At 48.0% G+C, this 283,485-nt stretch overlaps 7 protein-coding genes, 2 long non-coding RNA genes and 3 pseudogenes across 32 annotated transcripts in view; 5 read left to right on the top strand and 7 right to left on the bottom strand.

Annotated features, from left to right (window-relative positions):
* Window positions 1-9,890, bottom strand: part of SLC4A1 (solute carrier family 4 member 1 (Diego blood group)) — a 14,277-nt gene extending 4,387 nt beyond the window's left edge. The window contains exons 1-15 of one of the 3 annotated variants that reach the window (XM_004041566.5): window positions 9,833-9,890; window positions 8,771-8,832; window positions 7,831-8,011; window positions 7,600-7,735; window positions 7,005-7,128; window positions 6,693-6,777; window positions 6,359-6,540; window positions 5,609-5,819; window positions 5,164-5,376; window positions 4,837-4,985; window positions 4,528-4,722; window positions 2,854-3,027; window positions 2,389-2,478; window positions 1,678-1,844; window positions 303-556 (exon numbers count right to left, since the gene is read on the bottom strand). In XM_004041566.5, coding sequence (XP_004041614.4) covers window positions 303-556; window positions 1,678-1,844; window positions 2,389-2,478; window positions 2,854-3,027; window positions 4,528-4,722; window positions 4,837-4,985; window positions 5,164-5,376; window positions 5,609-5,819; window positions 6,359-6,540; window positions 6,693-6,777; window positions 7,005-7,128; window positions 7,600-7,735; window positions 7,831-8,011; window positions 8,771-8,832; window positions 9,833-9,875 — 2,266 coding nt within the window. In that variant the 5' untranslated portion in view covers window positions 9,876-9,890. Of the gene's footprint in view, window positions 1-302; window positions 557-1,677; window positions 1,845-2,388; window positions 2,479-2,853; window positions 3,028-4,527; window positions 4,723-4,836; window positions 4,986-5,163; window positions 5,377-5,608; window positions 5,820-6,358; window positions 6,541-6,692; window positions 6,778-7,004; window positions 7,129-7,599; window positions 7,736-7,830; window positions 8,012-8,770; window positions 8,981-9,223; window positions 9,248-9,832 lie in introns of those variants that run through there. The other 2 variants (XM_019026121.4, XM_055387933.2) reach the window with 2 other exon arrangements.
* Window positions 9,891-47,114: 37,224 nt separating this feature from the next.
* LOC129533740 (uncharacterized) lies at window positions 47,115-55,749 on the bottom strand. Its single transcript, XR_008680104.2, has 3 exons — window positions 54,809-55,749; window positions 52,499-52,561; window positions 47,115-51,723 (listed from the first exon to the last, which is right to left on the bottom strand). It is a non-coding gene; the product is annotated as an uncharacterized lncRNA (long non-coding RNA).
* On the top strand, window positions 51,514-51,719 carry LOC115934914 (uncharacterized; annotated as a pseudogene).
* On the top strand, window positions 54,609-54,697 carry LOC115934776 (uncharacterized; annotated as a pseudogene).
* A 364-nt stretch (window positions 55,750-56,113) lies between the features above and the next one.
* On the top strand, window positions 56,114-66,146 carry RUNDC3A (RUN domain containing 3A). 9 transcript variants are annotated; one of them, XM_055387926.2, is made up of 12 exons: window positions 56,114-56,455; window positions 60,097-60,212; window positions 60,619-60,755; window positions 60,921-61,006; window positions 62,235-62,324; window positions 62,429-62,509; window positions 62,656-62,821; window positions 62,953-63,110; window positions 63,886-64,023; window positions 64,120-64,226; window positions 64,503-64,589; window positions 65,562-66,146. In XM_055387926.2, exons 1-12 carry the CDS (start codon window positions 56,349-56,351, stop codon window positions 65,702-65,704), a joined length of 1,416 nt encoding a protein of 471 aa, XP_055243901.1. In that variant the 5' UTR covers window positions 56,114-56,348; the 3' UTR covers window positions 65,705-66,146. The 9 variants fall into 9 exon arrangements, with proteins under 9 accessions (XP_055243901.1, XP_055243902.1, XP_055243900.1 ...); XM_055387927.2 differs by having other exon boundaries at window positions 56,115-56,455; window positions 60,622-60,755; XM_055387925.2 differs by having other exon boundaries at window positions 56,115-56,455; window positions 60,607-60,755; window positions 64,506-64,589.
* Window positions 66,147-67,098: 952 nt separating this feature from the next.
* SLC25A39 (solute carrier family 25 member 39) lies at window positions 67,099-72,329 on the bottom strand. Of its 6 annotated transcripts, none has more exons than XM_004041567.4 (12): window positions 72,157-72,329; window positions 70,946-71,045; window positions 70,753-70,812; window positions 70,277-70,321; window positions 69,888-69,997; window positions 69,172-69,239; window positions 68,906-69,030; window positions 68,530-68,703; window positions 68,094-68,203; window positions 67,826-67,907; window positions 67,667-67,747; window positions 67,099-67,587 (listed from the first exon to the last, which is right to left on the bottom strand). In XM_004041567.4, exons 2-12 carry the CDS (start codon window positions 71,028-71,030, stop codon window positions 67,472-67,474), a joined length of 1,056 nt encoding a protein of 351 aa, XP_004041615.1. In that variant the 5' UTR covers window positions 71,031-71,045; window positions 72,157-72,329; the 3' UTR covers window positions 67,099-67,471. The 6 variants fall into 6 exon arrangements, with proteins under 6 accessions (XP_004041615.1, XP_004041616.1, XP_004041617.1 ...); XM_004041568.5 differs by having other exon boundaries at window positions 69,888-70,021; window positions 72,157-72,315; XM_004041569.4 differs by lacking the exon at window positions 70,277-70,321 and having other exon boundaries at window positions 72,157-72,315.
* A 54-nt stretch (window positions 72,330-72,383) lies between these two features.
* Window positions 72,384-75,008, top strand: LOC129533739 (uncharacterized). The gene is made up of 2 exons (XR_008680102.2): window positions 72,384-73,142; window positions 74,396-75,008. It is a non-coding gene; the product is annotated as an uncharacterized lncRNA (long non-coding RNA).
* A 17,967-nt stretch (window positions 75,009-92,975) lies between these two features.
* On the top strand, window positions 92,976-101,313 carry GRN (granulin precursor). Of its 2 annotated transcripts, none has more exons than XM_004041572.4 (13): window positions 92,976-93,540; window positions 97,357-97,501; window positions 97,625-97,750; window positions 97,866-97,950; window positions 98,439-98,551; window positions 98,653-98,788; window positions 98,902-99,011; window positions 99,248-99,374; window positions 99,574-99,671; window positions 99,761-100,006; window positions 100,226-100,459; window positions 100,552-100,782; window positions 100,872-101,313. In XM_004041572.4, exons 1-13 carry the CDS (start codon window positions 93,419-93,421, stop codon window positions 101,007-101,009), a joined length of 1,911 nt encoding a protein of 636 aa, XP_004041620.2. In that variant the 5' UTR covers window positions 92,976-93,418; the 3' UTR covers window positions 101,010-101,313. The 2 variants fall into 2 exon arrangements, with proteins under 2 accessions (XP_004041620.2, XP_063562432.1); XM_063706362.1 differs by lacking the exon at window positions 92,976-93,540 and adding an exon at window positions 93,622-93,812.
* Window positions 101,314-101,408: 95 nt separating this feature from the next.
* FAM171A2 (family with sequence similarity 171 member A2) lies at window positions 101,409-112,095 on the bottom strand. Its single transcript, XM_031011750.3, has 8 exons — window positions 111,821-112,095; window positions 108,129-108,356; window positions 107,803-107,895; window positions 104,640-104,798; window positions 104,383-104,562; window positions 104,168-104,284; window positions 103,925-104,051; window positions 101,409-103,401 (listed from the first exon to the last, which is right to left on the bottom strand). Exons 1-8 carry the CDS (start codon window positions 111,936-111,938, stop codon window positions 101,943-101,945), a joined length of 2,481 nt encoding a protein of 826 aa, XP_030867610.1. The 5' UTR covers window positions 111,939-112,095; the 3' UTR covers window positions 101,409-101,942.
* A 1,131-nt stretch (window positions 112,096-113,226) lies between these two features.
* On the bottom strand, window positions 113,227-114,182 carry LOC101146977 (ribosomal protein uL30-like; annotated as a pseudogene).
* A 4,231-nt stretch (window positions 114,183-118,413) lies between these two features.
* On the bottom strand, window positions 118,414-139,515 carry ITGA2B (integrin subunit alpha 2b). Its single transcript, XM_019026681.3, has 31 exons — window positions 137,512-139,515; window positions 134,251-134,372; window positions 134,065-134,162; window positions 133,792-133,957; window positions 133,527-133,576; window positions 133,405-133,450; window positions 133,184-133,312; window positions 132,738-132,785; window positions 132,511-132,554; window positions 132,287-132,340; window positions 132,096-132,148; window positions 131,695-131,906; window positions 129,084-129,266; window positions 128,805-128,850; window positions 128,592-128,696; window positions 128,452-128,507; window positions 128,208-128,359; window positions 127,895-128,020; window positions 126,844-126,911; window positions 126,563-126,710; window positions 125,896-125,988; window positions 125,204-125,283; window positions 124,507-124,587; window positions 124,284-124,383; window positions 124,032-124,184; window positions 123,789-123,914; window positions 123,196-123,309; window positions 122,857-122,958; window positions 122,552-122,668; window positions 119,162-120,626; window positions 118,414-118,577 (listed from the first exon to the last, which is right to left on the bottom strand). The coding sequence occupies exons 1-30, from the start codon at window positions 137,904-137,906 to the stop codon at window positions 120,567-120,569; spliced, it is 3,327 nt and encodes a 1,108-aa protein (XP_018882226.2). The 5' UTR covers window positions 137,907-139,515; the 3' UTR covers window positions 118,414-118,577; window positions 119,162-120,566.
* Window positions 139,516-143,508: 3,993 nt separating this feature from the next.
* GPATCH8 (G-patch domain containing 8) lies at window positions 143,509-251,960 on the bottom strand. Of its 8 annotated transcripts, none has more exons than XM_031011097.3 (10): window positions 251,654-251,675; window positions 223,408-223,482; window positions 215,693-215,710; window positions 213,083-213,155; window positions 187,239-187,283; window positions 185,038-185,105; window positions 183,622-183,708; window positions 172,850-172,993; window positions 154,172-154,302; window positions 143,509-149,719 (listed from the first exon to the last, which is right to left on the bottom strand). In XM_031011097.3, the coding sequence occupies exons 6-10, from the start codon at window positions 185,062-185,064 to the stop codon at window positions 145,834-145,836; spliced, it is 4,275 nt and encodes a 1,424-aa protein (XP_030866957.1). In that variant the 5' UTR covers window positions 185,065-185,105; window positions 187,239-187,283; window positions 213,083-213,155; window positions 215,693-215,710; window positions 223,408-223,482; window positions 251,654-251,675; the 3' UTR covers window positions 143,509-145,833. The 8 variants fall into 8 exon arrangements, with proteins under 8 accessions (XP_030866957.1, XP_063562429.1, XP_030866955.1 ...); XM_063706359.1 differs by lacking the exon at window positions 251,654-251,675 and adding an exon at window positions 222,308-222,342 and having other exon boundaries at window positions 223,408-223,488; XM_031011095.3 differs by lacking the exon at window positions 187,239-187,283.
* Window positions 251,961-283,485: the final 31,525 nt, after the last annotated feature.

Raw genomic sequence — 283,485 nt, 5'->3', positions numbered from 1 at the left:
TAGCAGCAGGGCAGGGCTAGAACCCACAGTTCACTGGACTTCCGTTGGATAAGTCAGAAGGTGGGGTCTGGTCTGGAGAAGGCCTCGGAGTGGAGCCCCCTTCCTCCCTGCTCAGACGCCCAGCCCAGTGCCTTGGCCTTTCCTCCAGGATCCCCTCGTGTGAGTAGGGGATGCTGGGGAGACGTGGGGAAGTGGTGCAGGATGGGGGAGGCTGGAGGAGGTGCTGGGTCCGAACAGAAAGGGGAAGGGGCCGGGGGTGAGGGGCAGGAGGATGGTGAAGACGCGACCCAGCTTTCACTCACCCACAAGCACAGCGACCAGGAGTCCACTAATCCGCTGCTCTTTGACCTCCTGGATCTGGGCTGCAGCCCCTGGGGTGCTGGCTTTGCCCATGACAGTGAGGGCGTTGGCATGGGTGACGGAACGCACGGTGGTGGCACTGAGCCAGGGCATCCCAAAGAGGGCGGCCACCCCACCCATGCCTACTACCAGCAGCAGGTCCAGGTGGAAGCCGGAGCCCTTGACCATCTTGCGCTCGGGTTTGCTGACAATCAGCCTACGGTAGGGGAAGGCGAGGGGTAAGCAGAGTTCTCCCCTGCCTCCTCCACCCCCTCCTTCCTTCTCCATACTTGGTGTCCTTGTAGCTCAGTTTTGTCTTCTGTGCCCCTCGCTCTTTGTGAGTTCCTTGCTCCCCTCCCTCCCGCCCCATCTTGAGAATCCAAACTCTTAAGAGCAGAAATGTCTTCACAACATTCAAGGCTGATTCGCAGGCAACGAAGCTTCAGCTTCAGGGAGCTTTGCTTGTACAGGCCCCTCCAAGATCCAGCACCTAATTTTATAGTTGTCATTTTGCATTTTTTTTTCTTTTTCTTTTTTTTCCTAGAGTCTTGCTCTGTCACCCAGGCTGGAGTGCAGTGGTGCGATTTTGGCTCACTGCAACCTCTGCCTCCCGGGTTCAAGTGATTTTCCTGCTTCGGCCTCCCAAGTAGCTGGGACTACGGGCGCATGCCACCACACTCGGTTAATTTTTGTATTTTTAGTAGAAACGGGGTTTCACCATATTAGTCAGGCTGGTCTCAAACTACTGACCTCGTGATCCCCCCATCTTGGCTTCCCAAAGTGCTAGGATTACAGATGTGAGCCACCTCACCTGGCGCTTTTTTTTTTTTTTTCTGAGATGGAGTTTCACTCTCGTTGCCCAAGTTGGAGTGCAATGGCGAGATCTCGGCTCACTGCAACCTCCGCCTCCTGGGTTCAAGCGATTCTCCTGCCTCAGCCTCCTGAGTAGCTGAGATTACAGGCTCGTGCCACCATGCCCGCCTAATTTTTTGTATTTTTAGTAGAAACAGAGTTTCACCATGTTAGCTAAGCTGGTCTCGAACTCCTGACCTCAGGTGATCTGCCCGCCTTGGCCTCTCAAAGTGTTGGGATTACGGGCGTGAGCCACCGCGCCCAGCCACGTTTTTTTTTCTTAAAAAGAGCTCTCCAAATTATACAACTTCTGGTCCCACAAAACCTGGAACTGCCCCTGGCTTTTCACTATTCCTGCTAGTCGGGAGGGCCACACACCTGCAGGGACTAGCTTGCAGTCCTGGGTCTCTTGCCTGCCTGGGAGAATGCCAGGGAAAGGTCCCTGCCTCCCACCCTCCCAGGCCCAGCCCCCACCCTGTCTCTCACGTGGTGATCTGAGACTCCAGGAATATGAGGATGAAGACCAGCAGAGCAGGCAGGGCGGAGGCAAACATCATCCAGATGGGAAACTCAGAATGCAAGCCCAGTGGGTGGATGACCCAGCCCCGGGCTGAGGAGTTGGACACCTTGAAGCCATCAGGCACCGAGAGTTTCTGTGGGAGGGGGTAGCAGGTAAGAATGCCAAGGGCAGGAGGATGGGGAAGGGTGGGAGCAGGAGGAGCCAGGGTCCTAGGGGTCGGGCAGTTAGGTTGGAGGCACTTGGGAACTTACTTATATTGAGCACTTGCTCTGTACCTAATCATTACATTAATCCCTTTACATCCATCTGCTCGTTCCCCACTTTATAGATGAGGAAAGAGAATCAGAGAGGTTATGTAGCTTGCCCCACATCACACAGCTATTTGATGGCAGAGCTGGGATTCATGCCTAGATCTGCCTGGCTCCAAAGAATATTTCTTCCTACTGCTCTGGGTTAAGGAATGAAGGTGGCAACCTGGCCCAGCACCTTGCTTTGGCCACAGGGGTCCTCTGGGGCTGTGAGAAGCACATGGGACTCCCAGAGGAGGCAAGGATGGGGTAGAGGTAGTCCCAGCTGGCTTCAGGTTGGGGAAAGCTGTTCTAGGGAAGGGGCATGCTGGGGGGTGGAAATGAGGACCTGGGGGGTATCATGGTCTGAGGGCTGGGAGGAGGGGTCACCTGGGTGTAGGTATCCTGAATGAAGAAATCCACCAGGACCATGATCAGGATGGAGATGGGGACCCCGAAGTCCCCGATGACCCGACGCAGCTGGGGGCAGGTGAAAGGACCAGTGGTCAGTGCCCAGTCACTCCCCACCTCCTGCCTTCCTCCTGCCCTATATTCACCCACGCGGCCCTGCTCTTCCAGGGGATCCATCAGCATCTAATGCCCTGTCCTGCACCTCAGCTATGTCTGCCTCCTTTCTTCTTCCCCCAGCAGTTCTCAGGCTGGGCATGCCATGAAAGTGGGAGGGGCTTGCCCATAGAGTGAAACCCTAGGTAAGGATAGGGCCAGGGGAGGTTGGAATTGGGAATGGGAATCTGAAAAAGAAGGGAAGCTAAGGGCACTGAGGAATTTGGAGCAGGGGGCTTTGGGCTGGGATAGGGCAGTGTTGGCAAGGACAGGCGAGGAGGGTATGCTGACCTTGCCAGGGAAATAGGAGCTGTTCTTGAACTTGCGCAGCATCATGGCAAAGAAGAAGGTACCGGCCATGAGCACAAGGGAGAGGAGGGCTGTGTTGGGCAGGGGGCCCTGAGGTTTGGGCACCATCAACACGTTGTAGTTATAAGTCTTCTGTAGTGGGTGGTCCTGGAAGATCTGCAGCAGAAAACCAAGGCATTCTGTTCTCTCCCAGCTTTGGCTTGGGCTGGAAAATACCACCAGCTAACTCTACCCAGCACTACTATCCATTCATCCAGTCATCTATTAATTCATCATCCATCCATTTATCCACCCATCCATCATTCATCTATCCATTACCCATTGATCATCCATTGATTATTCATCCATCCTTTCATTATCCATCTACCCATCCATCCACCTACCTATCATCTATCTATCCACCCATTTATCCATCCATTCATCCGCCATCATCCACCTACTCATCCATCAATCATCCATCCATCCAACCATCCAACCATCCATCCGTCCATCCATTATCCATCTATTCATCCATCCATCCATCTATCTTCTTCCTCAATTGACATGGAAACAGAGGATAAATGGGATTCTACAGCTTGGTTTTCAGGAATGAAGACAGCCTAGGTTTAGGCAGGGAGGGCCATGGAAGGCAATGGGTGTGTGTGCGAGCACACATGTACACCCAGGACCTGGGAGACATGAGAAGGCTGGAGGTCAGGAAACAAGGGTCAGGGAAGTTTCTAACAAGGGGTTAAAAGACCTGGACACAGAAAGACCCTCCATCCAACAGAATCAGGGGACAACACATAGGGCCCACCCTTCTCCCATATAAAATGCAGGTACAAAGGCAAGCAGAGCTTAAGATGATGGGAGCCAAGCCAGGGTGGCTGGGCACTCCATCCACAAGCCCTGCAGCTCTTGAGGACAAACACAGGGAAGGGAGTGGGGGACTTCAGAGGCTCCAGAGTCCCCCCAGCTCTCACTGTGCATGTACTTTCACATGCTCAGTGTCATGCCCATACTTACCCATTGCTCACATCATGTGTGGTCATGAACTGGACATGTGCACACAGAGGCCCTCTCATGCCTCAGCAAGAGTGCTGGCCACAGGCAGCAGGTGCCAACACATATGTGGCCACAGTCAACACAGCTGCACAGTCCTGTGTGCAGATGTGTGACTACACAGACATAGACACATATGTTGACACAGACACATATGTTGTCACAGTCATGTGCACAGTCACATGGTTATGTACACAGGTGAAAGCAAAGACACACAAATGCTGCACAGACACATGTGCGAGGACACAATGGCTCAGTCTTTTTTTTTTTTTTTTGAGACGGAGTCTTGCTCTGTTGCCCAGGCTGGAGTGTAGTGGCACAATCTCGGCTCACTGCAACCTCCACCTCCCGGGTTCAAGCAGTTCTCCTGCTTCAGCCTTCTGAGTAGCTGGGATTACAGATGCATGCCACCATACCTGGCCGATTTTTGTATTTTTAATAGAGATGGAGTTTCACAATGTTGGTCAGGCTGGTCTTGAACTCCTGATCTCGGGTGATCCACCCGCCTCGGCCTCCCAAAGTTCTGAGATTACAGGCCTGAGCCCTTGCGCCCGGCCACTGTCTCAGTCTTATACACAACCTCCCGTGTGCATTAACATCCCCATAGGCCCCCACCTTGATCAGCTTGGAGAAAGTCTCATAGATGAAGATGAGGGAAATGAGGAAGGAGAAGATCTCCTGGGTATAGCGGGAGATGAAGCGGACCAGGAAGCTACCCTCGAAGGCTACCACCAACACCACCAGCAGGATGAGCCAGAAGCCGATCCACACGCGGCCCACGATATACTCTAGACCGTTGCTCTCGCAGAACTGCAGGGTGGTCGGAAGAAGCCGGTCAGTCAAAGGGCCTTGGGGCAAGGCACCATGCATCAGGCAGGTGGTGCGGGGGACATGACAGGGTCAGTGGGGCAAGGACAGAACTACCGAGAAGAAGGCTTCCTCAAACACCAGCAGGGGTCCTGAGAAGCCGACCACAAGCAGGGGCTGAGCCCCCAGCAGGGCGAAGAGAATGCCCTGCACTGCAGTGGAGATCAGCAGCTCCGACACTCCCATCTGGTTCCGGGTCTTTTCTCCTGTGGGTAGAGGTCACAGTGGGATCAAGGTCAGGAGATCATTTCCAGGAGCCCATAGAGCAAGTCATGGTCAGGCTGATGCAGGGGTCTGGAGGGTCAGACAGAGTCAGAAGTTGGGGCTGAGACAGAGGCCAGAGGGTCAGAGGCAAGAGTTAGGGAGACAGGTATTGGCACTGACCCAGGAGGCCGCCGAAGGTGATGGCGGGTGACAGGGCAGCAAAGTAGATGAAGATGACAGCAGCCAGGACCTGGGGGCTGAATGCATCTGTGATGTCACTCAGGTAATAGGGGTAGCGGCGCCGGATATCACGCACCAGGCCCCCGAAGAGCTGGCCCGTCTGCTGCAGAGGGTCATCTGGGCCCCTGGGGCCCCCTGGGCCCCCATTTAAGTCTGTGGTGGAGGATAAGAGCATGGTCAGAGGGAGTAGCTGGAGGAGGTGAGGGGAAAGGGGACTGGAGGGTGTAGGGGAGATTGTCTGATGGGAATGGGGTGGCCAAGAAGTCTGGAAGATGTGGGCAAAGGGAGCGGTGAGAGGGGAACATGTGATGGGAGACAGAGGCTACGCTGAGGTGTCTGGGGGTCGGTGGGGGCTCAGAAAGCCTCAGCTGGGAAGGGCAGGTACCTAGGCCCTTGTAGAAGCTGGAGTCTGGCTTGGCAGGGCTGGACTGATAGCGCCTTCGAAGTAGCTCCCTCTGCACAGGCACCAGACTGAGCAGTGCCTGCTCGGAGGGGGCATCGGTGGGAGGCAGCACTAGGCTGCAGTCCAGGAAGCCCTTCAGAGAGTGCAGCAGCTCCCCTCGGCTCTGAGCCATGTAGGCATCTATGCGGAACACCTAGGGGCAGGAGACAGGGTCAGGGCTGCCCGGACCTGCGGAGGGAAAGGACCCAGGAGTCCACAGCCAGGGCCTCCAGGAACCAGAACCCCCTCAGGCAGCAGCTCCCATTGCCAGGAACTGCTTTTCCTGCCCGCTCCCACCCCTACTCTCCCCACTAAGAAAGAGCTCTGGGGAGACAGACGGGGGCCCTGGGTGGGGAAAGGAGAAGGAACTAAAGCTAACCTGGTGGGTTAAGCAGACTAGATGAAACTAGAGCTGACTAGGCCCGACCAAGCCAGACCTGACCAGGTGGAACCAGGTCATAGTGAGCTGGACTAGACTAAGCCAGGCCAAAGCCAACCAGACGAGACCAGGCCAGAGCAGGGCCAGACTGCACGCCCCGACTGCCCCCGCCAGGTAGGATAGCAGCAGCTGGATTAGGCTGAATGGGTCAAACCAGTGAACCTAAAGTAACCCAGGCCAGGTTGGAGAGCAGGCCTCAGCCACCATCCAGGTCCCAAGCTTCCCCAGCCCAGCCCTCTCCGGCCCTTCCTCACCCTCTCTGACATGAGGGTGGCAGCAGCCCGGCCAAGCTGGGTGTAATCGATGTAGGGGTCCTCAGGTCCCAGCAACACAAAGAGGAAGCGTACAGGCACCGGCAGCTCCACCGCCTCCAGCCCCACTGCCTCCTGCAGCCTCACGAAGCCCAACACCGGCTGCTCCAGGAAGTTGGCGCGGCCTGTTAGGGGATGAGAAGATCAGGCCAGGCCGAGGACCCCAGGGTGGGTGTGCTGAAGAGATGGGGCTGCGGGGGTCCAGGCTGAGGGAAAGACAGGCTGAGCCAAGACACGAGGGGTGTGGAGGGCTGAGGGTAGAGATGCCTGTTCTTACCCACTAGCACCAACGTGGCCTCTGAATCCGGGGGAATCTTTTCCAGAATTCCAGATGGTGAGTGCCCTTCTGTGCCCCCATCTCCCTGTGGGAAGGAGGGTGGTGACGGGAGTCCTCGGGCCAGTCTGACCTGGGAGACCTGAGCATCCTCCCCTTCCCATTCTCGCTTCCCAACTCTCCTGGCACACCCCGGGCGCAGGAGTGCTTCTGGTCCCCAGCTTGTGGTCGGTTTTTCAGGACCCCTGCTGGCGTTTGAGAAAGCTCTCTCCTTGCCGCACCCTGACCCTGACCCTGACCCTGTAACTGACTCACCTGCTCACAGAAGAGCTGTGTCTCCAGTGAGGAGTGTTGGGGGAGCAGAGGCTGTGAAGGATCCCCAGAGTGTGTCAGGACTGCAGGCTTCACACCCCCCAGGGCCTCCAGCTCTCCAGCGTGGCTGCAGGACGTACAGGGGACATGGGCTGAATAAGCTGTTCAGGCTGAGCTATCAGTGGTGGGAGGGATCAAGGGCAAACATCAAGGGACTGGGGTAGACATCAAGGGTAGACATCTGGGACTTCCCAGACCAGACCAGAGAGACCCTGGGATGGAAGGAGAATCAGAGCCTCCTCTCCAAGGACGTTGTAGATGTAAGTGGGTGGCCTCTGGAATGACGAGGCGGGATCAAGAGTGGCTACAGAAAAGGGCCTTGCAGGTCTGCCCTCCTGGGGACCGGCAGCCCCCAACTCTGAGCATAGGACATGGCCACTCCTTTCAAGGTGTCAGAGATGGGAGCCATAGTGGAGGAAAGTGGGCCCCTGCCTGGTGAGGGTAGGGCCACCTGGATCCCGGGGGAGAACTTGGGGCAAGTGGGCTGGGGAAGTGGGCCCACTGGATATGGAATCCAGGCCCTGGCAGGCAGGGGCACCTGTGTTTGAGCAGCAGGGCCCGGAGTAGCTCCTCTCGGTCCTGAGGCCGGATCTGGTCTTCAAAGATAAACCTGTCTAGCAGTTGGTTGGCCACTCCAGCCAGGGAGGTCTCTTGCAGGTCTAGGAGGACAGTACCTGCAGGCAGTGGAGGAGTGAGCTGGTAGGCTGGGCCACAGCACCCCACAACAATCCTCATCTGCAGGAGGCCCAGAAGGGCCCAGGAGGCTCACCCTTGGTGAAGACTCTATGCAGCTCTAGGAGGCTCCTGAAGGTGAGGTGAGAGAGGTGCGGGCGGCCCCAGGCCCCATTCTCCCCCAGGTTCTCCTCCAGTCGCACCCAGTGCGCCACCTCCATCCATCTCAGCTCCTGGCTCTTTTCGTCCATCACCAGCTCCTGCAGCTCCACATAGACCTGTGGCCCCATGCGCCTGAGTTAGTCCATCAGGCATAGTCCAGGGCATAGTGGGTGCTCAGCCGCTCTCGAGAGAGGCTTGTGCTTGTGAGGCTTGGATCCCTGTGCTCAAGGGTCCGTAGATGCGGCTCACACCACTCCCTTATCTCCCAACTTCCTGGCCAGGCCCTTACCCCATTGCAGAAGGCATTTGGAGAACCCTGACCCAAAGGGATGCTGGAGAGGCCACTGGGGAGGGAAAGGAGTGGGAAGCAGAGGCCTGGTGGGCCAAAGCTAAAAGGGACTTTGGAGTCATTGGGTCAGTCTCCAGCCTCTAAGATTGTTCGTGGATGTGCTTTAGCATGTCCCTGGGGCCAGGTGGTTGCTTCAAGGGCTATAGCTGAGGGCCACCCCAAATTTCTAACCACTTAGACAGTTCAGTGCCCAGTGGGGACCTGAGGGGCCTGGGCAGAGGAGAACAAGTCTTTAATTCTGTGCTTCCCCAGTGACACCTGACAGCCCAGCCAGGGCCTGAGGGCCTGGGGACTCAGCCCTTGTCAATCAGGTTATCTCTGCCCAGGGTGCTCCTGGAAAGGGGCCCAGGCCTCCCCATCAGTGGGGCGTCCCTCCCACCTATTTCCTGGGATCCTCACTCCTCTATCTGCTGCAGGGTCTCCCCCAGCCTGAAGCTGCCTCTATCCCCTTGCTCCTCTCTTCCCTGATCAAATGGTGGGTCCCAAAGGCAGCATGGGAAAGAACGGGGGAGGCTGGGGTCCTCACCTCGTGGGTACCCGGGTGTGATGTGGTGTAGTAGTCTGTGGCTGTTGCCTCGGTGTCGTGAGCTGAAAACCAGAGGTCGGTTAGTATTGACCTGACCGTCCCCCACCTGAAGCTCTTCACCATCCACTGTGAGCCTCAGAGACCCAGGCATGGGCGGATGCCCCTTCTTCCCAGTGCCCCTGGGCTGGGCCTCTGGTGCTGCATCCCACACTGGCCACTCAGCAGAATGAGGCTCCCCACACTTGTGTGCAGGGCCTAGCCTTGGGCTCCCTATCTGAGCCTTGTCGAGGACACCCGGGATTCAGCCAGGGAGGCCTAGCCCCTCCGCAGTGATGAAGTGAAGGGACCTCTCCAAGGTGACTGCAGAGCCCTGAGTGGCAATTTTCAGGATCCTCCTAGGACCTCCTCCCTCCCCTGCCACCTCTGAGACCAGACTCCCTTCTCTCCTCCCACCTGCCTCAATGAGCCCGTCAGCGCAGTGTCTCACTGAGCTGAGGCACCAGGGTGGGTCAGCCTCTTATATTCCCACCCCTCCCACCCCCAGCCCTCATTTCCAAGAGGGGCCTCTTAACTTTAATCCCAATCTCCAGCACTTAAATCCTGTTGACAGTAAACAGGTCCTGCCTGGGGCTCCCCACCTAAGACCTTGGACAGGCCAGGGAAGGCAGGGTGGTTCCTGGTGTCTTTCTATCTAGGAGTGTCCCCACAAACCCCTCATTTCTCAGGACCTCTTTCCCCAAGAACAAGCCCATTTTCTGGCCTGGAAGCTGGCATTGGATGGGCACAGATGGCATGTGGGCTCACGCCCTTGTCCCAAATGGGCTGCCCGCCCTTCTCACATTTCAGGGGCACTGGATGGGTGACTGCCCCTGCTCTCCCAGCCACCTCCTGTGATCATTTCAAACAAAGCTCTGTTTATCCTTCAATCAGCCAGAATTGAGGGGAGAACAGCCCGTGGTGCTTGGGAGGAGGACTGTGGAGAAGGGGAGAGGACAAGTGCCCCTCCTGTCCCTGTCTAGGGCTCAGCAGATCATCCCAGCTGAGGGAGGGAGAGGGGCTCACCTGCCGGCTCCTCCATCTGGGGCTCATCTGCTGGCTCCTCCATCTGGGACTCGGGGATGTTTGGGTCTTCATATTCCTCCTGCTCCAGATTCTCCTCCATCATGTCTTCATAATCATCCTGTGGGAAGTGGCCGCTGAGGCTGGGCTGTGAGGGGCTCTTCCACCCCCAACGAAGATAGGAGTCTAGGACCGGGTCCCCAGAGCCTCCAGGTGGGAGCACTGCTGATGCCAGGGAACACCCACCTGCAGCTCCTCCATGGTGTGGTCCTGAGTGTCCAGTTGTCTACGGTGATCTGAGCCCCCAGCATAACCCGCACCGCGGGTCCCTGCAGCAGAGGGCACAGGCTGAGTGGGGCACAGGGCATCCCAGGGTCTCCTGGTCCTCCTCCAGAGGGGGCCACATGTCAGTGGAGGGGATCCACATGTTGGAGGTGGTAGGGCCAGAGGAAGGAAGTGTGGAGGGAACGGGAGAACGAGCTGGATTTGCAGGTGTGAGGGTAGGTGAGCAGGGGCTGGGAGAGAGGGGCAGTGCAGGGAAGAGGTAAGTCTGGCTGGCACCAGCGAAGGATGTTTGGGGAAGACGGGCAGGTCACCCTCAGGTCCATCTCCCTCCTTCATTCTCTAGTCTTCACCTGGCTTCTTTTCTTGCCCATCCCTGGGACTCAGCTAATACCAGCTAAGACCTGCTGGTCTCTTCTTCAGGGGGGCTTAGCTCCCCTGAGGGGCTCTAAACACATGCTCTTCTCTCAGAAATAGCTGCTGCCCACTGGGCATGGGCTGCAGCATCCTTGGGAGTGGTCCGCAGGTCTGGACGATGTGGTCCTGCTTCTCTCCCTGACCCCATCTTGCACTCCGTCTCTCTTGCTCTCTCCCCACCTAGCCTATTGGCCTCCTGTGGTTCCTAGAACTCACTAAGCCCTTTCCTGTCCCAGGGCCTTTGCACATCCAGTTGTCCATATCCCGGACACCCTCCCCCCAATACCTCAGCCCTTCTCACATCTCGGCCCAAATGTCTCCTCTTCAGAGGCCCTCCCTGGCCACCACCTTGACCCAATCTGTCATCTTCTGGTTTCTTTTCCCTCCCTCCTTCCCTTCCTTCCTTCCTTCCTTCCTTCCTTCCTTCCTTCCTTCCTTCCTTCCTTCCTTCCTTCCTTCCTTCCTCCATCCCTGCTTCCTTCCTTCCTCTCTCTCTCTCTTCCTTTTTGAGACAGAGTCTCACTCTGTCACCCAGGCTTAGAGTGCAGTGGCATGATCATAGTTCACTGCAGCCTTGAACTCCTGGGCCCCAGGGATCCTCCTGGCTCAGCCTCCTGAGTAACTGGAATTATAGGCATGCCACAGTGCCCAGGTAATTTAAAAAAAAAAAAATCTGTGTGTAGAAACAGGGTCTCACTATCTCAGCGTGGGCTGCTGATTTCTTTCTTCTTTTTTATTTTTTTGAGAGCGGGTCTCCCTCTGTTACCCAGGCTAGAATGCAGTGGCATGATTACAGCTCACATCAGCCTCAAACTCCTAGACTTAAGTGATCCTCCCATCTCAGCCTCCAGAGTAGCTAGCACACACCACCATGCCTGACTAATTTTTAAATGGTTTCTTGGTTGGGCGTGGTGGCTCACACCTGTAATCCTAACATTTTGGGAGGCTGAGGCAGGCAGATTGCTTGAGCTCAGGAGTCTGAGACCAACTGGGCAACATAGTGAAACCACGTGTCTACAAAAATACAAAAATTAGCTGGGTGTGGTGACGTATACCTGTAGTCCCAGCTACTTGAGAGGCTGAGGTGGGAGGATTGCCTAAGCCTGGGAGGCAGAGGTTGCAGTGAGCCAAGATGGCACCACTGCACTCCAGCCTGGGTGACAGAGTGAGACTCTTTAGAAGAAAAACAAAACAAAACAAAACAAAAAAACCAATACATGGTTTCTTGATTGATTTGTGTTCATATTATCTGACAATGCTTTTGGAAGGGAAACTACCTGAGTGTGAAGACCCTGTATGTCTCAATCCCCACGAAATTCCCTACTCCTAGCAGAGTGGCTGTCATGTAGTAGGTGCTCAATAAACATTTACTGAATGATTGTAAGAATGGCTCCCTATTGCGGGGTTGGGGCTCTGAGACTGGGGAGCCAGGATGACTAGGCCCCAGCCAAGAGGCCTCTGAGCTCGGGGTCTCAGTTTTCTCAGTTGTGTCCCTAGCAGAGAGGAAGGTGTGCCTTCCCCAGGAATGTGAGGGCAGGTCCAAGGGGAGGACAGGGGTCACCTAAGGTGGCCCCAGACTGGGTGTGGAGGTGCCTCTTTTCCCTCCTCGCCCACTACAGCACAGGGCATTGAGGTGACAGGCAATTGGGTCGGTTCAACAAAGGTTCCCACTCTGTGCCTGGCATTGTGTTGAGCACTGGAGGCTGTGGGGAGGGGGTGCCGAGCACTGGGGGCTGTGGGGAGGGGGTGCTGAGCACTGGGGGCTGTGTGGGGGGGTGCCGAGCACTGGGGGCTGGTGGGAGGGGGTGCTGAGCACTGGGGGCTGTGTGGGGGGGTGCCGAGCACTGGGGGCTGGTGGGAGGGGGTGCCGAGCACTGGGGGCTGTGGGGAGGGGGTGCCGAGCACTAGGGGCTGTGGGGAGGGGGTGTTGAGCACTGGGGGCTGTGTGGGGGGGTGCCGAGCACTGGGGGCTGGTGGGAGGGGGTGTCGAGCACTGGGGGCTGTGTGAGGGGGTGCCGAGCACTGGGGGCTGTGTGGGGGGGTGCCGAGCACTGGGGGCTGGTGGGAGGGGGTGTCGAGCACTGGGGGCTGTGGGGAGGGGCTGCTGATCACTGAGGGCTGGTGGGAGGGGGTGCTGAGCACTGGGGGCTGGTGGGTGGGGGTGCTGAGCTGAACAAGGCCCGTCTCTACTCTGGGGAAGCTCCTAGCCACGACAGGGAGGCAAACTGGAAACACAGGGCAGCCTCAGTGCTTCCGAGGTGACATGGACCCCAGGGGCCGAAAGTGCTGAGTGCCTTGGCAGGAGGAAGAGCAGGACGCGTTTGCAGCACCCCAGGGGTGGAGTCACCGGAGGAGGGGTCACTGGCGCTAGCCTAAAAACACAGGTGAGTTTTTCTTGTGTTTGAGACACAGTCTTGCTCTCTCTCCCAGTCTGGAGTGCAGTGGCGCGATCTCGGCTCACTGCAAGCTCCGCCTCCCGGGTTCACGCCATTCTCCTGCCTCAGCCTCCCGAGTAGCTGGGACTACAGGCGCCTGCCACCACGCCCAGCTAATTTTTTGTATTTTTTTAGTAGAGACGGGGTTTCACCACGTTAGCCAGGATGGTCTCAATCTCCTGACCTCGTGATCCACCCACCTAGGCCTCCCAAAGTGCTGGGATTACAGGTGTGAGCCACCGTGCCCAGCCAAGCACAGGTGAGATGTGAAGGGCTGGGAGTCCAGATGTGAGGCATGCCTGGGTGGAGCTGCACAGGTGGGCTGAGCAAGGTGGGAAAATGCCACGTGAGGGCATGGGGCAGGGAGCCTGGCCAACACGGTGAAACCCCATCTCTACTGAAAATACAAAAATTAGCCAGGCGTCGTGGCGCATGCCTGTAATCCCAGCTACTCAGGAAGCTGAGGCAGGAGAATCCCTCGAACCAGGGGGCAGAGGTTGCAGTGAACCAAGATTGCGCCACTGCACTCCAGCCTGGGCAACAGAGCGAGACTCCGTCTCAAAAAAAAAAAAAAGAAAGAAAGGGATGTGCAAACAGCCTTCTTTCTGAGGAATGGGTGACCCTGCGGTCCTGGGGGTAGGGAGGGGATTACTGGATCTCACCAGACTGGAGAATGGGAGAGGCCCCTGCCTTGGCAGGCAGGGCAAGTGATGGGGTGCGGGGGAGGGGTCCTGGACCTGAGGATGAGGTAGTCCCTACTGCAGGGCTTGGCTTTGCTCCTGAGGACCCTGATGACCCACCTCTTCTCTCTCTTTTTCCTCCTCCCTCTCTGCTTCTCCCAAAGTTCCTCTTTCTCTTCCATCTTTATTCACTTTCTTCCCTCTCTGGACTTGCCCATGCACTTTCTTAGGCCTCAGATGCTGAGGCCTCCAGGGTGTCTAAGCCTTAGGTACTAAAAGTCCCACCCATGGGGCTGGGACTGTGGCCTTGGTTGCCTATCTGAGGAGTGGAATGGTCAGAGGGGCCCTCAGAGCTGGAGAATCCAGAGGTCCAGGCTGCCTCTCTGCCACTGACTGGCTGAAGGGCCTTGGGCAGCTTCCAGCCTGTAGGCCTCAGTCACCCCATCTGTACAATGGGAGTGCCTTCCTGCCAGGGTTCTGAGACATCAGTGAGAGAGAAAAGGGGAAAACAGAGGTGCCTTGAGCTCAGCTGGAGACTTACAGGGCGCACCCATGACCCAGATTGCCACCCGCCAGCCAGGCCGCCCCCCAGCTGCAGGCCTTGTGCTGCCTAGCACTGATAAGGGCCTGGACCCAGATCGCTGCCCCAAGTTTTGGAAGTGCACCAAACACCTGGCCAGCTAGCCAGCTGGCCAGGGCCAGGCCAGATAAGGGTGAGCGGGACATCTGAGCCTAGAAGGTATAGCACAGCTGGGAAGACACGGCGGGAGAGGGGATTGACCAGATGACAGGGACAGCTTCCTAGTGGTATGGCACCACCTTTGTGTAATCAGCCCGAACTGCACAAAGAACTGTACTGCCTTAACTCTTAGAATCCCCAAAGCATTCTGTGAAGTGGTTTGGGGATTCTAAGAGGAAGAAGAGTAATGTCATTAATCCATCCTACAGATGCGAAAGCTGAGGTTCAGAGACATTTACCTGCTTCAGCCACCCAGCAGGTAGGTATCAGAGCCAGGTTACAGCCTGGACTACCTGACTCCAGCCACATCCCTAAGCACTATGCTGAGTTGCCTCCAACAAAACAACTGTTAGCTGGTTTAGAGTTAGCTGTTAAGATCACAGACTCTGCAGTCGGACTGCCTGGATTCAAAGCCCAGCCCTGCCATTTACTAACGGCATGTGACTTCAACTCTCTGTGCCTCAGTTTTCTCATCTGTAAAGTGGGGGTGATGATAATGATGCCCATCTCATAGACCTGTTGTAAGCATTAAGGAAATTTACATCTGTAAGGGGCTTAGAACAGTGCCTAGCATATAAGGAGCTCTATGAAAATGTTTGCTGTCATTATCCCTGCTGCTGGGGTTACAGTCAGACTTGCCATCTTCATTTCCCCTCTGATTTGCCCTCAGTTCCCATGGAATTAGCCTGAGCTAAGTGTTTTGAGATTCTCATGTGGTAGGAGGCTCTGCAGTTCCCTCCAATACTGACCACGCTGGGCGTGGAGCCAGGTGCCCCAGGTAGACCCCTGGAAGTGTCCCAAAGGGGATACTGTGTCAGCTGACATCCTGCCTCCTAGGTGGGAGAGGGGGTGGCCTGAGGACCCCTATTAGGAAGGAAGGAGTCTGGGGTGGACGAGACCTGACCCTGTGGGATCCAACAAGCTGACAAGGGCCCATACCTGGAGGGGATCAGATACCCCCCGCAACACACACACCGGAGCCACACATACCTCTGCTGCCATTGACCACCTGCCACCCTCCTCTTTTCAGGTGCCAATGGGCCTGTTCCCTTAGGGGCAACATATGCATGGTAACATTCTCACCCTACCCACCTGCACCCCCTTGGAGGTCAGGAGCCTGGCCCACCTGGGCATAGATTCAGGCTGGGCACCTGTAGAAGCCCTCAGGGCAGGCACCGAAGGACCATCCCCAGCCCCTCCCTGCCCTGCCCACCTGCTCACGAGCCTCAGGGTCCCTCGGTGAAGTCCTGCAGCCGCTGGTGCCCTCTGCGATCAGCTACGTTCCCACTCGTTCTGACAGCACCAGCGCCCCAGGGGCAGCTCGCAAACCCCTGACTCATGCCCCCGCCTCCTAATCTGCCCGCCCCACTGGCCCTGGGAGCCCCTTCCCACCCCCCCCACCCCGCTCCCACTGGGTGCCCAGTAAACAGAGTTATCTCTTACCCACATCTGGACAGCTGTGAGTCTGGCCCACCCCACCCGCCTGGCCAGCCCCCAAGGCCTCTCGGGGCCCTCCTGGTCCCCATGGTTCTCCTGACTCTTCCTTTGTGGATGAAGGTTTGATCGCTCTGTCCTCAGGGCTCCCAGTGCCGTGGCAGGAAGGCACCAGCCTCCAGAGGTCCCTGTCCTGCCTCTGTCCATCCTCCACTCTGGCCAGGCCCTTCTGCTCCGGCCCCAAGGTGCAAGGGCGCCTGCTCCTCTCGTCTCTCTTGGTATCCACGCTAGGACTCACTCCTCCTCTGCAGTTTTCTCCACAAGGAACTGCTCAGCGCTCACGGGACACAGACAGCCCCCTCCCCTCCTTGATCCAGACTGGGATGCCCCAGCCACATTCTCCCCAAGACCCTGGCTGGTTCTAAAGAGCTGGCTCCTGGACACTAAGACACTGACATTCAGTCAACCTGAAACAATGTCAGCTCAACAAAACAACCATCCCCACACCGAGCTCTTCAACTCACAAAGCCCTAATGTCTGGGCATACTGGCTCCTCTGTAGGCAGCCTGGCTCAGGCCCCCAGGCCAGAACAGCCGCATTCTCAGCCCCTGCCATGCCCCTCCCCTTCAGTTCCCACCCCTACACCCCCAGTTTCTTTGCTCTGGGGGGTGACCAGAGCCTGGTCACCTCTTCGTAGGCTCTGGTTGCTAAAGAGGCAGAGACTGAAAGATGAGTACAGATCAGCAAGAATGAAGAGGGGTTTTCAAGCAGACAGAAAGGGGTGTTGTGGCCATCGCTCTGGGCACAGAGAGGAGGGTGTCCTAGTACAGCTCCGGCATGGACTGGCTGAGGGAACCTGGACAAGTCCCTGGCCCTCTCTGGGCTTCCGTTTTCTCATCCGTAAAGTGAGAGTGTTGGGTTCTGTGGCCACCAGCCTGAAGTTCAGACTCAAGCAGAAGAGACTCAAACACAGGGACACACAGGTGGACAAATCCCGCCACTGCAAGACCATTCACTGTCTGCACCACAAGCCTGCCAGGGGCTGAGTCCTGTGGAGAGAGAAAAGGGGAGGGCCGCGGGTCCTGAGGCAGAATCCTGTTTATGGAGGACCTCGGTTCCAGGAATTATGCTGAGGCCTTCATCTTGTGGTCACGCTGGATTCCTACAAACCCCCCACTTCACAGAGGAGGAAACAAAGCCACAGAGAGGCTTTCCCAGGAAAAAGAATGCCCAATGGACCAGCACCTGCCCCGTGCAGTGCACCACGCCTGGACTTCACACGCTCTATCTTGCCAAGCTCTCTAAGCCCATCTGAGGACAACACTGTTTACGATGTTTATTCACCTCTCACAGAGAAAGGGCAGCAAAAGGAGAGCAGTGACTTGCCCAAGTCCTCTGGGCTGGTGAAGCCAGCGGGGGCACTCTGACCTGCTAATCTGCCTGGACAGCTGGTGTTCTGCCGGATCTGAGCCCCTCCCACCACCAAGGCCTTGGTGCTGGTCAGGAACAGAGAGAGGCCCTGGCCAAAGGGGGCTGGAGGTGCCTTCTCCTCCTCCAGCTGGTGGGATCTGTCCCAAAACCTGGGCCCACACTGGGTTGGCTTCCTATGGCCTGTGGCAGTGAGTGCCAAGTGAAGACCTTTGACTCCCTGACCCAGTCAGTGTGCCCAGTCCCCTTGCCCCTCTGCCTGCCCTAGGAGTCAGAGACAGCTGAGTACAGGTGGCAGCAATGGGGCACCTCTCCTGGGGCCCGGGAAGGACTGACAGCTGGCTGGGGGTGGAACAACAAATGGCATCATCTGGCTTAGGGGGAAAATCTGGCCAGCTGTTTGGCTGTTCTGCAGGCACCACCCCCTGGCAGCCCCACCAGACAGCCAGGCAGAGGCACAGCAGCTTGGACGCTGGTTCTTTCCACTCACACCACATGTTCTAGATCATTCTTGTTGCCCTGGCTGAATGTAGATGTTTCTTTTCTAACTCTGCCCAATGTCACATTTAATCTTTTTTTTTTTTTGAGGTGGTGTTTCGCTCTTGTTGCCCAGGCTAGAGTGCAATGGCGCAATCTCGGCTCACTGCAACCTCCACCTCCTGGGTTCAAGTGATTCTCCTGCCTCAGCCTCCCAAGTAGCTGGGATTATAGGCGCCCACCACCACGCCCGGCTACTTTTTGTATTTTTAGTAGAGATGGGATTTCACCATGTTGGCCAGGCTGGTCTCGAACTCCTGACCTCAGATGATTCGTCTGCCTCCCAGAGTGCTGGGATTACAGGTGTAAGCCACTGCGTCAGGCCTCTTTTGTTTTTTGTTTTTTTTGAAATGGAGTCTCACTCTGTCGCCCAGGCTGGAATGCAGTGGCTCAATTTCAGCTCACTGCAACCTCCACCGCCCGGGTTCAAGTGATTCTCCTGCCTCAGCCTCTTGAGTAGCTGGGATTACAGACGCCCACCACCACACCCAGCTAATTTTTGTATTTTTAGTAGAGTTTCACCATGTTGGCCAGGCTGGTCTCGAACTCCCGACTTCAAGTAATCTGCCCACCTCGGCCTCCCAAAGTGCTGGGATTACAGGTGTGAGCCACCTTGCCTGGCCCACATTTACTCTTGTTTATGCTTTTCCAGGAAGAGGTGAGGGCAACCCTCACTCATTTTATTCCAATTTGGACTTGGGTCAGTTTGATTCATCTGAAGGCCTCCATGTGCCTGGTACTAGGCTGCCCTCTGGGGAAGCAAGGCACGAGGGAGTCTTACCTCCCTTTGACTATGCCCCGGGCTGGACAGAGATGGTCATGGTCAGAAAGATTGGCACCTGGAGGGCTTGAGCAGAGCTCCAAGATGCCTTGAGCTGTGCCCTGAGTGGCCCTTCACACACTCACAGCCCATCCTGCTCTTTCCTTAGAGTCCCTCTTGTCACTACTGCTCTACCACTTCCTAGAGCACTAAGGGAGGAGCCCTCAGATTCCCCTCCCCAAGGTCCATATGGGTCCTCGTTCAAATTTATACTCCTTTGGGAGAAAGCCAGGAGCCCAGGCAGATGTCAGCAGGAATGAAGTGAGCTGAGGGCGAACCCCGTATGATGTTATTTCAGAGCATACAGCTCAGATCACGGGTTGGGATGGGTTGTCCCAGAGGGAGACTCTGTGGGCAGAGGGTGGAGTTCTTCTGAAAGGACAAGACTTTCTCATTTTCTTTTTCCTTTTTCTTTCTTTCTTTCTTTCTTTTTTTTTTTTTTTTTGATACAGAATCGCACTCTGTCACCCAGGCTGAAGTGCAGTGGCGTGATCTCGGCTCACTGCAACCTCCACCTCCCCGGCTCAAGTAATCCTCCTACCTCAGCCTCCTGAGTAGCGGGGACTACAGGCGCACACCACTACACCTAGCGAGTTTCGTATTTTTTGTAGACAGGGTCTTGTTATGTTGCCCAGGCTGGTCTCAAACTCCTGGCCTCAAGTGATCTTCCCACCTCGGCCTCCCAAAGTGCTGGGATATCAGGTGTGAGCCACTGTACCTGGCCTTACTTTCTCATTTTCAATCATCCTGGATGCAGTCAGCTCTCAAGTGAGAAGTGAGGACTGGTTAGTGGCCTTAGAAGGGCCAGCTGCTTTCTCTATCTTACTCTAAGGAGTAGAAGCTGAGACTAGGTAGGACGGGGGTTCGATGATGGTTAAGGGAACTGTCTCTTGCAATGGGATTGGCAATGAGGTGTCAGCTTGGCCTGTGACTGCTGAGGGCAGACCCATTCCATGTGAGCAGACCCTCACATCTTTTCTTCTATGCTCAGCCGGTAATTCTCAGCTGCTATCCTGAAGTCCTCAGCAAAGCTTGCTGGACTGGATCACCTGCCTCTGTTACCCCATGCGGATGGAGGGGAGGGTCTGAGACCATGTTTGGGGCAGAGCAGGCCATGGTTTGCGGTGGCAGCTAAGGTGAGTGGACATCCAGATGGCACGGGGGAGCCCCTGAAGGGAGGTGTGGTGGCTGGAGCCAGGAGGCTGGAGGAGGGGACGTGGTCTGGCCAAGGTGGCCTGGAGGGACCTATGTACATTGCTCGGTGAAGATACGGCTTTCTGTGCCCTCATAGACTAGGGACTCAGACCCCTGGGATTTTGCATTAAAGGGAAGTGTCCCACGGCTGGGACATGTGGGCTGTAGAGGACCTACTCGGGTTGGAAGTCCTGTGTGATCTTGAGCTGACCACACCCTCTCTCTGGACTTCCTTTTCCTCTCTGGACTGTTGTGACCACATGGGATGACAGGTGGGAAAGAGCTTGAAAATAGTCTTCTCTAGATGCAGGCAAGGGGCTGAGTAGTGAACGGGAGAAGGAGCCACGGGGCTCGTGTATCAGGCAGCCTGAGCCAAGGCAGCAGGGCAGGGGCCACGCAGCGATAGGAGTTCATGTCCAGCGGGGAGTGTATACAAACCTCAGAGGGAGGATAAGGGATGTAAACAAGGGATGGGCCCGGAGGGACAAGTAACGCGGGAAGTGTGAGATGTCCCCAGGGAGACCATGCTGGTGGAGGGCCCAGAGTTGTGAGGTGCAGCCCTGAGCAGTCTGGGGGTGGATGGAAGTGGGGCAGGGTGCACACACGTTAGGAATGGACCAGTCATCATTATCACCTGGTGAGGGAGTGGGGAGGTGCGGGGAATCAGGCGGGAGAGCTGGGGGATGGGGCTGGAACTGGAAAGGCTCTCAGAGCTGAGCCAGTCCAGTCCCCCTACCCTCAGAACCCTGTGCCCCATGACCCTCATCACCAGCACCCTTGGCTGGGCCCTGGGGAGTCCTGGGAGGAAGGAGGTTTCTACTGTCTAGGGGCAGCCAGGCCAGATCTGTGCAAAAATAACTCACCCTGAGCATCCTTCCAGAGATACACGCTGGGAGTTCTGCAGGGTCCCCTGAGAGCTGAGGAGGAGGAAGAGGGGAAGTGGGAGTTCCAGCAGGACTTTGAAGGATGGGGGCGGTTTCTCCAAATGGGAGGAGGAGGGAGGTCAAAGGGCAGGTTTGGGCCAGTGTGATAGCTCAGGCCTGTAATCGGCACTTTGGGAGGCCAAGGTGGGAGAATTCCTTGAAGCCAGGAGTTCAAGACCAGCCTGAGCAACATAGCAAGACACCATCTCTACAAAAAGTAAAAAAAAAGAAAAAGTTACCTTTTTAGCCAAGTGTGGTGACACAGGCCTGTAGCCCTAGCTACCTGGGAGGCTGAGATGGGAAGATCGCTTGAGTCCAGGAGTTCAAGACTGCACTGAGCTATGATGGCACCACTGCACTCCTGCCTGAGTGAGTGAGACCCTGTCTCTAATAAAGAAAATAAATATTTTGGTGGCTCACACCTGTAATCTCAGCACTTTGGGAGGCTGAGGCAAGCAGATCACTTGAGGTCAGGAGATTGAGAGCAGCCTGGCCAACAAGGTGAAACCCTGTTTCTACTAAAAACACAAAAATTTGCTGGGTGTGGTGGTGCACGCCTGTAATCCCAACTCCTCAGAGGGCTGAGGCATGACAATCACTTGAGCCCAGGAGGCGGAGCCCAGGTTGCAGTGAGCTGAGATCCTACCACTGCACTCCAGCCTGTAAAACAGAGGAAGACCTTATCTCAAAAAATAATAATAAATAAATTAAATAATTTAAAAAACAAAAACAAGGGCAGGTTTGGAGAGCTGTGAGGTCAGCTTGGCTCTGCAGAGAGTTCAGTGTGCGGGGGTGTCCTGGGAGGAGGATCTGCTTGAGGGGCTCAAGGCAGGCTGTGAGCTCTCTGAGTCTTGACACTCACCTTTCTCTGAATGTTCTCTGTTCTCTTGGCTTCTGGATCTTTCCATGCACTGTTCCCTTGTCCTGAGATGCCTTTCCTTTCCAAACTTGCTAGACCAAAGCTTTGACCTTCAAGGTTCATTGTTTGCATTCCCAGCTCTGTGAATTCCTTCTCTCCCGCCAACCTTCCAACCCCTGGAGATTGACAGGTCCCAGCCCAGCACCTACCTGTGTCATTGCCTCTCTGCTCCCTACTGGGATGGTCCATGGTCCTGTGTGTCTCCTCCACAGATCATGTTCCCAAGGACAAGGACCCTCACTCAGGTCCTTAAACCTGACCAGGGCTCTGCCGGTAGTTGGTAGTTTATATGAGTTTGTTGACTTGAATGAAATCAATACAAAAATCCGTCCCTTGGCCGGGTGCAGTGGCACGTGCCTGTAATTCCAGCACTTTGGGAGGCCGAGGCAGGAGGATCACTTGAGACCGAGAGTTTGAGACCAACCTGGGCAACACAGTGAAACCCTGTCTCTATTAAAAAAAAAAAAATTCTGTCCCTTACCCCACTGCCAAAAGTATAGGTGAGAAAACTAATATTTGGGCTGGATGCGGTGGCTCATGCCTATAATCCCCGCACTTTGGGAGGCCAAGGCGGGCAGATCACTTGAGGTCAGGAGTTCAAGACCAGCATGGTCAACATGGTGAAACCCTATCTCCACTAAAAATACAAAAATTAGCCAGGCATGGTGGCACACATCTGTAATCCCAGCTACTCGAGAAGCCGAAGCACGAGAATTGCTTGAACCTGAGCGGTGGAGGTTGCCGTGAACCAAGATAGTGCCACTGCCCTCCAGCCTGGGTGACAGGGCAAGACCATGCCTCAAAAAGAAAAGAAAACTAATATTTGAGAAAGGCCAAACAAGTGATACATTAACAGTCTTATTTTATTTGAATCCTTTCCCTAAACACAAGCAAGCAAAGAAGCAAACCCTGAGCCTCCTCCAGTCCTCTCCATCCACTTGGTTCCTCAAATCCCCAAACCCAGTTGCTTCCTTGACTCTTAATTTTCCCTCACTCCCAATCCCCACTTCCAATAACAGCTCATTCTACTGGATCTAGCTTCATGCTTCTATCCTTTTCTCCCCATCTCCACTGCCCACCCGCCGGGCCCCTCATCATGCTCCTCCGTCACCCCAGGAGTCTCTCACCTGGCCTCCTGGCTTCGCTTAGGCCCCCTACAATGCGGTTGCCACACAGCAGTCAGAGTGACCTTTTAGAAACATAAATCAGAGGATATCATCCTGTGTGTAAAATCCTTGTGACTTCCCCACACCCATTCCCTACTCCGGGCAACTCCTGCCCTCTGCTCACCTCCTCTGTTCCTCGAAAGCACGAGTGCCATCCTGTTGGGATGCTCCTCCCTGATCTCCCCATGGCTGGCTCCTTCTCACCAGGCAAGTCTCAGGTCAAATATTACCCCTGCAAAAGGCCTTCTAAGGCCTTCTTTCATCACCCAATTGGACAAAAACCCCAGCCACTCTCGCTGTGGCAAAGAAAATCAAGACAGACTGTGTGCGAGAGAAAACTCAAAATTTTAGTGGCTTAAGCAAGATAGAAGTTTATTTCTTGGCTGGGCGCGGTGGCTCATACCTGCAATCCCAGCACTTTGGGAGGCCAAGGCAGGCGGATCACTTGAGGTCAGGAGTTTGAGACCAGCTTGGGCAACATAGCAAGACTCTGTCTCTATTTTTTTTTGTTTTTTTTTGAGACAGAGTCTTGCTCTGCAGGTAGGAGGAAGGGGTAAAGAGGAATGTGTCCCCTTTCTTTATTTTATTATTTTTTGGGATGGAGTTTCGCTCTTGTTGCCCAGGCTGGAGTGCAATGGTGCCATCTTGGCTCACTGCAACCTCTGCCTCCCGATTCAAACGATTCTCCTGCCTCAGCCTCCCAAGTAGCTGGGACTACAGCCATGCACCTCCATGCCCGGCTAATTTTGTATTTTTTTTTTTTTTTTGAGATGGAGTCTCGCTCTGTTGCCCAGGCTGGAGTGCAGCGGCACGATCTCAGCTCACTGCAACCTCTGCCTCCTGGGTTCAAGCGATTCTCCTGCCTCAGCTTCCTAAGTAGCTGGAACCACAGGCTACACACCACCATGCCTGGCTAATTTTTGTATTTTTAGTAGAGACGGGGTTTCACCGTGTTGGCCAGGCTGGTCTCCAACTCCTGACCCCATGATCCACCTGCCTCGGCCTCCCAAAGTGCTGGGATTACAGGCGTGAGCCACTACACCCAGCCTAACTTTATATTTTTAGTAGAGGTGGGGTTTCTCCATGTTGGTCAGGCTGGTCTCGAACTCCCGACCTCAGGTGTTCTGCCCGCCTCGACCTTCCAAAGTGCTGGGATTACAGGCGTGAGCCACTGCACCCGGCCTGTGTCCCCTTTCTTTAAGGGTATTTCCCAGAGGTTGCTTCTGCTTACATCCCATTGGCCCAGACTCAGTTCCATGGCTACATTTAGCTTCAAGGGAGCCTAGGAAATGTAGCTTTTATTCTGGGAAGTCCTGTGTTCTATTACACTGGAAGAAGAGGAGAATGGAAATTAGAAGGCCCCTAGCAATCTCAGCCAGAATCATATCATCGTATCACCTACTAAATTATCTTTTCCCTATCAGCTGATGCTTTCTTTTCTTTTCTTTTTCTTTTTCTTTCTTTCTTTCTTTCTTTCTTTCTTTCTTTCTTTCTTTCTCTTTCTCTCTCTCTTTCTTTCTTTTTTTTTTTTTTGAGACAGAGTCTAGCTCTGTCACCCAGGCTGGAGTGCAGTGGCACAATCTCGGCTCACTGCAACCTTCATCTCCCAGGTTCAAGTGATTCTCCTGCCTCAGCCTCCTGAGTAGCCGGGACTACAGGCACCCCCCACCACACCCGGCTAATTTTTGTATTTTTAGTAGAGACGGGGTTTCACCATATTAGCCAGGCTGGTCTCGAACTCCTGATCTTGTGATCCACCTGCCTCGGCCTCCCAAAGTGCTAGGATTACAGGCATGAGCCACCGTGCCCGGCTGACAGTTTCTTATTTAATTATTTGTTTATTATGATCTATTGCTGCCTCTAGAACATAAGCTTCATGGGGGCAGGTCCTTTGCCATCCTTGTCTGTAGTCATGTCGCCAGTGCCTAGGCACAGAGCATGGCAAAGGCGGGCTCTACATTTTTACTGAATGAATGATTGAATGACTCCCCACAATAATGATTTGAGAATGCATTCTCGTTCCCATCTTAACAAGTGGGGAAAATGAGATTCAGAGAAATTAAATAACTTGCCTAAGGACAGTTGGCAGTAGGGCCAAGATTTGAACCTTGCTCTCTGTGGCTCCAGCACTCTTTCAACTCTTTCCACTTCACATGCTGGCTCCCCTGATGTCTCAGCTGCACCCTGGATCAAGTTAGATGCCAGGAAACATGGCTGGGTGCGGTGGCTCATGCCTGTAATTCCCAGCACTTTGGGAGGCTGAGGCAGCAGGATTCCTTGAGCTCAGGAGTTCGAGACCAACCTGGACAACATAAGGAGACCCCCCATCTCTATTAAAAAAAAAAGAAAAGAACAGAAAAGAAAAGAAAAGAAAAGAAAAGAAGGCAGGAGGCAATCACCTGGAATCATTTAGTGCAATTTCCCTGGGAAATTCCACCCCAAGTTCTCACTAATATCATTCCTATAGCCTCTAATGGGATCAACATAATACCTTCCTGCAAATCAATGGGTGAGGATGTCACACAGAATCCATGAAATCAATCCTGCTGGAAGTAAGTACCGGATACTGTCTGAAACTCCAGATGAACTGATAGGTTTCTTTGTTTCAGACAGAACAGGGCCATCTAAGTCATCAGGTTTCCCTTTTTACCTTGGCTGCTAGGAAACTTCGAGTTTTAAGTAAGCACCCAGAACGCAGAGGCAGCCCCAACCTCAGGTAAAGTGCTGTAATGAACAGAATGTATGTGATTTGGAACCAGGGAGCCTAAACTTGAGTCTCAGCCAATGCTCCTGTGAGCAAGACATTCAAACTTCTCTGGACCTTAGAACCGAGGTGATAAACATGTAACTCCTCCGTCCCAGGGCTGTTAAGAGAGTTAAGTGAGCTAATGTATTGGCAAGCTCTCCAGAAATGATTTGATGCTGCATAATGGTCAGACTGTGTCACATGCAGTCACAAGGTACACTCAGCTCACAGGGGCTGAGCTGTAGCTTCTCGTGTCCCAGGAATTATTGAACAAGAGAATGAAGTGGTCAGGGAAGGCTTCAAGGAAGAGACGCCTTGAAGGATGGGTGGAACCCTCTGATGGAGAAAATTTGACAGCGTCATTCCTGTACCCTGTAGTGCTGACCTCCCAGGTCACCTCTAATCCCCGTCCTGGCCTGCATCTTCCCATCCTTTTAGGTACCCTCTAACCATCACTAATCCCACTGTCTAGTCTCTGTCCCCAGGGATGAAAATCAGCCCATGGGTGGATAGAGCTGCCCTCAGATGGCTCACAAGTTTCCAGAGACCCAGGGGTTCAAAATGACCAGCAGTTACTATTCCTTTATTCGTTCAACACCTGCTCACACGGTTGGGCATGGTGGCTCATGCCTGTAATCCCAGCCCAGCACTTTGGGAGGCCCAGGCGGGTGGATTGCTTGAGCCCAGGAGTTTAAGACCAGCTTGGGCAACATGGTGAAACCCCATTTCTACAAAAAAATATGAAAATTAGCCAGGTGTGGTGGTGCATGCCTGTAGTCCCAGCTACTAAGGAGGCTGAGGCAGGAGGATCACCTGGGCCCAGGAGGTCTAGGGTGCAGTGAGCCATGATCACGCCACTGCACTCTGGCCTGGGTGACAGAGCAAGACCTTGTCTCAAAACAAAAACAAAAACACCAGCTCACACAAGGGTCATCAAAGAGCGTTTAGATGCTTGAGGGGATGGATACCCCATTCTCCATGATGTGCTTATTTCACATTGCACGCCTGTGTCAAAACACCTCATGTACCCCTTACATGTACTCCATAAATATATACAATTACTATGTACCCACAAAAATTAAAATAAAAAAAAGGAGGCTAGACGCAGTGACTGATGCCTGTAATCCCAGCATTTTGGGAGGCCAAGGCGAGTGGATCACCTGAGGTCAGGAGCTTGAGACCAGCCTGGCTAACATGGCAAAATCCTGTCTCTACTAAAATACAAAAATTAGCTAGGCTCGGTGGCAGGCACCTGCAATCCCAGCTACTCGGGAGACTGAGGCAGGAGAATCGCTTAAACCTGGGAGGCAGAGTTTGCGGTGAGCCAAGATTGCGCCATTGCACGGCAGCCTGGGCGATGAGAGTGAAACTCCATCTCAAAAAAAAAAATAAAAATAAAAAATAAATAAGGAGAGTTTAGTCTTGGAAAAAGCCCCAGCCCAGGATGAGAGGCTGAAATCTGGGCTCTCCCCAACTAGCAACATCTGACCCTCAACTTCCTCATCCACACAAAAGACTTAATCACACATCGCAAAGACCATCCTCAATAAGGGGTGCTGTCTTTACTGTCAGCCTGTACTCAATCTTCCTAAAACTTGAAGAAAGTAGGGTACAGAGAGGTGAAGTAAATTCCCCGAGGTCACACAGCTCATAAGCAGCAGAGCTGGATTGGGACTGGGGATTCGCACACTGAAGCTTGGGATGGGGGTAGGGAGGGGAAACTCTCCAGGAAATGGCTCTTCTCAGTCGGTGAGATTTCGAGGTCAAACCAGCTAGAGGGAGCCAGGCTCTGGCGGGGCAGCAGCAGACCGGAAACCACAGCCGACTAAGACTGACCTTGGCCTGTAGGGCTGGCTGGGTAGGGCGGGGACGGCCTTGGTTCCCAGCCCTGATTCACTACGTCATTGGAGTCGGTGGCTGAAGACCTCAGCTCTGTCTACTCAGGCTTAGGTGGCCGGGACGCAGGCCTGGCGTAGGGGGCCGCCTGGAAGGGCCTGCATGCAGGTGCAGGGAACCTGCAGGGCGTGAGACCCGCGTGGGGAGAGTACCTATCCTATGTCCTGGGGGAATCTATGCTGGGGAGCCCTGTGGAGGAGGACCTATGGCCAGCGGCCCCCTCTTCCTTCCCCTGACCCTGCACTCCTGGCTCCCTCCCACTTCTGACCCTTCCAGCTGTTCCATGTGGCCTCAGGATAAAGTCCAAGTTCCTCCTTCTGACCTGGCCCCTGCTGTGAACTTGCTCTCCATCCCCAGCCTGCCCTACTGGTCCTGTCTCTGCGCACTCCCTTAGCTTCATTCACTTTAAAATTGAGCTCAGGCCTCTCTGCAGTCCAGCTTCCACTCCTTCTTCGACTTGGACCTGGCGTGGACGACTGGCCTTCCTCTCCTCTCTCCTGAAGCCCGTCGGACCTCCGCCATGCATGCCTCCCCTTCTGCTAGGTCCTGAGGACCCACCTGTGACTCAGTCACCCTCTGCTTTCAGGGCAGCAGGCACACAGTGGCTCAGAACAAGGGGTGATGGGGGCTGACTGCCTGTGGCCACTGCTGGGGAAGCTGCCTCTGCACTGCCCCAGCCCCCACCAAGGCGTGACCCTTTGAAATACCCAGAACCACAGAACAACCTTCTCTGCTGTGGGGTAAAGGTAGAGATCGAGGGTCAGCCCCAAGCAGCATCCCAGGTGCCATCAGAGGGCCCCTGATGCTTGGAGCCAGGGTAGGGAGGCGCTGTGTCTAGAAGGGTGCACTTGGACTCCCCTGGACAACACTGGCTGTGTGAAAGGAACCCCAGCATTAAGGAGGGGTTCCCCCACCCCTGCTATGCACTTTATTTAAAGCCAACCAAACACTGTTAAAATATGAATCACGGGCCAGTTGCAGTGGCTCACACCTGTAATCCTAGCACTTTGGGAGGCTGAGGTGGGCAGGTCACTTGAAGTCGGGAGTTCGAAACCAGCCTGGCCAACATGGTGAACCCGTCTCTACTAAAAATACAAAAAAATTAGCCGGGCGTGGTGGCACACACCTGTAATCCCAGCTACTCTGGAGGCTGAGGCAGGAGAATTGCTTAAACCCAGGAGGCGGAAATTACAGTGAGCTGAGATGGCACCACTGCACTCCAGCCTGGGCGGCAGAGCAAGAGTCCGTCTGAAAATAAATAAATAAATAAATAAATAAATAAATAAATAAATAAATAAATAAAATAAGAATCACTGCAGCTGTGAATCCACATTAACCCAAAACAGCAGCAAGTGACTGGACCACCCACACTCCTGGCTAGGCCTGGGCTGGACAATGGAAGGGGGAGCAGGGGGGTGGGTGGAGGTAAAGGGAAAGTCTCTCTTGCATCTGTGCTCAACATGCCTGTGTGTCCTAGGGTATGTCTGTATGACAAGGCAGCGGCTGGTGTACCCAAGGGGGTGAGGATGGCATTGTGGGCGATCAGCTCCCATCTTCCCTCTGGCTTGCCCCTGTCTTTTCTCCCCTACAAATCCCCTGGTTCCTGGTGCCTCTCAATGGCTGACCCAACCTTCCTCAGGGCAGGTAGCTCCTCTTCTCAGTCCTGGCCTCCCATCCAAGCCCATGAGGGCCCCTTCCTTGCTGGAAAAACTCTGTCTGTGTTAGTCCTGGAGGAGGGAACAGATAGTTCCCCCAGAAAAGGGCCAAGCCTCCCTTGGGGAGCAGCTCCAGCCCTTCTTGGTCTCTCCTATCTGCTAAGCCAGATGTTTGGGGCCTCCACCTGACAGCTGATGGCAGGGTCTGTCACAGGGCCAGGGCTATGGGTGTGTCCCCCACTGTGTGTGTTTGGCAGGGCAGGTAGGGGAGCAGTTAAGCCAATGGCTTTGAGAGGATCTGGTGTCTTACTAGTCGTGCGACCTTGAATAAGTTCCCAGAGGTCTCTAAAGTCAAGTTCTTCATCCTTATGGCCAGGCATAGTGGCTCACGCCTGTAATCCCAGCATTTTGGGAGACCAAGGTGGGTGGATCACCTGAGGTCAGGAGTTCGAGACCAGCCTGGCCAACATGGTGAAACCCCATCTCTACTAAAAATACAAAAAATTAGCTGGGTGTGGTGGCAGCTGCCTGTAAATCTAGCTACTTGAGAGATTGAGGCAGGAGAATCGCTTGAACCTGGGAGGCAGAGGTTGCAGTGAGCCGAGATCTCGCAACTGCACTCCAGCCTGGGCAACAGAGAGAGACTCCGTCTCAAAAAAAAAAAAAAAAAGTTGTTCATCTTTAACACCCAGCCTCCTAGAGAGGTTGTGCTGATAGGAAGACGTTGCACAGGCAGCCCTTAGCACAGCTCCATGCACACAGTTAAGTTTGATAAATAGTAGCTATCACTTTTAGGAGAAAACCCCAGTGGGCATGGGGGCTGCTGTGGGAGCCTTCCCTGTGCTGGGCCCTGAGACCAGGGGCCTCTGCCACCTTCAGGATGCTCCAGGCAGGGCGTTAGATGCCCAAAGGCCTGGCTGATGGAGCAAAAACCTCTCTGGGCCCCAAACCCCTGGCCCTGGCTTCTCCTCCTTTGTGGACTTTCCCAAGCAGGGGACTTGAGAAGCCCACTCCTAATCCCAGCAGGAAGGTTGAGCTCTGGGGAGACCTCATAGGGAAAACCCCAGAAATGTCTATTCCTCCTCTGTGCCTCAGTCTCCCTGTGTGGTGGGAGGTCAAGCGGACCCTAGCTGACTCCACTCAGACTCAGCTGTCCCTCCGAGAGCCTGGAGAAGGACAAGGAGCCCCCAAGTCCAAGCTCCCCCTCCTCTGGCTCCTTGTTTCTTTCTTTTTGTTTTTAGTGACAGGGTCTGGCTCTGTCACCCAGGCTGGAGTGCAGTGGTGCGATCACAGCTCACTGCAGCCTCGAACTCCTGGGCTCAAGCGATCCTCCCATCTCAGCCTGCCAAGTAGCTGGGACTACAGCCACACACCACCATGCTGGGCTAATTGTTGTTGTTGAGACCGGGTCTCCCAATATTGCATCAGCTGGTCTGAAACTCATGGACTCAAGTGATCCTCTCACTTTGGCCTCCCAAAGTGCTGGGATTACAAGAGTGAGCCACCACTCCCCAGCTCCTCTTGTTTTTTTTAGGTTTTTTTTTTTTTTTTTTTGAGACGGAGTCTCACTCTGTCACCCAGGCTGGAGTGCAGTGGTACGTTCTCGCTCACTGCAACCTCTGCCTCCTGGGTTCAAGTGATTCTCCTGCCTCAACCTCCCAAGTAGCTTGGATTACAGGCATGTGCTATGATGCCTGGCTAATTTTTTGTATGTTTGGTAGAGAAGGGTTTTTGCCATGTTGTCCTGGCTGGTCTCGAACTCCTGACCTCAAGTGATCCACCTGCCTAGGCTTCCCAAAGTGCTGGAATTACAGGTGTGAGCCCCCGCGCCCTGCCACCTCTTGTTTCTTTTTGAACAGACTGTGGAGCAGCCAGTCAGGACCCAGAGCCACAGGCCTGTCCCTGCACTGGTTAATTTCAACTGGCTCTGGGCCCATGGTGTTGAAGGGGCCCTGGGTGGGGTTGGGTGGGGAGTAGAGACTGGTGTCTATGGGGCCCAGGCTTCTATCTCAGAACCCAGCGCTGTCACCTGAGAGACTTGGGAGGGGCCAACATTAACCCATCTTGCTTTGGAGGAAACATACTGGTTCTGATATCAGCTGTAGGGTGGGGCGCAGTGTCCAGTCTGTGCCTCAGTTTATCCTTTGGAAATAGGAAGAATGGAGTTTCCTAGCCTCCACTTTGAGAAGATGGGGGAAGTTGGTTCATTTATTCATTCAGGTAGTCAATCTACAAACATTTATTTTGAACCCACTCTGCACCACCCGTGTGTCAGGCACTGTGCTAGGCACCTGGGATACAGAAGTTTGAAACCAAAGCTGAGGGACCTGGAAGCCTCCAAGCCTAGGGGAGAGTAAACACACCTAATTCTGGGTCTGTGCAGAGAGAAGCAGCAGCCCAGAGCCTGTAGGAGCCACTCATGCACCAAGTTACACATCATTTTGGCCAGCAAACCCCAGGAATTAGTATGGATTTCCTCCTGTGATTTAGCAGAGAGGTAAACGTGCTGGAAGCCTGTAGCAGGTGTGTCAATGATGAAATGAGCCGGCAGTTTGGTGGCTCCTGCCATTCCTTCTTCATCTCAGTCAGGAAGGCCTGGAGGGTAGATGCCATGAAGGACTGCCAGTAGCTATGACGTATAAATACCTCTGTCTTCTGCCTCATCTGCCCAGCAGACCCTGGATTTGCAGGACCTCACCATGGGGGTGTTTGCTCACACCAGGACTCTTCACCACTGGAGGCCACTGACCACACTAAATGTGGCCCCACATCCAGATTTTAATCTCTAATACTTTTCCACTCAAAGGAAATAAGATTCTTAGGATGATAATGGATTCTCTGTCTTGGGGTGTGAAAAAGAAATTCAGGTCCTGGTGCAGTGACTCACACCTATAATCCCAGCACTTTGGGAGGCTGAGGTGGGAGGACTGCTTGAGCCTAGGAGGTCGAGACCAGCTGAACAACATAGTGAGACACTGTCTCTACAAAAAATTTAAAAATCAGCTGGGCTTGGCCGGGCGCAGTGGCTCAAGCCTATAATTTCAGCACTCTGGGAGGCCGAGGTGGGGGGATCACGAGGTCAAGAGATCAAGACCATCTTGGCCAACGTGGTGAAACCCCGTCTCTACTAAAAATACAAAAATTAGCTGGGCGTGGTGGCACGCGCCTGTAGTCCCAGCTACTCGGGAGGCTGAGGTAGGAGAATCACTTGAACCTGGGAGGTGGAGGTTGCAGTGAGCTGAGATCACACCACTGCACTCCAGCCTGGCGATAGAGCAAGACTTTGTCTCCAAAAAAAAAAAAATTAGCTGGGCATGATGGTGTGTGGCTGTAGTCTCAGCTACTTGGAAGGCAGAGAGCGGAGGATCTCTTGAGCCTGGGAGGTTGAGGCTGAAGTGAGCCGTGATTGCGCCAGTGCACTCCAGCCTGGGCAACAGAGTGAGACCCTGTCTCAAGACAAAAAACAGAAAATCAGGATGTGACTTGAAAATCTGGTTGATCCCAGGAAGCAAGAAAACTTTCAAGGATGTCAGAGGCAGTGCTGAGAAGCCCATTGCTGGTAGTTTGGGCATCAGCAAGACAGAGAATTAGGCTAACCTGAGATAAACCAGGAAAGCATCAGGGCCACACAGACAGGAGGGCTCGAGGGTCAAAACATGCTTGTAATCATGGACAGGCCTCTGCGGGATCAGCAGGATGGGGGGATGGGGCATGAGATGAAGGCAAAAAGCAAGCAAGGACAGAAGAGACACCTCTACTTTAAAGAGAGTTTGGGTCCAGGTACAGTGTCTCACGCCTGTAATCCCAGCACTTTGAGAGGCCAAGGTGGGCGAATCACTTGAGGTCAGGGGTTCGAGAACAGCCTGGCCAACACAGCGAAAACCCATCTCTATGAAAAATATAAAAATAAGCTGGTGTGTCCCGGCGTGGTGGCTCACGCCTGTAATCCCAGCACTTTGGGAGGCTGAGGCAGGCAGATCATGAGGTCAAGCAGTTGAGATCATCCTGGCCAACAAGTGAAACCGCGTCTGTACTAGAAATACAAAAATTAGCTGGCTGTGGTGGCTTGTATCTGTAGTCCCAGATATTCGGGAGGCTGAGGCAGGAGAATCGCTTGAACCCAGGAGGCGGAGATTGCAGTGAGTCTAGATCGCACCACTGCACTCCAGCCTGGTGACAGAGGGAGATCCTGTCTCAAAATGAAATAAAATTAAATTAAATCAAAAATAAAGAGAGTTTGGAAGTTTACCATCACAAAGAAGCCCTCAGTTTGCCAGATAACCAGATTTAGTATGTTTCAAATAATTTGATTGGTGTATGCTTTGTCAATTGTTTAGGGTGGCCAGGTGCTGTGGCTTATGCCTGTAATCCCAACACTTTGGGAGGCTGAGATGGGAGGATCACTTGAGCCCAGGAATTTGAGACCAGCCTGGCCAACATGGCAAAACCCCATCTCTACAAAAAATACAAAATATTAGCTGGGCATGGTGGCATGCACCTGTGGTCCCAGCTACCAGGGAAGCTGAGGTGGGAGAATTGCTTGAGCCTGGGGAGGTCGAGGCTACAGTGAGCCGTGATTGTGCCACTGCACTCCCACCTGGGTGACAGAGTGAGGCCCTGTCTCAAAAAAAAAAAAAAAATTGTTGGGTGGGTGCAGTGGCTCACGCCTGTAATCCCAGCACTTTGGGAGGCCGAGGTGGGTGGATCGCCTGAGGTCAGGGGTTCGAGACCAACCTGGCCAACATGGGAACCCCATCTCTACTAAAAATACAAAAATTAGCTGGGCGTGGTGGCGCATGCCTGTAGTCCCGGCTACTCGTGCCTCAGCCTCCTGAGTAGCTGGGATTACAAGATTACAGGCAGAAGAATTGCTTGAACCCTAGAGGCAGAGGTTGCAGTGAGCCGAGATCGCACCACTGCACTCTGGCCTGGGCGATAGAGTGAGACCCTGTCTCAAACAAACAAACAAAAAACTGGGCATGGTGGCTCATGCCTGTAATCTCAGCATTTTGGGAAGCCGAGGTGGGCACATTACAAGGTCAAGAGTTCGAGACCAGCCTGGCCAACATGGTGAAACCCCCGTCTCTACTAAGAATATAAAAATTAGCCGGGCATGGTGGCACATGCAGGTAATCCCAGATGCTCGGGAGGCTGAGGCAGGAGAATCGCTTTAACCTGGGAGGCAGAGGTTGCAGTGAGCCGAGATCATACCACTGCACTCCAGCCTGGGCAACAGATTGAGACTCCGTCTCAGAAAAAAAAAAAAACTGTTTAAGGTGTTTAAAGTGTTCAGATAAATCATCGATAATTTCATTACGGTGTGTAATTGAAGCAGAGTCTCCAGAGCCCATGGGACCGAGTTAAAAATCCCAATGCTAACATTCATCAGCTGTGTGACCTTGGGCAAGTCACTTCACCTCTCAGGGCTTCAGTTTCCTCAGCTGCAAAGTGGGAACCAGATGATAATAATCAAATGTCCTTCATGGGGTTGTTGTGAGAATTAAATGAAGAATACGTTCAAAGCACTTCAAACAGTGCTTGATGCATAGTAAATGCACGATAGTATTTTAATTTTCATTGTTTAGGTAATTCATGTTTTTTTAATATAAACATGAGTACTTTTATTTATTATTATTTTTTGAGACAAAGTCTCAGTCTGTCACCCAAGCTGGAGTGCAGTGGCACAATCTCAGCTCACTGCAACATCTACCTCCCGGGTTCAAGTGATTCTCATGCCTCAGCCTCCTGAGTAGCTGGGATTACAGGTGTGCACCACCACACCTGGTTAATTTTTGTATTCTTAGTAGAGACAGGGTTTCACCATGTTGGCCAGGCTGGTCTCGAACTCCTGACCTCAAGTGATCTGCCCGCCTCAGCCTCCCGAAGTGCTGGGATTACAGGTGTGAAGCACTGTGGCCGGTCTAGGTAATTCATGTTTAATATGTTAGGAAAAATTTAATTTGTCGAACTCTAAGTGTTAACTTTTGCTTAGGTGAATATTAAAGAGATGTTGATTGTTTAAAGAGATATCGATTATTTGATAAACCCATTAGCTTAATAAACTGCACATGAAACCAAGTTTTGGCAAGAGTGAGGTTTTCTCTCCATTCAGTAAACGTCCTTGGATCTTGAAGAATTTAATAAATCACCTTCCCTCCCCCAGCTCCACCCATCCACTGGGGGCTCAGGCTGTTTAATACCACTCCCTGCCACCCTGATTCCTCCGTCAGCTACCGACACATACCCAGGCCTCTGGTATCCCTCCCTCAGTCGACCCCTCTCCAAGAAGCCCACTCTCCCTCTACTCATGCCTCCCCCAAAGCCCGAGTCTGTCCTGTTAAACCCACCAGACAATCCTCCTTTACCTAGAGCCATGGCCCTATGGCTCTCCTCCCCTTCACAGCTCAACTCAGAGTGACACTCTCCTCTTCCTCCGCCAAGCCTCTCCCCCATCTCCCCTTTCCATGAAGAACCTATTAATGGCCACGTCTAATGGGTGACCCCAGATCCCTGGCTGGATTTTTTTTTTTTTTTAGACAGGGTCTCACTCTGTCATCCAGGTGGGAGTGCAGTGGCACAATCAACAGCTCATTGCAGCCTCGACCTCCTGGGCTCAAGCAATCCTCCTGTCTCATTTTTTCTTTTTTTTTAATTTTTGGTAGAGATGAGATCTCATTATGTTGCTGGTCTTGAACTCCTGGGCTCAAGTGATCCTCCCACTTCTGCCTTCCAAAGTGCTGGGAGTACAGGCGTGAGCCACTGTGCCCGGCTCCCAGCTGGATTTCTCTGCAGCATTTGACACACGCAGGCTGTCTCTTCTTGGAAATATCTGCACCCCAGGTCCTCTCCTATCTCTTTGGTGGTTTCTTCTTTATCTTCCTGGCTAGCTAGTCTTCCTCCTATCACCTCCCCCCACGTCGGTTCTCCCCCAAATCCATCCCTCCTGAGCTATCTTCTCCCTCCATTCTGCACTTTCATAGTGCACTGTCACAACCTGGCCCTCCTCCAGGGTGGCCTATCTCAGCCAGTTATGCCCCTTCCAGCCATTGCTCACGCCAGAAACCAAGGAGTGACTGCAAAACTTCCGCCTTATCTGGCCAATCACCAAAGGGCCAACCATTGGCTTCCCTGTAACTGGATGACCTTCTCAAGCCCAAGCGGGAGCTTGCCACTTCCTACTAACGTTCATATGCTGATATTCAAATTCTTCTGTCTAGCTTCCCGTTTCATTCCTCTTCTTTAGTCTGTTCCACTATTAGCCCAGGGCACAGCACACAGTAGGTTCTCAATTTTTTTTTTTTTTTGAGACAGAGTTTCACTCTTGTCACCCAGGCTGGAGTGCAGTGGCGCGATCTCAGCTCACTGCAACCTCCACCTCCTGGGTTCAAGCAATTCTCCTGCCTCAGACCCCAGAGTAGCTGGGATTACAGGCACATGACACCATGCCCGGCTAAATTTGGTATTTTTAGTAGAGTTGGGGTTTCACATGTTGGCCACGTCTCGAACTCCTGGCCTCAGGTGATCCACCTGTCTCGGCCTCCCAAAGTGCTGGGATTACGGGCGTGAAACACCATGCCCAGCCTCAAATGTTTGTTGAACGTGTATGCTAAAAGGTAATGGTAAGAAGATGAGAAAAATATATACGATGCAGTTCACAATGGCTAAAGGTAGAACAATTATAGAATTTAAAGTAAAATAACACTACAGTAGTTCCCCCTTATCTTCAGAGAATATGTTCCAAGACCCCCAGTAGTTGCCTGAAACTGTGGATAGTATGGAACCCTGTATGTGGAGAGTAAGGAACCCTATATATATTATGTTTTTTTTTTTTTTTTTGAGACAGAGTCTCACTTTGTTCCCAGGCTGGAGTACAGTGGCACGATCTCAGCTCACTGCAACCTCCGCCTCCCGGGTTCAAGCGATCCTCCTGCTTCAGTCCCGCCTCCCCAGTAGCTGGGATTACAGGCACATGACACCATGCCTGGCTAAGACAGGGTTTCATCATGTTGGCCAGGCTGGTCTTGAACTCCTGACCTCAGGTGAACTCTGCCTTGGCCTCCAAAGTGCTGGGATTACAGGCATGAGCCACTGCGCCCGGCCTATACTGTTTTTTCATATGTACACATACCTATGATAAAGTTTAATTTATAAATTAGGCACAGTAAGAGATTACAACTAATAATAAGATGGAACAATTACACTGCATTAAAAGTTATATGAATGTGGTCTCTCTCTCTCAAAATATCTTATTGGGCTGGGCATGGTGGCTTATGCCTGTAATTCCAGCTACTCAGGAGGCTGAGGTGGGAAGACAGCTTGAGCCCAAAACTTGAAGACCAGCCTGGGCAATAGAATGAGACTCTATCACTTAAAGAAAAGAAGAAAAGAAAAGAAAAGAAAGAAAGAGGAAGAAAGAGAAAGAAAGATAACTAAAGTGTTGGTAAGCCACAGAATGTTAGAAGATACTTATAACACATATAAGTGACAAAAAATTAATATCTGGACCAGTGTGGTGGCTCACACCCATAATCCCAACAACTTTGGAAGGCCAAGGCAGGAGGATCCCTTGAGACCAGCCTGGGCAACACAGCAAGACTCCATCTCTACAAAAATATCTAAAAATTAGCAGGATGTGGTGGTGCTTGCCTGTAGTCCCAGCTATTTGGGAGGGTTAGGTGGGAGAATCGCTTGAGCCCAGGAAATCAAGGCTGCGGTGAGCTGTGATGGTGCCACTGCACTCCAGCCTGGGTGACAGAGGGAGATCGTCTCGAAAAAAATTAATATCTGGAATATACAAAGAACATATAAAGAACTACTACAAAGCAATTAAAAAACAAAACAAAACAAAAAACAGTCCAATAGAAAATGACGAAAATACTTTGAAGAGGAACTTCACAGTAGAGAAAATCCAACTGACCAATAAGAATTTGATTAATTTTATTTTTTTTTTAGAGACAGGGTCTTTTTTTTTTTGAGACACAGCCTCGCACTGTCGCCTAGGCTGGAGTGCAGTGGCACGATCTCGGTTCAATGCAAACTCTGCCTCCCAAGTTCATGCCATTCTCCTGCCTCAGCCTCCCAAGCAGCTGGGACTACAGGCACCTACCACTACCACGCCTGGCTAATTTTTTGTATTTTTAGTAGAGATGGGGTTTCACCGTGTTAGCCAGGATGGTCTCAATCTCCTGACCTCGTGATCCGCCTGCCTTGGCCTTCCAAAGTGCTGGGATTACAGGCGTGAGCCACCGCACCTGGCTGAGACGGGGTCTTTCTATGTTGCCCAGGCTGGAGTGCAGTGGCTATTCACAGGCGTGATCCCACTACTGATCAGCATGGGAGTTTTGACCTCCTCCCTTTCCACCCTGGGCTGGTTCACTCCACCTTAGGCAACCTGTTGGTCCCCCACTCCTGGGAGGTCACTATATGGATGCTCAACTTAGTGTGGACACCCGATCTGCATAGCGCACTACAGTCCAGGACGGGCCTCAAGCAATCCTTCTGCTTCAGCCTCCCAAGTAGCTGGGACTACAGGCTCACATCACCTCACCTGGCTCAATAAGCATTTGAAAAAATAGCCAATCTCATTAATATGCATGAATATACCAACTACAGTAAAATGTCTAACAACAATATTCAAAGTCAGGGACAGAAGAAATGGAAGTATACTGTTATAAGTTTCCTTTGTAACATCTTTATTGAAGTATAATTCACATGCCATAAAATTCACCCATTTAAAGTGCACAATTCAGTGGCTTTTAGTACTCCCTGAGTTCTACAACCACTACATTCTAAGTTTAGAGTATTTCCATCACTCCAAAAAGAAATTCCATGCCCATCAGCCATCACTCCTCATTCCTCCCTCCAGCCCTAGGCAACCGTTAATATTGTTTCTGTCTCTATAGATTTGCCTATTCTAGACATTTCATGTAAATTAAATCATACAATATAGGCTGGGCGCTGTGGGTCATGCCTGTAATCCCAGCACTTTGGGAGGCAGAGGTGAGCAGATCACCTGCGGTCAGGAGTTCGAGACCAGGCTGGCCAACATGGTGAAACCCATCTCTACTAAAAATACAAAAATTAGCTGGGCATGGTGATAGGAGCCTGTACTTCCAGCTACTTGGGAGGCTGAGGCAGGAGAATCGCTTGAACCTGGGAGGCGGAGGTTACAGTGAGCAGAGACTGTGCCACTGCACTTCAGCCTGGGCAACAAGAACAAAACTCCATCTCAAAAAAAAAAAAAATCATACAATATAGGTTTTTTGGTGGCTGGCTTCTTTCACTTACCATGATATTTTCAAGGTCATCCATGTTATAGCATGTATCAGTATTTCATTCCTTTTTATTGCTGAATAATATTCCATTGTATGCATATAATACATTTTGTTGGTCCATTCATCAGTTGATGGACTTTTGGGTTGTCTCCACTTTTTGGCTATGGTGAATGATGCTGCTTCAGGGGGTATTCCTGATGGGTCTGAGCCCCTGGTTTCCATATCCATTCAGATCATGGTTTTGCTGCAGTTTCCCATTCAGTTATCATCACTCATGGAGTCAACACGAAGTGACCAGTCAATCCCCTGAGGTCTAGATTTATTCTTCCAGCACCCATTATATAGCAGCAACCCTGTCTCCTCATGATAATCAGGGTTGATTACCCTGCCAGGAGAGTAGCTTCTTTTTATTTTGTCTGCTGATCTACTGGCCCGAGGAGCTCAAAATGATCATAAGGCAGCCATAGCTTCAGTTTTAGTGGAATCCTTACTGAGTGGCCTGGTAGAAGCATTCCCTTCACCTACCCTTGGGAATCAGGATCACCAATCATGATCACCAGTCTACCAAAGTATAAAGTGGCAGGAGGTAAAGCTGGACACCGTGGTGCACACCTGTAGTCCCAGCTACTCCGAAGGCTGAGACAGGAGGATCACTTGAGCCCAGGAGTTCAAGACTGTTTTGTGTGATGATCCTGCTGGTAAATAGCCACTGCAGTTCAGCCTGGGCAACACAGCAAGCAGCTGTCTCTCTCTTTTTTTTTTTTTTAAAAAGGCAGGGCTCAGTGGCTCATGCCTATGATCCTAGCACTTTGGGAGGCCAAGGCAGGAGGATTGCTTGATACCAGGAGTTTAAAACCAGCCTGTGCACCATAGTGAGACCTTGTCTCTACAAAATTAAAAAAAAAAAAAAAAAGTAGTGTGGATGAGAAACACATATTTCCCAGTGGGTTCCTGGGAATGATGGTGAGGGGGATCACTCCAACTTCTACTCCTAGTTTCCTGGAACCATGTATTCTAGCTATAGCAGACACAGCACCATATAATGACCATTGGTTCCAAGTAGATACTGTAGCTTTTTTTTTTAATTTTTTTTAATTTTTATTTTTTGAGACAGAATCTTGCTCTGCCACCCAGGCTGGAGTGCAATGGCGCAATCTCAGGTCACTGCAAGCTCTGTCTCCCGGGTGTGGTGGCTCATACCTATAATCCCAGCACTTTGGGAGGCCAAGGCAGGAAGCTTGCTTGAGCCCAGGAGTTTGAGACCAGCCTGGGCAACATAGCAAAACCCTGTCTCTCCACACACACACACACACACACACACACACACACACACACACACACACAATTAGCCAGACACGGTGGTGTGTGCCTGTTGTCCCAGCTAGTTGGGAGGCTGAGGTGGGAGGATCATCTGAGCCCAGGGAGGTCAAGGCTTCAGTGAACCATGATCACTCCATTGCACTCCTGGGCAACAGAGTGAGGTCCTGTCTCGAAAATAAATAAATAAAAAAAAATAAAAAGAAGCTGAAGGACATCTACTGGCCAGGCTATCTTGTTCGCCTGGTTGCTTAGTACCCCTTCTGCAGAGGATGCTCACCGTGGGGTACCGATAGAGACATAGTGCAAACTTTGTGCTCACTCCAGCAAATCCATCCATTTGTCCTCCCCTCACAAAAACCCATCTCAGATCTTCCAGCCTTGCTCCTTCTAGGTCTCTGACCTATCAGACAAGACTCTGGCCTCTACCTAGTAATCTGTGTACATCCTTAGCTCAAAGCCCTTTTCCTTCCACCTTATGTTGCTGACCAGGTGCGAATGTCAGCAGCTCTATCATCAAGGGGGTTTCGCCTCACCACTGCCTTTCAGGGCCACCCTTGACTGTGGCTGTGATGTGGCTGAAGTTCATTTTCAGTCCACACCAACCTAGGAAGCCATTTTATCTGTAAATTAGATCTGGGGCTTTTTTTCCTCCTCTGTCAACTGGTGATAAAGAACTCCCCATGAGGCCAAAGGTGTGAGTTGAGGGAGAGACATAGCTGCAACAGGGGTACGTGCCCTGGGGGTCTGGCTGCCTGTTCATGTAACTTACTTGTGCGCTTTAGGCTGAGTAGTCCTCGTCTGGAATGCACCATTTCCATGGTAGGATGGATTATTGCTGCACCTGCTCAACTGTGTCACTTGGTGTATCTGACAGTTCCCGCTTCGCAATGGGCAGCTCTGATCACATCACCATACCTATCCAATGGTCAGGTCTCTGCAGCACAACCGAAGACTTTTTTTTTTGAGACAGAGACTTGCTCTCTTACCCAGGCTGGAGTGCAGTGGCACAATCTCGGCTCACTGCAACCTCCACTTCCCGGATTCACGCCATTCTTGTGCCTCAGCCTCCCGAGTAGCTGGGACTACAAACGTGCACCACCACACCTGACTAATTTTTGTATTTTTAATAGACAGGGTTTCACCATGTTGGCCAGGCTGGTCTCGAACTCCTGACCTCAGGTGATCCACCACACCCTTGACCTCCCAAAGTGCTGGGATTACAGGCGTGAGCCGATGCACCCGGCCAGAAGATTATTTTTTAAAACCGGAGCAGTCCTCTGCTATAGATGGCATGGCCTTGCTCCAGAACCTTCTGGGCTTGCCAGAGACTCCCCAAAGCATCCTATGAATCACAGATAGATGGCATCTGCTAGGCTATATGAGCCCAAGTGGCAGGGAACTTTGCATTTTGGCCTGGACTGAAAAAAACCTCTCTTGTTGTGGGCCCCACTCAAAACCAGCAGCCTTCGGAGTTCCCTGAAAATTAGTTGGAGCAGTATTTCCAAGTGTGGCATGTGCCATCTCCCATATCTGAAGGGGCCTGCCAGGCTTTGTGCATCTTTCCTAGGGATAGGAGACACATGGTGGTGCCAGCTCACTGGACTCTGACAAATTTTGCAAAGATCCTTGAGTCTTTGTAGGATTTATCCTCCAACCTCTGGCAAGCACGTGCCTTGCCACTTTCTGTTCACCAGGTTTCATTAGCTCAATGTCGTCAGTACAATGGATTGTGTGATGTTGTGTGGAATGCCAAGATGATCAAGGTTTCTGCTCTATTATGACAGAAAGCAGGACAGTTAACATAGCCCTGGGGTAAGACTGTGGACGTGCACTTTTGTCTGTCCCCAGGGAAAGGAATCGGCTTTTTTTTTGAGACTGAGTCTCGCTTTGTTGCCCCCGCTGGAGTACAGTGGCTCGATCTCAGCTCACTGCAACCTCCCTCTCCCGGGTTCAAGTGATTCTCGTGCCTCAGCCTCCTGAGTAGCTGGGATTACAGGTACCCACCACCACGTCTGGCTAATTTCTGTATTTTTAGTAGAGACAGGGTTTCCCATCTGGGTCAGGCTGGTCTCAAACTCCTGACTTCAAGTGATCTGCCTGCCTTGGCCTCCCAAAGTGCTGGTATTACAGGCGTGAGCCACCAAGCCTGGCAGGAATCTGCTTCTAATCTTACTTCCTTCATCAAATTAACAGTCATGGACTAAATGGCAGGGACTCTGTTGATCTGTTCTAAGAAAGCTAGCACATCTGGCACAGCACTCAATCAGGGCGCCACTTGGTTATGTGCACCCTCATCTACAATGATCCGTCTGGTTTTTGCAAGAGCCAGATTGATGAATTAAATGGGGATATCCTGGGAACCACCACTTTTATATCCTTTGTGAGTGACTCCAACCACTGCCATTCCACCTGGGCTGGGGCATTGCTTCTGATTTACTCTCTTGGGAGGGGGGTGAGGAAGCAATTTCTAATTGGCCTTTCCTACCCTAATGACTCTTATTTCATTCTTTTCTTTTCTTTTTTTTGGAGATGGTTTCATTATGTCACATAGGGTGGAGTGCAGTGGTACAATCTCAGCTCACTGCAATCTTGACCTCCCGGGCTCAACCAATCCTCCCACCTCAGTGTCCTGAGTAGCTGGGACTACAGGAGTGTGCCACGATACCCAGCTAATTAAAAAAAATTTTTTTGTAGAGATGAGGTTTCACTATGTTGCCCAGGCTGCCCTCAAACTCCTGGGCTCAAGTGATCCTCCCACCTTGGCCTCCACGCTTGGGATTACAGGTGTGGTAATGGCTCTTATTTCAGGAAACCAACGCGAGAGATCTGCTATCTACTAAGTACCTCTATTCCACTATGTATTCAGGGGCCAGGGAAATAACCATCAGGCAGACTGATGGGCCAGATCTCCTTTCATCACCTGGCCTCCGTATGCCCCACCCTAATACATGCCCATGATGGCATTTTGGTTCCTTAATATTAGTGTCAGTTCCAACTCTGTATCCAAAAGCCTTGAAAGATCTGAATAGTTCCCTTTCCCCAGGATGCAGTTGCTCTGATAAGCAGCTGTAAGTACCTTTGGGGGAAGAATAGGATAATTACCATGATATAAACTTGCCATGGCATTGTAGGATTCTTCTTGAAGGGAACTGGCCCCCACTTCAATGAAAGGGCTCTATATTTGGCCACGTTTGGTGGCTCACATGTGTAATCCCAGCACTTTGGGAGGCCGAGGTGGGCACATCACTTGAGGTGAGGAGTTCGAGACCAGCCTGGCCAACATGGTGAAACCCCGTCTCTACTAAAAATACAAAAAATTAGCTAGGTGTGGTGGTGAGCACCCGTAATCCCAGCTACTTGGAAGGCTGAGGCAGGAGAACCGCTTGAACCTGGGAGGCGGAGGTTACAGTGAGCCAAGACTGCACCACTGCACTCCAGCCTGGGTGACAGAGCAAGACTCCATCTCAAAAAAAAAAAAAAAAAAAAGACAAAGGGCTCTATATCTGAAAACTGGTTTGGGCCTGGAAACTGGGTATGGGATGGGGATTTTCCTTTGCAGTGGCTAACTTCAGCCTTCTGCTGTCTCATTCTTGCTTGTTTTTATAAGCAAGAGATACCCTCCTTCGCCGTCCTCCTATCTGGGAACACCATGGTCTCTTGGTCATCACAATAGATCCCTGCTTACATTTCTGGTCTTTCTGCCTATTACGGTAATTATGTCCACTTAGCCTCTCATGACCACGTGCTGTCGCCTGACCTCAGTTCTGGACTCCTGTTATACCCACTGACTCTAGAAAGGCTAGTCCCATAGCAGCTCCCGCTACCATTGCTCTGGCCTGCTGAGGACAGCTACCACTGACCTGCAAATGCCAGTGGCCCTGCTCCAACTAGCACCTTTTGTATCACTTTATTTACTGAGTATTTCTGGGCCCTCATGAAGAACACAGTAGGCTGGAGGGTTCTATAGTCTTATATAATAGTCATTATATTCTGGCATGCCCACTTTTCTGAGCCTTTAGTCTTTCAAGTATTCTGTCAAGGAAGTTCCAACATCTCTACCTCATTTGCTGGAACTCATAGTTTTTCCACACTTTGAAGATCTATCCCGGGGGCATATTGCAACAGGCTTCTGGTGTCCTTGCCAAGCTTTAAAATGTTAAATCCCAGGCCAGGCGTGATGGCTCACTCCTGTAATCTCAGCACTTTGGGAGGCCAAGGCAGATGGATCACTTGAGGTCATGAGTTTGAGACCAGACTGGTCAACATGGTGAAAACCCGTCTCTACTAAAAATACAAAAATTAGCCCGGCATGGTGGTATGCGCCTGTAATCCCAGCTACTCGGGAGGCTGAGGCAGGAGAATTGCTTGAACTCAGGAGGCGGAGGTTGCAGTGAGCCTAGATCACACCATTGCACTCCAGCCTGGGTTACAGAGCAAGACTCATCTCAAAATAAATAAATAATAAATAAATAATAAATAAATAAAATAAAATAAAATAAAATGTTAAATCCTTACCAGGTAGGGCATCCCATATCAATAAACGTACCCTTATTCAGCTTTTTTTTTTTTTCTGAGACGGAGTCTTACTCTGTTACCCAGGCTGGAGTGCAGTGGTGCGATCTAGACTCACTGGCAACCTCCACTGCCCGGGTTCAAGGGACTTTCGTGCCTCAGCCTCCTGAGTAGCTGGGAGTACAGGCACACACCACCAGGCCCAGCTAATTTTTTTGTATTTTTAGTAGAGATGGGGTTTCACCATGTTGGCCATGCTGTTCTCGAATTCCTGACCTCAGGTGATCCGCCCGCCTCGGTCTCCCAAAGTGCTGGGATTACAGGAATGAGCCACCCGACCCGGCCTTACTCAGCCTTATATTCCACCCATTGACCCCAGTCTAACACCCTCAAGATATGTTCCCAAACACGTTCTGCCAAATTCTTCTGGTAAATGTTCACCAGCTCCTGCAGGTCTTTTGGTGAATCATCCTTTTCTTTCCATAGATGGGACAGTGCTTCCCCACTTGGTCTCTGATGAGACTTGACCATTGTTATTGGTCTAGAGTCATGGAGGGGAGTCAACATCAGGCCTTGAGGAGGGCAAGTATCATCTTGTGAGGCGTCTGCCTCAGGTGAGGAATCTGCATGTTATCTAGGCAAGGGGAGGCTGCTCTCTTCCACCCAGGGGGAGAGGCCAATTCTGCCAGCCCAAATAACTCAGCATAATAAGGGGGTTTTAGAACAGATGTTCCAATACCAGGCCTCAGGATCCCACTCCTTCCCTCCCAGGGCCCTGACCTGCTGGGGCTTTAAATATAAAACCCTGCTACTCTTGCAATCAGATTATAGGACTGATTTTCATCACAGTCTGCCCTGCACAGGAGGTGAGGGTTTCCTTACATGCTGCCATAGAGGTCTTCTGGTTTTTGTTTTGTTTTAAGATAGGGTCTTGCTCTGTCGCCCAGGCTGGAATGCAATGGCACAATCATGGCTCACTGCAGCCTCAACCTCCTGGGCTCAAGTGATCCTCCCACCTCAGCCTTCTGAATAGCTGGGAACACAGGTGCTCACCACCATACCCAGCTAATTTATTTTTTGTAGAGACAGGGTATTCCTATGTTGCTGGGGCTTGTCTCGAACTCCTGGGCTCAAGTGATCCTCCCAAAGTGCTGGGATTACAGGTGTGAGCCTGGCTTCTTCTAGCTTTTAACTATATCATAAATTGATAGCTGGTTGATGTGAGTCTGTCTTTTATTCTTTTAACCCTTTGATGGCATTAACAGCAACCAAACAACTCCTTTTTTTTTTTTTTTGATGACAGAGTGAGACTCTGTCATCCAGGCAGGAGTGCAGTGGCGCGATCTCAGCTCACTGCAGCCTCTGCCTTGTGGCTTCAAGTGATTCTCGTGCCTCAGCTTCCCTAGTAGCTGAGATTACAGGTGCCTGCCACCACACCCAGCTAATTTTTGTATTTTTAGTAGAGACAGGGTTTGCCATGTTGGCCAGGCTGGTCACGAACTCCTGACCTCAATTCACCCGCCTTGGCCTCCCAAAGCACTGGGATTACAGGCATGAACCACTGAGCCCAGTCTCCACAGTCCTTATAATTACCATTTTCCTCTTACACCTCAAATACTAGAGCTATTGCATAGGCAGTGCATCCCTGTCTGCATCCCATTTCACCAGGGTGACAGTCTGACAATCAGTCCAGTTCTCCAGTGGGTATTAGCACCCCACTTATCTCAGCAATGGAATCTTTGGGTCATCTGGATGATGAGTGATCCAAGACCAGAATCTTATCCTGGGGGTCTACTTCCTAGGACAACTTTGGATATCAAATGTGTTGGTTTGGGTTCCCTCCAGAAGTAGAACCTGAGTCAAGGATTCAAAGGAAAGTGTTTATTTGAGAAACACAAGTGTTTATTTGAAAAGCGATGCTAGGAATACCAAGCAAGCCAGTGGGAGACTGACATTGGAAAGAAAGGAGGCTCATAAAGGGTGTGTTATCAAGCAAGTTAAAAACATGGACAACCGGCCGGGTGCGGTGGCTCACACCTGTAATCCTAGCACTTTGGGAGGCCAAGGCAGGTGGATCACCTGAGGTCGGGAGTTCGAGACCAGCCTAACTGACATGGAGAAACCCGTTTCTACTAAAAATACAAAATTAGCCGGGCGTGGTGGCACATGGCTATAATCCCAGCTACTTGGGAGGCTGAGGCAGGGGAATTGCTTGAACCCAGGAGGCGGAGGTTGCAGTGAGCCAAGATTGCACCATTGCACTCCAGCCTGGGCAACAAGAGCGAGACTCTGTCTCAAAAACAAACAAAACAACAACAACAAAACAAACAAACAAACAAAACACGTGGACAACCAGAGCTTAATCCTAAGAAGGAACTCAGGGAGCCAGTCATAATGTTTGCTGCAGGAACTGAGGGATGAGGAAGCTGGCTATTTACGCACCGATCCCCATCGGTGATTGGCTGAAGGTTCCTGTGGATGGGAGTATAATTCCCCAGAACTTTCAGCCTGCTCAGCAGGCTCCAGTGGCCAGAGAGAGTCCTTAGGTAAACAGCTGCAGGTTCTGGCAGCTGGAAGTTCATCCAGTGAACCCAAGAGCTTCAGGAACATGGGAGGGCACTGCCAGTATCTGCCACACTAAGGGAGGAATCCTTTCACGAGGAGATACCGCAACGGTTCCACTACCTGGAAGATAAGGCTCTCACCTGAGCTCAGGGCAAAAAAGGGGTTACCTTCTGGGATGACTGATCCCAAATGCCAAGGGTAAGCTGGGTTCTAACTCCAAAAGAAAGGCAGGGAGGACTATGTCTGGAACCCAGGGGACTCACTGGTGTGCCATGTCCTATTTCCGTGTCCAATAGTAAAAGTTAAAAAAAAAAGAGCAATACAGTTCTGAGGATTCCAATTTGTAGAATGCTAATTTCAAGAATAAAGGTTTATTCTCGAAACCTTTATTTTAAGAATAAAGGTTTGGGGGCCGGGCGTGGTGGCTCATGCCTGTAATCCCAGCATTTTGGGAGGACAAGATGGGCGGATCACCAGGTCAGGGGTTTGAGACCAGCCTGGCCAAGAGACCAGCCTGGCCAATATGGTGCAACCTTCTCTCTACTAAAAATACAAAAATTAGCCGGGCATGGTGGTGGGCGCCTGTAAACCCAGCTACTCAGGAGGCGGAGGCAGGAGAATTGCTTGAACCCAGGAGGCGGAGGTTGCATTGAGCTGAGATCGCGCCACTGCACTCCAGGCTGGGTGACACAGCGAGACTCCGTCTCAAAAAAAAAAAACAATAATAATAATAATAACAATAATAAAAATAAAGAATACAGATTTGGGGCCAGGCACGGTGGCTCACGCCTGTAATCCCAGCACTTTGGGAGGCAAGGTGGGTGGATCACTTGAGGTCAGGAGTTCGAGACCAGTCTGGCCAAAATGGTGAAACCCTGTCTCTACTAAAAAAAATACAAAAATTAGCCAGGTGTGGTGGTTGGTGGGCACCCATATTCCCAGCTACTCTGGAGGCTGAGGCACGAGAATCCCTTGAACCCTTCAAGGGTAATTGAAGAGGAAAGTTATAATGTCAGCTTCTGACCAGATATAGAAGCAAGGATTGTAGAAGCCATGGGCATGTTTTCTCTTGCTTGTTTTGTTATATACACTCTCTAAATATTGGTTAACTTTACACTCCTTCTTTTCTCTTATTATTTTTTATGAGGATTGTTGTTGGTGATGACCTTCATAATTTAGGTTGCAGAATACTCTAGAGGACATGTGGCTGAACTAGGAGAATTCACATCACACGGAAAGGGATCCCATTGCTGTAGAGACTTTGCGTCTCTGCTTTTGGGGGAGGGCCCCAGAGCATCTTCATTTGAGCAAAGGACAGTTGCATCTATTAGGCAAAGGGATGAAGCTGTTATTATTCAAATATGATGGATAGATGTGTAACTGCTGCATAGAAAAAAGGGTAGATAATGCCGGTTATTTGCGTATTGACTTTCAGCTTCAAATTCATTCTTATTTTCTCTGCTCTCTGATGTTGGAAGGGGGCTGGGACTCTGCAAACCAGTTCCCTAGCCTCCATTACTGTCCTGTTAGGTTCTGCTTGTAGGCGGTGCACACATGGGTGATAAAAATATAAAGAAAAGCAAGGAAATGATTATCACAAAAGTTGAAATATGAACAAGGAACAAAGCTGGAGGACTTATACTTCCTGATTTTAAAACTCACTGCAAAGCTACATTCATCAAAATAGAGTGGTATTGGCACAGAGACAGACATATAGACCAATGAAATAGAACAGAGGCCCTCATGCAAACTCTTACACACATGAGCAAGTGATTTCTTTTCTTTTTTTTTTGAGATGGGGTCTCGCTCTGTCACCCGGGCTAGAGTGAAGTGATACAATTTCAGCTCACTCCAATCTCTGCCTCCTGGACTCAAGCGATCCTCCCACCTCAGCTTCCTGAGTAGCTGGGACCATAGGTGTAAGCCACCCTGCCTGCCTAATTTTTTGTATTTTGGGTAGAGATGGGGTTTCACCACGTTGCCCAGGCTGGTCTCGAACTCCTGAGTTCAAGCGATCCGCCCACTTAGGCCTCTCAAAGTGCTGGATTACAGGCGTGAACCACTGTGCCTGGTCTGCAAGTGATTTCTTATATTTTTTTATTTATCTTATTTTTTTAGAGATATGGTCTTGCTATGTTACCCAGGATGGACTCGAATTCCTGGGCTCAAGTGATCTTCCCACCTCACCCTCCTGAGTAGCTCGGATTACAAGTACGTACCATCACACCTGGCCTATGATCAAATGATTTTTTTTTTTGACATAGGGTCTTGCTCTGTTGTCTAGGCTGCAGTGCTGTGGTGCAATGCAGTCTTAAACTTGATCAGGCCAGGTGCGGTGGCTCATGCCTGTAATCCCAGCACACTGGGAGGCTGAGGCAGGTGGATCACCTGAAGTCAGGAGTTCGAGACCAGCCTGGCCAACATGGTGAAACCCTGTCTCTGTTAAAAATAAAAAAGTTAGCCAGGCGTGGTGGTGCACACCTGTCATCTCAGCTACTTGGGAGTCTGAGGCAAGAGAATCTGGAAGGTGGAAGTTGCAATGAGCCGAGATCATGCCACTGCACTCCAGCCTGATTTTTGACAAGAATGCCAAGACCATTTAATGGGGAAAGGACAGGTTTTTGTTTGTTTGATTTTTGTTTTTTAAACAAATAGTGCTGGGAAAACCGGATATCCACATGTAAGAGAATAAAGTTGGACTCTTACCTAACACTATAGACAAAAATTAACTCAAAATGGATCAAAGACCTAAATGTAAGACCTAAACTTTTAAAACTCTTAGAGGAAAACATATGGCAAAAGCTTCCCAACATTGGATTTGGCAATAATTTTTTTGGATCTGACACCAAAGACGGGGGCAACAACAACAAAATAGACAAATTAGCCTTGATGAAAACTTAAGAACTTTGTGCATCAAAAAACCAATATCAACAAATTCAAAAGGTAATTGGCAGAATGGGAGAAAATATTTGCAAGTTATATATCTGATAAGGAATTGATATCCAGGATATAGAGGCAGCTCCTAAAAAACTCAACACCAACAACAAAAACCAAGCAACCCAAAAACGAACAAAGGACTTGAATAGGTATCGCTCCAAAAAAAAAAAAAAAAAAAAAAGAAAACAAATAGCCAGTAAACACATGAAAAGGTGCTCAACATCACTAATCATTAGCAAAATGCAAATAAAAACTACAACAAAAGAGTGTACTTTCAGGGATCATTTCCCTTTTTCTGTTTCTTGAGATGGAGCCTCATTCTGTTGCCCAAACTGGAGTGCAGTGGCGCGATCTCGGCTCACTGCAACCTCTGTCTCCTGGGATTCAAGTGATTCTCCCACCTCGGCCTTCTGAGTAGCTGGGATTATAGGCATCCACCACCATGCCTTGCTCATTTTTGTATTTTTAGTAGAGACGGGGTTTCACCATGTTGGCCAGGCTGGTCTCGAACTCCTGATCTCAAGTGATCCACCTGCCTCGGCCTTCCAAAGTGCGGGGATTACAGGTGTGAACCACCGTCCCCAGCCCGTTTCTCTCTGTCTTTTTTTTTTTTTTTTTTGAAACAGGCTTTCGCTTTGTCACTGAGGCTGAAGTACAGTGGCGTGATCATGGCGCACTGCAGTCTCAACCTCCGGGGCTCAAGTGATCTTCCCATCTCAGCCTTCCAAGTAGCTGGGGAATCCAGGTGCACACCACTACGCCTGGCTAATTTTTGTATTTTTTGTAGAGATGGGGTCTCTCCCATGGGCACAGTCTCATTGTTTCTATAGTTTATTACCAGAAAAGTTTCTCTGAATGTGTAGAGCACTGGAAACCATGAGGAAGAGGCATAGCGTTCTCCCTTGAGCATCAAGTTGGCTGTTGGTGTTGCTTTGCTGCAAATGCCATTTGTCATTGTCTTCCTTGTCTTCCTTTAGGAGAGTAAAAGGGAGAGGACACAGTCTGGGTAGTTTCCCTGAAAAAAAGAAAAAAGAAAAGAAAACTACAATGAGATACCACCTCACACTTGTTCACACTTGTTGGGATGGTTACCATCAAACAAGCAAACAGGAAATAACAAGTGTTGGCAAGGATGTAGAGAAATTAGACCCTTGTGGCCGGGCGCGGTGGCTCACGCCTGTAATCCCAGCACTTTGGGAGGTCGAGCTGGGCAGATCACGAGGTCAGGAGATCGAGACCATCCTGGCTAACACAGTGAAACCCTGTCTCTACTAAAAATACAAGAAAATAGCCAGGCATGGTGGCGGGTGCCTCTAGTCCCAGCTACTCAGGAGGCTGAGGCAGGAGAATGGTGTGAACCCGGGAGGCGGAGCTTGCAGTGAGCCGAGATCGCGCCACCGCACTCCAGCCTGGGAGACAGCGAGACTCCGTCTCAAAAAAAAAAAAAAAAAAGGAGAGAAATTGGACCCTTGTGCACTGTTGGCAGGAATGTAAAAGGGTGCAGCCATATGGAAAACAGGATGGCAGCTTCTCAAAAAATTAAAAACAGAATTGCCATGTAATCCAGCAATTCCACTTCTGGGTATATACCCCAAAGAATTGAAAACAAGGTCTCAAAGAGATATTTGTACACCCATGTGCATAGCAGCATTACTCACAATTGGTAACATGTGTAAACAATACAAGTGTCCATGGATGGATGAATGGATAAGTGTCTTAGTTGCTTTGTGCTGCTCTAACAGAATATGTGAGACTGGGTAATTTACGAAGAACAGAGATTTGTCTCTTACAGTTCTGGAGGCTAGCTGGGAAGTCCAAGATGGAGGGGCCCACATCTGGCAAGGGCCTTCTTGCTGCATCATCCGATGGTGGTAGGCAGAAAGGCAAGAGAGCATGAGGGAGAGAGAAAGGGGCCTGATCCTCAACCTCTTATCAGGAACCCATATCAAAACAACAGCATTAATCCATTCATGAGGGCAGAGCTCTTGTGATCTAATCATTTCTTGAAGGTCCCACCTTTCAACACCAGTGAATTGCGGACTAAGTTTCTTATACATGGCCACGTGTGGTAGCTCATATCTGTAATCCCAACACTTTGGGAGGCTGAGGAGGAAGGATCGCTTGTGCCCAGGAATTCAAGGCCAGCCTGGGCAACATAGTGAGACTTCATCTCTACAAAATAAATTAATAAATAATTAATAAAAATAAAAATTAGCCAGACATGGTAGCAAGTGCCTGTAGTTCCAGCTGCTTAGGAGGTTGAGGTGGGAGGATCACTTGAGCCTGGGAGGTTGAAGGTGCAGTGAGCTATGATTGCACCACTGCTCTCTAGCGTGGGCAACAGAGTGAGATCTTGTCTCAAAAAGTAAGAAAGAAGGCTGGGCATGAAGACTTACGCCCGTAATCGAGCATTTTGGGAGGCCAAGGCAGGTGGACTGCTTGAGGCCAGGAGTTCAAGACCAGCCTGGCCAACATAGCAAAACTCCATCTCTACTAAAAATACAAAATTTAGCCATGCATGGTGGTGTGCACCTCTAATCCCAGCTACTCGTGATGCTGAGGCACAAGAATCACTTCAACCCGGGAGGCAGAGGCTGCAGTGAGCCAAGATCATGCCACTGCACTCCAGCCTGGGCAACAGAGCAAGACTTTGTGCCCCCGCCAAACAAAGAAAAAAAGTTTCCAACACATGAACTTTGGGGGACACATTCAAGCCATAGCAATAAGCAAAATGTTGCATATTCCTACGAAAGAATATTAGTCTGCCTTTAAAAGGAGAGAAACTCTGCAATGTGTTACAATATGGATGAGCTTTTTTCTTTTCTTTCTTTCTTTTTCTTTTTTTTTTGAGACAGAGTTTCACTCTTGCCCAGGCTTCAGTGCAATGGCACAATCTCAGCTCACTGCAACCTCCGCCTCCTGGGTTCAAGCGATTCTCCCGCCTCAGCCTCCCGAGTAGCTGGGATTACAAGTGTGTGCCACCATGCCTGGCGAATTTTTATATTGTTAGTAGAGACAGGGTTTCACCACTTTGGCCAGGCTGGTCTTGAACTCCTGACCTCGGGTGATCCACCCACCTCAGCCTCCCAAAGTGCTGGGATTACACGCATGAGCCACTGCGGCCGGCAACATAGATGAACTTTAAGGACTTTAGGCTAAGCAAAATAAGCCAGTCACATAAAAAATAAGCACTATATGATTCCACTTATATGAAGTACTTAGAGTAGTCAAAGTCATAGAACCAGAAAGTAGAATAGTAGTTGCCAGGGGTGAGGGGAGTGGGGAATGGGGAATTATTGTTTAATGGATAGTTTCAGTTTTTCAAGATGAAGAGTTAAGAAGTTGGACGGTGGTGATGACTGCAAAAAACTATGAATGTACTTAGTACTACTCCATTGTACACTTAAGAATGGTTAAGATAGGCCGGGCGTGGTGGCTCACGCCTGTAATCCCAGCACTTTGGGAGGCCAAGGCAGGTGGATCACCTGAGGTCAGGAGTTTGAGACCAGCGTGACTGACATGGCAAAACCCTGTCTTTACTAAAAATACAAAAATTAACCGGGTGTGGTGGTGCATGCCTGTAATCCCAGCTACTTGGGAGGCTGAGGCAGGAGAATCACTTGAACCCGAGAGGTGGAGGTTGTAGTGAGCCGAGATCACTCTGGCCTGGATGACAGAGCGAGACTCTGTCTCAAAAACAACAACAACAACAACAACAACAACAACAACAAAATAAACCCCAAAAGAACATCATGTGCCCTCATTTGGAGAAAGAGCAAAAAAACCCATCATGACTGCCCCTGGCAATCTGGAGGCAGGAGAATGGTAAGAGGGACTTCTACACGTGAGGCAAGAGCAAGATGATGGAGGAGGGACTGAAAAGACCAAGGTTATACTAACATTGGAATGTGTTAATATGCTAAAAAATTGGAAAGATACAGAGAAGATTAGCATGGCCACTGTGCAAGGATGACACACAAAAAATAATTGAAAAAAAAAAGTAAAAAATAAAAAGACCAAGGTTGAGGTCCCAAAAGCCAAGAATTGAGGCTGAGGCTGCGTAAATGTAAGATCCCATGCTAGGAGTCAGGATCTCTCACCAGTCTCCGGGGTGTCAGACAAGGCTCTTTCATCTCCTCCTCCTCCACTTGTGGTGACAGAGGGTCCCTGCCTGCTGACCATTTTCAGATGTGGGTGCAAATCTGAATCAATGTAGAGACATCAGCAATCCACTGGCAGAGCATCAGGTGAATTGAGCAGGTAGGCAGAGTTGGAGAATAGGTGTGAGTGAGTCCTGGGAGGGATGTTCCTAAGGGCAGATGGAGAAATTGGGTAGAGGCCCTTTAATAAACACAGAAAGGCTTTATGTGGGAGTTGCGGATTCCAGCAGGTGAAGGGGAACCCTCCCCCCACCCCGCCCTGAAAATCCTGGAACAGGTTGAATAGAGGAACGGAGCAGGTGGGAGCAGGGACGTGAGAGAGGAATAGGAGGCCAAGGGCGGTGGGAAACCAGACTATGCCTTCATTTCCCCCCACCCCCGGGGAGAAGCTGCAACCAGTTTTACAGGACACTCCTGGCCTTGCCCGAGATCAATGACCCCATTCAGAGAGGGTTGATGGCACGACGCGGCAATGCCGGCAGCCAAGGGGTTAACCTTAGGCCAGCTGGCTCTGGGGTGGTGCGAGGGAGTGGGCCGCCACCCCCTCTGGTTGCCTTGGCACCACTGTAGGCGCCTGCTCTGCTGCTGGGAACCTCCGCAGAGCCCAGGGCCCTTCGTTGCCAGTCTGCTCCCCACTCTCTGTCCCAAGTGGTTCCAGGCGCTGAGCCCTTAGGCTTCGTCTGGATTCCCATCCTCCACCCCAGGAGAGGTTGGCTCGGCCCGGCTGGTGCAGGCGGGTCCAGCCCAGGCACAGACAAGCAGATGCGCAGTCTCTAGGGCTGCTCCTTAGCCTCCTGGGTTAGCAGCCGGGAGCCACCTGCGCTTTCTCGCCGAGAAAGCCGAGGCTGAACGGGTAGGGGGCAGGGAGGGGACGGGGGTTGCGGGAGGGGGGGGTCCCGGAGGTGAAGACCTCCTTTCCCCTGGCGGCAGGGGGAGATCAGAGACACCACGGAGCACAGGTCAGAAACAAGGGAGTAGAGAGGTCGGAGCCAGAGACTCGAGGCGAGGCGAGGAGGAGCGAGGAGTCTCGGGCCCAGAGTGTGGGAGTGGAGGGCAGGCCCCCTGCTCCTCCTTCCAATCTCTGCTTCTCCCGGGTACCCCCTCCGCCCTCCGTGGGGCCCGGGCTCTGCCCCTCCCCCCAGACCCTGCACCCTCTGCGGATTGGTCCTCGGCCTGCTGGGAGGCGGGGCCCGAGGGCCCTGACGTCACTGGCCGAGGGGGGCGGGCGGCTGGAGGAGGGGGTGACGGGGCCCCGGCTCAGCACCTCGGAGAGCTCCCTCCCCGGCCTTGTTTTGCTCTGGCATTGCCGCCGGGGGAGGGAGCGAGGGGGCCGGGCACCGGGCGCAAAGGCAAGGGGATGGCCATGGAAGGGTTGAGGGGCCCCGTCGGACAGAGGGCCCAGCCGTGATCCAGCGACGGGTTTGGGGCTCCGGGAGGGGTGGGGGGCAGCGGGCGGCGGCAGCAGTGGCCGCACATCTGGATGGAAGCGAGCTTTGTCCAGACCACCATGGCTCTGGGGCTGTCCTCCAAGAAAGCGTCCTCTCGCAACGTGGCTGTGGAGCGTAAGAACCTGATCACCGTGTGCAGGTGGGCACCGCTAGTGGGCGGGGGCTGGGGTGGTCAGGGAGAGGGGTTGGGGTGGACTGCGGAAACCCGGACTGAGCGCTGCCGCGGAGAAAAGGGAGGGGAGAAAAGGGTCGAGAATAATGCGTCCACTGTCCCTCCCAGGCCCAGAACCCAGAGGGAGGCTGCAGTCTGGTCCCTACCCTTCTAGGCCAAGCCAAGCCTATGCCCGGGCCTGGGCCTGGGGGGTGAGGGGTGTTTAATTGGTACTGTAGCTTCCTGTGAGAACCAGGAAGTGACACTGTGTGAGGGGAAAGGGGGTGGGGATGGCTGGCTCCCTTGCTGGGAATGGGGCGGGATGGACAGAGGACCCCGTGGGGGGGGGGGGGATGAATGCCCTCCAAGCATACCCTCATTGGCACCCATGTCAAACTGACCTCTCTGGGGTGGGGTTCTCCAATGCTCAGATTCTGGAGCAGGGATGGGCAGGGTCAATTGGGCATGGGGGCAGAGCCCATGAATCCTTCCAGGGAAGGGTGAGGGGCACCACCCAAGACGTGGGAAGGACCAAGAGCCTGGGTTCCAGGTTCAAGGGGAGAAGATCGGGAGGGCAGGGCCACTGGTCTCTGACGGTGGAACGGTTGCAGGGTTGGGAAGATTCTCCACGATTGCAGGGCCCAGGAAGTGATCCTGTCCACTTCAACCTGCAATGACTCACCCTCCCTGCCCTGCCCTGTCCCAAAACCAGGGCATGGCCAGCTGCTCAGCCACTCCCCCTGCAGCCCACACCTGCACTCTCCTCTGGTGCTGGGATCCCCTGTCAGCTGCAACCTCCCCTGGCCCCCATGCCTATCAGGTGTTGCCCCCTCAGGGCAGAGTGCTCCTGGGGGCAGGGCTCACTCTTCCCTCGCCAGCCCCACCTGCCTGCCACATAGGCCTCAGCTCTGCTGAAGCCCACCTGATGCCCTGAGGCCCACTAGTGCCCACCTGATGCCCTGGCTCCTGGCTCCCATAGCTCCTTCCGGGTTCCTGGGCACGCACTCAACCACACTGCATCTGTCTCCCGGCACTAGTGCCCAGCACAGTGCTGTGCACATCAGACCTCTGCAGAAATGCCTGGAACGTTAAGGAAGGAGAGAGTGTAGCAATGGCCCAGCCCACAGTGCAGAGCACTGTCTTTACCCTCATTTCCCCCAACCCCTGCCAGTGTGTTATAAAACAAAGATTTCTGTCCTTGGGGCCAGAAGGTCCTAGGTTCAAGCTCTTACTCCATCAGCTTTAGCTGCGCCACCTTGGGGAGGTCTCTTAACCACTCTGGGCCTTGGGTGCCCCATCATCCCCATTTTAGATGTCACAGCCACACCAAAGAATGAAAATGGCACCATCCATGTAGGAGCCTAGCTCAGAGTCTGGCACACAGAAAGAGCCCTGTCCTAACGATGCTCTTCCTGTCCCTCTCTGCTGTCTACCTGCTAGGTTCCTCTTTTTCTCTTGCCTGCCAAGGTAGCTGAGCCTCTTGAGTACATGGGGGGAATGAGGGAACTCTCCTTGGTCAGAGAAGGAGAAGTTGAAGGGCTGAAGGTGGCTTAGAGCTGGGAGGGAAGGATAGAGTTTTGGGGGGTCAGAGATATGACAAAGGCTCAGTAACCCCCAGGCCCCTACTGCCTCATCACTGTCACATGGTTTGCCTCCAGCTCCCAGAACAGCTCCCTTTAGCAGGCCATGGGCTCCCCTGGGCCCTGGCCTCCCTGTCTCCATGGTAACCTGCAGCAGCCACTGCATCTCCTATCAGGGAGCACACCACAGGGCTCCCGGGGGCAATGACCACCTCTGCGGCACCCCTGAGGACAGATACCATATGGCTGCCATGCTGAACCCAGTCCAGGCCCCATCATGGTCTGACCCAGATGACCAGGAGAAATCAAGCTGGCAGGAGGGTGCGCATAGTGAAGCTGGAATAATGCCCCAAACACAGGCTGGCTCTCAGCAGGGCCAGTCTTCCCAGCCACGACCCTGCTCCTCACCATCCCTGCCCAGTGGCCCTAGGCACCTACCTTCTCCCAACCGTACCTGGGCTCTCAACCAAAATGTAATGAGGCAGGTACGATTGTTCCCATTTGCACTTGACAAGAGGGGACTCACAGAGGGGCCCAAGGCCACGTGAGTGTCACAGGGAAACAGGATTTGAATCCAGCAGGCTGCCTCCCTCTAGTGCAACCCCAAGACTGACCTGGCTCTGATCTCAAGGCAGATCAACTCCAAGTTCAAAAGGAAGGGAGACGAGGGCTCAGCTGTGCAATTGGCCTGAGAGCCGCAGAGGTCAGTGCTCCAAGGCTGGAGACTTGCAGAGTAGAGGACAAAGGGCTGTGGAGCAGGGGCTGCTCCAGGCCTTGGTCATCACAACAGCTGCCAGGAGGCCACAGATGTAGCAGAAAGAGCAGAAGCTTCAGAATCAGAATCAGACATACCTGCTTGACTACTCATAAGCCATGTGACTCTGAACAGATCAGTCAACCTCTTGGACCATCAATTTCTTTATCTGTAAAATGGGGATGAGAGTAATAATAAGAGGACCTACCTTTCAGGGCTGAGTGTGGGTAAGGGAATGCATGCAAAGTACTGTGCTTGCCACATTATAGGGCTTGATAAATATAAGAAGAAAAGGACATTTCCAAGCAGCTCCCATTTCCCTGGACACCCCGCCCCTGCTCTGCCACCCACAGCAGGGAAATCATGGGATGTTAGGAACTGTGTCCTCATCCCTGCCCTACTCCATTGCAGGGATGGCAGGGGGAGATTGCAGGGGTAGTGACTGCAAAGGGAGCCTGAGGCTTAGACAGGATTGGAGAGGGGGCACTGCATGGCTTCAGTCCTTCAGCCCCACAGGCTTCCCTTAGTCGCTTCCTCCCAAAGAAGCCAGGCCCCCAAGCCCCTTCCAGGGATCTGCTGCCAATGCCCCCTCCTGCCCAGTGTCTGTGTCAGGCCCATACCCCGCACCTCCCCACCCCACCCCCGCCCAGCTCTGCACTGCCTGGTTCTGGGCAGCTGGTGTGTGGGAGGCCAAGCCGGGAAGGAAAGGGGGGAAGGGGGTATCTGTGTGCTGGGAGCCCACCTGGCCACCTGCGCATGCCCACACTCCATGTGCACAGTGCCAACTCACATGCCCTGGTACAGGTGACCCCCATCCCCAAAAGGGACTGAAGGTTGCTCCAGCAATCACAGAAGACAGCTCAGGGTGGGCACACACTGGCTTCTAACACCTAGTTGACCCAGGCCTCGCACACACAGATCCTGAAGGGTGGTCTAGGGGGAAGGGGCTCCGGGACCGCCCCCGGCTTGTGCCTCATCTTCCTATTTTTTCAGTCCCTCTCACCCCTTGCTCCCGAAGCTTCCTTTCTCTGGCTGTCACCTCTCCTGTCACCCACTTTGTCAATCAGTCTCCCACCTGTCACCCTTCCTCCCCATCTGCCACCCTCTCACTCCACATGACACGGTACCTCTATGGTCACTGTAGTCTTGCGTGTCTCCCCACTCGCTCTGCCCCCCACCACATCCATGCCCTTCCTGACCTCTTTCTTCTCTGCCGGTTGCTCCCTGTCTCTCCCTCCATCACCTGTTTCCTCACCTGACACCCCACTGCCCCATCTCCCCACCTCGCCGCCCAGGTTCTCTGTGAAAACGCTGCTGGAGAAGTACACAGCCGAGCCCATCGATGACTCATCGGAGGAGTTTGTCAATTTTGCAGCCATTTTAGAGCAGATCCTCAGCCACCGCTTCAAAGGTGGGCCCAGCGCCCCTCCCCCAGCGGTCCCTCCCCCAGCAGTCCCTCCCCCAGCGCCCCTCCCCCAGCGGTCCCTCCCCAACGCCCAACCTTTAGCTCCCAGCCACCTCTTTCTGATATACTCCATGGACTCTGAACCCCCTCATTGACCCTGGCCCCCATTCTGGGCCATGCACAGAAGCTTGTGTACAGATCTGGGAAGAGGGAGAGGCCTTTGGCCTACAATCCCCATCATGGGCAAGCGATATGCTGGGGTGCCCACTGCACACGTGCATGTGTGTGCACAGATCTTTGTGGGAGGAGGCTGCTTATGCTTATGCATGTGAGTGCCTCACTACATGGACCCTCTCCAAACTCCCTGGTCTTGCTGAGCCCCCTCCCTGCCCTGGCTCAGCCTGTGCCCCAGCAGGTCCAGTGAGCTGGTTCAGCTCAGACGGGCAGCGGGGCTTCTGGGACTATATCCGGCTGGCCTGCAGCAAAGTGCCCAACAACTGTGTGAGCAGCATCGAGAACATGGAGAACATCAGCACAGCCCGGGCCAAGGTGAGGGGCCTGAAGCAAGCAACTGCTCTCTGCTGTGGACACAGGGGGCCTGCCTGTTTCTTGGTTTTTGCCCCCTGTCCACAGCCCAGGGGAGAAGGGCCCACACCTGATGCTGGACACATGAGTCCCTCTGGGGCAGCAAGTAAAGGTGAACATGATTTCCAGGGCCGGGCATGGATCCGGGTGGCACTGATGGAGAAGCGCATGTCAGAATACATCACCACGGCTCTGCGTGACACCCGGACCACCAGGTCAGACTTCCCAGGCAACTCAGACCACAGGTCTCAGGGTGCACCTGCATTGCCCAAACACAGCTGATCCTTAAGTTCCTGCAGCATCCTTCAATTCCTGGACTACAAGTCCCAGCACCAGCACGCATGGCTGATTTCCCTCTTCCAGTCTGGCCTGCAGTCCCAGGACGAACTCTTTTTTTTTTTTTTTCGAGAAGGAGTTTCGCTCTTGTTGCCCAGGCTGGAGTGCGATGGCGCGATCTCGGCTCACTGCAACCTCCGCCTCCCGGGTTCAAGCGATTCTCCTGCCTCAGCCTCCTGAGTAGCTGGGATTACAGGCATACGCCACCATGCCCAGCTAATTTTGTATTTTTAGTTTCTCCATGTTGGTCAGGCTGGTCTCAAACTCCCAACCTCAGGTGATCCTCCCGCCTTGGCCTCCCAAAGTGCTGGGATTACAGGCATGAGCCACCACTCCTGGCCCCAGGACAAACTTTTACCACCACCACCACCATCACTTGCAAGTCAAATCTAATGCCCATTATTCGCCATCAATGCCCAGCACGCTCCACCCTTGCACACCTCTGGATGAGCCTCAGCCACGCACCATCTCAAGTGTTGGCTTGCTCCATGATCTACAACACAGCCCTTCTGTCTCTCCAAACAACGAAAGCAGTTCTGTACTTGCTATTCACGGACACAGAGTCCTTATGTGGGGAGTTCAATCCCTGCACTGTGGGTTCACAGGGAGGTTGGGTGCCTGAGGCAAGGGGTTACAAGGAGGAGTGTGCCTGTGTGGGCAGGTGCATCTGAAGCTGTCTGGGTGTGGCGGGGGGCATATACCTCCCCATCCCAATTGGCCATACCCAGCCTGATGTTTTTACTGAATTCCATTCCTCAGTCTACACATTTCAAGTTTCATGTCAACACGTTTTTTGCGCACCTACTGTATACCAAGCACTAATGATTAAGACTTGTTTCCTGATATGAAGGATCTGGGTAACCCAGTACTTGATGAGGAAGGGGTAGCTCAGAGGGAGGAGTCGGCTCAGGGAACACCCATTCTAGGTGATGGGGCCACAGGTGCGAGCCCCAGGCTGAAGGGGGAGAGAGGCTCCAGGCCCGCGTGCAGATCAGGAAGGAGAATTGGCCTTCCTTCAGGATGGGGTGGCAGTAAGCCAACAATAGCAGCTCTGGGGGGGGTGCTCCAGGGGCCTGCTGCACCCTCAGGCCCTCTGCCTCCCCACAGACGGTTCTACGACTCTGGAGCCATCATGCTGCGGGATGAAGCCACCATCCTCACCGGAATGCTGATCGGACTGAGCGCCATCGACTTCAGGTGGGGTCTGCCTGACGGCAGTGGTGGAGGGGGCTGTTTCCCCCATAAATGTCCTACCCCAACCCCTCACACCCACCTCCAACCCTGTGGCTCCTCTGCCTCAGCTTCTGTCTAAAGGGGGAAGTCCTGGACGGGAAGACCCCCGTGGTCATCGATTACACGCCCTACCTAAAGTTCACGCAGAGGTGAGCGGCTCCATGACTGCGGCGGGGCGGGGGACGGGGCCTCGGGACATCCTGGGGACGTCCTGGTCCCACCGCCCTCGGCGGCCAGCGCAGACGGCGCGGGGGGAGGGGCGGGACCGGCCGTGCCCACTGTTCCCTCTCCCAAGCTACGACTACCTGACGGACGAGGAGGAGCGGCACAGCGCCGAGAGCAGCACGAGCGAGGACAACTCGCCCGAGCACCCGTACCTGCCGCTCGTCACCGACGAGGACAGCTGGTACAGCAAGTGGCACAAGATGGAGCAGAAGTTCCGCATCGTCTACGCGCAGAAGGTGCGCGACGCCGGCGGGCCCGGCGGGCGGGCGGGCCGGGCGGGGGATCCGGGCATCCCGGGGCGGGGCGGGGATGGGGGCCGCGGCCGGGACGTCCTCCCAGCCGCCCGGGCTGAGCCGGCGCCCCGCAGGGCTACCTGGAGGAGCTTGTGCGTCTGCGCGAGTCGCAGCTGAAGGACCTGGAGGCGGAGAACCGGCGGCTTCAGCTGCAGCTGGAGGAGGCGGCGGCGCAGAACCAGCGCGAGAAACGGGAGCTGGAAGGCGTGATCCTGGAGCTGCAGGAGCAGCTGTGAGCGCACGGCCTGCCCTAACCCCTGACCCCCGCCGCCCCGACCACATCACCGGGCGAACCCCATCTTCACTTCCATCGACTCTAACATCACCCGACACGAGCACCCACCTCTCCAGCATCAACCCTCTGATCCAGCCAGCCCCACCCCAAGATGCCCACAATGATCTTCTAACATTGCCCCCAGCATAAGATCCAGTGACTTCCAACAGCCAGAGCCCACCCTTCACCTTCAGTTATCTTCAGCTAGAGTGGCCATCCAACCTTACTGCAGGGGCCCCACGTCACTCACAAAGACCTGCGGTGTTGCTCTGCAACCTTCAACACGATTGCATTCATCGCCTCACTCACCTGCACCACAGGCTCACTGACCGTCATCACCCGCCGTGACCCCCGACCTCACCCCTGCCGATCCCTGTAACACTTCTTCTCTACGCCTTTCCACCATCCTGATCTTGCGGCAAGATCCCCAAGACGATCTTACCCTTCAGGGATTCCCACACTATCCTCCACTGACGTCCCCATCACCCCAGCTGACCCCAACAACACTGCACCATTCCCTCCAACTCCCAATATTTGTGCACAAATCCCTGTCACCCCTCCACCCCAGTACCACCTCCACTTCCTCCCGGGATCTGGCCCACTGACCCCAACACCGTATCCCCATTTTTGCCGCTCAGATTTCATTCCTGACCCCTCCCTCATCCCCTTGCTGAATCTCCCTTCCTCACTTCTCCTACTTCCAGCCAGGCCTGACTCCTCCTCCCCCTCCCAGGACAGGTCTGATCCCCAGTGACCACGCCCCTCTGGCCCAGGGTTCCAAGGAGCTCACTACACCCCTGGTCAATCAATGGCCCTCACTGGGAACGCTTAATGGGGCCGAGGGCGCCAGCAACTCCAAGCTCTACCGGAGGTAAGCCCCAGCCAGGTGCGGCTTGGGCCTGAGAGCGGGTCGTCCTGGGGAAGAAGGGCTTCCTCTACCGGCGCACCAGCTCTCGCTCTACCGCAGACACAGCTTCATGAGCACGGAGCCGCTGTCAGCTGAAGCCAGTCTGAGCTCGGACTCCCAGCGCCTGGGAGAGGGCACGCGGGACGAGGAGCCCTGGGGTCCCATCGGTGAGCTCCCCCAACCCAACACCCAGTACCCCTCCAGAAAGGGCTGAGGCAAGGCCCTGAGGCCTCAAGGCAGGTCCTCATTCATTCTTTTTTTTTTTTTTTTTTTTTTTTTGAGAAGGAGTCTCACTCTGTCATCCAAGTTGGAGTGCAGTGGCGCAATCTCAGCTGGTTGCAACCTCTGCCTCCCGGGTTCAAGGGATTCCCTTGCCTCAGCCTCCCGAGTAGCTGGGATTAAAAGCGCCCACCACCACACGCGGCTAATTTGTGTATTTTTAGTAGAGACGGAGTTTCGCCAGGCTGGTCTCGAACTCCTGACCTCAAGTGATTCACCCGCCTTGGCCTCCCAAAGTGCTGGGATTACAGGTGTGAGCCACTGCGCCCGGCCTCTCTCAGCCTTTCTTGAGGGTTTAGCACAGCAATCGAGAGCTTACTTTGAGGTGGCAGAACCCAGCATATGCAGAACCCAGCATAAATCTGGCTGTGCCTCCTCTGACCATGTGAGCTTGGTCAATCAGTTTACCTCCATGAGTCTATTCTTTGTAAATGGGGATGTTGATAATCACCAATGTTGTCATATGGTGAGGGCTCAGTGGCTTTTTAGTGTCATGACATCCTCGGGGGCTCACAAACTCTCGGGGAACTCCTTAGACTAATTTGCTCTTATCTCATGCACAGTGTGAACTACTTGCCTGACCATTGTTTCCCCCTTCTCTTTGGCTGCCAGGAAGCTCAGAGCCAAATTAGTGGCTCCCTTCGAGCGAATGCCCAGGACTTCAACGCATGCACTTTGTGTTGACCTCATCCCTGGCTTCACCTTGGTTTTTCCCATCCTAGTTCTTCCTATGCCTGAATATCCTGTCTTTTCTTTTTTATAAGCAACCACACTGTATTGGATGACCCTAGATCTTCTTTGAGACAAGGCAGGCTGTGGCCATGTAGCCCCATCACACTGTGTTTGTGATTGTCTGTGTGTCTGTCTCCCCCACCAGACTGTGAGCTCCATGAGGGCAGGGACCGTGTCTTGTCCGTTCTCTGTATCCCCAGTGCTTGGAACAGAGCGAGTGCTCACTGTGTATTTAATAAATGGACAAAGAGAGAGGATGACCCTCAGGGGGAGACAGAGACATCAACTGACGATTACAACACAGTGTCCCCAGCACCGTGCCTGGCACAGGCAGGTGCTTAACCAAAGTTTAACTGAAAATGGCAAATGCTCTGGAATATGCCAAGGTCTCCTGGGGGCTGACTTGAGGGCTGCCCCTTCACTGCCCACCCCTCTACCAACTCCCACACATGTAGACTGGTCGCCTGGCCTCACCCGCCCTCTCTCCCCAGGGAAGGACCCCACGCCCTCCATGCTGGGCCTCTGCGGCTCCCTGGCCTCCATTCCCAGCTGCAAGTCCCTGGCGAGCTTCAAATCCAACGAGTGCCTGGTGAGCGACAGTCCCGAGGGCAGCCCAGCACTGAGCCCCAGCTGAGGAACAGCATGGGCAGTGCCAGCCCCACCTGCCAGGGGCCATGGACACCTGCCACCTTTCTTCAACAAGAGTCCCCCAATCCAGGCTACCCTTCCAGAGAACGCTACCCACCCAGCCAGGGCTCGGGGAAGATCTCCTCTGCTCACCTTAGCTTTCTGCCTTGGCAGCACGGGCTGCGGAAGAAAGCACGCTGGGCCAGGAGGCAGGGGTGCCCAAGCCACAGGGAGCCCCTGGGGAAGCCTGCTCCATTCTTCTGGTGACCTTGGCGCTCCTTCACTCATCTCCCTTGCCCCCTCAGGAGCTGTGGCCCAGCTTCCACACCCCCACCTCCCAGTCTCTAGCCTCTCCATCTGTCTGTGTACGCCCTGGAGTCACTCCTTCCACAGCCCCCAGGGCAAGAGAGCTCTGTGGGGGATCAGGCAAATAAAAACCAGAGGACTGAGGGCAGCCTTGTATGTGGGGGGCTGGGGAAGGGCCCCGTCCTGAGGTCTGAAGGAAGTGGAGTCAGTGCCTGACCTGAGAGCAAGGTCAGGCAGCACTAGCATGTGCCCTGTGGGGACAGGCAGGCCAGCACTCAGGGAGGGGGTAGCTTCTGTGTCCAAAATATTAGGTCTGCCTAGGGCAGGCCCAAGACATGCAACTGCCCCCCAACCCAACAGCCTTTAAGAACTTGCTCAAAACCAGGCTGAGGCGGCCGAGCCCGCCAGGGGCAGGATGGAGGCACACCCTATAGGGCCAGTGCCCTGTGCTGGCCTCAGCAATGGTGCTTTGGCCCAAAGTTGCAGACCCCTGTTAGGCCAGAGCCTGGCAGTTAAGCAACCCTCACTCCTCTGCTGTCGCTTAAGTGTGCCCTTAAGGAGAGGTGTTACCATCCCCCATTCTTTTTTTTGAGATGGAGCCTCGCTCTGTTGCCAGGCTGGAGTGCAGTGGCACTATTTCAGCTCACTGCAAACTCCGCTTCCCAGGTTCAAGGGATTCTCCTGCCTCAACCTCCCGAGTAGCTGGGACTACAGGCGCCCACCAGCATGCCCAGCTAATTTTTGTATTCTTAGTAGAGACGAGGTTTCACCATGTTGGCCAGGATGGTCTCAATCTCCTGCCCTTGTGATCCGCCTGCCTCGGCCTCCCAAAGTGCTGGGATTACAGGCGTGAGCCACTGTGCCCAGCCTCTACCACCCCCAATTCTAACCCTAACATGGGGGGGGTCCCCAAAGGGACCTCACCACCAGGATGTCTACTTGTGGTCCCTCACACTCTAGGTCCTCACCCCGACTCTCGCCAAACTGGAGAGGTCCTCTTCATAGGTGCCACTCTGGGCAGCCAAACCAGCACCAGGGTCCCTCCCAAGCCTCCCTCCCAGCCACCCCAGGCCCCAGAGGGACAGGCACCAGGCAGAAGTTCATCATCTTTAGACTTAAGGAATTAACAAGGGTCAGGGAGACTACGCCAGGCTGAGGGCTTCTTGGTTCCTGGAGACATGCCCAGCTATAGCAAACACAGGGAAACACGAAGGGGGCAGCTGGAAGATTTGGTCTTGAACTTGGGGGGTGGGTAAGTGATGATCCCCACGACTGGAGCAGCAGGAAGAAGTTGTGTCTGAGGAAGTGCTAGGCCGCCCAGAGGGACAGCCCTGCCCTGGAGCTTGTTGCCGGGAGGGAAGGGAAACAAGCCCCCTCCCTCAGTGCTGAGGAAAAGGCACTTGGCTGGGTCTCCTCCTGCCCTCTCCCCATCCGTGGGAGAGACGGGGTCCTTGCCTCCTTGCCCCTTTCAGCCGCCCAGAAGCCGGTCCTGGTTCAGCCTCTGGAAGAAGCTTTTGCCGAACTCATAGGTGCTGATCATGATGGCACAGGAGGGGGCAGCCTTGATGATCCGAGGAAGGAAGCCTGCAGTGAAAAGGAGGCCCGGGTCAGGGGTCAGGTCGCAGGTCCGCCATGCCCCCACCCCCGACACCCACACACTGACCTGCAAAGAGTCCCTTGGTGCCCGACTCGGCCCGGATCCTCCGCAGCAGCAGCCAGGTGGAGTCCACATGCAGGGGGTTCACTGCAAACGCGAGGCCGGCTCAGTGAGACCCCATTCAGGACCCCACCTGTCCCCTGCCACGGCAATCTGGGCCCTCACCTCTCACAGCCTCCATCGCTCCCAGAGCGACCTGGCGTTGGGTCTTTACCACGTCAAAGGGTAGAGTCAGCACTGCAGCCACCTGGTGGGGTGAGCGGGGAGAGGGCTCAGCTCCACTTCCTGGACCCCCCAGCCCTACCTCCCAGATGGCTCTTGCGGCTGGGAGGGACAAAGGCCTCATGGGGTCTGCTTCTGGGCATCTCCAAAAATCCTCAGGCCCCCCGCAGGGAGACCTCCGCTGGCCTCACCTCCAGCCCAGTCCACTCACCGTCCCTGAGATGCCACCAGCCACAAAGCTCATGCCCACAGAAGTCTGGTCCTTCCGCCTGAGCCCATTGAGCCAGCTCTTCACCAGCTCATAGTTGAACCAGTACAGGGCTTGGGGTGGGGGATGCACTGATTAGAGACGGGAAGGGCAAGGAAGTGGCCCCAGACCATCCACCTTTTACTGCCACCACTCCCTCCCAGCTGTGAGTCTTGTCTGCTACATGCAGGCTCAGAAGCAGGCACTCTGTAGGAATTAATCTCCTGACCGCCTGGGCAAATACTCTACCTGCTAGGCCCACTTCACAGATGAGAAAACCATGGCTCAGAAAAGCTAAGTAACTTCATGGTCACTAGTCACAAAGCTGGGACTTGGCTGTAGACCCTTTGTGCATCACCCCAGGGTTCCCTCACCCACCCCCTGCAGCTTGGGTGCCTACCTGAGAAGGGCACATCTCGAAGGGCAGTGGGGCCCCAGCCCAGCCACAGTGAGCGCCAGCCACCCTGAGCCACTGCAGTTCGAACACAGGCACCCAGCTCCCGGTACGACACATGCTGAGCCTGCAGCTTTGTCCGCATAAGCTCCAGGGGGCTGATCACAGTCACGGTGCCCACTGTGTTGGGATTGGGGGTGACAATGGGGAGAAGTGAGGTCACAGGTCTTACATGGCATCACCTACCTGCTGTCCCGGGTTTGGGGACCTAGAACACCCCCCCATCCCCAGGCTGGCAGAGGTTGGGGCTGGGAGCTGGGACTGACTGGGCTTGGGCAGAGGTGAGGACAGAGGGAAGTCAAAGGCCCAAGACTATGCTCACGGCGGGCCAGCGCGCCAGCCACCATGGGTGCGTAGAGGTCAGAGGTCAGGGCTCGACCACACAGGAAGGCCTTCAGTTGGTCATAGGCAGTGAAGTAGATGGCGGTAGCTGGCACAGTCATCACCCTGGGGATACAGAGAGAGGTTAGCTGGGACTCCCAAAAGGACCCAAACTTTTAAAGCATCACCTGCCCCACCTAGCCATTCAACAGGGAGCAAGGGATCAGGAAGTACCAGAGGAGAATGGTGCAGGACCCGGCTACTCACAGGGTGGCGGGGAGGCCGCTCCAGAGGGTCCTGGTGCCCTCGTGCCTCACGATCTTCACGAAGGCATCCTGGCCAAGCAGGCACCAGCCCAGGGGAAGAGGAGGGACACAAGTGATGTCTGTGATGGGGCTGGCCCAGGCTAGGCCTTTGCCTGACGCCCTCAGCCTCTGCCCACAGCCCTCAGGCCTCCCTGCCTCTACACATGCAGTACCCCAGCTGGGTCCAGGCGGACACCTGGTCACCCTTCAAAAACGTTATGGAGGCCAGGCACGGTGGCTCACATATGTAATCCCAGCCAGCACTTTGGGTGGCCAAGGCGGATAAATCACTTGAGGCAGGAGTTCGAGACCAGCCTGGCCAACATGGCAAAACCCCGTCTCTACTAAAAATACAAAAATTAGCGGCAGGTGGTGGTGCACGCTTGTAATCCCAGCTACTTGGGAGGCTGAGACAGGAGAACCACTTGAACCCAGGAGACAGAGGTTGCAGTGAGCTGAGATCACGCCACCGCACTCCAGCCTGGGTGACAGAGCGAGACTCTGTCTAAAAGAAAACAAACACCCCATGGAGGCACTGCCTTCTCCGGAAGCACTTCCTGACTGAACCGGCTACCTCTGCGTGCCTTGCCCAATCCCTTTTTTCCTGGGTCTGCTGCCCAGCCAGACCGAACTCCTCACGGACACCGATGAATCCCTATGGACCCAGCTGCTCCTCACCATGGTGCCAGTGAAGCGGGTAGGGTCTTGAAACCAGGTGGCACAGCGGGCACCATTTGGGCACAGGTACAGAGGCTCCAGGACACCATTGCAGTACAGGAGGCACTTCCCTGTGGATTGGAGAGAGGAGGGCACTGGGGAAAGGCAGGGGGCATCATAATGACAGGACCCTAGAACCTTGCAGGGAGGCAGTGGGCCCCTATCCCTGGAAGGCCGGTAAAGGCCAGGTCCCTGTGTGGATGTTCTGGTGCAGGTCACAGGACTGGCTGGCAGGACCTGGGAGTATATGCTAGTCCATGGCTGTGGAGCCCACTGGTGCCCTGGGGACAGGGACAAGGACTGTCTCCCCCTTGCACCCTCCCACGCTCCCTGTGGCTTGGGGCACTCACATTTGGTATAGGAGAGGCTCCACAGTCTGGAGGAAGGCATCAGCTCTAAAATACAAGGCAGCCCCTCAAGTCAGGAGAGCCCCCACCTGCCCTAGGGAACCCATCTCTGGGAGATCTTTTTATTTTATTTTTTGAGATGGAGTCTTGCTCTGTCGCCCACCCTGAAACATAGTAGCACAATCTCAGCTCACTGCAACCTCCACCTTCCCGGTTCAAGCGATTCTCCTGCCTCAGCCTCCCAAGTAGCTGGGACTACAGGCGCATGCCACCAAGCCCGGCTAATTTTTGTAGTTTTAGTAGTGAGGGAGTTTCACCACATTGGCCAGGCTGGCCTTGAACTCCTGATCTCAGGTGATCCGCCCGCCTCAGCCTCCCAAAGTACTCGGATTACAGGTATGAGAAACCACGGCCAGCGTCTGGGAGATCTTTCTTTTGCCCAGGCACCACCCCTCACTAGCTCCAGGTCAGGTACTCACCGCTGGCCATGGAGGGCCGCTGAGACTGCAGGCGAACCTTCACCACGTCCAGGGGTGTCACTGGGGGAGGAAGCGGGTCTGAAGGCTCCTTTCAGAACCCCACCCCTAGGACTCCTCCCCCAGGACCACACAGCCTCCAATCTCCGGTCTGCCCCATCCCCACCTGCCCCCACCCCACCTCCCCAGGTCTTACTGAAGAGAGAGGTAACCACAGCCCCGGCGCCTGAGGCCACCATTTGCTGGAGAGGGCTGATGCCCGCAGGGTCCTGGTCAGCCATCTTGAAGCTTCAGTCCTGAAAACCAAACCTCAAACAGACCACAACTCCAGGGATGGCAGGAAAGGAGGCTGGGCCACTGTGAGACTTTTGTTTTGAGACGGCGTCTCGCTCTGCGCACTGTTGCCAGGCTGGAGTGCAGTGGCACCATCTTGGCTCACTGCAACATCCACCCCCGTTCAAGCGATTCTCTTGCTTCAGCCTCCCAAGTAGCTAGGACTACAGGCGCGCACCACCACGCCTAGTTAATTTTTGTATTTTTAGTAGAGACAGGGTTTCACCATGTTGGCCAAGATGGTCTCGATCTCCTGACCTCGTGATCCGCCCGCCTCAGCCTCCCAAAGCGCTGGGATTACAGGCGTGAGCCACCGCACCCGGCCAACTGTGAGACTTTAACCCGACCCTCATCCACCGCCCTCGAAACATCTGTTGCCTCAACAACCCTGGCAATGACCTCTAAAGCAGGGACTGTCCGCCCCCCTCCGCCGGGGAAAATTAAGGCTCGGGGAGACGAAGTGGCCTGCCCAAGGTCACTCAGGAGTGGTTCCGAAGGAAACTAGGGTGCCAGACCTATCGCTCGAATGCAGTAGGAGCCAGGGCCCTTCCCTCGTCCGCTTCCTACGTGCAGGCGCGGATTTGGCCCTCGTGGCCCCAAAATCAGAGTACCTGTGCTGCCCCCGCAGCCCCCACTCCAGCACCAAGGCCCCGGGCAGGCACCTGCGAGCCCAAATTACTGGGCGTGGAGAGACGGCCGGACACCGAGGGTGACGTGTAAACAGATCCGGTGACCACGAAGGGCCCGTCGCCTCCTCGGGACTGCGGGCTGGGATGCCCGGCCCTCCCCGCCCGGCCGGACGGGCCAGACCCGGGGCCCGGAGAGAAAGAGCAGTTTCTGGCCTCCCACCCCAAAATGCAGGCCCGGGGCGCAGCCGGGAGAGCGGGAAGTAGGGACGTAGGGCCAGGATGTCTCCCCGACCCTCGGCGACACTCCTGGCCCCGAACGGCGGAGAGCCGCCAGGTGAGGGGGACCACGCCAGTTCGACGGCCCCAGCACCTGCCCTGGCTCGCACGGCCGCCCGGAGACCCCCGCTTCCGTCTCCGCCCCCAGCCCCGGCCCAGTGCCGCCTACCTGGCTCTAGGCTGGTGCTCGTGCGGCGCGGCGCCCAGGGCCAGGCGGGCCCATACCGGCTCCGCCGCCTGTGCGCGGTCCGCGCGCGCTCGCCGCGCACCTAGGCCGACGCCGAAAGCAGCCAAGGGGGCCCCGCCCCTACACCGCGCCACGAGGCCCCGCCCGCCGCGGGCCGACCAGCCGCAAGCCCGGAGTGTCCCCGGCTCCGCCCACTCGCGTCTCCGCCCGGACCTGCGGCGGTCCCGCCCCCTTGCCGAGGCCGCGCGGGCGGGTTCCATGCCTGTCCAGCGCTGAGAGTTGCCGGCCAACTTCGCGGTCTCCACGTCGCGCTTAACTTGGCAGCAGCACGCACTTCCAGCATCTTTTTTTGACAGCATCTTTTTCAGCCTCGCTCTGTCGCCGAGGCTGGAGAGCAGTGGCGCGATCTAGGCTCACTGCAGCCTTGACCTCCCGGGCTCAAGCGATCCTCCTGCCTCAGCCTCCGGAGTAGCTGGGACCACAGGCGCGCGCTGCCACGCCCGGCTGGTTTGTTACTTTTATTTTTCTCTCCCTATGTTGCCCAGGCTAGTCTGGAACTCCTGGGCTCAAGCGATCCGCCCACCTCGGTCTTCGAAAGTGCTGGGATTCCAGGCGTGAGCCGCCGCGCCGGCCTTAACAGCGCATTTTCACCAGCCCCGCCCCGGCCGCGCGCGGCACTGGAAGCCCCAGCGCCTTCTGGACGGCGAGGGTGACGCACTGGCCCTCTTCCTCGGTGTCCTCAGGTGCGTGGCGGCGGCAGTGAGAATGAGTTCTTCGAGATCGCCGGGAGACCACACAATAACGACGAAGTTACTTGCCGGGCTCCTCTCCGAGACTTGAAAACTTCGCGGCGACTTCTCTCGCCGGCCTTAGCATCGCCCCCATTTTTCAGGTTACAGAACAGGCCTACAACTGCAAAACGCTTTGTAAACCACAGGACCCCGCGCGGATGTGCGCCACTGGGTTAGGTGAGCTGCAGCCCGGGCCGGGCGGGCTGGGACGTGAGCAAGCCGGGGGAGCCGGGAGAGCCATGGGGAGCCAGATCCCACCTTCGCGTGACCTTGGGCAAATCACAACCTCGCCTAAGGCCTGGAATGACTCTGCGCGGAGAGGAAGAGCACTGAGTGCGGGAGGGCATCGACGTTTTGGTGTTGGTTGCTCTCGTATCGTGATTTCTTCTGAGTCTCAAAACTCTTTGCAGTAGGTTATTGTTGAAATAGATTACCACAGGCCGGGCGCGGTGGCTCACGCCTGTAATCCAGCCCTTCAGGAGGCCGAGGCGGGCGGATCACTTGAAGTCAAGTTCGAGACCAGCCTGGCCAACATGGTGAAACCCCGTCTCTACTAAAAATACAAAATTAGCCGGGCATGATGGCTGGCGCCTGTAATCCCAGCTACTCGGGAGGCTGAGGCAGGAGAATCGCTTGAACCCGGCCGGCTGAGGTTGCAGTGAGCGGAGATCGCACCACTGCATTCCAGCCTGGGCAACAGAGTAAGACTCCGTCTCAGAAAAAAAGGCCGGGCGCAGTGGCTCACGCCTGTAATCCCAGCCTTTTGGGAGGCCGAGGCAGGCGGATCACCAGAGGTCAGGAGTTCGAGAGCAGCCTGACCGACATGGTGAAACCTCGTCTCTACTAAAAATACAAAAAAATTAGCCGGGCGTAGTGGCGCATGCCAGTAATCCCAGCCACTCGAGAGGCTGAGGCAGGAGAATCGCTTAAACCCGGAAGGCGGAGGTTGCGGTGAGCCGAGACTGCGCCATTGCACTCCAGCCTGGGCAACAAGAGCGAAACTCCGTCTGAAAAAGAAATAGATTACCCCGTTTTACAGAAAGTGAAACTGAGGCTCGACGTGAAGAGCCGGAGATTCGAACCGGCCGGGTGCTTTTCCCAGGGCTCCACACTGCCTCCCCGGGAGACAGGAAGGCTTAAGTCCAGCGCTGCCCTCTCTGATCCCGCTTGTCAGGGAGACACTTTATTTCCCGGGGCAGCCCCGTACCCCAGGCCCCACCAACCACTTCGCGTTTAGAACTTCTGTGCTATCTTGCTTATTTGTCCTAACAGAGAAACCAGCACGCGGGGGCGGTGGCGGAGGAGGGCGGGCGGGCGGGCGGGCGGGTGGAGGCCGGGGGGGGGCGGGCGGGCGGGGGTGGGGGTCCTAGCCTGCGCCTTTAAGAAGGGTAGGCCTCGACTTTCACGTCTCTGCCTTCCCCGCCCTTCAGGCCCCCACTGGTCGCGTCCGGCGCTGGAGGAGCCCAGTCAGCCGGCGCCTGCCGGGTTAGCACGTGGACTCCGAGGGGCCAACTATCAGCTTTCCCTGACAAAATGCCTTTGAGCTCACCCACAGCTCTGAAACTCCAGCTTGGGAGCAGGGAGAGTGCAATCTGTGACCTGTAAAGGGGCGCTGGGCAAAAGGGCCCGAGAGAAGGCGTCCTTTCCATTCCCTTCCCATCTCAAGCTGAGTTCAGAAATGACACGAAATAATTTTATCAACTATCAGTCAAGGTCGGGCTCACGCCTGTAATCCCAGCACTTTGGGAGGCCGAGGTGGGCGGATCACCTGAGGACAGGAGTTCGAGACCAGCTTGACCAACATGACGAAACCCCGTCTCTACTAAAAATACAAAAATTAGCCAGCGGTGGTGGTGCGCACCTGTAGTCTCAGCTACTTGGGAGGCTGAGGCCAGAGAATCGCTTGAGCCCACGAGGTGGAGGCTGCAGTGAGCCGAGATCACACCACTGCACTCCAACCTGGATGACAGAGGGAGACTCTGTCTCAAAAAATAATAAATAAATAAATAAATAAATAAATAAATAAACTATCGGTCAAGGTGAGAGCCCACTCTCTGCCAAGGTTCTTTACAACTTAGATGTTTTGGTTTACGGAACAGGGGAGGAAACTGAGGGCTCTTGTGTGTAGTGACTTTACTCGTGTGGAGGAGAACCCAGACTTTCCCTGCACACACTCTCCCGTTTTACGGATGAGAAAAGGGGGGCCCCAAAGGTCAAATCGCCCCAAGGTCACTCAAATGAAAGAGTCAGCATTAGACCCCCCCAACGTGCCTGAGCCAGATGGGCTTCCACCCTGTCCAGTTCTCAACCCAGATGCTGTGTTCCAGCAGCACCCTGACCTGGCTTTCCATCTCACCTGCCTCTTACAAGCAAGTGTCTTAAGGCCTCTAAGCCTTAGTTTCCCCATTTACAAAATGGGCTGATGGTGATGATAACGCACCTTCCTCTAGGGATTATGTAAGGATTTAATGCATTAATGGCTGTGACGTGCTTAGAACCCTGGCACGTGGCAAGCATTCTATGACAACTACTACTGTTGCTGTTACTGTATTGTTATTAATTGCTCTCTAGAACCTGTGGCATGGAAAGTTCCCCAGATTCTGGCCCCACCTCTGCCTCCAGTATGCAGTGATGGATAATAATAACTTCTTATACCCAGAACGAAGGTCACCAGCGCAAAGTAGCACAGCCAGGAATCAAACCTGGGGACCTCTGAGCCTGTTTCCCCAACAGTACATTGAGGGCCTTGCACTCCATGTCTGGTTTTCTTTTTGTGATGCTCTTAAATAGGATCCTTAGAGATTTGTCGATACACCTGTTTCCTCATCTGAAAATAAGGATGATATCACCTGCCCTGCCTAACGTACAGATTCTTAATATCATGTCTCTGAAAGCTACATGAATAGTCAATAAACAGTTCTGTGAGACCTGCCAGGGGCCCAGAGCCACGTGGATCACAGTCCTTACCTTCTCCAGAATGTAAATGCTTTGAAGCTTAGAGAACCATGAGGCCTCATGGGTGTGACCAAAGCAGTGGCCGCTGGAGAGGTTATCCATGGGTGATGGGACACCTCGGGACCTCGTGAAGTCTCTCCCAAGAATGACCGTGGCAGGTCAGGGTGGAGGAGGAGCTTTGACATGCTCCAGAAGCTATGGAGCCCTGACTCAACACGCCCACCCTTGAGCAAGCCTGGAAGGTTGCAGAGGTGGCCACTGGCCTGGCTGACTCAGGCAAGGTTTACACTGGTTATGCACCCAGTGGTCCTTCCAGAGGCAACATGTGGCCCCATGTGGCCATCTGCAGCTTCCTCGCACAGATGGAAAAGCAGAAACTCTCCCTTTTTAACTGTAAAAGGGGAGAAGAAAGTACCAGCTGCAGGGGTGGTTGTGGAGACTGAAGGACCAGTCCTCACCTGATACTCAAGGGGCCAGTTTATTACAAGGCTGAATTTGTCCAAGGCAAGCCCTGGGACAGGGGCAGTGTCCCCTCCAGCTTGAACCCCCAGGGCCTAGGAAGACATCTCTGGGGCTGATGGGGGACTCAAGGGCTTCACCCATGGATGGGACCCCACCAGCACCTCTGAGTCCAGGGCCAGCACTGTCTGCATCTAGAGTAGTCTCCCAAAGCAGGGCCCAGGGCTGCAGAACCACTGAGGCCCCCTACTGCCCAGAGGAAAAGTCCAAATCCCAGGCCCATAGCAAATGTAGTCTGATCTTTAATGGATTCTGAGGGTGGAAAGGAGTAGGGGAGTGAAGGAGGACTTTATTGGAACAAATGGAGAAAAGGGAATAAGGTCTGTATGCTAATTACTTTTTTTTTTTTGAGACGAAGTCTTGCTCTGTACCACAATGCCCGGCTAATTTTTTTTTTTTTTTTTTTTTTAGTAGAGACCGGGTTTTCCATGTTGGCCAGGCTGGTCTCAAACTCCTGACCTCAGGTGATCCACCCACCTTGGCCTCCCAAAGTGCTGGGATTTCAGGCATGAGCCACCATGCCTGGCCTCCCAGGTTCAAGCAATTCTCCTGTCTCAGCCTCCCGAGTAGCTGGGATTACAGGTATGCACCACCATGCCTGGCCAATTTTTGTATTCTCAGTAGAGACAGGGTTTTGCAATGTAGGCCGGGCTGGTCTTGAACTACTGACTTCAGGTGATCCACCCACCTCGGCCTCCCAAAGTGCTGGAATTATAGGCATGAGCCACAGCACCTGGCCAATATTACTTTATCAGTGTTAAAATTTCTGGAGTGATAACAATACTGTGATTTTGTAGGAGAATGCCCTGTTCTTAGGAAACACATACTGTAGTGTTTAGGGATGAATAAAGTGTTGTGATGTCTGTAACTTAGTCCTAAATGGCTCAGCAAAAAAAGAAGCCAGGCATGGTAGCTCACGCCTGTAGTGGAGGCTGAGGCAGCAGGAGGATCGCTTGAGCCCAGGAGTTTGAGACCAGCCTGGGCAACATAGGGAGACCCTGTCTCTTATAAAAAACAAAAAAAAATTAGCTGGGTGTGGTGTTGTGCACCTGTAGTCTCAGCTACTTGGGAGGTTGAGGTGGGAGGACTGCTTGAGCCCATGAGGTGGAGGCTACAGTGAGCAGTGATTGTGCCACTGCACTCCAGCGTGGGTGACAGAGCAAGATCTTATCTCAAAAAAAAAAAAAAAAAAGCCAGTGTAGCAAAATGTTAGCCCCATCTCTACTAAAAATACAAAAATTAGCCAGCCGTGGTTGCGGGTGCCTATAATCCCAGCTACTCAGGAGGCTGAGGCGGGAGAATCGCTTGAACCCAGGAGGTGGAGGTCACAGTGAGCTGAGATCACACCACTGCACTTCAGCCTGGGTGACAGAGCAAGACGCCGTCTCAAAGAAAAAAAAAAAAAGAAGATATATATGTATATATATATATATATATATATGCGTACGTGTGTGTATGTGTGTGAGTGTATATATATGTATATTTGTGTGTGTGTGTGTACATATATATATACATATATATATACGTATATATATATATACATATATATATATATGTATATATATATATAAAACAGCTGGGATCAGCCCAATTTGGGGAAGTCCTCCCTGTCTCCCCCTGCCTCTGTGGCCTGAGAAGGTGGGCTGGAAGTGTCTGGGCACCCAAGGCTTTATTGGGGGGCCCTGGGTGTGGTCTGAGGAGGTGGGCCCCTAGAGGGAGAGGGTCCTGGCTAAGACTTTCCAGATGTCCCCCAGCCTGGGTCCCAGAGCTCTGCTGGGACAGCGTGGATTAATATGGAAGGTAGTTTTAGCCATAGCTACGAAAATTCTAAACGCCAAACCCTTGATCCAGCCAGGCCACTTCTAAGCGTTTCTCTAGTCATCTGCTCATACAAGTGCGAAATGATGGTACCAGCTTGGCCTTCTTCATTGCAGCCTTCTTTGTAACAGCAGAACATCCCGTGAAAGGGAACTGTTAAGTACGTGACCCTATCTCCATGTGACAAATCCACACAGCCTTGAAAGGGCGGCATTCCCTGACCTATCCAGGTGGGGTAGGGGGTGAGGGCTGCAGATCTCTATATCATTATGTAAAACAATCTCAAAGACAGAGTTAAATTAAACAGCAGGTGCTGAGAGCGTGCTGGACACTCGTTCCAAACAGCAGCGTTACTGCCCCCTAGAGGACATTTTTTGAAATTGATGCGGCCACTGTCATTTCTGGTTGTCACAAGACTGGGGCTTCTGGCATTTGATACATGGCAGGTCAGGGAAGCTAAATGCCCTGTAAGGTGTAGGACAGTCTGACACAATAGGGAATTTCCAACAACAAGAACACATCTCTCAATTTCCTTCTGTCTTTCTGGGCAATTACATACATGAGGAAATGTTTGCAATTCTCAGACCTGGAAGATGGTTCTGTTTTACCCATATACCCACACCTTTTTTTTTTTTTTTTTTTAGACAGGGTCTCTCACTCTGTCGCTGGCTGGAGTGCAGTAGCACGATCACAGCTCACTACAGCCTCGACCTCCCCGGCTCAAGCGATCCTCCCACCTCAGCCTCCCGAGTAGCACACTCCTCTGCCTGACTAATTCGTTTGTATTTGTTGTAGAGACAGGGTTTTGCTATGCTGCCCAGGTTGTAACCATACTTCTTTTGAATACTTATATTCTGCTATGCATTGAGTTTTCCAGGAATAAAACCACTCTGCAGTTGTATGGAAAATTGGGTTTTGTCTTCAAGAACTTTACCGAAGGTCATTTGCCATTTCATTTTTTGTTTGGTTTGTTTTGTTTTTTTGAGATGGAGTTTTGCTCTTGTCTCCCAGGCTGGAGTGCAGTGGTACGATCTTGGCTCACTGTAACCTCTGCCTCCTGGGTTCAAGCAATTCTCCTGCCTCAGCCTCCCGAGTAGCTGGGATTACAGCCACCCACCACCACGCCTGTCTAATTTTTGTATTTTTAGTAGAGACAGCGTTTTGCCATGTTGGCCAGGCTGGTCTCAAACTCCTGACCTCAGGTGATCTGCCCACCTGGGCCTCCCAAAGTGCTAGGATTACAGGCATGAGCCACTGTGCCCAGCCTCATTCACCATTTCAAAATATCAGGTCCTGTCCCTGGTTGGTTGTCTACTGGTTAGGAAAAGAGGGCCCGGCACGGTGGCTCACGCCTGTAATCTCAGCACTGTGGGAGGCCGAGGTGGGTGGATCACGAGGTCAGGAGATCGAGACCATCCTGGCTAACACGGTGAAACCCCGTCTCTACTAAAAATACAAAAAATTAGCCGGGTGTGGTGGCGGGCGCCTGTAGTCCCAGCTACTCGGGAGGCTGAAGCAGGAGATTGGTGTGAACCCAGGAGGCAGAGCTTGCAGTGAGCAGAGATCGCACCACTGCATTCCAGCCTGGGCAGGCAACAGAGCAAGACTCTGTCTCAAAAAACAAAAGAAGAAGAAAGAAAAGAAGAGAAAAGAAAAAAGGAAGGAAGGAGAAAGAAGAAAGAAAGAAAGAAGAAAGAAAGAAAAAGAGAGAGAGAAAGAAAGAAAATAAAAGAAATAAAAGAGATGGAAAGTAAAAATGGAAGCAAGAAAGAGAATGAAGGAAATAAAAGGCAAAGTATTGTGGTATGTGGTGATTACAAATACGGGATCAGGGCCAGACCTGGATTCATTTCAGCTGTGTGACCTCAGGTCACACAGGTTGCCTAATTTCCCTCAGGGGCTTTTTTTTTTTTTTTTTTTTTTTTTTGGTGCCAGGCTGAAGTGCAGGGCCACAATCTTGGCTCACCGCAACCTCCGCCTCCCGGGTTTAAGCAATTCTCCTGCCTCAGCCTCCCGAGTACACGCCCAGCTAATTTTGTATTTTTAGTAGAGACAGGGTTTCCTCATGTTGGTCAGGCTGGTCTCAAACTCCCGACCTCAGGTAATCTGCCTGCCTCGGCTTCCCAAAGTGCTGGGATTACAGGTGTGAGCCACCGTGCCTGGCCTTTTTTTTTTTTTTTTTTTTTTTTAAGACGGGACCTCACTGTTGCTCAGGCTGGAGTGCAGTGGTGTGATCATAGCTCACTGCAGCATTGAATCCCTGAGCTCAAGTGATCCTAGTGCTTCACCTTCTCAAGTAGCTGGGACTACAGGAGCGTGCCACCTCGCCTGGCTAATACATATATATATACGTATATATATATGTATGTATATATATACGTATATATATGTATGTATATATATACGTATATATATGTATGTATATATATGTATATATATGTATGTATATATGTATATATATGTATGTATATATATGTATGTATATATATGTATGTATATATATATGTATATATATATATATATATTTTTTTTTTTGAGTCAGGGTCTCTCACTCTGTTGCCCAGGCTGGAGTGCTGTGGCACAATCACAGCTCGCTGCAGCCTCGACGTCCTGGATTAAAGCGATCCTCCCACCTCAGCTCCCTCCCCCTCTCCCCCCACCAGTAGCTGGGACCACAGTCACGCACCACCACGTCCAGCTAATTTTTGTTTATTTTTTATAGAGAAGGGGTGTCAGTATGTTGCCCACGCTGGTCTCAAACTCCTGGGCTCATGTGATCCTCCTGCGTCCACCTCCCAAAGTGTCAGGATTACACCACAGGGCCCAGCCTTAGTCATTTCACTGTAAGATGGGAATAATAATTGTACTACCTCAAAGGATTGTGTTAAAGATTAAAGAGCATAATACAGAACCTGGCACAATATAAATCTCAATAAACAGTAACAGGACCTACCTTTTAAAAACACTGAAATTAAGTATGCCAGCTATCATCCTAGCAGAAGAGATTGAATTAAAGTCCCCTTATATGTATTTGAGTACAGATTTCTCTGCTAATTCAGAGAATTAGGGGACCTTGTCTCCATCCTGGGTCTCAGTTTCTTCATCTTTAAAATGGAAAACTGGGTGTGGTGGCTCACGCCTATAATCCCAGCACTTTGGGAGCCCAACGTGGGCAGATCACCTGAGGCCAGGAGTTTGAGACCAGCCTGATCAACATGGTGAAACCCCAACTCTACTAAAAATGCAAAAATTAGCTGGGCGTGGTGGCGCACACCTGTAATCCCAGCTACTTGGGAGGCTGAGGCACAAGAATCGCTTGAACCTGAGAGGCAGAGGTTGCAGTGAGCTGAAATCACACCACTGCACTCCAACCTGGGCAACAGAGCGATTCTCTGTCTCAAAAATAAATAAATAACCAAATTAAAATAAAAAATAAAATAAAATTGAAAAGATAGTACTCCTGGCCCCACTTCCTTCCTAGGGCTGCCGAGGTCTAAGCTGAGAGATGAGGGGTGTGGCAACAGTGCATGACAGGGAAAGCGGGCCTGGGGCGGGCGGCTCCTTCTCCCTTCCTGTCCTCCGTGCAGCTGACTTCTCTCTGCCCTTCTCTGGGTTCTGGAGATGACTCTGACCCAACCTCTCTGAGCTCTCTGAGTGGGGCAGCTTCCTCACCTAGGCCCTGGCCTATTGCTTCAGAGACAGGTCCCCACCGGGTTAACAAGAGGAACCCCTTTGATGTCCTGAAAAGAATTCCTCCTGTTTTTAATGTGCCAGTTTACAAGATCTCTTCACATCCATCATCCCGTTTGAACCTCACATGACTGTGTGGAGGGCGAGCGGGGGTTATTGTGTACACATTTTACAGATGAGGAAACCGAGTCTTGGAGGAGTTGAGTAATCCATTCAAGTCAGTTGGAGCAGATATCTCCTGACTCACAGGGGGCCCACCTGGAGAAAGGCCAGGGGCACTCAGGTGGGCTGGGAGGGCTGGGAGGGCTGGGAGGGAGGATCAGGGCTGCGAGCTGAGCTGGCATCGGCATCCAGTGGAGCTGGTGAGGTGGGCAAAACTCTGGGCTCTGATTGATTTGCACCCAGACACCAACACCACTGCATCCTAGCTAATGACTGGATAAGACTTTAGCATCTCATATGCCTGTGAATGGAGATCATTCTCTGGAGTGTTACAGGAACTCTGCATTTGAAACACAGGCCTGATTCTTTCCATCTCTACTCCTGCTCCCAGCTCTCACAGCCAGAGTCAACAGTGCCCGCCTGTCCTTCCACTGCCACCACCCAAACTGTCTACCTGCTGCCCTTGACAACAGATGGGATCCAACTCCTAGAGTCCCCAAGCAATTCAGGGACCACTCAGAGGTGAAACAACCCCAACCATTCTCAACCTTAGCAAAAGGAACAGGGTGGTGAAGGGTACTCCCCATACCCATAGGGACACAGGACACTGGCCAGACCACCAAGTGGGGCCTGGCCCCCCATGGGCCTTCCTGACCCAGTAGCCACACCTCCCAGGGGAAGGACACAATGTTCTCAGATGTGGGCCCAGGGGCTGTGTCATGGAGGAGCTGGGAAGGGTTTAGAGGACCTGGGTTTCTTTCTTTGGTTTTTTTTTTTCTTTCCACTCTAGTAAAATCAAATTTTATATCATTGATTTTGTAAAGTTTAATTGGAAAATGAACTTCTTTGTGTTGAATAAGTGCAATTTGCTGGTCAAAATTCATTCAAACATAGGAGTGAGAGAGGAGGAAGTGACTGTTTATTGAGGAATTGTGATGTGCCAGGCACTCCACAAGATGTTTTGCTCATTCAGGCCTTCTGAGCACCCTGGGAGACAGGCATTCCAATGAGCCCATTTCACAGATGAAGGCATTTAGGGTCAAAACAATAAGCCAAAGTCACCCAGCTGGCAGGAGGCCACGCTGGAATCCAAGCTCAGCGGACAATGAAGAGGCCCGTTTGCTCTGCTCCCAGCCTGTCTGCTAGGCTTGCAGAAAAGCACTGACTCTTGTCCTCTGGCACCTGCCACCTGCCTGTCTGGGGTGGGAAAGGCGAGAGGACAAGGGTGCTGCTTTTTGTTATAATTTGATTAAAATGCATTTGTGGCTGGGCGCGGTGGCTCATGCCTGTGATCCCAGCACTTTGGGAGGCTGAGGCAGGCGGATCGCTTGAGCTCAAAAGTTTGAGACCTGCCTGGGCAACATAGTGAAACCCTGTCTCTACCAAAAATACAAAAAATTAGCCAGGCGTGATGGTGTGTACCTGTGGTCCCAGCTACTCAGGAAGCTGAGGCAGGGGGATCGCTTGAACCTGGAAGGTGGAAGTTGCAGTGAGCTGAGATCGCGCCCCTGCACTCCAGCCTGGGTGAGTGAGACCGTGTCTCAAAAAAAAAAAAAAAAAAGTATTTGCATATGACACTTTGTTAAAACAGTGCCATGGCTCACGCTTGTAATCCCAGCATTTTAGGAGGATCACTTGAGCCCAGGAGTTCGAGACCAGCTTGGGCAATACAACCAGACCCCGTCTCTACCAAAAAATAAAATAAAATTAGTCGGACACGGTGGTGTGCACCTGTAGTCCCAGCTACTCCAGGGACTTAAGTGGGAGGATCAATTGAGCTCAGGAGTTCAAGGCTGCAGTGAGCCATGATCATACCACTGTACTCCAGCTTAGGTGACAGAGTAAGACCCTGTGTCTAAAAAGCAAACAAACAAAAAACAAACAGTTATTGAGTGAAAAACAAAACAGGGAAGTGGCTTATCCACTGTCACTGGGCAAGTTCACGGCTTATGCTGGGACAGGAACATGGGTCTCCTGACTGTGGTCAGTACTTCTGTTCCCAAATACCCTGCCACAGCCTCTAGCCTGGGCACTGGCCTGTTCCTGCTTCTCCTCCCTCATTACCCCCCCATAGCCCAGTAACCCCCCACCCCTAGCTCTGGTTTCCCTTTCTGCCTAAAGGGAGACGCTCTGTCCTGATATGGAGCATTCCCCTCAGGACCCCCAGTCCTACCACCCATGAGTTGGAATAGTTCCGAAAGGACATAGCCTGTCTGCTCCTGCTATCTCTGCCTGCCGTGTGGGGAGCTGGTCCAGAATGATGGAGTCCCTGGGGAGCAAGGGGTCGTGTCCGGCTTGGGAGGGCTTCTGGAGACCTGGCCCGAGTCCCAGATCCTTCTTGAACTAGACAAATGCCTGCTGTTTTTAGTGCATTCTCAGTTGACAAAGCATTTTCTTACCTCTAATCCCATTGGATCCTTATAATGAAGAAGGAATTCCCTGTCAATCTGCGTTGTATTTTATTTAATTAATTTATTTATTTGTTTTGAGACAGAGTCTCGCTCTGTTGCCCAGGCTGGAGTGCGGTGGCATGATCTCGCCTCACTGCACCTCCGCCTCCTGGTTCAAGCAATTCTAGTGCCTCAGCCTCTCAAGTGGCTGGGATTATAGGGGTATGCCACCACACCTGGCTAATTTTTTTAAAAAATTTACTTATTTATTTTGAGACGGAATCTTGCTCTGTCACCCAGACTAGAGTGCAGTGGCGTGATCTCAGCTCACTGTAACCTCCATCTCCTGGGTTCAACTGATTCTCTCACCTCAGCCTCCCAAGTAGCTGGGATTACAGGCGCCCGCCACCATGCCCAGCTAATTTTTGTATTTTTAGTAGAGATGAGGTTTCACCATGTTAGCCAGGCTGCTATCGAACTCCTGACCTCAAGTGATCTGGCTGCCTCAGCCTCCCTGCATTGCATTTTAAATCTGAGAGACAGGCTGAGAGTGGCCTGTGTCTAGCACCAGGACAGGCTACACAGTTTGGAGGTCCAGTGCAAATGAAAATGTGGGTCTCCTTGTTCAAAAGTATTAGGACTCTGGCCAGGTGCGATGGCTCACGCCTGTAATCTCAGCACTTTGGGAGGCTGAGGCGGATGGATCACCTGAGATCAGGAGTTTGAGACCAGCCTGGCCAATGTGGTGAAAGCCCGTCTCTACTAAATATACAAAAATTAGCTGGGCATGGTGGCAGGTGCCTGTAATCTCAGCTACTCAGGAGGCTGAGGCAGGAGAAGCACTTGAACCCAGGAGGCGGAGGTTGCAGTGAACCGAGATCACACCATTACACTCCAGCCTGGGTGACAGATAAGGTCCAGCCCTATGGGGCTTAGCAGGTGTTCTCCCCGTGTGCGGAGACGAGAGATCATAAGAAATAAAGACACAAGACAAAGAGATAAAGAGAAAACAGCTGGACCCTGGGGACCACTACCACCAAGACGCGGAGACCGGTAGTGGGCCCGAATGGCTGGGGGCACTGATATCTATTGCATACAAGACAAGGGGGGCAGGGTAAGGAGGGTGAGTAGTCCAAGTGATTGATAAGGTCAAGCAAGTCAAGTGATCATGGGATAGGGGGCCCTTCCCTTTTAGGTAGCCAAAGCAGAGAGGGAAGGCAGTGTATGTCAGCGTTTTCTTCTATGCATGTATCAAAAAGATCAAAGACTTTAAGACTTTCACTATTTCTTCTACCACTATCTACTACGAACTTCAAAGAGGAATCCAGGAGTATGGGAGGAACATGAAAGTGGACAAGGAGCGTGACCACTGAAGCACAGCACCACAGAAAGGGGTTTAGCCCTCGGGATGACTGCGGGCAGGCCTGGATAATATCCAGCCTCCCACAAGAAGCTGGCGGAGCAGAGTGTTTCCTGACTCCTCGAAGGAAAGGAGACTCCCTTTCACGGTGTGCTAAGTAACGGGTGCCTTCCCAGGCACTGGCGTTACCGCTTGACCAAGGAGCCCTCAAGCGGCCCTTATGAGGGCATGACAGAGGGCTCACCTCTTGCCTTCTTGGTCACTTCTCATAATGTCCCTTCAGCACCTGACCCTATACCCTCCGGTTATTCCTTGGTTATATTAGTAATACAACAAAGATTCATACTAAAAGCTAATGATTAATAATGTCTATACTAATGATTGATAATGCCCATGACCATCTCTATATCTAATTTGTATTATAACTATTCTTATTCTATTTTCTTTATTATACTGAAACAGGCTGTGCCTTCAGTCTCTTGCCTCGGCACCTGGGTAATCCTCCGCCCACAGTGACAAGAGCGAAACTCTGTCTTAAAAAAAAAAAATTAAGAATTTCAAGACAGGACAGCAGAGCTTTAAATTTTTTTTTTTTTCCTAGAGGCAGAGTCTTGCTCTCTTGCCCAGGCTGGGGTGCATTGTTGCAATCATAGATCACTGCAGCCTTGAGCTCCCGGGCTCAAGTGGTCATCCTGCCTTGGCCTCCCAAAATCCTGGGATTACAGGCATGAGCCACTGCACCCGGCCTGTAGAGCTTTAAACAAAGCACAGGCTGCTTCTGAGCACAGGGCCCTCATCACATGGCTATGAAGCCAGCCCTGCCTGGACCCAGAACCCTGGTGTGGGCACTTTATAGCTTATAAGCCCTCCGGTCAGGAGGCCTCAGCCTGAGCCTCCCTGAGCCTCAGTTTCCTCTCCTGTAATCTGTGAAAGCACTGAGCACTAATCTCCCTTCCGGGCTAGCTTTCTGCAACAGCTTAAAGCTCCCATCCCAAGATCTCTCCAAGAATCCTCTTACCAAGTCCCTGCTCCCAGCCTGGCTCCCCGGTCCCCATCCCTCTCCCCTCTCACACCCTTTCAAAGCCCAGAAAGGACAGGTGACTGAGTGACTGTCTCTGGGCTCATACAGTGGGGTGGTCTCCTGTGACAGTCTAGGGCTTCAGGGTATGGCTTAGCCTATCCCTCACACTTCCTTGGGGCCTCTTGGGGCAGACAGCCCAGGCGGGGCCCAGCAGGCACACTAGTCAGGTGCCTGATGATGAGGGCAGGCGCCTGGAACTGGGTCAACAATCGCTCACACGGAGGTGACTCAGGCAGCAAGGGGAAAAAGAGGTGGGGGTGGGGAGGTGGCTGTTTCTGTGCCCTCACTTGAGCCTCAGCCTTCAGGGTTGCCAGATTTATTCTTATTTTTATTTTTGAGAGTCTCACTCTGTCTCCCAGGCTGGAGTGCAGTGGCGCAATCTTGGCTCACTGCAACCTCCGCCTCCCAGGTTCAAGCAATTCTCGTGCCTCAGCCTCCCAAGTAGCTGGGATTACAGATGTGCACCACCACCCCTGGCTAATTTTTGTATTTTTAGTAGAGATGGGGTTTCACCATGTTGGCCAGCCTGGTTTTGAACTCCCAACCTCAGATGATCCACCCACCTCAGCCTCCCAAAGTGCTGGAATTATAGGCGTGAGCCACCATGCCTGGCAGCCTGCAAATTTTTTAATTTTTTTTTAATTTTTTTTTTTTTAAGTGATGGGGTCTCCATATGTTGCCCAGGCTGGTCTCAAACTCCTAGGCTCAAGTGATCCTTTCACCTTGGCCTTGGCCTCCTAAAGTGCTGGGATTACAGGTGTGACCCACTGTGCCTGCCTGCTGGTATGTAACTTGTTGTTTTTTTTTTTTTTTAGACAAAGTCTCACTTGCCCTGGCTCAAGTGCAGTGGTGCCATCTTGGTTCACTGCAGTCTCCGTCTCCCAGGTTCAAGTGATTCTCCTCCCTCAGCCTCCTGAGTAGCTGGGATTACAGGCATGTGCCACCATGCCCAGCTAATTTTTGTATTTTTAGTAGAGACAGGGTTTCACCATGCTGGCCAGGCTGGTCTTGAACTCCTAACCTTGAGTGATCTACCCACCTCTGCCTCCCAAAGTGCTGGATTACAGACCAATAGGCCTGGCCCCTGTAACTTTTTTTTTTTTTTTAATTTTTGAGACGGAGTCTTGCTCTGTCGCCCAGGCTGGAGTGCAGTGGTGCCATCTCGGCTCACTGCAAGCTCCGCCTCCCGGGTTCACGCCATTCTCCTGCCTCAGCCTCCCGAGTAGCTGGGACTACAGGCGCCCACCACCATGCCTGGCTAATTTTTTGGATTTTTAGTAGAGATGGAGTTTCACCGTGTTAGCCAGGATGGTCTCCATTTCCTGACCTCGTGATCCACCCACCTCAGCCTCCCAAAGTGCTGGGATTACAGGCGTGAGCCACCACGCCCGGCCCCTGTAACTTCTTAAGCAAAGAAAAATAAAAAAAAAAAAAGCAGAAGCCACAAAGGAAAAGATTGACCAATATATTTCAGATGACATAACAACAACACAAAAGACAAATGACAGATTGGGAGGAAGCATCTGAAACATACAAAATACCCAGAATATATAAACAGCTCCTACAGTTCAACAAGAAAGAAAATACTGCAAAAACAATCAGCAAATAATACTGTGATGGTAGAACAATGTATCTACTTGGATGGTGCTCCTGGATTAGATTAACATTTACATCAGTGAACTTCGGTTAAAGCAAATTGCTCTCCATTGTAGGGAGACCCCCTGAAACTATTGCTACGGAATAAAAGATGAAATGCTCCTGATTATTGTAAATACGAAATTGCATGCAGGATTGTGTAAAGACAATGCCAGGTTGGACTGCCAGTATAAGCCAACAGCTCGTGATGTGCTTCCCCCTGCAGAGAGCCTATGAACAGACGTGCAGTCAGGGAGGTTTCACATCACCAAGATTCCTATCCCAGAAAAGCAGATGTTCATAGCCCTGGGAATGGAATGTGACCCTTGTGGAGGGCCTATAAACGGACACATGAGGGGCACCTGTTCATATGGATAAGATAGGGCTATAAATGCCCTCATCTTGCCATGGCTCTTCTAGGCCTCTTTAAGGTTAAGGCATACTCCCTTCTGATAATTTCTGGTCTAACTGGTTATCTAGCTTCACGTCCTGTTTCTATTGATTGTTTGTAACCAGCTTTTGCTGCAACTCTTACTGCTGATTAATATCTTGCTAATCATAGGTTATGGAAAGACTGTGTTTCTGTTTTAAGGCTCTGTTAGAAATTACTGATGCACACACTATATTGTAAATTCTTATCTCTGTATACTGTACTTCTGCATACAGATGTTATGTTAAAGAATTACTTCATCCCCATGTGACCATCTCACCTCATAATCAAACGACCCTAAATCCCTCACTAACCTACTCTCGCCCTCACTAAACTTAATAATAAATGCTGGTATATCCAGTGCATTGGCAGCATCGCAGGACCAGAAGGCGGTGACCCCCTTGGACCCAGCTTTCACTATCTTGTGTGTGTCTATTATTTCTTGACCTGCCGATCCACCTGGGAACAAAGAGAGAGCCCCATTGCCTTGTGGGCTGCTGGCCAGATCCCGCGATACTCCATAATGTGGATGGACCTGAATAAAACAGAAAGACGGGCCTCCCCGAACTAGAGGGAATTCTCCTGCAGGCTACCCTCAGACTTAACCATCAGCTCTCCTGGGTCACCAGCCCACCAGCTCACACTAAAGGCTTAGGATGGTTATGATAAGAAAGACAGATGATAACAGAAGTTAACCATGGATGAGGCTAAAGAGAAATTGAAACCCTCATACATCGCTGGTGGGAATGTAAAATAGTGCAGCTGCTTTGGAAAACAGGCTGATAGTTACACAAAAGGCTAAACAGAATTATTATATAATCCACTAATTCCACTCCTAGGTATATACCCAAGAGAAATGAAAACATGTCCACACAAAAACTTGTATGGGCCGGGCGTGGTGGCTCACTCCTGTAATCCCAGCCCTTTGGGAGGCTGAAGTGGGAGGATCCCTGGAGTTCAGGAGTTTGAGACTAGCTGACCAACATGGCAAGACCCTGTCTCTACAAAAACCACACAAAAATTAGCTGGACATGGTGATAAGCACCTGTAGTCCCAGCTACTTGGGAGGCGGAGGTGGGAGGATTACTTGAGCCCAGGAGGCAGAAGTTGCAGTGAGCAGAGATGACACCACTGCACTCCAACCTGGGTAACAGAGCAATACCCTGTCTCAAAAAAAAAAAAAAAGAAAAGAAAAAAAGCTAGGGGGATGATGAAGATAGGCACAGTGGCTCAAGCCTGTAATCTGTAATCTCAGCATTTTGGGAGGCTGAGGCAGCAGGATCACTTGAGGCCAGGAGCTTGAGACCAGACTAGGCAACATATTAAGACAAAAAAATACAAAATATAGCTGGGAGTGGTGGCATGTGTCTGTAGTCCCAGCTACTCAGGAGGCTGAGGTGGGAGGGTCTGAGGCTGCAGTACAAGGTGGCACCACTGTAATCCAGCTTGGGCGGCAGAGGAAGGCTCTGTCTCAAAAACAAAGAAACAAACAAAAATGGGCCATGCGCGGTGGCTCACGCCTGTAATCTCAGCAGTCTGGGAGATTGAGGTGGGTGGATCACTTGAGGTCAGGAGTTCGAGACCAGCCTGGTCAACATGGCGGAACCCTGTCTCTACTAAAATACAAAAATTAGCTGGGCATCATGGCACATGCCTGTAATCCCAGCTATCCGGGAGGCTGAGACAGGAGAATTGCTTGAACCCAGGAGGCAGAGGTTGCAGTGAGCCAAGATCGTGCCATTGCACTCCAGCTTGAGTGTTGGAGTGAGACTCTGTCTCAAACAAATGAAAAGAAACAAACAAAAAAGAAATGAGATACTGATACCTGCTATGTGATAAGCTTTGAAAACATGCTAAGTGAAAGAAGCCAGTTGCAGATCACATATTATAAAATTTCATTTATATGGAATATCCAAATCTATAGAGGTAGAAAGTAGATCAGCGGTTGCCTAGGGTTAGGGAGGGTGACTGCTAAAGGACACAAGGCTGCCTTCTGTGGTGATAAAAATGGTCTTAAACTGATTGTAATGATGCTGCATAACTCTCTTAAGACACTAAAAACCACTGAGTTGTACACTTTAATTTTTTTGTGGGGGTGGGGGATGGAGTCTCGCTCTGTTGCCCAGGCTGGAATGCAGTGGCACGATCTCGGCTTACTGCAACCTCTGCATCCCGGGTTCAAGCGATTCTCCTGCCTCGGCCTCCTGAGTAGGGAATTACAGACCTTGTTATCATGGCACCTTACCCCTCTGATGTCAAAAAAACAAAAAAGAGAGCAAGAGAGAGAGAGAGAGAAACATTTGTGAAGTAGGTTGTTGAGTCTCAGCACTATTGACCTTTTGGGCAGGATACTTCTTTGTTGTGGGGGATTGTTCTGTGTGTCGTGTGATGTTTAGTGGGACTGCTGGCCCTTACCTACCAGATGCCAGTGTCCCTCCACCCTGAGTTGTGACAACCCAGATTGTCTCCAGACACTCCTAAATGTCCCTGGCCGGCAAAATTGCCGCTGCTCAAGAATCACGGCTTTGACGATTAGACTTTGTGATATTTGTTTCAGTCTGTTTAGGTTTTTTTTCTTCTACCTGTATTTTTTTCTGGTTCTGGGTGGTTGTAATTAGTAGGTTATTGATCGATTCACCTAACATTTCATGAAAGTTTCATGTGTGTGTGTGTTTCAATAGAAGCATAAACTATACTCCCTAGTCTCAAGATACACAGGAAGGAAAATAAGCACAAATGTGTCACCAGGGCACAGACTAGTCCTAGGTCCTCAGCAGGCCAGGTGTCTTATCCGCTGTCTGGGTCTGCTCTAGCTCCAGGCGTAGAACCCCTGCCACACGACTCCACAGCTCGGTTGGCACCCTTTCCCTCCTCCGACTTCTGCTGCCTCGAGCTTGGTTAGCCATCCCCCTGCCCCTGCCTCATCCTCAGCTCCAGTTCCTTGCTCAGGCTGCAGCAGTCTCCATCCCCTGTGCAGACACTGCCCTTCCTCCACGGCCCAGTATCAGGCTTTCCCTGGGCCTCTCCTCTCTCCTGGCCCATCTCCCATCACCCATCTCTGCCTGGCCCAGGCCCTTTGGCACCAAGCAGGCTAACTCTTGTCACTGGCTAATCTGTTCTGTGGTACATTTTCTCTCTTCACCCTCCCATATCAATTCCTCGAAGGCAGGGCCGATCTGGAGACTAGGAAGCCACTTCCCTTTCGACAGCCCCCGCCACAGCCCAGCCCGTGCCAGGCACCCAGCAGCTCCTGAAGCCCACTGGCATTGAACATGGCATTCAATCCCTGCCAAGCCTGCCCTTCCCATCTGGTTTCCCAGGGCCCTTCCCAACACCTCCTCCTCCACCTGCCAGTTAAAATCTTCCCAGACTCAGCTCAAGGAGATGCTCCTAAGGTGGAATGAAATCTCTTCTTCCCCACCTGGAGACAATCTACTTCCTCTCCCTACACCTGGCAACTGGCGCACAACCTTGTATCTTAAATTAGATTCAGCCTGAGACTGTCTCCCACCAATCCCTGCTCCCTGTCCTGCTGAGCACCTTGAGGAAAGGGCTTTGGGGCTGTTTATCTTTGTCCTGGAAACCATCCTTCAACTCACTCTGGGGCCTGCCTAGCATGTCATCCGAGTTTGGAGAGTAGGGCAGAATAGGGCAGGACAGGACAGGACAAGACAGGGCAGGATAGGATAGGAGCGAGCCAGCCCAGTAGCTCACACTTGTAATCCCAGCGCCTTGGGGGGCTGCGGTAGGAGAATCGCTTTGGGAGCAGGAGTTGCAGGCCGCAGTGAGCTATGATCAGCTTGTCTCTAAAACAAACACACAAGTCCGGGCGCGGTGGCTCATGCCTGTAATCTTAGCACTTTGGGAGGCCGAGGTGGGCGGATCACGAGGTCAAGAAATCGAGACCATCCTGGCCAACATGGTGAAACCCCATCTCTACTAAAAATACAAAAATTAGCTGGGCGTGGTGGTGCGCGCCTGTAGTCCCAGCTACTCTGGAGGCTGAGGCAGGAGAATCGCTTGAACCCGGGAGGCAGAGGTTGCAGTGAGCCGAGATCGTGCCACTGCACTCCAGCCTGGCGACAGAGTGAGACTCCGTCTCAGAACAAACAAACAAAAGGATAGAAAGGGGAGCACAAATATTCCCAATTCATAACACTCCCTCGCACTGTCAATGCCCCAGACACGCGCTATCATCTCTAGCAAACTCCCCCAGGCGCCTGCAGGATGGGTGAAGGAAGGCGACGAGCACCGGCTGCCCTGCTGAGGCTGTCCCGACGTCACATGATTCTCCAATCACATGATCCCTAGAAATGGGGTGTGGGGCGAGAGGAAGCAGGGAGGAGAGTGATTTGAGTAGAAAAGAAACACAGCATTCCAGGCTGGCCCCACCTCTATATTGATAAGTAGCCAATGGGAGCGGGCAGCCCTGATCCCTGGCCAATGGAAACTGAGGTAGGCGGGTCATCGCGCTGGGTCTGTAGTCTGAGCGCTACCCGGTTGCTGCTGCCCAAGGACCGCGGACTCGGACGCAGGTAGGAGAGCGGCCGCGCAGACCATTCGCCTGCTCCTGCCCAGGGGCCCGGCCAGGGCCATGTGAGCTTGAGGTTCCCCTGGAGTCTCAGCCGGAGACAACAGAAGAACCGCTTACTGAAACTCCTTGGGGGTTCTGATACACTAGGGGGAGTTTTATGGGAAAGAGGAAGCAGTAATTGCAGTGACGCCCCGCTAGAAGGGGCTTTCTACCTCCCCAGCATTCCCCCAAAGCAGGGACCACACCATTCTTGACCCAGCTCCACCCCTGTCGGTAGGTGCTGGCATCTTCCCCTCTCCTGGTGGTGGTGGGTGGTTCCCGCGGCGGCCTGGAGCCGGAGGGGCGCGCGACCCTGGGCTGGGAGCTCCGAGGGCCTGGGAACGAGGCCTGAGACCTTGGCTTCTCGAAGGTAGTAGGGACTTGGGAGTGGTGACTGAACCTGGTCTGGCTCCTCCTTACTTCCTCTTGTTGAGGGTGGGACGAGCTAACTTCCGCCTCTCCCAGCCACTTTTTCCTGCTCATTTGCAGCTAGGTTGGCTCCCCTTTTGGGAATTTCCTCTCCCCTTGGCACTCGGAGTTGGGGGGTGCCATCTAGTGGAAGATAACGGAGCTAGGGTCTTGAAGAGGCTGCTGTCCCCTCTGGCTGTTTTGGCGGTGTAGGGTGGCATGAGAGACTGCGACTCGCCTCCTCATCCCTGTTTCTGTATGCGTGTGCGTGTATTCAGTAGAAGCATACACTACTCCCTCAATTTAGGGTAAACAGGAGGGGCCACATGCACAGGCAACTCACCAGGGAGCCGAACACTCCTGTGCAGACAGACTCCCCTTCCCAGCAAGCCATGGCAGCGGACAGCCTGCTGAGAACACCCAGGAAGCAGGTGCCAGCTGCAGGTGCTTTGCCTGGGAGCTGTGGGGCTGAGGAGAGGGTCCACTGTCCAGGACCAGTCAACTTCATCCTTATCTGTCCAGGAGGTGGCCTCTTGGGGATGCTGAGTTAGGGGAGGGGCACTTGAGGAAAGCCAGGTGGAGCAGAGAGGATGTGAGTGACTGGGTGGGTGAGATTTCCTCCCCTCCCCCCGCAGTGGTATCCACACCTAGACTCGTGGGGTAACTGAGGCACAGACAGGGAGCAGCTTCTCAGGCCCTCACAGTTGGCAATTCTAGGATTAGGACCCAAGTGCGATTTCCAGGCAGTCCCTGTACCCTGTTTCTGTTGTACCTGTTGCACCATTCCCAGGCACTGCCCATCGTGCCACTAGTGATATGAACCCAGGTCCAATACGCTCTGGGGCCATCAAAGCCTGACGTCACCATGACCTGATGTGTGACATGTTATAGGTGTCCCTTGGTATCTTCACGGAACTGGTTCCAGGACCCCAAAATCTGGGTGCTCAAGCCCCTGATATAAAATGGTGTAATATTTGCATATAACCTATACATACTTTAAATCATTTCTAGATTACTTATACCTAATACAATGGAAATGACATGTCGGCTGGGTGCGGTGGCTCATGCCTGTAATCCCACCACTTTGGGAGGCCGTGGCAGGTGCATCACCTGAGGTCTGGAGTTTGAGACCAGCCTGACCAACATGGTGAAACCCCCATCTCTACTAAAAATACAAAAATTAGCCAGGTGTGGTAGCGCACACCTATAATCCCACCTACTTGGGAGGCTGAGGCAGGAGAATTGCTTGAACCCGGGAGGCGGAGTTCGCAGTAAGCTGAGATCGCGCCACTGTACTACAGCCTGGGTGACAGGGCAAGACTCCATCTCAAAAAAAAAAGAGAAAAAGAAAAAGAAATGCCATGTAAATAGTTGTGATCCTGAATTGTTTAGGGAATAATAAGAAAGAACAATCTGTAGATGTTCAGTATAGATGCACCCATCCTAAGCCTAACTACATTGTATACCTCAGCAACAATGTAACATTTTCAGGGGGTTTTTTGTTCTGTTTTTTGAGACAGAATCTCAGTCTCACTCTGTCACCCAGGCTGGAGTATGGTGGCGCGATCTCTGCTCACTGCAACCTCCACCTCCCGGGCTCAAGCGATTCTCCTGTCTCAGCCTCTTGAGTAGCTGGGATTGCAGGTGTGCGCTACCACGCATGGCTAATTTTTGTATTTTTAATAGAGATGGGGTTTCACCACGTTGGTCAGGCTGGTCTCGAACTCCTGACCTTGGGATCCGCCCACCTGGGCCTCCCAAAGTGCTGGGATTACAGGCGTTAGCCACCGCGCCCAATATATTTTGATCCCTGGTTGGATATGGAGGGCTGACTGTACTTAACATCTCTAAGCTTCAGTTTCCTCCTTTAAAAGTAAAGGTGTGGCCGGGTGTGGTGGTTCAAGCCTGTAATCCCAGCACTTAGGGAGGCTGAGGCGGGTGGATCAGCTGAGGTCAGGAGTTCAAGACCAGCCTGACCAATATGGTGAAACCCCCTCTGTGCTAAAAATACAAAAATTAGCCAGGCGTGGTGGCGAGCGCCTGTAGTCCCAGCTACTTGCTTGAACTTGGGAGGCAGAGGTTGCAGTGAGCTGAGATCGTGCTACTGAACTCTAGCATGGGCAACAGAGCAAGACTCCGTCTCAAAAAAAAAAAAAAAAAAAAAGTGGTGAGCAGACGTGGTGGCACGCTCCCACAGTCCCAGCTACTTAGTAGGAGGCCAAGATTGGAGGATTGCTTGATCCCAGGAGTCTGAGTCCAGCCTGGGCAACATGGCAATACCTCATCTCTAAAAATAAAATAAAAGTAAAGGTATTAATTACTACTTTGGATGGTTGTTGCAAAGAAATAAAATAATGGAGAGTCTTGTAACTGGCTCCCAAGAGGCTCAACAGACATTACTGTTTTTGCTTCTTCATTATGAGTTACCTCTCTGGCCACCCCACTGAACTAGCTGGGCTAGCTGAGCCTGGGAGAAGAGTTGTTTAGGAAGTGAGAGGCTGCTCCCCACAGAGACTCAAGGCTCAGTTCCTCCTGGTGACTCAGATGGGCAGCCCAGTGGGCACACGTGGTCTCTCTCCACATGTGGCTGAGTTTCACTTCCAGAATAGATGGAGAGGCAAGGGCAGGGGTTAGCATGCTTGAGGAATCTCAGAGGGCCCTGGTGGTGTGGGGGACCCTCAGAACACAGGTGTCTCAAAGGCTGACCCAGCTTCTGTGTCCCCTTCCCTGGGTAAGGAGGGGACATTCATGGGCAGATGGTGACCTCTGGGGAAGGCAGCCCAGACTCCAGTGGCCACCATATTTCCTTTTTCACAACTTTCTCACCCCTGTGGTTTCCCATGTCATCATGTGGCCGCTTCCCGCAAGGCCTTAGCGGGGTACAGGTATGAACATAGTGTCAGGCAAGGAGGCATCTGGAGGGGAACCCTGGCTTTTCCTGGGGGGACTCCCTCCCTGCACCCTAGCCCTGTCCTCTCCCATGGCTACTGATGCCTTCCCCTCACCCCAGAGGTGGCCCACATGTGCACAGATCAGACCCACAAAAATCACGTCTTCCTGACTCTCATAAGCCTGCCCAGTGAGGCCCAGGCGTTAGGCCATGTGCTGGGGACTCAGACCCACACATATACGCATGTCAGCATTCATGCTTACAGGTCCGCACGTGCTGGGGCATGTGTCACACACAGAGCGCTGTAGGAAGCTGACTCTCAGCCCCTGCAGATTTCTGCCTGCCTGGACAGGGAGGTGTTGAGAAGGCTCAGGCAGTCCTGGGCCAGGACCTTGGCCTGGGGCTAGGGTACTGAGTGACCCTAGAATCAAGGGTGGCGTGGGCTTAAGCAGTTGCCAGACGTTCCTTGGTACTTTGCAGGCAGACCATGTGGACCCTGGTGAGCTGGGTGGCCTTAACAGCAGGGCTGGTGGCTGGAACGCGGTGCCCAGATGGTCAGTTCTGCCCTGTGGCCTGCTGCCTGGACCCTGGAGGAGCCAGCTACAGCTGCTGCAGTCCCCTTCTGGTGAGTGCCCCTCAGCCTAGGCAAGAGCTGGCAGCCTAGGTTTTCCCAAAGGGTCATCTTGGATTGGCCAGAGGAGGACGCCAGGCACAAGTCTGTGGTTTATCATTTCCCCTGTCTTTCCAGGACAAATGGCCCACAACACTGAGCAGGCATCTGGGTGGCCCCTGCCAGGTTGATGCCCACTGCTCTGCCGGGCACTCCTGCATCTTTACCGTCTCAGGGACTTCCAGTTGCTGCCCCTTCCCAGAGGTGAGCGTGCCATCAGCCCAATGGAGGGGCTTAGGTCTGCATTTATGCTTTTCCTGCACTCTACCACCTGCAGATAAAAGGGCCCTGCCAATGCAGGTTTCTCTGTGTTCCACAGGCCGTGGCATGCAGGGATGGCCATCACTGCTGCCCACGGGGCTTCCACTGCAGTGCAGACGGGCGATCCTGCTTCCAAAGATCAGGTGCAGCCGGGGTGTGGGTGCAGGGCAGGCAGACAGGCAGCATGTGGAGTCTGGAACCCAGGAGCCCAGCTGGCGGGGCAGCCCTGATTCCTGCCCTTGTGCCCTCATTCATATGGCATCTGTACTAAGCAACAGCCCTGCTGTGGACAGAGGGGCAGCACTGGGGATAGGAGGGTGCAGGAGAAAGTGCAAGACTCCAGGTCCAGGCATTGTGGGGGTGGGGAGAGGTCGGGGTGGGGAGAGGTCGAGCTGGGCCGGTCTAATACCAACCCATGGTCAGTGGGTGCCCCTTCCCCATGCCATCTTGCTGAGGGAGGGACTGGATTGTGAGGAGGGTGAGTTAGGCCTGCCTAGATCACTGAGCCTTAGTGTCACCCTCAAACCCCAGTAGCTGGGCTTGCAGGCCCTGGTGCCACCAGCTCCTTGTGTGATGGGGGAGTCACCTTTCCAGAGTGGGCTGGTAGAATCCTGGGTCATCTTGTCCACAGGTAACAACTCCGTGGGTGCCATCCAGTGCCCTGATAGTCAGTTCGAATGCCCGGACTTCTCCACGTGCTGCGTTATGGTCGATGGCTCCTGGGGGTGCTGCCCCATGCCCCAGGTACAAATCTGGGGGAGATGGGGGTATGTGGAGGGAAGTGAGGGCAGAGCTGGGGGCCAGGGGCAGGGGGTGAAGACGGAGTCAGGACCATTTTTTCTCAGGCTTCCTGCTGTGAAGACAGGGTGCACTGCTGTCCGCACGGTGCCTTCTGCGACCTGGTTCACACCCGCTGCATCACACCCACGGGCACCCACCCCCTGGCAAAGAAGCTCCCTGCCCAGAGGACTAACAGAGCAGGTGAGGAGGTGGGAGAGCATCAGGCCAGGGGCTGGGGCGGGGCCTCATTGACTCCAAGTGTAGGAAAAAGTTCCCTCCATCCTGGCTGCCCCTCACGCTTGCTCCTCTTCCAGTGGCCTTGTCCAGATCGGTCATGTGTCCGGACGCACGGTCCCAGTGCCCTGATGGTTCTACCTGCTGTGAGCTGCCCAGTGGGAAGTATGGCTGCTGCCCAATGCCCAACGTGAGTGAGGGGCTGGAGCCAGCTTGGCTGTGTGCCCCCAGCCACCTGGCCCTGACACGCACCTTACAGGGGCTCTGTGGCATGGGGCTGGCTGGCTGCTTGCTGGGAGCCTGGCTGATGCAGGGTTCATGCCACCCCCTAGTGGGGGATTGGGGCAGTGCCAACCATCAGCCTGGCTGCTCCCTTTGTGCTACTGAGCCTGGAAGTGACAAAGACCCACCCCTGTCCCCACTCAGGCCACCTGCTGTTCCGATCACCTGCACTGCTGCCCCCAAGACACTGTGTGTGACCTGATCCAGAGTAAGTGCCTCTCCAAGGAGAACGCTACCACGGACCTCCTCACTAAGCTGCCTGCGCACACAGGTACCAGAGGCAGGGCGCAGATACGGGGGTGGGGCCCCCTTTCCTCCCTTTTAGGCCTGGCCTTAGGATCACGGCAAGGTGGTGTAAGCGGTACCCTCCATCTTCAACACCTGGTTCCAGCTGTGGAGCCGGCAAAGGGTTGATACCCCTGAGGGTCCCCAGTGCCACTTCTGAACTGTCCTCTCTGCCTCCCTCACAGTGGGGGATGTGAAATGTGACATGGAGGTGAGCTGCCCAGATGGCTACACCTGCTGCCGTCTACAGTCGGGGGCCTGGGGCTGCTGCCCTTTTACCCAGGTACCCAGGGGTGGCGGGTGGGTGGGCTGAGCACAGTGTGGCAGGCAGCTGAGCCCCAGTGCCCACCGGCCCTTCTCCATCTGCCCTAGGCTGTGTGCTGTGAGGACCACATACACTGCTGTCCCGCGGGGTTTACGTGTGACACGCAGAAGGGTACCTGTGAACAGGGGACCCACCAGGTGCCCTGGATGGAGAAGGCCCCACCTCACCTCAGCCTGCCAGACCCACAAGCCTTGAAGAGAGATGTCCCCTGTGATAATGTCAGCAGCTGTCCCTCCTCCAATACCTGCTGCCAACTCATGTCTGGGGAGTGGGGCTGCTGTCCAATCCCAGAGGTATATGGGAGGGGACAGTATCTTGGCCTGGGCAGGTGGGTGGCCAAGCTCCTATTGCTTTCTGCCCTCCGCATAGCCCATAGGTGATACCGAGCTCTGTCAGATTCGTCCCCAGCTGGAGGTGCTGTAAGCAGGAGAGGCGGGCTGGAGTAGGTAGGGGCTCGGCACTGCACCCCACATAGTGGCTACCTACAACGCCCTTTCCTGCCCACCCCCCAGGCTGTCTGCTGCTCGGACCACCAGCACTGCTGCCCCCAGGGCTACACGTGTGTAGCCGAGGGGCAGTGTCAGCGGGGAAGTGAGATCGTGGCTGGACTGGAGAAGATGCCTGCCTGCCGGGCTTCCTTATCCCACCCCAGAGACATCGGCTGTGACCAGCACACCAGCTGCCCGGTGGGGCAGACCTGCTGCCCGAGCCTGGGTGGGGGCTGGGCCTGCTGCCAGTTGCCCCATGTGAGTGCCTCCCTGCCTGCCCCTGGATAGGGGAGCTAAGCCCAGTGAGGGGACAGGAACATAATGCCATTCTGTGCTCCCTTCCCCGCCAGGCTGTGTGCTGCGAGGATCGCCAGCACTGCTGCCCGGCTGGCTACACCTGCAACGTGAAGGCTCGATCCTGCGAGAAGGAAGTGGTCTCTGCCCAGCTTGCCACCTTCCTGGCCCGTAGCCCTCACGTGGGTGTGAAGGACGTGGAGTGTGGGGAAGGACACTTCTGCCATGATAACCAGACCTGCTGCCGAGACAACCGACGGGGCTGGGCCTGCTGTCCCTATCGCCAGGTCAGTGCCAACCCCCATCCTGGGGCTGGGTATGGCCAGGGACCAGGTCCCACCTCGTCCAACCCTCTCGCCCCCCTCTGACCATCCAGGGCGTCTGTTGTGCTGATCGGCGCCACTGCTGTCCTGCTGGCTTCCGCTGCGCAGCCAGGGGTACCAAGTGTTTGCGCAGGGAGGCCCCGCGCTGGGACGCCCCTTTGAGGGACCCAGCCTTGAGACAGCTGCTGTGAGGGACAGTACTGAAGACTCTGCAGCCCTCAGGACCCCACTCGGAGGGTGCCCTCTGCTCAGGCCTCCCTAGCACCTCTCCCTAACCAAATTCTCCCTGGCCCCCATTCTGAGCTCCCCATCACCATGGGAGGTGGGGCCTCAATCTAAGGCCTTCCCTGTCAGAAGGGGGTTGTGGCAAAAGCCACATTACAAGCTGCCATCCCCTCCCCGTTTCTGTGGACCCTGTGGCCAGGTGCTTTTCCCTATCCACAGGGGTGTTTGTGTGTGTGCGCGTGTGCGTTTCAATAAAGTTTGTACACTTTCTTAACAGTGTCTGATTTGCCGCCCTGCCTGCCCTCCCCAGGGCCCCAGAACAAGGATTCACGTCCACTGCCAACACTCCCCTCCCCTACCCCACAGAAAGACATACACAGCCTTAACCGCACCAGTTTTATATTTGCTGCTGCCCACATCGGCTGTATCACATTACCCCCTAGTCCCCAGAGCTGTCCCAGCCACCAGCCCTGTGACATCGTAGCCCAGAGATGGGCTAGTCAGCAAGCAGCACCCCCTCCCCTCCCAGGGGTCCACAAAGAACGCCCCCTCCCTTCCCAGCCCTCACACTAGCAGCTGAGGCTGGGTCACCCCTCCTGCTTTCCCACAATAGAGCTTTCTATGTACAGCCACGTCTACACAGGCACTGCTTCCCCCCAGCCCTCCTCCCCGGCACCTCCCCGCGGGGGTCTGGACCCCCCCCTTCCCCGGCTTGGAGGCAGACACAGGGTCCCTTGCAAGACACGACCCAGCACCAACCACGGAACAGCTCCAAGGCCCCTGGGCCCCTCTCCGGCCTGGGGCTGGGAGCTACGCGCGAGGGCCCCCGCAGGCCCCCGGGGCGCGCACCCTGGGTGCGGGCCCGGGCGGGAGGGGCGGTGCCAGGCCCTGCGCGGGCGCTACTTGACGTTGAACACCATCAACGGCCGCTCCTCCCGCCGCTGCCACGGGCTCTTCTTGTCTCCCGCCTCGTCGCCCACCTCCGCCCCCAGCTCGTCCTCCGGGCTGGTGAGCGAGTCGCGCCGCAGCTCGCTGGCGCTGCTGCGGGAGCTGTCCCCGCGGCTGCGGCCCCGCCCCCGGGGTACCGTGGCCGCCCGGCCCTCGGGCGCCGCCACCTCGTCCAGCAGCGGCGTCAGCGAGTTGTCCTCCGGAGAGCAGAGGCCCGTGCGGCTCTCGCTGCTGCTGGGCTCCGTGTCCTCGCTGAGCGCCAGGCGCGGGGGCGCGGGCGGCGGCGGCGGCGCGGCAGGCGGGGCGCGCTCCCGCTCCTCCCTCGCGGGCCGGCGGCGCGCGGGCCGCGCCTCGTGGACATCTACGCCCGAGTCCAGGCTGGCGTCGGTGCTGCGTGCCCCGCCGCCCGCCTGCAGGTCGATGTAAGAGTGGCGCACTTGCGAGTTGGAGCGCCCGTCGAGGGACACGAACCAGGCGCGCGGGTGCGGCTTCACGCCCAGTTCCAGCAGCTTCTTCTCGGTCAGGGCCTGCAGCTCCCCGTTGAGCTGCGCCATGGTGGACTCGTTGAACAGCACAGGGATGGTGACTGAGCCACTGACGGGCGCCGCGCGCCCGGCCCCCCACCCCTCGCCGCCGCCCCCGCCGCCCTCGCCCCCCGGGCCCGAGTGGCCCTGCATCTGCGGGCGCTGGGGGTCGGGCTGGGGAAAAGCGCGCGCCGGGCCGGGTGCCGTGCCCTCCGGCGGGGCCGGCTCGTCGCCCACGCCGGCGGCGCCCGCCTCGCCGCCGAGGCGCACGTAGTGCGCGGGGATCACCAGGGTGGGCATGACGTTGCGGTAGACGTTGTCCTTGAGGTGGTCGATGGAGCCGCAGAAGATGAGCTGCCCCGCCTGGCCCAGCGACGGCGGCCGCGCCAGCTGGTCCACCGACTGCGACAGCAGGAAGTCGGGGGTCTTGCCCTCGGCCGCCCCCTTGTGGCCCAGGTAGTGGTCGAAGGGCGGCGGCGGCGAGGGCGGCTCGTGCAGGAAGGCCGCAGCCCCCGAGGGCCCGCGCCGGTACTCCTCTAGGCCGGGCTCCAGCCCGCCGGGGCCCTCGGCCGAGCGAGCGCCCTTGAGCCCGGCGCTCTCGCCCCCGCGGGCACCCGAAGGCTCGGCGGCCGGGCGGCTGGCAGAGCGCGGTTTGGTGCGGAAGAAGTCATCCCGGGAGGAGGCCAAGTCCCGGGAGCTGGAGAAGGCCGAGTGGAGGGGGCCTGGAGGCGGAGCCTCGGGGTCCCCCGACGGGGCGGGTTCCAGGGGTCCCCCACAGATGAGGTGGAGCTGGGACATCGAGGTGGCCTGGTCTCGTTTGTTACCGTCAGAGGGCCCCGAGAGCTGCAGTTTGCGGTGCTGTTGCCTCGGCTTCAGGCAGCGCCTCCTGGAAGGGAGGGAGCAGAAGGGGCCGCTCAGGAAAGGGTGAGGGCCAGAGTTGGCCCCGAACCCCCTTAGATGCGGGACAAGAGACGAATATAGTGGAAGAGGTGGGGAGAATGCCTGGGGTGCTCAGGAGAGATGGCGGGGAGCCGCCGTGTCCGTTTGGCGGTCCTCTCAGGGTCAACTCTGCACTCCTCTGCATGTAGGATGTGCTGCGAGAACCAGGGATGAGCATCTAAGCTGTCTATGGGTGTGTCCGGCCTGGAGTCCTCTGCGAGAGAGAGCTGGGCTGGTAGGGGCAGTGGCAGATCTCTCTGGAGGGGCCGGGCTGCAAGTCCTTAAGCCCTGCCTCCCCTCCCACCTCCCCGCTGTCTTCAGCCACCAGCACCAGCCCTTCAGGTCTTAGCATGTTTGCAGGAAGTCTTTTCCTGTCTGCCCCTTGAGGACCAGAAGTGGATTTTATGCATCTTTGGGGCCCCAGGGCCCGGTACAAGTGCAGGGGAGGGTGAGGGAAGCCCGGTGCTCACCGACAGTAGTAGATGAGCAGACACAACAGGATAAGCACCAGCAGGGCCAGGGCTGCCAGGATGGTGAGCAAGAAGATGGTGTGGTAGGTGCCGATGTCCTGGATGCCCGACGTGATGGTGACCAGCCCTGTGCCAGGCGAGGGCTTAGCGTTCAGGTGTAGACACCCTTCCTGCCTTTCAGAAGTCTGCTCTCCCTGCTCCCCTCCTCCGCGGCCTCTACGCCCACTGCCCCACTACTCTTACCAGCCGTGGGGGAGGCCATGGCGGCCACCCAGTACCCCAGCTGGGGGGAGACGAAAGTCCAGTAGAGCTGCCGGCCTTCCTTCCGGATTACACCAGTGCCATTGCGCACCCACAGCCCTGGGAGAGGCAGGGGTTTTGTCACACTTGAGTCGCTCCCACTCAAGTCCCACTTTCTTCTCTCAACTCAAGCACCTGCAGCCCCCTGAGGCACTTACCACTCTTGGGGTCAAATCTCCAGGCTGGAATGCTGGTGCCCACGGTGAGGGCACGAGTCTCGGAGGGCACGGGCAGGGACAGGTGAATGGGGCCTGAGAGCGGCACTTCTGTCCCATTACCTGTCAGCAGGTGCACGCTCACAGCAGTCAGGGGCATCAGCTCCAGCCAGGAGCCATTGCCTGAGGGAAGAGGGTACAGGGCTGAGGGCTGATCCTGAGCCTGGGGAGACCCCATCCGTGCTGGGCACCCAGCCTACCTGAGCTGGAGGCCTCAGTGCCCAGGAAGGCAGGGAAAGCCCGCATTTCCTGCTGGGTGCTGGCAGGCGTGAGTGACGCCCAGAGCTGGCTGTAGGTGGAGCTGACAGGCAGGCGGGCAGCCCGGCGCTGGAACTGCACCAAGGGCTGGGAGCGGGCACCTGGAGGGAAAGAGGGGCTGCAGTGGCCTGACCACGGACAGGGATCCCCAGGGACCAGAGCAGAAACCCATTATCTAAGGAAAAGGGGACATGAGGTCAGGCCACTTTGGAAGGCCAGGGAGGGTGATGCCTTGGGGAGAAAGCTGAGCAGTCATGGAATGTTAACCTAGAAGGGACATGGACCTGAAATCTCTGTGTGACCCTCAGCAATTTACTTGCTTTAGTAGAAAGTTTCCTTATAGAACCTATAAAATGTTGCGATCCAGATCCTCAAACAGTATTGTCTACTATGTGGCAGGCACCAGGTTAGACATTGGGGGCCCAAAGATGAACGTCTGCTGTGATGGGAATGTTTTCTAGGTGTGCTGCCCATTATGGTACCCACTGGACACACGTGGCTGTTAAGCATTTGAAATGTGGCTAATGTGACTGAGGAACTGGATTTTTAATTTTTAAAAATGTAATGATTTTTTTCTAGGTGGGTGCAGTGGCTCATGCCTGTAATCCCAGCACTTTGGGAAGCCAAGGTGGGTGGATCACCTGAGGTCGGGAGTTGGAGACCAGCCTGACCAACATGGAGAAACCCTGACTCTCTTAAAAATAGAAAATTAGCTGGGCATGGTGGTGCATGCCTGTAATCCCAGCTGCTCGTGAGGCTGAGGCAGGAGAATCGCTTGAAACTGGGAGGGGGAGGTTGCGGTGAGCTGAGATTGTGCCATTGCACTCCAGTCTGGGCATCAAGAGCGAAACTCCGTCTCAAAAGAAAAAAAAAAAAGGCCGAGCGCGGTGGCTCACGCCTGTAATCCCAGCACTTTGGGATTCCGAGGCAGGTGGATCATGAGGTCAGGAGTTCAAGACCAGCCTGGCCAAGATGGTGAAACCCTGTCTCTACTAAAACTACAAAAATTAGCCAGGTGCGGTGGCAGGCGCCTGTAATCCCAGCTACTCGGGAGGCTGAGGCAGGAGAATCGCTTGAACCCAGGCAGCAGAGGTTGCAGTGAGCCAAGATCATGCCATTGTACTCCAGCCTGGGCAACAGAGTGAGAATCCATCTCAAAAAAAAAAAATTAATGAATTTTTAATTTAATTTACTTCAATTTAATATGTAGCTAGTGGCTACTGCATTAGACAGTTTAGGTCGTGTGTGTGTGTGTGTGTGTGTGTGTGTGTGTGTGTGTGTGTTGGGGTGGAGGGGACAGACATACAAACAATTCCAATACAGTATGGTCACAGCTAACATTTATTAATCTTTAAGCTATGCTGGGCACTGTTCTAAGCAGGTTACCTATATTAACCCCTGCAATTAGGAAAATAGCCCCTGAGCTAGGTGTCTTTATGATCAACCTCGTTTTAGAGGTGCAGAAATGGAGGCACAGGGGTTCAGTAACTTGCACGAGGTCACAATCCTCGAGCCCGGATAGAAGCCCAGGCCATCGGGCTCCAGGCCCATCCTCTGCCATGCCATTCCTCCTGCCTTGCTATCCAAATAGAGGGATGCAGAGGACTAGGGGAGCTGGTCTCACTCAGCTCAGGGGAGGCCCTGTGGAGTCTTGGAGGATGTGGAAGACTCAGCCAGGAAAGAAAGAGGGAAAGGACATCCAGGAGGCCTGGCATGAGAAAGGCCCAGAGGCGTGGGGCAGAGGGCGGCCCGGGCTCTGGAGGGTGCAGTCAGCTCTGAGATGGCACCTGGGCTTGGTACTGAAAGCAGTAGGCGCCATGCAGGGGCTTCAAGCTAGGGGGCCACAAAGGGTCCACTGGTATTTTAGAAACCTGCAGGGGCACTTAGAAGCTTGGGATCAGAGTGACGAAGGTGAGCAAACAAGAGCAGCTTGGTGAGGCCGGGTGAAGTGACTCGCGCCTGTAATCCCAGCACTTTGAGAGGCAGAGGTGGGTGGATCACCTGAGGTCAGGAGTTCAAGACTAGCCTGGCCAACATGGCAAAACCGTCTCTACTAAAAATACAAAAATTAGTCTGGCGTGGTGATGGGTGCCTGTAATCCCAGCTACTCAGGAGACTAAGGCAGGAGAATCCCTTGAACCCAGAAAGCAAAGGTTGCAGTGAGCCGAGGTTATACCACTTCAGCCTGGGCAACAGAGCAAGACTCCATCTCAAAAAAAAAACCAACAACAACAACAACAAAAACTAGCTCCATGACAAGGGCTCAAGCTGAGACTACAAACTGGGATGGGGTTCCTCAAACTCCGAAACCCACCATGGCCCTCTAAGCGGAATGGAGCCCCCAAACCCTCACTGTCCTCTACTACCCTCCACCTGATGTCTCCCCCTGGCCTCCCTCTCCAGTGGAGGTGCCTCTGCTTCCCCTTCACTCCTGAGTCGAGGGCTGACTGCTCGGTTTGACAAGCTCTCACCCAGCCAGGTCCCCTCGCAGGTTAGGGCCGTCTCAGCACTGAAAGCAGCTGCCCTCCACTCCACTGCCCTGCCTGCTCTGGAACTATTTCAGGGCTTGCAATGATCTGTCTTCCTACTTGTCTGTGAACGTCCAAAGGCAAGGAGCGGGTCTTCTTCCTCACCGTGGTTCCCAGCACCAGCCACAATGCCTGGCACAGCCTAGGAGTTGAAGTAAGTACTAGCTGAGCGAGACCAAAAGCCTGGGGGTAGACCAGGAGCTGCAGGCTTGCTCTGGGCCTTGCACTTCCTGTGCACCTGTGCATCCAGCAGGTGCACAACAAATCTGTGTAGACCCATTGAAGATAAAGATGGCAGGGAAGGTAGGAATAGATGGAGAATAGAAACCACGAGAAGCCCCGATAACTGTAAATATTTATTGAACACCTTCTGTACTGTGTTTTTTCACTTTGTGATTTCTTACTCCAATTTGATGATGTAGGCACTAACCTTCCACGTCTTACAAATGAGCAAATTATGGCTCAGAGAGGTGAAGTGACTTGCCCAAGGACACCCAGCTAATATAGGACAGTGGAGGTCTCTACACCCAGGTCAGGGGAAGGAAGAAGAGTTGGCGTGGGTGAGGGGGAGCCTTACCGGGAGAGCCTAGGAGAATGTGCACCAGGTCCTCATAGAGGATGAGCGTGGCCGGCCGCTCAGGGAGCAGGTAGAGGCTGACAGACGCATACACTGCGGGAGGGATGGCCGGTCAGCTCCAGGAAAGCCCACCCCCTACCCCCCAGCCAGGCACCCCCTCCATCTGAGTCCCAGAGGCTTCACCCTCCCTCAGCCCCCTCTGTGTACCCCAGCCCAGGCAGCAGCTGCTGGAAAGCCTCCCCCTCCACCCCCAAGGAGACTATTTTGGGAAGGGGCTGATGGAGGGTCAGCTGCTGTCCCCCCCCTCCACCTGCCCCTGCACTCACAGGGCAGCTTGTCAACACGCCAGGGCACAGAGTTGGTGAGGAAGCCAGGGCGGGCAGCAGTGACCAGCACCCAGGTGCCCAAGCGATAACTGAGGGGCAGGGTGGCCACACCCTCTGAGTCTGTGGTGCCAGCTGCCAGCAGAGTCCGGTTCCCAAACACATCCACTGAGGCCCGGGCCAGGGGCACCAGCTCCCCGCTCACATACACCTGCACCTTGATCAGGATCTCTGTGGGCAAGATGGGGCGAAGGGAGTGAGGACGAGGGAGGGGGAAAGAGAACTGGGGGAAGCCCCAAGATCAGAGGAAGGAGCTGTGTTTGGGAGAGTCTTTGGGGCTGAGGCTAGAGAAGGCATGATTTAAGACCCAGCATTCACAGAGCACTCACTGAAACCTCCTATCAGCCCATGCAGGAGGCGGGACTATTCCTGTATTTCATCGTCTAACACATGCGCTGTGTCACATTTTCACAATTCTAAACTCAGGCTATGCCTATGATTGATGATGCCATCGTTATAACTGGCAGCATTTCTTCCTTTCTTACTGGTACCTGAAATCATGGTGCATCTTACAGTCAGTGGTGTATTGGATTTGATAATATATGCTCTTAGTCCATTTTACAGATAAGGAAACTGAGGCTTAGAGAGTTTAGATACTTGGACTACAGCTAAGTGGAGATCTGGGATCCAGACCTGGCAGTCTGCCTCTAGAAGCGACATTCTTAACCCCGGGCCTGGGGAGAGGAGAAGGACAGGAGGGCTGAGAAAGGCTAAGTAAAGCTGGGTCCACAGGCGGAGAGGAGAAGGGTCAAGATTCAGCAGTTTGAAAGGGAGGATGGAGGCTAGGGCAGAGTTTGGGGTCTTGGGAAAAAATTGACAGGGGACACTAGGAAACTGGTCATTCCCATCATTCATCCTTTTCCCAGAATCCTTTGCACAAGTCTGTTTCCCTTCAGATTTAGGGACTCACCCCAACCCCCTGCCCAAACAAATTACTCCTGCCTCCTCCCCCTCACATGAACCGCTTGCCCCCTCCCAGCTGGTCAGCTACAGTCAGTCACCATGGCAACGCCCTCATTCCTCCCAGGAGATCAGGCAGGGAGCTGGGGCCCTGGTAAGGGACAGGAGATCTAGGGGGGAGCAACCCAGGCCCAAGAGAACTATTGTGGAGGGGGCTGGGGAGGGAAGCCCAAGTCTTTTGCTTTCCAGGGATGCCTCTGCCCACAGCCCGTGGAGAATCTGGCCAGGCCATCAGGCAGGCGTCCTGCCCTCAGATGGCGTGATGGGGAGGAACCAAGCCTTGAGTTGTTCCCATGGATTCTCCAGGCAGTCTCTCTGATCCAGGGCACCCCTTCCCATCAGCACAGCCCCTCCCTCAAGAACACACTTCGCCCCTACCTTCCTGCTAACAAGGTGTGTCATGCATGTATGGACACCTCAGTGGGGGGCCCAGGAGACAGGTGGGAAGTGGGCTGAGTGCTGGATGCAAATCTAGTGGGGGTTGGGTATGGAAGGAAGAGTCTGGAGCTGAGAGCAGCAGGGCCTGGGGAGGTCAGTGTGCTGTGGAGACTTCGAGGAGAGGGAAGGCCTTAGAGTGGAGCCTGACACTCAGCAGTGACAGGTGTCTTAGCTCAGGCTCCCAATCCGGAGCCAGCGCCACGCCTGCCCTAGGCATCCCATCCAGCTGTTCCCCTGAGCCCACCTCCCCTCCCAGGCCAGAGCCCAACCCTGCAGGGTGGGTGCACACTCCACTCACTCTCGCTCTCTGCTCCTCCAGGAAGCTGGCACCCCTCTACTGTTTTTTTGCACATTTGATGTGATTTAATTCTTACTTCAATTTGATGATGTAGGCACTATCCTTCCATGTCTTACAAATGAACAAATTATGGCTCAGAGAGGTTAAGTGGCATGGGGTGGGGGGAGGGTAGAGCCTAGGAGGACGTGCGCAAGGTCCTCATCCATCCCCCTGCCAACACCCATTAGGAATTCGGAGAAGCTAGAAGGTCCTGGCTACTCCCACCTCCATCCCGGGCTTAGGAACAGCTGGATAGAGCAGCTGGGGAGAGGGACCCCGAGTCTGAGATACGGTCATTTGAGGGAATGCCTTGGGTTCAAGAGTCAGAGTTTCAGAAGAGGGAGGGGGTTGGGGAAACAAAACTGGGGTGGGCTGGTAAGGATCTGTGCCAACCTTGCGGGTGGGGGAGAAGGGGGCAGGTGCCTAGCAGATTCCCTTCCCCCTTCCCCTCAACCTGGGCTCCCCGCCAGCTGCCCCAGAGAACCCCCTATCCTGGCTCTATTCCAGCCAATTCCCTGGGCCCCTTCCCCTGAGGTGCAGGGACTTGAGGGGAGGGGCGTCCTAAGAAACTAGGGCTTCTTCCTACTAAGAAAAGCCTCATCTCCTCCCCGAGAGAGCTGGGGGAGACTGAGGCAGAGGGTGAACCCTACCCATTCCTCGAAGCCTGACATTCCATATAGTATCCACCTCTCCCGGCTCTAGGCCTGCCTCAATCCAGGAGGAAATCCGACCCCCTCCCTTCATCCGGACCCCACTTCCCTCATCCAGACCCCCCCACTCTGCTTTTCCTGCCAGCTCCTTAGTGTGGGGGGTGAGGAGTGAATACTGCTTCAGGCAGGGATGGGGCCCACAGGCAGGAGAGGGAGAGCAGGACCCGGGAGGTGGGCTCAGGACTGGAGTGGGCAGAGGCCCCCAAGGGTCCAGGCCTGCCTGTGGGGTGTGTTGTCAGGGTCTTGCTCCCCCACCCTTTCCTGCTGCAGGAGCCGGCCCCACCCCCACCTCACACACCCACCTGCGCCCGGTGAGTCGCTGGGAAGGGTCTCCTCCACTGCGAAGATGTGAGATGAGGAGGGGGTGATATGGGGGCGGGCAGGGGACAGGAATGCCAGGAGGCCTGCTGAACGTGGGGGGGGGACCCAGGCACCTGCCCTCCCAGCCGGCACTGCCCACAGCCAGCTAGCTCAGCATGGCTCCACGACCACAAGCCTGCCATGCTCCCTCAGCTGGGAATCACAATGTACCCCCTTTTCTTAGAGGCCCACAACTGCGGCTCGTCCTCCGTCATAGGCTCACAAGCATTTATTTGGTGCACCCCAAATTCTAAACCAGGGGGGCTGGCTGGGAGCTGTCAGGCTCCAGGGCAAAGAACCCCATTAGAGCAGTCAATCCCGCCCACAGCCTCACCCACTCCCCCTTCTCCCCTCCCCCCTTCAAACCCAGCTCCAGGCTCCCAGCCTCCGGTCCCGGCCTAGGGTGGCAGCGGATGCCGGCGCCCCCACCCAGCCGGGGTCGGGAGCGAGGAACCCGCAGGGGGCTGCGGAGCAGGCGCCCGCCCCAGCCCGCCCCTGGGCGGGTGTCTTCGGTAGACAATGGCTCAGGCAGCAGCGCCTCGCGGACCAGGAGGGAGAAAAACAAATAGGGAGAGGGCGGCGGCGCAGATCCTGGGGACCCTCGCACTACCCATTGTGTCTCCCCAAGACCCCCGCCCCGCACGGCCTCCCTCTCCCCGCCTCCACTTTCCCCCAGAAGCGCCAACCCCAGATCGCTTAGCTCCCCCCACCCGAATCCAGGGAACAGAATACCCCTCAATTCACGAACGCCGCGAAGAGGGGGCTGACGGGCGGGAGCCTGATCAGGGGGCGCAGGCCCGCGATCGCGGCCCCTCCCGGCTGAGACTCACCCTGCGGGCTGGGGGGCTCCGGCGGCGACTTGCCGGGAGCCCGGGAGGCGCTGCCGAGCAGCAGCCCCAGCAGCGGCAACAGCCGCGCGAGGACGCTGGGGCCACTCGCCGGCGGCATCGCGGGGCTAGGCCGGGCCCTAGCGGTCCATGGCTCCCGCCTGGTCCCGCTCGCCCGGCCCCGCGCAGCCCCAGCTCTGCGCCGCGCCTCGCAGCTCCGGCTCCCGCTCCCGCTGCGGCGCCCGCTCAGCGCGATTGTCTCCGACCGGAGCCGCCGCAAGCGCCCCCTGCAGGCGGCGCGCCACACCGCTGGCCCTCCGGCACCGCCCCCTCCCGGCCCCGCTCCGCCCGCCGCCCCCCAGTACTGCCCACCTTCAGCCCACCCCGCAGCCCCCCAGCTCTGCGCTCCCAGACTCTGGGCTGCAAAGGAGTGTCGGGATTAGGGTCCCATCACCCGGGTTTTTGGGTTTCGAGAGTCCCCAAAATTTGGTGCGAAATTTGTGTGTGTGTAGGTGGGGAGTGGCTATTGCCTACAACACTCTCAAGGGGTACGGTCATGAAAGTCTCAGAAAAATGTAAGAACTCCCTGCTCGATGGCCCCCTTCTCCCGGCAGAACACCTAGGCAGTGCTGGGGTGATAGCAGGGAAGTCCCCCTAGACCCCCCTAAGTCTTTTTTTTTTTTTTTTTTTTGAGACAGATTTTTTTTTTTTTCAGAGACAAGTGAACATTTATTTTTGGGCCTTTCTTCCTATTTCAAGTCTTTTTCAAAACAAGGCCCCAAGAATCTCCTAATTCAATCATGTCCCTGGGCTTGGTCGACTGGTGCAGGAGTCTTAGGGAGCCTTGTACAAATGCTAGAGTTACTCATTTACCAACATTAAACTAAAACGCTGGAATTTTTCCTTGGAACTGGACTGTGATTAGAGGTGCTGGCCATGAACATAAGCTACTGTTTCTTCTCCTTTTTTTTTTTTGAGACAGAGTCTTGCTCTGTTGCCCAGGCTGGAGTGCAGTGGCGTGATCTTGGCTCACTGCAACCTCTGCCTCCCGGGTTCAAGTGATTCTTCTGCCTCAGCCTCCCAAGTAGCTGGGACTACAGGTGCGCGCCACCATGCCCGGCTAATTTTTGTATTTTTAGTAGAGACAGCGTTTCACTATGTTGGCCAGGCTGGTCTCGAACTCCTGATCTCAAGTGATCTACCCGCCTCGGCCTCCCAAAGTGCTGGGATTACAGGCATGAGCTTCTGTCTTTTCTTTGACCCTTCCTTTCCAGTTTTTGAAGATAAAGCTGGAAATAATCTTCTCTGAAGATACTTGATAAAAATTCCAAAAAAAACAAAAACACATGCTTCTACTACCCATGCTTCCACTTCATTAATAAAAATTTACTGCAGTTTGGCACCTGGGTCTAGTTCAGCTGGCGGATGAGCTGACTGATGCGTTCACCCTGATAGCCAGGTGTGCCCATCTCCTTGAGGAAGCCCACTGTATTTTTGGTAGCATGACGGGCCACTGAGAGGTAGAAAGGGCGCAACAACCATGAGACCTCCTGGAAATGCTTCCCTGGGAAGGCAATTTCATGACTGAGGTCTTCCAAGCAAATGACACCAAACTTCCCCAGGTGCTTCTCAATCACTGTGTTGTCTGTCAGAGGAATGGCCTTATTCCTTATTCCTGACCTTGGCTTGTCCATGTTTCAAAATGAGTTCCTGGACAGACTTCAGATTTGGAAATCCCAAGGTCACATAAGATTCCACCATACGCAGCATTTTTAGGTTCTGGGGGGTGACTTTTACAAAGACACCACTAAAAATTTTCTTTAGGCAAAGTCTTACAATGGTTCTCTGCACCAGTAAACTCACGCCATCAATTCTTTCGATGTGTACAACAAAGGCCAAGGAATGTTTATCTGGCAATTCCAAGGCATGATGTTTCACTTGTAGTTGTCTGAGATGCACTTTGTCACATTTCTGCCATCAGGAATCATGTAGGAATGATTCCAGTTGCTTAAACCTGAGCCCTTTTCCTTTCCTCTGCTCTTTCTTTGACAAAAGTGCCTGCTTTGCCTGGGTGGTTTTGAGGGCTTGGTAAGCCTTTTTTTCAGGAGATTTTCTAGAACCAAAGGGATTTTTCTTTTCTCTTGCTCGCCATTTTTCTAGTGTTGCAGCTACCGATCATTAAGACAGAGTCTTTTGCTGTCGCCCAGGCTGGAGTGCAATGATGCAATCTCGGCTCACTGCAACCTCTGCCTCTTGAGTTCAAGAGATTCTTGTGCCTCAGCCTCCTGAGTAGCTGGAATTACAGATGCCTGTCACCATGCCCGGCTAATTTTTGTATTTTTAGTAGAGATGGGGTTTCACCATGTTGGCCAGGCTGGTCTTGAACTTGTGACCTCAGGTGATCCACCCGCCTCAGCCTCCCAAATTGCTGGGATTACAGGTGTGAGCCACCGTGCCTAGCCCTAAGTCTCTTATTAAGCCATTGGCAAGATACTCAGCCTTCTGGTCTTCAGTCTTCCTTTAAAATGGGAGTTGTCATAATCTCTACCTCATAGGGGTGCTGTAACGACTAAATGAGATGTAATGGCCAAATAATGATGTAAAAAGAGTCTAGCACAAGCCTCACAGGAGCAGGGGCGTAATAAATGCTGTTACTGTTGGCCCAGGGTGAGGTAGGGACTCACCTGTGCCCAGGTAATATGATCCATTGCTGGGCAGTGCTAATGGCTAAGGAGTGTTTCCAGGGCTGGCAGCAGCCTTTCTCTTCCACCAGTTGGTGATTCTCAGTGGTGTTGGTTCTGGCTTTGTGAATGATAAACTGGGTCTATCCTTTGTCCTCAGCCATTGAATCCCATATTTGAGGACAGCTATTGGCTTGCCCTAGTCCCAGCCAAGCTCTCTTTCCTTCCAGTTCAATATTTCTGGTTGTCATCATCAGTTTCCACCTGGCCAAATCCTTAACTGGTATCTCTTCCCTGGTTCTCTCTGGTTTGTCACCTTCTCTTTCTCACTGTATGGTGGCCAAGAGGGGACTGGATACCTAAGGCAAGGACCCCATTTCCCAGAGAACAGCAACCCTCCTGGTTGGGTCTTCTGATTTAAGGGGACATCATTATAAGCTTGTGGACAGAATGAAAACTGCCAGTGTATCTGTCTCTTTTCTTTCTTTCTCCCTTCCTTCTTCCCTTCTTCTTTTCATTTCTCTCTCTCTTTTCTTTTCTCTCTCTCTCTCTCTCTTTCTTTTTTTGATGGAGTCTTGCTCTGTCACCCAGGCTGGAGTGCAGTGGCTGCGATCTTGGCTCACTGCAACCTCCGCCTCCCGGGTTCACGCCATTCTCCTGCCTCAGCCTCCTGAGTAGCTGGGACTACAGGTGCCCACCACCACGCCCGGCTAATTTTTTTGTATTTTTAATAGAAACGGGGTTTCACCATGTTAGTCAGGACGGTCTCGATCTCCTGACCTCGTGATCCACCTGCCTTGGCCTCCCAAAGGGCTGGGATTACAGGTGTGAGCCACCGCGCCCAGCCTCTCTCTGTTTTCAACAGAAATTTCCATCTCACCAGATTTCCCAGTACTATTCTTATGTAACCAGGTTTTTGGAACCTCAACACAAGACTTAGCACTCATCCCTGGTGAATTTCGTCTTGTTGGTTTCCACCCAACTTTACAATCTGTCAAGGCTGCTTTGAATCTGCTTCAGTCACCCATTGTGTTGGAGCTCCCTCCCAGCCAGCAGCCATCTGCAGGGTGAAGATGGCTTCCTCTACCTCCATTCAAGGGACTCATAACAATGCCAGGCAGCCGAGGGCCAGGATGGAGCTTCATAGAGATCTCCTTCAGCTTTATCAGAATTGTTCAGGTCTAAATCCGAGTCCCTAGGATCCAGCTCACATTTATGTCTTGTCTATAAGGACAAATGCCAAATGCTTTGCTGGATCAAGATAAGTTGTCTGGAGCCATCCAATCGCAATGACAGAAGGAGGAGGCAATTTGGCTGGTATTCAAGGATCACGGCTTAATCTTTTCTTAAATGCATTCAGTCACCCAAATAGAAACCTGTTCCGAAACTTGCCATGCATGGATGTCAAAATATTCTTTTCAGAATTTACTATTTACACCTTTGGGTAGAATAAAATACCAACAGCTCTTGCTGTTGTATTGTTCATCAATGGCTTCCCCCAACACTTGGCGTCAAGTCCAAAGTCCTCCCCATGGCCACGGGGTGTTCCTGCCCCCATCCCCCATCTCCTGAACCCTCACCCACACCTGCCTCCAGCCACAGGGCCTCCTTGCTTTTTTTGAACACACTAAGCCAGCTCCTACCTCAGGGCCTTTTCACTGGCTGCTCTTTCTTTCCAGAACATTTTATCTTCATGTAGCTGCATGACTCAGTCATTCATCTCCCTGCTTATCTCATCAAAGAGGCCTTCCCTGACCACCCTACCTGAAATGTTAGTAGCACCCCTCCAAACATCCACTGTATATGTATATATATATATATATATTATTTTTTTTTTTTTTTTTTTTTTTTTTTTTTTGAGACGGAGTGTCGCTCTGTTGCCAGGCTGGAGTGCAGTGGCACGATCCTGGCTCACTGCAGCCTCCGCCTCATGGGTTCAAGTGATTCTCCTGCCTCAGCCTCCTGAGTAGCTGGGATTACAGCCACCACCGTGCCTGGCTAATTTTTGTATTTTTAGTAGAGACGGGGTTTCTCCATGTTGGCCAGGCTGTTCTCCAACTCCTGACCTGAGGTGATCTGCCCGTCTCAACCTCCTAAATGCTGGGATTATAGGTGTGAGCCACCGTACCCGGCCCACCCACATACAATCTATCACTCTCTCGTCACCTTTATTTTCACTCACAGCACTGACTGCTACTAAGCATACATTTATTTGTTTACTTTACTTTTTACCTCTGGAATGTAAGTTCCAGGAGGGCAGGGACGTTGCTTTGTTCACTGCTGCATCTCAGCACTGGAATACTGCCAGGCATGTGGTAGTGAGAGGTGACAGCGTGCTGGCAGTCCTCACAGCCCTCGCTCGCTCTCGGCGACTCCTCTGCCTGGGCTCCCACTTTGGCGGCACTTGAGAAGCCCTTCAGCCCACCGCTGCACTGTGGGAGCCCCTTTCTGGGCTGGCCAAGACCGGAGCCAGCTCCCTTAGCTTGCAGGGAGGTGTGGAGGCAGAGGCCCAAGCGGGAACCCGGGCTGCGCTCGCCGCTTGCGGGCCAGCTGGAGTTCCGGGTGGGCGTGGGCTTGGCGGGCCCCGCACTCGGAGCAGCCAGCCGGCCCTGCCGGCCCCGGGCAATGAGGGGCTTAGCACCCGGGCCAGCGGCTGCAGAGGGCGTACTGGGTCTCCCAGCAGTGCCAGCCCACCAGCGCTGCGCTCGATTTCTCACCGGGCCTTAGCTGCCTTCCTGCAGGGCAGGGCTCGGGACCTGCAGCCCGCCATGCGTGAGCCTCCCACCCCCTCCATGGGCTCCTGTGCGGCCCAAGCCTCCCGGATGAGCGGCGCCCCCTGCTCCACGGCGCCCAGTCCCATCAACCACCCAAGGGCTGAGGAGTGCGGGTGCACGGTGCGGGACTGGCAGGTAGCTCCACCTGCAGCCCCGGTGCGGGATCCACTGGGTGAAGCCAGCTGGGTTCCTGAGTCTGGTGGGGCCTTGGAGAACCTTTATGTCTAGCTCAGGGATTGTAAATACACCAATCGGCACTCTGTATCTAGCTCGAGGTTTGTAAACACACCAATCAGCACCGTGTCTAGCTCAGGGTTTGTGAGTGCACCAATCAACACTCTGTATCTAGCTGCTCTGGTGGGGCCTTGGAGAACCTTCACGTCTAGCTCAGGGATTGTAAATACACAAATCGGCACTCTGTATCTAGCTCAAGGTTTGTAAACACACCAATCAGCACCCTGTGTCTAGCTCAGGGTTTGTGAGTGCACCAACCGACACTCTGTATTTAGCTGCGCTGGTGGGGCCTTGGAGAACCTTTGTGTCTACACTCTGTATCTAACTAACCTGATGGGGAGGAGGAGAACCTTTGTGTCTAGCTCAGGGATTGTAAACACACCAATCAGCGCCCTGTCAAAACAGGCCACTAGGCTCTACCACTCAGCAGGATGTGGGTGGGGCCAGATAAGAGAATAAAAGCAGGCTGCCGGAGCCAACAGTGGTAACCCGGTGGGGTCGCGTTCCACACTGTAAGAGCTTTGTTCTTTTGCTCTTTGCAATAAATCTTGCTACTGCTCACTCTTTGGGTCCACACTGCTTTTATGAGCTGTAACACTCACCGCGAAGGTCTGCAGCTTCACTCCTGAGCCCAGCGAGACCACGAGCCCACCGGGAGGAACGAACAACTCCAGACGCGCTGTCTTAAGCGCTGTAACACTCACCGGGAAGGTCTGCAGCTTCACTCCTGAGCCAGCGAGACCAGGAACCCACCAGAAGGAAGAAACTCCGAACGCATCTGAACATCAGAAGGAACAAACTCCGGACACGCCGCCTTTAAGAACTGTAACACTCACCGCGAGGGTCCGCGGCTTCCTTCTTGAAGTCACTGAGACCAAGAACCCACCAATTCCGGACACAGTAGGTGCTCCGTGATTATTTATTTTTATTTTTAATTAAAAACATTTGTTTTTAGCCAGGGCCTCAGTCTGTCACCCAGGCTGGAGTGTAGTGGTGAGATCAAGGCTCTCTGCAGTCTTGACCTCCTGGGCTCAAGCAATCCTCCTGCCTCAGCCTCCTGAGTACCTGGGTCTACAGGAACATACCACCACACCTAGCTAGTAATTTTTATTTTTATTTTTGAGATGGAGTTTGGCTCTTATTGCCCAGGCTGGAGTGCAATGGCATGATCTCGGCTCACTGCAACCTCTGCTGCCCAGGTTCAAGTGATTCTCCAGCCTCAGCCTCCCGAGAACCTGGGATTACAGGCACCTGCTACCACAGCCAGCTAATTTTTTGTATTTTTAGTAGAGATGGGGTTTCACCATGTTGGCCAGGCTGGTCTTGAACTCCAGACCTCAGGTGATCCGCCCACCTCAGCCTCCCAAAGTGCTGGGATTACAGGCGTGAGCCACCTCTCCCGGACAGTTTTAATTTTTTTTAGAGACAGGGTCTTTCTCTGTTGCTCAGGCTGGAGTGCAGTGGCATGATCATAGCTCACTGCAGCCAAAAACTCCTGGGCTCAAGCGATCCTCCCGCCTCAGCCTCCCAAAGTGCTAGGATTACAGGCATGAGCCACCATGCCCGGCCAATAAATATTTATTGAACCCAGGAAGGAACAAATCCCTCAGGACTCCAGGGAGACCTTCCCACATATGCTGCTCAGCTCTACTCACCAAAGCTGGAGAGCTGTCTTCCATCCTCATCCTCTTTCCTGGCTGAAGGCCCTTCTTGGTGGGGAGAAAGGGACGGCAGCAGGGTAGCCAGGGAGCGATGCTTGCTGTCTCCTCCCTGGAATGACGCTGCCTTCCTCAGGCAACAGCTGAGCCAGACTTCCTCTGCCCCTTCTCACTCCAAACAGCTTTAAAGTCCTTTTTTGATAGGAAGGCAGGGAGAGCGTGTTATTTTTCCACGCCTCAGGTCATTGTGAAGTTTACCCTTCCAAAATCATAACAAATGTGCTATTTAAAGCTGCCGTAGCTGGGTGAGGTGGCTCACGGCTGTAATCCCAGCACTTTGGGAGGTTGAGGTGGACGGATCACCTGAGGCCATGAGTTCAAGACCAGCCTGGCCAACATGGTGAAATCCCTTCTCTACTAAAAATACGAAAATTAACCAGGCGTGGTGGTGCACTCCTGTAGTCCCAGCTACTCAGGAGGCAGAGGCAGTAGAATTGCTTGAACCCATGAGGCGGAGGTTGCAGTGAGCCGAGATCATGCCATTGCACAGCCTGGGCAAGAGTGAGATTCTGTCTCAAAAATAAATACATTAAATAAATAAAGCTGCCCATCAAGGACACAGCCTGCCTTCTCTGATGCTCCCACCCCCTCACCTGCCCTCCCATCCCATCCTGCCCTTAGACATGTTCATCCCCTTCCAGTCTTCCCTGAGGCCCTGCTGCCCTTTCTCCCTTTTTTCTTTTTTTTTTTTGAGACAGAGTTTCACTCTTGTTGCCCAGGCTGGAGTGCAATGATGCAATCTCAGCTCACTGCAACCTCTGCCTCCCGGGTTCAAGCAATTCTCCTGCCTCAGCCTCCCGAGTAGCTGGGATTAGAAGCATGCACCACCAGGTCCAGCTAATTTCGTATTTTTAGTAGAGACAGGGTTTCTCCATGTTGGTAAGGCTGGTCTCAAACTCCCAACCTCAGGTGATCTGCTCACCTCGGCCTCCCAAAGTGCTAGGATTATAGGCGTGAGCCACCCCGCCGGGCTCTCCCTCTTCTGTTACACCTACCACCCCAACTCTGTACTCCCTGACACTCCCCAAAGACAGTGATTTGCAAACTTCGCCCTGGCAGTGACTCTCTCGTTCACACTTCCACCAGCCCTAGGTCCCCATCCAAAACATTCCTTCGGTCATCTCTTCTCTGGCCCCAGAAGGAGGCAGCATGCTCAGCATCAGGGCTCAGTCTCTTTATTAGGCAGCAGGAGAGGGGGTAGCCCAGCTCTGTTGGGAGGGAAACGACACCAAGAGGACCCAATGGAACAGCTCCAACCCAAAGCTTGGAGGCAACTCGTTGGAGAAGGGGCGGTGCAGGTAGCACGCCCAACCCTCCTGCTAGAATAGTGTAGGCTGCATCATCACTCCCCCTCTTCATCATCATCTTCCAGGGGTGGCCGGTTCCGCTTGAAGAAGCCGACCTGGGGGTACACGGGGGCCAAGGTCAGGGTATAGAGATGACTTGTTGGCCCCAGAGCACATGTGAGAAAGTATGCTAGCTACGAGCGCCTCCCTGGACCAGCGCAGAACATGAAGCCCACTGTACTCACAAATGGATGCCTTTTGACATTTAGAGATAATGCATGGAACAAATTGTTGGGTTTTTGTTTTTTCTCCCCTGAGTTTTTATTTTTTTCTTTTTTTTTTTAGAGGGAGTCTCACTCTGTCACCCAGGCTGTAGTGTAGTGGCTCGATCTCGGCTCAATGCAGCCTCCACCTCGCGGGTTCAAACAATTCTCATGCCTCAGCCTCCTGAGTAGCTGGGTTTACAGGTGTGTGCCACCACGCCCAGCTAATTTTTAGTAGAGACAGGGTTTCACCCTATTGGCCAGGCTGGTCTCAAACTCCTGACCTCAGGTGATGTGCCTGCCTCAGCCTCCCATTGTGCTGGGATTACAGGCATAAGCCACTGTGCCCGGCCTCTGAATTTTTCTTTTTTATTTTATTTTTAGAGACAGGATCTTGCTGTTGTCACCCAGGCAATCCTCTCACCTCTTAGCCTCCCAAGTAGCTGGGACTACAGGTGTGGACTACCACACCTGACTAATTTTTAAAAAAAATTTTTTTTGTAGAGATGGAGTCTCACTGCTGTCCCAAACTCCTGGCCTCAAGTGATCCACCGCGCCTGGTCCCCACCTGGAATTTTTCTTTTCTTTTGAGACGAAATCTCACCCAGGCTGGAGTGCAGTGGCACAATCTTGGCTCACTGCAACCTTCACCTCCCGGATTCAAGTGATTCTCCTGCCTCAGCCTCCCGAGTAGCTGGAAGTACAGGCGCCTGCCACCACACCTGGCTAATTTTTGTATTTTTAGTAGAGATGGGGTTTCACCATGTTTGTCAGGCTGGTCTCGAACTCCTGACCTCATGAACCGCCCACCTCGGCCTCCCAAAGTGCTGGGATTACCGGTGTGAGCCACCACGCCCAGCCTGGAATTTTTCTTATGCTGAAGTTTGTGTCTGCATGACTCGAGCATATGATGATATGTATTTGATTATTGTGGGTCTAGTGCATGGTTTTCCCTAAAAGCACCATGTCTTCCCTTCAGTGTGCTTGAGACTTCTCCAGGTGCAGAGGAGCGAGTGACCCTCCAGGGCCACACAGGAAGGGAGGAATAGGGTCTAGACCAATCCTTGGGCCTCTTGCCTCACTCAAGGGGAAGGGCAGGGCTAGGAAGAAGTGCGTCTTGTCCTTGAGACCAGCCAGGAATTCCTGAAGGCAGGACTTACACCCTCTATACCCTCTATATCCTCTGAATCTTTTTGGTGGCAGGGTGTCTAAAGGCCTCAGAATTTTAGGTGCTATCCTTTCCAGTGGTATGTGTCTGGAAGGGTTCCCAGGAGAATGACATTTTTGTGTTTGTTTTGCCTTTTTTGCTCTACTAGAGAAAGACATTCTATTTTTTTCTTTTTTCTTGAGATGGAGGCTCGCACTGTTGCCCAAGCTGGAGTGCAGTGGTGTGATCTCGGCTCACTGCAACCTCTGCCTCCTGGGTTCATGCAATTCTACTGCCTCAGCCTCCCGAGTAGCTGAGATTACAGGCATGTGTCAACACGCCCGGCTAATTTTGGTATTTTTAGTAGAGATGGGGTTTCACCATGTTGGCCAGGCTGGTCTCGAACTCTTGATCTCAGGTGATCTACACGCTTTGGCCTCCCAAAGTGTTGGGATTACAGGTGTGAGCCACCCCACTGGGCCGAGAATGACATTCTAATAGTGGAGACATAGACCCCCGGTCCCTGGATTACCCACTTGGGGTGGGCCACCATCTCTCCTTGACTCCCTGTGAGGCAGGGCAGAGCCAAGCCTGTGCCCCGCTGGGGACTCCACCGTCCTTCACACCTCACCTTCCACATGGCCAGGACCAGGATGGTGAGCAGCAGCAGGCCACCCAGCACACCCACCAGCACCCACCAGATTGGAATGGCCCTCTCCTCCAAGGCCCGGAGCAGCTGTGTCCGCACCTGGGGGCAAACCCACGTGTCTCCTCAGTCACCTTGACACCTGCCTTTCACAAAGACTCAAACCTCAGGCTGGTGACCTCCAGCCATGCCACCCACCCGTACCACCCCTCAGACTTTTCTGGCTGGGCACTGACTGGGGGACAGTGGGTCCTGCAGGACTGGTCTCTGCTCCATCCCCCCACACTCACCTGAGCTTCCCCTCGGGGCAGGCTGAGCGGGGGCACCGCATAGGGGAGGGAGGACACGTTGAACCATGCGTGCGACTGCAGCACAAACTGATCCAGAGGCCTCTGGACAGGTTGGGGTTGAAAGCCGTTTACACCCACAAGAGGCCTATTGGTTGCAGGAGTCCAGGTCCCACACCCCCGGCGGGGGAGCCCTGCCTCTGACCTAATCCCACTGCAATCCCCCAAAGTAAACCTTACCTTCCCTCTCTTCCTGCCCTCCCACACCAAACCCCGCCCCTCCCAGAGCAAAGTGGTCCCCGCCCAGAAGGCCCGGCCCCGTCCCACCACGGCCCACCCCACCTGGTAGAGGCTGGGCAGCCACAGGAAGGCCAGCACCGTGACCATGGCCCGCTGCCCGCGCGCCATCTCCTGCAGGTCACACTGCACCACAGTACAGGGCGCCGAGTCGCAGCTCTGAGGGGAGACATCGTCAGTCCCCAGCCCGTCCGGGCCCATCACCCCATCATCCCCCACCCCCTTACCCCCAGGACCCAACGCAGAAGGGGCCGGGGGTTCAGGAAGCGGTGGCCTTCCCATCAGGAAGGGCCTTGGATCCAAGCTTCGGATGCTGTCTTTCCACGGGCTTGCTCACATAGTCCCAGAGATGCAGGGAGGGTCATCCCCCAGCGCGCAATGCTCAGATCTATGATAACCTTGCTTTGGCATTGTTTTATGCTCCTTAACGTACTGGGAAGCTTTTAAAAAGTGCAGGTGTCTTTCAGCTCACCCCAGACACAAGCCAGCATGCTCCTCCATGTTCACTTGAAGTGCTCCCAGGGACCAAGCGTGGCCCACAGAGGCCCACAGCACACCCGGACCCCTCTCCCTCCTCCCATCCCCTCTGCCCCGTGGGTCCCGGGGAGGCCGGGCCAGAGACCAGAGAGCCTGCTCACTACGAGAACTGGATCCTGAAGCCTCGAGGGCTGCTCGGGCTCTGGCAGGAAGATCTGTCTGCGATCCCGCTTGTGATGGGCCGGGTGAATGGGGGAGGGGCTGGGGGTGGGCAGCCCCCAGTCCACCTGGGGGGGGCAAAGGAGTGGTCAGGCCCAGGTCTCCCCCGAACCCCAGCCCACAGAGGTGCCCCGGTGGTTGGTCTGGGGCCGCCTTCACAGGTCTTTCTTCCACCCAGCTCTTACCTTGAGAGGGTTGACAGGAGGCTGTGGGAAGCACTGAAGGCCCCCCTGGGGCTGTATATCCAGGATGTAGAGCAGGTCGGAGGGCTGGGACTGTCCCGGGAGGTGGATGCTGAGGTGAAGGCCATTCACAGTCCCAGGGCCATTGTTGTGGAGCTGAAGGGGTGGTGGTGGTAGGGTGTGGGGAGCTTAGCGCCTCACCCGGAGTTCTGAGGACCCGCTCACCCCAGCCAGGGACGCGAGGCTCCCCCATACCTCATAGGTGTGCTCCACTTTGGGTCCCCAGCTGTCCAAGCTGTTCTGCTCCCTCTCACCTTCTTCTGCCGCCACCACCAGGGAGGCTGGAAAGGAGTTCCTGCAGGTGCCCAAGACCCCCAGAGAGAGTGTGATGCCCTGATTGGCCTGTGGGGTTTCCCCAGCGCCCCCTGGAGTTTAGAGCCCTGAATGCCATCTCCCTTCTCCACCCCTGGCCTCTCACCCTCGCAGCTCCACTTGGGCCTCTGCCCGGACCGGCACGTCCAGCAGCACAATCTTGCTGTTTGGATTCTGGCTGTTCTTGCTAGAGGGGAGAGGATGAGGAGAAACAGGGCCAGGGACACCAGCCCAGTGACTTTCTGGGGGTGAGGCCAGAATTTTAGAGAGTTCAGAGAGAGCTAATTATACAAAGAGCATGCCACACTGAAGTTAGACCTGGGAAACAACTTCCTCTAGGGCTCCAAGACTCAGACATAAGTCTCTGAGGAAGAAAGGGAACCAGGCTTCTTCAAAGACCTTTTTTTCTTTTGAGATAGAATCTCGCACTGTCGCACAGGCTGGAAGGCTGGAGTGCAGTGGCCCAATCTCAGCTCACTGCAACCTCCACCTCCCAGGTTCGGTTCAAGCTATTCTCCTGCCTCAGCCTCCCGAGTAGCTGGGATTGTAGGTGCGCACCACCATGCCCAGCTAATTTTTATATTTTTAGTAGAGATGGGATTTCACCATGTTGGCCAGGCTGGTCTCCAACTCCTGACCTCCAGTGATCCTTCTGCCTTGGCCTCGCAACGTGCTGGGATTACAGGTGTGAGCCACCACGCCTGGCCTCGAAAGACCCTTCTGTATGGAAGGGACCTGAGGGGCTCTGCACGGGGGTCAGACGGGGGAAGGGTGGTGGGTAGGCACGCTCGCCAGGTCAGTACCTCCGTATCTGCAGCTGGAAGGACACAGACTCCCCAGCCTCTTCCAGATTCCCCACGCTCACCAACATCGCGATTCCTGTCTGGGAGATGAGGAGGGCCAAGGTCACTGCCCAAGTGCCCCACTTAGGACAGCCCTGCCCTGAATGTGGCCTCCAGTCTTCACCCTCCAAGATCACCATTATTCTTTTTCTTTTTTTTTTTTTTTTCCGAGACGGAGTCTCACTCTGTCACCCAGGCTGGAGTGCAGTGGCGTGATCTCAGCTCACTGCAACCTCCACCTCCCAGGTTCAAGTGATTTTTCTGCCTCAACCTCCTGAGTAGCTCTGACTATAGGCATGCGCCACCATGCCCGGGTAATTTTTATATTTTTAGTAGAGATGGGGTTTTGCTATGTTGGCCAGGCTGGGCTTGAACTCCTGACCTCGTGATCCACCCGTCTCGGCCTCCCAGAGTGCTGGGATTACAGGCGTGAGCCACCGCACCAGGCCACCATTATTATTTCTATTTTACCTGGAAGCCCACTGGGTAAAGGGGCTCAGGGAGGGAAAGTCACTCACCCAAGGACGTGTGGCAAGGGAGAGTGAGGACCAAGATTCTGGCCCAGAACTATGTGGCTCTAAAACCTCACCCCTAAAATCTGGTTGTTCATGAGCCCCTGGTGGAGACCCAGTACCACGACCCAGCAGCCTCACCTGGGCGTTCTTTTTCATGGGGTTGCCCAGCTCACACAGCACCACCCTGGTCTCATTCTCCTTCTTCTGATTACAGATGAGTCTCTCAAAGCCCTTCAGGAAGGCAGTTCCAAGAAATAAATTACAGAGCATCATATATATATATTTAAGCTCCCTTGGAAGGTCTGGAAAGATTTGTGTGGCAAGGTAGGGAGGGGGGGTTTCTTGGGGTGGGGTCTCAAGGGACTGTCACATGCTAGTGTGTGTATTGCTGTAGCACTACTACTTTTTAGGCATTTTCATTTTGGAAATAAAAAACACAAAACATTAGAGTATGACCCCCATTATTATAAGCTATATTAACAACACAAAAAATAAATATATACTTATGTGAGTGCGAGTCAATATTGAAAAAAAGACTGGAAGGAAATCCACCAAATGTTAACAGAGGTTCCTGTTAACATTTGGTTCCTAAACCTTTTTTGTTTTTCTGGTTTTTGTAATAGAGTTTTGGAATTCTGTGCCATTAGCAAGTATTCCTCTTCCAAATTAAAATAAAATAAAATAAAAAATTACATCTTTGACAGCAAAGCAGAAGAGAAGAGGGACTCTCAGGGAGGGAGATGAGAGAGCCAAGGCTCCAGCGCCTCCCAGGTCCCGGGTACTGTTCCCAGCGGGGGGGCCATACCTCGACGTTGCTTAGGGCTTGCATGTAGTGGGCACCCTGGGGCAGGTGCACGGCCAGCTCTGCTTCATAGGCCCCCTCGCCCTCGTTGGCTGCGTCCATCTGCAGCTCCAGGACATTATCTGCCCCAACTAGGAGCGGGGAGCCCGTCCTGTGGGGAAAGAGGAGTGAAGCCAGGGAGCCTGGGTCCGGGCCCAGGATGTGGGAAAAGAGGGGACTAAGGTGTGGAGCAGGTATGATAGGCAGAAAGGGCCAGGGTCGGGCAGAGTGGGAGGCCTCCTCACACGCTGGCAGTGAGCTGAAGCTGGGGCACACATACGTCATCTTCCCCACAGTCCAGGACGATTCGTGTCTAGAGGGGCACATTGGGGTGTGCGGGTAAGTTGGGGATGTGTGAGGTTTAGGGATTACATCAGGGTTAGGAAAACAGTGGGCTTGGGGTTCACATAGGGGCTTAGGGAGTAAGAAGATCTGAGGACAAAAAGGAGTTTGTAGATGGTATCGGGGCTCGGGTTTATTTGGAGGTTTGGGACAATGTCAGGGTTTGTCAATTTACATCAGAGCTTAGGGGATACTGGGATTTTTAGGTGTTTATTTTATTTTTGGAGACGGAGTCTCGCTCTGTCATCCAGGCTGGAGTGCAGTGGCACTATCTTGGCGCACTGCAAGCTCCGCCCCCTGGGTTCACGCCATTCTCCTGCCTCAGCCTCCCGAGTAGCTGGGACTACAGGTACCCGCCACCACGCCCAGCTAATTTTTTTTTTTTTTTTTTTTTTTTGTATTTTTAGTAGACGGGGTTTCACTGTGTTAGCCAGGATGGTCTTGATCTCCTGACCTCGTGATCCACCCGCCTTGGCCTCCCAAAGTGCTGGGATTACAGGCGTGAGCCACTGCACCTGGCTTTTTTTTTTTTTTGAGACAGAGTCTTGCTCTGTCACCCAGGCTGGAGTGCTGTGGCACACTCTTGGCTCACTGCAACCTCTGCCTCCTGGGTTCAAGTGATTCTCCTGCCTCAGCCTCCCGAGTAGCTGGAATTACAGGCATGCATCACCACACCCGGCTAATTTTTTTTGTATTTTTAGTAGAGATGGGGTTTCACCATGTTGGCCAGGTTGGTCTCTAACTCCTGACCTCAGGCAATCTGCCTGCCTCAGTCTCCCAAAGTGCTGGGATTACAGGTGTGAGCCACCATGACTGGCTGGATTTTGAGGTTTTCATTAGGGTTTGGAATGACATCAAGGTTTTGGGGTTCACATTGCGACTTGGCACTAACCCTAATCCTGATTTGCTATCAGGGGTCCTGCACCTCCCTGGCCTGTCCCCGCCTGTCCCTACCTGCTCCTGCACATGGGTGTCTCCATGCAGCACGACAGCAGGGGCCAGTCCAGCCTCCGTGGGCGGTAGGGACACATTGAGGCTGAGCACAATGGGGCTCAGCTTGTCCCGGAAGTCTGCCTCATCCTAGGACGGGGGCAAGAGTCAGGCCATCTTGCTACCATACACATCCCACCTTCTCCTGGCCAGTAGGCACCGTGTCCTGACCACCCCCGGACTCACAGCACCCAGCTCAGTGCCCCAGGGCTAGATGAACAAGTCCAGTGGGTAAGTTCTACTCTCCCAGCCCTGCCAATCCCCTGCCTGGGCGTACTCGAAGGAAGGCCATGGTGGTATGGCAGATGGGGCTGTGCTTTCCACCCAGATCCAGGTTCAGGGTAGTGCCTGCCTGTTGAGAGCCCAGCAGCAGCACCCGCCGGCCCTGGCGGGGCTTCTGCCGGTCCAGCTGCAGCTCGGCATTTAGGGCTGGCAGGGCAAGCAGAAGAGTCAGGACCTCCCTGGCCAGCCTCCGGGGGAGTCCAAGCCCACCTCCCTCCTGCCCCCTTCATGCCACTCACATAGCTTCTGAGGAATGTTGTGCCCAGTGGCTCCAACACACATCTGGATGTTGAAGCTGCAAAGACGTAAGTGGGGCTCAGGGGTTGGGGCCTTTCTGAGGTCCCAGATCCTTCAAGGCCCATGCCCTCTGCCTCCTCACCAGCTCACGGGTGTCTTGGTCTGGGGTAGGACACAGCTCTTCACAGCAGGATTCAGTGAATCTTGCACCAGTAGCTGGACAGAGGCCTTCACCACTGGCTGAGCTCTGATGGGATGGGGTGATGGGGTAGTCTTGCCATTGTGGCTTCTCCTGGCCTGGCCTCCTATGATGGCACAGGACCTTCCCCATCCCGCCCCTGGAGCCAGTGCTCACCTGTACACAGCCACCTGGTTGGCCCCGTAAGCTCCCACGATCAGGTCTATAGACATCAAGGAATGGGTCAGAATTGGCCACTAGGGCATGGGATCTTCATCTCATCTTCCCAGGGGTTCCCCACACCACCTCCCCCACTGGAGGTTTCACCCAGCCCCTCTGGCAGTCCATAGTGGGACACCAGGCCAGGCATGAGCCCCTGGCCGTGTCTCTTGGCACTTCCAGCGAATGTCCAAGGGCCTTTCTTGGGCATTTCTAGCTGGAGGCAGTCCAGGGCACCTGGGTATCCGTTGTCATCGATGTCTACGGCACCTCGAAGGGAGAAGCCAAAGGCAGAGCCTGTGGGGAAGGGGCTGTCCAGGACCTGGGAGGGACGTGAGCTCAGCCCCTCACTCTGACCCAGGAACACCAGCACTTGGCCCCGGCCACTGGGACCCCCGTAGGGGGCAGCCACTGCAACGTCTGGAAGGAGTAACAGAAAGGAAGTGGCTGATTGTTATTCAGCCTCCCTAGATGACTGTAAAACTTTCCTGAGCTTCTCTGGGCACATCCCAGGAGACCAGGAAAGGGGTGCAAAGTGTGGGTGAAGGAGGCACTGCCCTACCCTCCAGGAGTTAACAATCAGGTGGGAGAGGGACCTGCCAAGTAGGATTGTTATAATAACAGTGACAACTCTCACTGTCTATTGAGGAAAATATATCCTGAAAATTAAGCATCACTATTCCCTTTTCTAAATTTTTTTTTTTGAGATGGAGTCTCGCTCTGTTGTCCTGGCTGGAGTGCAGTGGTGCAATCTCGGCTCACTGCAACCTCTGCCCCCCCCGTTAAAGTGATTCTTGTGCCTCAGCCTCTTCAGTAGCTGGGATTACAGGCGCCTACCACCATGCCCGGCTAATTTTTGTATTTTCAGTAGAGACGGGGTTTCACCACATTGGCCAGGCTGGTCTCGAACTCCTGACCTCAAGTGATCTGCCCACCTTGGGCTCCCAAAGTGCTGGGATTACAGGTGTGAGCCACCATGCCCAAGCCCCTTTTAAAATTTTTTTATTTTTAAGACAGAGTCTTGCACTGTCATTCAGGCTGAAGTGCAGTGGTGCAACCATGGCTTACTGCAGCCTCAACCTTCTGGACTAAAGCAATCCTCCCACCTCAGCTTCCCAAGCAGTTGAGACTATAGCCACCATGCCCAGCTAATTTTTAAAAATTTTTATGGAGACGAGATCTCCCTATGTTGCCCAGGCTGGTGTCAAACTCCTAGGCTCCAGTGATCCTCCTGCCTCGGCCTCCCAAAGTGCTGGGATTCCAGGTGTGAGCCACCGTGCCTGGCCATCTAGCATCTATTTCTAACCTTCTCCATTCCATCAAACTCCCAGACCCCCAACACTTCCTTCAGCAGGTGACATAATCTCTTACTTCAGGAAGAGAGGCAGCCCACTGTTATGCTATAATCCCACACCGACTTTCTTTTCCCTTTCCCCATTTGACCCTGGAAGAGGTTTCCTTCCTTTACCCTGACACTGGGCCAGCCACCCTCCCACCCGCTGAGGCATCACAGGGACTCTCTGCTGGCTCATCCCCCCCATTTCCCCACAACATCATTTTCAACCTACTACATGTTCTTCCACATTGAAATAATCTTCCCTTGACCCTCATCTCTTTTCTGTGATCACCTTTTCTCTTTTTCCTCTTACAGTCAAACATGTTTTTTTTTCCTTTCTATTCCTCAAATTCCTTTTTACCACAAACCTGTTGAAAGAGCTGTCTACATTAGCTGCATCCAATTTTTCACCTCCATTCATACCTTACCCCATTGCATTCTGGCTTCTGACCCTATCTTGGCCTGAATCAATTTATGTCACTGTCACCAATAACCTCCCCTTCTTTTTTCTTTCTTCCTTTCTTTCTCTATTTTTTTTTATTTTGTTGAGATGGAGTCTTGCTCTGTCACCCAGGCTGGAGTGCAGTAGTGGCGCAATCTCAGCTCAGTGCAACCTCCACTTCCCGGGTTCAAGAGATTCTCCTGCTTCAATTTCCCAAGTAGCTGGGATTACAGGCATGAGCCACCATGTCTGGCACCCTCTTCTTGCTAAAGCCCATGAATATTTCTCCAGCCCCACCTAATTGTACCTTGCAGCAGCAGCAGGAGCTGCAGCGCCCACTTCCTCCTGTGCATGCTCTTTAACGCATGCTCTTCCTTGAGTCCCGGGCCATCAGACCCCCTGGGTTCCCTCCTCCCTCTCTGGACACTCCTCTATCTCCTTCTCAGACTTACCTCCTGTAGGAGTCACCTAAATGCTTTTGCTCCCTAGGGCTCTATCCTGGGCCTCTTATTTCACAGGTCCTGGGACCTCATCCACTTTCCCCAAACCCCTGTCTCCCATTCAGATCTCTCTTGTGGAAGCGGGGAGAGCCACTCCCAACTGTTCTTTGGATATTTCCGCCTAAAGCACCCAAGCCCTTCAAGCTCAACAGGTCCAGAGCTGAACTGCTCATCTCCCGCCTCTCCCCAGCACCTGCTGCACGGCCTGAGTTCCAGGCAGTGGAGGCCATCACAGGCACCCAACTCCAACCTCTCCCCTGGCCCCACATCCAGTCTCCCACCAAGTCCTAATAATCCGAGTCCTAAATATCTGTGAAGTCACTCCCATCTCTAACTCCACCGCCAAAATCCACATCCAGGTGGTCATTGTCTCTTGCCTGGATTAAGGCAAACACATCCTAATTAGTCTTCAACTCTCCCATCTGCTCTCCACTCAGCACCCCATGTGTCTAAGCCACATACTTATATGCTTAAAACCCATCCTGGTTCTGGCTGCCCTCAGGCCAACTCCATGCTTTTTGAGTGGCTGTTAACCCCTCTGCAGCAAGTTGGGCTCCTCTCTTCCCTCACCATTGTAGCCATCCCGGTCGAGGTCGCCCAGGGGTGCGATGGCAGAGCCGAATCGCCCATAGAGCTGTGTGCCAGTCAGCAGGAGGCTGGGGGCACCCAGCGCGTGGGGGCCTCGCGGCTGCAGGAACAAATACACACGCCCCACTTCGGCCAGTTTTCGGTCTGCCCGGCTCTCCATATACAGTGGAGCGCCCACCAGCAGATCATGCCTCCTGTGGGCCAGATGAGTGGTTACATGGGACTGGACCAGGGGTATATTGGGGCTAGGGCCAAATCTCCCCGACCCTTGCTTTCCTGTTCCTCCAGTGGATACGTGAGACTAGGGCTAGGAAAGGGAGACAGAGGGCAGCTCTGGTAATTTGGGACCCAACTGGGTAGGGGTGGGGCATGTCCCTCCTCACCCATCCCCGTTGACGTCAGTGACAGCCACCGAATGCCCAAAATACGACGCCATCTGCAAGATGAGGAGCACCATCATTCACGCCGCTGGACCAGCATCCTCTCTAAGAAATGGGCCCTCACCTCCCATGAAATATTCTGAAGTCTCAGTTCCCCCTCCACCCAGCCACGCCCACTGGGACCTGGCCCCCACCTGCTCTCCGCGCAGCCGATGCAGCCTCTGGTAGTAGGAGTCCAAAATTTCCACCTGCACGGACAGCGCAGGAGAGCATCATTTTTGTACCCAAAGCAACCTCCCACTCCAGGTGAGAAAGGGTGGTTTGGTGGAGGCGGGGCGGGGGTGGGGGGCGCTCAGGAGTTGTCAGCCTGAGGACTGGGATAAGAGGCTTTGGGAGGCCCAGTGGTGGGGGCACTTACCGCTCCCAGGGTCCAGCTCCAAGTGGGGGCACCGACGACGTACTCTGGCGATAGGGAGAGCCAGGCTCAGGGAATGAGAGCCTTAGAACCTACCCACTTCCCGCTCCCCGTTCTGCACCCAGGGAAAAATTTGTGTGCAGGAAGATTTCCCTACATAGGGGAGATTTCAGGAAGGCGCTCCTCCCCGGGCTGGGCTCCCCAACTCCCGCCCTAAGTGGATTTCTTGCCTGTAGTGTTGAGATCCCCGTCGAACTCGCCCACGGCCACCGAGTACCCTGAGGACACGGGCGCAAATTAGTCTTTTCCAGGGGAAGAAGCACAGAGGGGACGGAGGGCAAAGAAGGAGGAGATTAAGGCCACTCAGCCCCAGCCCTGCATTGTGCAGATGGAAAAACGGAGGCCTTCGAGGGGCCAAGCCCTGCCCCGGGCTGCGCTACTGCCAGAGTCCGCAGTGGACTGGACTTCCACTGCCAGAGTCCGCAGTGGAAGGGAGCGGTGGGCACATGGGAGGTGGGCGGTCTGCGGGGAAGCCGCAGGAGCTGAGGGCGGGAGCGGCTTAGGCGGTGGGATGGCCGGCAGGGGTGGGCATGGAGGCTCCCGCAGGGGCAGGACCTGACCGTCTGCGGTGGGCGGTGACCCTCGGGGTGCTGGAAGTCTGGAAGGGCGGTGTTACCCCAGTAGCCGTCGAAGTACTCTGGGTTGCTGGAGTCAAAGGAGAGGCTCTGGGAGGACACGTGCCACAAAAGGATGCCTGGGCGGTAACTCGAGAAAATATCCGCAATTGGAGCCTGGGCCAGGAGACCTAGGGCGGGAGGGACAGCGGGTGTGAAGCCCAAACACCGCGGGTCTCCTTGGGCCGCGAGAAGGGAGGGAGGTGTACGGATGGGCACGTACCCAAGAAATAATAGCCGCCAGGAGCCCCAAGCACCAGCTCTCCGGCCTGGAAGGGAAGTCCTGAGGGTGAGAGGGGGCCCTGTTTGGGAGCCGCCCCCACTGCGCTTTTGCTCCCTACTTGCCTGAGTGACCACGGAGCTGAAGCCCGCTTCACAGTAACGCTTGTCCCAGCCTGCAGGAGACAAGGAGGAGGGGTCAGCGCAGGGGTGAAGGGAGGCGCGCGCGAGCCCGGAGGAGGGCTGGGGGACGGGGGCGGGGCCTTGAGTCGGCGGGGCCCTGGGGCAAGGCCAGATCCAAAGCAAGGGCTGCGGCGCTGGGGGCGGGATCCGATGGGGGCGGGGCCAAGCCGTCGCGAGTGGGCGGGGCCAGGTCGTAGCTGGCGCTTACTAAAATCATTTTCCACGTAAATGCGGCTCAGGGTGTTCCCGCGACAGGGGGAGTACTCGGCGCGGCGGCCGCTCTCTGGCTGAGCCAAAAAGCAGCTACCTACGGGCGTCTTCTCAGCCTCCTCAGTCTTTTCTAGGACGTTCCAGTGCTGCCAGGGGGCGCAGGCCTGGAGAAAGGCCACAGGAGTGGGAACGGGCGCGAGACTTGGGCTCCTCCTGGCCCCAGGTGTCCCTGCCCCCGACTGTTCCCTGTGCCCTGTACCGCGGGGCCCACCACAATGACGTCGCTCCAGCTGACGACCGACGCCCCCAGTCCTTGGCGGGCCTTGAAGGTTTGTAAAGTTTGGGAGCCTACATTTCGGGTCTCATCACCTGGAAGGCACAAGAAGGGGTGGGGCGCTGAAGCCCGGCAGTCCACGTCCCTCTGACCCCACCCTTGCTCTCCTTGCCTGGGACTCACGGAGGTCCAAGAGCAGCGAGGGGCACTGGCCGCCCTCGGCCCTCCAGGGGCACAGGAACACGCCGCCCGTCTCCTCCTGGCTGGGGCCCAGGGTCCGCGGGGCGCCCACCACGATGGCCACTCTGCATAGGAAAGCTGGGTGAGCGCCGCGCAGATTCCAGCGTATCCCAGGCCCTGGCGCCCGCGCTGGGAGCACTGCCCGGAAGGCCATGTGGCATAGGGGCACTGGACCATCTTTCCTCAATGACACCTCACAGACCACCGTGATGTACTTCTTCATCTTATGGACAGTGAAACCGACTCTCAGCGAGGGCAATCACGTGGCTAAAGTAACCCAGTGAGTTGAGAGTAGAGCTGGGACTATAACCATTTGGTTTGATTTGAACACCAGGGGTTTGAGATCTTTGCTGAAAAAGACCTAAACTCTCTACAACATCTCCATCCTTCCACCCGCAACAAGAACCAGCGGTTCACATGCTCCCTGGAATGCCTGTCTAGACTGTTACCAGATCCCCTCTTGAGAGCTGGTTTTAATGAGGGAAGATAGCGGGTACCTCTAAAGTGGGGCTGGAGTGTGTGTGCTGATAGGAGGACCCTAGCAGATCTAGGTTTAAATCACAATTCTGCCATATGTGAAATAGGAATACCAATTTCATAACCAATCACTGGTTTTCACAACCAGTCAATGCTGTCAGGAGTAAATGTAATAAATACGAGTAACGGTTAGCATGGTCCCAGCCAAATACATAACAAACGCTCTTGAAACAATGCTATAATTTTAAAAAATAATTTTGTTGTTTTGTTTTGAGACAGGGTCTCATTCTGTTGCCCAGCTGGAGTGCAGCAGCATGATCACAGCTCACTGTAGCCTTGATCTCCAGGGCTCAAGCAATCCTCTCCCCTCAGCCACCCTAGTAGCTGGGACTGCAGGTGTGCAACACCATGCCTGGCTAATAAAAAAAAATTTTTTTATAGGCTGGGCATGGTGGCTCACACCTGTAATCCCAGCACTTTGGGAGGCCAAGGGATTACGGGCGTGAGCCTCTGTGTCTGGCCTATAATATTTTTTTAGCCTGCAGGATGTTTAAGTAGTGCCAATGGGATCACTACTTATAGGAGGGGAAATAAGCAGGAGTGGGCACAGGAAGGAGTTGAGCTGATTCAGGCCCAATGACAGCATTCACCAACACCCCACGAGCTCTGGAACTAGAATGACGCTTCAAAATTGTCAGAGTTGGCCAGGTGTGGTGGCTCACGCCTGTAATCCCAGTACTTTGGGAGGCCAAGGCAGGCTGATCACCTGAGGTCAGGAGTTTGAGACCAGCCTGGCCAACATAGTGAAACCCCGTCTCTACTAAAAATACAAAAAATTAGCTGGGTGTGGTGGCAGCTGCCTGTAAACCTAGCTACTCGGGAGGCTGAGACAGGAGAATCGTTTGAACCCAGGAGGCAGAGGTTGCAGTGAGCCGAGATCACCCCATTGCACTCCAGCCTGGGCAACGAGAGAGAAACTCCATCTCAAAGAAAAGGAAGAAAAAAAGTCCGGGCGTGGTGGCTGAAGCCTGTAATCCCAGCACTTTGGGAGGCCAAGGCAGGTGGATTACCTGAAGTTGGGAGTTCGAGACCACCCTGACCAACATGGAGAAACCTCGTCTCTACTAAAAATACAAAATTAGCCGGGTGTGGTGGCACATGCCTGTAATCCCAGCTACGCGGGAGGCTGTGGCAGGAGAATCGCTTGAACCCGGGAGGCAGAAGTTGCAGTGAGCCGGTGATTGTGCCATTGCACTCCAGCCTGGGCAACAAGAGCGAAACCCCATCTCAAAAAAAAAAAAAAAAAAAGAAGAAGAAGAAAAAAAGAATTGTCAGAGTTGATGAAAGAGGGCTGGACCCTTATCAAATGCCTCCCCCACACCTGCCTCCACTCTCCCCACTCACCCACTTCTCATTGATCAGACACTGGATGTGGGCCATCTTGGGAGGGGACTTGGAGTGAACTGGCTCTCTTCAGCAGAGGAAATCCCCTAAGTGGCTGACACTTGAAGGCTATCTGCCATTGCCACTCCCTGAAGCTGGTGGGCACAGTGTCTCTCACGATAGTAGCTCAGGGGACACGCTATGAAGAGGAGGAGCCAAGACTCTAATCTTGGCACTCTTGATTCTGAAGTCTGATCAATACCAATCATTAATGACCTATTGCTTCTTTTCAAATATTTATAATGTTGATGGAGATGAGGGAAATGGAATAGAAATGCAAGGTGCGGGAGGGTAGACAACTTTAGTTCTGCAAATCAATTTAGGACATGTGCTCCTCTCCACATTTCTTTTCTTTCTTTTTTTTTTTTGAGACAGAGTTTCGCTCTCGTTGCCCAGGCTGGAGTGCAATGGCATGATCTCGGCTCACCACAACCTCTGCCTCTCAGGTTCAAACGATTCTCCTGCCTCAGCCTCCCGAGTAGCTGGGATTACAAGCATGCGGCACCACGCCCGGCTAATTTTTTTTTTTTGAGACGGAGTCTCACTCTGTTACCCAGGCTGGAGTGCAGTGGCACGATCTCAGCTCACTGCAACCTCCACCTCCCGGGTTCAAGTGATTCTCCTACCTCAGCCTCCCGAGTAGCTGGGACTACAGGAGTGTGCCACCACGCTCAGCTAATTTTTGTATTTTTAATAGAGACAGGGTTTCACCATATTGGCCAGGCTGGTCTTGAACTCCTGACCTCATGATCTGCCCACCTCTGCCTCCCAAAGTGCTGGGATTGCAGGTGTGAGCCACTGTGCCTGGCCTCTTTTTTTTTTTTTTTTTTTTTTTGTATTTTTAGTAGAGACGGGGTTTCTCCATGTTGGTCAGGCTGGTCTCGAATTCTCGACCTCAGGTGATCTGCCCGCCTCGGCCTCCCAAAGTGCTGGGATTACAGGCATGAGCCACCGCGCCCGGCCTCCTCTCTGCATTTCAAGGTGTTGAGAGTGGAGTGGTTCATACAACTGACCCTTGGGGAAAAAATAAAGCATCAACTCTTGTCTTCCCTTTGTTCTTGCTGTAGTTTTCAGTGCCCATCAGCCCACCTGTGCCCTGCCCTTATACCTTCACCTGAGCCAGTCCCCCGGACCCCAACATTCTTGACAAGAAATCAACCTGAATAGGCCCCACAAGTCACCTTGCTCAACTGCTATCACAAATGGGAAACTCGAAGCCCCCAGAAGCAGTGATGGGGAGGGGTCCTGCTCTCTCCCAATACCCCAACTTCCCTTATGGCTCACCTCCCATGGCTGTCCTTGTGGAAGTCCAGTGAAAATCCAAAGTGGCTGCCATTGGGGCCTGCATAGAAGGTGAGCTGCACTGGGTCCAGGTTCAAGGCCCAGGCTGGAGGGGCAGCACAAGGTCCCAAGAGCAGCAGCACCCACTCCAGAAGCCAGAGGGCTTGCAGTGGACACAAAGCTCTGGCCATCTTCCTTCTTCCACAACCTCCCAGGCAGGAATGGGCCAGCTCCTCCTCCTTCCCTTCAGATTCCTCCACAGGAAGTCTTTTTTTATCAAACTGGAACCCCAAGTAACTTGCTGAGCAACGGGCAGAGCAAAGGGCTATAGCCTCTGGACTCATGGTGGCTAGAATTGCCAGGAAGTGGGTGAGGCCACCCCGAGGGTGGATGTTCATGGCTGAAAGCCATGACTCCTTCCCTTTCCTGAGAATAGTTTATTACCATGTCCTATTGGTTCTGCCTATCAATGATGTCTCTTGAATCTTTACCCCATCTCTACTACCACCGTGCTAGTCCAAGCCACCATCACTTTCTGCTTGGGATAGCGTGATTGTGAACTGGTCCATACTTGTCTACTCTAGCCTACAGTTCTAATCTCCTCCCTTCCCCCATCTGGCTGTACAGCTGTGGTGCTTTGTGACTTGGCCACAGGTCGGGGAAGGAGAAGCAAGCTGCTGCCCCCGATAAAACCTGAGGCTGCTGTATCTTTTTGGATATGGCATTTACCCACTTCCTCCTTCTAGGACCTTGGGCGGCCTCAACCAGCCATATTGGTACAGCAGCTTCCTCACTCCTCCTCCGTCTTGAGCCAAGCTTTAGTGTGGCCACAGCAGTGCAGTCAGTGCTGGGGACAGGGTGGTGAATGGACCTTGGTCTAGGTGGCAAGGAGATTGGGGATAAAGTGGAGTTATTCCAGGGAATTTTGACTCACAGTTTCTGAGATTATGCATTAGCTGTTCAGTTGAAGGTAGGCCCTCAATCCTTTTTGGGTGATGGAGCTCTTTAACCATTAAGACTTGATTCTGGTTGGGGTCTTTGCCTAGGGGAGCCTTCCCTGACTCCTCAGGCTGGCCGCGTGGGCTAACACACATAGGCACAGCATTGAGCACACTGTTTACTCTTGGTCCATTCACAGGATTGTGTAAATGAGTCCCTTGGGAGCAAGGCTCCTTGCTACAGCCCTAGAGACTACCCAAGAGTCCAATGTGTAGTACGTGTATTGCTGAAAGACTGGATGGAAACACACACTAAGGATGGAAGATGCAAACATAGGGTGACAAAGTGAAGGGATGAGTTTTGAGCAGAAAGGCAAAGTCATTTTCTCTCGGTAAGCGGAAGAGGAGGAGTGCCAAGTCTTACTGGCACTCATGCCTTCCCAAAAAAGCAGGTTCTCAGGAAGGAGATTTAAGAGGTCCGCTAGGGGTAACCATAGCCACATTTTCCTTTTGATTTCTATTTTCCGACCAAATTTAACCATTGCCGTATCCTGCTCAACCACCCTGTACCATTTTGAAGTCCCCTCGTAATTTACTACCTCAGCCTAGAGTTAAGAATCTTATCCTTTATAGGACAGGAAGCTAAAAGCCTGAACTTTGGTCTGGGCCTTCTTCATTGCTGAGTTCCCAGTGTCAAGTACATGGGAGGCGTGTAATTAATGTATTTGCTTGAACGAATACTTAACCCAGTCCTCTACTTACCTTCTATCCTCCCACTGTCCTCAGGTGAGTGATTGCTGTATTTCTGGTGTATTCTATGAGGCCAAATATGAACTTACATTTCACTCAAGTTTTCAATAAGTATTTACTCTGTTCAAGGCACTGTGTTGATAAAGGATACAAAGATAACCATTAGGCCAGGTACAGTGGCTCATGCCTGTAATCCCAGCACTTTGGGAGGCTGAGGCAGGAGGATGGCTTGAGCTCAGGCATTTAAGACCAGCCTAGGCAATACAGTGAGACCTCGTCTCTATTTTAAAATTATAAAAAATAAAATATTTTAAAAACTCCAAAAATAGCCATCAAGGAGCCTTAACAAACAGCCCAGAAAGAGTTAAGACATGAACACACATAACTGCAGCAGAGAGACAGTCAAGCATGCCTTGAAAAATACACAGATTATCAAAGTCGTGTATCATTGTTACTCATAACAACCCTAGGTAATAAGTACTATTATGCCCATTTTATAAACACAAAACTGTGGCACAAGAGTTTTAGGTAAATTGCCCATGTTTACGCAGCCAACAGATGGCAAAACTAAGATTCAAACATGGGTTGCACTTGAACTCATGTTCAAGTTGCCTTTTGTCAGAGAATGAAAGGGGTTTTAGGCATAGAGAATACATGAGAGCAGCAAAGGAACACAGAGGTGGGGAAGGACAAGTAGTTGACTCAGCATAGCAGAATGCTTAAAGGGTTGGACTGAGGCGCAAGGGGGTAAAGCTTGGGGATTCAAATTACTGGAGGTCCTTGAATGCCATATTAAGGAATCTGAACTTTAATCCATGGGGGATGGAAAATCATAAAGATTTTACCTGGACGCGGTGGCTCATGCCTGTAATCCCAGCACTTTGGGAGGCCCAGGAGAGTGGACCACAAGGTCAGGAGTTTGAGACCAGCCTGGCCAACCTAGTGAAACCCCGTCTCTACTAAAAATACAAAAATTAGCTGGGCGTGGTGGTGTGTGTCTGTAATCCCAGCTACTTGGGAGGCTGAGGCAAAAGAATTGCTTGAACCTGTGAGGCGGAGGTGGCAGTGAGCTAAGATCATGCCACTGCACTCCAGCCTGGGCGACAGAGTGAGACTCCATCAAAAAAAAAAAAAAAAAAGGAAGAAAGAAAAGAAAAATAAAATTATAAAGATTTTTTACACCAGGTTTGGTGGCTCATGCCTGTAACCCTAGCACTTTGGGAGGCCAAGATGAGGATTGCTTGAAGCCAGGTGTTTGGGACCAGCCTGGGAAACATAGTGAGACCCTGTCTCTACAAAAAAATTAAAATTAGCCAGGCACGGTAGTGCACACCTGTAGTTCCAGCTACTGAGGAGGCAGAGGCAGGAGAATCACTTGAGCCCACAAGTTTTAGGTTACAGTGCACTATGATTTTGCCACTCCACTCCAGCCTGGGTAAGAGTAAGACTATGCCTTAAAAACAATTTTTTTTTTTTTTTTTTTTTGCTGGGCATGGTGGCTCACACCTGTAATCCCAACACTTTGGGAGGCCAAGGTGGGCGGATCGCTTGAGGCCAGGAGTTTGAGATCAGCCTGGCCAACATGGCAAAACCCTGTCTCTACTAAAAATACAAAAATTAGCCGGGTGTGGTGGTGCACACCTATAATCTCAGCTGCTTGGGAGGCTGAGGAAGAATTGCTTGAACCTGGGAGACGGAGGTTGCGGTCAGCCGAGATCGTGCCATCACACTCCAGCCTGGGCAACAAGAGCAAAATTCCATCTCAAAAAACCCAAAAAACCAAAAACCAAAAAACACATTTTTGAATTTTTTTTGGCTCAATTCTGATGCACAATCCTCAGTTAATGGTATTTTACTTGGCTCATATTCTTTTTATTTTTGAGACAGGGTCTTGCTCTGTCACCCAGGCTGTAGTACAGTGACCTGACCATGGCTCACTACAGACTTGACCCCTGGGCTCAAGCAATCCTCCCACATCAGCTTCATGAATAGCTGGGACCACAGGCTTGTGCCACCATGCCCAGCTAATTTTTAAATTGTTTTGTAGAGATGGGGTCTTGCTATGTTACCCAGGTTGGCCTTGAATTTCTGAGCTCAAGAGATCCTCCTGCCTTGGCCTCCCAAAGTACTGGGATTATAGGCATGAGACACTGCGCCTGGCCACTTTGCTCATATTCTTGAACATATAATCAAAATGTTTACTATGTATTCAGTGTGAGATACGTTGGGGGCTGCGGTGGGGGGATATAAGAATCACTCCCTGTTCTCTCAGAGATTACAATTTTACTGGGACGCAATGAATACAAAATGAGTTGCATTCAGATTCTGAAGCCAGTAAGCTTACACAGAACAGGGAATTAGGTTCTAGTCAGGAAGGCCACCCAGGAAAATGCTGCAAAAATTGAGATATGAGTTGGTAGAAGTGAGTGAAGCTGTCTTTGGCAAATAAGAATGGAAATGGCTGACGAGGCCTGAATTAGTCATCAAGGGTTTGAAGAGGGAGTACTTTCATGTTTCAGGCCAAGGTGCCTGAGGCCTTATCAGAACAAGGCAATTAACTGCACGTATCTTCACATAACACTCTATACAGTCCAGTCTGCCTCTTTGACTTGTCACCTCCCCTGCTCTCAGAAAATCACTTTTTTTTTTTTGTTTTTGAGATGGCGTCTCACTCTGTCACCCAGGCTGGAATGCAGTGGCATGATCTTGGCTCACTGGAACCTCCGCCTCCCGGGTTCAAGTGATTCTCCTGTCTCAGCCTCTCGAATAGCTGGGATTATAGGCGCACGCCACCATGCCTGGCTAATTTTTGTATTTTTAGTAAAGACGGGGTTTCACCATGTTAGTCAGGCTGGTCTCGATCTCCTGACCTCGTGATTCGCCTACCTCGGCCTCAGTGCTGGGATTACAGGCTTGAGCCACCGCGCCCCGCCCATTTTTTTTTTTTTTTTTTTTTTTTTTTTTTTTTTTGAGACGGAGTCTCACTCTATCACTCAGGCTGGAGTGCAATGGCATGATCTTGGCTCATTGCAACCTCCATTTCCCACGTTCAAGCGATTCTCCTACCTCAGCCTCTTGAGTACTGCAATTACAGGCATGCACCACCATGCCTGGCCAATTTTTTTTTTTTTTTTTAATTTTTAGTAGAGATGGGGTTTCACCATGTTGGCCAGGCTGATCTCAAACTCCTGACCTCAAGTGATCCACCTGCCTTGGCCTTCCAAAGTGCTGGGATTAGACATGAGCCACCACACCTGGCCTCACTTTTCATTTTCTAACGTGTGTGTGTGCGTGTGAGAGAGAGAGACAGGGTCTCACTCTGTTGCCCAGGCTAGAGTGCAGTGGTGTGATCTTGGCTCACTGCAACCTCCCGGTTCAAGCGATTCTCCTGCCTCAGCCTCTCAAGTAACTGGGATTACAGGCGTGTGCCACTACGCCCGGCTAATTTTTGTAGGTCTAATGTCATTTCTTTCTGGGTAAGGATCTTTGCTATTTTAGGAATATAGGCAGATCTGAGTACTCAACCCCAGGTTCAAGTTGAACAGCTCCTCTTTAATCAAAGGGAGAACACAGATGTATCAAACAGAGTAGGAAAGAAATGTATCAAAAGACAGTAGGAAAGAAAGCCTTTTCTTCTTGAAAGGCTGAGGTTGAGAGGGAAAGCTAATTTATCACTACAACTCTATGGTAGCTTTCCATGCTAAATTTTCCCTGCCTCTTTTGTGATTTTTTGATATGGAAGAGTAGGGGTTTTATCTTCTCTGTAACAATTAGGCCATATTTCCTTATACCAAGTAGAGGTGCTCAAACAGTGTAGTGGTATTAAAGGGCTGAGAAGAGTAACTGAAGACTGGCATACAGAACTCCACCTGGAGGACAAAAGTCCGGCAGATGATTCTTGTCATCTCAGTGCCCTTAAAGTAGTCCAAAATCCTAAAATTCAAAGCCAGAAATTCCACACCCATTTAGTAAGCACCTATATATACACCATATATTCTACTACACACAGATTATATATCTAAAATGGAAGGAAATCTTTCCTCTTGTGGGAAAGAGGAAGTGGAAAGGAGGTGTACATTCCAATACATCTACCTACAACTGAGAGAAATTAACTACTATTACCACCTCCCACACCATCATCTTTCCTCTCTCTTTGCGTAGCCTGAGCTTTCAGAAGCACAACTGCAAACATCTCAAACTGGTTCACAGGAATCTATTCCTTGGTCATGTCAAACAAGATGTTATTTATAACCCACACCTCCAACCCTACCTAACTTTGAGTGGATGGGGCAACAATTACGACAGACTCTGCTAAGTTTCCACAAATCATTGGTTTATTAGAAAGTTTCTTTCCCTCATTTTACAGCATATATATCTCTATCATATGTGATAAAGCTAAATACAATCTGTTATGCTTGTAAGTAGGGTTTATTTTTATTTTTACTTTTAAAATCACTATTCTGGAAGTTAAAGAAAATGCCCCTAGGAAGGCAAAGAGGCAGCCAGAGTATGGCTCAATCTACAAGCTAATGGGAAGCAGCACGAAAATGTTAATACTGTATTATTTATTTACATGGGCTGAAAGCAAAGAAAAATGAGTCCCTTCACTTACACAGATGATTTCGTTTTTCCAGTGCTAGTTATCCAAGAAGTGATGCTTCTGAATCAGATGAGTACTGAACAGGTAGGAGGTGGGAGGGCAGTCAAGAGTTGTGTTTGCCTGCCACTTTCTTTTCATAAACTTTTCTCTTTTGAGAATTTGAGAAGGCAGGAACACAGAGCCTTGGCCCAGGTAAGTATGGTTTTTCTTGTCAAGTGACCAACCAACCAATTCTAGCCACACGAATAGTTAGGAAAATGCCAAAGTGGGAATTGTTAACCTCATCAAAGGAGATGGGACCTGCAATACAAGCACCTTTGGGTCAGTGTGTTAATTAGGGCTGAGAGCCTGGGTGAAAGGCAAGAAGAGGGGCAAAAGAGGCTGAGGTGGTAATTCCTCTTGTCAGTGTCACGGGAGAAAAGAAACAAGGAACGTTTACTGTCTAAACTGAGCTGGGCAGAGGGCATGGAAACTATGAAGCAAAATAATTTGAAGTATCTGTAAATGTGCTCACCTCCCAACAAAAGGAAGACTGTCCCAACTCATCCTCCAGCCTACTTCTACTTCAGTTTCTAATAACCCAAAAGGCACATTAAAAAAAAAATTGTCAGAGGGGTCTAAGTACTAGGAAGGCAAATGGACTGACTGCTTGGAACAAGGTACCCAGGGAAACCCAGGAATCCCCCCAGACAATCACCAAATCTCACTACTTCCAGACAATAAAGCTGTTGAATCCCCTCCTTCTCCTCTGTGGGGTCCACCTGTTTCTCTGTGTAAAACAGCAAAAGTACATGAGGGAGACTGTTAAAGATGAGCATCCCTCAGAAGCCCCCAGCTGACTGCTGCCCATTAGCTCAAAAATCCCAATACTGGGGGCACTACGTACTGCAAATTACTTAACATTTTGTCCCAGCAAAAAATGTTTTAACATTTTATAGTTCGTAACTTCAAAAAATACATAAGTTTGGTAAAATATACATGCTTAGTCAGTTTTGCATCTAGCAGAAAACAAATATTTTATTTTTTGTTTTCATTTTATAACCTTTAGAGTTTCTTAATTCAACTAGGGCAAACATATTTACACAAAGCCACCAGAACGAGGATCACTTAAAGAGCTGGATGTAAAAAATATTATTGCAGTATACTACAAATATGGAACTTTTTTATATGAGCTACAAAAAGCAGCATTTACGTTTATAGAGTTCAGTGCAATTTTTTACATTAAAAAAATCCTATAAATTAAGAAGGAAACATCAACACAACAGAAGAAAATATACCCTTCACTTCAGACACATGAGCTCCTCTCTGGGAAAGTACACGGGCAACTCTATGTTCCACACAGCTTTTATTCATGATAGGATCTTCTTTTCTGGGATATGGAGATGCCTCTTCTGGGATGAGGGATACCAAGGTAACAGTGCCAAATGTGTGGCTCCGTTGATGTGGGAACTGGATGGAATTGCAGCCTGAGTTATATCAGGTTCCAGGTGAGACGCTTTCCATCTCACCTGGGATAACATAACGTCACCAAAGATGGTCAAAGATACTACCCCAAAGTGGTGGCACTTCCACCACTAGAACAGCTTGGCCTTCCCTGTGGCGCTGAGAAGGCAAGACCAGATGGGCCCACAGCAAGTGCTCTGGTGACAACCCACTGGCCAGAGGGGAGGAAAATGTTTTAAAATTTATAGAAGGGAAGAGCAGAGGAAAAAAGCAGAGGGAGGAGGGGATTATCTAAACTTGACAGTTTGGAGATGTTGCTGCAGAGGGGTGGGTAGCACTTACTGGTGTTCCCTAGCTTAGAAACACAGAAGAGGCAGGGACAAATTGAGAGGAGGACAGGAAAAAGAAATCCCTGATAGTAAACCGAAAGCAAACTTCAAATCTAAACCCACCCCTGCAAGCCAAAACTCAATTCTTTGGCTGTCAGATACTGCCCATCCCAGCTTCTACTTGCTGGTATTAATGGCTCAACACCCCCAAGGGAACATTTATGGGTCTCCTCCCCTGGCCCTACCTAGGATCCCATCCCCCAACTCACGTGCCATGGCTGGGGGGATGTTGCAGGTCCTGACCTGAGAAGATGGGGTGAAGTAGTGGGTGAAGGTGGAGTGCAGTGGCAGCTGCTGCAGCAGGCCGTGGAGCAAGTAGGGTGGGGTAGAGGGCAGCATGTGGGACAGGGTGAAAGGTGAAGGGCCCAGGATGGATGGCTGAGGCGGGAATGATGTGGATGGGATGGCTAGCGAGAAAGGTGGCAGGGTGGCCAGGGATGATTGAGTGAGTGAGGTGGGACAAAGAAATGGGGGTCAGATGGGGCTGGGGAATATGGTGCACCTGGGCAAGTGGTTGGGGATGGGGGTGAGGGTGAATGCCGATGGCGGCAGCAGCTGCGGCAGCATGATGTTGTAGGATGGCATGCTGAACAGTTGTGATGGAGGTGGCAGAGGCTGTAGCTGGCTGCTGAATGTGGATGGGTTGCAGGGCTGGTGTGGCTGGGGCCAGGGCAGCTGAGGCTGGAAAGGCCTTTACTTGCTTGGCCAGAAGCTGCTGCTGGATGTGTTGCTGAGCAGCCTGCTGGAGCTTGCTGTACTTCTCCATCTCCTCAGGGGTGAAGGTGATGGGCTGGCTTTCCAGGGGGGCCAGTGAAGCATCCTCAGCCCCATCTGTTGACTCAATACTAGGATCCCCACTGGGAGGTGCATAACTGGGGAAATGCTCAAGGTCTGGTGCTATAGGCAGCAAGCTGGACTCCACAGGGCCTGGCTGACTGCTGCTATCCAGGGACTCCAGGGTGTCCCCATCACTGGGGTCGGGGAGGTAGTTATGGGAGATGGTTGGCTCCCCAGGGTAGCAGTCAGAATGTGCTGGGGTGCCTAGTGGAGCCACAGGGTGATCAGCAGTAGCTTCTTCAGACTTTGACTCTTCTGGGGGTGGGTCTAATAAGGGGCCAGTTGTTTCCTCTGAAGGGAACTGATGCCCAAATAGGGCATCACTACTCCCTGGGGGCCCCTCTTCTGTCTCTGACTGTTCTTGCTCTTCCCCCCTTTCCAAGCCAGACTCTTCACACTTCTTACTGGGCTTTCGGGTAGCTGGGAGCTTCCCTATCAGTGGAAGGACAGGCTTATTGCCAAGAGATGGGGGGAGCTTGGGCCCAAAGTAACCTTGTGGGGGGTCCTTGAGCTTGGGCCCAGCTTTATTAGGGGTGGCCTGTACCTCCTCACTCACACTAGGTTTCCTCTCCACTTTCCTTGACTGGATCTTCTCCAGTAGCAGTTTGGCAGTGACAGAGTTCTTGTCTTCAGGACTGCAGTCACCTTCTGACCCTCTTCCTGGGCCAATGTTGCTGTTCTGGGAAGGTGTACCTGTTGCTTTACTGTCATCTCCTCTGCCATCATCTTTCTTCCCAGGACCTTCTCCCCGGCCTGATCGGAAATAGTGGGGGGACTGGGAGCGGTAGATCTTAGAACGAATGAAGTCCCGACGCCCAGAATGCCTCTCCTCAGGGCTCTCGTGACCCCATGATCCCTTCCTGGAGCCTGATCTCTGGGAAGGGCTCCTGGTGCTGCGGCTGCGGTCCCGGCTATAGCTCCGGCTCCGTTGCCAGCTGTGGGCTGTGGTGCTACGGCTTCTCCGCTTGCTTCGACTACGACTACAACTGCTGCTGCGGCTGCGGCCCCGGGATCTTGAGCGCTCTCTGGTATGACTCCGAGATCGGCTTCGGGACTGGCTGCAACTGAGGCTATAGTCATCATCAGAAGATGAATATTTGTGCCGTTTTGATCGGTGTTTGGAGCTGGCATAGTCTGAGTCATCTGAGTCATGGGAGCGCTTGGAGTGCCTTCGTGATCTGTCACTGTAGTCACTGTAGCTGTCATCAGAGTAACTGCGCTGTCTACTATAGCAGCTCTGGTCTGAAGAGGCATCTGAGCTACTTGAGTAAGAACGCCGGGAGGAACGATGCGAGGAATGGCGCCGGCCAGACCTTGAGCGGCTGCGGGAATGCTCACTGCCTGAATCTTCCTCTTCCTCTTCCTCACTGTACTGGGATGGAGACTTCTGGTGCAGCCGGTGTGAGGAAGCATCATCACTATCCTCATCTCCACTACTGGGTTGGCTCCGATGGCTAGACCGGCTGCTCCGTTTGGTGCCTGCTCTTCGCTGGCAGGATGAAGGTGGAAGTTCACCTTTGTGTTTCCTCCCACCATGGTCTTGGGAGCTGCTACCACCCCCACCTTCATCCTTTTTGCCACTGCTCCCCTCTTCAGCTGGGAGGGATCTCCGCTGGGAGTCATCTTGAGCTCGCCGCCTTCTTCTTGGTGGTGCGGGACTGCCACTCCCAGGGGGTTCTGGTTTGGGTCCTCGTTCAGAATCTGCTGGGGCTGATGACTTATTCTTCTTTCGTTTTCGTTTCTTGCGCTTCTTAGATTTCTCCCCTGACTCTGCCTTAGAGCTTTTCTCTTCTGTGTCAGCCTTGTGTTTACGTTTGTGTTTGCTGGATTTTTTGTGCTTCTTTTTCTTTTTGTGCCGGTGGGACTTCCCAGATCGTTCTTTCTTGCTGGGAAGGCTTCTCCCTGTGTCTTCTGTCTCAGACCCATGGCTACCCTCAGGCTCCTGCTTGTTCAGGCCGCTACAGGCAGACCCTGAAGCAGGTGCGTCCATTCTGCCTCCTGAGGAACGTACTATTTTCTCTCCGCCCACTTCCTTGTTTTTATTTGGCTCACCAGGATCTAGGCCTTGGAGATGGTCCTTTGAGGAGCTTCCTATATCCTTTGGTTTTTCTGTTCCTTTAGTTCTGACATCTTTGTTCCTTGAAAGTTTAAAGTCAAAATATAAAGGGTTACAACTGTATGAAATGGAGGGTTCTGCCTTGGTGAAAATTAATAGTTCTGATGGCCACTGGAGGGCAGTGCTTTCATCTTTGCTCAAAACTGGGAAGAAGGGACCAGTAGGATGCTTGGGTCCTTCTTGGCTTTCTTTCCCTGCTGGGGTGGCCAGAGAGGTTTCTTTAGAAGAGTTGGACTCACACATTTGGGTCTCTGAAAACTTCTGACTATGACTTTCTAAACTCTGATCACTTACATCCCCTCCTAAGGCCTTCTTTGCCTCAGCTTTGCTTCCTGGTTCTGAGGGCTCGATCATGCTGGTTTCCTTCGGCTGCTCAGAGACTTCACTAACTGTCTTTTCTGCTCCTTGGCTTGCTGCCGCCTTGATGCAGCTTTTAGGCTTGGGAGAACTGCCTTTTTTACTCTCTGGGGCATTCTTTGGGTGTGTAGTATTATCACCATCCATTTGTTCACTGGCTCTCATAAAAAGTAGAAAGGGAAAATTAGGTTTTACTTTGCAGTGTGCTGGGGGGATGTAGTGGTAATACTCAGGCTCTGTAGCCCCAGCTCCTTCTTCTCGTTTCATCCTTTTTAATTTGGATAATGTTGAGGCAAGGGACCCTCCATCCTGAGGGTCTTCATCCTCTTTTTTACCATCAAGATTACTGCTCCCATCAGAGTCTCCTACCTTCTGCAGTCCTTGGTCAGAACCCTTCTCATCGGGTTTTGTTCCATCTTCAGAGGTCCCTTCCTCCGCATGGTCCTTGAAAACTGATGCTATTGATTCGAGTTTGACAGGAGCCTTCTTGGCAAAAGAAAATGACACTCCCAATTTTTGCAATGGGGTCCCCAGATTATTCTTAATGCCAAAGCTGATGCCTTGGGAGGCTAACCCAGGAGCCTGGGCCAGTCCAGTGGTATTAGTGATTTGTACTGCAGTGAAAGGGCCTCCTTTATCTGTGGAGAATTCAGATCCCAGGCCACAAGAAGCAGTGGCACCTGTGCCACTATTTGTAGCTGATTCATCTTTATCATCTTCTCCACCTTCTTCATCTACAGCCACTGTGGTTGGTTTGAACATGGGACCACTTCCAGGTGCACTACATGATGATTTAGAAAAATAAAAAACAAAAAGCAGGTTTAGGCGTACATTTCATAAACCTTATAAAATACTAATCTCTTATATCCTATCATTCATTATAGGTAGGTCTCAAAGACAGTGAGTGGTGGTCATATTCCCTAGCCCTATACTAACAAATGCGACTTTCTAAGAGGAGGTTAGGCAAAGACTCATTCTGTTAACCTACCAAATTCCCAGGGCCAGCCAGTTATTACATAGCTTTTCCTTAAGCTGTCTAAAGTACAAAAAGCTGGGTGTGGTGGCTCATGCCTGTAATCCCAGCACTTTGAGAGGCCAAGGTGGACAGACTGCTTGAGGTCAGAAGTTCGTAAACAGCCTGGCCAACACGGTGAAACCCTGTCTCTACTAAAAATACAAAAATTAGCCAGGCATGGTGGCACACACCTGTAATCCCAGCTACTTGGGAGGCTGAGGCAGAAGAATCGCTCTAACCTGGGAGATGGAGGTTGCAGTGAGCCAAAATCACGCCACTGCACTCCAGTCTGGGTGACAGAGCGAGACTCCCTCTCAAAAAAATGAAAAAAAAAAATAAAGTACAGGCCGGGCGCGGTGGCTCACGCCTGTAATCCCAGCACTTTGGGAGGTGGAGGCGAGCAGATCATGAGGTCAGTTCAAGACCAGCCTGACCAACATGGTGAAACCCCGTCTCTGCTAAAAATACAAAAATTAGCTGGCTGTGGTGGCGGGCGTCTGTAATCCCAGCTACTCAGGAGGCTGAGGCAGGAGAATAACTTGAACCTGGGAGAGGCAGAGGTTGCAGTGAGCTGAGATCGCAGCACCACTGCACTCCAGCCTGGGTGACAGAGCAAGACTCTGTCTCAAAAAAAACAAAAAACAAAAAACAGTAAGACTTATGTCACGACTGAAATAGCCCATCATTACTATGTTTCTGATCTCATTTCTTATTTTATAATTTTGTCCATCAGTATGTTATCTAATGTATGGCTGTACATGTATTCACATAGGTTTTATTTCATTCAATTAAAGAAAAACTCTTGCTGGGCAAGGGTGGCTCATATGTGTAATCTCAGTGATTCAGAAGGCTGAGGAGGGAGGACTGCTTGAGGCCAGGAGATCAAGACCAGTCTGGGCAACATAGTGAGACCCCACCTCTAAAAAAAATAAAAATAAAAATTTCCCCATGCTTTCAAATTTCATTTTTTAAAAATTTGCATATTCTGAGTTAAACATAGAAACTTCCACTGTGCTACTTATGGCAGTCTGTGGTCAGCATGTCTGTCACAGAAACTAAAAAGTCCATGCCTATCTCCTGGGTACCGTAACAAGCATTTGCTTTGGTTTTGTGGCAGTTTCTGGGCATTCAGTACTACAGTCATAATGTTACCTGAGCACTTTCATCTTTGACAAAAGGAACATCAAGGAGCCTCAATAGTTTTAAACTGATGATCCTGCCTGAAAGTTTTATTTTTTTGAGGTGGGGTCTAACTGCATTGCCCAGGCTGGAGTGAAGTGGCATGATCATAGCTCATCGCAGTCTCAAACTCCTGGCTCAATCCTCCCACCTCAGCCTCCTAAGCAGCTATGACTACAGGTGCACCTCACCATGCTGGCTAATTTTATTTATTTATTTGAGACAGTGTCACCCTATTGCCCAGGTTGGAGTACAGTGGTGCGATCTCGGCTCACTGCAACCTCCACCTCCCGGATTCAAGGGATTCTCCTCCCTCAGCCTCCCAAGTAGCTGGGACTACAGGCATGTACCACCATGCCCAGCTGATTTTTGTATTTTTAGTAGAGAAGGGCTTCACCATGTTGGCCAGGATGGTCTTGATCTCTTGGCCTCGTGATCCACCCGCCTCGGCCTCCCAAAGTGCTGGGATTACAGGCTTGAGCCACCATGCTCGGCCCATGCTGGCTAATTAAAAAAAAATTTTGCAGAGACAGAGTCTTGCTATGTTGACCAGTTTGGTCTTGAACACCTGGCCTCAAGTGATCCTCCTGCCTCTGCGTCACAAAGTGCTGGGATTACAGATGTGAGCCACCGCGCATCTGGCTTGCAATTTTTATAGTTTGTACCCTATACAGCGTACACTATACCCTTAAATTCGAAATCAAGAACTAAACAGAATCAGATACCTATTTGTATGATGTCCTTGTTATCCAAACCCTAGCTAACAGCTTTCCTCAACTCAGGGATAAGTATATTCAGACAATAAGTAATCTCTCTTTTTTTTTTTTCTCCCAAGCCGGAGTTTTGCTCTTGTTGCCCAGGCTGCAGTGCAACGGTACATCTTGGCTCACTGCAACCTCTGCCTCCTGGGTTCAGGCAATTCTTCTGCCTCAGCCTCCTTAGTAGCTGGGATTACAGGCGTACGCCACCATGCCCGGCTAATTTTTGTATTTTTAGTAGAGACAGAGTTTCACCATGTTGGTCAGGCTGGTCTCAAGCTCCTGACCTAAGGTGATCCACCTACCCCGGCCTCCCAAAGTGCTGGGATTACAGGCGTGAGCCACCGTGCCCGGCCAATGTGTAATCTCTTGCTATCTAAACTATTGCTACTGGAAAATGAGAACTCAACAGATTTGGAGAGCAAGAAATACTTACACTGTGTTATGAAACCTACTCCACAGCAAACAAATAAAAAACAACGCCCCCCAAACTGAATAAAAAGGGGATTCTTTTTTTTGAGACAGGGTCTTGCTCTATCACCCAGGCTGGAGTGCAGTGGTGTGATCACAGCTCACTGCAGCCTTGATCTCCCAGGCTCAAGTGATTCTTCCACCTCAGGCTCCTGAGTAGCTGGGACTACAGGCATGTGCCACCATGCCCGGCTAATTTTTAAGATTTTTTTTTTTTTAGAGACAGGGTCTTCCTATGTTGCCCTGGCTGGTCTTGAGCTCCTGGGTTCAAGTGATCCTCTTACTTTGGCCTCCCAAGGTGCTGGCATTACAGGTGCGAGTCACTATGCCCAGCATATGCTTTTTAATATAAATGTTAGGAAATGGGAATAACTGTAATAGTGTCATAATTTATTGATTTATTGAGAATCTTTGATGTGCTAGGCATCCCTTCAAGCATTTCTGAGGTAAAAATCACTCCTCACAACAACTGTAAGTTGTTCTTATCTCTATCTTACAGATAAGGAAACTGAGGCACAGAGAGTTTAGATATAATTTCATTAAGTCACAAAAATAGAAAAATATGGCCTCAAAAATACACATACTTAATCAGTATATTATACTATAATTATATAGATATGCTTTTAGTTTGAAAGAAGGATCTATTAAACATTTTAAGGAACTGGAGGACATTATGTTAAGTAAAATAACCCAGGAACAGAAAATCAAACATTGCAGGTTGCCACTCATATGTGGAAGCTTAAAAAAAAAGTTGATATCATAGAAGTAAAAAGTAGAACAGAGGATACTAGAAGCTGGGAAGGGTGGAAGAAGGAGAGATTTGTTACAAAATTACAGCTAACTAGGAAGAGTAAGTTCCAGTGTTCTATACCACTGTAGGATAACTAGAGTTAACAATACTATATAGTTTCAAATAGTTAGAAAGAAGATACAGAATGTTCCTGCACAAAGAAATAATAAATGTTTGAGATGATGGATATGGTAATTACCCTGATCTGATTACTATATATTATATGTATTGAAACATTACTAGGTAACCTATGAATATGTACAGTTGTTATCTGTCAATTAATAAAAACTGAAGGTTTATAATTCTTTTTTTTTTTTTTTTTTTTGAGATGGAGTTTCACTCTTGTTGCCTAGGCTGGAGTGTAATGGCGCAATCTTGGCTCACCACAACCTCCGCCTCCCAGATTCAAGTGATTCTCCTGCCTCAGCCTCCCTAGTAGCTGGGATTATAGGCATGTGCCACCACGCCCGGCTAATTTTGTATTTTTAGTATAGACGGGGTTTCTCCATGTTGGTCAGGCTGGTCTCGAACTCCCAACCTCAGGTGATCTGCCTGCCTCGGCCTCCCAAAGTGCTGGGATTACAGGCGTGAGCCACCATGCCCGGCCACTTTTGTTTTTTTGAGACAGAGTCTCGCTCTGTCGCCCAGGCTGGAGTACAGTGGTGCGATCTTGGCTCACTGCAAGCTCCGCCTCTCAGGTTCACACCATTCTCCTGTCTCAGCCTCCAGAGTAGCTGGGACTACAGGCACTCGCCACCATGCCCGTCTAATTTTTTGTATTTTTAGTAGAGATGGGGTTTCACCGTATTAGCCAGGATGGTCTCAATCTCCTGACCTCGTGATCCGCCCGCCTCGGTCTCTCAAAGTGCTGGGATTATAGGGGTGAGCCACTGCGCCTGGCACAAGGTTTATAATTCTTAAATCTTAAATTTAAATCTTAAATTATAATCTGAAATCTATAATTTAAAATTTTAAGGATTATAATTATCTGTACAACCCTCTGATAAAAAATATCCTCACCATTCAGCTTGTTTTCTTTGCTCTGCCAACTCATGGAGCCGCCGAAGGGCTTTTTCCTGTTTTTTCTCATCCTTGCGGGATCTTGAAGAGACATTTCGAGCAAACTCTCTCTGCTTCAGATCTTTTAATCTCTGGGTTAAAAGAAAGAAAGATACAGAGGGTGGATGATTTACAGTAATTTGGGAATCTGAAAGCAAAGCCTTTAGGACATGACCCTCAACCAACAGTCATGGTATTAGTGTAGAACACATTATCATATTCTCTTATGGCAATTGAAAACACAATGGCTGATTACTTTGGGTATAGCACTTGCAGTATCTGCATTTCTAATTAGGACAGCATATCATTTGCTTTATTAGGCAAAATAAAATGATCTCAAATGCAACAAGCAAATTTTAGAACACTGGGAGGAAAGAAAGGGACTATTTAATCACCTGCTCCTCCAGGATGCAAAACTAGACAAACATAACATGAGATAAATTGTAATAACACAAGCCAAAGAGAACAGAAAGGGGTTAGGCTAGTACAGAAAATTACCCAGGTGTAAGATCTTGAAAAGCAATGTACAGCTTACATGGGGGGGGGGGGTTATTTAAATTAGAACAAATAGAAAGCATACTTTTATTTCACCATAAAAAGGTGGTTTTTTTTTTTTCAGCATGAGTAGAGGTTTCCTGTAACTATTAAATAAACCCAAGACAGGTCTTCCAGCGCTAGCATGTTTAGAGCTCACCAGTCTGACCACTTTTATCTGGTCAGCCTGCTGAAAGTAGTATGTGAGGCTTTGCATTCCTTCATGGCCCTGAGAGGAATATCCAGGGGATGAGGAGGGAGAGCAGAGATAAGTCAAAGATTTTATTACTTAAAATCCAGATAACAGAATGGGTCTTTTATTTTCAGAAGCTACTGTATAATTTTCCTTAAAATAAAACAAAAAAAACTACAACCAAAAAAGAACAGTGTTATGACACACTGGTGACAGAACCCAGACATATCTATCTGCAATGAAGACAGAACTAAAATTATTTTCAAGACATTAGATAATAACAAGAAACAAACAAAACGAAACATATACATTAGCCTATGCTTTTACAACAGCATTGGGAAAAGGAATTTGACCCAGTATAAAGTGGACATTGCTTTGTAGAAAGGCATGATGTTCAACAGACAGAGGAATTTTCTTACCTAATATTTATGAAATGTGTTTTGAATCTTTTTAAATTGGGAGGGGGGAAGGGTAAAAAGACACACACAAAAAAAGATATACAGCTAAAGACACTAGTAGAAAAACTCACTCTTGTGATCTGGGCTCCCAAATTAGAAGGATTTGCTTTCAATACATCAGCTGAAAATGTCACATCACAAAGAAAAAAAAGTAAAAAATAAAACAAGAGTGGAAGAGAAAAAAAAAATAAAGCAAGCATTACTACACAAGCTCTCTTAGCGAATCTGTAAACTATTATACTGAACAATCAGGGACAAAGCCATCAACTCTAAAAGGGCTAGGGAGAAGGGAAGCACCTGTACAACATATATATGTGTACATACACACAGACTGACACAGTAATCCCACCTAGAAAAATGGAACTACCTGTATTTCTTCCAGAAAAATGGTTCCAGAACTTTGGAGAAGACCATTATGGTATAAAAAGCAGTCCTGTTTCCATTAGCCCTTATTATGGGGGAAGTTCAAGTAATGAACAGCTGGCAAAACTGTTAGTGCCCATAATTAAGATTTTTTTTTTTTTTTGAGACGGAGTCTCACTCTGTTGCCCAGGCTGGAGTGCAGTGGCGCGATCTTGGCTCACTGCAGCCTCCACCTCCCAGGTTTAAGCGATTCTCATGCCTTAGCCTCCCAAGTAGCTGGGATTACAGGCGCGAACCCCTATGCTTGGCTAATTTTTGTATTTTTAGTAGAGACGAGGTTTCACCATGTTGGCCAGGGTGGTCTCAAACTCCTGGTCTCAAGTGATCTACCTGCCTTGGCCTCCCAAAGTGCTGGGATTAAAGGCATGAGACACCACACCCAGCTCACAATTAAGATTTTTATAAAACCACTTCAAGATGAAGGATCAACTATTTTAAATAAATACGAATTCTAATTTCTTCCTCCTGAGGGGAATGGGGCAGAAAGAAAAGGCTTATCAGGCCTATTATATGATTACTTTTGCCCACAAACCTAGTTTTTTCTTCCCCAAACACGTAACAGGCTCTCTAACCAAGAGTTAGATAGAATATAATGTTCTTCTCATATCTGCCATTTTCTCTCTCTTTTTTTTTTGAGATGGAGTTTTATTCTGTCGCCCAGGCTGGAGTGCAGTGGCGTGATCTTGGCTCACTGCAACCTCTGCCTCCCGGGTCCAAGCAATTCTCCTGCCTTAGCCTCCCGAGTAGCTGGGACTACAGGTGCCTGTCACCACACCCGGCTATTTTTTATATTTTTAGTAGAGATGAGGTTTCATCTTCTTGGCCAGGCTAGTCTTCAATTCCTGACCTCAGGTGATCCGCCCGCCTCGGCTTCCCAAAGTGATGGGATTACAGGCATAAGCCACTGTGTCCATATACATTATGGCCTGCCATCTTCTCACTAGCCACCTGCTAAGACTGGAAAATTTCCCCATGCCATTTCCTCCCCTCTTACAAATATTTCACTACTTTTAGGAAGCATTTTTCAAACTACATGACATTGTCCAAAAGAACAATCATTTTATCAAAGTATGGAGTCCCCAGGGTGAGTCAAGATTAGGCTTTCCATTCAGCAGCCACTCTGTACAACCTTGAAGATGAAGGAACAGGACCATGCCCACATCATGCTGAAGACATCCTATCTCAAGTTCCTACCACAGGAATATGGTTGGAGGTAGATACGGAAGAAGATGGGATGATGCAATAAAACGAATCTAAATTGCAGGCTCCCTCTGGGCAAACCTATCCTAAGAATACCCTATAAGGCTTAGGAAGGCTCCCAGTATCACATTTACAAACTTTACAGTCAAGTCTGCAATCTCAAAAGCAGAATTGAGAACCCCAGAATTCTCACCCCAACCTTGAGACAGGACTCAGCAAACCATCTCAAACTGAGTATGTATACTTGTGGTTTCTCTCAGATAAGGACATTCTGGCGACTTTTTTTTAAGAGACAAGGTCTCACTTTGTTGCCCAGGTGGGAGTGCTGGGGCTATTCACATGTGTGATTCCACTACTGATCAGCACGGGAGTTCTGACCTGCTCTGTTTCCGACCTGAACCGGTTCACTTCTCCTTAGGAAACCTGGTTGGCCCCCAGCTCCTGGGAGTTCATCACATGATGCCTAACTTAGTGCAGACACCCAATCAGCATAGCGCACTATAGTTCAGAACTCCTGGGCTCAAGTGATACCCCCAGCCTCAGCCTCCCAAGAAGCCAGGACTACAGGCATGCACCACTACGCCCAGCCAAGACATGGGTTATAAGGTTCATATTTTCCTTTACCTAGAATGAATGCCTAACTCCAAGTGTCTCCTGCCTACTCAAGGTCAGATTAAATTCTTACAAAGTCTCCACTGATCCTTCAAAAGAGGTGACTGTTCTTTCTGAACTGTCCCTAGTGGTGTTTTGTCATACTGCTCACCTAGCAGCTATCGTACTTTGTTCTCTGACCAGTTATTCCTGTCTTTTAAAAAGGCAGTATGTGTAAAGCTTCGGAGTCAGAAAGCTTGGGTTCAAATCCATTAACTACTAGCCAATCCACTTATTACTAGGTGATTTCACCTCTCTGAGTTCCAGCTCCCTCATTAAAAAACAGGGCTATCTATCTACAGATTAACAAGATTAAATGTCAAAATAAATGTAAAGCATTTAATAAGTCACAACTGTTCAATACTCCCTCCCCTCTGTGTGGGGCAGGGACTACAGCTTATCTTTATAATCAACCCCGCAGTGCACAAAACACTACTAAGTCTACAGAGGGCATCTGGTAAATGTCCAGTGAATAATTCAGTTCAAACATCAGATCCTTCATTTTTCCTCAAATAATTTTTTCTACCATTTGTAGGAAAGGTTGATATAAAGTATTCTCGTATCTTTATTAGGGACATATTAAAGTTATATAGTACGGTCCTCCTAGTTACCACTCCAGATATCTCTTATTTCTAGACAGAATTGGGCCAAATGGCAAAAGATACTGGCCAGAAACTTCTCAGCTTCCTACCTAAAAAGTAATTTTTATAAAGGCACAAGGACCTAATCAGAGTCAGGTTTTCCAAAATTGCCTATTTTATTCCAAAAGGCTACCAACATCTGGCTCATTTGTCCCATGTGAAATTCTGTGAATTGTACCTGTACTTTTCTCTTAAATTCTAAAGAGGAACACAACTATAGATAATTGCTTCAGGTGAGAATAGAGAAACATGCCTGCCTATGAGAAAAGAGACAGCGCTCACAAGACCAAACACTGCAGATATGTCATCAATCTCTTGTCAAAGTCTGAGCAAATTCCATACCATACACAAAAATTCAAGTTAAACTCCAAAATGGGACATTCTAATGTGAATGGATTTAATTATTCATTTAAGCTGACTCAAAAGCTATGAGATGTCCTTATCTCTGAAAATTATACAATATGCTTTCTGAAGAGCTGCTAATAAATTAGATTATGTTATTGAACTACTAATGGTATTAACAAAAATTTAAGCCACATAGCACATTTTTAGTTGGGAAATATCTTAATTCAAGAAAAGGAGACTGAACCCCACTGGAAATGAAAAGATATGAAGATTCTGTTTTCCTGAAAAATCAATAGCATTTTTCCAAAACAGTATACATTTGTGGCACAGTACAGAATGGAAGGAACATTTCCCACAGATCCTTAATCACATGGTGGCTGGGATTTCCATTACACCTTCCAGAAGACTAGTAGAAAGGCAAGACCCTAACAAATGATCCAGTACTTGAAGTACCCATCCACATTAACTGTGGCTCTTCGGGTTAAAGACCACTCTAAATGGAAATGATATTCCAGTTCTTAAAACATAACTTAAACAGCATTATATTGGCAGAAAAATGTTTTACTGTGGACAAAGTATTGCTCTACTATCGCTGAAAAGATTAAGCCAAAGAAACGAGAGTCAGGTAAATCTGAATGTGGATTATAAATGTGCAGAAAAGGTACACCCCAACAGCCACCCACTTCTCTTTAAGTGTAGACTTCAAAAGCAGAAACTTTCTGCTCAGTGTCTATTAAAATAAGGCAACTATGACAATTGGGCTTTGCAGATCATCTGTAAAATGGCTCCCAAGAAATACGGCCTCTTTCTATAGTGGTTAGAACTTTTAAGATAGTCATCATTCTGCCAATAGTCAAGAGCAACAGTGTTCCTGCTCAACTGTGATTGAGTTGAGTAAGACACATATTTCTGCACAGTGTTCTCTAACAACAAAATACAAGGGTTTAACAAAATCTTTTTGTATCTTTTAGTGCTATGCTTCTCTCTACCATCAAAATAAAATTTGACACTAGGAGTTTATATTTGATGGAGTATACTCTACTAAGAATAATTCTGATTACTTTCTCAAGTATTTAAAATTGATTATCTACATTTAAATAAAACCCATTTTTCTCATGTAAAGGGGATTTCAGGTATCAGAAAACAGGCAGAATTTAGGGCAGAATATTTCCTACTGCCACTAAAATCCCATGTTCTACATTTACTCAGCTCTGAAGAGAAAACTTGATTTTGTCCCTTTAGGGTCTAAAGATTATCCATGGCGTCTTTCCCTCACCAGATAGCAACTCTGCTCTCCCAACAGGGACTGAGGCTTAGTCTTTCTTTGTAACTAACTATGCAATGTACACATAGTTGTCTACGACACAAAAGAGATGCGCAGTAAATATTTATCAAACTGGGTTGTGGCTCACACCTGTACTCTCAATACTTTGGGAGGCTGAGGTAAAAGGATCGCTTGAGGACAGGAGTTCAAGACCAGTCTGGGCAACACAGCAAGACTGTGTCTATAAAAAAAAAAATTGAGATGGAGTTTCACTCTTGTTGCCCAGGCTAGAGTACAATGGTGCAATCTCAGCTCACCGCAACCTCTGCCTCCCGGGTTCAAGGGATTCTCCTGCTTCAGCCTCCCGAGTAGCTGGGATTACAAGCATGCGCCACCGCGCCTGGCTAATTTTTGTATTTTTAGTAGAGACAGGGTTTCTCCATGTTGGTCGGGATGGTCTCAAACTCCTGACCTCAGGTGATCCGCCCACCTTGGCCTCCCAAAATGCCGGGATTACAGGCATGAACCACCACGCCCGGCCAAAAAAATTTTTTTTTAATTAGCTGGGCGCAGTGGTTATGTGCTTGTAATCCCAGCTATATGGGAGGCTGAGGCAGGAGGATTGCTTGAGTTCAAGGTCACAGTGAGCTATGATTGTGCCACTGCACTCCAGCCTGGGAAACAGAGCAAGAACCTTTCATTTTATTTTTTATTTCATTTTTTTGAGACAGAGTCTCCCTCTGTCACCCAGGCTGGAGTGCAGTGGCAGAATTTCGGCTCACCACAACCTCCACCTCCTGAGTTCAAGTGATTCTCGGGCCTCAACCTCCCGAGTAGCTGGGACTACAGACGCATGCCACCACACCCGGCTATTTATATTTTTAGTAGAGACAGGGTTTCACCATGTTGGCCAGGCTGGTCTTGAACTCCTGACCTCAGGTGATCCACCTGCCTCTGCCTCCCAAAGTGCTAGGATTACAGGTGTGAGCCACCACACCCAGCTGAACCTGTCTTTAAAACAAAATGAAAAAAGATGTGTTGTATCTCGACCACTATTTCTGGCTAAGCATAATCTGGCCTTCTTCAAATCTCAACCACTCCTTTTCCTCTTATGTCAACGATCCTGCATACCAAAATCACAGCCTCTTCTCCCCACTGTTTTTTTCTCCCCCTCCCTCTACAGCAAAACATTAATGTCTGTCTCCTCTCCCCTTCCTAACTGAAGTAATCATGCTGTAGCTGTTGCTTGCCCGGGTCACCCTAATTCATGTCTCAGTGTTTGATGTTCATGGATGAGATCACCCAAGAAGATATCACCAGGTGGTGGGTGAGAGAAAAGACCAGGAGAGAATATAGAATGTTTCAGTATTAAACTACCCAGTGAAGGAAGATTATAGATGAATGGTTAGGGAAAGCCACGTTACTGAACATTAGATGTAAATTCTTTCTTTTACCATATGCCTATTAGTAAGTGATGAAAATTAATTTTATTCAGTAAGAAAAAACCAAGTATTTGGTAAGAGAGAAAATTAGATACTAATGCCAATTACAGATAGTGAAAAACTGAGAGAAAAAGAAAAAAATACAAATTCTTTTTATTCTTATTTTTGAGACATAGTCTCCCTCTATCACCCAGGATGGAGTACAGTGGCATGATCTCAGCTCACTGCAACCTCCGCCTCCCACATTCAAGTGATTCTTGTGCTTCAGCCTCCCACGTAGCTGGGATTATAGGCTCCCACCACCATGCCCGGCTAATTTTTTGTGTTGGGATTACAGGCATGAGCCACTGTGCCCAGCCCAAATTCTTTTTTTTCCTTGAGACAGAGTCTCACTCTGTAGCCCAGGCTGGAGTGCAGTGGCGCGATCTTGGCTCACTGCAACCTACCGAGTTCAAGCGATTCTCCTGCCTCAGCCTCCTGAGAAGCTGGGACCATAGATGCGTGCCACTACACCGGGCTAATTTTTTTTTTTTTTTGAGATGAGTTTTGCTCTTTTGCCCGGAATGCAGTGGCGTGATCTCTGTAGCCTCCACCTCCTGGGTTCCAGCAATTCTCCTGCCTCAGCCTCCCAGGTAGCTGGAATTACAGGCACGTGCCACCATACCTGGCTAATTTTTGTATTTTTAGTAGAGATGGGGTTTTGCCACGCTGGCCAGGCTGGTCTCAAATTCCTGACTTCAAGTGATCTGCCCGCCTTGGATTCCCAAAATGCTGGGATTACAGGCGTGAGCCACTGTGCCCGGCCAGGCCGAATAGTCCGATATCAAATTAATTTGTCATAAAATTACCATGTAATGCTTGTTTTGCTATTTTCAGGAATTCAGCAAAACACCTTAAAAGTATGGCATATTCTTTAACAGCACCAAGTATGGCTGCTTTAAGGCATATATATATATATATGAACATATACATACACACATGTACATATGTATATGTAGTACATATTTTCACCACCACTACCACCATGACAACTTAAGCTGGTTAATGAGGTTTTAAAAATGACTTAAAGATAGACTTCATATACCCTAAAATTTACCCCACCCCCCTTTTTTGGAGACAGGGTTTTGCTTTGTCACTGCACTGGAGAGCAGTGGCACAATCAGAGCTCACTGCAGCCTCAACCTCCCAGGCTCAAGTGATCCTTCCCACCTCAGCCTCTCAAATAGCAGGGACTACAGATGCACTCCATCATGCCCTGCTAATTTACTTTTATGTTTGTAGAGACAGGATCTCCATATGTTGCCCAGGATAGTCTCAAACTCCTGGGATCAAGGGATCCTCCTGCCTTGGCCTCCCAAAGTGTTTACAGGCGTGAGCCATTGCTCCTGGCCCAAATTCACACATCTAAAGTGTCAAACTTAGTGGGTTTTAGTACATTCTTAGAACTGTGCAACTATCACCACTATCTAATTTTAGAACATTTTCATTACTCCCAAAAGAAACCTCATACCCATAAGCAGTTACTCACCATCTCCCCTTTGCCTAGCCCCAGGAATCTACTAATCAGCTTTCTGTCTCTATACATTTGTTTATTCTAGACTTTTTATATAAATAATACAATATGGGGTCTTTTGTGATCAGCTTCTTTCACTTAGCATACTATTTTCAAGATTCATGCATGTTGTATATAACAGTAAGTCCTTCCTTTTTATTGCTGAATAATATTCCATTGTACAGATGTACCACATTTTATCCATTTACCAGTTGATGGACATGTGGGTTATTTCCCTTTTTGGCTATTATGAAGAATGCTGCTATAAACATTTTTAGGCAAGTTCTTGTGTGGACGTATGTTTACACTTCCCTTGGGTATATACTAGTAATATGGTAACTTTGTATTTAATGTTTTGAGGAAGTGTCAAAAACTTTTCCACTATCTTTTCACTATCTCATCAGCAATGCAGGAGGGCTCTAATTTCTTGATATCTTCTCCAACACTTTGTTAGAGTACCATTTTTATTTTAGCCATCCCAGTGGGTATGAAATGGTATACATAAATTTTGTGGTTTTGTAGATAATGAGCTTTAAGTATACAGGTTGAGTATCCAGTATCTGAAATACTTAGAACTGGAAGTGTTTTAGATATTGGGCTTTTTTACATTTTAGAATATTTGCATTGTATATTTACTGCTTGAGCATCCCAAATCTGAAAACCCAAAATGCTCCAATAAACATTTCCTTTGAGAGTCATGTTGGCATTCAAAAACTTTCAGATTTTGGAACATTTTGGATTTTAATTTTTTGAATTTGGGATGCTCAATCTGTATTTACATAGCACTCCAAGAAGATATCTGGGGACAAAGATTTGCCCCATAGGTAAAATCTGAAGGCGGATAAGTCATAAGAGCTGCCTGGGTCCAAAGCAAATGGCACAACAACAACCCAGTTCAGAGCTCTTTACAGTACTGTCACTAAAGAACTTATTACTTAGGTTGCTTTAACTTTTCTGACTACAATAGAACAAAGAGTCTAATCCCAGAATCTCTACCACAGTGCATCACTGTGATAAATTAAGTGTAAGGGGCAGAAAGGTTGAAACTGTAAAAGTAAGGCAGAATCATTTTTAGTCAACTGGGATTGAGTGCCAAAATGAACAGTTAGAAATACGTAACAAGAGAATGCCTGGTTTACCCTGGCAACATTAGATCCTGAAGCGTCTGTTTTGAGGGTTACCCCTAATCACAAAAGCAGACAGCTCCCCTAAGCAGAAGGGGATTTTTCCAACAGTTTTTTTGTTTTTGTTGTTTTTGAGACAGAGTCTCACTCTGTTGCCCAGGCTGGAGTGTAGCGGTACTATATTGGCTCACTGCAACCTCTGCCTTCCGGGTTCAAGCGATCCTCCTGCCTCAGCCTCCGAGCAGCTAGGATTACAGGCGTGTGCCACCATGCCCAGCCAATTTTTTTTTTGTATTTTTAGTACAGATGGGGTTTCATTTCACCATGTTGGCCAGGCTGGTCTCGAACTTCTCACCTCACGTGATACATCCACCTCGGCCTCCCGAAATGCCGGGAATACAGGCGTGAGCCACCATGCCTGGCCTTCAGCAGATTTTTTTCAAGGTTAGCTATGTCGTGATTGCTGGGTATAATAAGTTTACTCCCAACATAAGCAGAGGGGAGTGAATACATAAGACTTAACAGGTGAAAAGGCATGAAACATGCTAAATTTTTGGAATACTGGCCAAATGATGTCAATTTTCTTATTAAGCAAAACAGACCCCAAGAAAATGGTATGAACAGTGGTACAGAATACCACTGAACCCAACATTTTCACCTCTCTGCTACAGGTTATTAAAACATTGGGCCTACATTTCAACATAACAGTTGACTAAAGCTGAACAGTTGCCATCTCTTTGCTCATTCTGCAACTAGCTGTGATCTCCACTTCATCTTTTCTCTTACACCAATCTGTGTGACTCATTATGTTACCTGCCAAACTCCTGTAAACATTTGAATTTGTGACTCAGGCCTATGCTTTTCCTTCCTTCCCACACAGGTTCCCATGGCTTCTGACTGATACTGGGGAACTGGCACATTGAAAAGCTGCCTCCTTGCTAATAGTGTTGGGACCAACTTCCCAACTTCCCATTCCCAACTTCCCAACTTCCCATTTTCACCTCTCTGCTATAGGTTATTAAAACTACAACATGTTCAAGTGCTGAGATGCACTCCTTTCTTCAAACCTGTGTTGTTTCTTAAAGCATAATCCCTGAAGAGAACTGTGCTGTTTAAGTAATACATGTTATTGGGTAATGAAACAGTCAACTAAGAATAAGTAATCCTGTCAAAAAGCAGTTGCAAACAATTTAGACAAAGTTAACTAAATCATGTATTAACAGATTATATTCTGTACAAATCAGAATACAGTCACTGGTGGCTGCTAGAGGCTTCATCTGTTTTAGTTCTGCTATTTAAAGCTCAGGGAACTACTGCTTTTGTTCACAACTGAAACAGACCTTGGAATTAAATAAGACTTTAGTCCTTTTAGAAAATGTAAAAAGTATAGGAGTTTTCATACTACAGGTATTTTAGCAGAAAGAAGAGGGAGGCTAAAAGCATATTCCTCTGACTGAGATACTGAATCCTACAGTTAAAGGAATTTTTTTTTTTTTTGAGACAGGGCCTTGCTCAACATATTACCCAGGCTTGAGTGCAGTGGCACGATCTTGGCTCACTGCAATGTCCACCTCCTGGGCTCAAATGATCCTCCTGAGGAAAACTCTAAATTTCTGTTCCTTGGCAATGTATGTTACTGCGTAATGAAACCGTCAAGTGTCAAGTAAGAGTAAGTAATCTTGTCAAAAAGCAGATGCAAACAGTTTAGACAAGGTCAATCTTGTCAAAAAGCAGTTGCAAACAGTTTAGACAAAGTTAACTAAATCATGTATTAATAGACTCAGCCCCTCCAGCAGCTGGGACCACAGGCAACTGCCATCACATCCAGCTAATTTTTGGGGGCATTTTTTGTAGAGACCGGGTTTTGCCATGTTGCCCAGGCTGGTCTCGAACTTCTGGGCTCAAATGATCTGCCCGCCTCAGTCTCCTGAAGTGCTGGGATTACAGGTATGAGCCACCACGCTTGGCCTAAAGAATTTCTGAAGATGTTTTACAGTACCAGATTTTGATAATCTGGATCAGACTACCAGAGACTGAAATCGCAAGGAAGTTGGTCCCAACACTATTAGCAAGGAGGCAGCTTTTCAATGTGCCAGTTCCCCAGTATCAGTCAGAAGCCATGGGAACCTGTGTGGGAAGGAAGGAAAAGCATAGGCCTGAGTCACAAATTCAAATGTTTACAGGAGTTTGGCAGGTAACATAATGAGTCACACAGATTGGTGTAAGAGAAAAGATGAAGTGGAGATCACAGCTAGTTGCAGAATGAGCAAAGAGATGGCAACTGTTCAGCTTTAGTCAACTGTTATGTTGAAATGTAGGCCCAATGTTGTCTGATAATTTTAATTTTTCAAGATAAGCCAAAGCCTAAATTATGTAAAATTGAATTTTTAAAATTTGGGAATCAACTGAAATTAAAAAGGGAAAAACTAATAATGTGAAGGCCAGATAAAATATATCTGTGAGATAATTTGTGACCTCTCTAGTTTATGTACTAGGAGGACCTTTAGTGGCACAAACAAGAGGCTAAGATTGGAAGAAAAATCCTGAGTAGGTAACAAGGTACAAAGGAAGCAGCCAAAAAGAGAGAGAGAGAGAGAGAAGAAAAGAAAAAGAAGAAGAAAGGAAGGGAGGAAGGGAGGGAGGGAGGGACGATTGACTATAAAGGTGGTGCTGCTATTAATTTACTTTTGGGAAACAGAATCTTCTTTGGAGTTTGAATTTTAGGCCTCTTGAAATGCTAAAGAAAATGATTCCACTGTCATATCCATTAGCAGACAAATTTTTTAAAAAGATATGCAAAATAATTAAGGAGGCAAGGAGGTAGAGACAGAAAAATCTGTAGTTTCAAATTTGTCTGTAACTTACACTAAGCCAACAAAGGTAGGAGATGATCAGTGCTAATGTCTTTTTTTTTTTTTGAGATGGAGTCTTGCTCTGTCGCCCAGGCTGGAGTGCAGTGGCATGATCTTGGCTCACTGCAACTTCCACCTCCCGGATTCAAGCAATTCTCCTGCCTCAGCCTCCCCAGTAGCTGGGACTACAGGCACGTGCTGCCACGCCCGGCTTTTTTGTATTTTTAGTAGAGAGGGGTTTTCACCATGTTAGCCAGCATGGTCTCGATCTCCTGACCTTGTGATCCGCCAGCCTCAGCCTCCCAAAGTGCTGGGATTACAGGCGTGAGCCACCGCGCCCGGCTAGTCAGTGCTAATGTCTATTGAGCATTCAGGTGTTATCAGAATTAACTCATGTAAAAAGGAATCATATATTGGATTTCTTCAGAAATGGAAAGGCCTACTCTTAGAGATTTCAAAATGTATTAACATCGATCACTTGAAAACTAGGGTTAAACTACTGAAAAGAGCCAAAATACCTAATCAGCTTCTGTATCTCTGAAGATCAAGCTGGGTCTTAATATTTTTGTGTTAACGACTCTTCGTAAAATCTTGGAAAACCTGAGAAAAACTAGTGAATATAAAGAGGCACATAACACCCCCGCATCCCGTCAGGAAAAAAACAACTCAAATCTTGAATGAGGGTGACTATATAGCTCCTTTTGGAGAGATTATTTGTGCTTATTAAAGAGAAGGGTATGTTTAGGACCCTGCCTCTACTATAGTTTACTACTAACATAATACATTATTTCTCTGAAAAATATTAATGGTGAAAATCTGATAGAAGATGCAAACTAGGGATTGCTAATACAGGGCTGAAAGTACTTACCTATTATCTCAGATTCATAATAATCCTGTGTGCCTTCCTGGAAGACAAGACAGGGTGTCTTTATGATTTTAGAGCATGAATTTGGAAAAATGGTAGGTCCATTTGTATGTTAAGTTCATGTCCATCAAAGAGGAATGAAAAATATGTCCTTCCTCCTGTTAGGGGTTATGTGGCTGTGTTGTACCAAGGTCAATTAAAGATTCCTTAGAAATTCTTTTTTTTTGTTGTCCGAGACAGGGTCTTGCTCTGTCACCCAGGCTAGGGTATAGTGGCATGATCACAGCTCATTGCAACCTCAAACTCCTGGGCTCAAGTGATCCTCCTGCCTTAGCCTCACAAGTAGCTGGGACTTACACTACATGTGCGTGTCACCACATCAGGGTAATTGTTTTTTTTTTTTTTTAGAGAGACAGAGTCTTGCTCTGTCACCCAGGCTGAGGTGCAGTGGCACGAGCATAGCTCACTGCAGCCTTGAACTCCTGGCCTCAACAGATCTTCCTGCCTCAGCCTCCTCAGTAGCTGGGATTACAGGCATGAGCCACTGCACCCAGTGGGTTCCTCAGACATTCCAAGTTCAGGGAAGAGACGAACTATGAAAAATTTAGTGCTGTGCTTCTTTTGTTTATATATTTATAACATTCTGTTTTGAGATCCTACTGTTTGCATTAGAACAGCAGTATGAAGAAAGGTGAAAAAGCCTACCTTTCAAGCAAATGAAGAACATTTCACCAAAAAACAAAACCAAAACCAAACTTGTACTACGTGGTTTTTTTTTTTTTTAATGCATAAGATGAGCTTTTAAGATGAAGAAATAAACTCACATGCATTCATTCATCATACCAGCTAAAGATTTTTCCTAGACCAGGGATCACAGATATAAATTCTGTATTAGTGAACAGGCAGTCCATGAGTTCTCCATGGGTAACCCTTAATTTTGTATTTTTATTTTGATGGTACTCTAAAGAAGAGTAATAAGTGAATATTCTGGATCACCTAGATGAGCACTTCATAAATGTTTACAACATAACTTGGGACTTAAAATGACAATAATTTGTTTGTACTAAGGTCAAATGACACCACAATATCATATATATACAAAAGTTTTTAATTAATTCTGATAGAACAGGGTTTTCAACTGCAGCACTATTAACTGCCATTTTGCCTCTTTGTTTCAAGGAGCTTTCCTGTGCATTGTAAGATGTTACCAGCATTACTGGCCTCAACCTACTAGATGCCAGTAGTATCACACCCTTAGTTGGGGCAACCAAAAACGTACAGAGACATTGCCAAGTGCCTCCAGAGTGACAAAATCTCCCTAGTTTGAGAGCAAATGCAATAGAGAAAAGTGGTAGGAGAGCCGAGGTAACACAAGGTGTGCAGGAGAATAAACATGTCAAATTCAAATGAACCAAAGATGTAACAATTTCTACTACATTCAGGTTGAGGACAGTGTCACTAAAACATTATCATACAACACATTAATGCTGTCAATGTGAATTTTATTACATTGTAAATCTGTTTTGCTTTTTTTCCCTTAAAAGGCAAGTCTATACATTATTGAAGTTTGAATTATACTTTTTCCTGGTTTACTTTTTTCTTTATTTTTGAGATGGAGTCTTGCTCCGTCACTTAGGCTGGAGTGCAGTGGTGCCATCTTGGCTCACTGCAACCTCCACCTCCCAGACTCAAGCAATTCTCCTGCCTCGAGTAGCTGGGACTACTAGCCAGGCCACCACGCCTGGCTAATTTTTTTTATTTTTAGTAGAGACGGGGTTTCACCAAGTTGGACAGGCTGGTCTTGAACTCCTGACCTCAACTGATCTGCCCGCCTTGGCCTTCCAAAGTGCTGGGATTATACTGTGTGAGCCACCACACCCAGCCTATTGTTTTCTAGTTAAAACTTTTTTTTCTTTACAAAAATTAGCCGGGCGTGGTGGTGCATGCCTGTAATTCCAGCTACTCTGGGGGCTGAGGCAGGAGAATCACTTGAACCCGGGAGGCGGAGGTTGCAGTGAGCTGAGATCGCGCCATTGCACTTCAGCCTGGGCAACAAGAGTGAAACTCCATTTCAAGAACAACAAACAAACAAAAAAACCTTTTTTTTCTTTTCTTGAGATGGAGTCTCGCTCTGTCACCCAGGCTGGAGTGCAATGGCACGATCTCGGCTCACTATAACCTCTGCCTCCCGGGTTCAAGTGATTCTCTTGCCTCAGCCTCCTGAGAAGCTGGGACTACAGGTGCACGCTACCATGCCCAGCTAATTTTTGTATTTTCAACGGAGATGGGGTTTCGCCATGTTGGCCAGGCTGGTCTGGAACTCCTGACCTCAGGTGAACTCCCCCTCAGCTTCCCAAACTGCTGGGATTACAGGCACGAGCCACCGCACCTGGCCTCTTTTCTAGCTAAAACTTGACTCTGAAGTCATCAACTAGTGTGTAACCACCTTTCTTTCTTTTTCTTTTCTTTTTTTTTTTTTTTTTTGAGACAGGGTCTTGCTCTGTCACCCAGGCTGAAGTACAGTGACATGATCTTGCCTCACCACAAAATCCGCCTCCCAGGTTCAGGCGATTCTCGTGCCTCGAACCCCCAAGCAGCTGGGATTACAGGCGTGCACCACCATGCCTGGCTAATTTTTGTAGTTTTAGTAGAGACAGGGTTTTGCTATGTTGGCCAGGCTGGTCTTGAATTGGCTTCATGTGACTCTGTCCATCTCAGCCTCCCAAAGTGCTGGGATTATAGGCATGAGCCACTGCACCTGGCCTAACCTTTCTAAATGTCATTTTTCCGCCTAAAATATCTTCTCTGTTAATATATCACAGATATTTCTTAATTGAAAAAATTCTCAAGAACCCCAAAACTTGAGTATATACTTAGATACTAAATGTCTTAATTAAATAAAGATAATCTGAAAGAGTTTTTTATTTGTTTTGTTTTTTTGAGACAAGGTCTGGCTCTGTTGCCCAGTGTGAAGTGCAGTGGCATGATCATGGCTCACTGCAACCTCAAACTCCTGGGCTCAAGCGATTCTAACACCTCGGCTTCTGGAGTAGCTGTGATTACACATGTGCCACCACACCCAACTAATTACGTTTTTTGTAATTAGCTTAGATTGGGGGGCAGGTCTTGTACATTGCTCAGGGTGGTCTCGAACTCCTGGGCTCAAGTGATCCTCCTGCCCTGGCTTTGCAAAGTGCTGCGATTATAGGTGCAAGCCACCGTGCCTGGCCTAAAATTTTTTTTTTTTTGAGATGGAGTCTTGCTCTGTCACCCAGGCTGGAGTGTAAGTGGTGCGATCTCGGCTCACTGCAAGCTCCGCCTCCCGGGTTCACACGATTCTCCTGCCTCAGCCTCTCTGAGTAGCTGGGACTACAGGCACTCGCCACCACGCCCAGCTAATTTTTTGTATTTTTAGTAGAGACGGGGTTTCACCGTGGTCTTGATCTCCTGACCTCGTGATCCGCCCGCCTCGGCCTCCCAAAGTGCTGGGATTACAAGCGTGAGCCACCGCACCCGGCTGGCCTAACATTTTTAAATTATAAATACTTTGAAAAACTGGAAAAGGTCCTGGATAGAAGTATTCACTGTTGAATTTTTCTTTCCTGAAAAACCAGTCTTTGAAAGAGTAAAAAAGTAACTGCCAATACAGCTTGTCTATATATATATATATGCTCTATAAATTTCTCTTCTTCAAATCAAGCAAAGCTGACAATGTATTAAAAGAATGTCCACGGCCGGGCGCGGTGGCTCACACCTGTAATCCCAGCACATTGGGAGGCCGAGGTGGGCGGATCACGAGGTCAGGAGTTCGCCCCATCTCTACTAAAAATACAAAAATTAGCTGGGCATGGTGGCAGGCACCTGTAATCCCAGCTACTCAGGAGGCTGAGGCAGGAGAATCACTTGAAACCAGAAGGTGGAGGTTGCAGTGAGCCGAGATCCACCACTGCACTCCAGCTTGGGCGAAAGAGCAAAACTCCGTCTCAAAAAAACAGAAAAGAATGTCCAAAGGTATGTAGTAAGTTGAAAAGCTGTCTTGAATACAAGTCCATTAGTGGAAGAATCTTAAATTGGTTAGGTATATTTAAATGGGGGAGACTGTTCCAAAAAAGTGTAATACCACAACCAGCTTACAAATTCTTCCCGTTCTAGTAAGAATAAAACTTGGTCAAAGATTGCCTTTTACCTGTGCACTGAAATCTTATGGTTGGTGGAAGATGAAGGCTAAAAAAAAAATCTTAGTTCAACAAGTCCAGCTTAAGAGACATCATTCCAATGCTCATAAATTTACAAGTTTAACAAATACAACTATTGTACCCCCCCAAAACCTAGTAAGTTATGTTAAAGTCATCCAAGATCAAATGGCTTGAAATTCTTTAACTAGCCAGAACTGTCCTATAGTGTAACAATTTATTTTTCCCTTCTAAACTCTCCCAGGGGGATTATTGCCATCTTCTGTATATCAATAACTAGTTAGGTACAATTTTCTCCTCTAAAATGATGGGGTGGCGGTGGGGAGGGGGAGCAAAGACTGCAAAGTGTAATTCGTTTATCAGCTCTTCAACATGCAGCATCAGAGTTTTTTGTTAAAGTTAAGATAGCATCTAATTTTATTTTCCTTCTCAAAATTTATCTAACTTCCAAGGTATACTGAATAACAAAATGACTTAATAATAGAAAATGGTAGCCAATAAAGCATGAACTCTTATGTAGGGAACTTGAAAATAACAGTCTGCTGAATAACTCTTCAAAGTTTAACGCGTTAAGAGCAGAAATGGAAACAAAGCTCCCAGTGACCCTCAGCTGAATTACAAAATTAAATAAAAACTTAGAAATCAATAAAAGGCAAAAACATTATATAAGATTTACAAAACACAATTTGTCAAATAGTGTATATGTGGGAGTGTGGGCTGGAGGTGGTGTCTATGTCAGGATTTCTGCCACTGAAAAAACAAAGTGTGTTGGATGACTGCAGATAAAGATCGGCAGACACAAGAAATCATAGACACCAAGTTTTGGGGGGTATACTCATAAAATCCAATTGTTGTAACAATAGATAGGTACCTTCTTCTGTTAGCAAGTAACTACAACTCACCTGCTTGTGTGCATGATCATAGGAGTTGATATGGTTATCAAATTCCTGATGTTTCTGATATTGCTTATCACACAGTTCACAATAAAAGTTGGCTCTGAGGTCTTCCAAGGCTTTGGCAATTGCCTTCTCTTTGTCAACATAATCCTTCAAGAACCATGAAATACAAAGAAACAAAAAATGAACTTGGTAAAACTTTAAGTGAATGTTATAGAAAAAACAGTCTATCTGAGAAGACAAAAAAGGGCTTTTCATAATATTTAGTGGTACCAGTAAAAGCTGGATGAAACACAAGTGGTACTTTGGTGGGTAATTTGTGTGTCGTCGTACTAACAATTGTCTTCAAATAAACAAATTTTTAAAAGGACTAAGGATGCTCAACTGATAAGTATAATGCAAATATTCCAAAACCCCCCAAAAATCTGAAATCTGAAACACCTTTGGTCTCAAGCATTTTGGATAAGGGATACACAACCTGTATTAATAGTCTAGTTTTCAGACATGAAGGAAAAAAGCATTACCTGAGTCTGTAGCCAATGATGGAGTTAAATATTCTATGGTCATTCTACATATAAGCTGCACTGTTTAGAAAGCCAACCCACAGATATGTGTTATCTGCTGGTCTCAGCGAGATTGAAAACTGTGGGACTCTTACATGTGAGAGGAGGTTGGAGAAAAACAACAACAACAAAAAACTGTGGGACTGACTCAAAGGCAGTCCAATTTGCCTCAGCAGTTTCACTTAAAAACTAGACATCAAAAGACATCTCAAAAAGGAAAAAAGAGAAAACAATTAAAAGATACCTCAAAGCAAGTTGAGTATATTCATTTGCTAATGTCGCACAGAAGGATGAGAAAGGGACAGGAATGCTAAGTGACTACTTGCTTGACTTTTAGAGCAGGGTAGATGCATTACTTTCATAATGAGCAACTCCTTCTAGCAGACTGACCTAAAAAAGATAAGTCCTATCTCAAAGACTATATCTACAGTTTCAAAGCAGCTCTATCATCTCCCATAAGAGCTACTTAATCAGTAAACAAGAAAAGGTTATTATTTTCTGGAGTGGCAGTACTGAACTAATTTGGACAGACTTATTAAAACTAAAAAGTGAGTATGTGTAGCACATTGTTATTTTTGCCCTATCTAATCCTTCACAATAATTTTCTTTGAGAGTCCCGGATAGTTTCATGTTGTCTGGCTATTAAACGACTTGTGGCTTTTTTGCCCAGGCTGGAGTACAGTGCAGTTCATGGCTCACTGCAGTCTTCACCTCCTGGGCTCAAGCAATCTTCCCACCTTGGCCTCCCAAGTATCTTGGACTATAGGCGTGTACCAGCAAACCTAGCTAACTTTTATATTTTTTGTAGAGATGAGGTCTCACTATGCTGCCAAAGCTGGTCACGAACTCCTGGGCTCAAGTGATCCTCCCACCTTGGTCTCCCAAAGTGATGACATTGCAGGTGTCAGCCACCACACCTGGCTGCAAATTTAAGCAACAAAACTAGAGTTCCTGGTATGAATACAGCAGTATAGGAAAACAGCTTTGATTTTCTTCTTGGGTATCATAAAAACAAAATTATGAATTAAAAAAACCCCACCAACTGCATTTTCAGAAGAACTGGGCAATAGATATGATCTGGAGAATGAAAAACACACAGAAGGAAAGTTAAGCTTTTTATAGAACCTGAATAAGGGAAATGTACTAGAAGCCACACAAGGCAAAGCTAAACAATATCAAAAAAGCCAAAGGTGGCAATTTCAGAAAATGGCAAAACATATATCCTGTACATAAAAGGATCCTCTGAAATGAATATACCTACATCTCTCGCACTCATCAAGAATTTCTGAGATCTGGGAAGAACAAAGGGATGAAGTTGGGTTAGGGTGGATGAGGAAATATTTGCAGTACAAAGAATGCACATAGAGAAAAGCAAAAAGTTCTGCTCAACTGTGGCAGATCTAAGAAAAGGCTGAGGCCAGGTGCGGTGGCTCACGCCTGTAATCCCAGCACTTTGGGAGGCCGAGGCAGGCAGATGGCTTGAGCTCAGGAGTTCAAGACCAGCCTGGGTAACATAGTGAAACTCCGGCTCTACCAAAAATACAAAACATTAGCCGAGCATGGTGTCACTTGCCTTTGGTCCCAGCTACTTGAAAGGCTGAGGTGGGAGGACCACTTGAGCCTGGGAGGCAGAGGCTGCAGTGAGCCAAGATTACGCCACTGCACTCCAGCCTGGGTGACAGAGTGAGACCTTGTCTCAAAAAAAAAAAAAAAAAAAAAAAAAAAAGGCTATCAGCACATGCTCACTAAAGGAAGATCCACTCAACTACACAGGACAAGAAAGGGCACACAGTGTGACAATGAAAATGGTCCCAGAACAATCAGTGACAATCAATAGTGTAGTAAAGTTATTGAATCTTAAAGACAGACTCCTTTCAGCAGCTAGGCAAAAACAATCAAGAAGTTCTCAGGCCAGCCTTTGATCTCTTCAACAACACACACTCTCTCTCACTCTCTCTCTCTCTCTCTCTCCCTCTCTCTCTCTCTCTCTCTCTCACTCTCTCTCAACTCCAGAAGACAGTGGTACAATAAATACTATAAGATATCTAAGGAAAGAATTAACTTAGGATTTTATATATATCTTTCAAATATACAGAATACATACACGTATATATGGAGTTATATGTATGTGTACATATATACACACATATACATAAGTTGATATATATGTAATTGCCTAAATTAATATTACTATTTTTTTTTTTTTGAGACAGCGTCTTGCTCTATTGGCCAGACTGGAGTGCAGTAGTGCAATTACAGTTCACTGTAGCTTCGACCTCCTGGGCTCAATTAATCCTCCCACCTCGGCCTTCTGAGTTGCTAGGACCACAGGGGCATGCCACTATGCCTGGCTAATTTTTGTACTTTTCGTAGAGACAGGGTTTCATCACAGTGCCCAAGGCTGGATGTGAATTATTTTTATAGGCTTATGTTTATATAAAATACATATGTATATAAATAATTCAAGAAATACTGTTTGCACAACCACTTTTAAGTAAGTTAACAGGGTACAAAATTCAGAAATAATAGAAGAAAACTCAGCAAAAGAACTGGCAGACTGCTTTAAAACCATTTACTCCTATAACTAAGGTTAAAAGAAATAGGGCTATTAAAGTATATACATATAACTGTAACATATACATATAACTGTATGTTATATGCTGTCAGAAAATAGAAATGATACAAATAATAAAAAACTGGGTGGGCAGGCAGAAGCAGATATGAATTTGAGTTTGCTTACTTCTGCAAACTGAAGTAAAAAGAACTTTACAAAACATGAAAATTATTAAGTAATAGAAGTAGTGTACATAATATAATAATTAAATGGTATGAAGCCACATACTAAGAATGGCCATTTTACTTATTAACATTATATGATAGAGTTTTTAAAACGGAAGAGGAAAGAAGAGAAAACAAGCTAGCTTTTTATTGCTTATAGTATGAAAATAATGGACACTCAAACATGGGTAATTTCATTAAGCTATAAAGGTAACTAGAACAACACAAATATAATCCATCCTATATCCATCCATCCATCCATGCATCCATCCATCCATCCATCCATTTATTTCCCACTTTGAGACCACATAATAACTTAAAAAATAAAATAGGCCGGGTGTGGTAGCCCATGTCTGTAATTCCAGCACTTTGGGAGGCTGAGGCAGGCGGATTACCTGAGCTCAAGAGTTTGAAACCAGCCTGGGCAACACAGCAAAACCCCATCTTTACCAAAAATACAAAAAATTAGCTAGGCGTGGTGGTGTGCACCTGTAGTCCCAGTTACTTGGAAGGCTGAGGAAGTCCTTCAAAAAGTACTCGTAGGCTGGGCGCGGTGGCTCACTCCTGTAATCCCAGCACTTTGGGAGGCCGAGGTGGGTGGATCACCTGAGGTCAGGAGTTTGAGACCAGCCTGACCAACGTGATGAAACCCTGTCTCTACTAAAAATACAAAAATCAGCCGGGTGTGGTGGTGGGCGCCTGTAATCCCATCTACTTGGGAGGCTGAGGCATGAGAATCACTTGAATCTGGGTGGTGGAGGTTGCAATAAGCTGAGATCGTGCCATTGCACTCTGGCCTGGGCAACAGAGTGAGACTCCATCTCAATTAAAAAAAAAAAAAAAAGTACTTGTAGAGGCCGGGCATAGTGGCTCACACCTGTAATCCCAGCACTTTGGGAGGTTGAGGTGGGTGGACAGCTTGAGCCTAGGAGTTCAAAACCAGCCTGGGCAACATGGTGAAACCCTGTCTTTACAAAAAATATAAAAATTAGCTGGGTGTGGTGGCATGCACCTGTAGCCCCAGATGCTCGGGAAGCTGAGGTGGGAGGATCGCTTCTGTCCAGGAGGTCGAGACTGCAGTAAGCTGTGATCACTGCCACTGCACTTCTAGGTGACAGAGTGAGATCCTGTCTGGGTGACAGAGTGAGGCCCTATCTCAAATAAACAGTACTCATAGAATATTTACACAGACAAGGCTGGGCACGCTGGCTCACGCCTGTAATCCCAGCACTTTGGGAGGCCGAGGTGGGCGGTTCACAAGGTCAGGAGATCGAGACCACCCTGGCTAACATGGTGAAACCCTGTCTCTACTGAAAATACAAAAAATTAGCTGGGCGTGGTGGCAGGCACTTGTAGTCCCAGCTACTCGGGAGGCTGAGGCAGGAGAATGGCATGAACCCGGGAGGCGGAGCTTGCAGTGAGCCGAGATGGCGCCACTGCACTCCAGCCTGGGCGAGAGACTCCATCTCAAAAAAATAAAGACTATTTACACAGACAAAAAGCCCATTATAGGCTATAGAAGAAACCGTAATAAACTCAGAAATGAAGAAGTAATATGCACAACATATATCAACACAGTATAATACAGCTAAGAATTAACAAAAATGTTTAAAAGACCCTTCCATGAATCTGAAGCTGCAGAATTTTAAGGTAAAAAAGGATAATGACAACATTATACAGAGGCTAAAGTATATTGCTTTAAGAAGTTAAGCCTATGTGTATTCCTTGAACACAGGTTTAACCCCTTACAGCAATGGAAACAAGAAAATAAATAAACGTCACACTCTGGAGAAACTCTTGTGTGTATATATATATATATATATATATATATATATATATATATATATATATATATAAATATACAAGAAAACTGATTCCACTTATATAAAGTTAAAAAACATGTAAAACTAGGCCACGTGGTGGCTCACGCCTGTAATCCCAGCACTTTGGGAGGCCAAGGCAGGTGGATCACCTGAGGTCAGGAGTTCGAGACCAGCCTGGCCAACATGGTGAAACCCCGTCTCTATTAAAAACACACACACACACACACACACACACACACACACACACACACACACACAAAACAAAAAACAAACAAACAAAAAAAACCCAGCTGAGCATGGTGGCACGTGTCTGTAATCCCAGTTGCTCGGGAGGCTGAGGCACAAGAATTGCTTGAACTCAGGAGGTGAAGGCTGCAGTGAGCTGAGATCGTGCCACTGCACCCCAACTTGAGTGACAGAGTAAGACTCCGTCTAAAAACAAAACAAAACAAAACAAAATTAGCTGGACGTGGTGGCGCACGCCTGTAATCCCAGCTACTTGGGTGGCTGAGGCATGAGAATTGCTTGAACCCGGGAGGCACAGGTTGCTGTGAGCCGTCGTGCCACTGCACTCCAGCCTGGGCGACAAAGCAAGACTGTCTCAACAAAGCAAGACTGTCTCAAAACCAACAAACCAACCAACCAACCAACCAACCCACCAACCCACCCACCCACCCACTACATAAAACTAAGCAATACATATTTAGGATACAAAACACGTTAAAAAGCCATTTTAAAATGCAAGGGAAAATAGAAGAGGAAGGAACACTTCCTAATTTATTCTGAGTATTACCCTGATACAAAGACATTACAAGAAAACCACAGACTAGTATCTTTTCTGTGTACAGATGCAAAAATGCTCAACAAAATGCTATCAAACCAAATTCAACAGCATATTAAAAGGCGAAGTGGGATTTATCCCAGGAACTCAATGTTGGTTCAACATACAAAAATCAATCAATGTAATACACCACTACAATGTAATACACCATTATTAACAGAATATAAAAGGAAAAAACCCACAAAGTTATCTCAGTAGATGCAAAATAAGCATTTGACAAAATCCAATACCCTCTTTCATGGTAAAAACACTAAACAAAGCAGGAATTTCTAGAAATTAGGCACTTCCTCAACCTGATGAAAACAAAAAACCCCCAGCTAACATCATAATGGTGAAAGACTGAAAGCTTCTCTATAAAGATCAGAAAGACGACAGGAATGTTCACCGTTGCATTTTTTTTTTTTTTTTGAGATAGAGTCTCACTCTGTCTGTCGCCCAGGCTGGAGTGCAGTGGAGCGATCTTGGCTCACTGCAACCTCCGCCTCCTGGGTTCAAGCGATTCTCCTGCTTCAGCCTCCTGAGTAGCTCAGGTTACAGGCGCACAACACCACGCCCAGCTTTTTTTTTTTTTTTTTTTGTATTTTTAGTAGGGAAGGGGTTTCACCATTTTGGCCAGGCTGGTCTGGAACTCCTGACCTCAAGTGACCCGCCCACCTTGGCCTCCCAAAGTGCTGGGATTACAGGTGTGAGCCACCGCACTGGCCACAGTGGTGATAATTTTACAACACTGTAAATAAGCTAAAAATCATTAAATTGTAGTATTGCTATAAAATGACTAAAATGGTAAATTTATGTTATGTGAATTTTATCTCAACAACAATTTTACCTACAAAATTGTGAGGGGGCCAGGCACAGTGGCTCACGCCTGTAATCCCAGCATTTTGGGAGGCTGAGGCAGGCGGATCACTTGAGGTCAGGAGTTCTAGACCAGCCTGGCCAACATGACAGAACCCTGTCTCCACTAAAAATACAAAAATAATTCGCTGGGTGTGATGGTGCACACCTGTAATCCCAGCTACTCAGGAGGCTGGGGCAGGAGAATTGCTTGAAACCAGGAGGCAAAAGTTGCAGTGAGCTGAGATTCTGCCATTGCACTCCAGCCTGGGTGACAGAACAAGACTGTCTCAAAAAGGAAAAAAAAAAAAAAAAAAAGGCGAAAAACACAAAAATCAGCATAGTGTTTATCTCTGAAGGAGACAGAAATGCGATGGGATCATGAAGTTACTGATAGTGCTTTTTCTTAAATTGAGTAGAAAATACCTAAGTGTTTATAGTTTTTCTTTATATCTCACACATTAAAAATATTTAATAAAATAACAAGAATGTCAAATGAGACTGCAGTTTTTGTTTTTTAAAAGTCTGGTAGAGCTATTTGGCTCTAAGATTATATACAAGTAAAACTTTGATAAAAATGAAAATTAAAAAATAAAAATGGGAGGCTGAGGTAGGGGGATCATTTGAAGTCAGGAGTTTGAGACCAGCCTGGGCAACATAGTGAGACCCTATCTCTTAAAAAAAAAAATTAGCCAGGCATGGTGGTGCACGCCTATAGTCTCGGTTACTTGGGAGGCTGAGGTGGGAGGATTGTATGAGCCCAGGAGTTTAAGGCTGTAGTGAGCTATGATAGCACCACAGAACTCCAGCATGGACGACAGAGTGAGATCCCAACTCTATAAAATTAGAGATGAGAGAGTGATGAAAAGGAAGCAGTCAGAGTAGTGACTAAGAATTCTGGTTCTAAAGACAAGTAAAAAGAGAAGATGGTAGCTATATGGAGAGTAAATCAGAGTGGGTTTTTTTTTTTTTTTTTTTTTAATTTTAGGATTCCCTCTCCCAACAAATGTTCAAGTATGTTTACTGTTGATAGGAAAAGAACAAATAAAGAGAAAGGTTGCCAATACAGGAAAGAAGTGGAAGGTCCTTGATAAGACAGGGAGAGTTAGGATCCAGAATTCAGATGTACGTACAAATTATCATTTAACAGATGGTGAAACAAAAGAGAAATATTGAAGTATGAGAGCAGGTGAACCCTGGTTTGATGTAGGATAGTATACGTAGATGAAGGCATTACTACCTGATGGTCCAAATTCTCTTTCTTAACTAAAAACATACGGGAAGGCAGAGATACGACAAGGGTAGTTAAGGAAAGATGAAGGCTGAGTACCAATGTTTGAGAATGACAGCTGAGAGGACTAAGAGGGAGATGACACATGAGAGGATTAATTGGCAGCTCTGAGGGCCCAGTGAGGTTGGCAGAAAGGGTATAGAAATGAAGAATGCAAGTAATGCATTTTGTACTAACGGGACAGGCTTTTGGTGAGTATGTATGACAAAAGGACTAGGAGGAAAGGGAGTTGGGATCAAAGTGCTATGAGAGGTAAACATGAGTGTGTGGTGCTAGAGGGGAAAAGTACAAATTAAGGAGGAGCTAAGTTACTAAAGCTTCCAAAGTCATGTGAAGTTGAAGAAAAAATATAGGAGAATAAAGGAGTGACAGCAGGAAGGAAAAAAGATCATGGTCAGACAATAGGACATTTAAGATTTTAGAAACAGTGTAGTTCAGAGTTGACAGGGTTTCGGAGTAAATATTTTGATCAATAAGATGGGGAAAGTAATTCTTGCTCTTGCCCAGGCTGGAGTGCAGTGTTATGATCATAGGTCACTGCTGTCTTCAACTCCTGGGCCCAAGTGATCCTCCCAATTCAGCTTCCCTAAGTAGCTGGGATTTATAGGCATGCACCACCAACACCTAGCTATTTTTTTTCTTTTTTCTTTTTGTAGAGACAGATTCTTGCTACATTGCCCAGACTGCTCTCAAACTCCTGGGCTCAAGCAATCCTCCCAAATCACAGCTGTGATCCACTGCACCCAGCCGAGAAATAATTCTATTACCAGGGAGAGAACATCTCAAGATACTATGTATAATCTTATGAGGCTGTGAATTACTGAGGTATTTCATTTATTTTTCACTCGACAGTGTAACTTTTACTTGAAAAATAAAAATGTATTCTTTATAATGTTTATATTTCAGACAGTACATAAAATGAATCTGGCTTTTCTCACTATTTCAAAATATTTATTCATTCAACTAATATTTACTGAGTACTTATGCACCACACACTGTGCTGGATGCAGGATATATACTGGCAGACAAATAGACATACTCTCTCTCCTCAATGCCCTTTCTGACTAGTACAGAAAGCAGAATATAAATTAGTGAATAAAAATTTATAATTACAAATTGTAAGAGAGGTTGTTGCAAGAGAATAAGGCAGAGTGGTTAATTATTTAAATGAGTTGATTAGGGAAGATCTATAATGAGGTAATATTTAAGCTAAAACCCAAAGGAGAAAATTTAACCAAGTGAAAGGTGATGAAACATGGTGTCATGACCACTCTTGTGCCTAGACAAAGAATGTAGCCAGAAAAAGACGGCCCAGGTCTGAAGCTGAGGAACTCCAATATCTGAAGTTCAGGCAGAATAAACAGCAGCCAACAAAGGAATCTACATAGAAGCAGCAAGACAGATAAGAAGCAACTAATCTAGGAAAGTATAAATTCTTCAAAACCAAGAGTAATGAAAATGTTTTAAAGAAGAAAGAGTATGCCAGGCGCAGTGGCTCACGCCTGTAATCCCCACACTTTGGGAGGCCAAGGTGGGCAGATCATGTGAGGTAAGGAGTTCGAGACCAGCCTGGCCAACATGGTGAAACCCCATCTCTACCAAAAATTCAAAAAAATTAGCCGGCCGTGGTGGCTCATACCTGTAGTCCCAGCTACTCGGAGGCTGAGGCACGAGAATCACTTGAACCTGGGAGCAGTGAGCTTAAATCACACCACTGTACTCCAGCCTGGGCAACAGAGTGAGACTCAGTCTTAAAAAAAAAAAAAAAATAATAATAATAATAATAATAAAATAAATCAATAAATAAATGATTTATTGGATTTAGCAAATAGAAGTGTTTGGTGGCCTTGAATAAAGTGGTTTGGTGAAAACTGCTAAAGTCAGTATAAATAGGCTGAAGAGTGAATAGAGAGAGAGGAAAGGAGAAGAAAAAGGGGAAAGAAAAAGGGGCAGGAAAAGAAGATGAGTTGGTTATATTATAGTTCTGGATAAAATAAAACACACAAAAATTTAATATATAGCTAAGCTAAGTTCAAAAACAAGAAAGGGGGTCAAGTGCGGTGACTTACGCCTGAAATCCCAGCAAACTGGGAAGCCGTGGCAGGCAGATCACCTGAGGCAAGGAGTTCGAGACCAGCCTGGCCAACATGGCGAAACCCCATCTCTACTAAAAACACAAAAATTAGGCTTGGCGTGGTGGCTCACGCCTGTAATCCCAGCACTTTGGGAGGCCGAGGCGGGTGGATCACAAGGTCAGGAGTTCGAGACCAGCCTGACCAACATGGTGAAACCCCGTCTCTAGTGAGTGTTGGGGTTACAAGTGTGAGCCACTGTGTCTGGCCTCAAAGGACTTTTAACAATTTTTACTGCTACCACTACTTGAATACCTACTATGTAACAGGCATTGTGTTTTCAAACACTAACTCATGTAATCTTTCTAACACACTTTAGAAGTAGGTATTATTATCTCTATAGTTTTTACAGAGCCAATAAATAGGAATGTAATAGAAATCTGAGATCTACTACTAATTACCACCAAATGTCAAACAAATGCTGTTAGCAACAGTGATGATTTTCAACAAAATTTGAGTTCTTTCTTATTCAGTGAGCACCTCCCCATCTCCCAATGAATAGCTTTGTTTAAATACCTTGTACTTTTGTCTCAGCTCTTCTGTGTCTTCTTTTTCTACTTCTAGGACACGGCGCCGTTCGGTAGCATCTTCAGCATAATCAAGCTTGACAAAAATAGATATGATTAGATTTAATTCCTAAAGTACCCCCAAGATTAGATATGAAAAAGTTATTTGCACAACTACAGTATTATCTGAAAACCAAAAAAAAATTGTATTTTGCTTAGCTACTGCTTGCCTTATTGTCACCTCACAGAGAAAATCACATGCAAAATAGTTTGTTACTTTCATGCTGGTAGTTTCCAAAAGGCACATTTGTTGAAAGTAGACTTCACTTCAATGTTAATTTTCTTTTCTTTCTTTCCTTTTTTTTTTTTTGAGATGGAGTTTCACTCTTGTCGCCCAGGCTGGGGTTTAATGGCATGATCTCCGCTCACTGCAACCTCTGCCTCCCGAGTTCAAGTGATTCTCCTGCCTCAGCCTCCTGAGTAGCTGGGATTACAGGTGCCCGCCACAATGCCCTGCTAATTTTTTTTGTATTTTCAGTAGAGATGGAGTTTCACCATGTTGGCCAGGCTGATCTCAAACTCCTCACCTCAGGTGATCTGCCTGTCTCGGCCTCCCACAGTGCTGGGATTACAGGCGTGAGCCACTGCACCCAGCGACTCCTAATTCTTTGAAAATTAATATTGAGGCTGGGCACAGTGGCTCACACCTGTAATCCCAGCACTGTGGGAGGCCGAGGCGGGCGGATCACCCGAGGTCAGGAGTTCAAGACCAGCCTGACCAATATGATGAAACCCTGTTTCTACTAAAAATACAAAAATTACCCGGGCATGGTGTCATGCGCCTGTAATCCCAGCTACTTAGAAGGCTGAGACAGGAGACAGGAGAATCCCTTGAACCCGGGAGATGGAGGTTGCAGTGAGCCGAGACTGCGCCATTGCACTCTAGCCTGGGCAACAAGAGCGAAACTCCATCTCAAAAAAAAAAAAAAAAAAAAAAAAAAAAAGAATTAGGAGTCAATGAAGAAAATATTTTAGGCAATGAAAAGTAGGTATTACAGGTGACAGCCATACCCAATTCTACAAAGGCAAAGCTTTTATCACAGCAACATTTTAAGAGCTGAGCAACACTGCCTACTGAAGCAAGTACCAAGGTCTGGATCTAAGTCTGATATTGCCTTGCTGTATAACCCTCGGCAAATCACTTAACTTCTTTATGTGCCAGTTAAAACAGCAGCTCTGTTTATATTCTATTTGTCTCAAAAGTAGCACTAAATGAAAATGTAAAATATATTTTTTAGTCATCCAAAGAAAAATATTAAAACTACATTTCATCTGATAAATGTATTCTTGCACAGACATCTGAATTTGGAATTAGTATTATTTCAAAATATCCCACAAAACTTATGAGTTAATGAGATCAATTTACCTCCATTTCCATGCGACCCATGCCCATGACATCATACTTGACAACGATTGGAATGGGATCTGTTCTCCCTGTAACAGGAACACATAATCAAGGTAAGGTGCAAAGCCAAACCAACAGCTCATTTTACACATTGGGTTTTGGGTGGTTAGAGATCTTGCCTTGGAGTGCAGAGACCAGAAAGCTACAGTGAACCAAACACAAGCCATTCTCACAGCTTACACTCAAGACCTTCCTTTCCTAGTTTAAACCCAATTAACCACCTTGGCTGACCTTCCAGTTGGGATTAATTTCAAATTACTATGGCAAAATTACATTAATAAGTAATGCAAAGCACTTTTAAGCAATGGCATCAGGAGGTTTAAATTGCAAAACTTTAAAAATTCCTTTTAAGATCCCCAAATAACTTCCCATCAAAAATCACTTTACTCTGCCCACTGATATCCTCCCACACAACTTTTTAACCTAGTTAAAAAAAAAAAAAAAATCTCAGCTGGCATGGTTAAATAGAAAAAGTACATTTTTAAACATGATGCAGTAAAACTCTATAATTACAACTCAGTATGTTGAATTTGTTTTCAAAAGATGCTTTACAATTTTTTTTGATGTTCCTCATAGACTAGGAGATGCTTTACAATTTAATGGGGCTGTGAAAAGTTTAAATAAAAAGAAACAATTAGTTGCCCTTAGAGAAAAGAATAGTTTTCCTTTTAATCTGGTGCTCTAAAGTCCCATTTCCTAGAGTGGATTTAACACTGGCTGCGAGGGTAACTGGTAAGCTGTGAAAAGGACTAGTTGCGAAGAAAATTGACTTTAAACTAATTGATCTATGCTGGAAATTTTTTTTTAATAAATATATATTTAATCCACTCATAACCAGCCAAACAAAGCAAAATGGGGCAGACAAGCACTTTACTACCACAGCTGTTTTACATCACAACTTGCGCTTTTTATTGTGATGTAAGCCCACTGAAAAGAGGACTTACCTTATCCGTTGTACACCTTTAGTGAAAAAACACAATGTTTACTTCCCTCATCATTTCACTCAGGCTGGTGTAAACAATTGGTTTTTTTGGTTGTGTTGTTGTTGTTGTTATACACACACACACATATATATATATAGATATATATTATACCTTTGGGCTAAAAATGGAGTTTTCTTAGGCTAAATCTGAGGCATTACCCTCCCAACCCCAAAAAAAACTTTTTAAAAAATAAATGCCATGATCATGACTGGTTTTGGTCCTGCCAAATAAAGAAGAAACCATGTTCAAAACGACCACAACCACTTGTATTTGGTGGCTCTATATTTGTGGAATTAATTTTTGCCTTTAAGATGGAATGAAAAACAAATTCATAAGTTTAACTACTTATGTATCCTATTATTGTTTTTAAACAATAAATAGGGAGAATTAGAATTATCACAGTAAAAAAACAAAACAAAACAAAAAAACCAAACCCAAACTGTTAAAGAACATCTCATGTCAGAAAAAAAAAAAAACAACTTCTAGAATACAGCCTTCTTTTAGATACAATCAAAGGACTGCCAGTAAAGCAAAATGAAAATGCATTACTACCCTATGCCCAATGGTATAATAAATAAGCAGTGACTGCAATCTTTAGCAAAAGGACCAAATTAAAGACAGGTTATAAAAATGACTTCCTAGGTGCAATATCACTTTCATAACGTCTCAGTCAGGGATTTACTGGTAAAAACAAATAGTCCAATGAATGAATTAAAAAGAAATGTCAAAGCAATTTATTTTGGTATCTTTTTTGATCTGTCAGAATTTGTTTTGCAAGAATCAAGAAAGTTTTGGTACAAATTCATTACCTCTGTAAACCCCTGTTTATAAACTCTGCATTAGTACTTTTGCCTTCTAAGGCAGTCAAAGTTTGTTTTAATTTATTTATAAATTGCAGTAGCAAGTGCTAGTGCCCATTACATTGTGGGGAAATCAAGTTTTTGACAGTATTAGAATTTAATGTTTTAACTGATTTTATTGGCAGTTCTAACACAAACAGATACATCCCTTCTTAACATTACCCTTTAATGAACAAGGATCAGACAAGTTGCATAAGGAAAGGAAAGGAAAATGAAAAAGACCAAGCAGAAGGATGAAGGCTACAACAGAGAAAGTAAGCCTAACATATTGGTGCACTGATGACAAAAGGAGTAATTCAGTCTGAAAATAAAAAATTACCACTGCTAAGATTACCATCACCACAACAAGTCCAGGATCATAATGCTGTAAAAAAGAAACACCATTTGTTAGGCAGAAACCATTAGGGTAGGAAACAGGCCTTCTAGCAGGCAGACAGGATGGGGTAAAGTAACAGTTGGGCTTTGTCCCTCCCCCAATCTCAGCCGGGGACAGAGGAAGGACATTTTGTGCTACAGCAGCTGTTTTCATACTGGTCAGACCAAGGTGTGAGATTTTTGTACTGCTACTTGAGAACATGAACAACACCCTCTTCAATAAGGCAGGGGGTAGGGTGTCAGTTTAAAGTAAGAGAACTAGCTCTAGTTTCCAATCTTTCATTTAACTATTCATTCTCGTAAATCAGTATTCAGGGCCCAAGGTAGGACTTTTAAAAGAAATGACATCTAAGACTCTATCAGATCAACTAACTGGACAGTAATCAAGTCATTTACTTCACCAAAAGAACTCTAGGAGGCTTGGAGTATGGGTGAGATGTCCGCAAGACTTCTCTAGAAATATATATATAAAACAATTAAGCGGTCTAGAAAATAATCTTAGCTCTTCAGTGCTTGGAGAACTTTGTGCATTTAAATTCTGTTATGAATGAATACAACTCTTTAAGTGGCTCTCCTCAGAACTTTGCTTCCTGTTAACCGAGACTTCCCAGGCTGGCCAATATCCTTCTTTCAGCACACAACAAAACCAATCTTTGAAGGACAGCTCTAGAGAAACCGACATCACAAGAGCTGTCACATTTAAAATTACTCCACTCAGAGTTAACTCACAGAAAATAAACGGTATGACTTTCAAAGCAATCTTGAAGGTGACATTATTGCCTGGGCCAAGTAGTAATTTCTTAACATTATTAAAGAGGCTATAGACCAAGGAAAGATCCCAGTGGGAAAAGACACCAAACACTACATACAGGAAGAGGCTGCAGCATTAAAAAACAAAACAAAACAAAACAAAAAACCCCCTCAGTTTATTCAGTTGCTATCAATGATAATCCTAAAGAACATCACTTACAATATCTGAATACCAATTTGTAGTGATGACCTCAAAAGGTAGGCAGCAAGAGTGTCTGCTAATATGTATTCTCTAGAAAACTCAACTTTTTTTTTTTTTTTTTTTTTGAGATGGAGTTTCGCTCTTGTTGCCCAGGCTGGAGTGCAATGGCGCAATCTCAGCTCACCACAACCTCCACCTCCTGGGTTCAAGCGATTCTCCTGCCTCAGCCTCCCAAGTAGCTGGGGCTACAGGTATGCACCACCGTGCCCGGCTAATTCTGTATTTTTAGTAAAGACGGGGTTTCTTCATGTTGGTCAGGCTGGTCTCAAACTCCCGACCTCAGGTGATCCGCCCACCTCGGCCTCCCAAATGCTGGAATTACAGGCGTGAACCACCTCGCCTGGCCTCAACTTCTTTTAAAAATAAAATCCAGGTTCCCTACTTCTTGGTTTCTTTTAAAATACGGCAAATATTATTTAAAATATATTAAATTAGTGAGAACACTTTTGTTGCTTGTTTCACTCCAAAGGAAGCAACTTCAACCAGAACACTAAATAATCTCCTTAAAAGAAACTGTGTTCCTCAGGAAAAGATCTACAGACACTTACTGTACTTTGGCCAACTGGAGAAGGGAAAGGAAACACATGCAAAATCAAGAATATGCCAATATCAATGTATTAATCTGATGGAAAACAACTGATACTCATATTTTCTAAATCAAAACCTTAAATAATGTTTCACTAACTGGAATTACACATTTATTTTTTAGAGACAGGGTCGCTGAGGCTGGAGTACAGTGGCACGATCAGCTCACTGCAGCCTCCACCTTTCAGGCTCAAGTGATCCTCTTGCCTCAGCCTCCCAAAGCTCTGGGATTACAAGTGTGAGCTGCACATCAGCCTATTGCCTATTTTAAAAGGTAGTTTTACTTATGCAATAATAGAAATTCCTAAGTGCTCTCATATATATGCAAGTCTTGCTAAAATGTGAAGGCATTATGACATAACTAAAGAAAGAATACAGTCAAACACAAAAACCCACTGATTATCACAGCCACTCTGTCATTGAGAACAATCCCTCAGGAATCAGTTCTGATTTTAAAATGGTTAAGGTTACACCAATCTACAAAACTGTCCTAAAGACTTAAACTACAGAGAAATAACTCTTTTGTTGTTTTTTGGGAAACACCATTTTTTTTTTTGAGATGGCGTCTCACTCCGTCACCCAGGCTGGAGTGCAGTGACGCGATCTCGGCTCACTGCAACCTCCGCCTCCCAAGTTTAAGCAATTGTCCTGCCTCAGCCTCCTGAGTAGCTGGGACTACAGGTGCACCACTACACCCAGCTAATTATTTTGTATTTTTAGTAGAGACGGGGTTTCACCATATCGGCCAGGATGGTCTCGATCTCTTGACCTCATGATCTGCCACCTCGGCCTCCCAAAGTGCTGGGATTACAGGCGTGAGCCACTGCACCCAGCCCAGGGAAACACTATTTTTAAAGAGACAAACTCTAGGAATAGAACAACTGGGAAGAATATATTAAAGGACAACCATAATCTAGTAATCAGCCATACTTTAGAAACAGAAGACATATGATTTCCCTGCAGAAACAAATTAGAAAGGAAGAAGCTTCTACAGTGATTAAAACACTGGTTGAATTGTCAACAGATGTAAGAATACCACAATGTAAGATGTAAGAACACCACAATGTATCTCTGCTGCTTTTCCCTTTACAGAGATTCAATACAAATATTTACAACAAATATTGAGTTTTGGCCAGGCATGGTGGCTCACGCCTGTAATCCCAGCACTGTGGGAGGCTGAGGTGGGCAGATCACTTGAGGTCAGGAGTTCGAGACCAGCCTGGCCAACATGGTGAAACCCCATCTCTACTAAAAACACAAAAATTAGCTGGGCGTGGTGGCGGGCACCTGTAATCCCAGCTACTCAGGAGGCTGAGGCAGGAGAATCACTTTAACCCGGGAGGCAGAGGTTGCAGTTAGCTGAGATTGCACCACTGCACTGCAGCCTGGGCAACACAACGACACTCCTTCCCCCAGCCCCCCAAAAAAATCAAAAGCCCGGGCACGGTGGCTCAGGCCTGTAATCTCAGCAATTTGGGAGGCCGAGGCGGGTGGATCACCTGAGGTCAGGAGTTCAAGACCAGCCTGACCAACATGGTGAAACCCTGTATCTACTAAAAATACAAAATTAGCTGGGCATGGTGGTGCATGCCTGTAATCCTAGCTACTCGGGAGGCTAAGGCAGGAGAATCGCTTAAACCCAGGAGGCGGAGGTTGCAGTGAGCTGACATCGTACCATCGCACTCCAGCCTGGGCAACAAGAGTGAAACTCTGTCTCAAAGAGACAAAAATAAAATAAAATAAAATAATATATATACACACATATATATATGTGTGTATATATATGTATACGTATAGATATACATATATAGAGAGAGAGAGAGAGGGAGAGAGAGAAAGAGAGTTTCTACTATATTCAAGGCACTGTTCTGGGCACTGCATATAGTGATGATGTAAAAAAAAAAAAAAAAACACCACAACCACAGCACCACGTTCCATGAATTACCAATAAATAGGCAAAATAGAGTAATCTGACCAGCTGGAACTTCAACTGAGTTCAGCATGAGAATGACAGAAAACAGAACATTTGTGAAGCTAATGCATAAGCAGTTAAAAAAGCTTAAAAATGTCTGAAGTTGTCTTTTAAAGATATCTAAAGTTGTCTTTAAAGACGACCTTAATGAAGTGCAAGTAAATATAAAAGCCATCAAAAAGTCACAAAATCCATGTTTTTTTTGAGACAGGATCTTGCTAAGCCACCCAGGCTGGAGTGCTGTGGTGCCATCTCTGCTCACTGTAAACTCCAGCTTCCAGGCTCAAGCAATTCTTGCCCCTAGGCCTCCTGAGTAGCTGACACTACAAGTGCCTGCCACTACATCTGGCTAATTTTTGTATTTTTAGTAGAGATGGGGTTTCACCATATTGCTCAGGCTGGTCTCAAACTCCTGGGCTTGAGTGATCTGCTCACCTCAGCCTCCAAAGTGCTGGGATTACAGGTGTAAGCCAATGAGCCCGGCCTAAAATCCACTTTCAAAAGACAATTAAAACTGGGCTGGGCTTGGTGGCTCACGCCTGTAATCCCATAACTTGGGGAGGCCAAGGCAGGAAGATGCCTTGAGGACAGGAGTTTGAGACCATACTGGGCAATAGAGCAAGACTCTGTCTCTCCAAAAAATTTTTCTTAAAAAAATTAGCTGGGCATGGTGGCGTGCACCTGCAGTCCTAGCCACTGAAGAGATTGAGGCAGAAGGACCACTTGAGCCCAGCAGCTGGAGTGAGCTATCATCGCACCACTGCACTCCAGCCTGGGTGACAGAGAAAAACCTTGTCGAAAAAAAGAGAAAAGGGGGGAAAAAAGACCATTAAACTGATAAAGGCCAAGAACCTACACTGACATCTTTAAAGTACTTATTTCTTTTTAAGTAATGCAAATACATATGTGAAAATCAAGATTAAAAAAATTACGCAGGTGATTCTCTGATTTGCAAAAGTATTCAAAATAGGATTCAAGTCATGTTAATGGACTTAAATATCACTGCATTTATTGAAACTTTCAGAAACTGAAACATGAAACTTTCAGAAACACTGAATAAAAAATGGTACATTTATTTCCAAACCAAAGCTTAATTTTTGCAAATTTCTCCTGAAAATGACAGTCTTTAGGCGGCATAGAAACAATTATTACTTTCAGCATCGTTTAGATATTTTTCTAAGCAACTCTAACATATGATACATGCTACCTCTCAGAAAACATTAACTGAAAACATTGAGCACATTACTTAATCCCTAGAGAGTTTTTAAGGTTTAAAAAAAAAAAGAAAAACTTTCTACCCAAAATAGAGTTCACATTATCCAGTACTACAAAAACCTACTATATTCTTGCCACGGCCTATTTAGTGACCTATACAACAACCAAATTAATTTGATTTTCTTTCTTCCTTTATTTATTTTTTAAAACAGGGTCTCACCATCGCCCAGGCTGGAGTACAGTGGCATAACCACGGCTCACTGCAGCCTCAACCTCCTGGGCTCAAGTAATCCTCCCATCTCAGCTTCCTAAGAAGCTGGGACTACAGGTGCACACCACCACATGTGGCTAATTTTTGTTATTTTTTGTAGAGATGGGATTTCACCATGTTGCCCGCCCAGTTTGTTCTTGAACTTCTGAGCTCAAGCAATCTGCCCACTTTGGCCCCACAAGGTGCTGGGATTACAGACATGAGCCACGGTGCCTGGCCAATTTGATTTTCAAATACAGATGTTTTCTAAGGCACACAAGTTTAATTATGACCTAAACGAATTTCCATCTGATACTTTCCATCTAGGATAAAATAGTTCAATTTTAATCATATAACTAAATATATTAATAAACAGGAACAAAGGTGGGGCAAAAGGCTTTAGTGAAAGTGTTGTTAAATCAGAATGTTAGGCCTGGGAAGGATATCTCATCCAGGGATAACATGATATCCTCAAGCCCTTAGAAGAGATAATAAAGAGAATTCATGAGTTACTTTCAATTAAAAAAAAAAAACCTAAAGAAAATCATACTTTTACATGAGATACAACTGTTTTAGCTAAAATTATAATGACTCACTAAAGATTGCCTCAAGCTAACCACCATGCTAAGATCAATTTGTTTTTTCAAATGGGAAAGCCAAATTAATAAATACAATTTTGGGGTAAAATAGTCTAAAACATGGGGCTTAGGAGATATGGAAAAAAACAGTTAAGTCTTTAGTTAAAAAAAAAAAAAAAAAGGCCAGGCATGGTGGCTCACGGCTATAATCCCAGCACTGTGGGAGGCCAAGGCAGGCAGACTACTTGAGGTCAGGAGGTCGAGATCCGCCTGGCCAACATGGCGAAACCTCCTCTGCATTTAAAATACAAAAATTAGCTGGGCGTGGTGGCATGTTCCTGTAATCCCAGCTACTTGGGAGGCTGAGGCAGGAGAGTCATTTGAAACCGGGAGGCAGAAGTTGCAGTGAGCCGAGATCACACCATTGCACTCCAGCCTGGGGCAACAAGAGAGAATCTCCGTCTCAGGGGGGGAAAAATAGTGGTAGCACTTTTGTGCCCTGAGTTTTACTTATGTTTATACCCATATCTGACACAGTATGTAGGCCAGAATAGCATTTAGTTAAAAAGCATTTGTTGACTCAGAGAATGAACATGTTCGTAGCGGGTCTGAAACTTGTTCAACTGTAAATACTTAGTCATCATGATGCGCGCCGCTTAACATCACAAGATACTAATGATTTAACTCTCATAATCAAGGAATTATTTTATCAGTAGAACATATCACTATATTAGAAAGGTCTCCATATATCAAAAAATATGTAAACTTTTATAACGAAATATTTGAGTTTTACATTACTGGTCATTAGAGCCTTAAGGCTTGTTCAATTTCATTTCTTGTTATCACTCAGTAGTCAAGGAGAAGGAAGCATCAAATCTTTAAGAAAAAAATACTAAAGAACTTACATTCAACATATATCGACAAGCTTTTAAAAAACTGAATTGGAAAGTTGCCATAACCAGTTTCAGTGAAGGAAAACCTCAAGTCAGCCCCCATAATAATGGTGTTTTCCAGGAAATTAGGTTTAGGGTAAGTGGTCTATTAGAAATTCTGAAAACATTTTTCCTCTTTTTAAAAAAATAGGTCAAAGTAAAAATTAATTGCTTCCTTCAAGTACCCAGTACACTCCTATATACATGTAGGTAGACCAAAAATTACCAGTGAGCTCCAATCTATGTATTTCTTTTTCTTTCTTTTTTTTTTTTCCCTAAGATGGAGTTTCACTCTTGTTGCCTAGGCTGGAGTGCAACAGCGCGATCTCGGCTCACTGCAACCTTCACTTCCTAGGTTCAAGCGATTCTCCTGCCTCAAGCCTCCTGAGTAGCTGGGATTACAGGTGCCCGCCACCAGGTGGCTAATTTTTTGTATTTTTAGTAGAGACGGGGTTTCACCATGTTGGCCAGGCTGGCCTCGAACTTCTGACTTCAGGTGATCCACTCACCTCATACTCCCAAAGTGCTGGGATTACAGGCATGAGCCACTGTGCCCAGCCTACATGAGTATTTCTTGATTAATGAATTCCAAAAGAAAAAATATACTTGTAAAGAGTGGCAACATGAAACTCAGGGGATCTGAATTACAGTTCTGTCACTAATGGGGCATGTGACCCATTATTAGCTATTAATTTCTTTTTATTTTTAGAGACAGAATCTCACCCTGTTGCCTAGGCAGGATGGAATGCAGTGAAGTCATCATAGTTTACTGTAACACTGAACTCCTGGGCTCAAGTGATCCTCCCACCTCAGCCTCCTAAGTAGCTAGGACTACAGGCACTCACCACCATGTGTGGCTAATTAAAAAAAAAAATTTTTTTTTTGTAGAGACGGCATCTCACTATGTTGCCCAGGCTGGTTTCAAACTCCTAGCCTCGAGTTATCCTTCTGCCTTGAGTTATCCTTCTGCCTCAACCTCACAAAGTGCTGGGATTACAGGTGTGAGTCACCATGCCGCCTATATTAGTTTCGTGATCCAAAAATAGAGGAGTTAAAGGCCGGGCGCGGTGGCTCACGCCTGTAATCCCAGCACTTTGGGAGGCCGAGGCGGGCAGATCACGAGGTCAGCAGATCGAGACCATCCTGGCTAACACAGTGAAACCCAGCCTCTACTAAAGACACAAAAAATTAGCCAGGCGTGTGGCAGGCGCCTGTAGTCCCAGCTACTCGGGAGGCTGACACAGGAGAATGGTGTGAACCCAGGAGGTGGAGCTTGCAGTGAAGCCGAGTTCACACCACTGCACTCCAGCCTGGTCGACAGAGTGAGACTCTGTCTTAAAAATAAAGGAGTTAGACAAATCTATAAGGTTCATTTCACAATTCTAAAGTTTGAAGAGTGGAAAATATTTGAGTAGAAAATATCTGGGGGAATTATGTAGACAGCAGCCAGTCTTGTGATACTATAATAAGCCAACAATCAAATGCCTTCTTAAACTTACTATTGTTTTTTCATAGCTACACTGAAAATTTTACTATTCCAGGATCACTCCATTACCCCAAAACTTTCCAGCCTCATTTAACTTTCCACTGCAACTCCTCCATTTCATCTATTTTTTTCTCCTTAAAGACTGAGTCTCACTCTGTCACCCAGGCTGGAGTGCAGTGTCACAATCTTGGCTCACTGCAACCTCCGCCTCGCAGGTTCAAGTGACTCTCCTGCCTCAGTCTCCTGAGTAGCTGGGATTACAGGCATGCATCACCATGCCTAGCTAATTTCTTTGTGTTTTAGTAGAGACGGGGTTTCACCATGTTGGCCAAGCTGGTCTCGAACTCCTGACCTCAAGTGATCTGCCCGCCTTGGCCTCCCAAAGTGCTGGGATTACAGGTGTGATCCACCGTGCCTGGCCTCCACTTCATGTTTAATAAAAAAAATTTTTTTTTTTTAAGACAAAGTCTCACTCTGTTGCCCAAGCTGGAGTACAGTGGCACACTCTTGGCTCACTGCAACCTCTACCTCCTGGGTTCAAGCAATTCTCCTGCCTCAGTCAGCCTCCTGAATAGCTGGGACTACAGGCACGTGCCACCATGCCTGGCTAATTTTTGTATTTTTAGTAGAGACAGGGTTTCACTATACTGGCCAGGCTGGTCTTGAATTCCTGACCTTATGATCTGCCCGCCTCAGCCCCCAAAGTGCTGGGATTACACGTGTGAGCCACCGCAACCAGCCAATAAACTTCTTCCTATATTTTTCTAGGCAATCCCTAAAAAAAGACTGGGCTGCAAAGCTTAGCTCTCTAATAAGAGATAATAGCTAGACACTTGTGTGACTTTTGGCAAGCAGAGCCTGAGTCTCAGCAGCCTCCTCTGCAAAATGAGAATATCACCACCTTTTTTTTTTTTTTTTAGACAGGTTCTAGCTCTATGGCTCAGGCTGGAGATTAGAGTGCAGTCACACAATCATAGCTCACTTGCAGCCTCAAACTCCCGGGCTCAAGCAATCCTCCTGCCTTAACCTCCCAAGTAGCTAGGGCTACAGGCATAAGCCATCACACCACACCTACCCCATCACCCTTTTTAGGACTGGCATACAGACCAAAAGAGACAACAAATGGAAGATATTTTGTAAACTTTAAATCACTATACAGAATGCTCAAGGGTTCAGAAAATAAAGAAATTAGTCTTCCTTTTATTTCCAAATTAGACATTTTGGGGGTGTTTGTTTGTGAGACAGGGTCTCACTCACTCTGTTGCCCCAGCTGGAGTACAGTGGCGTGATCTCAGCTCACTGCAACCTCTGCCTCCCAGGTTGAAGCGATTCTCCTATCTCAGCCTCCTGAGAAGCTGGGATTACAGGAGCCCACCACCAAGCGCGGCTAATTTAAATTTGGCATTTTTGAAAGTAAATACCTTAAAATGAAAGATACTCTAAAACAGAATCTGTGATAATTTCCAAATGTTTTACATACAATTTGATGGTAATGAAACAACCCCATTTACAGATGGAGAAAATTATTATCTATGATCAATAATCAAAGTATTACAGGCTGAGTATGGTGGCTCACGCCTATAATCCCAGCACTTTGGGAGGCTGAGGCAGGATGACAGCTTGAGCCCTGGAGTTCCAGACCAATCTAGGCAACATAGGGAGACCCTGTCTCTATGAAAAAAATTTAAAAATTGGCCAGACATGGTGGCAAATGCCTATATTCCCAGCTACAGCTACACAGGATGCTGAGGTGGGAGGATCACGTGAGCCAAAAAAAAAAAAAAAAAAAAAAAAAAAAAAAAAAAAAAAGGAGGAAAAAGGAGGAAGAAGAAGAAGAGGAAGAGGAGGAAGAAGAAGAAGAAACAAACCACTATCACTATATACCCTTTTGATCACTTAAGAAGCTTCCTGGACACTCCACTCTCTTGCCTAAGTATCCTACTAACCCAGTGTCATTTTAATAAGGCAAACTAACCTAGGTCCAAAAGTCTATGAATAGTAAGATAGGAAACAATGTAAATTAGGCTAAGGCTAAGACTATAAAAAAAAAATAAACAGCACTATACTACTTTAGTGTAACCAATACATTTTGGATAAATTTTAAAAAAAAACTGTCCACCCTATTTACTATAATGAAGGTAATTTTCTTAGCAGCCTGTTATTCATATGGTCCAAAAGAATGTTTTCCTAGCCCTGATCCATTCTATTTGCATTAAAAAATGGGGCAAGGGGATATTTAAAATATCATTTCCTGGGCTAGGCGTGGTGGCTCACGCCTATAATCCCAGCACTTTGGGAGGTTGAGGCGGGTGGATGACCTGAGGTTAGGAGTTCGAGACTAGCCTGGCCAACATGGTGAAACCCTGTCTCTACTAAAAAATACAAAAATTAGCCGGGCGTGATGGCACATGCCTGTAATCCCAGCTACTTGGGAGGCTGAGGCAGAAGAATCGCTTGAACCTGGGAGGCGGAGGTTGCAGTGAGCCGAGATCGCACCATTGCACTCCAGCCTGGGCAACAAGAGCGAAACTCTGTCTCCAAAAAATAAATAAATAAAATAAAATATCATTTCCTGAACCCTACCCCAGACCTGCTGATTTATGCTGGTCAGAATCGACATTAAATTTTTTGCTTGTTTTCTTTTTCAGTAGATACAAACTCTTGCTATGTGGCCCAGGCTGGTCTTGAACTCTGAACTCAAGCCATCCTCCCACCTCAGCCTCCCAAAGTGCTAGGGTTACAGGCGTGAGCCCCTGCACCCAGCCTCAGAATCTACTTTTTTTTTTTTTTTTTTCCCTGAGACGGAGTTTCACTCTTGTTGCCCAGGCTGGAGTGCAATGGCGCGATCTTGGCTCACCGCAACCTCCGCCTCCCAGGTTCAAGCAATTCTCCTGCCTCGGCCTCCCGAGTAGCTGGGATTACAGGCATGCACCACAACGCCCGGCTAATTTTGTATTTTTAGTAGAGACGGGGTTTCTCCATGTTGAGGCTGGTCTCGAACTCCTGATCTCAGGTGATCCGCCCGCCTCAGCCTCCCAGAGTGCTGGGATTACAGGCGTGAGCCACTGCACCAGGCCTGAATCTACATTTTTAACAAGAACCCAAGGTGATTCTGCTGAAAGCCGTAAGACTAATAATGGAAAAAGCACTGGGGTAGAAGTAAGAAGACTTGTTTAGTAAAGGTAGCTCCAATCCTTAGCAGTTTCACCTCAGATAAACATTTAAGTTTCTCAATCTTTTAAGTGGCATTATGTCTCATTCTATATACTGGAGAGAGAAATATATACGTATATAAAACATATAGCCATATTTAATTCCTGACACCCCCAAATCTTGTAAAAATATGGCTATATGGAGGGTATAGCAAGGTCACAGTGCTTACTAGTTGCAGAGTTAGAATTGAACCCAGGTAAAATTTCAGATGAGCTCAGAAAGTAGTAACTTGCGGTTCAAATACAGCCTGGTATGTTTGGTTTAATTTCATTATTTTAGACTTCAAGCCAACATTTATCAATTAGAACATTTCACAGCAAAGGAATCTGAATTCCTGGCTGCTTTTAACAATTTTAGAAGATCCAGCAACACTGAGATTATAATCTTAGGTGGCAACAATTAGCTTCTCTAAACACAGCAAAACTCACACCACTTGCTATTGTCTCACACTCACTCAATTTCAACAACGTATGCTATCATCGGGCCCCAACTCCTACTTTTCAGGTCTACATTCTTTGCTCCCTCCTTTTGAACCAAATGGGAGTTACAAGAAAACCAAGTGGGAGTTCTATCTACTGGTTTGGGAAGATTTAGTGAGAAAGGAAATACTGGATTTAAAACTAATAAACTACATTTGAAAAGATATTATACTACATAAAAATATATTACACTTTGTTCTCTTTTCCGAGTGTTTTAAGTGCCATTGTTTTGAATCTTGGTGGTAAATTTTAAATGAACTTTTGAAAGATTTTAATAAAATATGTTTATTATAAAACACTTTTTACTTTATGTTCTTATCATTTTCAGATTTCATTCCACTTTAAAATACCAACGCTTCTCATGGAAGAATAAAGAGATTCCACTAACTCACAGACACCTGTACTCTATGTATCTATCAGCAAGTATAGATGAACAGATAGAAAATAGTTGGTTGCTTCTTTATTCTCACAATCTGAGACTTTTCACTTGTTAATTATTAAAAAAAATTTGAAATTATAAGTTAAATTGCTCAATTCTCTATTAAGCTTCCACTGTACCTTTAACTTCACAATTAAAAGTCATTATACTGTATTAAATTTGTTACATTATTTGTTTCCCTATTAGAAATAAACCTCTGGAGGGCAGAGGTTCTATCTTATTCACTCTTAAAGACTTAGTACAGATCTGGCACATTCTTTTTCTCTTTTTTTTTGGAGACAGAGTCTTACTGTCACCCAGGCTCACTGTAACCTCCGCCTCCTGAGTTCAAGCTATTCTCATGCCTCAGCCTTCCAAGTAGCTGGGATTACAGGCGTGCGCCAACATGCCTGGCTAATTTTTGTATATTTTGGTAGAGAGGGTTTCGCCATGTTGGCCAGGCTGGTCTTGAACTCCTAGCCTCAAGTGATCCACCTGCCTCGTCCTCCCAAAGAGCTGTGATTACAGTCGTGAGCCACCACACCCAACCCAGATCTGGCACCTTTTAAGCATGCAATAAACATATGCAGAATACAAAACAAGAAAAACAGCAATAGAGAATACATAAATGCACAGTAATTACTATCCTTTAGGAATTTACAGTCTACTGAATTAGGTAAAAGAGACACATCAACAAAAATTATACAAGATTGAATATTTAAAATGCCACAGGAGAGAAATAGAAAGTAGAAGTCAGGGAGGAAATTATAGTATGAGACATAAGTTACAGTATTTTCTTTTTCCCTGGACACCAATTTCCATCCCTAAATATCTGGCAAAAGTTCTTACCGCTCAACTTTAGCCTTAAGCTTCTAGTGAATTTATACTCATCATGAAGAATATATATGACCACTTCAAGTGCCCTACGAGAATATATCATATTCAGAATTATCTCCACTTTTTCTGGCCTGAATAACTACTGTATATTTCAATTCGGTGGCACTGGTATTTCTCACCAATCTCTCCAGGATAGGGAAGTAAGCTAGCACCTACAGTTTAGGTACATTACAGCATATTGGTTAAAAGCATAGGTTTTGGCACCAAGATTCTACCACTTATTTGCTGTAAGATCTTGGGCAGGCTGGGCGTGGTGGCTCATGCCTGTAATCCCAGCACTTTGGGAGGCCGATTCGGGCGGACTGCCCGAGGTCAGGAGTTTGAGACCAGTCTGGCCAACACAGTGAAACCCCGTCTCTAATAAAAATACAGGAAAATTAGTCAGGTGTGGTGGCGTGCACCTATAATCTCAGCTACTTGGGAGGCTGAGGCAGGGGAATTGCTTGAACCAGGGAGGTGAAGGTTGCAGTGAGCCGAGATTGCACCACTGCACTCCAGCCTGGGTGACAGAGCAACACTCCGTCTCAAAAAAAAAAAAAGAAAAGAAAAAAGGAAAAAAGATCTTGGGCAAAGTATTGCTCAGAATGTCAATTTTCTCACCTGTAAAATGGGAGTATCTACCTCAAAGAGGATTTAAGTTAGAAAATCCATGTCCAAGCACTCAGTAAACACTTAATAAATGATGGCTATTATAAAAGATTAACACTAAATCTAGTGAATAGGGGCTTGCTAGTCAAACATGTGCATAAACTGACTATATATTGTCTTCATAGTTGACCTGTTTTATCAGCCTTCATAGTTATTCCTTCCTTTCCATTTCCACTATTACTCTTTCAAGTCCTTATCTATACTCATACCCAGACAACTTTCTAAATGGTTTTCCATCTCCATCCTCAGACATTCTTTGACCAGACTATTATTTTATTTCCATCACCAATGCCTGGCTGGGATAATGAAAAGAGATTTCGATGGCAAATCAAAGAATTTGGGTTTGGGTTTCAGCCCTATCATTAAAACATCTTGGAACCCTAAAAATAAATTTCTCAACTGTATAGTGAGTTTTAACTTATCTTCAATATCTCTTTTTTTTTTTTTTTTCTGAGATAGGGTCTTACTTTGTCACTCAGGCTGGAGTGCAGTGGCATGATCTCAGCTCACTGCAACCTCGTCGACCTGGGCTCATGCGATACTCCCACCTCATTCTCCCAGGTGGCTGGGACTACAGGCACATGCCATCACGCCCAGCTAATTTTTTCTTTGCATTTTAAGTAGAGATGGGGTTTTGCCATGTTGCCCAGGCTGGTCTCGAACTCCTGAGCTCAAGCATCCACCCACATTGGCCTGCCAAAGTGCAAGGATTACAGGCGTGAGCCACCACACCCGGCCTTCAGTACCTCTTCTGGCTATAAGTCTATACCTTTGCTCTGATCAAGGTGTCTTTGGCTTACAAAATACAATTCCAGATTGGAGGAGCATTAAAGCCTTCCACATTCAGTGTGGCATGAGCTTTGGAGGCAGAAGGACTGAGATCTGAATCCTGATTCTGTAGTTTACTGGTTGCTTACCCTTGGGCAACATATTAGACTTCTCTAAGACTCAGTTTCTTCCACAAAATGGGACAACAGTAATTCTCTCAGGGGCTTATTATAAGATTTAAATGAGATATTTGTTAAGTGCTTAGCATATATGAGATTTGTGCCTATATTAATATTTCCCATTTCTCCCTTCTAGTTGTAGGTGTGTGTGTGTGTGTGTGTGTGTGTGTGTGTGTGTGTGTGTGTGTGTGCAGGCGCGCGTTTTGAGACATGCTCTCACTCTGTCATCCAGGCTGGAGTACACTCGCAATGACAAGGCTCCCTGCAGCCTCAACTTCATGGCCTCTCGTGATCCTCCCACCTAAACCATCAAGTAGCTGGGACTAAGGGTGCACATCACCATGCCAGGCTAATTTTTTTTTTTTTTTTTTTTTTTGGTAGAGACAGGGTCTCACTATGTTGCCCAGGTTGGTCTCAAACTCCTGAGTTCAAGAGATGTTTCCACCTCAGCCTCCCAAAGTGTTGGGGATTACAGGCATGAGCCATCGTGCCCAGCCTAGTTACAGTTTTTAAACTATTCCTGGAGACCTAGAACTCTGCTTCAATCAAAACAACTGGTGGGTTGCCCCCTCTTTCATATACTGAAGTTTAACCTCAAAAAAAAAAAAAAAATTGAGGTGGTTTCTTCTGTTAAAAAATGCATAAAATCCACTACACCATGGACATAATCTGCTCCAATTAGCCACACCTACTCTTTGTCAACTGCAGTTACCTTGTATACATCAGTATCTCCTATCTTTGGTAATATCTATTCCTCCCTCCTCAGGACTTAGTGAAGTCACCCCTAGTTATTCTTCTTTTGAACCCTTACAGCATTTTATTATTATTTAGAGAAAAGGTCTTGCTCTGTTGCCCAGGTTGGAGTGCAGTGGCACAATCATAGCTGTAACCTTCAAATCCTAGATTCAAACAATCCTCCCACCTCAGCCTCCCAAGTAACTAGGAATATAAGTGTGCACTACCTTGCCTAATTTTTAGAAGGGGTCTCACTATGTCGCCCAGGCTGGACTTGAACTCCCAGGCTCAACTGATCCTTCTGCCTTAACCTTTTGAGTAGCTAGGACTACAGGCACATGCCACTGGAACTGCAACTTCTTTTCTGATTGTTATTTTGCCATGACTTAACTCACATTTAAGGTCTTTTCATTTATCCTTTAAATGTGATGATCTCCGTACTGAGAAACAAGTAGTCCCTTTCTATACAGCATGCAAGTTTATCATTCTCATTCAGTCTCCTCTCCTGCGATCCCTTTCATCTTTACATTTATTTTAATTTTGGTAGAGACAGGGTATGTTCCCCAGGCTAGTCTTGAACTCCTGGCCTCAAGCAATCCTCCTGCTTTGGTCTCCCACAGTGCTGGGACTGCAGGGGTGAGCCACCACATCCGGTCCTTTCCTTTTCTGTTTTATCCTTAAAACCTAACCTCTTACCTTAGACTGCCAATTCTGACTAATCTTGTTTATTACCTGGGCCTCTTCTCTACAGTTTATATTTATTCCATTAAAAAGGTCAAAGGCTCTACAAGCTCTATATTTTATTTTATTAAATGTGGATTGTGAATAACTAAAATTATGGTTGCCTTTGGCAACTGTATGAAGACTCCAAGACCCATTTAATTAGCAGGAAACAGAGATTATAGCTACATGCTTCTTCAAATACACCAGCTCTGTGTATAACTAAGCTTTTCTGACAATCCATACCTTGATTTGTGATTTGGGGGAGCTACATATTTGCTATTCCCCCACCAACCTATTCCTATTTTCAGTATCAGCTTTTCCTAAGAAGGGAAAAGGTATAAATACTGATTTCAAAGTTAGGCTTATATTTGAATGGCAGACACTCGGTAGCTGTATCATCTTTCCAAAACTTTCCATTTATAAAATGAGTGGCCGGGTGTGGTGGCTCACGCCTGTAATCCCAGCACTGTGGGAGGCCGAGGTGGGCAGATCACCTGAGTTCGGGAGTTCGAGACCAGCCTGACCAACATGGAGAAACCCCATCTCTACTAAAAATACAAGATTAGCCGGGCGTGGTGGCACAAGCCTGTAATCCCAGCTACTCGGGAGGCTGAGGCAGGAGAATCGCTTGAACCAGGAGGCAGAGGTTGCAGTGAGCCGAGATCGTGTCATTGCACTACAGCCTGGGCAACAAGAGTGAAACTCCATCTCAAAAAAAAAAAAATTAAAAAAATAAAATTAAAATTAAATGAGCATATTAATATCTATTTCATTAAATGAGACCATGCAAAGCATCCAGACTCTAGATCAATATTTGGCACATAATAAATATTAAGCATTATTTCCTTTTTATAAAGGAAAACATGATTTGAAAAGGGAAAGTAAGATAGAAAGACAACTTAGCTTCTATAAAGACTTCAGAAAAATGTATCTATGTCACTATAATATTAATGAAAATATTTTCTCAAAAAATGATTTTTCTCGACAGAGTTTCGCTCTTGTCACCCAGGCTGGAGTGCATTGGCATGAACTCAGCTCACTGCAACCTCCGCCTCCTGGGTTCAAGCAATTCTCCTGCCTCAGCCTCCCGAGTAGCTAGGATTACAGGCACTCGCCACCATGCCCCGCTAATTTTGTATTTTTAGTAGAGGCGGGGTTTCGCCATGTTAGCCAGGCTAGTCTCGAACTCCTGAACTTAGGTGATCCACCTGCCTCGGCCTCCCAAAGTGCTGGGATTAAAGGCGTGAGCCATGGTGCCCAGACAAAAAATGATTTTTCTTAAGAAATCAGTAAAATATTTATAGTGATTGATTGAGACAGGTCTTGCTTATTTATTTATATAGACAGGTCTAGCTATGTTGCCCAGGCTAAAGTGCAGGAAGTGCAGTGGCACATCACAGCTCACTATAACCTCCAACACTAGGTAGGGCTCAAGCAATTCTCTCGCCTCAGCCTCCCAAGTAGCTAGGACTACAGGCATGTGCCATCACACCTGGTTAATTTTTCTATTTCTGTTAAGATGAGGTCTTGTTATATTGTCTAGGTTGGTCTCAAATTCCTGGCTTCAAGCTACCCTCCTGCCTCAGCCTCCCAAAGTGTTGGGATTATAGGCATGAGCCACCACACAAGGCCAGAAGGTAGTGCAATATTAATTCATATTCTAATTTAACAATAAAGCCTAAATTGTAACATTACATGTTTCTATTCTATTCTTTTGAATTCAAATCTAGTTTTCAGCCTGTAATCCTAGCACTTTGTAAGCACAAGGTGGGAAGACTGCATGAGGCCAGGAGTTTGAGACCAGCCTGTACAACATAGAAAGACCTCATCTCCAGTGGGAAAAAAAAAAGTCTAATTTTCCTTTAGTCATAAAATGTAGTCTAAACATATTTGAGACTTATGTAATGCAGGCCTTACCCTACATTGTATTCACCATTTATTTCCTAACTGAAACAAGACTGGGAAGGAGGTATACATAAATAAAACCAAAGAAATACCCCCAACTCTACTTTGTTTTTATTCTGCCTTCTTTAGGTCTTTTCTCAAACAATTATATTTTTTGAATAGTAATACAAGTACAGAACAATTTTTTTTTTTTTTTGAGACACAGTCTCGCTGTTGCCCAGGATGGAGTGCAGTGGCGCAATCTCGGCTCACTACAACCTCTACTGCTGGGTTCAAGTGATTCTCCTGTCTCAGCCTCCTGAGTAGCTGGGATTACAGGCACGCACCACCACACCCAGCTAATTTTTATATTTTTAGTAGAGAAGGGGTTTCACCACGTTGGCCAGGCTGGTCTTGAACTCCTGACCTCAGGTGATCTGCCCGCCTCAGCCTCCCAAAGTGCTGGGATTACAGGTGTGAGCCACCGCAACCGGCCCAAATTTTAAAAATATAGTAAAATGCAACTCAGTTTCCCTTCAGAGAGTCTATCTTTAACAAAAATTTTATCTTTATGGTCAAGTAAATACAAACATATATATACAGGCACACTCCTGTATGCCCACAGAATGTACCATTTTAATATTTCACAATAAAATGCCTCAGTTTTACTATACAAGCTACAGAGAATGTTCATCTCTCTCAACATATTTTTTGGCTAATGATTTTATCAAGTAAAATTTTTACATTTATTTATTTCAATCCCAAAACTTAATACAATGTTCTTAAAACGATGTGTGAGATGTCTGGAGATACACTCCAAATAAAACAAGCAAAACTTTGAAAAAGCTGCTTCAGTATCAACAAACGGAATGTACATGTTATTACACAGGAAGCAACTGTGTGTTAACAATCATATTAATTATTTAGTAACCAGGAAGATGTGCTTAAGAATTTTATATCCTAAAAATTTTGTTAATTGCATGAAAAGGCCAGGCATGGTGGATCACACCTATAATCCCAGCACTGTGGGAGTCCAAGGTGGGAGGATTGCATGAGCCCAGGAGTTCGAGACCAGCCTGGGCAACATAGTGAGACCTGGTCTCTACAAGAAATTTCTTAAAAATTAGTCAGGCGTTCGCCGGGCGCAGTGGCTCATGCCTGTAATCCCAGCACTTTGGGAGGCCGAGGTGGGCAGATCATGAGGTCAGGAGATGGAGACCATCCTGGCTAACACGCTAAAACCCCATCTCTACTAAAAAAAATACAAAAAATTAGCCAGATATGGTGGCAGGCACCTGAAGTCCCAGCTACTCGGGAGGCTGAGGCAGGAGAATGGCGTGAACCCAGGAGGTGGAGCTTGCAGTGAGCCGAGATTGTGCCACTGCACTCCAGCCAGCCTGGGCAATGGAGCGAGACTCCATTTCAAAAAAAAAAAAAAAAAAATTAGGCATGGTGGCATGCGCCTGTAGTCCCCACTACTCATGGGTCTAAGGCAGGAGGATCACTTGGGCCCAGGAGATCAAGGCTGCAGTGAGCTATGATTATGCCACTGTACTCCAGCCTGGGCAACAAAGCAAGACTCTGTCTCAAAGGAAAAAAAAAAAAAAAAAAAAAAAAGCTGGATTCAAGAACACATCCATTTTAATTTTTAAGTAATCCAAGTTGTTCCCTGTAATGTTTTCACTAGTTGATATTCTCATGGCTATGATGTAAGTACCTATTTTCCCATAATCTTACCAGGCTAACTTTGGTCTTTCTCAAGCTGATAAACACCTGAAGGAAAGTTGTTCTTTGCCTATAATGAGACATTACAGATATTTTCCCCAGTCTGTTTGTTGACTTTGTTTATGATGAAATATAGCCAAACTTATCCTTTCCTTTTTTGAGACAGGCTTGCTCTGTTGCCCAGGCTGGAGTACAGTGGCACAATCACAGCTCACTGCAACTTCGAACTCCTGGAGTCAAGGGATCCTCCTGCCTCAGCCTTCCAAATAGCTAGGAATACAGATGCACGCCACCATGCCTGGCTAATCTATTTTTTAAATTTTTTGTAGGAACTGGGTCTTGTTGTTGCCCAAGCTGGTCTTGAACCCTTGGCCTCAAGTGATCTTCCCACCTTGGCTTCCCAAAGTCCTGGGATTACAGGTGCTTAAGTCACTGTGCCTGGCCTTAACCTTTTCTTAATGGCTTCTAAGTTTTGGGTTATGCTCAGAAAATCTTTTCTTACTCAAATATTATTTTAAGATAATAATTCTACCATTGTTCATCCTAATAATTTCATGATTTCATTTTTTACATTTAAACCTCTCATTCACCTGGAATCTATGTGGGGTAAGGAACGACAATGGGGACCCAACTTTTAAAATTCTGGGTTGTTATTCAGTTGTTCCAATGCCACGACTGAGTGACTGACGCTCTTTCTAGATGTTAGATTTTTCAGAAGTTAGACTCAGCAGTAGAGATGACTAGTGAGCTCAGAATTAGTGAAACAGACACCAAAATTAGGGATTTAGGGGCTCTAAAACACATCTAACATCAAAAGCACAGATCCTGAAGTCCAACATCTATCACATATAAAGCATATTAACTATTACTGTTGTTAATCTTGGAAGCCCTAAGGATGGATTATCTCTAATTCAGTTAAAAGAACTATGTACTATACAATAGGTGTTAATAATAAGCATATAAGGCATTTTTATAGTCTGTATAATGCAAGTTCACTTACTTTGTTTTCATAACTACTCTTTAAGAAGACAGGCAGAGATTTCAATATCCATTTATTGCTGAGGAAAATAATTCAGTAATGGTACCTTGTCCCTTCACTTATAGGAAATGGTAGTGCCAAACTCAAACCCAGATCTTTTATTTCCAAATGTTAATAAACTGCCATTACACCCTGCACCAAGTACTTTTACACAAAAATTAGTGAGACTCCCTACTCACAAGGAGGTTGAAACAATTTTTTAATTAAATATTCAGACTGATCACATACTTAATTTAAGTATGAAAGGAGTGCACAAAAGTAGAAAACATCATCCTTGGCTTCAAGGAAACTTCAAAGGTCTACAGCAGTTAAAAAAAAAAAAAGCAAGACTTGAGGGACTGGGAAATAAACCTGAAAGTCAGGAACCATGTCTTATCTACTCTCCATGTCTTAGGGTATTTACTGCTGGTATAACAAGAATGTAGTGTTAGGTCAGTAAATATGTGTCGGTTGTCTAAATGTACTCATCGAACCTTCTAAACAGGGTGAGATAGGAAATAATATCAGACCCCATTCATTTTTCCTAGGAGCTAAATAAACTTTGGTCTGTCACCAAAGAATCAGCCAAATCATCAAATAGCACTTATACAATGTAACAAAGAAACTTCAGGCACCATTTCTGGGCTACACCTACTGACTAAATGTATTTCACAGAAAAATAAAAATTTTGAACTACATTCCATTTCAAAGCTGACAAAAGGTTATAAAACAATTTCCAGAACTGAATCCAGTCTAAATGCTACAAAATACAACTATCATTCACTCTTGCTTTATTCTGAATTAAACATATCCTCTGTTTCTATAATAAACAATTGTTCATAATATTTCTCATCAGTAGTGCTTTTTTTGTGTTGTTTCCTTCAGATATCTTGTCAACATTATCTTTTCTTCAGGTCTTTTATTTTTTAATACTAACAATTATCGGCCATATATAATAACTTTTTTAAAATTTCTGAAATATTTTAACAAATACTAAAGGAGAATGAAATGTGAATAAGAAAATATGAGTACAAAAATAAACTCAGTTTACAAAGTACAATTTAATATCCTGCCACAGATAACTTCATTCCAGGGTCTGCATGCCCTATTCTCCAATCTATTCAGTAACAAGACATCAGCACTGGAGCACCAAGAACTGCAACTTTTGTTGGCAAAAGCCTTGCATGGGTCAAAATAATTTTTAAACCTTTGACAAAAAAGCCCAAAAGGACCAGGCTTAAAATTTTAGTGGATGGTTGCATGTGAGATATGTTAAGAGTCCTAAACTCAAATAAAAAGGAAAGTTGACAATGAACTAGTCAATGTGAAGAATTTACAAAAGCATAAGCCCAGAAATCACATGCAATGCCTACTGTTTACACTAGAGTGACAGGGCTTTTTTGACTGGTTATTTATATCAAAGGTTTAGTATGGTCAAAGAAATCTGTCATAAATTGCCTCAATATGCAATAAATGTGGATATATTCTAGGTTAAATTATGTGGGTACTATAGAAAGAGGTATGTGAGAGAAACCAGCACAATGCCTGCATGTACACTGCTGAATCCGACACTAGGAAGCAAACAGTCAGTTATGAAACAAACTCAATTCTTAATGTTGGAAACAGAATAAGGCTCCATTCTTTTTGGAGAATAAAGATACTAATCATTTAAAACAGATGGACTTTGCACCAACAATGTAAATATACTTCACATACACAACTGTACACTTAAAAATGATTAAGATGCTAAATTTTACGTTATGTGTTTTGGAAAGGGTGAATTTTATTTTATTTATTTATTTATTTTAAACAGAGGGTCTTGCTCTGTCACCCAGGCTGGAGTGCAATGGCCCAATCATAGTTCACTGCATCCTTCAAATCCTGGGCTCAAGTGATCCTCCCACCTCAGCCTCCCTAGTAGCTGGGACTATAGGTGTGTGCCACCAAGCCCAGCCAATTATTATTTTTTTTTGTAGAGATGGGGGTCTTGCTATATTGCCCAGGCTGGTCTCAACTCCTGGCCTCAAGTAATCCTTCTGCCTCAGCTTCCCAAAGTGCTGGGATTTCAGGCGCTAGCCACTGCACCTGGCTATGTTATCCGTTTTTTAACAATTAAAAAGAAAAAAACCTTCAAATCAGCTTTAAATTTCCCTTGAATTTTTAAATGAATAGATTTATGAGTTATTGAGTACTTACTATATATACTTGTTACCATGGAGATGGAGGTAAAATATGGATAAAACCTAATTCCTCTTTTCAAGAAGCTCAAAGTTTAAAGGGAACCAAAATTCTAAACTGTTTTTTTTTTCATGTGTGTGTGAAACAGAGTCTCACTCTGTCACCCAGGCTAGAGTGTAGTGGTGCGATCAAGGGTCACTGCAGCCTCAGCCTTCCGGGCTCAGGCAATCCTCCTACCTTAAACCTCTTAACTGGGACCACAGGCATGGACTACCAAGCGCAACTAATTTTTGGGGGGTGGGGTGTAGGGGGAGATAGAGATGGGGTCTATGTTGCCTAGGCTGGTCTCAAACTCCTGGGCTCAGGCGATCCTCCTGCCTCAACCTCCCAAAGTGCTGAGATTACAGGCATAAGCCACAGCACCCTGCCTAAAATCTCCTTAAAAACAAAAATTGAAAATAACTTTGGATCATCCAAAGTAGGTGAGTAGCCATTTACCTATCCTTTCTTAAACACATTATCTATCTCTTCTCCCTCCTTTCTCTCTGCAGGTTCTAGTTGTACTTTAAAGTCTCGGATGCTTAACATAAAAAATTCTGGGATTCAAACAGATTTGCTAGCCACTATGAAACAGCCCCACCTTGTGTGCCTGAACAAAGAGAATAACAATCAACAATGTTTCTGGGTGTCCTCGAATAGAAGAGGTATTTCAAATTGGAGAGAAAAGCAAATCTACTCTTCTGACCTTCTTCTAAAACAATCACCTCCATTCAAGTCAACCCAACACTTAAAACCATGCAAACCACTGGGACAAATTCTATCAAAAAGCCATCTCCATTTCAGTCCTGATTATCTTCTCTCTTCTGGGCTCTTACAAAATCTGTGGTCTATCCCATACGAATTGCTCTTAATCAGAGTATTCTTTGTATTGTTTGTAAAGAGTTCTTGTGCCACTGGAAAACAAGTTTAAAGGTAATTAAATCTTCTATTTCCCCAGAAGAATAGGTTAATGCTTAGTAATGAATATTTCATTAAAACATATTTATTGAGCATCTCCCATGTGTCACCAGTCAATAGAATTTGTAGAAGTAGAATTTTAAAATTAAAGGTTTTAATAACTGAAACATCCTGGCCGGGCGCGGTGGCTCACACCTATAATCCCAGCACTTTTGGAGGCCAAGGCGGGTGGATCACGAGATCAGGAGATCGAGACCATCTGGCTAACACGGTGAAACCCCGTCTCTATAAAAATACAAATAATTAGCTGGGCATGGTGGCAGGCGCCTGTAGTCCCAGCTACTTGGGAGGCTGAGGCAGGAGAATGGCGTGAACCCGGGAGGTGGAGCTGGCAATGAGCCGAGATCGCGCCGCTGCACTCTAGCCTGGGCGACAGAGCGAGACTCCATTTCAAAATATAAATAAATAAATAAATAAATAAATAACTGAAACATCCTATTTCAAGCCCTGTCCTCCTGGTTTCTCTCTTTTTAATTAATTAATTAATTTTTTCTTTTTTAAAAGATCAAGACGGGGTCTCGCTATCTCACCCAGGCTGGTTTCGAACACGTGGCCTCAAACAGTCCTCCTGCCTCAACCTCCCAAACTGCTGGGATTACAGACATGAGCCACTACACCTGTCCTTGTGTTCCTCTCAACACACTTGAATTGATCAGACTTTGGCATTCAAACTGAAAATCCATTTCCAAAATTCAAAGAATTAGTCAACAGTAGCACACTTCTCCCCAAAGATGCCTATTATACAATAAGCTCCCGCATGACCAGATGTAGAGGCACAATGATTCCCATAATTTTTTTCTTTTCTTTTGAGACAGAGTCTCACTCTGTTGCCCAGGCTGGAGTACAGTTGCACGATCTTGGCTCACTGCAACCTCCGCCTTCCAGGTTCAAACAATTCTCTGCCTCAGCCTCCCAAGCTGGGACTACAGGCATGTGCCACCACGCCTGGCTAATTTATGTATTTTTAGTAGAGATGGGGTTTCACCAGTTGGCCAGGCTGGTCTTGAACTCCTGACCTCGTGATCCACCCGCCTCGGCCTCCCAAAGTGCTGGGATTACAGGCGTGAGCCACCGCGCCAGGCCAATTCCCATAATTTGTGAGGTAGCATTCATAACACATCTGCAAAGAACAAACAGTAGCTCTTGAATCTGAGAAAGCTAAAAAGTGAACGCAGTTGGTTGGTTTCCAACTAGGGAGAACTCAGAAGCTGAAATATTAGTATTTTGTTTTTAATACAAATGACTGGTATAAACAGAGTAACAAATGCAATGGAAATTTTAAGCCATACATTTTCCAGACCCTGATAGGAACCTGAGAAATAACCTCTCCGCTCAGAGAGCCCTCAAAAACCTCTGCTTTCATTTTATGTTTCATGGAGGTTAATTTTTCTTCTCTACCACTACATAAATTTCTTATTGCAGAGCAAAAGAGCCAGGGCAATCACCAGCTTCAGGGAGAATTTAAAAGGATAAAAATTAAATTCTGCTACTGAATGATTCTCTTTATAATACTGAAGCCACAATACATTACTAAATAGCACAAAGAAAGCATACTCTGATATTTTGCATTCCTTTTACTCCACTCACCCATCACCTCCACCAAAAAAAAAATTTAAAACAGGCTGAGCCACACACAGTATGTTTGACTTGAAAGTTTCGATGACACAGCAGCTTACTCTTGCAAATTACTGGCAAATATAGAGGCTTAACAGTGACTTAAAGTACAGTTATAGGACAAACAGACTACTCTAAGGGGAAAAAGGCAGTAGGGAGAAACCCAAGCACTTTTTTTAAAAACACAACAAATACATTCAGGTACAAGATCTGCATCAGAAATGGTTTTCTTCCTTTTTCTTTGGTAAATGTAAACACTTACCCTGAAGAGATTTTCCCAATCCCTGGCCCAGCTTCCACCCATGTTTCTGGAGTAAGCGGTGTCCAATATTATCCTGACAGACAGAACAGAGAGACAAACCAAAAATATTCCAATAATATATTCTTCCCTTCCTAGAGACATTTAAACAGATGATGAGCAAGAGATACTTCTACATATATGCATGCAAAAAGGTGCTAATAATAGGGTAAATGTGCCCAATAAGAGGGACATTAATGTAAAAAGAAAAGCTGGCTAGTATTTTACATGGGAAGAACATATGGGGTAAGGGTCCTTTCTGATGGTGTGCTGGGCAACTTTTGTATATAACATTTTAAAATGGAGAAAAAGGGGAAAGGGAAAAGGGGAAGAATACATTTATGAAGTTTTAAAATAACACTAAAAAGCATAAAATCAAGGTACTTATACAGTCATATCCACCACCTAAACAGCACCACTTAAAGATTTTTTTTTTAAAGAAAATCTACATTGTGTTTAGTTGTTTTGTTTATGTGTCAGGCTTTCATGATACAAAGTAAGTTGTAAGTGTAAGACTGCCCCACCACTAGAAATGAAAAAACAATCAGAGCAAAATCCAGGCTAGACTTGATTGGTTTAAAAAAATAATAATAATATATGTAATATAAATATTTAACTAGCATGCAGCCAATATTAAACTGAAAAAACAGTGAGGTTAGTAAAACAAGAAATTAAGTTGATTAAACAGAAAAATAAAATGAGCTCAAGCACAGACTGAGTGATGCATTTCAACATGTAGTCTAACAAAAATGCTAAGATGTTAGAATGAAACAGGCCTAGCAATAAGTTAACAGTAAAGAACCATTAGTGCATGTAGGGGGAGAAACCAACATACATAATGTCTCATCTTCCCAGGAGCACATTGGAAAAGGTATTTCAATGTAAACTGCATGAAAAAAATGCTACAAACAACAATTAAATGTCAGCTTTCGTTTAAGGGGTCAAGGTATTGGAAACATCTGCAGCCCTTTCTTTGTCCAATTCTTTGCTTTTTACAGTTATTGTGAAGTACCAAGACAAGGCTAAAATAAGCACTAACTGTATCAGAAAAAATGATCGTATTCACCCAATGGACAACACTGAAAAATTCTAAACACAAAGTATTCTATATGTATTAAAATGTAATTTATAGTATTAATCCAGAAAAGATTAAAAGTCACAATATAAGTAATGTTAGCAGAAAACAAAGGTAAATCATTTGAAAATCCCATATTTCCTGAAATCAATTTATAAAGCTGACGAAACCACAAATTTCTGCATTAAAACCAAATATTGCACATTAAACTGTCTGGCATCTCCATATTCAATGATAAAGTGTTCTTTGAACTCATAGAGGAAAGAAAAACATTTTTTTACTGTTACCTTCCCTAACTAGAAGTTAGAAGAAGATTAAGCCTCCCGAATGCTCTGTTTGTTTGTTTAAGGACCATTTTCTTCTATAAGTTTATGACAGCATGCAACCTGGAAAACTGGGCTAAGCAGCTAATTATTTCATTGATGGGGGAAAACCAGGACTTTTTTTCTGATACAGCATCTTGCTCTGCTGCCCAGGCTGGTGTACAGTGGTGCAATTATAGCTAACTGCAGCCTTGACCTCCTGGGCTCAAGCAATCCTCCCACCTCAGCCTGGGAGGTATGGGCGCACATCACTATGCCTGGATAATTTTTTTATTTTTTGTAGAGATGAGGTTTCACTATGTTGCCCACGATGATCTAGAACTCCTGGGCTCAAGCAATCCTCCCTCCTCAGCCTCTCAAAGTACTGGGATTACAGGCATGAACCCAGGATACTTTTTTAAAAGCAAAAACTGGAGGCAAATTATAATGAAAAATTTGTTTCTAAAACAAAACATATTGTTTCAAATATACATATAAAATCATTATGGTGCACAAAAGTTTGCTGCAAGTTATTTTTGCTCTATACCATTTGAAAGAATTAGAAACACTACTGATCCCAAGCGCTGACTTCCACATTACTACACATCACAAAAATATAACACTACTGGCTGCTGGGGCTTCTTCCCTTCCCGCCTCCTAACTGAACTGCCAGGAAAAACATTCCCTTACCCAGTGTTCAGTGTCTGACTATTTATAACTTTATTACCCCCTAAAACAGAAAAGATTAAAAGTCTCAATATAAGTAATGTTAGCAGAAAACAAAAAGGTAAACAGGCCCTTATTTTACTACTATGAAAACAAACTTACCTGTGCAGAAAATCCTTATTTCATATCATAATTCCTACAACTGAATAATTCTAGGAAGGACAAGGATAGCAGAATGACTCTAAGAGTATATGGTTTATTAGATAATTGTTTAATCTCTTAACAGACTCATAACTATATTTGGCACCAAGATTTAGGCATTAAACAATGCTGACAAAAATTGTTGCTCCCCCCCCCCCCATTTTGTTGTTGTTGTTTCTTTTTTAAAGAAAACTCAATCTTTGGCTAAGTGGAGATGAGACATTATGCTGATTGTGTTATATTATGAATGCACTAAAATAAACAGACAGATGAAGCAGTATGCTATTTCCAAAAGCAGTGCAAGTGGAGTGAAAGCATTTCCATACGAACCTGGCTTTAAAAACTGGGCTGTCAAAAGAACAGTTAAATGTAACACAAAGTAAGAAACTGTCCAATCACTAATGGTCTTTTTTTTTTTTTTTTTGTCTTGTTTTCAATTCACTGCTTGCAAGTAATGTATTTATTAAAGAGTGAAAGCATAAGTAAATTCACGAGTCAAGACCAGCTGAGAGATTCAAGAGCAGCGTGTTGTGACTGACAACAGTGAAAGGAAAAGCAAATGTTAAAGGGAGAGGGAGAAAAAAAAGAAAAAATTAAGGTTATACACATTAGCACCACTTTTACAAAACCACTCAAGAGGATGGCTGTCACCTTCTCAGAAAAAAATCATTGACAGAAAATGGTAGTGGCATTTCTCTTCTAAAACTTTAGGTTAAAACTGTTCTTTAATTAAATCCGCTTTCTCAGGGACTATAATAAAATATTTAACTTGCCACTCTAAGTCCTTCCAATCATAACAAAGGCAACAGAAACAATAGACACATCTCCCAGAATCTCCTCCCCTCACCAACCTCCTAGGGTAAATGAATGACCAACACAGAAAAACTGGATCTTTCCTATCATTTCAAACTACCTGCTTTTGGAGGAAAAAAGGCAGCTCTATGACTCTGCAGGAAGGGCTAGTATTCAGTATGGTCTCCCTTCCTACCAATAAAAGAAAAAAAGGTTTTATAAACACTCGTCAAAAATCCAGTAGGCTTAAGGATGACGGCTAACACAAGGAGGCACACCAAAATAATTTATAACAAAGTAAAACAAACCAGACTCGTCTACCTCTGAAATGATCAAAACTATCTCTGTGAAAGAACAAGAAACTCAATAACCAGTCTGTGGGAAACAAGCAATCTATTCTCTCTGTTAACGACTGTAATTTTTGCAAATTATTCCAATTATTCCAGGATTTTTTTTTTTTTTTTTTTTTTTTTGAGACGGATTCTCACTCTGTAGCTCAGGCTGGAGTGTAACGGCAATCTCAGCTCACTACAATCTCCACCTCCTGAGTAGCTGGGACTATAGACACGCACCACCACATCCAGCCAATTTTTTTTTATATTTTTAGTAGAGACAGGGTTTCACCACGTTGGCCAGGCTGGTCTCAAACTCCTGACCTCAAGTGATCCGCCTGCCTTGGCTTCCCCAAGTGTTGAGATTACAGGCATAAGCCACCACGACTGGCCCATGGATGCTATTTACAACACCAAGTTGGCACAAGTAGCTTACGGCTCAAACAGGTAATCTAGACAGAACAAGGGCAATGAACACTAAATTTCTTTGTTCCTTTTTTTTTTTTGAGACAGGGTCTCGCTCTGCCACCCAGGCTGGGGTGCAGTAGCACAGTCACAGCTCACCGCATCCTTGACCTGCAAGGCTCAAGTGATCCTCCCATCTCGGCCTCCCAAAGTGCTGGGATTACAGGTGTGAGCCACCATGCCCAGCCAATTTATTTCCAAAGTAGTAATTATTTTTAAAAATAATTTTTAAAAAAAGTAACTCTACTTAATTTCAGTTACTATAATAATGACTAAAAATCTTTTGGTTTTTGTTTTTTAAATATATAATTTGGGGTTTAATTATAATCTCATAGAACCAAAAATAAATTACAGAAATTTTTTTCATTTTAAAAACTCTGGTTAACAACAAAGATGCATGATAGAGGTAGGCTGCTTATAATTTTTTTCTTCTAAAGTCAACTTGATATAATTTAAATGTACATTTAAGAACTGCAAAGAAATCCTAACTTTAATAAATAAGGCAAAGCTTATTTATTATGTAGAAAAGCTGGTTTTCTACATAATTCAGAGTTCTCACAAACCACCTATTTGTTTTCTCTCTCTGCTCAAGACCCCAAAATGGTGGCTGTGTGGCCTGTTCTTTGGTTGGAAATGAAGTTCTTCTTCTAATTCTGGTTAAATCATGTAGCTAAACTGAAAACAAACTTTTTCACCTAGATTACCTCAGTTGGCCTTTTTTTCTCCCCCTATTTCTACACATAAATATATCATTAAAATGCTAATTTTTATCATTTGTTCTTCTCTAATAAACACGTGAGAAAAGGAATATAATTTTTAAGCGGCAAGATCTTTGACAACAAGAAATCTGTATTATAAACAACTACCAATATGCTGAAAACACAATACCAGCAATGTAAAAATACTTCATTATTAACTGTTTCAGCCATTCCTCAACATTTTATTAATTAAATACCAAGTACAAACTTTCTGCTCCATGAAGCTGTATGCCACCACAGTAACAATGATCATTTTGGTAACAGCACCACCAATACACATGTATGACGGGAGCCTGCCAAAACACAGGAAAAAATTTACTTTATTGTATGAAGCTGGCTGTAAGTTTTTACAGTAGGAAACGGCCTATTATGTCTCAAGAGAAAACCATGCTACAGGTATGTCCATGACTGGATGAATACTAATTCTATACTGAATTTTGTTTTAGCTGACAGCCACATTCAATTTACATCATTTAGCCCATTTTCAACAGTGACAAAATAGTAAGTCTCTTGAGTGGATTGTAAGCTTTGCTGATTGTGTATTAAAGACTATAAGCAAGAACCAATGCTACTAGGTGAACCCATGCAAACGAGTTATAAAAATTCCCGAAACAAAAAAACTCTATAGCTCACTACAGATGACACAATGAAGACTAGAGAGAAAAGCCATATAGTAATGCTACACCATTCAGCTCCAAGAAGCACATTATTTCTAGTGCAGTCCACATATGGTCACTGCTAAATGTCAAATCAGCAGTCTTATAAAGAGTTACAGTTTGGAACTAGTGGAGTCCACAGATCTAGACAGATATGCAACATCACAAAACCCTATTATACATATACTTACAAATCCTTAAGATGCGCAAACCAAACATCAGCAACTGGAGTTTGAAGCTTACACTAATTTTTAAACCTATTAGGTCATCCTGACAACCATAAAGAAAGAATTTTAATCAGTCAGGTAGAGCAAGGACCGACTAGCGGCTGATGGGTAGTTGCACTTCCAACCACAACAATAACAACATGTTTTAAGTCTATGATGCAGGCATTCTGCCTTCTATATAGCTTAAAGTCATTCTCCCATCTGATCCCTCATCTTTTTGTTTTTGTTTTTGTTTTTGGAGATCGAGTCTCGCTCTGTCACCCAGGCTGGAGTGCAGTGGCACGATCTTGGGTTCAAGCGATTCTCCTGCCTCAGCCTCCTGAGTAGCTGGGACTACAGGCGTGTGCCACCACACCCGGCTAAGTTTTGTATTTTTAGTAGACATGGGGTTTCACCGTGTTAGCCAGAATGGTCTATCTCCTGACTCTGTGATCCACCCACCTCGGCCTCCCAAAGTGCTGGGATTATAGGCGTGAGCCACTGCATCCAGCGGTTTTTTTTTTTTTGTTTTTTTTTTTTGAGACGGAGTCTCGCTCTGTCACCCAGGCTGGAGTGCAGTGGCATGATCTCGACTCACTGCAACCTCTGCCTCCCAGGTTCAAGCGATCCTCCTGCCTCAGCCTCCTGAGTAGCTGGGATTACAGGCATGTACCACCACGTCTGGCTACTTTTTGTATTTTTAGTAGAGACAGGGTTTCACCATGTTGGTCAGGCTGTTCTCGAACTCCTGACCTCGTCATCTGCCCGCCTCAGCATCCCAAAGTGCTGGGATTACAGGCGTGAGCCCCTGCGCCCAATTCCTCATCTTCTAACTATGATAAAGGTCATAAAGGATCATATATCCTAAATAACACCAATTAATTCTTCTGTGATTGAATCCTAGACGGAGCTATGGCTTTAGATCAAGCTTTGTTTTGTAAATATTTTGTCTTTAAGTAAGTGGAGGTTATAATTATAACATTTGAGACCTAAATATCTCATAAAGCAATAACAATTTTTAAAATTCAAATTCAAAGCCTCTCGTAATAGGGATAAAATGTTCACACTTTTCAACTTGTTTTTAATAGAGATAATCAAGTTGTTTAGCAATTCTTATATAATTTTCTTAAAAAGATATTTCATTCTTGAGGAAAAATCTCATTGAAAGATATCTGATTGGTTGAAGTAAATAAGGGAAAATTAAACTTCAAAAAATATTATTAAATGCTTTACAAATGCTGGATTTTGATATATTTTCAACATTTACCTAATAAAATTGAAATACCAATATCTCACTAACAAATCTAGGCTTCGGAAGTTCACTAAAAGCATAATACATTATTGCATCTTCATGTCTCATTTCCCATCTTGCTGGTTTGCATCAAATTTAGCCTACTACAAAATAAAAAGACCTTAATCCTATACTCACAATAACCCTTCACACAGGCATATTCTTGGCACAAACCTGTGCAGAGACTTCCACGGTTACCAGCTGCTGCAGATTACCTTTGGTTAAAAAAAAATGACTAGACCTTTAGCTCCTGCAATGATCTGTAGACTCCCAAAGCTGCATATTTTCAGCCACTTTTGAGTTGCATGCTGTAGCAAAACAGTCAGCACCTCTCAATAGATATTGCTGCAGAGAAAGATTTTAATTCAGCACTCTTTCTGTGTTAGAAGTAACACCATTTCCCCCTAAAAACAAAACAGCTTAATATAGCCAGCCAGCCATGTAATTAAATATTTACTTATTATTTAGTGGGCATTCCTTAGGTGATAAGGGACTTCTTTTGTTTGGTGGGAGGGAGGGAACACTACCTACTTTGATGCCAATCACTGTAGGAATTTCTCTTAAAACTTAAAATTTTCTGTGACCAAAAAAAGTAAAAAAAAAAAAAAAAGTTGAAAAAAGAGAAAAACACTTAAAATTTTACTCACAAATGATCAGGCAACAGAAATAAGATCCCTCTTATCTTGTGTGTCAATACTTCCTTTTTTTTTTCTTATTTTTTCTTGCATCTTTGTTTATTCTCCCAGATCCTGTGCCCTACTTCTACCTAATACAATGTAGGCCATGAAGTTCTCTCCTACAACCTAAACTATCTCATCACAAATAATGCATATATTTATCTTTCAGAAGTAAATTTTCATTAGAAGTGTAATTACTAATATACATTTCTGAACATTCATTTATTTAAAAAAATTAAATATCCAGCCTGAGTACTATATACTATTTGCTATTTTAAGTGAAGAAGGTAGCACTACTTAATAAATAAGGCATATTATCAATTCTACTCCCACTGAATGAGATTATTCAACAATGATTACTCAATTAGACTGCCTTCTGATACTGTTCTCCCTATATGTGGCAGAAAAAGTCCTGGACATTATGAGAGGTAAAATAGCATTAGCCTCATGTGCCATAGGAATGAAATTTCCAAAAATATTTCAGTGTAGCCCTCTAGGCTTAAAATATGTTAAATATCATTTAATTTAGTGGTTTAAAAAATATTTGTTGAGTATCGTAATAATGAATACTAGGTTGCAAATTTCATCTAAATTTACTGCTACTGTTGAGTATCCACAGAATTATAGCTTGTGTAAGACTATTAACCAACCATGCACCTTGTAGAATATGGTACTGGGGAGCTGATTCTGACAGCTCTGTCTTAAACTTAGACCCTCCTGCTTTTTTTTTGTTTTTGTTTTTTTATTTGTTTGTTTTTGAGATGGAGTCTCGCTCTGTCACCCAGGCTAGAGTGCAGTGGCACGATCTCGGCTCACTGCAACCTCCGCCTCCCAGGTTCAAGCCATTCTCCTGCATCAGCCTCCCGAGTAGCTGGGACTACAGGTGCCTACCACTGCGCCCGGCTAATTTTTGTATTTTTAGTAGAGACAGGGTTTCACCATCTTGGCCAGGCTGGTCTCGAACTCCTGACCTCGTGATCCACCTGTCTCGGCCTCCCAAAGTGCTGGGATTACAGGCTTGAGCCACCGCACCCGGCCAGACCCTCCAGTTTTGTAAATTGAAATGGAAAAATTAAATTAGTTTGCAAATACAAGATACTGTCTAGCCTACAGATTTCATTACAAAATTCTGCCTTGTCATAATCCCCAAAATAATACAGAACAAGGCACAAACCAGTGATTTTTTTTTTTTTTTTGAGACAGAGTCTCGCTCTGTTGCCCAGGCTGGAGTGCAGAGGCACGATCTCGGCTCACTGCAAGCTCTGCCTCCCGGGTTCACGCCATTCTCCCGCCTCAGCCTCCCGAGTAGCTGGGACTACAGGCGCCTGCCACCATGCCCGGCTAATTTTTTACATTTTTTGTAGAGATGGGGTTTCACCGTGTTAGCCAGGATGGTCTCGATCTCCTGACCTCGTGATCCACCCACCTCGGCCTCCCAAAGTGCTGGGATTACAGGCGTTGAGCCACTGTGCCCAGCCTAAAATCAGTGATTTTTAACTTAGCAAAGTGGGCTTGGCATTTTATCCTTATGTCAAAACACAAGACTAGGCTTTCAGTGAAATATCAGATGAGAATTCTCCCTCTGCAGCATTATCACATGCGTCATCAATTACTGCCATGCCTAAGTCTAGCATCATGCCAGCACATTAAGACAGAAGGTACTATATGCAGTGTTCACTGGACCAGAAAGACAGAAATAAGAAAGGGAGGTGGGGAGAAAGAAACCCTAGAGAAGAAATTAAAAAAAGGCAGACCGTGCAATACAAACCAGATCATGGCTGCTTAGCTAATATGGGCCAACTGCTGTGGAAGAAAAATGTCGAACACCCCAAGTTGTGTAAATTTCTGTAAACATCTAAACACACATACAAACACACACAACACCAACCTAATTAGGAACATAAATATATGTTGATCCTTTACTATGTTGCAGTTTTGAAAATAAAAGCTAAAGTTAAAATATCTGTATTATCTAAATTGCCTTCTTATTTTCCTGAGGAAGAAGCTAGTGTTTCTTAAGGGGAAGTGGGGGGCTTGTCATGATGGTTATAAAGATTAAGATTCCCTTTTTGACTTTTTTTCCCCACTCAAGTTTTACCAATAACTCACTGAAATCCTTATTAAATATGTACACTTAAGCACAAATAGTAACTGCTGACAATAATGACAAGTTTAGACATTTTAACAATAGACTGTGTTATTTAAAAATAACGGGTTTTTCAAAATGAAAATAATGTTCAAAAATTAAGAAGTTTTTTTAAAACTAAGAGCCAGGTAAATAAATCTCCTTGTTCTATTGCTTGATATCATCAGTGTCCAAAACTAAGCAGTGTGAAAAGATAGAAATAATCAGCTTTTGACAAAAACCACATTTCTTAAGCTACAGAGACCAAACTTGCCATGTTTCACAACAGTCTGGTAAATAAAACATATTACTCCTTAAATGTTTCTAATATAACATTTTTTAAAAATTTTCCATACATATTCTACTTATGTAGGAACATTTCATACATAATTATATTGCCCAGGAAAGGTGAAGCTATAAAGGATCAAAATACATTTTACTCCTTTATTCAATTCACAAAATGCTAAACTTTAACTTGCTACCTTCAACAAAGTATCGGTATGGGCCAAAAAGATATTTTTCCATCGAAATTCTAATGTGTTTCTAGATTTTTTTGGACTGATTTCCCAACATATTAAATATTAGATTACATCCCAAGCTTTAATTGATTACTGTATGGCATGCAAGAAAACAACTCTAAACTGTACTATTGGTTATTAATAAGTTTAACTTCACTCACATCAAGTGTCACACGAACACTACCTAACTAGCTAAGACCCGAAATTAAGCACTGATTATCTTACCGATTCTATAGGCTTGTCAAGTGATGCTTGTTCAATTTCCAAGTGTCCTTCCTCATACTGATCAAAGTGATTACCCTGAAAAAAGATGATTACAGTTATTTTTCAAAAGCAGTTAAGTGTCAAATTTATTAACAGCTTAACCAAACTAAGGGTTATTTTTAACTTTTCTTTTTTTTTTTAACCTAAAAGGACACTGCAATCGTTCATTTTCAGTACACAATCAAAACCACACCACAAATTCCAACTTTTTAAAAATTTATAAAAATGGGTCAGGCGTGGTGGCTCACGCCTGTAATCCCAGCACTTCAGGAGGCTGAGGCAGGTGGATCACCTGAGGCCAGGAATTCGAGACCAGCCTGGCCAAAATAATGAAACTCCGTCTCCACTAAAATTACAAAAAATTAGCTGGCTGTGGTGGTGTGCACCTGTAGTCCCAGCTACTCAGGAGGCTGAGGCAGGAGAACCGCTTGAACCCGGGAGGTGGGGGTTGCAGTCAGTTGAGACTGGGCCACAACACTCCAGCCTGGGCAACAGAACGAGACTCCATCTCAAAAAAGAAAAAACTTTATAAAAGGCCGGGCGCGGTGGCTCAAGCCTCTAATCCTAGCACTTTGGGAGGCCGAGGCAGGTGGATCACGAGGCCAGGAGATTGAGACCATCCTGACACGGTGAAACCCCATCTCTACTAAAAATACAAAAAATTAGCTGGGCGTGGTGGCAGGTGCCTGTAGTCCCAGCTACTCGGGAGGCTGAGGCAGGAGAACGGCGTGAACCCGGGAGGCGGAGCTTGCAGTGAGCCGAGATCGCACCACTGCATTTCAGCCTGGGAGACAGAGCGAGACTCCATCTCAAAAACAAACCAACAAACAAACAAACAAACAAAAACTTTATAAAAATGTATTAGAGCTGGGCACAGTGGCTCACACCTGTAATCCCAGCACTTTGGGAGGCTGAGGCGGGAAGATCACTTGAGGACAAGAGTTTAAGACCAGCCTGGGCAATACAGTGAGACCGTGTTTCTACAAAAAAAATTTTTTTAATTAGCCACACATTGTGGTGTGAGCCTGTAGTCCCAGCTACTTAGGGGGCTGTGATGGGAGGATCACTTAGGCCAAGGAGGTCGAAGCTGCAGTGAGCTGTGATCAAGCCACTGCACTCCAAGCCTGGGGGACAGAACGAGATCCTATTTCAAACAAAACAAAACACAACTTACTAGGAATCTAGGCCTAGTAATCTGAACTTTTAGTCTCCTAACAAGTGTTGAAATTGTAAACTAAAACACTATCAACCATTTGGGACACCAACTCTTTTAGACTGACTACATTAGGAAGACTACAGAGTCTTACAAACAAAGAGCCATGCTGTTTTACCTTTTTTTTTTTTTGAGACAAAGTCTCACTCTGTAGCCCAAGCTGGAGTGCAGTGTCACAATCTCAGCTCACCGCAACCTCTGCCTCCCAGGCTCAAGTGATATTCGTGCCTCAGCCTCCCAAGTAGCTGGGACTACAGGTGTGTGCCACCATGCCTGGCTAATTTTTTGTATTTTAGTCGAGTCAGGGTTTCACCATGTTGCCCAGGGTAGTCTCAAACTCCTGAGCTCAGGCGATCAGCCCACCTCAGCCTCCCAAAGTGCTGGGATTACAGGCGTGAGCCACCGCACCCAGCCTGTTTTACTTTTTTATATGCAATATTGCATTAAATCTTTAATAATGAAGAAAACAAGTCATAGTAATGAAAATAAAATCTATTTTTTAATAAATACTGCTCAATCTGGTAACATTATTTTAAACTAAATCTGCTAAGACATTAAACTTTAAATCAACTGATACCTCTCGGCTTTTCAAGAAATTAAAAATAAGCTCTTGACAGTTTCCAAAGCAACTATTCCTCAAGATGATCCACAAAGGAGATAAACATGCTTTATAATGATGTATTTGATCATAATCAAGCAAGTTGTCACTGCAACTAAAATAAGTAAAAACAGTTTCAACAAATGATAGCTGCAGACAACTAAGAAGTTATCTCTAATCATAGTTTTCACAGATCTCCTTGCTTCATCAGGAAGGAATAGCTCATAATTTGCTTTTAAATCAAAATATCAATTTTCTGGTTCCCTTCTTGTCTTAAAATATAGGGCATCAGGATTTGTGAGTCCCACGATGACCTAAATCAAAAGACTAAAGACTTCAGTCTTTTGGTCTAGCCTAAACGAATTCAGTGTGTGGAAAGATATGATAACTTCAATGTTAACCTAACAAAAAGTTACTTTGCCTTTTCAAGGTAAAATTAAAATTCTAATTCAATAAATAAAATCTAATGATGGGGAGCTCTAACATGTAATCTGCCAAATTGTATAGTAAGTATTACGTTTCTCTCACTAGACTGTGAAGTCCTTGAGGACAAGAACTGAGTCTTGTTTATCTCTTACACCTAATAACATGGCAGCCAAACACTAGGGAACAATTAGGTGCTAAAATTGTGTGGCAGTGATGAACAAGTTCTAGAACAAGATGGTGGTGGTGGTAGTCATACAATATTGTTAATGTACTTAATGCTACTGAACTGTATACTTTTTTTTAAGAGAAGGGGGTCTCACTATGTTGCCCAGGCTGCCTTCAAACTCCTGGGCTCAAGGAGCCCAGCCTCAGCCTCTTGACCAGTTGGAACTACAGGCGCCACACCACTACACTTGGCTTGGACTATATACTTTAAAATAGTTAAAGTGATAAATTTTATGTTACACATATTTTACCACAATAAAAATAATAAAAATAAAATTGTATGGCAAAGTCTATCCAAATAAAGAAAGGGAAAAAAAGAAGAAAAATGGAATAGCAAGGGACAGGAGGAGTATGTTTTCCAAAGATAAAAAAAAAAAAAGGACTTAAGAGTGGGTATTTCAGGAATGAAAAAAAGCAGTCATCAACAAATGATTTTAAAAAATTAAAAACAGCTATTAATCCTGAAAGTCTTTTTGTTTTGTTTTGTTTGAGACGGAGTCTTGGTCTGTCACCCAGGCTAGAGCGCAGTGATGCCATCTCAGCTCATTGCAAACAAGGCCTCCCAGATTCAAGGGATTCTCCCACCTCAGCCTCCGGAGTAGCTGGGATTACAGGCACACGCCACCACACCTGGCTAATTTTTGTATTTTTAGTAGAGATGGGGTGGGGGGTGGGGCGGTTCACACCATGTTGGCCAGGCTGATCTTGAACTCCTGACCTCAAGTGATCTGCCTGCCTCAGCCTCCCAAAGTGCTAAGATTACAGATGTGAGCCACCAGGCGCAGCCTGAAAGTCTGTCTTCAATTTACCTCCAAACACCTGCTTCTTGGCATTTTAATTTCTACTGCAACACTCAACATTTTAAGTTACTTTAAAGGTGTTAACTGCAAAGTACTTCTAAATTACTAAATAATAAATATCCAAATACTGAGATTAACTCAAACCTCATTATAGTACAGAACACCAATGTACAGCTGAATATCGATTCTTTCACTCTACAGGTCTATACAATTTAATGATACAGGAATAAACCAGGCACAGTGGCTCATGCCTGTAATTCCAGCACTTCGGGAGGCTGAAGTGGGAGCACTGCTGGAGGCCAGGAAGTTGGACATCAACTTGGGCAACATAGCGAGCAAGACCTTGTCTATACAAAAAAAACTAGATGGGCATGGTGGTGTGTACCTATAGTCCTAGTCCTATAGTCCTAGCTACTAGGGAGGCTGAGGCAGGAGGATCACTTCAGCCCAGGGGTTCAAGACTGCTGTGAGCTGACTGAGCTACTGCATTCAGGACTGGGTAACAAACCAAGAGTCTGTCTCAAAAACAAAAAAAACAAAAAACAAAACAAAACAAAAAAACCTCATCCTAACAATAACTATGTACTACTTTTTTAAAGTAATTAAACCTTTAGTTTGCTTGTTTAGAGACAGAGTATCTCTCTGTCACCCAAGCTGGAGTGCAGTGGAACCATCATAGCTTACTGTAACCTTAACTCCTGGGCTCAAGCAATCCTCCCACCTCAGCCTCCCAAGTAGCTAGGGCAACAGGCATGCACCATCACGCCCGGCTGTTTTTTATTTTGATTTAGATGGTCTCAAACTCCTGGGCTCAAGTGATCCTCCTGCCTCTGCCTCTAAAAGTTCTGGGATTACAGGCCTAAGCCATCAAGCCTGGCCTAGAGTACTTAACTTAGGACAACTATGTGATGGTTTTAAACAAAAAGAGAATTGCCCCAAAATATATCACTATCAAAGATGATATTTAAAGCACAAACACAGATTATTAGAGAACTACCAAGCAAGTCTACAAAAAAGAAAATGGGCACCTTCTAGGAAAAACCATTTCAGCTCATCCTTGCTGCATGAAAAATCACACAAGTTTTTCCAAAAAGATAATGAATCATTAGCAAAATCTTCTTTTAATCTTAGGCTTAAAGTTATTTTAGAAAACCCTTCTGTAGATTACAAACTACTGTCAGCAAATGCCAGGTTCCAAATAAGACATTTAACAAATTTCTAAATACAGTTAGCTAATTAACTTTTCAAATCATTCTGGATCTGTCAGATGCAATACAAATCAGGATTAATAATATAGACAGTTCAACAGAGAAATTTTAATGTTTTCAATTAACGGTGCTAGAACTAGGTGTCCATATGCAAAACGAAAGAGCTTCAATCCATACTTTGAATAAAAAAAGAACTCAAAATGCACTGCAGACCTAAATGTAAAACTGAAAATGATATATTCTAGAAGAAAAAATACAAGAGAAAAATCTTTGTGACCACAGGCTAGGCAAATATTTTCGTAGAGACAACCCCAAAGCACAATCAATATATGGAATAAAAAACTGATGGCTGGGCAAGGTGGCTCACGCCTGTAATCCCAGCACTTTGGGAGGCCGAGGCGGGTAGACCACAAGGTCAGGAGTTCGAGACCAGCCTGACCAACATGGTGAAACCCTATCTCTACTAAAAATACAAAAATTAGCTGGGCGTGGTGGTGCATGCCTGTAATCCCAGCTACCCAGGAGGCTGAGGCTGGAGAACTGCTTGAACCCAGGAGGCAGAGGTTGCAGTGAGCCGAGATCGCGCCACTGTACTCCAGCTTGGGCGACACAGCAAGACTCCGTCTCAAAAAAAAAAAAAAAAATTGATAGGCTGGACTGGGAGAAAATATTTACAAATCTTATTCCTTTTCAAAAAAAATCAGAAACCAATGAATGCTGAACAAATCCATACCTGATTAAAAACTTGTATCCAGAAAATACACAGAATTCTCAAAAGAGGGGAAAAAAAACAACCGAATTTTTAAAGTGGGCATAAGATTTAAACATTTCATCAATGATATACAGGTGGCAAGTAAGCACATGAAAACACATTCAAGATTATTAACCATTAAGGAAATACAAACTAGAATCACAATGTATTACCACCACATGCCTACTAAAATGGCATTTAAAAAAAATGCAGCAGGGCGCGGTGGCTCATGCCTGTAATCCCAGCAATCTGGGAGGCCGAGGTGGGAGAATCACGAGGTCAGGAATTCAAGACCAGCCTGGCCAACATGGTGAAACTCCGTCTCTACTAAAAAATACAAAAATTGGCCAGGCGCGGTGGTTCACGTCTATAATCCCAGCACTTTGGGAGGCCAAGGAGGGCACATCACCTGAGGTCGGGAGTACAAGACCAGCCTGACCAACATGGAGAAACCTCGTCTCTACTAAAATAAAAATAAAAAATTAGCCGGGCGTGGTGGCTCATGCTTGTAATCCCAGCTACTCGGGAGGCTGAGGCAGGAGAATCGCTTGAACCCGGAAGGAGGAGGTTGCAGTGAGCTGAGATCGTGCCATTGCACTCCAGCCTGGGAAACAAGGGCAAAAAAAAAAAAAAAAATTAGCTGGGTACGACGACAGGCGCCTGTAATCCCAGCTACTCAAGAGGCTGAGGCAGGAGAATCGCTTGAAACCGGGCGGCAGAGGTTGCAGTAAGCCGAGATCACGCCACTGCACTCCAACCTGGGTGACAGAGTGAGACTCCAGTCTCAAAACAAACAAACAAACAAACAAACAAACAAACAAAAAAACAAAACAAAAAAACCTAATACTTCTTTTTTATTTGTTTGGAGAGACAGTCTCTCTCAGTTGTCCAGGCTGGAATGCAGTGGCACCATCATGGCTCACTCCAGCCTCAACCCTCCTTGGGGCTTAAGCAATCCTTCCCATTTCAGGCTCCCGAGTAGCTGGGACTAGAGGCGCACGCCACTACACCAAGCTAATTTTTGTATTGTTGGTAGAGATGGGGTTTTGCCATATTGCCCAGGCTGGTCTCGAACTCTTGGGCTCAATCTGCCCATCTTAGCCTCCCGAAGTGCTGGGATTACAGGCGTGAGCCCTCCTCTGATAAAATTTCAGACGAGCAACTTTCATACATTACTGGTGGGAACATAAAATAGTACACTCAACTTAAAACACCTGTCTGTGAATGTTTTTAACAACTTTATTTGTACGCTAGAAACTATCCAAATGTCAATTGAGAAATGAACTTTAAAAACTATGGTATACCCCATACAATGAGATATTACTTGGCACTAAAAAGAAACAAATTATTCATACAAGTAGTAACAGAGATGAATCTCAAATTAATTATGCTAAGTGAAAAGAAGCCATACTCAAAAGGCTTCCATATATAGGACATTCTGGAAAAAACAAAGCTAAAGAAAAGAAAAAGATCAGTGATTGTCAGAAGCTATACACTGGTTGTTGTGGTGGCTGCACTATGATGCGTTTTGTCAATACTCATATTGTACTTTTTTTTCACCATCTTATGGTGCTGATGAACTGTACATGTAAATGGGCGAATTTCACTGTATCTTAATTGTACTTAAATTTTTTGAAAAATGGTGAAAACAGGCTAAATATTTCTGTATTTCACCTCTAAAAAATGTATTTTTTGAATACTTAAATTCAAATCCTGTTCCGTAGGCAGATTGTAGTGGCAGTTGTAAGAATCTATAAATGTGTTAAAATTCATAGAACTAGGCTGGGCATGGTGGCTTACACCTGTAATCCCAACACTTTGGGAGACCAAGGCAGGCAGATCACTTGAGGTCAGGAATTTGAGACCTGACTGGCCAACATGAAGAAACCCCATCTCTGCTAAAAATAGAAAAATTAGCCGGGTGTGGTAGTACACGCCTGATATCCAGGTCCTCAGGAAGCTGAGGCAGGAGAATCGCTTGAACCTACAAGGCAAGAGGTTGCAGTGAGCCAAGGTGTCGCCACTGCACTCCAGCCTGGGCGGCAGAGTGAGACTCTTGTCTCAAAAATAAATAACCCCATGTTCTCACTCTTAAGTGGGAGCTGAACAATGAGAACACATGGACACAGGGAGGGGAACATTATACACTGGGGCCTGTCAGTGGGTGGGGGGCAAGGGGAGGGAGAGCATTACGACAAATACCTAATGCGTACGGGACTTAAAACCTAGATGAGGCTGGGCGCAGTGGGTCACGCCTGTAATACCAGCACTTTGGGAGGCCAAGACAGGTGGATCTTGAGGTCAGGAGTTCAAGACCAGCCTGGCCAACATGGTGAAACCCCGTCTCTACTAAAAACACAAAAAAATTAGCCGGGTGTGGTGGCGGGCGCCTGTAATCTCAGCTACTCAGAAGGTTGAGGCAGAAGAATCACTTGAATGCAGGAGGCGGAGGTTGCAGTGAGCCGAGATCACACCACTGCACTTCAGCCTGGGCGACAGAGCCAGACTCCATCTCAAAAAAAAAACAAAAACAAAAACCAAACCAAACCTAGATGACGGGTTCGTAGGTGCAGCAAACCACCATGGTACATGTATACCTATGCAACAAACCTGCATGTTTTGCACATGTATCGCAGAACTTAAAGTAAAATTTAAAAAATACATTTCTATCAAAAAATAAATTCATAGAAATCCATATCAAATAAGTCAATAGTACTGCATGTTAATTTTCAAAACTAAACTAAAAAACATGTACAGAGCAGCTCTAGAATACATTAGAAGCTTGTAGTAGAAGTTAACTCTTAGAAATGGGTGTCTAAGGCCGGGCGCGGTGGCTCACGCCTGTAATCCCAGCACTTTGGGAGGCCGAGGCGGGCGGATCACCAGGTCAGGAGATCGAGACCATCCTGGCTAACACGGTGCAACCCCGTCTCTACTAAAAATACAAAAAATTAGCCAGGCACAGTGGCTGGTGCCTATAGTCCCAGCTACTCAGGAGGCTGAGGCAGAAGAATGGTGTGAACCCAGAAGGCGGAGCTTGCAGTGAGCCAAGACAGCGCCACTGCACTCTGCCTGGGCGGAAGAGTGAGACTCCGTCTCAAAAAAAAAAAAAAAATATATATATATATATATATATATATACAGCCTACCTCTCATATCTCTTAGACACCCATTTCTTTTTTTTGTTTTTTTGAGATGGAGTCTCACTCTGTCACCTAGGCTGGAGTGCAGTGGCACCATCTCGGCTCACTGCAACCTCCGCCTCCCGGGTTCAAGAGATTCTCCTGCCTCAGCCTCCTGAGTAGCTGGAACTACAGGCACCCACCACCACACCTGGCTAATTTTTGTATTTTTAGTAGAGATGGGGTTTCACCATATTGGCCAGGCTGGTCTTGAACTCCTGACCTTGTGATCTGCCCACCTCGGCCTCCCAAAGTGTTGGGATTACAGGCGTGAGCCACCGCACCCAGCCGAGGTAGGCTATTTTTAACTGCATTTTTTTCTTTTGAATTTCATACTTACTGCATTTTAAAATAAAATTCGAAATATTTAATCAGAAATTTATTTTTTATTTTTTTGAGACAGAGTCTTGCTGTGTCACCCAGGCTGAAGTGCTGTGGCATGATCTCAACTCACTGCAACCTCTGCCCCCTGGGTTCAAGCAATTCTTGTGCCTCGGCCTCCCAAGAAACTGGTATTACAGGCATGTACTACCAGGCTCGGCTAATTTTTGTTTGGTTGGTTGTTGTTGTTGTTGTTGTTGTTGTTGTTTTGAGACAGAGTCTCATTCTGTTGCCCAGGCTGGAGCACAGTGGCGTGACCTCAGCTCACTGCAACCTCCACCTCCCAGGTTCAAGCGATTCTCCTGCTTCAGCCTCCCGAGTAGCTAGGACTATAGGCAAATGCCACCACGCCCAGCTAATTTCTGTATTTGTAGTAGAGACAGGGTTTCACTGTGTTAGCCAGGATGGTCTTGATCTCCTGACTTCGTGATCCGCCCGCCTCGGACTTCCAAAGTGCTGGGATTACAGGTGTGAGCCACCATGCCAGACCTATTTATTTATTTATTTATTTATTTATTTATTTATTAGCAGAAACAGGGTTTCGCCATGTTGGCCAGGCTAGTCTCGAACTCCTGGCCTCAAGCAATTTGCCTTCCTCAGCCTCCCAAAGTGCTGGGATTACAGGTGTGAGCCACCATGTGCAGCCCAGAAATTTATTTTAAATGGCGTTGATTCAAACATACATTTAGTTTTCATTTTAAAAGCTCAAAGGTAAACACAAAATAACATCAAAATATCCATTAAGGTTATATGAAACTTTTTAAAGCTTAAAGTAACAGACCAACTAATTTTCTTGCCTGGCTTCTCAATATTTGACACCAGAGTCACACTTTTGCTGCTGAAAAGTTGGCTACAAAGAACACGGGCAAACCAGGTGTGGTGGGTGGTTCACACCAGGTGGGTAGGTAGTAATCCCAGGGCTTTGGGAGGCCAACTCTGACACATTATTATTAACTAAAGTCCATACTATATTCAGATTATCTTAGACTTCCTCTAATGGTGTTTTTCTGTTCTAGGATCCCACAGAGGATACCACATTACATTTTGTTGTCATGTCACTTTAGGCTTCTCTTGGCTGTGACAGTTTCAAAAAAATTTTAAAAAGTAAAACTTAATGTTGTAATTGTCATGTTAAATTTCACCCTAATTTGATATTTCAATGTATCATAAGTGCTATGATGTGTCCCGCAGCATAGTGGGACCCTCTGTCTAACTTTTATTATGTATTTGTTTATGATTCAATCTCAGCTCACTGAAGCCTCAACCTCCCAGGCTCAAGTGATCCTCCCACCTCAGCTCCCCAAGTGCTGAGACCACAGGCACAGGCCACCATGCCTGGCTACATTTTTTTGTATTTTTTTTTAGAGACTGGGTTCCATCATGTAGCCCAGGATGGTCTCGAACTCCTGAGCTCAAGAGATCGCCCGCCTCAGCCTCCCCAAGTGCTGGGATTACAGGTGTGAGCCCACCATGCCAAGCCTGTTTTTATTTTCTGAGACAAGGTCTCACTCTGTCATCCATGTTGGAGTGCAGTGACACAATCTTGGCTCACTGTAACTGCCACCTCCTGGGCTCAAGTGATTCTCCCACTTCAGCCCCCCAAGTGGCTGGGACTACAGGTGCAAGCCACCACACCTGGCTAATGTTTTCATTAAAAAAATTTTTTTTGTAGACTTGGAGTCTTGCCATGTTCCCAGCATGGTTTCAAACCCCTGGTCTCAGGTGGTCCCCCTGCTTCGGCATCCAAAAGTGCTAGGATTATAGGCCTGAGCCACAGCGCCTGGCCTTTACTAATGTTTGATTTTCTGTTTATTTTTGAGATAGGGTCTCGCTCTGTCACTCAGGCTGGAATGCAGTGGCACAATCTCGACTCACTGCAGACTCCATCTCCTGAGCTCAAACGATCCTCCCACCTTGGCCTCCCAAAGTGCTGGGATTGCTGCTGTGAGCCATCCCGCCCAGCCTCTAATAAAGTTTTTAAAAGCAAATCTGGCCAGGCTACCATTCCCTCAATGAGAGTGTCCCCACACTCTTCCCATGCCCCCAGCCCTAAGACCAACTCACTTTCACTTTGAAGTCTTGTCTGACACTCCTTCTCTGTGTTCCTTTAGCTTTATGTTCATACCTTCGTTATGGTACTTGTACTGTGACTCCCTGTTTACTTATCTCCTCTACCATAAAGCATGTTCTTTAAGTCCAGGTACTCTTTCTTCATCTATATGCCCTATATAAGAACATTTTCTAGTACATTAGTGAATATTATGTGTTGATTTAGAATAACTAAAGGTCTCCCTGTCACCCAAGCTACGGGGCAGTGGTGCAATCACAGCTCACTGCAGCTTCTACTTCCTGGGCTCAATTGATTCTCCTACCTCAGCCCCCCAGGTAACTGGGACTACAGGCATGTATTAGCACACCTGGCTAATTTTTGTTTTGTTTTGTTTTTCGTAGAGACAGGGTTCCACCATGTTGCCTATGTAAATAAAATGAAAAGAGGCTGGTTCATACAAGACAGTTTTTATTTTATTCAAGTTAACCAAGGTAAAGACTCAGTTCTTTCACACCCCTTTCTCCATTTTTTCCATTTCTTTTCTTTTCTTTCTTTTCTTTAACAGCCTGTGTTGCCCAGGCTGTTTTCAAACTTGGGCCCAAGCAGTCCTGCTGCCTCAGCCTCCAGAATAGCTGGGATTACAGGCACGCAGTCTTTTAAAGGTGATTTGCATTGTTAAAATTATGCCCCTTAGGGCATTTTTTTGTAAAATGCTTTCCTTGAGACATTTTATTATACTGAGCTCATAGGTAGAACTTAAAAAAAATTTTTTTTTTTTACAATTTTTGTAATAACTTTAATCTTACCTCTAAATATGTCATCTAGTCTGATAGCCTGGTCACAGGTGAGGAAAGGTTGTGCAAGCAATGTCTTTAATTTTTTAGTATATTGTGGCCCCCTTTATTAAAATATACTACTAAAAACAAATAATACAAATGTAAAATGGGTATTGTTAAAAGTTTAGGCCACACTGTAATCCTGCACATTTATTATAATACATTTGCTACAATAGATGAACCAACATTGACACATCATTATCAGCCAAAGTCCATAGTACATTAAGATTCACTCTTGATGTAGTTCTACGAGTTTTGACAAATGTATACAGACATTTATCTACCATTATAGTATCATAGAGAATAATTTCACTGCTCAAAAAATCCAGTGTCCACCTGTTCATCCCTTTATTTTCTTCCCCTCAAACTCCTGGCAACCACTGATCTTTTTACTGTTTCTACAGTTTTCCCTTTTCCAGGATGTCATATATTTGCAATCATTATGTAGCCTTTTCCAATTGGCTTCTTTCACATATTCTTGAATAAGTATCCAAGGTTCTTCCATGTCTTTTCCTGGCTTGATAGCTCATTTCTTTTTAGGGCTGAATAATATTCCATTGGTATACCACAGTTTACTTATCCATTCACCTACTGAAGGATATCTGGACTGCTGCCAAGTTTTGGCAATTACAAATAAAGAATGCTATAAACATCCATGTTTTTGGTTTTTGTGTAGACTTAAGTTTTCAGCTCCTTTGGTTAAGTACTAAGGAGTGTGATTGCTGGATTGAACGGTAAAAAATAGGTTTAGGTTTGTAAGAAACGGCCAAACTGTCTTGTCTTCTCTTTCTCTTGATGGGGTCTTTTGCAGAGCAGAAGTTTTAAATTTTAATAAAGTCTAACTTACCAATTATTTCTTTCATGGGTGTGCCTTGGTTTTCCATCTGAAAAGTTATCACCAACCCCAGTGACACCTAGTATTTTGTTTACTTTTACTTGGTGTTCCTGTCATTGTGATGAGGCTACATTTATGTTGGGGGTAGGTGGAAAATGTTTTGTGCTTCACTACCAGGGATTAGTGATTGCTGTTAATATTTTATTTTTACAGCAAAATATGAGGGAGTTGATGGTGTTTATGTTTTTGTGTTAATGTTAAAGAAACCAATTAGCTTTTTTTTTTTTTTTTAGACGGAGTCTCGCTCTGTCACCCAGGCTGGAGTGCAGTGGCGTGATCTCAGCTCACTGCAACCTCCGCCTCCTGGGTTCAAGCGATTCTCCTGCCTCAGCCTCCCAAGTAGCTGGGACTACAGGCGTGCGCCACCACATCTGGGCTAATTTTTTGTATTTTCAGTAGAGAAGGGGTTTCACCATGTTAGCCAGGATGGTCTCAATCTCCTGACCTTGTGATCCACCTGCCTCGGCCTCCCAGAGTGCTGGGATTACAGGCATGAGCCACTGTGCCTGACCTTTTTCTTTTTTTTTTTTAAAGACAGAGTCTCACTCTGTCACCCAGGCTGGAGTGTCGTGGCACAATCTCAACTCACTGCATCTTCTACCTCCTGAGTAGCTGGGACTACAGGTGTGCACCACCATGCCAGACCAATTTATTTTATTTTATTTATTTTTTTGAGATGGAGTCTTGCTCTGTCACCCAGGCTGGCGTACAGTGGCATGATCTCGGCTCACTGCAACCTTCGCCTCCTGGGTTCAAGCAATTCTCCTGCCTCAGCCTCCCAAGTAGCCTGGGATTACAGGTGCGTGCCACCAAACGTGGCTAACTGTTTGTATTTTTAATAGAGACGGGGTTTCACCATGTTGGACAGACTGGTCTCGAACTCCTGACCTCAGGTGATCTGCCTGCCTTGGCCTCCCAAAGTGCTGGGATTACAGGTGTGAGCCACCACACATGGCCCATGATAATTGTATTATAGTTAGTGTATGGATACTGTAGTAGGGAATATAGTGAGTGGTATACCAAAATTCTCTGTACTATTTTTGTAACTATTCTACAAATCTAAAATTACTTTAAAATAAAACAAAAAACAGGCCAGGCACGGTGGCTCATGCCTGTAATCCCAGCACTTCGTAAGGCCGAGGCGGGTGGATCACCTGAGGTCAGGAGTTCATGACCAGCCTGGCCAACATGGTGAAACCCCATCTCCACAAAAATAAAAAAAATTAGCTGGGCATGATGGCGGGTGCCTGTAATCAAACTGCTTGAACCCGGGAGGCAGAGGTTGCAGTGAGTCAAGATTGCCCCATTGCACTCCAGTCTGAGGGACAGAGTGAGACTCCATCTCAAAAAAAACAAAAACAAAAACAAACAAAAAGTAAAACAAAAAACTTTCCAGTTATGGAATAATCTCCAGGACATACAATTAAGAGGAAAAAATCAAACTGCTAGAAAATGTGCTTGCATGCTACCCTTTGGGAAAGTTAAGAGTGCATAATGCTTAGTATATGGATAATATCCTAAGCATTCTGTGAAAGAACCACCATGCAATTGGAAATAGTGGGGTTGTCTTTGGGAAGGTTAACTAAGTGGTTTTCTTTTCACTCTGAATCCTTTTGTCCCCACCCCCTCTTTTTTTTTTTTTTTTTTTTTTTGAGATGGAGTCTCTGTCACCCAGGCTGGAGTGCAATGGTGCCATCCTGGCTCACTGCAACCTACCCCTCCTGGGTTCAAGCAATTCTCCCACCTTAGCCTCCCAAGTAGTTGGGATTATAGGCACCCGCCATCATGCCCGGCTAATTTTTGTATTTTAGTAGAGACGGGGTTTCACCATGTTGGCCAGGCTGGTCTTGAACTCCCGACCTCAGGTGATCCGCCCGCCTCGGCCTCCCAAAGGGCTGGGATTACAGGCGTGAGCCACCGCCCCCAGCTGCCTTTTGTCCCTTTTGAATGTTATACTAGAAAAACAAAAAGAGGAAGGAGGAAAAATGTGATTTCAAACCCCAAGGGCACAACTATAATAATAGTAGTAGTAATGATGACAATGATACTAGTGGTGATATTTTATTTCTTGCCTCCTAACCCACCTCCCCACCAAAATTGAGTCATTCTGACAGACTTATCAGGATCATTCTTTCTAAAAACATTCAGTATGGCATCTGATTATCTGAAGGCCTCAACAGGATCTGAAAGGTATTTTTTGCTGCTGTACCTTCCCTTCAAAACCTCACTTATATCTCTGAAATTCCTTTAGATCTAGATGATCATATAACATATCATACAAACCACTTCGAGAATAAAACGGGGGTAAGGCTGGGTACAGTGGCTCACACCTATAACCCCAGCACTTTGGGAAGCCAAGTGGATCTCTTGAGCCCAGGAGTTCAAGATCAGCTGGGGAAACACAGTGACACCCTATCTCTACAAATTTTTTTTAATTTTTGTAAAAATTTTTTTTAATGATGGTGTGCACCTGTAGTCTCAGCTATTCAAGAGCCTGAGTGGGGAGGATCCCTTGAGTCCAGGAGTTGAAGGCTGCAGTAAGCTATGATCTTGTCACTTCAGTCCAGCCTGGGTAACAGAGCAAGACCCTGTCTTAGAAAAAAACAAAAAAAGAAAAAACAAAAGATGCTAACAGTAATTATTCCAAGACAAAAGGTATAAACTAAAACTCATGGTTATCCTAATAAAAATTCATAGGTCCTATATTACAGCATTCCTAAAATTTAGTTTTAATGACTGCTTATAGGTATGAGCTGAGGGAGGTAAAAAATAAAATTTAAATTTAAAAAAATGATGACTGCTTGGAACACTTATTTCATTATCAAATCAACACTTCCTTTCTGAATACTATATGCTTTCAAAGTTGAAATATAGTTTTTCATTTATGCTGATCATGAATTTAAGTTCAAAAGGGTCAGACTGGAAGCAATCTAGCTTTTCTAAACAAAAAAAAAAGTATTAGATTTTAAATTATATGCATACACCCAACTGACTTTCCTTCAACTGCCTCCAGTCTCAAAAAAAACTTCAACTTGTGGCAGATCTAATGGCAAATGAATACAACCTGGCTGACCTGCTCTGCATGTCATTAAAATACACAGTAGCTCTAGTTCCTTACAAGTCAAGGATTCTACTTCCAAACACAGGACAAATGTGGAAACTTCTCTCTTACAAATTTGGTTGTGGTGATCATTTAAGTATCAATAAAGACAGGAATTGTCTTAAATTTATCCAGATAAATGAAATCTTATTATTTGCTAACTGGTGCTGATTCTGACATCTACATAATCCCACAGCTGTATCCTTTATGTGATTAAACTATGTAGAAATTAGTAGAGACAAATTAGAGCTGGAGAAGAAGGAATTATTAGGACAAGTCAAAGATCACAATCAAGAGCCTATAATATCAAAAAGCAAAACACAATACGAAACTCTAGAGAGCTGTTCTTATCCTCTTCCCTCTTCCTATAACTATTAAAATTTAATACAACTTCAGTCAGGCGCGGTGGCTCATGCTGGTAATCCCAGCACTTTGGGAGGCCAAGGCAGGTGGATCACAAGGTCAGGAGTTCAAGACCAGCCTAGGCAAGATGGTGAAACCCCGTCTCTACTAAAAACACAAAAATCAGCCAAGTGTGGTGGTGCGCACCTGTAATCCCAGCTGCTCGGGAGGCTGAAGCAGAGAACCACTTGAATCTGGGAGGCAGAGATTGCAGTGAGCCGAGATTGCGCCACTGCACTCCAGCCTGGCGACAGAGTGAGACTCCATCTCAAAAAAAAAAAAAAAAAAAAAAAAATTCATACAACTTCTTTGAAAAACATTTTTAAATGAATAATATTACTCAAAGTTGGTGGATATTGGCTGGGCATGGTGGCTCATACTTGTAATACTAGCACTTTGGAAGGCAGGAAGATCATTAGAGGCCAGGAGTTCAAGACCTGCTTGGGCCACAAAAGAAGACTCCATCCCTACAAAAAATACAAAAAATTAAATTAACTGAATGTGGTGGTACACACCTGTAGTCCCAGCTACTCGGGAGGCTGCAATGGGAGGATTGCCTGAGTCCAAGAGGTCAAGAGTGCAGTAAGCAGTGATCGCACCACTGTACTGCATCCTGGGCAAATTTCCACATTTGTCCTGTGTTTGGAAGTACAATGAAATCCTGTCTCAATAAATAAATGTATGTATGTGCCTTTAAAAATGGAATTTAAAAAGAAAATGTCCCAGGAGAAAAAGCCTATCCAAAAAGAAATGGACATCCTGGGGATTATTAGTGTCATTTCACTAGTATACTTAAAATTTATTTCAATTTACGGCCAGACGTGGTGGCTCACGCCTGTAATCCCAGCAATTTAGGAGGCTGAGGTGGGTGGATCACCTGAGGTCAAGAGTTCAAGACCAGCCTGGCCAACATGGTGAAACCCCATCTCTACTAAAAATACAAAAAATTAGCCAGGCGTGGTGGCGGGCACCTGTAGTCCCAGCTACTCGGGAGGCTGAGGCAGGAGAATGGCGAGAACCTGGGAGGCGAAGCTTGCAGTGAGCTGAGATGGCTCCACTGCACTCCAGCCTGGGTGACAGAGCGAGACGTCTCAAAAAAAAAAAAAAAAAAAAAGCGCCTGTAATCCCAGCACTTTGGGAGGCCGAGGCGGGAGGATCACAAGGTCAGGAGATTGAGACCATCCTGGCTAACACAGTGAAACTCTGTCTCTACTAAAAAAAATTAGCCAGGCGTGGTGGCGGGCTCCTGTAGTCCCAGCTACTCGGAAGGCTGAGGCAGGAGAATGGCGTGAACCTGGGAGGCGGAGCTTGCAGTGAGCCGAGATGGAGTCACTACAATCCAGCCTGGGCGACAGAGCAAGACTCCATCTCAAAAAAATGAAAAAAAATAAAAAACTAAGGAAAAAAAAAAGGGGGAGATACCACCACCTAGTTTGGAGAGTTACTTGGATTAGATAAATATCTTCGAAATGTCTTGGCACCAGACCTGACATGTAATACAGCTGGCAACAAACAGTAGCTGATACTATCCTCACCATGTATCACAGTAGTCAACTTTTATAAAGGTGTAACGGTCAAGGATAAGCTGGTAGAACCCTAACTTGAGAGTATCCAGTAGAAATACCATTCTCCTCTCCAATCTATTATTTTACTGGAACAAATGAACAAAATGGACTTTTGTCTTGTTTTCTTATCCTTTTATGATGCCACGATAACAATCAGGTACTCACTAATGTTTGGAAAATGGAATGGGATTATCTGCTAGACCCACAGACAGTGAAAAGACAAGCAAGAAGTCATAAATGACCAATTAAACCACTGGTTTATAACCAATTAAACCAATGGTGGTAAGCCATTAGGTGTTTTTTGTTTTTTGTTTTTTAAGACAGAGTCTCATTCTGTCACCCAGGCTGGAGTGAGTGGCAGAATCCTGACTCACAACAACCTCTGCCTCCTGGGTTCATGCAATTCTCCTGCCTCAGCAGCCTCCCCTCCGCAGTAGGTGGGACTACAGGCATGCACCACTATGCTCAGCTAATTTTTGTATTCTTAGTAAAGACAGGGTTTTGCCATGTTGGCCAGGCTGGTCACAAACTCCTGAACTCAGGTTATCCACCCACCTTGGCCTCCCAAAGTGCTGGGATTACAGGCACGAGCCCCCACACCTGACAACTATTGGTTTTTAATATTGAGATGTTTCTGAAACAAAAATTATAATCTTTAATAAGCATACCAACTATTTTCTACCAGTTTATTAACTGGTACAAAATGCTACCATGTATTAAAGAAGTACAATGTTTTGCATACTGGAGATAATACCAACACTTTACATACCACAATCTATATACCACAGTACATATACCTTGAAGAGAGGCCAATCTATATACCACAATAAACAGAATACTATACAAGAAATCAGCCAGGCTCGATGGCGTGCACCTGTAGTCTCAGCTACTAGGGAGGCAGAGGTGGGAGGATGGTGTGAGCCCAGGAGTTCAAGTCCAGCCTGGGCAACGTAACAAAATTCCGTCTCTTTTATTTAAAAAGAAAAGAACAAAAGAAGTCAAAAGAGCAAAGTTCAAACTTCAGTTCTGCACTAGGCAAAATAATTTATCTGGGCCTCAGTTTCTTCATTTTCAAAATAGGATTAGTACCTCTTCTATTTACTTCACTGAATTATTAGAAGAACCAGAAAAGAACATTATATAAAAGGCATTTATTAAACCATGACAGTATACAACTATACCATATTACCATTCTCATAACCAGGTCAGATTATCTTTGTAACATCCTGGTGCCTCAGTTCCTTAACTTCCTTTCCTACAATGATCTTGCTCTCCATTCTGCCTTAACGATGTACTCTCATGTTCATTAACAATAATCTCAACCCTTCTATTAATATAAACCCTATTTCAAACATTGTGTTCTACAACCACCACCTTCTACCTTTCTAGCTCATTCCCTACAGTACTCCCACTCTAACAAGTCTTAAATCCCATCAGAATCTACAATCCACTGATCCTACCAATTTTTCACCCTCTCTCTACCTACATTGCTGCCACCACCCCCACTCCCAGAAGTCCTCATTCATCTCCTTACCACGCTTAAAATCACATGGTCTGGCCGGGCATGGTGGCTCACACCCGTAATCCCAGTACTTTGGGAGGCCGAGGTGGGTGGATTACCTGAGGTCAGGAGTTCGTGACCAGCCTGGCCAACATAGTGAAACCCTGTCCCTATTAAAAATACAAAAATTAGCCGGGCATGTTGGCATGCACCTGTAATCCCAGCTACTTGGGAGGCTGAGGCAGGAGAATCATTTGAACCCGGGAGGCAGAGGTTGCAGTGAGCCAAGACCGCACCATTGCACTCCAGCCTGGTCAACGAGAGCGAAACTTCATCTCAAAAAAAAAAAAGAAAGAAATCACATGGTCCATTATTGTAATCACTCCTCGTACACACCCTCTACTCCTTTGCTCCTATTCACATTAACTCTGGTTAAGAGAGACTGGTTATCAGCACTTTAACTATATGGGTATAGCACATCTAACAAACTATAGCTGAATTAATCTTCCTGTAAGAAAGAGGGCTTTGACTGTCTATCCCTCAGCTTAAGAACCTTAAATAGCTAGTGCATTCCTGCTTACAGCATTAAAATAAAATTTATCTTTGCCGCCCTAGTCTTCACTTTTTCCCTATGCCCAATCATTAATTCATCATCCTAAAAAAACAAATTCTGTTTGTTCCACTTCTTTACTTTTGTCCTGGCTATTTTTTCCAACTGAGTGTACTTCCATTCACTTGAAGGATGCAATCCCATCCTTCAAGATCCAGCTTAAATGCTAACTTCTTCATAAAAGCATGCCCAGGCCAACACGGTGGCTCACACCTGTAATCCCAGCACATTGGGAGGCCAAGGCGGGCAGATCACTGGAGGTGGGAGTTCAAGACCAGCCTGACCTACATGATGAAACCCCATCTCTACTAAAAATACAAAAATTAGCCAGGCGTGGTAGTGGGCACCTGTAATCCCAGTTACTCGTGAGGCTGAGCCACGAGAATTGCTTGAAACCAGGAGGTGGAGGTTGCAGTGAGCTGAGATCATGCCACTGCATTCTAGCCTGGGCAACAGAGCAAGACTCTGTCTGAAAAAAATAAAATAAAATAAAAGCATGTCCAATCATCCCACTTTAAGGATTCTCTCCTTTACTTAGAGTTATGCATTTATTAGCTATACTGTTTTTCTGATAATCATGCTGGTTTTTCTGATAATCATGCTGGCCTTATGAATAATAAACTAATAAACCTTACTACTTATGTTATCTCTCCAACTAAAATGAAAACTCCTTGAAAACAAAAACACTTCTTAACCAACTACCCGCACAGAAATACACTACAATACGTACTTCGTCGTACAACCACTACTCAAACACTGTTTTATTTAATTAAGTTTTCAAAAATTAGTCTATATTCTAGAAACTATTCTAAAGGTAAATATACCCCTTGTTATTGCTTGCACAGACGATACCCTAGTACAATATTAAACCAATTAAATTTTCAACCACTTTTGCCCTTTCTTTAAAGATACCTCATAATTTCACTCATAGCTCTATTCATAGCAACAAGGGAAATTACTGACACTACAGCATACAATCCACAAGCATTAGCTTTAATTTCTTTTTTTGTTTTGTTTGGTTTTGAGATGGAGTCTCACTCTGTTGCCCAGGCTGGAGTGCAATGGCACAGTATCGGCTCACTGCAACCTCCACCTCCCAGGTTCAAGAGATTCTCCTGCTCCAGCGTCCTGAGTAGCTGGGACTACAGGAGCGTACCACCACACCCAACTAATTTTTTGTATTTTTAGTAGAGATGGGTTTTCACCATGTTGGCCAGGCTGGTCTCGAACTCCTGACCCCGGGTGATCCACCTGCCCTCAGCCTCCCAAAATGCTGGGATTACAGGCGTGAGCCACTGCGCCCAGCCTACCTTTACTTCTTCTATAGTCAAGACCTACAGTATCAAAATAATTTCTTGATTTTGATCAGCACTGCCTACAAAAATGATGAAAAAGTAAGCTCCTCTTTTCTTATTAACTCTGGAAGAATAATGTTATGGGGGCTATAAGACAGGTACTGACTTTTCCAACAATGTCATTATTAAAATGTCAGAAAACTCTATGACTTTTTTCTATTACAACTTTAAACCTGTAAAGCTATTTTGTGTCTCAATTCTATGAAACACTAAGATGAATTAGAATTCCTCTTTGAAATCAATGTAATTACCAAAGAGTCACAAGGATGACAACAAACAACTGGAACTTCATGAGATGAGACCAAATGTGTATTACAAAGACACTTTCTGGTTGCTTGAGTGACACGCACACAGGAATTATTGTACCTCAAAACTATCACAAGAAGAATGAAAGCAAATGGCAGGATACTCCCGTTTTGCTCACTAACAACTTTTATTCCTTACTATCTATGGGGCTTACTAAATAACAGAGTTACGTGCTACTAATCTGTGTACAATGTCAGAACAACTTTAGCTGCTTTTTCTTCCTAAATTAGGAATAAAATACTAAACATATTTGTTTAAATTCCAAAGAAATCATTTGGTATAAGAACGACCATACATTATACACCTTCTTTCAGCCTGGGCATATTTAACTTTTTGCATTGACTAATACAATATGCATTAAGCACATTTGCTTAGACCTCCAGAGTTAAATGGACAATTCACTTTTTATAAGTGGAAAATCATTACAACATCTTCTGGTATTCACTGCAATATCAAATCAACAACTTCTTTCAGTATTTGTGGTGGTCATCTGTAATTCCTTTGGTAATTACCATGAATCTGCTTTCACTTAATGCTAAATGGTAATGCTAATATGAAAAGAAAATTAATGCCAGACATACAAGCAAAAGTACCAAGTTGTTTCAGGGAAGGAATTTTAATAGAACTCACGAACTGGAATCTATCTACTCAAGCTAGAAACCATTTTCATTAATAAAATACTAGAAACTAAGTCACAAGAGCAAAAATGAAACCTTTACATAGGTTTCTGATTCATAATTAAGATCTCATGAACTTCTGCTACGCTTTCAGAAAATGGTAATCTTGGCCAGGTACAGTGGCACATGCCTGTAATCTCAACACTTTGAGGGGCCGAGGTGGGAGAATAGCTTGAGCTCAGGAGTTTGCGACCAGCCTGGGCAACATGGCGAAACCCCATCTCTACAAAAATGAAAAAAATTAGCAGGGCTTGGTGACACACCTGTAGCCCCAGGTACTCAGGAGGCTGAGGTGGGAGGATCACTTGAAGCTGGGAGGTCAAGGCTGCCGGGAGCCATGATCGCATCACTGTACTCCAGCCTGAGTGACAGAGTGAGACCTTGTCTCAAAAAAGAATTTTTTTTTAATTTAAAAAAATTAAATTTAAAAAAGTCTTGACCACATCAAAAAAACAGACTGTCAGCTGGATGCAGTGGTGCATGCCTGTAATCCTAGCACTTTGGGGGGCTGAGGTGGGAGGATCGCTTGAGCCCAGGAGTTCAAGACCAGCCTGGGCAACAAGTTGAAACCCCGTCTCTAAAAAAAATACAAAACTTAGCCAGTCATGGTGGTACATTCCTGTAGTCCCAGCTACTTGGGAAGCTGAAGCGGGAGGATTGCTTGAGCCCAGGAGGTGGAGACTGCATGAGCCAAGATACCACAACTGTACTCTAGCCTGGGCAAAAGAGCCAGACACTGTCTCCAAAAAAAAGAAAAAAAGAAAAGAAAAACAGACTGTCCTTTTAAAAATTTTTATCATGTACCCAGATAGACAGAAATCACATGGAAATGTATCTCAATTATGAAGCAGCACAATCAGGATAGCTTATTACATATGTATCTTAAAATATTTTTAAGTCGCAAATTTTAGCTTTGGTTATACAATTTATCATAAAGACATGAGAAACTGTGATGAAAGAATCCCTTTGCAGTACTCTAATGAGAACTGTGTTACATGTATAGAAGAAAAGGAAAGGTACAACAGGAATACCTGTTTTTCTATCATTTTGACTGTATTGTAAGAGCCCTGAAATAATACTCGGCATAATACTCTATTTGTCCAGATCTGTTTCTTCCTGCCTCCCATGCCTACTTTGAAAACAAATAATATACATCATCACATGAAGTCCTCTGATCACAGTTCTTCCCAACCCCAATCTTTCCTAATTACAACTTAAGTCTCTCTCTGTGATGTTATTCCTTGATATGTCCCACATTTTAGAAGTGATTATATACCATTTACCCTTCAAATCACCTCCAGGGAAACTTCTCTTATGCTGACTTTACTTTGGTCACTCTCGATCTCCTAAGAATATATTAACCAATGGCAATATCATTTTGCATTTGCTAACAATCATGTCAATTCAGCATCAGTATTTTGAAACTGGTACAGCCCTGATTCTAATCCTTTTCACTTATCATACTATGAGACAGGGAAGAGTAATGATTTTGTATAAATTTCAGTATCCCACACCAAACTGACATTAATTTTCACAGCTTGTGGCATTTCTTCCAGATTACGGGAGCGAGACATAGGAAAAACCATTTAAAACACTTGTCCATGTGTCATATCTGGCATACCTGAATTACAATGCCAACTATATTACATACAGAAAATATACTAATATGCTTCTGTGACTTAAATATCTTAAAACTATGAACCTCTTCACTTAATAGTCTCAACTAAGAATTTCCTAAGGGTCACATACTGGTTACATATGGAAACACAAAGAGGATTCCTACAAACATACTGCATAAATGTAATACATGACTAGCTTATTGCTATTTACCATTATGATTACTTACATAGATTACAGAAAGTTCTTGGGCAATTTCTGTATTTTTATTATGACCTTTAACATAGCATGTCTTGTTTCTCTTATCAACGTATCACTCACTGATCTATTACTGTAGTTCCTTTTCATTAGAAATAAAATGCAGAGGGCCAGGCGCAGTGGCTCACGCCTGTAATCCCAGCACTTTGGGAGACCGAGGTGGGTGGATCACCTGAGGTCGGGAGTTTGAGACCAGCCTGACCAACAGGGTGAAACCCCGTCTCTACTAAAAAATACAAAAAAATTAGCTGGACATGGTGGGACATGCCTGAAATCCCAGCTACTCGGGAGGCTGAGGCAGGAGAATCACTTGAACCCGGGAGGCGGAGGTTGAGGTGAGCCGAGATGGTGCCACTGCACTCCAGGTGGGCAACAAGAGCGAAACTCCATCTCAAAAAAAAAAAAAAAAAAAAAGAAATAAAATGCAGAGAACACTCGGAACACGAATCATCAGTCCTCTGCAGGTACATATACTAAAGAACATTTCCTCACCAGCATTCAGCTGCATCACCAATAATAGCTGCGCAACCATAAAATGCTAAGCACTGTATCTTAATGGCACTGTATAGCTAGCTGTACATCACTGTACAAACAAAACTTTCTTTAATGAACCTGTAATCCAAAGTGTTGATTATCTTAAGTTATACATTTTCCATTAGTTTGTGTAACACTTCAATTTGTGAACAAATATATCTTAATCTGGTAAATGCCGGCAGAAGTAACATCTTATTCAGAAATTGAGGCCAGATTCTTAAAGGAGTAGTTAAAACTCTTAAAACATTTGTAAAAATAAATACATCAGCTTAGATTACAAAGATTTCCAAAGATAAAAAAAAAAAAAAAACACTTAAAAGGCTAGACAAAAGAATGTCTAAACTAAAACAGGTAACAATATATCCTCCATGACACAATGTAATTTATCATTGTTGAAAGCCTCCCTAGAAGCCGTTGGGAGACCAGAAAGAGACAGATCTGGACAAAACCAAACAGAATAAAAACTGGAATTGTATCACCTTTCTAAAAGCTCCCTTATTCTTTGTCACCTATAAGTCTATCCTCCACATTTGATGACCCAATTACAGCTACATAAAATGTATAATTGTCAGCAGCAGACAGAATGGTCATGAGGACAAGTACAAGAATCCAAAAGCCAGTATGAATTTAGGCTCTGCCATTTAACAGATGTATGTAATTGGCTAAGTTACTTAATTCTCTGTGCCTCAGCTGAAAACGGCAGTAATAACAGTACCTACCTCGTAGGGTTATAGTGAAGACTATGAGATAAGACATATAAAGCCTGTGGAATAGGACCTGTTTGTTATTATAATAAAGTTACCAATTAACAAAAGTTAGGTCCCTGATAATTATTAATCTCTATATACATGAGTGCTTCAAGTGGCATACCACTGTTAACTATAACTTTTCACTATATATACAAAATACCTTCGAAACTTTAGGTATTCACAAATTTTAATAGCCCAACTCCCTGACTCCATAATAATTTCAAGGGACATCAAACTCTCCAAAATTTGCACTTGATAAACCGGTAAAGAGTGAAGTTCTACAACTTTAAATCATCCTGCCAAATTAAAGGCAAAGAAAATAAGTCATCTCGAACTTACCAGAGAAGATGAACAATTTCCAGGGCTACAAGATCTGTTGAAAGCAACAAGATCTATCCACTGTGTTTGGAAACCTACTATGACTTGTTTTCAAGTATAGTCAGTGGCTTCACCCAAAACCTTAAAAGGAGGCCACGTTTAATTTTGAATAACCTGAAGCTGAAAATGTTTCAGATACATTATTCACAGGAGAATCCTATTACATTACATTCTCTCACCAATAATTTTGAATCAAAATACATCATTAAATGAAAGTCAATCTGTATTTTCCCTTTATTAAAACATCTAGAAAAATACCACTTTATTTTTAAATGAATGTACTTTAGAAATGCTAACATAATTTATAAAAGTTTTAACATCTTACAACTGTCTAAAAAGGTTTCCATTCCCAATACCCTATTTACCCAAAATGCTAGGACATCTGAATTTTAAAAACCAACATTTTCGGCCAGGCGCGGTGGCTCACACCTGTAATCCCAGCACTTTGGGAGGCCGAGGCAGGCGGATCACGAGGTCAGGAGTTCGAGACCAGCCTGGCCAATACGGTGAAACCCCATCTCTACTAAAAATACAAAAATTAGCCAGGTATGGTGGCGGGTGCCTGTAATCCCAGCTGCTCGGGAGGCTGAGGCAGAAGAATTGCTTGAACCCGGGAGGCGGGGGTTGCAATGAGCCGAGATCGTGCCACTGCACTCCAGCCTGGGCGACACAGCGAGACTCTATCTCAAAAAAAAAAAAAAATTTTTCCTGGCTGACCCAATTTAACAGGGGTTGGTTCTTTCAACATATAAGCAGAAAATGAAGTATACGTATCATCTTCAAAGGACTACCATGAAACCAAAATCGGGTTTTGCAATACCCAACTAAAGCATCAGAAGACAGGGTCATCTTACTTGGAAACTGAGTATTGAAAAAGTACAGGCTAACCCCCTGAATTTTTTTCAGGAAACAGCATTCACACTCTGCTACCCACAATTTTCAAAATCTTCATTAAAGGCCCTGAAAATCCTGTTTGCTAAGCCTGCTGGAATTCTGTGGTTGACAGTCATCTTTCCTCAAAACTTAACTGTCCATATTATCTATTTTCGATTTTATTAGGTCACCTTGAGATTATTCTCTCCTCTGAAAAGCATTTGCGGGCATTAGTTATCAGTATGTCTCTACCGGTAATTTAAAAATCAATAAAGCTCATACACCTTGCAGCCAACTCATATTTTATAGTGCTTGCTAATATATATATATGTATATATATATATATTTCTCAGGGATCAAAAGGCTAACACGAACTGCTTCAAACTTTGGTGAATCTGCATTATATCCTTAGAACATCCTGAGACTCTCCTGTATTGTGCTGCAGCTATACAGCAGGCGCATGATCACAAGGCTTTTCAACAGCCCCCAGATCCCTTACTGCTGCAAAACTTCTCATAAGCGTTCTATGTACTAGACTGTTAACAGTGCTGAGTTAAAATTGTTAAACTGCTTTACCTATTTATTTACCAATCCTATCATCTCAGGGAATTTAAACTCTTTAAACTGCCTCCTGAAACACATCTAGAGTGCTTTCGTACTGCTTTGAGTAGGATCTGCAGCGGGATAAAAACTTGAGTTCTGAGATTCATCCCGACCCAAATTGCAGTTGCCAGGATATGCGGTAGTAATGCAGTGTTTTTTTTGAGACTCTACGGATGTATTTTACCTAGAAACAGCCAATCTCTACTAAATCCCTTTTAGTCTTCGAGATTTCCGCGGTAACAATTTCAACAGAAAGGTATTTTCAACAGCGAAAAAACAAGTTATTCTAATTTGGCCTTTATTTTTTACTCAATAGAGCTTGCCATCCTAAGGGCATTTTTCCATACCAACATTTGCAATTGAAGAAAGAAAAATCAAGCTTTTGGCACTAGTGACCCCATGTGTGGACGGCCTATTATCATCACGCTTCTTACAAATCTTTCGAGATAGGATTTGAGGTTAGGCTCACATCGGATCATAGTCCAGTAACTTACTGCTTTCCAAGCCCAATTAACAGCCTAATAACAACAGCAACACTTATGCCCCGCGAAATCTCAATGTATGACTAACCAATAAGGCGTCTGATAGCGAAGGCAACCTTTTCCCAGGTAAGGAAGAGGAAAAGCAAACAATGAAAGGAATTGATTTATCACAGTGAAGAAAGAAAAGAGAAGGACCCCAAAAAGATCCGTGAGAGCAAAATCCCGGGGTTCGGAAGCCTTGGCCTCAGCAATACTCTCCCCTAAGCCCTCTCAGCCCAACCCAACCACCCCTCTTGTCCCCTGGGAGCCACCCCTTCGCCGGCACAGATCGGGCAGACCTGGAGGGCACAGCCCCTCACACGGCGCTCAGGCCCGGTTCCGAAATCCGATGCCAAACAGGCGGAAGCCGCAAGCCCCGCGGCCTGAGTTTCAGGGGTAAGAGAATGCGGGTGCGAGGAGATGCGGCCTCCCTCAAGCCGGGAGGCCTCTTGAGAAAGCAGAGACGGGAGAAGAGCGAGCTGGTTCGCAAGTCGGAGCAAAACTGGAAGGAAAGAGGGCTGGGAGCTGGAGATGAAGGAGGTTCTGGGCTAGACCAGCGCCTTCCCCGCATCCTCGGCGACGCCCGTGTTTACCTGAAAGTCTCGGTCTTCGTTGAAGCGGGAGAAGCGGTCCGCCATTTTGCCGCCTTCACTCCTCTCAGGACGACGCTCTCCGGTTCGCTCCTTCCCTCCTGCGACACCCACCCCTCCCCGGTTCCCCGCCTCCTCCCACGCCCACCGGGCGCGCGCAGCCGAGGGAGGGAGCGAGAATGCGCGTCCTGACGGGAGCCCCGCGGCGCAGGCGCCTGCCAGCCCTGGAGGCTGACCCTTCCCTCTAGCCCCTGCTCCGCGCGCGACCCGGAGCGACCCGGGTGGCCGCGCGTGCGCACTCCCGCCCGAGCGCCTCGAGAGCTTCCGGAGGGAAAGGTCAGAGGGGGCACCGTGCGGACAAATCTGGATGTTTTGGTGTTGCTCACTTCCGGGTGTCTTTTCTCAATGTTGCCTCCCCGTGTGCGCAGAAGTCCATCGTCTTCACTAAATAGCAGCATAATGTTGGGCCGAAAGCGCGACCTTAGAGCCAGACTGCTTAGCTTCGAATCTCAGCTCACCCTGAGGATTCAACGGTGAACGAGACAGGAATGATCTCCTCTTATGGGGATTTCATTCCAGTGGAAGAACTCACATAACTCGTAAAATAAATATTTTTAAATATCAACAAGTGCCACAAAAAAGTAAAACTGGCCACAGTGCTGAGAGGGACAGTCTCTGAAAGGACCTTTGACCGAGGCACAGCGAGGAGCCCACAGCATTGGGGCATAGGGAACGTTGGACCCAAAGGCCCAAAGACTGCAAGGAGCTTGACTTCGAGCCATCCTTTGAGAGAAGTATTTCACAAAGGACCGAAGTTGATCCAAATCGACTAAAGCTCTCTGGGCTTCAGTTTCCTTTTTATACAATAGGGAAATTGGATTCAGTAATCTCTGATGCTCCTGCCTAGCGCTGACTATGAGAGTCAAGAATCGGATTTTTCCATCCCTTCTGAGGACCTCACCCAGTGCTCCAGGACTCTTAGCCAAAATACATAAAACACATAGAAGGGTGGCAGGACTTCTCTCCTTTTGAAAAGAGTAGTTGACAGAAATCACACAATGGAAAAATGGGTCTTACCCTGCCCTGAAAGAGTAAAATGGAATGTAATTTTTTGAGGAAGGGTGTGTATTTTCTAGCTGTTACCCTTTGCCCCACCCATGCTTCAGCCTACGCTTCCATCTAAGGGGAGGCAGGGCACACAGAATTCAAACATTGTATTCTTTTTTTTTTTTTTTTTTTGAGACGAAGTCTCGCACTGTCGCCGGACTACAGTGGCGCAATCTCGGCTCACTGCAACCTCCGCCTCCCAGGTTCAAGAGATTCTCCTGCCTCAGCCACCCTAGTAGCTGGGATTACAGGCGCCCACCACTAAGCCCAGCTTGTTTTTTTTTTTTTTTTGAAACGGAGTCTCACTCTGTCGCCCAGGCTGGAGTGTAGTGGCGCGATCTCGGCTCACTGCAAGCTCCGCCTTCCGGGTTCACGCCATTCTCCTGCCTCAGCCTCCCAAGTAGCTGGGACTACAGGCGCCCGCCACCACGCCCAGCTAATTTTTTGTATTTTTAGTAGAGATGGGGTTTCACCGTGTTAGCCAGGATGGTCTCGATCTCCTGACCTCGTGATCCGCCTGCCTCGGCCTCCCAAAATGCTGGAATTACAGGCGTGAGCCACCTCGCCCGGCCTTTTTTTTTTTTTTTTTTTTTTTGTATTTTTAGTGGAGGCGGGGTTTCACCATGTCGGCAAGGCTGGTCTGGAACTCCTGACCTTGTGATCCGCCCGCCTCAGCCTCCCAAAGTGCTGCGATTACAGGCGTGAGCCACCGCGCCTGGCTCAAACATTGTAAAGAGACTTAAGAGTAGCGTGAAAGATTGAATCACAGGGATACACACCACACTGACCTCTTCTCCCTCTCAAAAGCCCACTGAAATGACAGCAGAGGAATAAGAAATGCATAAATTCACATGGACAAAGAGACCTGGAGAAGAGACAATGGCAGACAACAGATGTCAACATTTTGGAGGCCAGAGAGCATAGATAAATGGAAATGACTTTAGTAGAGTGGAGAAAAAGAAGTCATAGAGTAGGAGAAGACAGGAAAGAAGTTGATCAATGCTAAAGTGCACCAGAAAGGCTCAGGAAGTAGAAGCCCCTGGTGCCACTGATGATTCGATGTCTCTTTTCCCACCCAGGTAGCAAACTAGAGGTTTTCCCTCTGGAAAGGCTGAACCAGAGAGACTGGACTTTATAGGTGAGAAGGAGCAACCGTGCTGAAAATGGGAGGATATGGTAAAGCCTCCATTCTGGCCAGAGAGTTTGACTTCTCCAACAAAAGAACATAGGAACCCTCTCTGGAAAATTGACTAGCTTAGGGAATAAAACCCTTCATGTACCAACAATGGGAGTGAGGGTAGGGAGGTGTCTTCCTACATAAAGATCATGTTCCTGCCCAAATACTCCACAGAGAAGTCCATCATTCAGGAAGCCCCATCCACACAGACCTTTCACTCAGCTTTTTAGTGCCTTGTTATGAATGGATAGCCAAAGAATACCAGACATTTGAAGGGAACCTGTAACAGGAAAGATAGAAACACCCCCAGCCTGGGCATCGTAGTAAGACCCCAACTCTGCAAAAGAACTTTAAAACTAGGCATGGTGACATGCACCTGTGGTCCCAGCTACTTGGGAGGCTGAGGCAAGAGGATTGCTCAAGCCCAGGATTTGGAGGCTGCAGTGAGCTATGATGACAGCAACAGCCCCCCTCCCCCAAAAAACGAATTCAGAGGAACCAGAGATAATGAAAGGAACAGAAGAAACCATCAAAAGAATTATCAACATCCACGGAGACATTATATCACATCAGGGTACAAGGGAACACATCAGGAAATAAGAGACTGCATCAAGGGGCATGGGATGCCAAAAAAGAAAAAAGGATATTGAGTTTAAGAAAGAACTTTTGGCCAGCGCGGTGGCTCATGCCTATAGTCCCAGCACTTTGGGAGGCTGAGGCTGAAGCAGGCAGATTGCCTGAGGTCAGGAGTTCGAGACCAGTCTGGCCAACATGGTGAAACCCCGTCTCTACTAAAAACACAAAAAAATTAGCCGGGCGTGGTGGTGTGCACCTGTAATCCCAGCTACTCGGGAGGCTGAGGCAGGGGAATTGGGTGACAGAGCAAGACTCCATCTCAAAAAAAAAGAAAGAAATTTTGGGGCTGGGTGTGGTGGCTCATGCCTATAATCCCACCACTTTAGGAGGCCAAGACAGGTGGATCACTTGAAGTCAGGAGTTGGAGACCAGCCTGGCCAACATGGTGAAACTCTGTCTCTACTAAAAATACAAAAATTAGCCAGGCATGGTGGTGAGTACCTGTAATCCCAGCTACTCAGGAGGCTGAGGCAGGAGAATCGCTTGAACCCGGGAGGTGGAGGTTGCAGTGAGCTGAGGCCACGCCACTGCACTCCAGCCTGGGTGACAAGAGCGACACTCCATCTGAAAAAAAAAAAAAAAATTAGCTGGCCAGGGTGGCGCACGTCTGTAATCCCAGCTACTCAGGAAATCACCCAGAAAACAGACTAAAAAGACGCCCTGGTCTAAACCACCTTTACTTTCTCCTGAATTACTGCAGTAGCTACTACGTGTTCTGCTTCTACCCTGGCAGCATACATGTTACAAAGGAGCTCTGGTGATCTGTTAAAGGTCAATCAGATCACATATGTTGTCCCCTGATTCAACACACAGTGACTTTCCACATCACTCACAATATAAAGTTCACCTCTTACCACCCCACCTCTCACTGCCCCACCTCTCAGACCTCATCTTCCTCTCTCCACCCCTGTTTCCCTTCTCTCCGGACATACTGGCCTCTTGGCTGTACCTTGATCCCATCAGGCCTGTTCTTGCCTCAGCCTGCCTCACCCACGGGCTTATGTATTTGCTGTTCTTTCTGCTTATCATTCTTATATATCTCCTTGGCTTGGCCCTTCATCTTCTAGTCTTTATTCAAAAAGTACTTTTTTTTTTTTTGAGATGGAGTCTCACTCTGTTGCCCAGGCTGGAGTGCAGTGGCACAATCTCGGCTCACTGCAACCTCCGCCTCCTCGGTTCAAGCAATTCTCTGCCTCAGCCTCCCGAATAGCTAAGATTACAGGTGCCCACCACCATGACCAGCTAACTTTTGTATTTTTAGTAGAGACAGGGTTTCACCATGTTGGCCAGGCTGGTCTTGAACTCCTGACCTCATGATCCACCTGCCTCAGCCTCCCAAAGTGCTGGGATTGCAGGTGTGAGCCACCCTGCCTGGCAAAAAGTTATTTCTTTTTTTCTTTTTCTTTTGAGATGGAGTTTTGCTCTTGTTGCCCAGCTCAACAAGAGCTGGTTGCAGTGGTGTGATCTCAGCTCACTGCAACCTCCGCCTCCTGGGTTCAAGCAGTTCTCCTGCCTCAGCCTCCCAAGTAGCTGGGATTACAGGCCAGCACCACTACACCAGGCTAGTTTTTGTACTTTTAGTGGAGATGGGGTTTCGCCATTTTGGCCAGGCTGGTCTCGAACTCCTGACCTCAGTTGATCCACCCACCTCGGCCTCCCAAAGTGCTGGGATTACAGGCATGAGCCACCACGCCCAGCCCAAAAGTACTTATCACTTTTCTAGTATGTAATATAAACTCTATGAGGGCAGAGATTTTTCTTAGTTTTGTTTTTCTATCTCCCCAGCACCAAGACTAATGACTGGCACATAGTAGGCACTAAATATTCACTGAATTGAGGAGATGGAAAATGGGAAAGAATGAATAAGAACATGTTGGCATCAATTCAATATCTGAATAGTAGGACTTACAGAAATAACAAGGGAAAATGGAAGAAAAGCATATTAAAAAGCTGGGCATGGTGGCCAGGTGCGGTGGCTCACACCTGTAATCCCAGCACTTTGGGAGGCCGAGGCAGGTGGATCACCTGAGGTCAGGAGTTCGAGACCAGCCTGGCCAACATGGCGAAACCCTGTCTCTACTAAAAATACAAAAATTAGCCGGGCGTGGTGGCGGGTGTCTGTAATCCCAGCTACTAGGGGGGCTGAGACAGGAGGATTGCTTGAACCTGGGAGGCAGAGGTTGCAGTGAGCAGAGATTGTGCCATTGCACTCCAGCCTGAGCAACAGAGCGAGACTCCATCTCAATAAATAAATAAAATACAATAAAATAAAAAGCTGGGCATGGTGGAGTATGCCTGTATCCCAGCTACTGGGGAGACTGAAGGAGGAGGATAGCTTTAAGTCCAGGAGTTCGAGACTGTAGTGTGCTATGATCATGTCTGTGAATAGCCACTGCACTCCAGTCTGGGCAACAGAGTGAGACCCTATCCCTTAAAAACAAACAAACAAAAAAGGATTCAAAATCAATTTTTTAAAGTATATTAAATAATGTGTGAACATCTTCTAGTACTAAGGGCCTGAGTTCTAAATTGAGAGATCCCAAAACAATGGATGAAAAAGAATTTGCTGCCAGGCACAGTGTTGTGAAATTTCAGGGCACGTGGGACAAAGAGAACCTCCTAAAGGCTTCCAGAGAGGAAAAGTAGGTCACACATGAAGGATTGAGAATTGGAATGATGTTGGTCTTCTCCAGAGAAGAGAAGACTGGGCAGTAATACACCAACCTAGAAATCTGTACCCAGCCAAACCATTAATCAACTATGAGAGGGAAAAATGACATTTTTTTGACCAGCAAGCCCTCAAATAAAGTTTCTCTGGGAGCCACTGAAGGATATTTTAGAGCAAAACAATTACAGAAACATACATTGAGTGTTATGGTTGAGGTGCTACAGAAGACACAAAGATGAAGAGGAAAAGATTTATTCTAGGGTTTATAAACAAAGGCATTGCCATCAGGTAAACCTGGATTTCAAACTCAACCTCTGTCACAAAAAGTACCTGTCAGTTAGGCACAGTGGCTCACACCTCTAATCCCAGCACGTCGGGAGGCTGAGGCCAGAGGATCACTTGAGCCCAGGAGTTCGAAGTTGCAGTGAGCTATGATCCCACCACGGCACTCCTCCAGCCTGGGAGACAGAGCAAGACCCTGTCTCTAAAGAAAAAAGAAAATCAAGACCAACGTGGGCAACATAGTAAGACCCTGTCTATAAAAATAAAATAAAATAAATAGCCAGGTGTGGTGGCGTGCACCTGTAGTCCCAGCTACTTGAGAGGCTGAAGTGGGAGGATCATTTAAGCCTGGGAGGTTGAGGCTGCAGTGAGCACACCCCTGCACTCCAGCCTGGGTGACAGAGCAAAACCCTCTCTCGAAAGAAAGGGGGGGGGGGAGGGAGGGAGAGAGAGAGAGAGATAGAGAAGAAAAAGAAAGAGAGTGAGAGAAAAGGGAAGAAAGAAAGAGAGAGAGAAAGAAAGAGAGGAAGGGGCCAGGCATGGTGGCTCACACCTGTAATCCCAGCATTTTGGGAGGCCGAGGCGGGCAGATCACGAGGTCAAGAGATTGAGACCATCTGGCCAACATGGTGAAACCCCGTCTCTACTAAAAATACAAAAATTAGCTGGGCGTGGTGGCGCATGCCTGCACACCCAGCTACTTGAGAAGCTGAGGCAGGAGAATCGCCTGAACCATGGAGGCGGAGGTTGCAGTGAGCTGAGATCACGCCACTGCACTCCAGGCTGGTGACAGAGCCAGACGCCTTCTCAAAAAAAAAAAAAAAAAAAAAAGAGGGAGGGAGGGAGGCAGGCAGGTAGGCAAGGCAGGCAAGCGGGGTGCAACAGCTCATGCCTGTAATCCCAGCACTTTGGGAGGCCAAGGCAGGTGGATCACCTGAGGTCAGAAGTTCGAGTCCAGCCTGGCCAACATGGTGAAACCCCGTCTCTACTAAAAATACAAAAATTAGCTGGGCGTGGTGGCGCATGCCTGCACACCCAGCTACTTGAGAAGCTGAGGCAGGAGAATCGCCTGAACCATGGAGGCGGAGGTTGCAGTGAGCTGAGATCACGCCACTGCACTCCAGGCTGGTGACAGAGCCAGACGCCTTCTCAAAAAAAAAAAAAAAAAAAAAAGAGGGAGGGAGGGAGGCAGGCAGGTAGGCAAGGCAGGCAAGCGGGGTGCAACAGCTCATGCCTGTAATCCCAGCACTTTGGGAGGCCAAGGCAGGTGGATCACCTGAGGTCAGAAGTTCGAGTCCAGCCTGGCCAACATGGTGAAACCCCGTCTCTACTAAAAATACAAAAATTAGCTGGGCGTGGTGGCGCATGCCTGCACACCCAGCTACTTGAGAAGCTGAGGCAGGAGAATCGCCTGAACCATGGAGGCGGAGGTTGCAGTGAGCTGAGATCACGCCACTGCACTCCAGGCTGGTGACAGAGCCAGACGCCTTCTCAAAAAAAAAAAAAAAAAAAAAAGAGGGAGGGAGGGAGGCAGGCAGGTAGGCAAGGCAGGCAAGCGGGGTGCAACAGCTCATGCCTGTAATCCCAGCACTTTGGGAGGCCAAGGCAGGTGGATCACCTGAGGTCAGAAGTTCGAGTCCAGCCTGGCCAACATGGTGAAACCCCGTCTCTACTAAAAATACAAAATTGCAAGGAGTGGTGGCACATGCCTGTAATCCCAGCTACTTCGGAAGCTGAGGCAGGAAAATTGTGTGAACCCACGAGGCAGAGGTGGCAGTGAGCCGAGATTGCACCATTGCACTCCAGCCTGGGCGACAGAATGAGACTGTCTCAAAAACAAAACAAAACAAACAAACCCCCCACACACACAAAGAAAAAAGAACAGTCTGGGCACAGTGGCTCACACCTGTAATCCCAACACTTTGGGAGGCCAAGGTGGACAGATCACTTGAGGCCAGGAGTTTGAGACCAGCCTGGGCAACATGGAGAAACCCCGTCTTTAGAAACAATACAAAAATTAGCCAGCATGGCAGTGTGTGCCTGTAGTCCCAGCTACCTGGGAAGCTGAGGTGGGAGAATCGCCGGAGTCTGGGAGGTTGAGGTTTCAGTGAGCCGTGATCACACCACTGCACTCTAGCCTGGGTGACAGAGTGAGACCCTGTCTTGGAAAAAAGAAAAAAAAAAAAAGAAGAAGAAAATCAGTCCCTGTCAACAATATATGAATGTAGTAATACAAGAAATAATACGTGAACATTTTCCAGAACTGAAGGACCTGATAGTTGGCTGTATATCAGGCGCTATGCTTAACACTTTACATGGATTATCAAAGTAATTTTTGACACGTTAAGAGGCAATAAACTTGATGATCTCCACTTTACAAATGAGAATACTGAGGCTTAGAGATAAGAAACGTGGGGGACCTTCTCTGTTGGCTTTGAGCCCCTCCGTCTGTCTCTGTAGAGGGGAGTTTCTTCCTCTGTCTTCTCCCTTCTTGCCTATTAAACTCTCCACTCCTTAAAACCACTCCACGTAGGCCAGGCACAGTGACTCACGCCTGTAATCCCATCATTTTGGGAGGCCCAGGCGGGTGGATGATGAGGTCAGGAGTTCGAGACCATCCTAGCCAACATGGTGAACCCCCATCTCTACTAATAATACAAAAATTAGCCGGCTGTGGTGGCACATACCTGTAGTCCCAGCTACTTGGGAGGCTGAGGCAGAAGAATTGCTTGAACCGGGAGGCGGAGGTTGCAGTGAACCCAGATGGCCCCACTGCACTCCAGCCTGGGTGACAGAGCAGAGCCAGACTCTATCTCAAAAAAAAAAAAAAAAGAAACAAAATGCAAAAAAAAAAGAAACAAAATAACGCTCCACGTGTGTCCGTGTCATTTTATCTAAACCAGCATGAGGACCAAGAACCCTGGTGTTCCTCCACTCATCAGAAGCGTGTAATTTTGTCCATGGGCTGGGAAAGGCAATTCAATCATCAGACTGAAGCAATCAAACTCCAAATGGTGCTGCAAACTGAACCACACAGGGACGCGCCATTCTTTTGACGACCCATAGATTGACCCTAGGAGGAGCCCTAGCTGCTGTTCCCCATTCGAAGCCCCTTTTCAGCAGGAAGTAGCCAGAAAGAGTCGTTGCCCAAAACCCTGTAACAGCAGTTAGTGTGGCATCTCCACAGGGGGGAATGTTGTAGGAAAAGGGGTCCTTGGGAAGTTTTCATTTTTTAAAGCATCTCCGGAAAAGTTTCTTGTAAAGCCCCAGCTCTTATAGCCAGGCCAGCAACCTTTGATATGTAAATGCAGGTCATCAGAAACTGGATCCACCCAAACATGGAGATTCCTGTGGCCTTCTTGCCCTTTTCCCAGTTGTTTCTGGCAACATGGCCACTCTTACATATCCCATGTGTGTAGAACATCACAGCGCCCTGTATTTGCATATTAAAAGGCTAGGGTGGGAGGGCCAGCTTTTTCGTGGGCTACGTGAATGACATGCCTAGTCAAACCAATCCCCTGAGTCCCATGCAAATCAAACACTGCCTCCTTCAGCCTCTGCATACATAGCTGGCTGGTATCCCTGGCAGGTAGGGACCTCCTCTTTCCACTTTGGAGCCTCATTCCCTCTGTCTCTGTATGGGGGAGCTTCTTCCTTCTGTCTTCTCCCTTCCTTCTTGCCAATTAAACTCTCCACTCCTTAAAACCAAACCAAAACAAAACAAAACAAAACAAAACAAAACAAAACAAAGAAAAACCTTGTCCTGGCTCCTGTAGCTATGGAAGACAGAGCCAGATTTTATGACCGTGGTCAAGTCCCTTAGCAGCTGGTCAGGTTTCCTCCTCAGCATATCTGGAAAATAACAGCATGCAGCCCCCACACGCTCTGTTTAATGTTCAAAAGCTTGTTGTAAAATATACATAACAAAATCTGCCATTTTAACCCTTTTTTTTTTCTTTTGAGGCGGAGTTTTGCTCTTGTTTCCCAGGCTGGAGTGCAATGGTGCGATTTCGGCTCACCACAACCTCCACCTCCCAGGTTCAAGCGATTCTTCTGTCTCAGCCTCCTGAGTAGTTGGGATTACAGGCACATGGCACCACGCCCGGCTAATTTTTGTATTTTTAGTGGAGACGGAGTTTCATCATACTGGTCAGGCTGGTCTCAAACTCCAGACCTCAGGTGATCTGCCGGCCTCCACCTCCCAAAGTGCTGGGATTACAGGCGTGAGCCATCGCGCCCGGCCCATTTTAACCTTTCTTTTTTTTTTTTTTTAAGACGTTGTCTCGCTCTGTCGCCCCAGGCTGGAGTGCAGCGTCAGGATCTCCGATCACTGCAAGCTCCGCCTCCCGGGTTCACGCCATTCTCCTGCCTCAGCCTCCCGAGTAGCTGGGACTACAGGTACCCGCCACCACGCCCAGCTAATTTTTTGTATTTTTAGTAGAGACGGGGTTTCACCGTGTTAGCCAGGATGGTCTGGATCTCCTGACCTTGTGATCCACGCACCTCAGCCTCCCAAAGTGCTGGGATTACAGCCGTGAGCCACCGCGCCCAGCCGATTCTTCAATTCTTATATTGCAAAATTTCTCTCTCTCTCTCTCTCTTCCTCTCTGTATATATAAGTTTATGTTTTGGGTTTTTTGTTTTTGTTTTTGTTTTTGTTTTCTGAACCATTTGAAAGGAAGTTGCAGACTGGGCACGGTGGCTCACGCATGTAGTCCCAGCACTTTGGGAGGCTGAGGCCGGTGGATCACCTGAGGTCGGTCGGGCGTTCAAGACCAGCCTGACCAACATGGAGAAACCCCGTTTCTACTAAAAATACAAAATTAGCCGGGCGTGGTGGTGAATGCCTGTAATCCCAGCTACTAGGGAGGCTGAGGCAGGAGAATTGCTTGAACCCGGGAGGTGGAGGTTGTAGTGAGCCGAGATCGTGCCATTGTGCTCCAGCCTGGGCAACAAGAGCGAAACTCCGTCCCCCAAAAAAAAAGTAAGTTGCAGATATCCTAGCACTTCACAGCTAAGTACTTTTAGCAGGGCCGGGCGCAGTGGCTCACGCCTGTAATTCCAACACTTTGGGAGGCCAAGGCAGGTGGATTGCTTAAGCTCAGGAGTTCGAGACCAGCATGGGCAATATGGTGAAACCCTTGAGCTCAGGTGTTCCAGGCCAGCCTGGGCAACATGGTGAAATCCTGTCTCTACAAAAAATACATAAAATTAGTGTGGTGGTGCACGATTGTAATTCCAGCTATTTAGGAGGTTGAGATGGGAGGATTGCTTGAGCCTGTGAGGCAGAGGTTGCAGTGACCTGAGATCGCACCACTGTACTCCAGCCTGGGTGACAGACTGAGACCCTGTCTCAAAAAAAAAAAAAAAAAGTCCAGCATGTATTGCCAAAGAATAAAAACACTGAGCTCCAGGACAACACTACTATTATGACACTCAAGAAATGTAATGTTCATACAATAATGTTATCTAATATAAAGTCCACATTCAGCCAGGTGTGAGGGCTCATGCCTGTAATCCCAGCACTTTGGGAGGCTGAGGCAGGAGGATCACTTGAGGTCAGGAGTTTGAGACCAGCCTGGTCAACATGGCAAAACCCTGTCTGTACTAAAAATACAAAAATTGGCCAGGCGCAGTGGCTCACGCCTGTAATCCCAGCACTTTGGGAGGCCGATGAGGGCAGATCATGAGTTCAGGAGATCGAGACCATCCTGGCTAACCCAGTGAAACCCCATCTCTACTAAAAATACAAAAAATTAGCCAGGTGTGGTGGTGGACGCCTGTAGTCCCAGCTACTCAGGAGGCTGGGGCAGGAGAATCGCTTGAACCCGGGAAGTGGAGCTTGCAGTGAGCCGAGATTGCTCCACTGCACTCCAGCCTGGGCGACAGAGCAAGACTCCATCTCAAAAAAAAAAAAAAAAAAAAAAATTAGCCAGGCGTGGTGGCAGGAACCTGTAATCCCAGCTACTCGGGAGGCTAAGGCAGGAGAATCGCTTGAACCCGGGAGCTGGAGGTTGCAGTGAGCCAAGCTCCTGCCACTGCACTCCAGCCTAGGCGACAGAGCAACGCTCTGTCTCAAAAATAAATAAATGAATAAATAAATAAATAAAAATAGGGTCCATATTCAAAGTACCTCATTTTTGGTCTTTAGAGCTACTTGCTTTTGATCCAGGATCCAATCAATGATCAGGCATTGTTTTTAGCTGTCATGTTTCTTCACTATTTTTTCATCTACAGCAGTTCCATTGACTTTGGTTGTCTTTTGTTGCATTGAACATGCCCTTCAGTTGGGATTTATCTGGCTTATGACTAGATTCAGTTGAAACATTTTGCAAGAATACTAAATAGGTGGTGCTGTGATCTTCTCAGAGCACAACATGAGGAGGCACATGGTATCAACTGTCCTCATTATTAGTGATGTCGAGTTTCATTTATTGGTTAATGTCTTGTCAGCCAGACCGCTCCCTTGTAAAAGATGATACTTTGAGACCATGTGAATATCTTATTTTTCAACAGTCTTTCACTCCATGGGTTTTTGTGGAGTTTTGTTTATTTATTTATATTTATTTATTGTTTTTGAGATGGAGTCTCACTCTGTCACCCAGGCTAGAGTGCAGTGGTGTGATCTTGGCTCACTGCAACCTCCGCCTCCCAGGTTCAAGCAATTCTCCTGCCTCAGCCTCCCGAGTAGGTCGGACTACAGGCATGCGTCACCATGCCCAGCTAATTTTTTTTTGTATTTTTAGTAGATACGGGGTTTCACCATGTTGGTCAGGCTGCTCTCGAACTCCTGACCTCAAGTGATCTGCCTTTCTTGGCCTCCCAAAATGCTGGGATTACAGTCGTGAGCCACCGTACCCAGCTAATTGTTTGTTTTAAAGATGGGGTTTTACTCTGTTGCCCAGGCTAGAGTGCAGTGGCACCATCAGTTCACTGTAGCCTTGAACTCCTGGTCTCAGGCAATCCTCCCACTTCAGCCTCCCAAGTAGCTAGGACTATAGGTGCCTGCCACCATGCAAAGCCAATTTTTATTTTTATTTTTTGTAGAGACAGGGTCTCGCTGTGTTGCCTGGGCTGGTCTCAAACTCCTAAATTCAAGTGATCCTCCTGCCTTGACCTCCCAATGTGCTGGGATTACAAATTTTATTATCCACTGATAGTCCTTGCCTGAATTGTTTATTACAAACAATGGTTACAAAATCATGATTCTTTAATTCTATTATTTCTTCTACAATTATTAGTAGGAATGCTATAAAGATGAACTTTCTCTCCTTGCCGCCTACCATTTTAGAATATCACTGTGGATTCATAGATTTTTTTCCCGAATTTTTTTTTTTTTTTGGGACGGAGTCTCGCTCTGTCGCCCAGGCTGGAGTGCAGTGGCACGATCTCAGCTCACTGCAAGTTCCGCCTCCTGGGTTCAAGCAGCTGTCCTGCCTCAGCCTCTCGAGTAGCTGGGACTACAGGCGCCCGCCACCACGCCCGGCTAATTTTTTGTATTTTAGTAGAGACGGAGTTTCACCGTGTTGCCCAGGCTGGTCTCGAACACCTGAGCTCAGGCAATCCGCCTACCTCGGCCTCCCTGTGCTGGGATTACAGGTCGTGAGCCACTGCGCTCGGCCTTTTTTTTTCCTGATTTTATAATCCATTTTTGTTGTTGTTTTGCTTTGTTTGATGGAGTCTCACTCTGTCACCCATGCTGGAGTGCAGTGGTGCGATCTCGGCTCACTGCAACCTCTGCCTCCTGGGTTCAAGTGATTCTCCTGCCTCAGCCTCCCGAGTAGCTGGGATTACAGGCACATGCCACCATGCCCAGCTAATTTTTGTATTTTTAGTAGAGACAGGGTTTCCCCATGCTGGCCAGGCTGGCCCAGAGCTCCTAAACTCAAATGATCCACCCACCTCGGCTTCCCAAAGTGCTGGGATTACAGGCGTGAGCCACTGCACCCGGCCAGGAGCATTTTTCAAAGGAAAAAAAAAAAAATCACCACTGGCCATACAGGACCCCCTGTGGTAGATAGCCAGTAGGCTAGACTGGTGTCTTGGAGTACATTCTTTAGCACACTCCTTCCTTTATTCATCAAATATTTATCATGTGCCTAGTCCGAATCAGCCCTGCTCTAGATGCTGAAGACGCCAGAGGTGAGCATGGCAGGAAAGGTTCTTGTTCTCACTGAGTTTATGTTCTGGCTGGGGGAGCCAGGTAAGGAGACAGACAATATACAAGTAAACAAATGAGATCATTTCAAGCAGGGCGAGGTGCTAAGAAGATAACGTGGGGTGATGTGACATAGAGGAACTGTGTGAGGCTGCTTTAAATTAAGCAATGGTCAGGTGAGACCTCTGGACCAGGTGACATTTGAGCCGACAGCTCGATGTTATAAACTGGGGCACAGTGCTCCTGAGGTGCAGCCCAGGCCAGGCGAGAGGCAGGGCCACTTGTACAGGCTCCACACTCAGAAGAGCCCTTCGCTTGGTTTCATGCTCTGCCACAGCCATCTTGAAATTCTTAGTAATTTTTTTTTTGTTTGTTTTTTGAGACAGAGTCTCACTCTGTTGCTCAGGGTGGAGTACAGTGGTGCGATCTTGGCTCACTGTAACCTCCGCCTCCTGGGTTCAAGCAATTCTCCCACCTCAGCCTCCCAAGTAGCTGGGACTACAGGCACACACTGCCACATCCGGCTAATTTTTGTATTTTTAGTAGAGACGGGGTTTCACCATGTTGGCCAGTCTGGTCTCAAACTCCTAACCTCAAGTTATCTACCCACCTCGGCCTCCCAAAGTGTTAGGATTATAGGCGTGAGCCACCGCGCCCAGCCGAAATTCTTACTAGTTTTTGATGGAGGGTCCCACAACTTCTTTTTCACTGGGCCCCACATATTACGTTGCCAGTCCTGGTTAGAGGCACTGCAAGAAGGGGCTGGGGGAGAATATTTCGAGGTGAAGTGGAAAGGGAGGCAGGGGCCAGCTCACCTAGGAGGGCCTTGAAGTCACTATAAGGAGTTAGAGCTAGCCAGACCCAGCGACTCACACCTATAATCCCAGCACTTTTGGAGGCTGAGGCGGGCAGATCACTTGAGGTTAGGAGTTCAAGACCAGCCTGGCCAACATGGTGAAACTCTATCTCTACTAAAAATACAAAAAAATTAGCTGGGCGTGGTGGCGTGTGCCTATAATCCCAGCTACTGGGGAGGCTGAGGCAGGAGAATCACTTGAACCCGGGAGGTGGAGGTTGCAGTGAGCCAAGATCATGCCACTGTACTCCAGCCTGGACAACAGAGCAAGACTCCATCTCAAAAAAAAAAAAAAAAAAAGAGAGAGAGTTAGACCTTTGACAGATTTAGAGAAGAGAAGCAATTTGATCTTATTTATATTTTCAAGAGACTCACCACTGCCTGTGTGTGGAGTATGGATTGTAAGGGGGCAAGAATGGAAGTGGGAGACCAGAGAAGATGCTGTTACAGTAATTTCCATGACAGGTGATGGACGGTGGCAACAGAAATAGACGGTAAGTTTAAAGTATATTTTGCAGACAACTTGGCAAGAAGATAATGGATTAGATATTGAGGATGAGGAAAAGGGTAGAATTAAGAATGACTTCCAGGTTCCAGGTGTGAGGAACCAGGCTGGATTTGGAGTCATTTACTGAGATTGGTAAGGTTGAGTGAGTGGGGGACAAATTTGGTAGGGTTTCAAGAATTGCATTTTGGCCAGGCATGGTGGCTCACACCTTTAATCCCAGCACTTTGGGAGGCCGAGGCAAGGATCACCTGAGGCCAGGAGTTCAAGACCAGCCTGGGCAAAATGTTGAGACCCTCCTCTCTACAAAAAAATTTAAAAAATTGGCTGGGTATGGTGGCTCATGACTGTAATCTCAGCACTTTGGGAGAGCAAGGCAGGAGAGTTGCTTTTTGTGGAGACTCTGACTCTACATCTAGCTCACTCCTGCCCCAAATTCCTGCGCTCAAGTGATCCTCTTGCCTCAGCCTCTCTAGTAACTGGGACTACAGTTGTGTGCCAACATGCTCGGCTAATTTTTTTTTTTTTTTTTTTTGAGACAGGATCTCACTGTCTCAAAAACTGTCTCAAGCAATGTGATCTAGAGCAGGGCTGATTCAGACTAGGCACGTGATAAATATTTGATGAGTAAAAGAAGGAATGTGCTAAAAAACACCCTCTAAGACAGCTTAGCAGCCTGGCTACTTATCACAGGGGGTCCTGCCTGGCCAGTGGTGAATTTTTTTTTCCTTTAAAAATTAGTTGGATAAGGTGGCATGCACCGTTGGTTTCAGCTACTCAGGAGGCTGAGGTAGGAGAATTGCTTCAGACCAGGAGGTCAAGGCTGCAGTGAACCATGTTCAAGCCATTGCCCTCCAGCCTGGGTAACAGAGTGAGATCCTGTCTCAAAAAAAAAATTAGGCTGGGCGCAGTGGCTCACGCCTGTAATCCCAGCACTTTGGGAGGACGAGGTGGGCAGATCATGAGGTCAGGAGATCGAGACCAGCCTGGCTAACACAGTGAAACCTCATCTCTACTAAAAAATGGAAAAAATTAGTGGGACGTGGTGGCACATGCCTGTAGTCCCAGCTACTTGGGAGGCTGAGGCAGGAGAATTGCTTAAACCTGGGAGGCGGAGGTTACAGTGAGCTGAGATCATGCCACTGCACTCCAGCCTGGGCGACAGAGTGAGACTCTGTCTCAAAAAAAAAAAAAAAAAAAAAATTAGCCAGGCATGGGGGCACACAACTGTGGTCCCAGTTACTAGAGATGCTGAGGCAGGGGGATCACTTAAGCCCAGGAGTTGGAGGCAGCAGTGAGCTATGATCAAGCCACTGTAATCCAACCTGGGTGACAGGGCATGACCCTGTCCCTAAAAAAAAAAAAAAAATGCATTTTGGTAAATCTGAGATGTCTCTGAGTTTAAATGGATATGAAAAAATCAACTGTCTATGTGGTTCTGTGTTTAGAAGAGATTCTCAAAATGGTAGCAGAATAACATGGGAATGTTTGAAAAATAATGCTGATTATTGGGCTCCACTCCAGTCCTGCCAGTCAGAATGCCATCCTCATCCCTCAAACCATGATTCTTATGCCCATGAACATTTGAGGCAGACTGCTTCAAGAATTTCTATGAGGCAGGGTGCAGTGGCTCACGACTGTAATCCCAGCACTTTGGGAGGCCAAGGTGGGCAGATTATGAGGTCAGGGGTTTGAGACGAGCCTGGTCAACATAGTGAAACCCTGTCTCTACTAAAAGTACAAAAATTAGCCAGGTGTGGTGGCATGCACCTGTAGTCCCAGCTACTCCGGAGGCTGAGGCAGGAGAATTGCTTGAACCCAGGAGGCGGAGGTTGCAGTGAGCCTAGACTACTGCGCCATTGCACTCCAGCCTGGGTGACAGAGCAAGACTCCGTCTCAAAAAAAAAAGAATTTCTATGAGGCCACAAGCATTTCTATGAGCCCACACCTGTAATCCCAGCAGTTTGGGAGGCCAAGGCAGGCAGATGGCTTGAGCCCAGGAGTTCAAGACTAGACTGGGCAACATGGTGAAACTCCATCTCTACAAAAAACACAAAAATTGGCTGGGCCCAGTGGCTCACCCCTGTAATTCCAGCACTTTGGGAGGCTGAGGTGGGTGGATCATGAGGTCTAGAGATCCAGACCTGGCCAACATGGTGAAACCCCGTCTCTACTAAAAATAAAAAATTAGCCGGGTGTGGTGGCGCATGCCTGTAGTCCCAGCTACTCAGGAGGCTGAGGCAGGAGAATTGCTTGAAGCTGGGAGGTGGAGGTTGCAGTGAGCTGAGATGGTGCCACTGCACTCCAGCCTGGCGACAGAGTGAGACTCCATCTCAAAAAAAAAAAAAAAAAATTATCTGGGTGTGGTGGTGACATGTGCTTGTAACCCCAGCTACTCAGGAGGCTGAGGTGGGAGGATCACTTGAGCCTGGGAGGTCAAGGCTGCAGTGAGCAAGTGGCGATCCCGCCACTGCACTCCAGTCTGGGCAACAGAGCAAGAGCCTGTCTCAAAAAAAAAAAAATGTATTTCTATGAGGCAAGGGGCTGTGGCATCCACCTTCCCTCTGAAGATTCTCCAGGCTGAGAGATGAAGCAATCACCTCAAGAGACTTACTGAATATTTAAGCAGGGATTGGCCCCGGACACTTGGCACCATTCAGACTTTGGAGGAACAGACCTGATTTAGATATGATCTTCAATGTCCGTGGGTCTGGTGTAGGGACAGGAAAGAGTCTGTAAGGGGTTCAGTGTGGACTGAGGTCTGACTCTCCTTGACAGGGGAAGACTGATAAGAGGTGATGAAGGTCTGAACTAGATTTTTTACTATTTTATTCTTTTAAAACGATTTTTCTACATATCAGTACAAACAATTTTACCTAAACACATTAAGTGTTATTCTATCTTCCAAAGTTTTTAAAGCAGTGTTTTGTTTGTTTGTTTTTGAGACAGGGTCTTCCTCTGTCACCCAGGCTCGAGTGCAGTGGCACGATCATGGCTCACTGCAGCTTCAAACTCCTGGGCTCAAGTGGTCCTCCTACCTCAGCCTCCTGAGTAGCTGGGACTACAGGCACACGACACTATGCTTGGCTAATTTTTTTATTTTTATTTTTTGTAGAGACAGGGTTTCACCATGTTGCTCAGGCTGGTCTCAAACTCCTGGGCTCAAGCAATCTGCCCACCTTGGCCTTCCAAAATGCTAGGATTACAGGCATTAGCCACCACACCAAACCTAGTCTTCTTCTTTTTTTTTTTTTGAGATGGAGTCTCGCTTTGTCACCAGGCTGGAGTGCAGTGGCATAATCTTGGCTCACTGCAACCTCTGACTCCCATGTTCAAGCGATTCTCCTGCCTCAGCCTCCCAAGTAGCTGGGACTACAGGTGCGTGCCACCATGTCCAGCTAATTCTTGTATTTTTAGTAGAGACGGGGTTTCACCATGTTGGCCAGGATGGTCTCGATCTCTTGACATCGTGATCTGCCTGCCTCAACCTCCCAAAGTGCTAGGATTACAGAAATGAGCCACTGCGCCCGGCCTAATCTTGTTTTTAAACTTCTTTTTTCCTCTCCTTCTCTCCCAACCAGGTAACCCATGTCCACTACCCAGTTTGTATTCATTCACTTTTTATTGCTCATATAATCATATATATACACACATATATATGTGTACAGGAAATATAGGGGATTTGTTGTTAGTTTTCAAAAAACAGGATCACATTATTCACACTTTTTGCTTCTTGCTTTTCTTTCTCAACAATACCTCCTAAATATTCCTCCAAGACAATTGTTACAGCTGTACAGCTCCCTTCTTTTTTGTTTTTTGTTTTTGTTTTTGAGATGGAGTCTCACTCTGTGGCCCAGGCTGGAGTGCAATGGTGTGATCTTGGCTCACTGCAACCTCCACCTCCCGGGTTCAAGCAATTCTCCTGCTTCAGCCTCCGGAGTAGCTGGGACTACAGGCACGCACCACCACACCCAGCTAATTTTTGTATTTTTAGTAGAGACAGGGTTTCACCATATTGGCCAGGCTGGTCTCAAACTCCTGACCTCGTGATCCGCCTGCCTTGGCCTCCCAAAGTGCTGGGATTACAGAAATGAGCCACTGTGCCTGGCCCTCAGTTCCCTTCTTTTTAAAGACTGAATAATATTTCACTGAATGGCTGTTAACCATTTATTCAACCATTCGCTGATGGGCATTTACTGTTTTCAGTGTTTTGCAACTAACTAATCCTACACTGAGCATCCTTAGACTGTACACCTATCCCTATGGATGGCTGGTTTTATTTCCATGGGATAGATTTCTAAGAGTAGGATTGCTCGGTTAAAGAGTAGATATGTGTGTTTCTTTGTTGTTGTTGTTGTTGTTTGAGACAGAGTCTCTGTCGCCCAGGCTGGAGTGCAGTGGCGCAATCTCGGCTCACTGCAACCTCCGCCTTCTGGGTTCAAGTGATTCCCCTGCCTCCTCAGCCTCCTGAGTAGCTGGGATTACAGGCACATGTCCCCATGCCTGGCTAATTTTTTTGTATTTTTAGTAGAGACGGGGTTTCACTGTGTTAACCAGGATGGTCTGGATCTCCTGACCTCGTGATCTGCTTGCCTTGGCCTCCCAAAGTGCTGGGATTACAGGCTGAGTCTTTTTTAATAATTGTGTTTCCATGAATCCTCTATCCATGACTTCACCATTTTTCCGTGAAGTGTTTGTCTTTTTCTTGTTAACTTGTAAGATCTTTTTGTATAGTACAGCTGTTAACTCATGGCTTGCCACCTGCATTACCACGTATTTCTAAATCTACTATTTTCCTTTTTAAAAGAAAATTTTCCTAATGCCTGTATTTATGTTCTGTTTTTCCATCCCCAAAATGTTTTAACTTTTATACAGTGAAATATTTATACCCTTTTTTTCCTGTTGTAGCTTCTCGATTTTCAATCTTGGTTAATATTTTCCCACTCTTATACATCGTACATGCGGGCTTCTAGATTTTCATTAGATTTTATGCATTTAGTTTTACATTTAAATTTTTGATCCAGCTGGAGTTTATTTTTGCATATGGTATAAGATAAAGCTCTAATTTTATTTTCTTCCTTTTGGAAATCCAGCTATGGTAAAATCATTTTTATTCTTTTCCCACTTAACTGAACAAACCCCTGTGTTATATATTAGAATTTCAGCCAGGCCTGGTGGCTCAAGCCTGTAATCCCAGCTCTTTGGGAGGCCAAGGAGGGTGGATCACTTGAGTCCAGGAGTTTGAGATCAGCCTGGGCAACATAGTGAAACCTTGTCTCTACAAAAAATACAAAAATATTAGCCGAGGGTGGTGGTGCAGCACCTATAGTTCCAGCTACTAGGGAGCCTGAGGTGGGAGGATCACCTGAGGTCGGGGCTGCAGAGAGCAGAGATCATGCCACAATAAGGCAAGTCCATCCTCATTCTTTTTTTTTATACCTTAATTGACACTCACTATCATATATTAAAACCTTTTTTTTTTTTTTTTTTTTAGCTGAGAATGATTAGGAGAGTGGATTGAAAGGATTTCCCTGGTCCAGAAACTGGAATTCAGTGGGGCGCCACCTTAGCACGGGACCCAAGGGGATACAGGACAGGATGGAATGGAGGTCATTCATCATATCTTGTTTTAGGTCCTGGGGACCGAAAGAGGTCCAACTTGGAGCAGGTACATTGGTCTAAGCCTAGTTCTGTTCGGTTCCGGCTCGACCCCCAAGTGCGTGAACGTGGCCCAGGGCTGCAATGGGAACGCTTGGGCAGTCACCTACTCTCCTGCCAGGGCAATGCAGTTGCCTTTAAGCCTCTACCGCCCCCTGGTGCTGTCTGACCTGGGGTTTCCAGAACCAAGCTCCCTCTCCCAGCAGCCTCCAGTTCGAGGAAGAAGGTCCCTTGGGGCCAACAGGGGTTTAATGAAGCCGTTGGGGACAGAGGGTCTTAACCTGCACCATCGAATACTGGTCAGACACCAGAAACTGCTTCAAACTTACTGTACTCAAATCTCCCTTATCTCCACCAACCCTTCTTATTTGCTATGATTTTGAGCTACGGGTGGGAGCTATTCCTGCCTTCCCTGATCACCTACAGAGCTGATCATCTACTGTGGAAGACAATACATCAATTCCTAAGTTATCTGATAAGTGAACAATCCAGGAGAGGTCCCCACGTGCTGCCACTGAGTAGGGGACAATCGGTTCTAGTTCTAGGGGCAGGAAAGCTCAACAGGGGCAGGACAGGGAAGGGCCGATGGAAGAGATGGGCTTGGAGACAGTCCCTGGAGAATGGCTCCAATTTGGATCATCAGGGAAAGGAGAACATACATGAAAAAGAGGGAGTGAGGAGGATGGTAGGACTTCCATTTCCTGTAATGATAGGCTAAGTTATTCAGACCAACCTTCCCATTGAAAACAAATGCAAAAGGTGGATAAAGGCTTTTAAAAAAAAAATCCTTAGCAATATTACAGATATTTGACAAGAGAGATGAATTTCCAGGCCAAAACTTAAAGGAAAGTGGGATCCCAGAGAGGCATTGGAAGACAGAGCAGAAGAAATTACCCAGAATGCAGAAAAGGGACAAAAAGAGAAGAGTTTGAGACACATGGAGGATACAATGAAAGAATCTAATATCGTTTAATCAGAATTCTAGAAGGAAAAAAAAAAAAAGAAGCCAGGCATGGTGGTGCATGCATACCTTTCATCCCACTATGTGAGTATTGCTTGAGCCAGGATTTTGAACCCAGCCTGGGCAACACAGCAAGACCCCATTTTATTTTATTTAAAATACTTTTTTTTTTTAAAGGAAAGAACAAGAGAATGTGGCAAGGTGAAGATTTGAAAAGATAATGGCTGAGAATTTCCCAATTCTGATGGGGCATCAATCCACAAGTTCTGGAAGCGTGAAGAATTCTAAGCAGGATAAATAAAATAGAATCTACATGCAGATACATCACAATGAAATGTCAGAATTCTGAATACAGAAAGAAAAAAAATTTTATTTTGAGAGAAAGTCTCACTCCATCACCCAGGTTGGAGTGCAGTGGCGTGATCTCAGCTCACTGCAACCTCTGCCTTCAGGTTCAAGAGATTCTCCTGCCTCAGCATCCCGAGTAGCTGGGATTACAGGTGCCCACCACCACATTCAGCTAATTTTTGTATTTTTAGTAGTCACGGGGTTTCACTGTGTTGGCCAGGCTGGTCTTGACTCCTGACCTCGAGTGATCTACCCACCATGGCCTCCCAAAGTGCTAGGTGGCATGAGCCACTGCGCCTGGCCTGAATATAGAAAGAAAATCTTAAGAGCAGCCTTCTCAACAACAGCAATAATGGAAGCCATAAGCCAGTAGAATGATATCTTGAACATACTGAAAGAAAATAACTTCCGACCTAGAATTCAAGAGTAAATTTTCTTTTCTTTTCTTTCTTTTTTTTTATTTTGAGATGGAGTCTTTCTCTGTCACCCAAGCTGGAGTGCAATGACATGATCTCAGCTCACCGTAACCTCTGCCTCCCGGGTTCAAGTGGGGCAGCCTACTCCTGCCCCAGCCTCCCAAGTAGCTGGGATTACAGGCACCCACCACCACGCCCAGCTAATTTTTGTAGAGACGGAGTTTCACCATGTTGATCAGTCTGGTCTCGAACTCCTAACCCTCAGGTGATCCACCTGCCTCGGCCTCCCAAAGTGCTGTTATTACAGGTGTGAGCCACCACACCCAGCCAAGACTGAATTTTCAAACAAGTAAAAACTAAAAAAGTTTGCCATCAGCCTCACTGAAGTGCCTCATGAAAAAAATTCTAAAGGATGCAATTCAGGCAGAAGGAAAGGGATCCCAGATGGAAGGTCTGAGATGCAAGAAGGGATGAGGATTTGTACACAAATGTTCATGGCAGTATTATTCATAATAGCCAAAAAGTGGAAGCAACTCAATGTCCATCAACAGATGAATGGATAAACAAAATGTGGTATATCCATACAATGGAATATTATACAGCCATAAAGAGGAATGAAGTGTTGATACATGTTATGACATGGATGGACTTTGAAAACATTATATTAAGTGAAAGAATCCAGACACAAAAGGCCACATATTACATGTTCCATTTATGTGAAATGTCCAGAGTATGCAAATCCACATAAACAGAAGGTACACTTGTGGTTGCCAGAGACCAGGGGGAGGAGGGAGGAATGGCAAATAATAGGTACAGGATTTCTTTTGAGGGTGATAAAAATGTTACGGAATTAGATAGTGGTAATGGTTGTACAACCTTGTCAATATACTAAAAGCCACTGAATCGTACACTTCAAATGGTGAATATTATTATTATTATTATTATTTTGAGATGGAGTCCTGCTCTGTTGCCCAGGCTGGAGTACAGTGGTGTGATCTCAGCTCAATGCAAGCTCTGCCTCTGGGTTCAAGCAATTCTACTGCATCAGCCTCCCAAGTAGCTGGTGAGAGGTGACAGTGTGCTGGCCATCCTCACAGCCCTCGCTTGCTCTTGGCGCCTCCTCTGCCTGGGCTCCCACTTTGGCGGCACTTGAGGAGCCCTTCAGCCCACCGCTGCACTCTGTGGGAGCCCCTTTCTGGGCTGGCCAAGGCCAGAGCCAGCTCCCTCAGCTTGCAGGGAGGTGTGGAGGGAGAGGCGCGAGCGGGAACCGGGGCTGGGCGCGGCGCTTGCAGGCCAGCTGGATGTCCGGGTGGGCGTGGGCTTGGTGGGCCCTGCACTCGGAGCAGCCGGCCGGCCCTGCCGGCCCGGGGCAATGAGGGGCTTAGCACCCGGGCCAGCGGCTACGGAGGCTGTACTGGGTCCCCCAGCAGTGCCAGCTCACCGGCGCTGCGCTCGATTTCTCACCCGGCCTTAGCTGCCTTCCCGCGGGGCAGGGCTCGGGACCTGCAGCCTGCCATGCCTGAGCCTCCCACCCCCTCCATGGGCTCCTGTGCACCCAAGCCTCCCCGACGAGTGCCACTCCCTGCTCCACGGTGCCCAGTCCCATCGACCACCCAAGGGCTGAGGAGTGCGAGCGCACGGCGCGGGACTGGCAGGCAGCTCCACCTGCAGCCCCGGTGCAGGATCCACTGGGTGAAGCTAGTTGGGCTCCTGAGTCTGGTGGGGACGTGGAGAATCTTTACGTCTAGCTCAGGGATTGTAAATACACCAATCGGCACTCTGTATCTAGCTCAAGGTTTGTAAACACACCAACCAGCACCCTGTGTCTAGCTCAGGGTTTGTGAATGCACCAAGTGACACTCTGTATCTAGCTACTCTGGTGGGGCCTTGGAGAACATTTATGTCTAGCTCAGGGTTTGTGAGTGCACCAGTCGACACTCTGTAGCTGCTGTGGTGGGGCCTTGGAGGACCTTTATGTCTAGCTCAGGGATTGTAAATACACCAATCGGCACTCTGTATCTAGCTCAAGGTTTGTAAACACACCAATCAGCACCCTGTGTCTAGCTCAGGGTTTGTGAATGCACCAAGTGACACTCTGTATCTAGCTACTCTGGTGGGGCCTTGGAGAACATTTATGTCTAGCTCAGGGTTTGTGAGTGCACCAGTCGACACTCTGTAGCTGCTGTGGTGGGGCCTTGGAGGACCTTTATGTCTAGCTCAGGGATTGTAAATACACCAATCGGCACTCTGTATCTAGCTCAAGGTTTGTAAACACACCAATCAGCACCCTGTGTCTAGCTCAGGGTTTGTGAGTGCACCAGTTGACACTCTGTATCTAGCCGCTCTGGTGGGGCCTTGGAGAACCTTGTGTCATACTCCATATCTAACTAATCTGATAGGGACGTGGAGAACCTTTGTATCTAGCTCAGGGATTGTAAACGCACCAATCAGCGCCCTGTCAAAACAGACGACTCAGCTCTACCAATCAGCAGGACATGGGTGGGGCCAGATAAGAGAATAAAAGCAGGCTGCCCGAGCCAAGAGTGGCAACCCACTTGGGTACTGTTCCACACTGTGGAAGCTTTGTTCTTTTGATTTTTGCAATAAATCTTGCTACTGCTCACTCTTTGGGTCCCCACTGCTTTTATGAGCTGTAACACTCACCGCGAAGGTCTGCAGCTTCACTCCTGAAGCCAGCAAGACCACGAGCCCACCGGGAGGAACGAACAACCCAGATGTGTCGCCTTAAGAGCTGTAATACTCACCGGGAAGGTCTGCAGCTTCACTCCTGAGCCAGCGAAACCACAAACCCACCAGAAGGAAGAAACTCCTAACACATCCGAACATCAGAAGGAACGAACTCCAGACGTGCCACCTTAAGAGCTGTAACACTCACCGTGAGGGTCCACAGCTTCATTCTTGAAGTCAGTGAGACCAAGAACCCACCAATTCCGGACACACTGGGATTACAGGTGTCCACCACTATGCCCAGCTAATTTTTTTTTTTTTTGTATTTTTAGTAGAGACAAGGTTTCACCTTGTTGGCCAGGCTGGTCTCGAACTCCTGATCTCAAGTAATCCTTCCACCTTGGCCTCTCCGTGCTGGGATTACAGGTGTAAGCCACCATGCCCAGCCTAAAATGGTTAATTACATCACAATAAAAAAAATAATTTTAAGGCCGGGCATGGTGGTCACACCTATAATCCCAGCAGTTTGGGAGGCCAAGGCGGGGGGATCACAAGGTCAAGAGATTGAGACCATCCTGGCCAACATGGTGAAACTCCATCTCTACTAAAAATACAAAAATTAGCTGGGCCTGGTGGCGCACACCTGTAGTCCAAGTTACTCGGGAGGCTGAGGCAGGAGAATCACTTGAACCTGGGAGGCAGAGGTTGCAGTGAGCTAAGATTGCGCCACTGCACTCCAGCCTGGTGACAGAGTGAGACTCCGTCTCAAAATAATAATAACAATAATAATAATTTTAAAAAGAAATGAAGAGTACAGATATGTAGATGAATCTAAACAAGTACTGACTACATAAACAGTAGTAATGATGTCCAGTGAGGTTAAAAAAAGAATGTACAACATAAATGATGTAATGAAGTTAGTGTTCTAGGATCCAAGAGGAAGGTAAGTAAAGGAAGTAAGCGAACTTTAAACCTCACCTATCTGTTGACAGTGGAACCTAGGAAAGGCTGAGTTGTCTAAGGAGTGTGGGAGAGAGCCAGGAACCTCAGCACACACCTGAGTCAGCATAAGGAAGTGCAACCAGCAGGGAACAGGACAGGGGCCTCTTCCAGCAGGGCCATTAACAGGCCACCGGTTTTACCACCACCGTGACCCTAGGCCTCTTCCTAAGCTCCCTGAACCTTAGCTTCTGTGGTGGACAGATGTTTCTACCTCCTGGCATTCACCACCATCGTGAAATCCCCTCCCTTGATTGTGGGTGGGACCCATGACTTGCTTTTTTTGTTGTTGTTGTTAAAAAGAGATGGGGGGGTCTCACTATTTTGCCCAGGCTAGTCTTGAACTCCTGAACTCCTGAGTTCAAGCGGTCCTCCTGTCTCCGCCTCCCAAGTAACTGGGATTATAGGCACATGCCGCCACTGTGCCTGGCTCCATGACTTGCTTCTAACCAGTAGAATATGGCAAAAGGGATGAGATGTCACTCGATTTCATTACATTTTATAAGACTCCTTGCTGGCCAACTCACTCTAGAGACTCTCCTTGCTGGCTTAGTGAAGCGAGCAGCCAGGTTGGGTGTGATGGTTAGTTTCATGCGTCAACCTGGCTAGGCTGTAGGTCCCAATTATTCTATCAAACACTAATCTAGGTGTTGCTGTGATGGTATTTTATAGATCTGGTTAATAGCCACAATCAGTTGACCATAAATAAAGATTATTTTCAACAGGCTGGGTGCAGTGGCTCACACTTGTAATCTCAGCTGGGAGCCGAGGTGGGAGGATGCCTTGAGTGCAGGAGTTCAAGACAAGCCTGGGCAACACGGCAAAACCTCATCTCTGCAAAAAATACAAAAGTTAGCTAAATGTGGTGGTGTGCACCTGTAGTCCCAGCTACTCAGGAGGCTGAGGCAGGAGGATCAATTAAGCCCAGGAGGTCAAGGCTGCAGTGAGCCGTGATCACACCAATGCATTCCAGCCTGGGTAACAGAATGAGACTCTGTCTCAAAAAAAAAAAAAAAAAAAAAGATTATTCTCGACTACGGGGATGGGCCTCATCCAATCAGTTGAAAGGACTAAAGAACAAAACTAAAGCTTCCCTAAGAAAGAGAAGAGGAAGTTCTGCCACAAGACTCCAGCATCAGCTCCTGCCTGAGAGTTTCCAGCCTGCCAGTCTCCTGTGGATTTCAGACTTGCTGGCCCCTACAGTTGCATAAGCCAGTTCCTTGGAATAAATGTCTTGGTGTGTTTGTATGTTTGCATCCTACTGTTTCTCTGAAGGACCCCGACTGATACCTTGGGAAAGCCCACGTGGAAAGGATTCACTTTCAGTTGACACCCAGCAAGAAGCTGGAACCCTTGGTCCTGTACCCATGAGGAAATGAATTCTGCCAACAACTTGAATGAATTTGGAAGCACATTTTCCAGTCAAAGCTCCAGATGAGACCACGGTCTAGCCAACACCTTGAATGCAGCCTCGAAAGTCCTTGGGTGGAGAACCCAGCTAAGCCATGCCTGGACACTTCCCCATTAGTCAAAGAAGGAAAATAATAATAGTCGTCTCACAGGGCCATTCTTGGGCTTAAGTGAGACAATCCAACAGTGTGCTCGGCACAGTGCCTGCCACGTATCTAGTGCATGACAGGGTGCAGGACACAGTACCCCAAAACATGGTACCTTGGCGATCACTCTTCTAGGTCCAAGCGATCCTCCCACCTCAGCCTCCAGAGGTCACTCTGACCTTCTCTGGCCTTTCTGTGTGAGCACTATCTATAAAATAATTCTCTGACCTATCTCCTCTGAAATTAGGTCATAAGACCCACATGCGACAGATGTTCTGCACCATACCTGGGGAATGGTGGGGGAGGAGGTTGAAGGAAAGTCATATAGAGGCACACGCACACAAAAAGAACCTGAAAAGCTGGGCACGGTGGCTCATGCCTGTAATCCCAGCACTTTGGGAGGCTGAGGTGGGCAGATCATGAGGTCAGGAGTTGAAGACCAGCCTGGGCAACATGGTGAAACCCTGTCTCTACTTAAAATACAAAAATTAGCTGGGTGTGGTGGCGGGTGCTTGTAATCCCAGCTACTCAGGAGGCTGAGGCAAGAGAACTGCTTCAACCCAGGAGGTGGAGGTTGCAGTGAGCCGAGATCGCGCCACTGCACTCCAGCCTGGGTGACAGAGCAAGACTCCGTCTCAGGGTAAAAAAAAAAAAAAAAAAAAGAACCTGAAAAGATAGGTCTTCCTGAGTTCTCTCCCAGTTTATTTCCATCAGATCATACCCCTTTTCCTACATGTTTTTCCACAACTATCCATTTCTTTCTTCAGACTCAGCATAAAAATATACTATTTTCCCTAGGTCTTTGGTCTTCATTTCTGAAGCCTCCTATATCACATAAGACTTTGGTTAAGTACATTTGTTATGCTTTTATTTTGTTAATCTGTCTCTTATTATAGTGGTGTCAGCTATGAACCTTGTGACGGGTGAAGAAAAGACATGGCTTTTTCTCCCCTACATGCATGACAAACCAATAAATGTTAACCCTGACTTTTTTTTTGAGACGGAGGCTTGCTCTGTCACCCAGGCTGGAGTGCAGTGGTGCGATCATGGCTCACTGCAACCTCCGCCTTCCAGGTTCCAGCAATTCTCCTTCCTTGGCTTCCTGAGTAGCTGGGATTACAAGCACATGCCACCACGCCCAGCGATTTTTTTTGTATTTTTAGTAGAGACGGGGTTTCACCATGTTGGCCAGGCTGGTTTCGAACTCCTGACCTCAAGTGATCTGCCCGCCTTGGCCTCCCAAAATGTTGGAATTACAGGCGTGAGCCACTGTGCCCAGCCAGCCCTGACTTAAAAAAAAAAAAAAAATTCTTTAAGCCAGGAGCTGTGGCTCATGCCTGTAATCTCAGCACTTTGGGAGGCTGAGGCAGGCAGATTGCTTGAGCTCAGGAGTTCGAGACCTGCCTGAACAGCATGGCAAAACCCTGTCCCTAAAAAAATACACAAATTAGCCAGGCATGGTGGCACACGCCTGTAGCTACTCGAGTGGCTAAGGCAGGAGGATTGCTTGAGCCAGGGAGGTCAAGGGTGCAGAGAGCCAAGATAATGCCACTTCACTTCAGCCTGGGCAATCAAGCAAGACCCTGTCTCAAAAAAAAAAAAAAATTAGCAGCGGTCTGAGAATCAGGAATAGAACTAGGAAGGTCTAGATTCATGGAGCACCCAGGACTTACCATACCTCATGTAAAGGGGAAAATGGTCTTGATTATTTCAGAGAAATAGTAGGAAGTGGTGGTTTTGTGTACACACTCTGCAGTCATACTGGCTCTTCTATGTCAGCTATGTCATGTTATGCTGGTGATTTAAATTTCTCTGTGCCTCAGTTTCCTCATCTGTAAAATAATATAAAATTGCACCTGGCACATCATAGGGCTATACAAGCATTAGCTGTTATTATTATTTGCCTCTAACCCACAGTCCTATAACTCCAAAGGATTACGAGATGAAATAAACTCAATATAGTACACGTTCATCTACACCAACTGTGAGCAAATAAAGATGAACCAATAGGCGGCTACACTTCAAGACTTGCTCATTTTCTATAAACTTCCTATACTTGTTAAGGGATTCCAATCGTATGATCCTCCTAGGGGTGCCTGGGAATGGGAAGGACCCTATCTGGCACAGACCTTTTCCCGCGCATTTTGTCACCTGCTCCCACTCGTGCTGCTGCCCCAGGTCCCCATGTCCAGCAGAGGGCGCTGTGGCCCTAAAATGCAATCCTCAGATGCTCCCCTCTCCCGCGAGGCCTACCGCTGGCGAGGGAGGCCACCCGCCAGAGGCAGCGGGCCTGACTCCAATCAGACCCTTTGTCCCAACCAGCCCTTTTCTCCAAGCGATGAGCAAACTCCACATCACCCGCTGCTCGCTGGCTTTTCAAACCTCACGCTGCTCCTTGAAGCATTTTCTGCAGGCTCCAGCCCTCTAGACCTTCCTTCTTTGAACCCCAGAAGCTTCGCTGCAGCAATGAATCATCCAGGCCTTATGCTGATGTTAGTTTCCAAATTCCGTGGCAGCCCAGCTGTAAACCTCCATCTCGCCCCACAGAGAGCCTCCCGCCACCCACAGCCTGCGCCTCTTCCATCCTATTCCAACTTCTCCAGACAAAACTCACTGGCCCCACCCAGCTCTCACTTCTGCCTCAATCGGCTGGAGGGCAAAGCACTATTTTTCTCATTTACTCTTCCAGCAAACGATTGTTTGGGGCAAGAGGCCTGGCATGGTGGCTCAGGCCTCTAATCCCAGCACTTTGGGAGGCAGGAGGATAGCTTAAGCCCAAGAGTTTCAGGCCAGCCTGGGCAATATGGTGAGACCCTCTTTTCTACAGACAACTTAAAAATTAGCCAGGCATGGTGGCGTGTGCCTGTAGTCTCAGCTATTAAGGAGGCTGAGGTGGGAGGACCTCTTGAGCCCAGGAGGTGGAGGTTGCTGTGAGCTGAGATCGTCCCACTGCGCTTCAGCCTGGGTGATAGAGTGAGAGACCCTGTCATAAATAAATAAATAAATAAATAAATAAATGATTGTTTTGGGCCAAGGTTAGCATCCTGCAAAGATGAAGACAGCCATCCTTTAGTGAGCACCTACTGTATGCCAGGCATTGATCTAAGTTCTTTACCTAACCCTCACAGCAATTCTATGAGAGTTGTTAGGCCTGTTTTACAGAGGAGACAGTTAAGGCACAGAGTGGTTATGGGACATGTCTAAGGTCACACAGCTAGTGATTGAGCCAGTGTTCAAACCCAAGCAGTCTGATTCCAACAATCGGGCTTTTTTTTTTTTTTTTTTTTTTTTTTTTGAGACAGAGCCTCACTCTGTTGCCCAGGCTGGAGTGCAATGGTGCAGTTTCGGCGCACTGCAACCTCTGCCTCCCGGGTTCCAGCGATTCTCCTGCCTCAGGCTCCTGAGTAGCTGGGACTGCAGGTGCCCACCACCATGCCTGGCAATTTTTTTGTATTTTTAGTAGAGACAGGGTTTCACCGTGTTGGCCAGGCTGGTCTTGAACTCCTGACCTCAGGTGATCTGCCCACCTCAGCCTCCCAAAGTGCTGGGATTACAGGTGTAAGCCACTGCACCCAGCCACCCCCAGCTAATTTTTGTATTTTTAGTAGAGACGGGGTTTTGCCATGTTGGCCAGGCTGGTCTCGAACTCCTGACCTCAGCTGATCCACCCACCTCGGCCTCCCAAAGTGCTGGGAGTATAGTCTGGTTTCTCTTCAGATCGTATAAATCTTTCACCTTTTACCAAAGTGCTGGGATTACAGGTGTGAGTCACCATGCCTGGCCAAACAACTGGGCTTTTTAAACAAGACATTATCTGGAC

Source organism: Gorilla gorilla, chromosome 4 (genome assembly GCF_029281585.2).
Source record: "Gorilla gorilla gorilla isolate KB3781 chromosome 4, NHGRI_mGorGor1-v2.1_pri, whole genome shotgun sequence".
NCBI classification, from domain to species: Eukaryota; Metazoa; Chordata; class Mammalia; order Primates; family Hominidae; genus Gorilla; species Gorilla gorilla.
This window is presented reverse-complemented; position numbering and strand designations above follow the sequence as displayed.

Bases quoted from the DNA above. Each gene is read 5' to 3' on its own strand.
- RUNDC3A (XM_055387924.2), top strand. From the start codon at position 56,349: ATGGAAGCGAGCTTTGTCCAGACCACCATGGCTCTGGGGCTGTCCTCC. The intron at 62,510-62,655 runs GTGAGCGGCTCC...CCCTCTCCCAAG, and splicing joins TACCTAAAGTTCACGCAGAG to CTACGACTACCTGACGGACG. The intron at 64,590-65,561 runs GTGTGAGCCACT...CTCTCTCCCCAG, and splicing joins CCAAAGTGCTGGGATTACAG to GGAAGGACCCCACGCCCTCC.
- SLC25A39 (XM_004041568.5), bottom strand. From the start codon at position 71,030: ATGGCTGACCAGGACCCTGCGGGCATCAGCCCTCTCCAGCAAATGGTG. The intron at 70,813-70,945 runs GTAAGACCTGGG...TTCCTCCCCCAG, and splicing joins TGTGGTTACCTCTCTCTTCA to TGACACCCCTGGACGTGGTG. The intron at 69,240-69,887 runs GTGAGGAGCAGC...CTGCTTGGCCAG, and splicing joins CCCGCTTCACTGGCACCATG to GATGCCTTCGTGAAGATCGT.
- GRN (XM_004041572.4), top strand. From the start codon at position 93,419: ATGGGAGCGGGCAGCCCTGATCCCTGGCCAATGGAAACTGAGGTAGGC. The intron at 99,012-99,247 runs GTGAGTGAGGGG...GTCCCCACTCAG, and splicing joins GCTGCTGCCCAATGCCCAAC to GCCACCTGCTGTTCCGATCA. The intron at 99,375-99,573 runs GTACCAGAGGCA...CCTCCCTCACAG, and splicing joins TAAGCTGCCTGCGCACACAG to TGGGGGATGTGAAATGTGAC.
- FAM171A2 (XM_031011750.3), bottom strand. From the start codon at position 111,938: ATGCCGCCGGCGAGTGGCCCCAGCGTCCTCGCGCGGCTGTTGCCGCTG. The intron at 108,357-111,820 runs GTGAGTCTCAGC...TCTTGCCCACAG, and splicing joins GGAGCCCCCCAGCCCGCAGG to AGATCCTGATCAAGGTGCAG. The intron at 103,402-103,924 runs GTGAGCACCGGG...CCTCCCTTCCAG, and splicing joins CTGCTCATCTACTACTGTCG to GAGGCGCTGCCTGAAGCCGA.
- ITGA2B (XM_019026681.3), bottom strand. From the start codon at position 137,906: ATGAACATCCACCCTCGGGGTGGCCTCACCCACTTCCTGGCAATTCTA. The intron at 124,384-124,506 runs GTGAGAGGCCAG...GGGCACCTGCAG, and splicing joins GCCCAAGTGGAGCTGCGAGG to GAACTCCTTTCCAGCCTCCC. The intron at 123,915-124,031 runs GTAAGAGCTGGG...TGCCCCCCCCAG, and splicing joins CTCCTGTCAACCCTCTCAAG to GTGGACTGGGGGCTGCCCAC.
- GPATCH8 (XM_031011094.3), bottom strand. From the start codon at position 251,698: ATGGCGGACCGCTTCTCCCGCTTCAACGAAGACCGAGACTTTCAG. The intron at 213,156-223,407 runs GTAAGATAATCA...TCTGTCTGTCAG, and splicing joins TTGACAAGCCTATAGAATCG to GATAATATTGGACACCGCTT. The intron at 172,994-183,621 runs GTATTTAAACAA...TGGTTCTTGAAG, and splicing joins AGCTGAGACAAAAGTACAAG to GATTATGTTGACAAAGAGAA.